Genomic DNA, 236,043 nt, shown 5'->3' with positions numbered 1-236,043 from the left:
GAATTACTGTAACCGGGAGCAACAGAACCTGGACTTATTTGTTCATTTGAGTCCCCTCTCATCAGTTGATTATCAATGGATTTGTGTAATACAAAATCTTGCTATATCTTCCCATTTTTATTTGTGATTTAGACAGCACCGATTCTTCTGTAGATGCAGTAATGTACAAGGAGGCATCCAGTCTGAAACATGTGTTGCAGTATGTAGCCTGAGCTGTTGCCAGACAATTGAATGTTAATTTTTCAACGATAAGCCACCTCCAACAGCGTTTTAGAGAATTTGTCAGTATGTCCAACCGGCCTCACAACCGCAGACAAGCGTGGATGGCGTTGTGTGGGCTAGCGGTTTGCTGATGTCAACATTGTGAACAAGAGTGCCCCATGCTGGTGGTGGGGTTATGGTATGGGCACGCATAAGCTACGGACAATGAACACAATTGCATTTTAGCGATGGTAATTTGAATGCACAGAGATACTGTGACGAGATCTTGAGGCACATTGTCGTGCCATTCATCCGCTGCCATCACCTCATGTTTCAGCATAATGCACGGCACCATGTCGCAAGGATTTCTACACAATTCTTGGAAGCTGAAAATGTCCCATTTCTTCCATCGCCTGCATACTCACCTGACACGTCACACATTGAGCATGTTCAGGATACTCTGCGTCGATGTGTACAACCTCGTGTTCCAGTTCCCGCCAATATCAAGCAACTTGCACACGATGCACCCGAGCCACTGTCTGTTCACCCCGCTATACACTGGCGCCGACAGAGATGGCCGCCTCGCTTCGCGTTCCTAGGAAACTATGCAGTTTTTTGTTATTTTACGTGTTATTTCTTACATTAGTTCTTACATTTGCCTTTTTGGGTTGGAGCGAGCCGGTCGCATCTGCGCTTCGGTCTCCTTCGGTCTGCAGGTTGTATAACTTTTTCATTACATTTCATTACATTATAGTACAACGGTCGGATTTGTCTAATCTTAGCAATTTCTTCTTAGCTAGCTACATAGCCGTCGTTGTATCAAAGATAATTGCGTAATTATCGTATTTCGTCGTCCTCCTATCTGCCCAACACGTTCACCGTCTACCGTAGCACTGTAGTAACTATCACACTCAACTGAACGACTTGATTAGTGTAGTGTTAGCTAGCTACATAGTTGTCTTTGCTGTCTTCGTATCCAAGATAATTGTGTAGTTTAGAGTGTGGAGTCTTAGAGTGATAATTGCGTTATTATCGTATTTCGTCGTCCTCCTATCTGCCTAGCAGCTAGCCAGCTAGCATACGTTCACCGGCTACCGTAGCACTGTAGTAACTATCACACTCAACTCAACGACTTGATTAGTGTAGTATTAGCTAGCTACATAGTTGTCTTTGCTGTCTTCGTATCCAAGATAATTGTGTAGTTTAGAGTGTGTAGTCTTAGAGTGATTATCTTAATTTACCGAGGTTAGCTAGCCAGCTATTTTGTCGTCCTTAACGTAGGAGACACTCCTAGCTAGCCAACAGCCAGCCAACGTCTACTGAATAGAACTTTCGCATTCCGTCGCATTCCGCTTCGCTCCACAGGTAGTATCACATTTTCATTTCATTTCATTACAGTCCCAACGGTGTGATTTGTTTGATCGTAGCTAGCTACATAGCTAGCTACATAGCCGTCTTTGTTTCAAAGATAATTGTGTAGTCTAGAGCGATTTTCTAGGTTAGCTAGCCAGCTATTGTCGTTCTCCTAACGCAACGTAACGTAACCAACACTGCTAGCTAGCCAGCTAGCCCCCGAATAGCAGCATTGTAGAAACTTCACACTCAACGGAACGACTTGATTAGGGTAGTGTCAACAACGCAGCTAGCCTACCTCAGCAGTACTGTATCATTTTAATCATTTTAGTCAATTAGATCCTTGCTACGTAAGCTTAACTTTCTGAACATTCGAGACGTGTAGTCCACTTGTCATTCCAATCTCCTCTGCATTAGCGTAGCCTCTTCTCTAGCCTGTCAACTATGTGTCTGTATATCCCTGTTCTCTCCTCTCTGCACAGACCATACAAACGCTCCACACCGCATGGCCGCGGCCACCCTAATCTGGTGGTCCCAGCGCGCACGACCCACGTGGAGTTCCAGGTCTCCGGTAGCCTCTGGAACTGCCGATCTGCGGCCAACAAGGCAGAGTTCATCTCAGCCTATGCCTCCCTCCAGTCCCTCGACTTCTTGGCACTGACGGAAACATGGATCACCACAGACAACACCGCTACTCCTACTGCTCTCTCTTCGTCCGCCCACGTGCTCTCGCACACCCCGAGAGCTTCTGGTCAGCGGGGTGGTGGCACCGGGATCCTCATCTCTCCCAAGTGGTCATTCTCTCTTTCTCCCCTTACCCATCTGTCTATCGCCTCCTTTGAATTCCATGCTGTCACAGTTACCAGCCCTTTCAAGCTTAACATCCTTATCATTTATCGCCCTCCAGGTTCCCTCGGAGAGTTCATCAATGAGCTTGATGCCTTGATAAGCTCCTTTCCTGAGGACGGCTCACCTCTCACAGTTCTGGGCGACTTTAACCTCCCCACGTCTACCTTTGACTCATTCCTCTCTGCCTCCTTCTTTCCACTCCTCTCCTCTTTTGACCTCACCCTCTCACCTTCCCCCTACTCACAAGGCAGGCAATACGCTCGACCTCATCTTTACTAGATGCTGTTCTTCCACTAACCTCATTGCAACTCCCCTCCAAGTCTCCGACCACTACCTTGTATCCTTTTCCCTCTCGCTCTCATCCAACACTTCCCACACTGCCCCTACTCGGATGGTATCGCGCCGTCCCAACCTTCGCTCTCTCTCCCCCGCTACTCTCTCCTCTTCCATTCTATCATCTCTTCCCTCTGCTCAAACCTTCTCCAACCTATCTCCTGATTCTGCCTCCTCAACCCTCCTCTCCTCCCTTTCTGCATCCTTTGACTCTCTATGTCCCCTATCCTCCAGGCCGGCTCGGTCCTCCCCTCCCGCTCCGTGGCTCGACGACTCATTGCGAGCTCACAGAACAGGGCTCCGGGCAGCCGAGCGGAAATGGAGGAAAACTCGCCTCCCTGCGGACCTGGCATCCTTTCACTCCCTCCTCTCTACATTTTCCTCCTCTGTCTCTGCTGCTAAAGCCACTTTCTACCACTCTAAATTCCAAGCATCTGCCTCTAACCCTAGGAAGCTCTTTGCCACCTTCTCCTCCCTCTTGAATCCTCCTCCCCCCCCCCCCTCCTCCCTCTCTGCAGATGACTTCGTCAACCATTTTGAAAAGAAGGTCGACGACATCCGATCCTCGTTTGCTAAGTCAAACGACACCGCTGGTTCTGCTCACACTGCCCTACCCTGTGCTCTGAACTCTTTCTCCCCTCTCTCTCCAGATGACATCTCGCGTCTTGTGACGGCCGGCCGCCCAACAACCTGCCCGCTTGACCCTATCCCCTCCTCTCTTCTCCAGACCATCTCCGGTGACCTTCTCCCTTACCTCACCTCGCTCATCAACTCATCCCTGACCGCTGGCTACGTCCCTCCCGTCTTCAAGAGAGCGAGAGTTGCACCCCTTCTGAAAAACCCTACACTCGATCCCTCCGATGTCAACAACTACAGACCAGTATCCCTTCTTTCTTTTCTCTCCAAAACTCTTGAACGTGCCGTCCTTGGCCAGCTCTCCTGCTATCTCTCTCAGAATGACCTTCTTGATCCAAATCAGTCAGGTTTCAAGACTAGTCATTCAACTGAGACTGCTCTTCTCTGTATCACGGAGGCACTCCGCACTGCTAAAGCTAACTCTCTCTCCTCTGCTCTCATCCTTCTAGACCTATCGGCTGCCTTCGATACTGTGAACCATCAGATCCTCCTCTCCACCCTCTCCGAGTTGGGCATCTCCGGCGCGGCCCATGCTTGGATTGCGTCCTACCTGACAGGTCGCTCCTACCAGGTGGCGTGGCGAGAATCTGTCTCCTCACCACGCGCTCTCACCACTGGTGTCCCCCAGGGCTCTGTTCTAGGCCCTCTCCTATTCTCGCTATACACCAAGTCACTTGGCTCTGTCATAACCTCACATGGTCTCTCCTATCATTGCTATGCAGACGACACACAATTAATCTTCTCCTTTCCCCCCTCTGATGACCAGGTGGCGAATCGCATCTCTGCATGTCTGGCAGACATATCAGTGTGGATGACGGATCACCACCTCAAGCTGAACCTCGGCAAGACGGAGCTGCTCTTCCTCCCGGGGAAGGACTGCCCGTTCCATGATCTCGCCATCACGGTTGACAACTCCATCGTGTCCTCCTCCCAGAGCGCTAAGAACCTTGGCGTGATCCTGGACAACACCCTGTCGTTCTCAACTAACATCAAGGCGGTGGCCCGTTCCTGTAGGTTCATGCTCTACAACATCCGCAGAGTACGACCCTGCCTCACACAGGAAGCGGCGCAGGTCCTAATCCAGGCACTTGTCATCTCCCGTCTGGATTACTGCAACTCGCTGTTGGCTGGGCTCCCTGCCTGTGCCATTAAACCCCTACAACTCATCCAGAACGCCGCAGCCCGTCTGGTGTTCAACCTTCCCAAGTTCTCTCACGTCACCCCGCTCCTCCGCTCTCTCCACTGGCTTCCAGTTGAAGCTCGCATCCGCTACAAGACCATGGTGCTTGCCTACGGAGCTGTGAGGGGAACGGCACCTCAGTACCTCCAGGCTCTGATCAGGCCCTACACCCAAACAAGGGCACTGCGTTCATCCACCTCTGGCCTGCTCGCCTCCCTACCACTGAGGAAGTACAGTTCCCGCGCAGCCCAGTCAAAACTGTTCGCTGCTCTGGCCCCCCAATGGTGGAACAAACTCCCTCACGACGCCAGGACAGCGGAGTCAATCACCACCTTCCGGAGACACCTGAAACCCCACCTCTTTCAGGAATACCTAGGATAGGATAAAGTAATCCTTCTCACCCCCCTTAAAAGATTTAGATGCACTATTGTAAAGTGGCTGTCCACTGGATGTCTTAAGGTGAACGCACCAATTTGTAAGTCGCTCTGGATAAGAGCGTCTGCTAAATGACTTAAATGTAAATGTAATGTAAATGTAAATGTTCGCTGCTCTGGCCCCCCAATGGTGGAACAAACTCCCTCACGACGCCAGGACAGCGGAGTCAATCACCACCTTCCGGAGACACCTGAAACCCCACCTCTTTAAGGAATACCTAGGATAGGATAAAGTAATCCTTCTCACCCCCCCTTAAAAGACCTAGATGCACTATTGTAAAGTGGCTGTTCCACTGGATGTCATAAGGTGAAGGAGCACCAATTTGTAAGTCGCTCTGGATAAGAGCGTCTGCTAAATGACTTAAATGTAATGTAAATGTACCCCAGGTCATCTTAGGTTTCATTACATACAGTCGAGAAGAACTACTGAATATAAGATCAGCGTCAACTCACCATCAGTACGACCAAGAATATGTTTTCCGCGACGCGGATCCTGTGTTCTGCCTTACAAACAGGACAACGGAATGGATCGCATGCAGCGACCCAAGGAAACGACTCCGAAAAAGAGGGAAACGTAGCGTTCTTCTGGTCAGACTCAGGACAAGGGCACATCGTGCACCACTCCCCAGCATTCTTCTTGCCAATCGCCAGTCTCTTGACAACAAGGTTGATGAAATCCGAGCAAGGGTAGCATTCCAGAGGGACATCAGAGACTGCAACGTTTTCTGCTTCACGGAAACATGGCTTACTGGGAAGACGCTATCCGATGCGGTGCAGCCAACGGGTTTCTCCACGCATCGCGCCGACAGAAACAAACATCTTTCTGGTAAGAAGAGTGGCGGGGGCGTATGCCTCATGACTAACGAGACATGGTGTGATGAAGGAAACATACAGGAACTCAAATCCTTCTGTTCACCTGATTTAGAATTCCTCACAATCAAATGTAGACCGCATTATCTTCCAAGAGAATTCTCTTCGATTATAATCACAGCCGTATATATCCCCCCCCAAGCAGACACATCGATGGCTCTGAACGAACTTTATTTAACTCTTTGCAAACTGGAAACCATTTATCCGGAGGCTGCATTCATTGTAGCTGGGGATTTTAACAAAGCTAATCTGAAAACAAGACTCCCTAAATTTTATCAGCATATCGATTGCGCAACCAGGGGTGGTAAAACCTTGGATCATTGTTACTCTAACTTCCGCGACGCATATAAGGCCCTGCCCCCCCCCTTTCGGAAAAGCTGACCACGACTCCATTTTGTTGATCCCTGCCTACAGGCAGAAACTTAAACAAGAGGCTCCCACGCTGAGGTCTGTCCAACGCTGGTCAGACCAAGCTGACTCCACACTCCAAGACTGCTTCCATCACGTGGACTGGGACATGTTTCGTATTGCGTCAGATAAAAATATTGACGAATACGCTGATTCGGTGTGCGAGTTCATTAGAACGTGCGTTGAAGATGTCGTTCCCATAGCAACGATAAAAACATTCCCTAACCAGAAACCGTGGATTGATGGCAGCATTCGCGTGAAACTGAAAGCGCGAACCACTGCTTTTAATCAGGGCAAGGTGTCTGGCAACATGACCGAATACAAACAGTGCAGCTATTCCCTCCGCAAGGCTATTAAACAAGCTAAGTGTCAGTACAGAGACAAAGTAGAATCTCAATTCAACGGCTCAGACACAAGAGGCATGTGGCAGGGTCTACAGTCAATCACGGACTACAAGAAGAAACCCAGCCCAGTCACGGACCAGGATGTCTTGCTCCCAGGCAGACTAAATAACTTTTTTGCCCGCTTTGAGGACAATACAGTGCCACTGACACGGCCTGCAACGAAAACATGCGGTCTCTCCTTCACTGCAGCCGAGGTGAGTAAGACATTTAAACGTGTTAAACCTCGCAAGGCTGCAGGCCCAGACGGCATCCCCAGCCGCGCCCTCAGAGCATGCGCAGACCAGCTGGCCGGTGTGTTTACGGACATATTCAATCAATCCCTATACCAGTCTGCTGTTCCCACATGCTTCAAGAGGGCCACCATTGTTTCTGTTCCCAAGAAAGCTAAGGTAACTGAGCTAAACGACTACCGCCCCGTGGCACTCACTTCCGTCATCATGAAGTGCTTTGAGAGACTAGTCAAGGACCATATCACCTCCACCCTACCTGACACCCTAGACCCACTCCAATTTGCTTACCGCCCAAATAGGTCCACAGACGATGCAATCTCAACCACACTGCACACTGCCCTAACCCACCTGGACAAGAGGAATACCTATGTGAGAATGCTGTTCATCGACTACAGCTCGGCATTCAACACCATAGTGCCCTCCAAGCTCGTCATCAAGCTCGAGACCCTGGGTCTCGACCCCGCCCTGTGCAACTGGGTACTGGACTTCCTGACGGGCCGCCCCAGGTGGTGAGGGTAGGCAACAACATCTCCTCCCGCTGATCCTCAACACGGGGCCCCACAAGGGTGCGTTCTGAGCCCTCTCCTGTACTCCCTGTTCACCCACGACTGCGTGGCCACGCACGCCTCCAATTCAATCATCAAGTTTGCGGACGACACAACAGTGGTAGGCTTGATTACCAACAACGACGAGACGGCCTACAGGGAGGAGGTGAGGGCCCTCGGAGTGTGGTGTCAGGAAAATAACCTCACACTCAACGTCAACAAAACTAAGGAGATGATTGTGGACTTCAGGAAACAGCAGAGGGAACACCCCTCTATCCACATCGATGGAACAGTAGTGGAGAGGGTAGCAAGTTTTAAGTTCCTCGGCATACACATCACAGACAAACTGAATTGGTCCACTCACACTGACAGCGTCGTGAAGAAGGCGCAGCAGCGCCTCTTCAACCTCAGGAGGCTGAAGAAATTCGGCTTGTCACCAAAAGCACTCACAAACTTCTACAGATGCACAATCGAGAGCATCCTGGCGGGCTGTATCACCGCCTGGTACGGCAACTGCTCCGCCCTCAACCGTAAGGCTCTCCAGAGGGTAGTGAGGTCTGCACAACGCATCACCGGGGGCAAACTACCTGCCCTCCAGGACACCCACACCACCCGATGTTACAGGAAGGCCATAAAGATCATCAAGGACATCAACCACCCGAACCACTGCCTGTTCACCCCGCTATCATCCAGAAGGCGAGGTCAGTACAGGTGCATCAAAGCTGGGACCGAGAGACTGAAAAACAGCTTCTATCGCAAGGCCGTCAGACTGTTAAACAGCCACCACTAACATTGAGTGGCTGCTGCCAACACACTGTCATTGACACTGACCCAACTCCAGCCACTTTAACAATGGAAATTGATGGGAAATGTTGTTAATATATCATTAGCCACTTTAAACAATGCTACCTTATATAATGTTACTTACCCTACATTATTCATCTCATATGCATACGTATATACTGTACTCTACATCATCGACTGCATCCTTATGTAATACATGTATCACTAGCCACTTTAACTATGCCACTTTGTTTACTTTGTCTACATTCTCATCTCATATGTATATACTGTACTCGATACCATCTACTGTATGCTGCTCTGTACCATCACTCATTCATATATCCTTATGTACATATTCTTTATCCCCTTACACTGTGTATAAGACAGTAGTTTTGGAATTGTTAGTTAGATTACTTGTTGGTTATCACTGCATTGTCGGAACTAGAAGCACAAGCATTTCGCTACACTCGCATTAACATCTGCTAACCATGTGTATGTGACAAATAAAATTGGATTTGATTTGATATCATCCAGAAGGCGAGGTCAGTACAGGTGCATCAAAGCTGGGACCGAGAGACTGAAAAACAGCTTCTATCTCAAGGCCATCAGACTGTTAAGCAGCCATCACCAACATAAAGTGGCTGCTGCCAACATACAGACTCAAATCACTGGCCACTTGAATACATTTAATAAATGAATTTAATAAAGGTATCACTAGTCACTTTAAATAACGCCACTTTAATAGTGTCTACATATCCTACATTACTCATCTCATATCTATATACTGTATTCTATACCATCTACTGCATCTTGCCTATGCCGCACGGCCATCGCTCATCCATATATTTATATGTACATATTCTTATTCATCCCTTTACATTTGTGTGTATAAAGTGGTCGTTGTGAATTTGTTAGATTACTTGTTAGATATTGCTGCACTGTCGGAACTAGAAGCACAAGCATTTTGCTACACTCGTATTAACATCTGCTAACCATGTGTATGTGACCAATACCATTTGATTTGATTTGATTTGACTTCACACAGCCTTTGACTTCACACAGCCATTGGAGAGGAGTGGGACAACAATCCACAGGCCACAATCAACAGCCTGACCAACTATGCGGAGAAGAAGTGTTGCGCTGCATGTGGCAACTAGTGACCACACCAGGTACTGACTGGTTTTCTGATCCACACCCCTACCTTTTTTTGAAGGTGTCTGTGACAGATGTATATCTGTATTCCCAGTCGTGTTAAATCCATAGATTAGGGCCGAATGAATTTTTTGCAATTGACTAATTTCCTTATATGAACTGTAACTCAGTAAAATATTGTTGCATGTTGCGTTTATATTTTTGTTCAGTATACTTTGGCAGAGATGAAATGCTAAGTTATGCTGACCGCGAGCTAACATCCAGGGTTCACTTCACTGTCATGGTGTACTTATCGTAAATCCACTGAGAGACAGTGATATGGCTTTCGTTTCAATTCAGTGCCTCTGCAAATTTGGACCTAGTATATAACTGAAAAATGTAAAGTGTTGCATCCCAACGGGTAGTCTCTGGAGAAGGACTGCTCCTCCTGTGTTTGTGTGTGTGTGTGTGTGTGTATGTAATCAAGGGCACAGAACAGGGCAGCAGTGTTTACCCTTACATAAAGCTCCGGCGATGTGACCCAGTTGGAATGGATGCACACTGTCTCTCTCACTCCCTCTCTCTGTATCTCTCACCACTTTCTGCTCCTCCTCTCGCTCTCTTCACTCTCTCTCTCTACTCTTGCTGTATCTCTCTCTCCCTCTTTCTGCCCCGCCTCTCTCTCTTCTCTGCACCTTCTCTCTTGTCCCTCTCTCTGTTAATCTCTATTCTTCTTTGTTCCTCCTCCTCCCCTCTCTTTCTCGCTTTCTCCCCCCTCTCTCTCTCTCTCTCTCTCTCTCCTCTCTGTTCCTCTCTCTCCATCTCTGGTTCTCCCCCCTCTTTCCCTCCTCTCTCCTTCCCTCTCTCCTTCCCCCTCTCCTCTCTCTCCTTCCCTCTAATTTTCTCCCTCTCCTCTCTCCACTCTGTTCCTGTCCACCCCCCTCCCACCCTCCCCTCTCTCTCTCTCTCTCACTATCTCTCTGTATCTAGTGAACCTCATCCCCCAGGAGAGAGATGGCGGTTCTATTTCAGACTAGCAGAACTTTCGGTTTTGGGATGAGTCCCTTGGGGGCTGATCGCCATGACAACGAATCACAGGCGACAACCGTGTGTTTGAGAAGATAGAAAGGAGGAGAGGAGGGTTTAGGAAAAAGGAGGAGGTGTGTGGGGTTCAGATTATACTGAACAAAAATATAAACGCAACAAGCAAAATGTCAAAGATTTTACTGAGTTACAGTTCATATAAGGAAATTAGTCAATTGAAAATCTATGGACTGGGAATTCAGATATGCATCTGTAAATCACAGATACCTTTAAAAAAAGGTAGGTGAGTGGATCGGAAAACTAGTCCGTATCTGGTGTGACCACCATTTGCCTAATGCAGCGTGACACATCTCCTTCATATAGAGTTAATCAGGCTGTTGATTGTGGCCTGTGGATTGTTGTCCCACTCCTCTTCAATGGCTGTGCAAAGTTGCTGGATATTGGGAGGAACTGGAACACTCTGTTGTACACGTTGATCCAGAGCATCCCAAACATGCTCAATGTGTGAAATGTCTGGTGAGTATGCAGGCCATTGAAGAACTGGGACATTTTCAGCTTCCAGGAATTGTGTATAGATCCTTGCGACATTGGGCTGTGCATTATCATGCTTAAAAATTACGTGATGGAGGCGGATCAATGGCACGACATTGGGCCCAGGATCTCGTCACGGTATCTCGGTGCATTGAAATTGCCAGGGATGAAATGCAGTTGTGTTCATTGTCTGTAGCTCATGCCTGCCCATACCATAACCCCACCAAAACCATTGGGCACTGTGTTCACAAATGTTGACATCAGCAAACCGCTTGCACACACAACGCCATACACTTGGTCTGCATTTGTTAGACCGGTTGGACATACTGCCAAATTCTCTAAAACGAATTTGGTAGAGAAATGAACATTCAATTGTCTGGCAACAGCTCTGGTGGACATTCCTGCAGTTAGCATGTCAATTCCATGCTCCCTTAAAACTTGAGACATCTTTGGCATTGTGTTGTGTGACAATACGGGGCGGCAGGGTAGCCTAGTGGTTAGAGCGTTGGACTAGTAACCGAAAGGTTGCAAGTTCAAATCCCCGAGCTGACAAGGTACAAATCTGTTGTTCTGCCCCTGAACAGGCAGTTAACCCACTGTTCCTAGGCCGTCATTGAAAATAAGAATTTGTTCTTAACTGACTTGCCTAGTAAAATAAAAAAATACTGCACATTTTAGAGGTGCACCTGTGTAATGATCATGTTCTTTAGTCAGCTTCTTGATATGCCACACCTGTCAGCTGGATGGATTATCTTGGCAAAGGAGAAATGCTCACTAACAGGGATGTATACACATTTGTACACACAATTTGAGTGAAATAAGCTTTTTGTGGGATCTTTCATTTCAGCTCAGGAAACATGGGAAGGGGAAAGGGGGATACCTAGTCAGTTGTACAACTGAATGCCTTCAAATGAAATGTGTCTTCTGCATTTAACCCAACCCCTCTGAATCAGAGAGGTGCGCGGGGGCTGCCTTATTAATTGTCATCCACGTCTTCGGAGCCCAGGGAACAGTGGGTTAACTGCCTTGCTCAGGAGCAAAACGACAGATTTTTACCTTGTCTGCTTCGGGATTCGATCCAGCAAAACTTTCAGTTACTGGCCCAAAGCTCTAACCACCAGGACCAAGACTTTACATGTTGCGTTTATATTTTTGTTCAGTGTATATACAGGTATATTTGGAGAAAAGACAGCAAGAGTTAACAATATTTAAGGCATGAGTAAATGTTTTGCTTCTGCCAAGGGTCAAACACTTATGTAGTAATGACTCCCACTCAGGTTCACAAATCATTAGGCCGAATCACCAGAAAATTGTTAAATGTCCCTCTGAAAACAGGTGTGTGTGTGTGTGTGTGTGTGCGTGCGTGCGTGCATGCATGTGGGTTTGCGTGTGTGTGAGAGAGTGTGTGTGTGGTTATCAGTGACGCATCACTGCTATCACAACAGCTTGAGGGCATTTAGAAAGGAGAGACAGAAAGTGGGAAGGAGAGATAGAGAGATATAGATCAGGAGGGAGGGAAGGACGGAGGGATCATTCTCTGCCCTCCCTGTCGAGATGGCTCCTGTTAACGATGTGCTGCTCTGATCTTCTGACTGGTAATGAACAGCTCCTCTCCACAGAGTTCACCTCCATGTCCACCTGGACTGTTGAGTGGCTTCTACAGAGGGTACTAGAGAGGAGGAGATCGTGGGAAATCGAAGGGGATCACCATAACCCCATGGAGGGGGCCTGGGCAGAGTCCCATAGAGGCTGCTGGGGTAATGGTGTGAAGCCTGGCATCTGCAGATATACTCCATCGCCTGTGCCTTAGCTTCCTTCCCATTGACTGGCGCTGTGTAATCCCTGAGCCTGCAATAGATATCAGGGCTAAGACCCAGCACGTAACACTACAGCTCCAGTTACTGCTCAGAACACAACAGCCACACTGGAAAAGAAGCCATCCGCTACAGAGAGCGAGAGAGTCTCGGTCCCAAATTGTATCCTAGTAGGGCTCTGTTCAAATGTAGTGCACTATGTAGGTAATAGGGTGCCATTTGGGACACAGACACAGAGGGTGTGATGCCCTGCATGGAGACTTACAGTCACAATGTGAAGGGAATGTTCAGACTCACTCCGATCCCAATCACACACTTACTGTAAATGCTAAAGATTGTATAGCAGAGGAGGCTGGTGGGAGTAGCTATAGGATAACGGACTCATTGTAATGGCTGGAATGGAATAAATGGAACGGTATCAAACACATCAAACATATGGAAACCACATGTTTAACTACGTTCCATTTATTCCATTCAAGCCATTACAATGAGCACATCCTCCTATAACTCCCCCCACCAGCCTCCTCTGGTGTATGGTATATTGATGTTGAATCATGCTGTGAACTTAGTACAGATGTACAAAAGGTTATATGTTCAGGGTTCAATACTTTACTTCAATGCAATTGTTACGTAGTTCATTTTGGACTCTTCTGCAATAAAGAAGAAATATAGTCAAATTTAGTTAAACCACCTTACACTGTGTTTGGGGTCAAACTAACAATGACATTTTACAATAGCTCTATTCCATTATAATTCTACCATGATGTACTAAGCAATGGTAACAGGCACCAAATGCAACAGTGAATTTGACTCGCAGGATTGTTATCGAGAAAAGACCCAAATCGTCAGTGTATCTATATTTGGACCACTTTATCTTACCCACCAGATTCTCCTCCTGAAATGACATGGGAATAGGCAAATAAACAACGATGTGAACAGTCTGGGACATGTTGTCTCTCTTCTTTCTCCGCTCCGCTCCCCCTCTCTCTCCTCTTCTACTCTGTCTTTCTCTGTCTCGCTCTACCTCCTGTTTTTTCTTCCTTCACATCCTCTCTGTTTGTTTCACTCTCCCTTACTCACTATTCCCTGATTCGTTTCAGTGTGCTGGGGTGACCTGCAACTGCAAAATGAGAGCCACGGAAAGTTGTGGGGGAAAAAAAGACAGCGAGTGAGAGAAAAAATCTCTGAAAACTGAGCCCACCATCTTCTACATTCATTGGTAGATTGAGTATTCATCGAGATAAGAATCTGATATCATGTATTTCCATGGAGGTGTGAGTCTGTGCACAGGATCTGGGGCAAAATATTTTGGCATCTTTCTCTCTTCCTCTCTTCTCTCTCTCTCTCTCTCTCCATCCAAGGCCTTTCCCCTTTGGTTTCCACCAAGCCACAGTCTGCAGAACCCAACCCACGGTCTTGTCTGAGGTCATCTATTTTAGGGTGTCTAGACGCTTCAGATTTGTCACAATTACGGCAACTTTTTCATTTCGATTTGGGGAACCGCTACACGTCAGAAAGCTGAGCTGCACCAGGGGCACAGACCAAGACACGAACACAATGGATCTGTCATCTGTCTCTCAGCAACTGCTGCAACATTTGGCAAACAGCCCTTATTTAAAGAGAGGGTAGATATGTGACCATATATTTCCTCTGAGAGTGACTGTTAGCAAGGACGCCAATTAGCAAACCATTAAGTGTTCACATGAAAGAGCTACTGGGGAATAATTTGCACTGAAGTTTACAAGAGCTTCAGGGTCTGTAGATAATTTAGAGTGAACAATAACACACCTTGTCACACAGTGTCTTTATTTGGTTAAACACACACGAGACACGTGTCATTGTTTGTTTTTAACCTCCATGACTGGATTCCGGGACCGATGTTTGCTCAGTTCAAGAATGCTGGCACAACCTACCTAAGTGTTAGGCAAGGTGTATGTTAGGCAAGGTGTATGTTAGGCAAGGTGTATGTTAGGCAAGGTGTTAACATATTAATCGACTGACATAAATAGGTTCCCACTGGGCCACAAAAATGTTGAATCAACTTTGTTTCTGCGTAATTTCAATCCCAAAAAATTGAATCAAACTGATTGGATTTGCAAAAAGTCATCTACTTATGAAAAAAAAAAAAAATGTTTGAAAAAAATCCAATGACATGGTGAAATGTTTTGTTGATTTCCCATTGAATTCACCTTATTATTAAATGTTGAGAGGAGAAAGTATTAGTTAGTACCATAGTACAATATAGACAGGTATCTATAGAAGAAGATAGTACAATTATTTCACCGGGCCTCGGCCTCAGTACTGGGAGCAAGGTTTTCAGGCAATCTGCAAGGATCTCTGTGTTCTGCTGGAAGTAGAAGTTCCAGTCTGGGGCGTGTGGAAACTGCCGGCTCTAAACAACATTTGCTGTTCTCCCCTCCCCCTTTCCTCCTTCTGACCGGAAGCTCCTCCTGTTTGCAGCCAGAGTTGTTTTCTTCTTCTGAGGGCGGGAAAGTCACAGCCAGGGCTTCCTGTTTGCGACTGTGTTCATGTTGGTGATCTGTATTAGATTGACAACATATAGTATGGGTAAGCATCGAACAGTGTGCGGAGAAAAACACTTCTTAATCAGTTTAGTTCCAAGAAAGGTACTTGGATGTGTGCATGTTTTTACCTCTAAAAGCACCCATGTTTTAATATTCCACAGTACAATCGCTGCCTGCCTGTGATGTGTGGTTGTGGTAACAAAGGCTGCAGATTGATATGTGAAACATTCCTGAGTCATTTCTGGTAGCAAGTTCAAAATTACTTGCTGGATTTTGTCCCATGTTGTGAAATGGTCATAGACCAAAGTTCCAGGGAGACTTCTGTATCCATGCCCGAGCCATAGAAAAGCCAGAGATGGGCAATAACTTCAAAAGAGTAATATCGTATCGTTACTGTCTGTCTTCTGTTTACACAGTTATGCAGCCTTCAAAGGATCAACCCAGTGACCCCAGCTCTTTGTTGCTGTCTGTGCTCACTGATGATTCATAGGATACTGTCTGTGTGCTGTATGCCGTTTGATTTACTGAAATACCAAAAACCAATGGACTCAACGATTCTAACATATAGAAACCGACACAAGAGAGCATCCTTGAGAACTTCCTTGAGAAAGTTCTGTTTGGAGGAGTAGGCCTACTGTAAAGTCTGTCAAGTACAGTCTGTCTATAAAATGCACATGTTTGACCTGTCTGCATTCTCAGCTGCACAGTGTAGGCAATCTGGAGAAGCCATTTTGAATTCCAGCCCCTTTAGCGTGAAGTGTTATTACCTGCGATTGGGGTGTTTGGGAAGAACCTTAAACTCAGCTCTCAACAGTGTAAACAAAGTATCATCAGGTCTACGTGTCACATCTCCATCACACTGGGTGTAAATGTGCTTTAACGCTTCCCAACCATTTCCAGTGTGGTTTATTAGAGTGTAATGATTCTCTGTAGGCAGTTCCCTTTCTCCGATCAGCATTTAACAGCACTGGGGTTGAGGGGGCAGCATTAGTGGAGGTGCTGCTGCTCCTTTCTGGTTCATCATGTTAAGTATAGCATGCTAATTAAGCATCTGTTTAACAAGATATTATTGTAGGTCCTCTAGTGTTGCTGAACAGATGTTCAGACATCATTGGGACAACATGACTTTATCTCTAATGGAATGGAAACCTCATAGTGTTTGCTGTTTATGGCCATGTGTAGCACATAAGTCATATATCATCTGATCATCTATGTACTGGTAGAAATCCCTATCTGCATTTTCAATTTTTTTCATTTAGCAGACGCTCTTATCCAGTGCCTGGCTCAAGGGCACAACAACAGATTTAAAATCTTAGTCTTACTATTATAATGTATTTAAAAAAAAATCTTATTGTTACACTTTGGGTGAAAAGCTAAACCTCCCTTATTAATCATGTAAAACAGAGTATTCCATGTATCGGTGGAGCTAATTTTCTGTCTTGAAAAGGCCAGTTGAACAGAGGTGGAAAAACTCCCTTTACAATTAGATGTATGCACAGCCTTCTTCTGAATTCCAGGCAGGTTTTCTGTTGGTGAAATTCCTGATGATTTGAGGCATTCCAAGCGTGCGCTGGGTGCTGATGTGCCCAACGGAACATTGGAGTGCAGGCTGGCAACTGCAGAGGATTCTGGGTAATAAAGCTGCAGATGAGTGTGTGCGTGTATGCGCATGTCTGAGTGTGTGTGTGTGTGTGTGTGTGTGCACGCGCATATCTGAGTTAGTGTATCCTCAGTCACAGCTGTTCCTTGTCTCTCCTCTGTCTAATGTGATCTTACTGACAGACCTTCTCCTCAGTGCAGATGTCTACTACCGACAGGCCAGTGCCTGTGGGTGTAGCTCAGGTGTGGCTGGAAGTTACCCAGGTTAGAGTGCCCTCTGGCTAGGCTAACCTATTTCTCCTTTCCCCCTCTCCAGGCCAGGATAATGGATCGGTGTGGATGGAGGTCAGGAGGGGAAGTTTTCCCTGTTTTCTCTTCTCCTCCTCTATAACTGGACCTACAGTTAGTCTGTCTGGACGTTCATCTCTGGAAGCTTCCCTTTTCCCCTAACGTAAACAACATGGGGCACCAGAAGTCTTTCAATGGATAAGGTGGTCACAGTCTGGAGTTCAATCGAATCCACCAATGCTACGTTTACACAGTAATGTACTACTGCCTGCACACACGCTTCTATTCGATTGACTATTTATTCCTTTGCGTGACCAAGTCACTTTACTATATATTTGTAAATACAGTGTAATAAAGTCCATTATAACTACATACTACCTCTCTTATTACTTCTAGGACTTGTTCATTTTGACTACACTCTTTTTATTGTTTTTATTGTTATTGACTAATGTACTGCACTTCTTGCACCTGCAGTAAACTGTGTATGTGACAAATAAAATTTTATTTGATTTCGTGTTCCGAAGAAGGTGAATGCATCAGAGCCCAAGAACATTCTGTGCTTGTATTTGACCAGGGGGAAAAGAGTTACTGTATAAATCCAGCAATGCGGGTTTGATTGAATCTGGTTCTGGAAGCGTTCATGTCTTTCAGATGAGTGGGTTTACTACCACCTGTTTTTTACTATCCTTAGTGCCTGCCTCTCTATGTGATCAAGTTCTTTTCCAATCAGGAAACGTGTAAAACTTGAGTAAGGACAACAGTTCTTTCAATTGGGTGATACCGTCTCTATCTGCAGTTACTCATAAAGTAACAGCCTAAGAGGCTGAGGAGGTGGGCTGGATTTGATTTCAAGGATCCCCAGATGGAGCGGTGGTTGTAAAATGACAGATTTGTTTTGAAACAGCAAGAAAACTCAAAGCGAGTAGTTGACCTTGCTTCCATGTACACTCCACGCAAGTTGTGTAGTACTGATATACTGAACGTTGTTTGTGCATTTTGGATCACCAAAATGTGCGTGCATGTGAGTCTGTTTGTAATTTGTTTTGTGAAGTGCTAATGAATAACAGTTCCGTAGGCTACACACGCCCCCACCCCCACCCCCCCCACACACACACACACACACACACACACACACACACACACACACACACACACACACACACACACACACACACACACACACACACACACACACACACACACACACACACACACACACACACACACACACTCTCACACACCATAAAAACTCCTTGTTTACTGAATGGAGTAAATACCATCACATGCCAGGATCATTTTCCCTTGGTAACTAAAAACATATGTGCAGACAGGCCAGTGTTGACACTTCCTACAGTAAGGTCTGTATTCCTTCATTCATTCATACACTTTCTTATGTTCTCTTCAGCAGTCAGCCTTCATTCATTCATACACTTTCTTATGTTCTCTTCAGCAGTCAGCCTTCATTCATTCATACACTTTCTTATGTTCTCTTCAGCAGTCAGCCTTCATTCATTCATACACTTTCTTATGTTCTCTTCAGCAGTCAGCCTTCATTCATTCATACACTTTCTTATGTTCTCTTCAGCAGTCAGCCTTCATTCATTCATACACTTTCTTATGTTCTCTTCAGCAGTCAGCCTTCATTCATTCATACACTTTCTTATGTTCTCTTCAGCAGTCAGCCTTCATTCATTCATACACTTTCTTATGTTCTCTTCAGCAGTCAGCCTTCATTCATTCATACACTTTCTTATGTTCTCTTCAGCAGTCAGCCTTCATTCATTCATACACTTTCTTATGTTCTCTTCAGCAGTCAGCCTTCATTCATTCATACACTTTCTTATGTTCTCTTCAGCAGTCAGCCTATCATAGTCAGCTAGGTAGGCCATCCAATATTAATCAGGTTTAAATAGAGATGTCTGCAAATACAAAAGAACTTCAGAGATAACAAGAATACATGTGCACAGACAATTGAAAACACATCAGTGCTTTCTGTGGACATCCAGTAGAGGAGAGAGAGAGCCAAGAGATCCCATGGCTAGGGAAGCTGGCTCAATACATGTAAAGGCTGCCTCTATCTCTATTTCCATGCATGCCCCCCCCCCCCCCCACACACACACACACACTGGAGTGATTAGCCCCAGAGAACAGAGGGAGAGGCCTTTACCCAGAGTTCACCACAGTCAGCCCAGCTGCCACTGGAAAATCGTGCCAATGCCGCAGCAGAATTGTATGTGTCTTGTATGTTTTTGCACATCCACTTCCCTTTGTGTGTCTGTGTGTGTGTGTGTGTGTGTGTGTGTGTGTGTGTGTGTGTGTGTGTGTGTGTGTGTGTGTGTGTGTGTGTGTGTGTGTGTGTGTGTGTGTGTGTGTGTGTGTGTGTGTGTGTGTGTGTGTGTGTGTGTGTGTGTGTGTGTGTGTGTGTGTGTGTGTGTGTGTGTGTGTGTGTGTGTGTGTGTGTGTGTGTGTGTGTGTGTGTGTGTGAGAGATATACCCCACCGCCTAAAAGCGATAAAGAGGGAGCGCTAATTCTTTTCTGAAGCACACTCTAGACTCTAGCTTTTAATGACAACTAACCTCGGGGGCATGACAACAATGTGATTTCGAGGTATGGCTACGCGAGACTAGATGACAACTAACAACCTGAGAATATAAACAACTGACAACACAAGTACTTTTTCCATTTCATTACCGAATTCACACCTGGCTTGAGGATGAGCTGTGGGAGGATGAAAATACCACTGTTGTGGTTAACCGAGTCAAAGGTTCCTGAAAGCCACTCCAGCACAGGTGGGATTGCAGATGTTCATAAACACATGTGAAACACAACGGCTTTCAAATGTGCATATTTGGTTGGGTCTTTTGCCCATTTATTAGCCGCAAAGATAAAACAATAGCAATACTTTCATATAGGCAGATTCAATTACCATAATCGCCTATCGTTGTTCCAAGGTGAGCAGGCTAAGAACTGGGAAAAGTCTAAACTTGTTCCTTGGGACGTCCAACTCTGACGTCACCCCATTGAAGTTGAAATTGAAAACAGTTGAGGTAAGGTTTACGGTTAGGGTTAGGTAAGGTTTAGGGTTTAGGGTTTAGGGTTAAGGGTAGGGTTAAGGTTAGAGTTAGGAGGGACCCAAGAACGTCCCATATAGCACTAACTGTAAGATCTGTATGTTCTCCATACCTGTGCATTCCCACTTCCTGTGTGCATGTGACCAATGGCCCATGACCCATCATACAGTGCTCTCTGCTGTACAAATTACATGGCAAATACAAAAACAAACTATAGACAACATAAGTAGGCCAAATGGCTCTTACACAACATAAAAGTTACATTTATTCCAGCTCTGCACTATACAGTGCATTCGGAAAGTATTCAGACCCCTTCCCTTTTTCCACATTTTGTTACGTTACAGCCTTATTCTAAAATTGATTCAATTGTCCCCCCCCCTCATCAATCTACACACAATACAGCATAATAACAAAGCGAAAACAGGTTTTTAGACATTTTTCTAAAAAACAGGAATACCTAAGGTCCCACAGTTCACAGTGCATGTCAGAGCAAAATCCAAGCCATGAGATCGAAGGAATAGTCTGTATAGCTCCGAGACAGGATTATGTCGAAGCACGGATCTGGGGAAGGGTACCAAAACATTTCTGCAGCATTGAAGGTCCCCAAGAACACAGTGGCCTCCATCATTCTTAAATTGAAGAAGCTTTGGAATCACCAAGACTCTCCAGAGTTCCTCTGTGGAGATGGGAGAACCTTCCAGAAGGATAGCCATCTCTGCAGCACTCCACCAATCAGGCCTTCGTGGTAGAGTGGCCAGACGGATGCCACTCCTCAGTAAAAGGCACATGACAGCCAACTTGGAGTTTGTCAAAAGGGACCAAAAGGACTCAGACCATGAGAAACAAGATTCTCTGGTCTGGTGAAATCAATATTGAACTCTTTGGCCTGAATGCCAAGCATCACGTGGAGGAAACCTGGCACCATCCCTACGGTGAAGCATGGTGGTGGCAGCATCATGCTGTGGGGATGTTTTTCAGCGTCAGGAACTGGGAGACTAGTCAGGATCAAGGGACAGATGAACAGAGTACATAGATGAAAACCTGTTTTACAGAGCGCTCAGGAACTCAGACTGGGGGCGAAGGTTTACCTTCCAACAGGACAATGACAAGACAATGCAGGAGTGGCCTCGGGTCTTTGAATGTCCTTGAGTGGCATGGCCAGAGCCCAGATTTGAACCCGATCAAACATCTCTGGAGAGAGCTGAAAATAGCTGTGCGGTGACACTCCCCATCCAACCTGACAGAGCTTGAGAGGATCTGAAGAGAATAATGGGAGAACTCCCCAAATTCAGGTGTGCCAAGCTTGTAGCGTCATACTCAAGAAGACTCAAGGCTGTAATCACTGCCAAAGGTGCTTCAACAAAGTAAAGAGTAAAGAGTATGAATACTTATGTAAATGTGATGTTTCAGTTTTTTATTTCTTATAAATTTGCAAAAAGAATTATAAACCTGTTTTTGCTTTGTCATTATGGGGTATTTAATCAATTTTAGAATAAGGCTGTAATGTAACAAAATGTAGAAGAAGTCAAGATGTCTAAATACTTTCCGAATGCACTGTATATACAGAAAAACATCTACATCTGATCCATGTTTGGAAACCACATCTGTCATTGAAGATTACCTCGATCCTTCCATTTGTTATTTGTGGGGGGGGGGTTCATGTTGTGTCGTGCAGATGTACAAAATAAAATTTTCTATACCAACTTAGAAGACCCAACAAATATTGATAACTTCAAAGCTATTGAACAACGTCTTACAATACAATGGAACCGACTCATGTTCCCACAACAAACGACTGTATTTTTCTGAAACACATTTTTTACAGGGACTTAATCAGTGGGTATGAACACTGTCCCCAGGCTGATGTCTTCTGTAGAGTGTCCATGTGCTCAGGCCTCGCTGCTCCTGTTAAACGCTTTCTTCCTCTTCGAGGTCTTTGGAAGGTGAACGGTAATTGCTGAGGGAGGATTTAGCCTGACGACAGAACAAAGCAGCTCCTTTGTTTTACCAAGGTAACCCACTGGGCACAGACGGCAATTCAACATCTAGTTTTGCCTTACATTTGGTTGAGCTGTCAACTAACGTGAATTCATCAAAAAATGTCACGTCATTGGATTTATGTTAAAAGTTGGATGAAAAAATTATGAAAAACCCTTCTGTTGATGACTTTTTCTCAAATCCAATCAGTTTTCCACTTTGATTAAAGTTCATCACATTATATTTTTGGGTTGAAATGTGTGTGTGTGTGTGTGTGTGTGTGTGTTAGTGTGTGTGTGTGCATGCTTGTGTGTGTGTAAGTGTCCGTAAGTGTCCATGCTGTGCCTCAGTCTCATTAGCAGTAGTGTGACCGCTGTGGTTATGAAATCATAGCGGCAGTATGAGATTTTACAGCTGGACCACAGAAAGATCAGGCAAACCACGAACCACATCACCCCTTTTAATGTTCAGATTCTTTCACCCTGACTTCATGATGTAATAGGCTTATCAAGACACCCCAAACAGGCTGTTTTCCATTGTTTCACTGTCACGTTACAGTCACGTTCACTGTCACGTTGGATGAGATGGACAGGATTTGTGTGTGTGTGTGTGTGTGTGTGTGTGTGTGTGTGTGTGTGTGTGTGTGTGTGTGTGTGTGTGTGTGTGTGTGTGTGTGTGTGTGTGTGTGTGTGGACGTGTTTAACTATTTTTGTGAAGAACAGAGGTCCCAACAAGAATAGTAAACTGACAAACATTTCACCATCTGGGGACATTTTGTTAGTCCCCACGAGGTCAAATGCTATTTCTAGGGGGTTTAGGGTTAAGGTTAGAATTAGTGTTAGGGTTAGAATTACATTAAGGGTTAGGAGCTAGGGTTAGATTTAGAGTTAGGAGCTAGGGTTAGGTTTAAGGTTAGGTTTTTAGGTTAATGTTTGTGTTAGATGATGATGTTGCTCTTGCTGCGGGCGATTCCCTGATCCACCTCTACGCAGACGACACCATTCTGTATACTTCTGGCCCTTCCTTGGACACTGTGCTATCTAACCTCCAAACGAGCTTCAATGCCATATAACACTGCTTCCGTGGCCTCCAACTGCTCTGAAACGCTAGTACAACCAAATGCATGCTTTTCAACCGTTCGCTGCCTGTGTCACAATACAGAGGCGGATGCAAGATGCAAGCAACGATGGTTTAATGAATACAGGTTACAGCAGCAACAGGACAGACAGACTGTACTCAGACGGAATCCGACCCAGGGACTAGGGCGCATCCTCCTATGAAAGCGTGCTGAGAAACCCAGGGGAGAGTGTCCGGATGGGTAGGAAGGAGCACAGCAGATAATCCACACAAGGGCGGCGAGAGATGAGCACGGACACACGACACAACCTCAGGGAAGTAACAACGATCTGACAACAAGAAACACTGGTTACAGAACATATAAAGGGAAGATAAGTGATTCCAGCTGGCGCAGACAATCAGGCCGAGATTGGGAACCACGCCCACACAAACACGGGAGAGAGAGAGAGAGAGAGAGAGAGAGAGAGAGAGAGAGAGAGAAAAGGAAAAGGAGGCAGTGGATTCATGAACCGTGACAGCCTGCACCCGCACGCCCGACTTTCATCACCACCCTGGATGGTTCCGACCTAGAATAATTGGACATCTATAAGTACCTAGGTGTCTGGCTAGACTGCAAACTCTCCTTCCAGACTCATATCAAACATCTCCAATCCAAAATCAAATCTAGAGTCGGCTTTCTATTTCGCAACAAAGCCTCCTTCACTCACGCCGCAAAACTTACCCTAGTAAAACTGACTATCCTACCGATCCTCGACTTCGGCGATGTCATCTACAAAATAGCTTCCAATACTCTACTCAGCAAACTGGATGCAGTTTATCACAGTGCCATCCGTTTTGTTACTAAAGCACCTTATACCACCCACAACTGCGACCTGTATGCTCTAGTCGGCTGGCCCTCGCTACATGTTCGTCGCCAGACCCACTGGCTCCAGGTCATCTACAAGTCTATGCTAGGTAAAGCTCCGCCTTATCTCAGTTCACTGGTCACGATGGCAACACCCACCCGTAGCACGCGCTCCAGCAGGTGTATCTCACTGATCATCCCTAGAGCCAAAACCTTTCCTTCCAGTTCTCTGCTGCCTGCGACTGGAACGAATTGCAAAAATCCCTGAAATTGGAGACTTTTATCTCCCTCACCAACTTTAAACATCTGCTATCTGAGCATATATCGGTATATAGCCCACCCAATTTACCTACCTCATCCCCATACTGTTTTTATTTTATTTACTTTTCTGCTCTTTTGCACACCAGTATCTCTACCTGCACATGTTCATCTGATCATTTACCATTCCAGTATTAATCTGCTAAATTGTAATTATTCACTCCTATGGCCTATTTATTGCCTACCTCCTCATGCCTTTTGCACACAATGTATATAGATAATTTTTTTCTACTATGTTATTGACTTGTTTATTGTTTACTCCATGTGTAACTCTGTGTTGTTGTCTGTTCACACTGCTATGCTTTATCTTGGCCAGGTCGCAGTTGCAAATGCGAACTTGTTCTCAACTAGCCTACCTGGTTAAATAAGAGTACTGTGTGTGTGTGTGTGTGTGTGTGTGTGTGTGTGTGTGTGTGTGTGTGTGTGTGTGTGTGTGTGTGTGTGTGTGTGTGTGTGTGTGTGTGTGTGTGTGTGTGTGTGTGTGTGTGTGTGTGAACGAAAGGGGGAGAGTTAGTGAAGAATCGAGAGAGAGATGGGTAAGGAAGAACTACAGTGTGTGTGTGAGAGACAGACAGACAGAGTTCAGTTTAGTGTTGAATTATTCATTCTAAACCATTTCTTAGTAGAAAATGGCATAGAGGCCTAGTTATTGGATCTCTTGACCGAGCTTGATTTGAGCAGAAACCTCACCAGTTATCAAAGGATCTGGACCAGATTAGGGTTGCCAACTGTTCTCTCTGTGGTTTCCTGTTTTGCTGCAGGAATTCTTCGGACAAGTGCAAAAGACACAGAACTGAACCAATCTGACAAGGTTAACCCTTTTATTGCCTATTTTTCAAGTGTCCCACTTTACATGCATATACAGTATTGACTCCTTTTAATCAGCACCTCATCTCTACAGTCTTAGAAAAAAGGGTTCAAAAAGGTTTCTTCGGCTGTATTGTATGTAGATGTTTGAAACTTTTTTTTTATATTTAAATCAACAAAATGTGGAATAAGTCAAGGGGTATGAATACTTTCTGGAGGCACTATATATCTTTCCTTTTTATCCCACTCATCCTTTCCCAATTTCCCCCTCTCCTCCTCTCGCCCTCCTTTTCTTCAGCCTTCCATCTGAATTGCAAATGGCAGTAGTGCACTACCAGTTTAGCTTCTCAATATCATCAGGCCTGACCCTGTGGATCAGTGGTACATCTATAATTTGCCAATGTGTTTAAACAACTACCTCTTCCCAACTGTATTTAATTTATTTATTTAGCCCATTAATTTTACTTTGCACATTCTTCCATTGCTCTACCATGGTTTTCTATATTGTATTTACTTTGATTTTCCATTCATAATACATAACAATGGTACAATTTCAATTCAATGTGTTTAATGCAGGCCTGAATCACTTCATTGAATATATATATTGTTCCCTGGACAGCAGATAGATGGCAGTATAGTGCAGCTGTTGAACAGAAAGGCCAAAATAGAATATTTGCCGAAATAGAAAGCATCCTGTAGCTCTAACTCCAAAAGTTTTGGGACACTGTAAAGTCCATGGAGAACACCTCCTCCCAGCTGCCCACTGCACTGAGGCTAGGTAACACGGTCACCACTGATAAATCCATGATAATCGAACATTTCAATAAGCATGCCAACAGCTCCGCCCCCCCGCAGCTACTCGCCCAAGCCTCCCCAGCTTCTCCACCCAAATCCAGACAGCAGATGTTCTGAAAGAGCTGCAAAACCTGGACCCGTACAAATCAGCTGGGCTAGACAATCTGGACCCTCTCTTTCTAAAACTATCCGCCGCCATTGTTGCAACCCATTATTAGCAGCCTGTTCAACCTCTCTTTCGTATCGTCCGAGATCCCCAAAGACTGGAAAGCTGCCGCGGTCTTAACCCTCTTCAAAGGGGGTGACACCCTAGACCCAAACCTTTACAGACCTATATCCATCCTGCCCTGCCTATCTAAAGTCTTCGAAAGCCAAGTTAATAAACAGATCACTGACCATTTCGAATCCAACCGTACCTTCTCAGCTGTGCAATCCGGTTTCCGGGTGCACCTCGGGTGAACCTCAGCCACGCTCAAGGTACTAAACGATATCATAACAGCCATCGATAAAACAGTATTGTGCAGCCGTCTTCATCGACCTGGCCAAGGCTTTTGACTCTGTCAATCACCATATTCTTATCGGCAGACTCAATAGACTTGGTTTTTCGAATGATTGCCTTGCCTGGTTCACCAACTACTTTGCAGACAGAGTTCAGTGTGTCAAATCGGAGGGCATGTTGTCCGGACCTCTGGCAGTCTCTATGGGGGTACCACAGGGTTCAATTCCCGGGCCGACTCTTTTCTCTGTATATATCAATGATGTCGCTCTTCCTGTGGGCGATTCCCTGATCCACCTCTATGCAGACGACACCATTCTGTATACTTCTGGCCCTTCCTTGGACACTGTGCTAACTAACCTCCAAACGAGCTTCAATGCCATACAACACTCCTTCCATGGCCTCCAACTAATCTTAAACACTAGTAAAAACCAAATGCATGCTTTTCAACCGTTCGCTGCCCACACCCGCCCGCCCGACTAGCATCACCACCCTGGACGGTTCCGACCTAGAATATGTGGACAACTACAAATAGCTAGGTGTCTGACTAGACTGTAAACTCTCCTTCCAGACTCATATTAAACATCTCCAATCTAAAATCAAATCTAGAGTCGGCTTTCTATTTCGCAACAAAGCCTCCTTCACTCACGCCGCCAAACTTACCCTAGTAAAACTGACTATCCTGCCGATCCTCGACTTCGGTGATGTCATCTACAAAATAGCTTCCAATACTCTACTCAGCAAACTGGATGCAGTCTATCACAGTGCCATCACCTTATACCACCCAACACTGCGACCTGTATGCTCTAGTCGGCTGGCCCTTGCTACATATTCGTCGCCAGACCCACTGGCTCCAGGTCATCTATAAGTCTATGCTAGGTAAAGCTCTGCCTTATCTCAGTTCACTGGTCACGATAACAACACCCACCCGTAGCACACGTTCCAGCAGGTATATCTCATTGATCACCCCCAAGTCAACACCTAATTTGGCCGCCTTTCCTTCCAGTTCTCTGCTGCCAGTGACTGGAACGAATTGCAAAAATTGCTGAAGTTGGAGACTTTTATTTCCCTCACCAACTTTAAACATCAACTATCTGAGCAGCTAACAGATCGCTGCAGCTGTACATGGTCCATCTGTAAATAGCCCACCCAATCTACCTACCTCATCCCCATACTGTTTTTATTTACTTTTCTGCTCTTTTGCACACTAGTATCTCTACTTGCACATCATCATCTGCTCATTTATCACTCCAGTGTTAATCTGCTAAATTGTAATTATTCGCTCCTATGGCCTATTTATTGCCTACCTCCTCATGCCTTTTGCACACACTGTATATAGACATAATTTTTTGTACTGTGTCATTGACTTGTTTATTGTGTTATTGGATTGTTTATTGTTTACTCCATGTGTAACTCTGTGTTGTTGTCTGTGTCACACTGCTTTGCTTTATCTTGCCCAGGTCGCAGTTGCAAATGAGAACTTGTTCTCAACTAGCCTACCTGGTTAAATAAATGTGAAATAAAATAAATAATAAAAAGTGCTCAGCTACAGCGACTAGCTAATTTTGCAGTTTGGTCGACATGGGTTGATTTATTGAAAAAATAAACGTATATCTATTGAAAATGAAAAGGAGGGGGAAGAGCTGGAGAACAACGTGAGAGCTATGAACGAACAACCACCGGAGAACCAGGAAAATCAGGAAGATGGCGGTGGGGAAATGCAGCTAGCTAACGTAGCTAACGTGGCTAACATGGCTAAGAAAAGGATATGGTCGATTCAACAAGAACACAGAAAGTTTCAAGAGAAATGGACAGACAAGTATTTTTTCGTACTGCATGATGGGACTAGCTCACTCTGTCTTATTTGCCAGAAGGCAGTCAATTGTTTTAAACAAGAAAATATTGAGCGACATTTCCAGTCACACCATGCACACTTTGACAAAACATATCCGCCACAAAGCAACCTCAGAAACAACAAAATAGCGCAACTGAAAGAACAGCTCAAAGGACAACAACAAATGATGGACAGATCTAGCACTGTTGCAGAGAAAACGACAGAGGCAACATATGAGATTGCTTGGATACTCGAGAGAAACAAGAAGGCCTTCACAGACGAGGAGTTTGTCAAATAATGTTTTTTGACCTCAGCCAAAATATTGTATGATGATTTCACAAACAAGGACGCTATTTTAAAGCAAATTAAGTGACTGCAACTCTCAGACTCGACCATAACAAGACGCATAGAAGACATCGGGGAGGACATCGGTAAGCAACTGATTACTAACATATTCATGGTGCCGTGTTTTAGTATTGAGGTTGAGGAAAGCACTGATGTAAGTGACATTGCCCAATTATGTGTTTGGGTCCATTTCTCTCAAAATGAGTCATTCAGAGAATAGATTTGATGTTTACTGTCCCTTCAGGGACAAACACAAGGAGAGGATATTCTGTAAGCCCTTGTTACATTTTTTGCTCATAATAATATTGACTGGTGAAATCTGGCATCTGTGTGCACTGACGGTGCCCCAAACATGCGAGGGAAGGAGAAGGGACTCATAGGTCTGATGAGAAAGAGAAAGGATATTCCTGAATTTGTTATGTTTCATTTCATCATTCATCAGGAAGCACTAGACGCTGAACTCAAAGACTTACTTACAGAATGTGATGCAGCAATTTGTGCACGTGGTGAACATTATTATTGCGAGGGCACTGAATCACCGGCAATCCTAGGCGTTGCTGGAGGAGTACCAGACAGAATACTGCTGCTTGATATTTCACAGTGAGGTGAGATGGCTGTCTTGTGGCACAGTTTTGGAAAGAGGAGCCAGAGCTGGATGATCCACAGTGGATATTAAAACTAGCTTTTTTGACTGACATCAGCTGCCACCTGAACGCGGTGACTCTCCAACTCCAAGGGAAAGCTACAACCTGACAGACAGTTTGTTAATTTCCCAAAACTCAGAGCAGTCACCACATCCAACCCAGACATACCGCAGCATTTTAGCTATGATACATTTGTGTGTGTTGGAAAAGTTGAAATTGAAGTTTGAATCAAGATCCAAGGATATCATGGAGTACAAGGAGTTTTTCAACTTCATTGAGAACCCCTTTCATGTGCCAATGTCATCTCTGCCCCCAGTCATCACAGCCCTCTCTCCTGACCTTGCTGGAATAGAGAGTGAGATAGTGGAGTTGCAGGCAAATTACACATTGCAAGGTGAACTAAGATCAGCTGTTACCCATTTCTGGAGCCTTGTGTCAGACACAGAGCATCCACTTTTGAAGCAGTGTGTGCAAAATACGATTTTTTTTGTCAGCACTTATTCATGTGAAGCAACATTTTCAAAAACGAACATTGTGAAACATAAACAGACTGACCAATGCACACCTGGATCCAGCCTCCAGTATTTATGCTGCAGTAGTTTATGTGTTAGGGGGCTAGGGTCAGTATTTTTTTTTTAGTATTTCTCCAATCTTATCCGGTGTCCTGTGGGAATTGAAGTATGCTCTCTCTAATTCTCTCTCTCTTTTTCTCTCTTTCTTCCTCTCTTTCTCTCATCCTTTCTTTCTTTCTTTTTCTTTCTTTCTCTCTCTCTCTCTCTCTCTCTCTCTCGGAGGACCTGAACCCTAGGACCATGCCTCAGGACTACCTGGCCTGATGACCCCTTGCTGTCCCCAGTCCACCTGGTCGTGCTGCTGCTCCAGTTTCCACTGTTCTGCCTGCGGCTATGGAACCCTGACCTGTTCACCAGACGTGCTACCTGTCCCAGACCTGCTGTTTTAAACTCTCTAGAGACAACAGGAGCGGTAGAGATATTCTGAATGATCGGCTATGAAAACCCAACTGACATTTACTCTTGAGGTGCTGACCTGTTGCACCCTCGACAACCACTGTGATTATTATTATTTGACCCTGCTGGTCATCTATGAACATTTGAACATCTTGGCCATGTTCTGTTATAATCTCCACCGGCACAGCCAGAAGAGGACTGGCCACCCCTCATAGCCTGGTTCCTCACTAGGTTTCTTCCTAGGTTCTGGCCTTTCTAGGGAGTTTTTCCTAGCCACCGTGCTTCTACACCTGCATCGCTTGCTGTTTGGGGTTTCAGGCTGGGTATCTGTACATCACTTTGTGACATCAGCTGATGTAAGAAAGGCTTCATAAATACATTTGATTGATTGGATTTCCTCACAAGGATAGCAACAACAGACTATACATTTTGAATGAATTCAGTCAAGGAGCAGAAGGGACATTTTCTCTCATCTAACTTCTTAGGTAAACCTTAATATGGGTCTTATACATCTGATGTAGCCTATTTGATGTGTGCATGTATATTTTTTTAATGTGCTGTACATCAAATCAATTGCATGTGCTCTGAATTTGCTCTGAATTTGCTCTCAATTGATAATATTGGGAGAAAAAGTACAACATCCATTGCCAGTTCGTCAAGTAAACCAGCATTTTTGTTATCAGCTCCTGCTTTTCCCAGTCTCTCTTTTTCTCTCCCTCCTGGTTTTCACCCTTGCCTGTCCTGACTTTGAGCCCGCCTGCCTAATCACTCTGCCTGCCCCTGAGTCTGCCTGCTGACCTGCAACTTTGCTCCACCTCTGGATTGTTGACCTCTGCCTACCCTGACCCTGAGCCTGCCTGTCATCCGGTACCGTTGCCCCTCTCTGCTTTCCTGACCCCTGCCTGCCTTGACCTGTCTTTTGCCTGCCCCTGTTGGAAGATTATACCATTGTCAATTTGACGTGTCTGAATCTGGGTCTTACCTTGAGTCCTGATAGTACGAACTGGCCACGACTGACCCAGCAGACCCGGGCCAGCTGCATAAAGCCATCTCCACCCAGGGAGCCACCATTGGTAGGCACGAGGAATTGCTTCATGGCCATGTGGATGGGGTCCAAACGTTGGCTGAACGTCATGACCAGGCATTAGACAATTTGCTGGAGCAATTCCATGGGTTGTCTGGGAGGCTGCCTACCACAGTGGTAACCCCATAGCTCCTCAGCGACTCAGCTAGCAGCCTCATCTCATCGGTCACTCCACCTTCTCTGGAGCCCCGCTTACCACCTCCAGAATGCTTCAATGGAGGGCCGAGCACCTGTCCAGCATTCCTAGCTTAGTGTGTCCTCGTCTTTGAGCTTCAGCCCTCCTCCTTCCCCTCGGATCGCTCCAAGTTAGCCTACCTCATCACGCTGATGTCCGGGAGGGCTCTCACCTGGGCTACTGCCGTGTGGGAACAACAGCCGGCCATATGCGCTAGTCTGGAGGGGTTCTTGTCCAGGCTCTGGTCAATGATGTTCTCCGCTACGTTGAACCGGTTCATCTTTGTCTACCTAAATGACATCCTCTTCTTCTCCGTTCCACCTAAGAGCATGTGCTCCACGTCCGACAGGTTTTCCAATGCCTCCTGGAGAACCAGATGTTTGTAAAAGCAGAGTGCGAGTTCAATTGTTCCACCATCCCTTTTCTGGGTTTCATCATCGCCGCAGTGAGTGTGTAATTGGATCCCGGGAAGGTGAGAGCAGTGGTGGATTGGCCCCAGTCTACTTCCAGGGTGCAGCTGCAACCCTTCCTGGGTTCGCCAACTTCTATCGCTGCTTTATCTGGGGTTACAGCTCCTTGGCTTCCCCCCTGTCCGCACTCACCTCGTCCAAGGTTCCGTTCACTTGGTCTCCAGCTGCTGATCGGGCGTTCTGGGACCTAAAACATCACTTCACCACAGCTCCCATCTTGGTTCATCCAGACCCTTCCCGTCAGTTCGTGGTGGAGGCCGATGCTTCTGATATCAGAGTGGGGGCGGTCCTGTCCCAGCGTTCTGCCCTGGACCTCAAGCTACATCCCTGCGCCTTCTTCCCTCACCGATTCAATGCCACGGAAAATAACTACAATGTGGGGAATTTGTGAACTTCTCGCGGTGAAGATGGCGTTGGAGGAATGGAGGCACTGGCTGAAGGGTGCGGAACATCCATTCATCGTGTGGACCTACCACAAGAACCTGGAGTATCTCCGCACCGCCAAGCGCCTCAACTCCCGGCAAGCCAGATGGGCCCTGCTGTTCACACGGTTCAACTTCTCCCTCTCGTACCGGCTGGGATCCAAGAATGTCAAGCCGGATGCACTGTCCTGCCGCTATAGCCCACGGGTACCACGCCGGAGCCAGAGACCATCCTTCCCACCTCATGCCAGGTGACGGCACTCAAATAGGGTATAGGGAAACAGGTCCGGGAGGCGCAGCGGTCCTAGCCGAACCCTGGGGGGGCCTTGATAATCGGATGTCTGTGCCTGATGTTGTCCGCTCTGTGGTCCTGGAGTGGGCGCATTCCACCAGGCTTGCCTGCCACCTGGGCTCCCGTCGGACCCTGGCCCTCATGCGACAATGCTTTTGGTGGCCTACGATGGTTCCGGATGTCGACGCGCTTGTCTCCGCCTGCATGGTCTGTGCTCAGAATAAGACTCCCTGGCAAGCTCCAGCTGGTCACCTGCAACCACTCCCTGTCCCTCACCGTCCGTGGTCCCACATATCCCTGGATTTCGTCACTGGTCTCCCCGCGCCTGAGGGAAACACTGCCATCCTGACTGTGGTCGATTGGTTTTCCAAGGCCGCTCACTTCATTCCTCTCCCCAAACTACCCTCGGCCAAGGAGACGGCCCAGCTCCGGATCCAGGGAGTGCCCATGGACATGGTCTCTGACCGGGGGCCTCAGTTCTCGTCCTGGTTCTGGAAGGCGTTCTGCACCCCCACTGAGTTGTCGGCCAGCTTGTCCTCTGGGTTCCACCCCCAGTCCAATGGCATGTCAAAGCGAGCCAACCAGGATCTTGAGTCTACTCTGCGCTGGTCTCCTCACCTTCTGGAGCCAGCAACTGGTGTGGGTTGAGTACGCCCGCAACACTCTTCCATTTGAGTGTTCCCTGGGGTTTCAGCCTCTGCTCTTCCCTGAGCAGGAGGAAAAGGTTGGTTTACCTTCTGCCTAGATGTTTGTCCGCCTCTGTTGTCGTACCTGGAGGACAGCCCGGTCGGCCCTCCTCAAGACCACCTCCAGGTATCGACAACATGCGGATCACCATCGGACCCCGGCTCCCCGGTATTGTCTCGGGCAGAAGGTATGGCTATCCACCCAGGTGGAATCCTGCAAACTCTCCCCCCTGGTTTATCAGCCCATTTCCCATCTCCAAGATTATTAGCCACTCTGCTGTTCATCTTCTGTTGCCCTGTACCCTTCTTATACATCCCACCTTTCATGTGTGCAGAGTCAAACCGATGTCTCACAACCCTTTGTCTTCTGTTTCCAGGCCCACCCCTCATCCCTGACTCATTGACGGCCAACCGGCTTACACGATGAGGCATCTGTTGAAGGGTCGACATTAGGGCAGGGGGTTCCAGTACCTGGTTGACTGGGAGGGTTATGGCCCGGAGGAGAGGTGCTAGGTCCCCGCCAGGGACATCCTGGACCGAGGCCTCATCAAGGATTTTCTATGCCGGGGGGGGGGGGGGGGGGGGGTAGTACTGTCATACCCTGATCTGTTTCAACTGTCCTTGTGATTTGTCTCCACCACCCTCCAGGTGTTTCCATTCTTCCCCATTATCCTCTGTGTATTTATACAAGTGTTCTGTTTGTCCGTTGCCAGTTCTTCTTGTTTGTCAAGTCAACCAGCATTTTTGTTATCAGCTCCTGCTTTTCCCAGTCTCTCTTTTCTCGCCCTTCTGGTTTGACCCTTGCCTGTCCTAAATCCGAGCCCGCCTACCTGACCACTCTGCCTGCCCCTGAGCCTGAGCCTACCCGCCAACCTGTACATTTGTCCCACCTCTGGATTGTTGACCTCTGCCTACCCTGACCCTGAGCCTGCCTGCCGTCCGGTACCATTGCCCCCCTCTGGTTTACTTACCCCTGCCTGCCTTGGCTTGTCTTTTGCCTGCCCCTGTTGGAAGATTAAACCATTGTCAATTCGATGTGTATGCTTTTGGGTCTTACCTTGAGTCCTGATATTGGGTTGTCTTACCCTGCTTTTGATTCAGACATTTCTGAATGAGGGGACTCTTTATGCAAATAAGTTGCAAATAGGAAGATGCATATTGTCCTAAACATGAAATACAGTTCAGTTGGCCTAAAAGCAAGTCAAATGGCCTAAATATTGTTAAGCTCTTTTAATATGGAAGTCATTTGTTTCTGTATTATGTCTCTTCTCTTTCTTTTCCCTCTCTCTGTGCATTACAGTATATAGGTAAGCCTGTATTTCACGTGAAAACATGCCAGTTAAATGGAAAGGGGTGTAGGCACGTCACCGCTCTAACAAGAAAAACTGGTTGAACACAACACCTGGTACCTAATAAGGTTTGTTTATGAGTGCTTCTACGTAAGTACAGTATGGAGAAGACTGGTCTACAGACAATAACACTATCAAAATGACAAAGATACCAAACATCCTTAGATTATAGCCTACAAACCGAACTAAACTAGGAACAATTGCCAATCTAAACCATAGAGATTTTATGCTATAAACACAAATCAGACACATACCAATCACCACATCAACAATGTCTGGATGATCTACTTTAGACTATGCAATGTGATACTACTACGGATAGAGAGAGAGGTAGAGAGACAGATAAGTGTGTGTGTGTGTCTTGTACCCTGTGCGGTTAGTTTACAGAGCTAACAGGACTAAACCTGATAGGTGCCATTAACAAGACAGCTAAAGTCAAAGCCCATTACAAATGCCACAGCCAAGTGTGTGTGTGTTTATGTGAGTCTGCCTATTCGTGCGTGTGTAAAGTGTATATAGTCAAAGGACCAGTTGCCTTGGAGCAGGAGCCTCATAGCAGAGCGTGCCAAACACTCGCCCACAACAAATAGACTTACACTTTTAAACCAGACGGTTTCCCTTTCTCATGGATTAGTACCCGTGTACAAAACTGAGGTACCTTTGATACAGACTTCTACCCTCCACTGTTACTGAAAACCTCTCATTGAGTGGAATTAAGCCCCCTGAAAGCAAATCAAAGGCCTCGATTTTCCACTCTTACTAACAGTGGAGTGTTTTATACTGGGGCAAAGGAAGTGAACCCAGCTGAAACAATCCAACACTTCAGGTATTAATCATGCACAAATAGCTAGAGTAACAATCTTTTGATATTGATAATCCGTTTGCTATTGATAATCCATCCAAAAACGTTTATTTTCTTCCTCTCTTACCTATCCATCTCCTCATTTCAATTCCATGCTGTCACTGTCACTTGTCCACTCAAGCTTAACATTGTTATCATCTATCGCCCACCTGAGCTTGACACCTTGATAAGCTAATTTCCTGAGGGTTCTTCACCGCTCGTCGTACTGGGCGACTTCAACCTCCTGAAGTCTACCTTTGATTAATTTCTTTCCAACTCTTTCTTCCCCTCCTTGCCTCTTTAGACCTCACCCTTTTCCAGTCCCCTCCCACTCACAAGGCAGGCAATACAGTTTATGCTGCAGTAGTTTATGTGTCAGGCTAGGGTCAGTTTGTTATATCTGGAGTACTTCTCCTGTCCTATCCGGTGTCCTGTGTGAATTTAAGTATGCTCTCTCTAGTTCTCTTTCTCTCTTTCTTTCTCTCTCTCGGAGGACCTGAGCCCTAGGACCATGCCTCAGGACTACCTGACATGATGACTCCTTGCTGTCCCCAGTCCACCTGGCCATGCTGCTGCTCCAGTTTCAACTGTTCTGCCTGTGATTATTATTATTTGACCATGCTGGTCATTTATGAACATTTGAACATCTTGGCCATGTTCTGTTACAATCTCCACCCGGCACAGCCAGAAGAGGACTGGCCACCCCACATAGCCTGGTTCCTCTCTAGGTTTCTTCCTAAGTTTTGGCCTTTCTAGGGAGTTTGTTCTAGCCACCATGCTTCTACACCTGCATTGCTTGCAGTTTGGGGTTTTAGGCTGGGTTTCTGTACAGCACTTTGAGATATCAGCTGATGTACGAAGGGCTATATAAATACATTTGATTTGATTTTGATTTGACTACTGCAACTTGCTGTTGGCTGGGCTTCTCGCTTGTGCCATCAAACCCCTGCAACTTATCCAGAACTCTGCAGCCCGCCTTGTTGTTTATCCTTCCCAAATTCTCCCATATCACCCTGCTCCTCCGCACACTCCACTAGCTTCCATTTGAAGCTCATATCCACTACAAACCACGGTACTTGCCTACGGAGCAGCAAGAGGAACTGCCCCTCCCTACCTCCAGGCTCTGCTCAAACCCTACACCCCAACCCGGGTACTCAGTTCTGCCACCTCTGGTCTCTTGGCCCTCCCACCCCTACGGGAGGGCAGCTCCCTCTCAGCCTAGTCCAAGCTCTTCTCTGTCCTGGCACCACAATGGTGGAACCAGCTTCCCCCTGAAACTAGGGTAGCAGAGTCCCTGTCCATCTTCCCGAAAACATCTGGAACCCTACCTTTTTAAAGAGTATTTTATCTAATCCCACAGCATCCCTCCTCAACCACCCCAAAAAAAGAAAAAAATAATTTTGTGAACTAACACTTGCACTTGACCCTTTTCCCCTTACTAGCTCTGACTTTGCCAATAGCTACTTTACCAGCGGAAAATGTACAGCCAATGTCAGAGCAGCGGTCCCAGTTTGACAACAGGCAAATATCACAGCATATCACAACACTGGTGGGTAAGTAATACTGTAAAACACCATCATTACACAACGCAAAATGGAAACGTTTTTAAACATCCAATGTGTAGCACATTTAATTTACTGCATGGTGATGTCACCATGGAAGGCCAAATTTTCAGCCGCTCTCTTCAAACAGCTGTTACACTAAAAGGGCATTATCATCTTCACAGTATCATTCCAACCTCGTAGTGTGGAAATAAATATATAAAACACAGAAAAATCATGTTTCTGACTGCACTGGGCCTTTAAGAGGACTCAATATAATAGAATCCATGCATTTGGTGTAGTCGTGTGTAACTGTCAAGATGCAGTGTTCTGACAGCATTGATCGTTGAGCCATTCAGTGTGGTACGATAGCTGTCTAGTAACTCTCATTGTTACAAGACCAAGATATGCTTTACGTCTCGTGAGTAATGCATGGCCTCTACACAGCCCAGCACAACTCCTGACAAGTAATTTATTGACTGATGTACTTTACTGCCCTCCCGTGAGAAGGGTTCAATGAAACCCTATTCCCTACACAGTACACTACTTTTGATCAGAGGAATGGGGTGCCATTTGGGATGCACACATAGTATACTCACACCAATGACAAGAGCACTGGCACTATGATTTATCTCTGCTAAGTTCATCATGAAGAATGAGACAATGGGAATGGAAAGATGTGCTCAAAGTAAACTTGTGTCAAGTGATTTTGTCTTGGCTCTAAACTTTTTCTCTAATAGACACTTTAATATGTGGTGATTGTTTTGTCTCTGAAAACCAAAGAGCAGAGTACAGCTATGAAAATACAACTGCAGATTGAGTCAGGAAATTGAAAATATTGATATTGAAATGTGTTACCGATAGGCTACCTCTAAGATTAAACACATTCATCCATCAACAACCGCACAATCAAAATGTCTGTGTGTGTGTGTGTGTCTCATTGCTGCCTGCACAGATTTTTGACTTGCTCCCTCTGACTCCAGTCAAAAAGGATGACAACCTAGGACTATTAAAGTTGTCTTCATTGAACTACTCAGATGAAACACTAAACGTCATAAAATTAAAGGAACGATCGCCATCTAGTGGCAAGAAAAAAACACTACACCTTGGTTGTCACCATCTCTGAATGTGCAACACTTAAAAACTCATCGACAAAATCCATTCGAATCTTTATTTGACATCAGGAACAAACAAACGAACAAGTAAACGTATAACAAAAGTAATCAAGTATATGATATGTAATAGTAAATATACAAATTATTTGGTTTATAAATCATATTGACACCCATTTTGACAGAGAGATGCATAACAAATTAAGCTAGAAAAATTACAAACAAAAGCTCTCTCCCATCCTTTCTCAGTGTGGTACCTTCCCCAATCTCTTGCAATGTTATTGCTCAGTAAATAATCATGTGATGTTGTCCATTAGCGATTGTTACCATCCTTATAGGTGTAGTTAGATGATGGGTACCAAACCTGATGAGAAGGCAGAGCAGTTTCTACATGAGCGAGGAGTCAGAGTCTTATAGCACTGCATTAAACTCCATTACTATTAGAGGGCCAGTGCTTGGCTTGCACAGTAGCACTAATGTAATTTGTAAAGAACCGGTGCCACAGCATCAAATAACAACCAATGCCTTAGAAGTGCATATTATTACTGCAAATACAGAGTCAGTGCTTTCACTGGACCAAACAATGATAAATCATTAACCATTGAGGAATAGTCTGCAATTATTAATTAGGCTAAGGGAAACACTGATTTTAGCTAACAATATAAAACACCATCAATTCAAATATCACCAGGAAAAGGAAATGGAGTAGAAGCTCTTTGAACCCACATGAAAATTAAATGTACTGTAAGGGTAATGAATCTGTACATTTCACAAAAAATAAACGTCACTGGGCACAGATAATACTGTACATGCAGCCAGCAATGCTAGCAAGGTCAACAAAACCCATCTACATTCATAGGTTGCATTTATTAAAACAAAACAAGGAACAGGTCACCAAAAACAAGGTAGGCAACATAGAAAACAGAAACCCCATCTGAGTCTCTCATTCCTTAGTGCTCTCATCTGTCCCTCTCACGGAGGGAGCCTCGTCTGGACAGATGGGTCTCAATGATACGAGACAGGCCCATTCTGCGGTTGGTCCGGGCTCGGATGAGAGATCGACGGGTGCCGGTTGTGCGAGTACGACTGCGGATCTGGGTGGTGGTGGTGGAGGAGAGTGCCCTGGGTGGATTGGCTGGGTTAGAGGGCGCACTGCTAGCAGTGGCTGGGGTGCTGGAAGCAGGACGAGTGGAGGAGGACCCAATAATGGGAGTATTTGCGTTGGTGGAGCGAGTATTGGTGGTGGTGTACCCCTCCGCTGCCACGGCAATGCGTTCCAGGCTAGAGCACATGGAGGACAGGAAGGGGAGTAAGCGTCTGACCAGGCTGGTGTGGCTGGTAAGCATGCGTCTTACCGTCATTAGCATGACACTGAAGCGGAGGAGGCTGCGGCGGCTGTGGCCTCCTCCGCCACGGGCCCGGCGAGTCCTGCCCTGCCTGGGAGGGGGGTTCTCTCTGACCTGAGGGTTGGGAGAAGCAGCACCAATGGTAGGGGGAGCCATTACTGCTGGGCTGGAGCTGGACACTGCGGTCGGTCACCTCCTGGTTGGTCTGAGAACGCACCTGAAGAAGTAAGATCAGAGGGAAGGTTGGTATGTAAATCAGATTGTGTTTCTTAGTTCATTAAGCTACTAGGGCACTGTTGTGGAACTTTCACATGGACATACGCTATATAAACAAAAGTATGTGGACACCCCTTCAAATTTGTGGATTCAGCTATTTCAGCCACACTTGTTGCTGACAGGTGTATAAAATCAAGCACACAGCCATTCAATCTCCATAGACAAACATTGGCAGTAGAATGGCCTTACTGAAGAGCTCAGGTGACTTTCAACATGGCACCGCAATAGGATGCCACCTTTCCAACAAGTCAGTTGCTGCGGCCAACTGTAAGTGTTGTTATTGTGAAGTGGAAACGTCTAGGAGCAATAACGGCTCACCTGCGAAGTGGCAGGCCACACAAGCTCACCTCGGTTGCAACACTCACTACAGAGTTTCAAACTGCCTCTGGAAGCAACATCAGTACAATAACTGTTCATCGGGAGCTTCTTGAAATGGGATTCCAATCCCGAGCAGCCACACACAAGCCTAAGATCACCATGCGCAATGCCAAGGGTCGGCTGGAGTGGTGTAAAGCTTGCCGCCATTGGGCTGTGGAGCAGTGGAAACGCGTTCTCTTGAGTGATGAATCCCGCTTCACCATCTGGCAGTCCAACGGATGAATCTGATTTTGGTGGATGCCAGGAGAACACTACCTGCCCGAATGCATAGTGCCTACTGCAAAGTTTGGTGGAGGTGGTATAATGGTCTGGGGCTGTTTTTCATGGTTCGGGCTAGGCCCCTTAGTTCCAGTGAAGGGAAATCTTAAAGCTACAACATGCAATGACATTCTAGATGATTCTGTGCTTCCAACTTTGTGGCAACAGTTTGGAGAAGGCCCTTTCCTATTTCAGCATGACAATGCCCTCGTGCACAAAGCAAGGTCCATACAGAAATGGTTTGTTGAGATCGGTGTGGAAGAACTTGAATGGCCTGCACAGAGCCCTGACCTTAACCCCATCAAACACCTTTGGGATGAATTGGAACGCCAACTGTGAGCCAGGACTAATCGCCTAACATCAGTGCCCGACTTTACTAATGTTCTTGTGGCTGAATGGAAGCAAGTCCCCATAGCAGTGTTCCAACATCTAGTGGAAAGCGGCTGTTGTACAAAGGGGGGGGACCAACTCCATATTAAATCAGTGGTGGAAAAAGTACCCAACTGTCATACTTGAGTAAAAGTAAAGATACCTTAATAGAAAATAACAAGTAAAATTCTACTTGAGTATAAGTCTAAGTATTTGGTTTAAAAATATACTTAAGTATCAAAATAAAAGTATAAATAATTAAAAAAAATCTTTATAGAATTATATATAATATATAATCCATTTTCTTGTTATTTTTTTTCATTTATGAAAAGCCACAACATTCAGACATCAGTAGAGATGTTCAGTAAATGCGTGAATTTGACTATTTTCCTGTCCTGCTAAGTATTTCAAATGTAAGGAGTACTTTTGGGTGTCAAGGAAAATTTATGGAGTAAAAAGTACAATATTTTCTTTAAGGAATGTAGTAAAGTCAAATTTGTCCAAAATATAAATAGTAAAGTACAGATACCCCAACAAACTACTTAAGTAGTACTTTAGTGTTTTTACTTATGTACTTTACACCACTGATATTAATGGCCATGATTATGAATGAGATGTTCGACGAGCAGGTGTCCACATACTTTGTAATGAAGTGTATTTTGTGTTACAGACACGCCTGACATGGAATTTACCTTACATGTGCAGTACTGAAAATATGATTTACTCTGCGTGTAAAATGCATGTCTGTCGGTTATATTTCTATCTGACTGAATGTTCTCATTGTGTCCTACTGAACAAGGCCCAGTGTTGACATAGCCTAAGGAGCTATGAAGAAGAAGCCCACTAGCGGCAGCCCAGGCTAGTGTTGACACAGCGCCAGGCCGAAGTAGCTAGCTGTTCTGGCGAAAGGCACCTGTTAGCAATCGAGTTGGAAGGTGTGTATTGGCTTTCTCCGTGCACGTTTGAGTAGTTAGTAATTTAGCTGTAACTTCTCACAAACAAAGCAAATCAAACAACCGTAGCTCGATAACATAAATTGACCAGCGCGTGTGAAGTACATACATTTCACTCAAAATACTCACTCGGCTGCTCTCGATGGAACGAATGATGCTTTGAAGGATGGAAAAACTGAGTTATCTAGCTAACTTACGCTGTAGCTATTCGTACTCGGCTGTAATTGTTATTGAATCGAACTTAATACATGTGTCTGCATCTCTAAATCATGATACACTCAACGAAATCGCCTTTACTAACTAAACCGTGGGATGGCACTTGTTACACGTTTTTGGATATAAATTGATTGAGTGAACGGGTTAAAATTCCCATTCAAGAACCACAAGACACGCCCCTGTCTGATCTAAACTGTCGACACCCACCACTGTAACGTTAATTGTTGCTTTTTCTTCGTGAGACAATTAAACATTTTTATTTTTGTTACAATGAACTAAAACACAGAGCCTCTAGCAATGTATATTTTTAATTGTGCAAAATATTTGGAGAAACTTTTTCTTTAAATTTAAAAAATACTATACGCTTTAATTCCGAGAGTGACTTTCTCGAGCGGAGACGATGACAGGTCAGATTTATTTTCATCTTTTGAAGAAAACAAAGCTGTTCCATAACAATGACTTTCAATGGAAAAGCAAAGGTACAGTGGACGACACGAGTCCACTCTGCAAAGCTGAAATTCTTCAACGTCTCAAGTCGTATTGCAAGAAAATAACGGTAGCTACAAAGTAATCTGATACGCCTATGTGTGTGTGCGCGGATGAGTTTTCCTTAGCCTATTTGCAATGTGTTTAGGGATAGATCACATTTACTGGGATGGAAGGGTGGCCCAAAATAGGGGAGGGTTGTCAATTTAGTTATTTATTTTTGCTTTGGGGAGGGTTGTGTGTATTTTTTTTATTGGGCACAGGGGGGGTAATGTGTTTTTTCTTTCCTGGTTAACATTAACTCTTGCAGGTTTTACTATATAATTTCTTCCGTCCTAGCCAAATTTCCTCTTCTGCTTGCATGCGCTTCCCCTATGTCAAGGGTGTTTTGGTACTTCCATTATGCACTACGCTTTTCCATGTGCTAACCTTTACTATACCACAGGTCAGTACCAGTCTAAATCTATCCTGCCACCTTTCATAGTGATAATAGTGGTAGGTGAAACATTTGTCCAGATCGGAAATAGGCTAACTAGCAATCATACCACACATAAAAGCATTCAAGTTGCATCAATTTTCAATATGAATTGACAAGTACAAATATGAGTAGCTGATACTGTAGGGAGCGGACAGGTGCATCATTGCGCATGAAATAACAGTGAAGACATGAAAAACAGCTCAAAAAGCTCCTCTATTGATCTTGTTTAGGGACAGTACAAGTATCCTACCTAGACTAACCGACAACACCACAATGCATTGAATAATTGCATTATTGTATTCAAGTGAGTAAAAATTCTACTCTAGGCTGAGGTGAAAATGTAATTTGAATAATGGTGCAAAAGCTCTGTGATTTGAATGTTTCATTCGATTTGGATCAGTTGTGGGTCTACTTACAACAGTTTATAAGGTCTAGAAAGGCACAGCAGGCCAGTCTGGCTGTATTTTTAATGCTGATACTGAATGCGCAGTCTGTTTCATATCATCATTCTCCCAAGTTGTCCTATAATAATGTGGCCACAAATTCTCCCAGCAGGCCCAGTTATTCAGGAAAGCTTAAAACAAGCTCTGCCTCCTCTCCAATCCATGCAGCTGTACCTCGCGCACCTAGAACCCAAGCTTCAATATAGCCTAAATATTTATCACTTAACTTATAAAAATGTAATACATCTCAAATGTGGCAAACACAATCAATCAATGATTTAATCTGATTAGGCTACTTCAAAAGTCTCCTGTAGGCATGCACGCATCCTCAAAATGGTTTGACGTTTAGCAGGTTTCCATCAAACCCATTTATGCTGTAAAGTAGCCCAAATGTTGAATAACAAATGTCACGACATCATTGGAAAGCATGCAGTTTCAGGCTACAGATTAAGTAAATTATGATAAACTTTACAGGGTGGTGAAAGTGCACAGTGATGAGGTTGATGCTCCTTTCAGTAAATATAGAGGGTTTTATTCAAATCAAAGTTTATTTGTTACGTGCTCCGACTACAACAGGTGTAGAACTTACAGTGAAATGCTCACTTACAGGCTCTAACCAATAGTGCAGAAAAGGTATTTGGTGAACAATAGGTGGGTAAAGAAATAGTGAAAAATAACAGTAGCGAGGCTTTAAAAGTAGCAAGGCTACATACAAACACTGGTTAGTCAGGCTGATTGCGGTAGTATGTACATATGATTCAAGTAACTTTGCGTATATGATAGACAGAGAGTAGCAGCAGCGTAAAAGAGGGGATGGGGGGGCACACAATGCAACTAGTCCGGGTAGCCATTTGATTACTTGTTCAGGGGTCTTATGGCTTGGGGGTAAAAACTGTTGAGGAGCCTTTTTGTCCTAGACTTGGCACTCCGGTACTTCTTGCCATGCGGTGGTAGTAGAGAGAACAGTCTATTACCGGGGTGGGTGGGGTCTTTGACAATTTTTAGGGCCTTTCTCTGACACCGCCTGGTGTAGAGGTCCTGGATGGCAGGCAGCTTAGCCCCAGTGATGTACTGGGCCGTACGCACTACCTTCTGTAGTGCCTTGCGGTCGGAGGCCGAGCAATTTCTATACCAGGCAGTGATGCAACCAGTGTTGCAGCTGTAGAACATTTTGAGGATCTCATGACCCATGCCAAATCTTTTTAGTTTCCTGAGGGGGAAAAGGCTTTGTCGTGCCCTCTTCACGACTGTCTTGGTGTGTTTGGACCACTCTAGTTTGTTGTTGCTCTCAACCTGCTCCACTACAGCCACGTCGATGAGAATGGGGGCGTGCTCGGTCCTCCTTTTCCTGTAGTCCACAATCATCTCCTTAGTCTTTGTTATGTTGAGGGATAGGTTGTTATTCTGACACCATCCGGCCAGGTCTCGGACCTCCTCCCTGTAGGCTGTCTCGTCATTGTCAGTGATCAGGCCTAGGTCGTCTGCAAACTTAATAATGGTGTTGGAGTCGTACCTGGCCATGCAGTTGTGGGTGAACAGGGAGTACAGGAGGGGACTGAGCACTCACCCCTGGGGAGCTCCAGTGTTGAGGATAAGCGTGGCAGATGTGTTGCTACCTACCCTCACCACCTGGGGGCGGCTAGTCAGGAAGTCCAGGATCCAGTTGCAGAGGGAGGTGTTTAGTCCCAGGAATCCTTAGCTTAGTGATGAGCTTTGACGGTACTGATGTTGATCGCTGTTGATCGCTGAGCTGTAGTCAAAGAATAGCATTCTCACATAAGTATTCCTTTTGTCCAGGTGGGAAAGGGCAGTGTGGAGTGCAATAGAGATTGCATTATCAGTGGATCTGTTTGGGCAGTATGCAAATTGGAGTGGGTCTAGGGTTTCTGGGATAATGGTGTTGATGTGAGCCATTACCAGCCTTTCAAAGCACTTCATGGCTACGGACGTGAGTGCTACGGGTCTGTAGTCATTTAGGCAGGTTACCTTTGTGTTCTTGGGCACAGGGACTATGGTGGTCTGCTTGAAACATGTTGGTATTACAGACTCAATCAGGAACATGTTGAAAATGTCAGTGAAGACACCTGCCACTTGGTCAGCACATGCCCGGAGCACACGTCCTGGTAATTCGTTTGGCCACGCAGCCTTGTGTATGTTGACCTGTTTAAAGGTCTTACTCACGTTGGCTACGGAGAGCGTGATCACACAGTCGTCCTGAACAGCTGATGCTCTCATGCATGCCTCAGTGTTGCTTGCCTCGAAGCGAGCATAGAAGGTATTTAGCTCGTCTGGTAGGCTCATATCACTGGCAGCTTGTGGCTGTGCTTCCCTTTGTAGTCTGTAATAGTTTGCAATCCCTGCCACATAAGACGAGCGTCGGAGCCGGTGTAGTATGATTCATTCTTAGCCTTGTATTGACGCTTTGCATGTTTGAAGGTTCGTCGCAGGGCATAGCAGGATTTATTGTAAGCTTCCGGGTTAGAGTCCCGCACCTTGAAAGCGGTAGCTCTACCCTTTAGCTAAGTGTGAATGTTGCCTGTAATCCATGGCTTCTGGTATGTACGTACAGTCACTGTGGGGACGACATCCTCGATGCACTTATTGATAAAGCCAGTGACTGATGTGGTGTACTCCTCAATGCCATCGGAAGAATCCCGGAACATGCTCCAGTCTGTGATAGCAAAACAGTTCTGTAGTTTAGCATCTGCTTCATCTGACCACTTTTTTATAGACCGAGTCACTTGTGCTTCCTGCTTTAATTTTTGCTTGTAAGCAAGAATCAGAAGGATAGAGTTGTGGTCGGATTTCCCAAATGGAGGGCGAGGGAGAGCTTTGTACGCGTCTCTGTGTGTGGAGTACAGGTGATCTAGAATTTCTTTTAACCTCTGGTTGCACATTTATCATGCTGATAGGACTGTTTCGAGGAACAGATCTGGGGAAGGGTACCAAAACATTTCTGCAGCATTGAAGGTCCCCAAGAACACAGTGGCCTCCATTCTTAAATGGAAGAAGTTTGGAAACATCAAGACCCTTCCTAGAGCTGGCCGCCCGGCCAAACTGAGCAATCGTTGAAGGGCTTTGGTCAGGGAGGTGACCAAGAACCTGATGGTCACTCTGACAGAGCTCTAGAGTTCCTTTGTGGAGATGGGAGAACCTTCCAGAAGGACAACCATCTTTGCAGCACTCCACCAATCAGGTTGTTATGGTAGAGTGGCCAGATGGAAGCCACTCTTAAGTAAAAGGCATATGACAGTCCACTTTGAGTTTGCCAAAAGGCACCTAAAGGACTCTCAGACCATGAGAAACAAGATTGAACACTTTGGCCTGAATGCCAAGCGTCACGTTTGGAGGAAACCTGGCACCATCTCTACAGTGAAGCGTGGTGGTGGCAGGATCATTCTGTGGGGATGTTTTTCAGTGACAGGGACTGGGAGGCTAGTCAGGTTTGATAGAAAGATGAACAGCGCAATGTATCGAGAACTCCTTAATGAAATCCTGCTCCAGAGCGCTCAGGATCTCAGACTGGGGTGAAGGGTCACCTTCCAGCATGACAATGACCCTAAGCACACAAGACAACGCAGGAGTGGTTTTGGGGCAAGTCTCTAAATGTCCTTGAGTGGCCCAGCCAGAGCCCGGACTCCCCAAATACAGGTGTGCCATGCTTGTAGTGTCATACCCAAAAAGACTCGAGGCTGTAATTGCTGCCAAAGGTGCTTCAATAAAGTACTGAGTAAAGGGTCCAAATACTTATGTAAATGTGATATTTCCATTTCTAAAAACCTGTTTTTGCTTTGTCATTATGGGGTACTGTGTGTACATTTAATAATTTTTAGAATAAGGCTGTAACTTAACAAAATGTGAAAAAATTCAAGGGGTCTGAATACTTTCCGAATGCACTGTTGTGTATTTCTATCTCTCTCTGGGGATAGGCTTAAGCTTCTTTTCCTTTTATATAGGCCACTTTCTTATATATTAATGCATTTAGTGCTCAAATCTCTGACGGATCTATATTGTTTTAGGAAAGTAGCCTGAAAAACAAGTAGGCTAAGAAGTTTTGCGTATGCTACACGTCAACACAAGGATTAGTGTTTTTGCCATTCTTTTATAGGCTATTTTAAGGACGCTAAAATGTGTCTCATTTGGCCAATATCCCTCCTTTATTGATGGAACTGGCTGCACCAAGTCAGATCTGAATGCATATGGATGTCCGTTTAAATTTCTCAATTGTCCAGTAATCTTCCCGGTCACATTGTCCGGTTCCAAATTTTCCTAAAGGAAATCCTGGAAAGATCATATTGTTTATATGCAGATTTTTAAATATTTGCATGAAAATCTGTTGCCAATTGTATGGAAACCTAGCTATAGACACCCTAAAGACAGTGGCAAGTGCGCTAGTCCAGTTTCTCTTTGATTATGCCTGCACATGATGGATCACCATTAGCTAGAAACATCTAATGAATAAGCGACATATTAGGTTTGAATATTTTCCCTGTATATTCCATCCAATAATAACTTTTCTCCTGGGTAACCTGGTATTTCCCACCCAAACCGTAAGTGTCATCCTAAAGCATATGTCTGGATTTGAATAGAGGTTTGATCGGCATGAAAATTAATGTTGGATGCTACCTGAGCCTGAAGAGCCATACATGAAATACATTTTATGATCCCTACATTAAAAACCATATGGGTCCATGCCCCAAAAAAGCTGAAATGATTGTGCCATTACGCACAACAGAAAAACATAAAAGCCCATAGATGTAGCTCTGCTCTCTTGGCTAAGTAAATGAAGCAAGCGCTAGTAAGCTAATGGTTTTGAATGTAGACTATTATTGTATTATATCGACTTGAATTACGCACCTCTTTCAAACCATGAATCTATGAGAGAATGAGATGCTGGTACAGGACATGCAGCCTACAAATGTACAATTACAGGCTCGTGAATTTGATTTTAATTTGGACACACAGAGCCTATTTTACATTTTTATAATTAGTAGGCTGACTCATGCATACTTTTCATAATATTTCCCCTAATGTTGTGTGATGTGTGTATTAGCCTACCTCCCCTTTCTCTATTGTTGCTTCATTCCTTCTTTTCTTTCAACAGTTAGCCTAAATGAAATGTTTAGTTGTCCTGATCTTCATCATTTTAATGACATGCTTAAATAATTATATGACTAGAATAAGATGCAGATGGCTTTCTTTTCTCTTCACAAAGATTGAATGGTTACGGGTTTGAACAAATAACTGCTACAGCCTACTGCCATCCCGCATTCGCTCTTCTTTAAAACTTCCTGGCCGGTGGCCATGAGTTCTATTGGCTGCTGTATTTAACATTCAGCAAATGAGCTTGCATCCCTCTTCCAATAGTCTATTAGTATAAGAAATGCTAAAAAATTCATTCTTCCAGCAAGATATTCTAGTCTAGCTTTTCCTGGGACTCCAAGAGTTAAGGAGCGTTTTTTAAAGGAGAGGGGCCAGCGGAGAGCATGGTATATATTGCACAAGAGACAAGGCTATAAATTAGAAGGTTATGCATAGCCCATCATTTGTTAGCTAATTATAAGGTTAATAACTGCATTTTATTTATTACCTGAAAGAGGTAGGCTAGGACATGTGTATCTCAATATCAAATTTGATCAGCATTATCTGTTTTGGATTTACATTGTAGTCATTTAGCAAACACTCTTATACAGAGCGACTTACAATAGTGAGTGCATACATTTCCATTCGTTCTGGTCTCCGTGAGAATCGAACCCACAACCCTGGCATTGCTAGTGCCATGCTCTACCAACTGAGCCACACGGGACATGCAATTCAATTGATTGAGAGAGAGAAGACTGACAGTGCTCTGGAAGCCAGATGGAGATGTGTAAACTAGACTCACATTTAGTCCTTATTACTGTAGCATATGCTGCAGCAAATGTAGGGACCACAATGGAAATAAGTCCCCACCTTCATTTTTCAATCCCTGTCATGTTTATAATTACTTGTGTATATGCATTTTATTTTTGGGGGACAAATAAAAATCAATCCAAACTGTGCAGTGGCAATTGGTGAAGTCTTCGATATTGGGTAAGCCTACAAGGTAGGGAGGGATGTATTTTATGTTTGTCGAGTTTTATATCATCTATACTGAGCAAAAATATAAACTCAACATGCAACAATTTCTATGAGTTTTAGATCTGTCCCTTACACAGCGGGAAATGCAAATGTATTTGCTTTTTCGCAATGATCAGGTCATAAAATACTTACGGATACAATCTTGAAACCACTGATAGGGCTGTTAAGATGACCATATTATTGCCACACTGGCAGTCACGAGTCATGGACGGCAGTCAAATTCCACGTGACCGTTTAGTCAAGGTAATTAGGCTTCTCTAAGCTCTGATTCTGCTGATGGTCATTAGTAGCCTACCAAACTTGCTAACTGCCTAGTACTCAGCACTCTATTGTCCCTCTAATCACTCTGATATCAATGCAAATATTATCGACAATCTAATCAAACACTTCATGAGAGCCCATGAGGTCATGTTGCACAACATTTCTATAAGCTATGCGATTGCGTGAGAACAATAGTTTTGATGGCCTCTTAAAAATGGTATCCCATCAGCTTTCTATAGGCTAGGCCTACTATATTTATTTTAAGGAAAGTTGTTTGTTAGGTCTACTCATCTTGTTGGCGAAAAAGTAAATGTGGACAGTTCTTTCAATATCGTCAATATGCGCCTCGGAATTTGATAAGGGCCCATGCAGTTGCGTCCCGGATGTGTCAGTCTTCACTTGTAGCCTGTGAGAAAGACCTGATCACGTGACGGAGAGCCATTTGAGTGAGAGGTACTTCTGCATCAGCCAGGAGAAGGGAATTATAATATTCAGCCAAAGGGCCACATTTTTTTAGGGGGTATTACGGCCACACTATTTAACTAGGCGAGTCAGTTAAGAACAAATTCTTATTTCCAATGATGGCCTACCCTGGACAACGCTGGGCCAATTGTGCGCCGCCCTATGGGACTCCCAATCACGGCCAGATGTGATGCAGCCTGGAATCGAACCAAGGACTGAAGAGATAATTTCACCACATCTGGTTGCCATACAAATTGTATGGCTGTTTCACCATCTTTCACACAAGTTTCACATATTATCAGAATAATGACGAGGCCTGTATCATTAATCATACAGTATGAGCACAGAGCTGTAACATTGTTTGAGCCCTAAATGGCACCCTATTCCTTATATAGTGCACTACTTTTAACTGTTCTAAGGTAATGCGCTATAATAAGGAATATGGACCCATTTGGGATGCAGTCGTTGTGATCAGAAGTCTACTAATGAGGACAGTTAACCTGACCCCTGACCTGTATGTTGTTCCAGGCTCCTTTGGCAGGCAGCAACAATAAGACCCTGTGCTGCCTCTGGTGTGCCTCAGGGTCCATCTCAATGACCGTCTGCACTAAGAGGAATGGCTTTGTACCCGGTACTGGAACAATAGCAAACTTAGAGGGGTTCCAGCCCTGAAACTGTTTTTCCTTTGGCATTGTTGTATTTACAAGCCTTCAACCATCCTCATCTTGTGAGCTCACATTCTATGCACGAAGTGTAACGAAACGGGAAGTGGGTCTTTCTTTGTGGACACAGGAATAATAAAAGTTAGCTAGAAATTCTGGGTGTGTGTGCCTGAACAAAGTCACCGGTGAACAAAATGATAGCGTACTCTTGTCTATAGGCAAATAAACATACTTGATGGAAATTCCTTGTCAAGTTTTTACACTCAAATAAACAGACATCTTCTCACCTTTGGAATCCCCTTTTTCTGTAGGAGAGATGGTGAAAATAATCTGAGTTTAGTAATGGCTTATCTCGGACGATGACTCCACATGCCACCCGCATCCAGAAGCAGTTGTTTTACACCCACAACAAGTGCAACAGGATGTGGCAGAGGAAAAACCTGGTCTCAGTGAATGGTCAGCCAGTCAACCCCAGTAGCTCTGAGGTCTAAAGCAATATGATGCTTCCCATCCCTCCCAAAACGGCTCTCACAATCTCCAACTGTCCTATACTGGAGTTGGATTACACTGTGGATGTAGGTATCTGTCTTGAAATGATGCAGCTTTTACTGCCAATCCCAAAACAGCCCCCCGCCCTAAGCACTCTTGGAGATCAAGGACCGTATTCAAATGGAATCACATTTTATTTGTCATGGCCGAATACAGCAGGTGTTAGTGAAATGCTTACTTACAAGCTCTTAACCAACAATGCAGTTTTAATAAAATACACTATTCCCAAAGCATCTCCGAGAAGCAGTGCTTTAAGTAATGTTATTCATGATCTGAAATGCAAAACTGATCCTAGATCAGCACTCCTACTCTGAGACTCTTTGTGAATATGGGCCCTGGGAGGATAAGACTCGTATAAGCAATATGGAAATCGCCCCTCCTTGCCTTCTCGATTGCCCAGGTGGAATTTTTGCATATTTCTCACATCAATATAATCCTCTCGGATCTCCGAGAGAGGGTTAGATTGGTTATTGGACTTGACCAATGCTTCTGTACTGACGTTGTCTTCTATTGTTCTTCTCCTCTCCTGCAGGTGTGTCTATGTGTCAGAGGTTCCTCTGACCTAAAGGTGCTGTTCCCCATTGTGCTGTGTAATATTCCTGTTCATGCTTCCCAACCTCCCCCTCCATATCAGTAGGAGTAGCACTTGGACCCGTAACCAAAGTTATGTCTGTCTGGAACATAGGGGATATGAGGGTTTACCAGGAACAATTCTTCCAGTGCACTTGTTTTTTTCTTCACTGATTATTTGAACAAATCACAGGGTTCATTTGGCCCATAGACCAGTTAAGAGGATTTCAGAGGAGGGGGTGTGGACTTTGCCACTCCTATTAAGCCAAACATCTTAACACTCCCCAGTACAAAATCCAGTAGCTGGCCGGAGACCAGATTTCACGCAAGATTTTGATCCGAGATTAGACACTGCCAAAAACCTTTTAAAACGGGGTTTCCAATTCTACAATTTTATATGTTGTTGATTGTTAGAATTGTCATCAACTGGCATATCAAAACTTCCTTCCATATGACATTGTCTGATTGCATTGCCTCTTTCCATTGTGGGAGTCGAGTGCAAAATGCTCACGATAGACATTACTGCTAAGAAAATTAAGTGCTCAGAATTCCTCGACTTTTTAAAACGGACCTTTCAGCCCCTTTTCCCTTTCTTATTCAGCTCCTTCGGGGTCATGATGAGAAACTAGTGGAACACCGTAGGGAGCTAACTCCGACTACAGTTGATAAGGACTCAACTTGCTCTAACAAATCTTACAACACAACAAATTGTAGGATTTATGTGAATAGCCTCTTAATAAGGTTGATTTGTTGAGTTGCAGAAATAGCTCTCATGTTTTTACATAAGGTATCAGATTTTTAAACATTTTATGCTTGAACTTTTAAAAGGTGTTTCTGTTACATAACTCTGTTACGTTTTTATACACAGTTTATTTACAGTTTTATATATACATTTCTTACTACTTACATAGCAATGTATATGTATGCAATGGTGCCTTGCCATGCTTTAATGCTTAACACTAGAACCGTTAGGCCTTGAGGGACGCAACTTGTTTGCCAATGAGAGCGTAGTAAAGACATTGTCTTGCCAACATTAGATTCCACAAGCCTCATAACCACATTCTGTCACTCACTCACCTGCTGCCCGATTGGTTCTCCCTCTGCTCTTTCTTGAAGTCCATGATCATCTCCTTTGTTTTGTTGACGTTGAGTGAAGTTATTTTCCTCTGAGGGCCCTCACCTCCCTGTAGGCCATCTCGTCGTTGTTGGTAATGAAGCCTACTACTGTAGTGTCATCTGCAAACTTGATTGAGTTGCAAGCGTGCATGGCCACACACTCATGGGTGAACAGGGAGTACAGGAGAGGGCTGAGAACTCACCCTTGTGGGGCCCCAGTGTTGAGGATCAACAGGGTGGAGATGTTGTTTTCTACCTTCAACATCTGGGGGCAGCCCGTCAGAAAGTCCAGGACTCAGTTGCACAGGACGGAGTCGAGACCCAGGGTCTCGAGCTTAATGACGAGTTTGGAGGGTACTATGGTGATAAATGCTGAGCTGTAGTCAATGAACAGCATTCTTACATAGGTATTCATCTTGTCCAGATGGGATAGAGCAGTGCGATGGCGATTTGTGTTGTCTGTGGACCTATTGGGGTGGAAACTAAATTGGAGTGGGTTTAGGGTATGAGGTAGGGTGGAGGTGATATGATCTTTGACTAGTCTCTCAAAGCACTTCATGATGACAGAAGTGAGTGCTATGGGGCGATAGTCATTTAGTTCAGTTACCTTAGCTTTCTTGCTGAACAGGAGCAATGGTGGCCATCTTGAAGCATGTGGGGACAGCAGACTGGCTTAGGGATTGATTGAATATGTCCGTAAACACACCAGCCAGCTGGTCTGTGCATGCTCTGAGGACGCGGCTAGGGATGTCGTCTGGGCCGGCAGCCTTGCGAGGGTTAACACGTTTAACTGTTTTGCTCACATTGGCCATGGAGAAGGAGAGCCCACAGGCTTTGGTAGCGGGCCATGTCAGTGGCACTGTATTGTCCTCAAAGCAAGCAAAGAAGTTGTTTAATTTGTCTGGGGGCAAGACATCGATGTCCGCGACGAGGCTGGTTTTCTTTTTGTAATCTGTGATTGACTGTAGACCCTGCCACATACCTCTCGTGTTTGAGCCGTTGAATTATGACTACTGTCTCTACTGACGCTTTGTTTGGTTGCCTTGTGGATGGAATAACTACACTGTTTGTATTCGGTCATGTTTCCAGTCGCTTTGCCATGATTAGAAGCGGTGGTTCGCGCTTTCACATTTGCGCGAATGCTGCCATCAATCCACGGTTTCTGGTTAGGGAAGGTTTTAATTATCACAGTGGGTACAACATCTCCGATGCACTTGCTAATAAACTCGCTCACCGAGTCAGCGTATATATCAATGTTATTGTCTGAGGCTACCCAGATCCACATGATCGAGGCAATCTTAAAGCGTGGAATCCGATTGGCCAGACCAGCGTTGGATAGACCTGAGCACGGGCATTCACGGTTTTTATTTTCTGCCTATAGGTGGGAGCAACAAAATGGAGTTATGGTCAGATTTACCAAAGGGAGGGTGGGGTAGGACTTTGTTTGCATTGCGGAAGTTAGAGTAGCAATGGTCCAGAATGCTACCAGCTCTTGACGCGTATTCAATATGCTGATAGAATTTAGGAAGCCTTGTTCTCAGATTAGCTTTGTTAAAATCCCCAGCTACAATAAATGCAGCCTCAGGATTTATGATTTCCAGTTTACATAGAGTCCAATGAAGTTCTTTCAGGGCCGTCAAGGTGGGGTGGGGGGTATACACGGCTGTGACTGTAATCGAAGAGAATGCTCTTGGGAGATAATGCATTTGATTGTAAGGAATTCTAGGTCAGGTGAACAAAAGGACTTGTTCTTGTATGTTTATGATTACACCATGAGTCGTTAATCATAAGGCATACATCCTCGCCCTTCTTACCAGAGAGATGTTTGTTTCTGTCGGCACGATGCATGAAGAAAATGGGTGGCTGTACCAACTCTGACAACATATCCCGAGTGAGCCATGTTTGTGTGAAACAGAGAATGTTACAATCTCTGATGTCTCTCTGGAAGGCAACTCGTGCCCTAATTTCGTCCACCTTGTTGTCTAGAGATTGGACATTGGCGAGTAATATGCTCGGAAGCGGTGGATGGTGTGCCCGCCTTCTAAGTCTGACCAGTAAGCCGCTCCGTCTGCCCCTCCTGCGGCGATCGTGTTGTTTTGGGTTGGCCTCTGGGATTAGATTCCATGTCCAGGGTGGAGGTCCGAACAAAGGATCCGCTTTGGGAAAGTCGTATTCCTGGTCGTAATATTGGTAAATTGCCGTTACTTTTATATCCAATAATACTTCCCGGCTGTATGTAATAACACTTAAGATTTTCTGGGCTAACAATGTAAGATATTATACATAAAAAACAAACTGCTGCATAGTTTCCTAAAAACCTGAAGCGAGGCGACCATCTCTGTTGGTGCCGTCTAGTCTCTCTCGTCTAGTTTTTCCACTCCTAGCTTGAGGATAGTAATCCAACAAAGTGTGAAACATTTATATGGTTGAGTTTACTTTTGTCAGTAGGCTATGAAGAACCACTATAATCCATGCAAATATTTTTTTTCATATGAATTGTATTTGATGTGCCTTCATGTAAAACTAGAGATTAACACTCCCAATTTCATCTATTGACCTTTTGTTTGACCTTAACACAATAGTTCTATGAGGACATCTACTCATTTTAAACTATCAAAAAGAGTTGAACACATCTTTTAATGGCAGTATTCAACTAGTTGTTTTGAAGATTTATTGGAAAAATGTTTGATTTGATTTCAAATGTCAAAATTGTCCTTGTTTGTGGCATAGTCCTTGCCATTAAGTTCCCTTCAACCTTAACAAAGACCGTGAAGTACATGTCTCGTCTCTCTCTGTATTGCCAACATATCATATTGAATATCACAATAAGGGCAGAATTTACGTCCGAGAAACAAGGATCGTATTCGTTTTTTAATGGAATTGTCTCTGTATACATATTTTAACCACAATTCCTTTTAAAAATGTATGTTTGGTAATGTTTTATACATTTTATTTTATTTTACTAGGCAAGTCCAAATTATTATTTTGAATGACTGCCTAGGAACAGCCTGTTCAGGGGTAGAACGACAGATTTGTACCTTGTCAGTTCGGGGGTTTAAACTTGCAACCTTCCGGTTACTAGTCCAACGCTCTAACCACTAGGCTACCCTGCCGCCCCATGGAGTATCAAGGGAGCACTTTAGGACACTGATAGTTTTTTTCAGGCTGGAAATAGTGTCAGTGGCCACCTGTGCATCTTGGTGCATCTTAATTTGATCACTATTTTGTCACCAAAACATTCCCTGCGCATCAGGAAATTTAAACAAGCTTTAACCTGCAGTTCACTTTTTCTCCATGAGTGGGCACCAAACATTTTTTTTTTTAAATCTAGTTCAACTGTTGCCTGGGGTGGCCGAAAGATTAGGGCTTCTGCTCACACCCTTCTGGCCCAAATTACTAAATTCCCCCAATTTACATTTAGTTACACATTTCAAATAGACATTCCAGGGATAATAAATGACCATACCAGGCACTTTTATTTTAGACGGTTGTATTTGATGGGTAACATAAATATGAAACAAATAAAATAATATCAGTAGGCTATACCAAGATTAGTTTCCATTCATACAGTGTCGGGTAAATTGCCACAGTAGATTTGCCTTGGTAAAGAAGGATAATATATAATATATATATATATATATATATATATATATATATATATATATATATATATATATATATATATATATATATATATTAAATATAAATATATATATATATATATATTAAATATAAATATATATAATATATATATATATTAAATATAAATATATATTATATATATTTAATATATATATATATATATTAAATATAAATATATATATATATATTAAATATAAATATATATAATATATATATATATTAAATATAAATATATATATATAATATATATATATAATAAATATATACATTTATATATTTTATTAATATATATATATATATATATAAATATATACATTTATATATTTTATTATATATATATATATATATATATATATATATATATACTTATTTTCCACCATAATTTGCAAATAAATTCATTAAAAATCCTACAATGTAATTTTCTGGATTTTTTTTCTCATTTTGTCTGTCATAGTTTAAGTATACCTATGATGAAAATTACATGCCTCATCTTTTTAAGTGGGAGAACTTGCACAATTGGTAGCTGACTAAATACTTTTTTGCCCCTCAATTTTTTTATTCAAATGGAATGGAGTAGAACAGCAAACACACACATGGCCACTGTGCCTGCTACTCCTCTCCATTTCCATATGAAATAGCCGTTGGGTGCTGTTCGGGGGAGGGCAGGCCGGAGTTGAATGGAACAGCACTTCACCTTAGTGACTGTTCCCTCTGCTCTATACAATACATATGTCTATTTTATGTGATGATAAAAGGCTCATACAATACCATTTTTTAAAAATGTTTTCTTTCACAGTGATAGCGACTGGGTGCCAAGCTGCCCGCTCTACCTCTACCCCCTCTACTCCTGCCTCCAGTGGTGTTCATATGCCATAGTTCATTACTGCAGTCATGACTGTGCCTCAGGGCCAAAAGGGCACAGCATGGAGGCGTCGTTGTGTTCTGTGTCGCATGAAGTCCCCCATCACCTGCACCACTTGTTCAGTTTGCCTCTGCTTTGCATCAGAAAGAGACTGCTATGGGACATGGCACAGTCAGCAAAATGTTGTGTAGAGGACTTCCAAAGGGTCTACTGTTTTTTTTAAATACACTGCTCCAAAAAATAAAGGGAACACTTAAACAACACAATGTAACTCCAAGTCAATCACACTTCTGTGAAATCAAACTGTCCACTTAGGAAGCAACACTGATTGACAATAAATTTCACATGCTGTTGTGCAAATGGAATAGACAACAGGTGGAAATTATAGGCAATTAGCAAGACACCCCCAATAAAGGAGTGGTTCTGCAGGTGGTGACCACAGACCAATGCTCAGTTCCTATGCTTCCTGGCTGATGTTTTGGTCACTTTTGAATGCTGGCGGTGCTTTCACTCTAGTGGTAGCATGAGACGGAGTCTGCAACCCACACAAGTGGCTCAGGTAGTGCAGCTCATCCAGGATGGAACATCAATGCGAGCTGTGGCAAGAAGGTTTGCTGTGTCTGTCAGCGTAGTGTCCAGAGCATGGAGGCCCTACCAGGAGACAGGCCAGTACATCAGGAGACGTGGAGGAAGCTGTAGGAGGGCAACAACCCAGCAGCAGGACCGCTACCTCCGCCTTTGTGCAAGGAGGAACAGGAGGAGCACTGCCAGAGCCCTGCAAAATGACCTCCAGCAGGCCACAAATGTGCATGTGTCTGCTCAAACGGTCAGAAACAGACTCCATGAGGGTGGTATGAGGGCCTGACGTCCACAGGTGGGGGTTGTGCTTACAGCCCAACACCATGCAGGACGTTTGGCATTTGCCAGAGAACACCAATATTGGCAAATTCGCCACTGGAGACGCTGTGGAGAACGTTCTGCTGCCTGCAACATCCTCCAGCATGACCGGTTTGGCGGTGGGTCAGTCATGGTGTGGGGTGGCATTTCTTTGGGGGGCCGCACAGCCCTCCATGTGCTCGCCAGAGGTAGCCTGACTGCTATTAGGTACAGAGATGAGATCCTCAGACCCCTTGTGAGACCATATGCTGGTGCGGTTGGCCCTGGGTTCCTCCTAATGCAAGACAATGCTAGACCTCATGTGGCTGGAGTGTGTCAGCAGTTCCTGCAAGAGGAAGGCATTGATGCTATGGACTGGCCCACCCGTTCCCCAGACCTGAATCCAATTGAGCACATCTGGGACATCATGTCTCGCTCCATACACCAATGCCACGTTGCACCACAGACTGTCCAGGAGTTGGCGGATGCTTTAGTCCAGGTCTGGGAGGAGATCCCTCAGGAGACCATCCGCCACCTCATCAGGAGCATGCCCAGGCATTGTAGGGAGGCCACACACACTACTGAGCCTCATTCTGACTTGTTTTAAGGACATTACATCAAAGTTGGATCAGCCTGTAGTGTGGTTTTCCACTTTAATTTTGAGTGACTCCAAATCCAGACCTCCATGGGTTGATAAATTTGATTTCCATTGGTAATTTGTGTGATTTTGTTGTCAGCACATTCAACTATGTAAAGAAAAAAGTATTTAATAAGAATATTTAATTCATTCAGATCTAGGATGTGTTATTTTAGTGTTCCCTTTATTTTTTTGAGCAGTGTATTTTCTAATATTTTTTAAAAACATTTTAATATTTTTGTTGTGTGTGTTAGAATTGCTTTTTGATATGTTGTATATAGTTATTTGCACTGTTGTATATAGTTATAGGTCATTTCACCAATTCGGCCACTTGGGTACATTTGGTCAACTTGTGTGGGACACCTGGGTGACTTCATGCTAAATGTCATGTAGCTCACCCATTCCTGAAACTTATCAGTCTGAAACTTTCCAGCAGCCTATCTGACTGTGTGGCTATTCTAGTACATGTGAAAGATGATGCTACGACAATAAAAAACAGAAAACGTATGCTCTTTCTCTTTTCTGCCACCAGATCTACTGTGTTATATTCTCCTACATTCAATTAACATTTCCACAAACTTCAGAATGTTTCCATTCAAATGTTATCAAGAATATGCATATCCTTGCCTCTGGGGCTGAGCTACAGGCAGTTAGATTAGGGTATGTCTTCAGGTGGAAATTGAGAACAAGGGATGCAGCCATAAGAGGTTAATGCAGCTGGTGGCCACACCAGATACTGGCTGTTGATTTTGACTCCCCCCTTTGTTCAGGGACACATTATTCCATTTATTTTAGTCACGTCTGTGGAACTTGTCTCAGTTGTTGAATCGTGTTATGTTCATACAAATATTTACACGTTAAGTTTGCTGAAAATAAACGCAGTTGACAGTGAGGACGTTTTTATTTTGTTCCTGAGTTTAGATGTGGAAGAGAAGGCAAAGGAAGAGGCTAAGAAAGAGAAATTGGAGGGATTGAAGGAGAAGATTGAAAAGGGAAAAGAGATGGAGAGAGGAGTTTGGGCATAGGAAGGAGGAGGTGAAGCATGTGACTGGATATGAAAGGAGTTGGATTAAAGGAGAAGTTGAAGACTGAAAAAGATGTGGTATGAAGAGATTGAAAAAGAGATGGAGTTGGTGAAGAAGGAAAAGAAAGAGAATGAAAGGGAGAGAGCATGAGTAAATTAAGAGGGTGAAGGAGGTGGATGATGAAAAGGAGAGAATGAAGGAGGAGTAAAAGCTTTGATGGAGCTGGGGAAAGATAAAAAAGACTGGAAAATGTCACAGAATCTGAGGAATGTGACAGACACTGTAGTGATGGCAAACGATTCCCTCAGAAAGCCTGAAGAGAGAGAGAGAGCGAGCAGCAGAAATATGCGAGGAAGATAAAAGAAATGCAAGATGAGAGGGAATTGATGAGAAGACTAAGAAAAAATTTAAAAACAGGATACAGGTACAGGCACTTCATATAACAATCTGGTGAACTCAAATTACATTCTCTAATTATCCCAACTGTAGTCTAAAGGACTGATATCCACACCCTGATTTGTGTACTGCACATAGCCAGAGGAATAGAATAGTCACTGGCCTACACACAATGTCTTATGTCAAGCTGGAATTATGTTTTTTAAATGTTTACAAATTAATAAAAAATGAAAAGCTGAAATGGTTTTGAGTCAAGTATTCAACACCTTTGTTATGGCAAGCCTGAATGAGATCAGGAGTAAAAATGTGCTTAACAGGTCACATGAACTATACTAGTGTTTAACATTAATTTTGAATGACTACCTCATCTCTGTACCCCACACATCTGTTAGGTCCTTCAGTTGAGCAGGGAATTTCAAACACAGTTTCAACCACAAACACCAATGCCTCACAAAGAAGGTAAAAAAGAAGCAGACATTCAATATCCCTTTGAGCATGGTGAAGTTATCACTATAAAGATACAAGCGTACTTCCTAACTCAGCTGCCAGAGAGGAAGGAAACTGCTCAGGGATTTCACCATGAGGCCAGTGATGACTTTAAAACAATTACAGAGTTTAATGGTTGTGATAGGAGAAAACTGAGGATGGGTCAATAACATTGTAGTTACTCCACAATACTAACCCAATAGACAGAGTGAAAAAAGGAAACCTGTACAGAATAAAAAAATATTCCAAAACAAGCAACCTGTTTGCAACAAGGCACTAAAGTATCATGTTATGGGTATGGCATGGCTGCATCATGTTATGGGTATGCTTGTAATAGTTATGGACTGGGGAGTTTTCCGGGATAAAAAACAAACAATTTAACTAGGCACAGGCAAAATTCAGTCTGCTTTCTGTCAGACACTGGGAGATGAATTCACCTTACTGTCACGGTTGTTTGTAGAGACGGACCAAGGCGCAGCGGATGTTGAGTTCCACATCATTTATTAAACGTGAAACAAAACAAGAAACGACCAACGAACCGTGACTATAGCGGTGCTACATACACTTACTCAAAATACAATATCCCAAAAACACAGGTGGGAACAAACACTACTTAAATATGATCCCCAATTAGAGACAACGATTACCAGCTGCCTCTAATTGGGAATCATACAAATCACCAACATAGAAAATTAAACCTAGAACCCCACATAGAAATAATAAACTAGAACACCCCCCAGTCACGCCCTGACCTACTCCACCATAGTAAATAAAGGCTCTCTGTGGTCAGGACGTGACAACTACAGAAGGACAATAACCTAAAACTAGGCCAAATCTACACTGGAGTTACTACCAAGAAGACAGTGAATGTTCCTGAGTGGCCGAGTTACAGTTTTGACTTACATTTTCATGAAAATCTGTGGTAAGAACTGAAAATGGTTGTCTAGCAATGATCAACAACCAATTTAACCAAGCTTGAAGAATTTTGAAAATAATAATGGGCAAATGTTGCACAATCCAGGTGTGGAAAGCTCTTAGACTTACCCAGAAAGGCTCACAGCTGTAATTGCTGCCAAAGGTGATTCTAACATGTATTGACTCTGAGGGTTGAACACTTACACTGTATCTAATCAAGAGATATTAGTGTTTTTAAAAAAAAAAATTTTTATAAACATTAGAATTTTTCTTCCACTTTGACATTAGAGTATTTTATGTAAATCGTTGACAAAAATGACATTTAACTCCATTTTAAGCTACTTTGTAACAAAATGTGGAAAAGGTCAATGGGTGTGAATACTTTCTGAAGGCACTGTATATGGCCACCATAGCTACTATTCACGAACATTATCTTGTAAATATAGTCAGAGCCATTATTCAGTTGAGATTGAATGAACCCCAGGTAAACATTCTCTTGTTTGAATGCATAAACCACCTCAAAATAATGGTGCTGTAACTATAAAAAGGAATTCATTGTTTCTTTCACTTTCAGATTTCCAGATGGGACAGCTACAGTGATTATATCCCTGACCTCATGAAAGGGGACTAGAAGGGAGGGAAATACACACACACACACACACACACACACACACACACACACACACACACACACACACACACACACACACACACACACACACACACACACACACACACACACACACACACACACACAACACAACACATTTTCCTACAATTGGAAAAACTTTAAAATTGAAATAAAGGAATTCAAAGACAGTGGTTATTTATTGGTTCTTGGTGTAATACCACCTTAGATTTAGAGGTTATAATAACGTAAGAAACACAGTGCATTCCTCTAGGGATTTGTAATGACATCCATTTAATTTTGATGGTGAGATTATGATATTTTAGACAGTATATGGTGAGGAGGAGACTGAGGCCTCCCATATCTTACAGTACATGTTGTATATGCAACACTATGTAAAAGCAGAGTCAAAACAGTCAGTATACTGTTACCGACAACACAAAGGCTCTAAAAGCAAAGTAATGCGTTTCATTTTCTATTCCACCGATGCTAAATAAATGCATATTTTCTTGTTATAGATTTCACCACAATCGTCAGGGCAGATATTTGTGCAGATTCAGAATGCTCTTACATATGTTACCATGACTACAACACATAGCAATTGAGGATTGTAGCAAAATACACTTTATGATCAAGACCCTGAAAACCCAGATGAGATTGATTAAAAAAATACATTGTAATGGTTTCAAAATGGTTGTTTTCCTCATGAAGTTAAACCTAAAACAACCCCCAAAATGGCACCAATTGTAACATAATGTCAAGGATTATGTTACATGTGGTGCCATTTTGACAACAAAGGCCTCTAGAATGATATGAATGTGTGTGAATGGAATGGGAAGGTTCCCTCAAGTTTCCATCTTAGAACAATGCTGAACTGTCTGGAATGCAACCATCTGTGGCAGGAGGCAATCTGAGCTGGGAACCTGAGTTACTGTATGATTGAGCCCGAATGGAGACCAGTAGTGATATACCAAATATTGTTTATAACTAAACCAAGCTAGACCACAGCCTGTCATTTCCGATGGGAACATATGAGTCATAGTGGGCAGAACAAGCAACGAGGTGGGCAGAGCCAGGCACGAGCTAGCGAGATCCTATTGGCCCGTTCTAGCAAACATCTGCATATTTCTGTTAGGGAACGCCTACTCTGTGAAATTCGCTTGTGTGATAACCAATATGACTTTTGCATTCCTTCTAAACAACGCGATTTAAAAAAAACTTTGACAATGGCTAAAGTCTACAAAACTTAGTCAACTCTATTCATAACATTATAGTTTTGGGAACAGAAAACTGTATTGAGATCAAATGTTTCATCGATGAGAACATTTGCAGAATGTAGGCCATAATCCATCTCGTTCCATTTTCTACCACTGCGAGTCAGTGGGCTTTCTCTCATTACCATATTTGGTAGTGAATGGAAACACCAAGTGGATGCTTCATATTTATACATCCAGTGAAATATCTGTCTCATTGTTCTATCTGTGGATATACCATACAGGAACAAAACAAATGCTGTGACCTCTTGCACCCACCCAATCCATACAGTACTGTAATGTTAACACCATGAAGCATTCGCTTCCTAGTTAGAACTGTACATAACACTGCACAGTATAACAGCGTGTCTCAAACAGAGACTCGTTACTACACATTCAACATTCAATAAGTACATTGAAAAGACTCTGATCAATATATTATGAATCAATATATATTATTTACCCATTTTTCTCTTCTCTTGGTAAGAATATATTACTCTATGTATACGTTTTACTTGAGGTAAAAGACGTTAGCCATGGCCAGCACAAAAGGGTGAGTGTTATTACAGTAGAACTGTGACAATAATTAGTATAATTTGTCACAACTTGGCAGCTTGCTACTGGATGGGCTTGGCATCTGGAACTGAGTAAAACAATATACTCAGCAATTAAACATTAATAGTCAACCATAATATGCATTATAAAAATACAAATCATATCACACAAGTAAAATGATTGCCTAAAAGGGTTGGTAATAAATTCTCAAAAGGAGGGTGGGTATAAGTTACAATTCATGTAGTTGCTACTGTAACTGTTACTGTAGCTAGACCCTCAGGTCAAGGCAGAACCACTATGCTTTAACTCAGGATGATATGGTACCCACTACCATACAGTTAACTCATTATGATAGTGGAATTCATTTACGTAGATGTAAAAAAAAAACATGATATATTTCAGTGTTCTTCAGTCCAGGTCCTGGAGAGTGACATTACGTGCAGGATTTTGTCCCAGTTTAGCGCTACACCTCATTCAACTCATGGAGGCCTTGTTTGGAAGAATCAGGTGTGTTAGTGCAGGGATGGAACAGAAGCCTGTACACTTTGTAGCTCTCTGGGACCAGGGTTTGTGACCACTGCATCGAAATAGGTAGGCTATGTCCAAATAGATGTTATTCATATGACAGCTTTCACTCCGCTTACAGCTCAGCTGGTGAGTACAGTTATGGGTAGAATGCGTCTGAAATGGCACTCCATTCCCTACACAATGCCCTACTTTTGACCAGAGCCTGATGGTCCTGATGGGAGCCTGATGGGTCAAAAGTAGCACACTACTGTATATAGGGAATAAGGTGTTGTTTGAGACGCAGACTGGTAGAAGGCTCAGTTGTCCAGTCACATCGTGTTTGGCCCAGTGAGGTCAGAAGAGGCTCCAGCCCCGCCCCCTCACTCTGTCTTCCAGACCGTGTTGAGAACCTTGACCACCTCCTCATAGATGATGAAGACGATGGCCACATCCAGGCACACACGACCCAGCCGAGGAACCGTCCCCTTATAGAACCTAGAGAACACAGAACAAGGAGAGTAGAACATCATATACGTAGAACTCAGGATCTCTATGGAGTAGAACCTCAGGAATGAGACGGAATGAGCAGTAAACAATACCATTAGGTTCCTTAAGGGAGTTATACATAACGTTTGATCGTATAGAAGTGTATAGTGGTGCACTTACGCTCGTACACCCTCGTGTCTCATGATCTTCAAGGCACAGTCCAGCGTACTCTTGTACTTATGAGACTCCAAACCCTTAGAGAGAGAAAGACACAGGGTTATTCACTTAGACAGGGGTGGAGTTACGCCATACATGTATTTCAAACACATTCAATCCTTTCAGATGTACACAAGTGCCTGTAGCGGTACCCCATCCTGTACCTGCATCCTGGTCTTGATGACATCTAGGGGGGTGTTCCCAAACACGCTGGCTGCTCCTGCGACGGCTCCAAACGTTCCCGTCACCACAGGGTTAATAGCCTTATTGGGGTTATCCCCTGGGGAGAGGAGATACGGACAGAATGCTCTTTCACACTCACCCAAGTGGGATATACCCAGTACGCTTATCAAAGTGAGTACCTTTTTACAGGTGACCACTAGAGGTCAGCATTGTCTGTGTGGTGTCGACAGGCATCCAGGGCCGGTATTCATAAACGTGTCAGAGTAGGAGTGGATCAGGTCCCTTCTGTCGATGCAATCATACTCATTGCGATCTAAAGGCTAAGCTGATCCCCAATCAGCACTCCTACTATGAGACACTTGATACATATGGCCCCTGGAATCCTGATAATGATGGCTGACACTCCCGTACCTTTGTACCAGTTCCTGAGGGAGGTCATGACATAGAAGCGGATGGCCTGGTTGGAGCCCTGCTTCAGGACGGTGGCCGTCAGACCCTGGTACGTCCCCTTAATACCTGGGGGACAGTAGCAGAGAGCAGCAGTTAGCATCACTGGATGTAGTAGCAGCATTATGCACTACCCTCTTTAAAGAGTGACTGAACGCACCAATTCTGCATGGGTTTTTCTGTTGCTCATTAAGAAAAATAAGATTTCAATCTTGGGGGTGTTGGTTCAATGTGGCAGTTACTGATCTTTGTCCCCCATGAGACACCATAGGTACAAAGCCATTATCACTTCCTCAAAATTGGCAGAATTCATTTAAGAGAACACAATAAATCATTTTGAAATTCTTTAGGCACTTTTAGGCGCACAATTGGACATCTAGCTAATGTGTTTGGTGCAGTATTTCTCAAGTTCAAAAATATGTGATGTGTTTTCTTCTATAAACAAAGTCGTCTCCACTGTGCTGCCGGGCAGGTCTGTCTCCCTGCCTGTGTGTTCTGACATACTATTGAATAGACCACAATCACCACAGCTGTTTATCCCATGGTTGTGGGCAAGTGGGCATTGTCAAAATCAAAACCCAACCCACAAGTACACTGAGTATACAAACATTAGGAACACCTGCTCTTTCCATGACATAGACTGACCAGGTGAATCCAGGTGAAAACTATGATCCCTTATTGATGACACTTGTTAAATCCACTTCAATCAGAGTAGATGAAGGGGAAGAGACGTGTTAAAGAAGGATTTTTAAGCCTCGAGACCATTGACATGGAGTGTGTATGTGTGCCATTCAGAGGGTGAATGGGCAAGACAAAAAATGTAAGTGCCTATGAACAGGGTATGGTAGAAGGTGCCAGGGGCACTAGGTTTGAGTGTGTCAAGAACTGCGACGCTGCTGGGTTTTTCACACTCAATAATGGTCCACCACCCAAAGGACATCCAGCAACTTTACACAACTGTCGGAAGCATGGGAGTCAGCAGGGGTCAGCAAACCTGTGGAACGCTTTCGACACCTTGTAGAGTCAATGCCTAGATGAATTGAGGCTGTTCTGGGGGAAAAGGTGGTGCGGCTCAATATTAAGATGTTTTTAATGTTTTGTATACACAGTGTAAGTCATGACGAACTCATGCACACAAATCTCAGTTTTGGATGATAGTGATTTGATTTAGACATTACAGACAAATGTCTTGACAATTACATACATATAAAACATTAACAAGTAGTGTGTATCAGGTATACATATACACCACAGTTCAAAAGTTTGGGGTCACTTAGAAATGTCATTGTTTTTGAAAGAAAAGCACATTTTTGGTTCATTAAAATAACATCAAATTTATCAGAAATACAGTGTAGACATTGCTAATGTTGAAAATGACTTTTGCAGCTGGAAACGACTGATTTTTAATGGAATATCTACATAGGCATACAGAGGTCCATTATCAGCAGCCATCACTCCTGTGTTCCAATGGCATGTTGTGTTAGCTAAGCCAAGTTTACCATTTTAAAAGGCTAATTGATCATTAGAAAACCCTTTTGCAATTATGTTAGCACAGCTGAAAACTGTTGTTCTGATTAAAGAAGCAATAAAACTGGCCTTCTTTAGACTAGTTGAGTATCTGGAGCATCAGCATTTGTCAGTTCGATTACAGGCTCAAAATGGCCAGAAACAAAGAACTTTCTTCTGAAACTCGTCAGTCTATTCTTGTTCTGAGAAATTAAAGCTATTCCATAGAAAGAGGAGTGGGAGTGACTGTCCAATAAAAATACAAGATTAAGATGGGCAAAGAACACAGACACTGGACAGAGGAACTCTGCCTAGAAGGCCAGCATCCCAAAGTCGCCTCTTCACTGTTGACATTGAGACTGGTGTTTTGCAGGTACTATTTAATCAGCTGCCAGTTGAGGACTTGTGATGCGTCTGTTTCTCAAACTAGACACTAATGCACTTGTCCTCTTGCTCAGTTGTGCACCAGGGCCTCCCACTCCTCGTTCTATTCTGGTTAGAACCAGTTTGTGCTGTTCTGTAAAGGGAGTAGTACACAGCGTTGTGCAAGATCTTCAGTTTCTTGGTAATTTCTCACATGGAATTGCCTTCATTTCTCAGAACAAGAAGTTCTTTGTTTCTGAGCCTGTAATCGAACCCACAAATGCTGATGCTCCAAATACTCAACCAGTCTAAAGAAGGCCAGTTTTATTGCTTCTTTAATCAGAACAACAGTTTTCAGCTGTGCTAACTTAATTTCAAAAGGGTTTTCTAATGATCAATTATCCTTTTAAAATGATCAACTTGGATTAGTTAACACAATGTTCCATTGGAACACAGGAGTGATGGCTGCTGATAATGAGCCTCAGCCGTTTCCAGCTACAAAAGTAATTTACAACATTAAACATGTCTACACTGTATTTCTGAACAATTTGATGTTATTTTAATGGAACAAAAATGTGCTATTCTTTCAAAAACAAGGACATTTCTAAGTGACCCCAAACTTTTGAACGGTAGTGTATGTCAATTCATACACACAATAAGTAGGTCACATGAGGAGAGGCGTTGTGCCATGAGGTGTTGCTTTATTTGTTTTTTGAAACCAGGTTTGCTGTTCACTTGCGCTATATAAGATGGAAGAGAGTTCAATTTACTCATGGCTGTATAATACTGTATGTTTCCTTGAATTTGTTCTGGACCTGGGGACTGTGAAAAGACCCCTGGTGGCATGTCTGGTGGGGTAAGTGTGTGCGTCAGTGCTGTGTAATACGTTGACTAGGTAAACAATTAGGAATTTCCAACACGTGGATGTTTCTTATAAAAACAAGAAGTGAAGCAGTCAATCTTTCCTCAACTCTTAGCCAACAGAGACGGGCATGCATAGTAATAATATTAGCCCTCTGATTACAATGAAGAGCAAGAAGTGCCGCTCTGTTCTGGGCCAGTTGCAGCTTAACTAGGTCTTTCTTTGCAGCACTTGACCATATGAACAAAACTAACCTACTTGCACTTTTTAGTCAATTTTGGTACTGTAAATGTTTCTGATTAAAATCGATGTCACATAAGCCGTTTTCAAAGAGAGAAGTTGATTCTCAAGTTTCGTTCATCTTTAAACAATAAATGTCAGTGTGAATCTCAAATGACACCCTATTCCCTAGTGCACTACTTTTGGCCAGAGTCCTATGGGGGCTATATAGGCAATAAGGTGTCATTTAGGACATATACATGGCCTTTGTTGATCGTTCAAGGTCAGGGTGGTAGGATCAGATTACCCTCCCTAAACCCTAGCCTTAAATCAGTGTCTAGTCTAGGGCAACTTCCCCCTCCTCCCTTACCTTGGGTTCTGATGATCTCCCTGACTCCATGGTAGAAGCCTCTGTATTTGGGGTTGGCTGAAGACTGGTCGTGGATGAATTTAACCTTGAGAGAGAACACAGGGACAGCTTGATCACCAAACACGCACGCACGGACGCACGGACGGACGGACGGACGGACGGACGGACGGACGGACGGACGGACGGACGGACGGACGGACGGACGGACGGACGGACGGACAGACAGACAGACAGACAGACAGACAGACAGACAGACAGACAGACAGACAGACAGACAGACAGACAGACAGACAGACAGACAGACAGTATTATTAAGAAACCCAACTGTGCTCCAGGAAAAAGAGCATTATCATGTTTTTTTCTTTATTTTATTATCAGTTTGACAGAGCACTAAGAGCAGACAGACAGCCTCGAGAGATGTTCTTGTCTGTCTGACCTTTAATTCAGAGAATATTAAAGAGTATGATTGAAGGAAATGCATTCCTGGAAGGCTCGGGTCAACCCTCATTCAGCTGTTAGATTAGATTTGTAACAAATAGAGACTGATTTGGGATGAGGTCTTCCTATTCAGAACAAAACAATTATCAGCTAGACAGCTGACTCCTTACCAGTGGGTAGGGGGTATCAGTGACACCAAATCTGAGAGGGGAGTGGGGGGGATAAAGACAAGAGAGGAGAGAGGAGAGGGGGAGAGAGCGAGAGACAGAGAGGGGTGGGTATGGAGGAGAGGAGGAGGAGACAGGAAAAGGACAGGGGCTATAGAGGAGAGGAGGAGAGAGACTATAGTGGAGAGGTGGAGAGAGACTGGAAGAGGAGACAAGGCTATAGAGGAGAGGTGAAGAGAGACTGGAAGAGGAGACGGAGCTATAAAGAAGGCGATAGAAATGCTCCGTCTCAGACATACCTTGACAGTCTCCATGGGACAGACTATGACTACAGCCTCCATGACTCCAGCACCAAGCCCACATAACAGACCCCTGGTGCTGTTCAACTTCCCTGCCTCATCACGGGCATGGTTACTGAGATACTCAAACACTCCAAACCTGAGATGGGGGAGGAGGGGAGGCGAGAGAGAGGAAGATGGAGAGAGATAACATGTTAGTATACAGCCCAGTCGATTAGTTCAATCAATGTTGTTCTCATGAGTGAGAGTCATTGATTACAAGCAGAGTTGTTGTTGCTCAGGTTTGAGACTGGTACAGTGATATCAGGAAGAGGAGTTAGGCTTGATTCTAGACTTGAGTTTGAATATTGTCTAAAACAGTGGTCAATAACGGGTCGATCACAATCTACTTGTTAATCTCCAATGCATTTCTAGTCGATCGCCAAACATTTCTGTAAAAAACAACAACGATAAAGCCTTGTGTTTCAATTTTTTTTTCCGTCTCGCGCGCTGTTGCTGGAAGCTGCGGCCAATTCAACTGCCGTGCGCGCCGGGTAGGCAAACTGTTGCCATTTCATGCGTCTGAAGGTACAAACTCTGCCTTCCTGGAGAAGAAATCAAGCGCACTATGCTACCACTGGCCAATCAGATTGCTCAGATGACCGAGTCCGCAGTAAAGTAGCAGGTATAAAAGAAAGCTACGGCAAAATTGATACTGTGAGTTTTCAAACCGTTTAAAACCATGACTAGAGAGAGACTGTCAACGAATACAGCAAAGAGCTGCTGTTTTTATGAGTGAGTTCATGTTTAAGTTCTCACTCAGCACTGTCAACACTTTGTATTCAACACTTTTATAGCCCATAAAATGCGCGTTCTTCCTATTTCCACTCAGCGCTACAACAAGCAGTGCGGCAGTAATGAATGAGCAGGAAAGTGTATCTATAGGCTTGAGTTGTTGTTATTATTAGCGGCTTGGGTCTTTTTTAATATCATGGGATATTTCACTTTCTCTGTTCACAGGAGTAACAACATGAATTTGTGGTGCGACTCGAGTTCGCCATCAGCTGGAAGACGGTGTCCCTTTTTTGTCAGTGTCAGTGGAGGAAAGGGAGAGCGGAGGGATGTTGAGAGACGGACCCTCAGTCTGCTGCTCTCTCCCTCTGCTGAGACTGACCATCAGATACAGGCACCATCAGCCCAGTAAAATAAAAAGCACATTATTTAAATGTATGTTCACTCATCTGTGCCTCACAAGTAATACAACAATGGATCGATTACCGGTGTGATCATATAGCCTACCTCAAATAGTTTAATATCATTTTTTTTAAATGTCCTGAACAACAATTAATTGGCAGGTAAATTCAAGCAAAGCCAGTATGCGGCGATAATGTATTGGACCTATAGCTTACTGCACAAACCTCATTGTTACAGTACCTTTTTTAATGTGTTATTGTTGCATAGGCTTACATTTTTTAAGTCATGTTAATAAAAAATAAGAGTGGTAGATCTTGGCATGCATTTTGACTCTTTGACTCAGAAAATGCTGGTGACCACTGGTCTAAAATCGAATCCTAGAATTTCATAGAATATCAGACTAGAACCTTCAATCTAGAAAGTTTTAGAATCATAATTAGAATCTCATTAGACCCTCTATAGAATATCCCACTATCCTGGCTCCTTGTTACCTAGGTGACAGTAAAACACAGACTGATACTGTATAACTGTGAAGATGAGAAGGGTCAGAGTTGCTGATATCTCTGGATGAGATATGGAAACAACAAAGAGTCTTCAAAGAGTTCTAACTCCACTGGACACCTTAGACGAAGCCAGGTTGGGTTTAATCAGCTGATGAGCAGAATTTCACACCAGTTTCCTCTCTGAGCATCATACAACTGCTTAGTAATCTTAGTAGAAGTCTTTGCCCAGTCCTATCACTAGTAAACAATGCCACTTTATACAATGTTTACATACCCTACATTACTCATCTCATATGTTTATACTGTACTCTATACCATCTACTGCATCTTGCCTATGCCGCACGGCCATCGCTCATCCATATATTTATATGTACATATTCTTATTCTTTCCTTTACACTTGTGTGTAAAAGGAAGTTGTTGTGAAATTGTTAGATTAGATGTTAGATTTTACTGCACGGTCGGAACTAGAAGCACAAGCATTTCGCTACACTCGCATTAACATCTCCTAACCATGTGTATGTGACCAATAAAATTTGATTTGATTTGAGGCAAGAGGCAAATGACTTTGTTCGATGCCCAGGTGAAGTGAAACAAACTGCTAATGTTGCAGAATGTTTTACTACCCAGCAGGTAAGGCACATCCTTGTTTAAAAATGTAGCCATAAAGTCTGATGACTCAGCAAGCAACGGATGCCCAGCAACTGCTACCATGAAAGCGAGCTGAGCGTTCTGTCTCACCCCAGGAGTGTGTGTATGTGTGTGTTAAGTTTCACTGTAATCAGTTAGGAGATGCTGTGCCAGGGAGTCCTTCACTGGGAAGGTTATTTATAGCAGAAATTGGATTGTGGTGATTTCAGGACCAAACACAACATGGAGGAAGAGAGGAGGAGAGGGGAAGGAGGGGAGGGGGGGAGGAAAGACACTTTGCCACTTAGTGTTGATTAAAGGTTTGTTTTCTTGTAACCTGGTAAAAAAAAGAATACTAATATTTTATTGTGTTAATTCATTGTGTCACTATTGTCTCGTTATCTATTTGTTCATTTTATACTTTTTAACTGCATTGTTGGGAAAGAGCTCGTAAGTAAGCGTTTCAAGGTAAAGTCTACACTTGTTGTATTCGCCGCATGTGACAAATAAACATTGCAAGATCAGGCGGGTTTCATGAGGCTAGGTTTCTTGTGCCTCTGCCTTCTCAACCCGAGAGTTTCTGGTCTGACCGATGTCTTCTTGTCTGTCTCGGACGTTGACGATCTGTCTCTATCTCTGGGTGTGTCTCTCTGTTCTATTTCCTCATCTCTTCTCCCTCCACCCCTCCTTTTGCTCTCACTCTCTTTCGCTCTCTTTTTTTTGCCTCATTTCTTTGTTCATTAAAATGCAGCATCTGTTTCTCTGTCTCTACTCAATCATGTTTGTTTGTTTGAGTGATAGCCACTTCACAACTCACATACTCTGTAGTGCAGGAACACAGACACGGCCTGGCAAACAAAAGGTAATGATGCCTTTATAAATTGAAACAGGTCTCTCTCTCTCTCATCCACCTTAATTGGACTGCAAGGAAGTGGCAGTATAGTTTTTTTCACTATACTATACCTTACATCACCCCATTCAAATTACTTCAATGTGCTAAGGCTAAACTACCTCTTCTCTTTAGCCAATTCCAAGTGACAGATTTTTTAAAATCATCCCAACATGATGGATAATAGCTGGGCCGGCAGCCAAAGTCCAGGATGAGTCAGAGGCACCTTGGTCGTCACAGAGACCATGGCACATCTCCTAAACCCCATTAGGGCTCTATCTGCAAAGTCTGTACCCCTCGCCAAGAGATGAGGGGTGGGGGGAGGTATTTGGGAAAGAAAGGATGAGGGGAAAAGGAAAGGGGTGGATGAGAAGGCAGGTGGAGTTAAATGGGAGGATGAAAAAGGTCAGTCTCTCTCCACTAAAGCCCAGTGTCACTCTGGCCTCATCCTCACCACTCTCTTATCTCCTTCACTCCCCGTCCTTCCCCCCACTGCTCCACACTGTACATAACAGGCAATCAGCTAATGGGATGGGGGAGATGGTGAGAAAGGGGAGAAAATGATGGATTGGTAGGGGGAGGGGGACAGAGGGAATGGGAGAAGAAAAGCACTCCCTTCTTTTTTCGTAACCCAATTATGTAAAGCATACACACACACACACACACACACACACACACACACACACACACACACACACACACACACACACACACACACAGCTGTCAGACTAGACAGATGATGTGGCCTACTCTTGTTGCCCTGTCCTCTATGCACTGTTTCCCTACTGAGCCCTTCAGCGAGGCTGACTGACTCACACACACACACACACACACCAACAGGTTTTCCTCTCTGTATCTCCACTGATACAATAATTGGCAGCTCTGCTCCGCATGGCTGGGTCTGTCCACTCTAAAGACAGGCTCTGCGCTGTAACACATACACACAAACAAACACATTCAGAGAAAGAGAGATGCTAAATACCCCTGTCTGAGACTGAGGTCTCCATAGAACGGTCGTGTGTGGAATAAATATAATCTCTGGGAAAGAATAACATAATTACACACAAGACCAGCGGGACATTTCAGCTATGTATTGTGGGTAATAGACCAAAATAATTGGTGTGTGTGTGTGTTTAGGGCTAGATGCCATCCACATACCTGACAGCTGATTTGGGTATGGATCCGTAGAGCAGTGAGCTGAGTCCTCTGTATAGTCCTCTCACCCCGTGACCCTGTACCGTCTGCTTTACACAGTCACCTACACACACATCAATACATGAACACACAACCAGCTATGGACACACAGAGAGTATTCAAATAACTTCATATTCACACATGGAGAGAGAACTCCTTGACGAACATAGCTATTTAGTATGAGGCAGAGACAGCTGTGTGCAGGGCTCATTAAGATGGTCTCAGATCCTCAGAGCTCCAGCCAAGAGAAGCCAGACTGACTGTGTGTGTGTGTGTGTGTGTGTGTGTGTGTGTGTGTGTGTGTGTGTGTGTGTGTGTGTGTGTGTGTGTGTGTGTGTGTGTGTGTGTGTGTGTGTGTGTGTGTGTGTGTGTGTCATACAAACAAGTAGCGTGACAGCCTGCCAGAATCACTAATGCACCTGAGGATGATGGGTAATTTGATAATTAGATCCTAAGAGGGACAGAGAAAGAGAGAGAGAGAGCGAGATAGTGAGAATAAGAAATGGAGCGTGAGCAAAAGATAGAGATAGAGATAGATGGAGATTAATTGATTTGGTCGACACACTGGCGACCTTGTATCTCAGAAAGGTTAGATGCATCGGGGAAGAAAAGGTAGAGAGGTATGAAGGGAGATGGATAGAGAAAGTCGTTGTGTTGCCGGGTGAGAGGACACACACACACACACAGTCAGACACTCACCGATGCCCCTGTATTTTGGAGGGTTGGCCTTCTCGTCCAGCTGTAGCTGAGTCTTCACATACTCAGTAGGGAAGGTGATACAGATCTCTATACCCCCTGCTATACCACCTGTAGAAAACACAGAGCGGAGGTCAGATAAAGCTTTACAATCTGTAGAATGAGATGGACAGAAAGGAAAGCGACATTTAGTTACTGTAAATGTAAATGGCATCAGACTTGAACAAAACACAAACGTTGTCGAACCGTCTGTGCTTGCTGGGGTTCTGTATGTCATCGTCATTTTGTAGCGAATGAGTCTGAACTATGCAGAAAACAGAAAGCATCTTATCAACCAGAAGATTCCTTTTGTGAATCTTTGGGTAGCTAGTTTTTGGTACCAGACTGTTGGTGCCAACAAATTGCCTTCTACAATGACAGGCTGGCTAAAGCAGGCATTCACTTTGGGCAGAGCCAGTACATCATGGATCATAACAATAACCCTAAATATGGCTGCCATCCGTGAACCTTAAAAGCCCAGAGAGTGTGAGAGGAATGTAATGTACTGGATAAAGATGGATGGAGCCGTTTTCTTTATGCATGAACCTGTAGCTATTAGATCCAATGAACGAAGAACAAAAGAATGAATGAATGATGTAGGATGTTGGACAGCTCTATATTGTGGATTAGTTCAGAGGATGGGGATGAGAGTGTTAAGAGCAGCACTATGTGCAGATGAGTCACTTAGAAAAGAGGGAAGGGAGGGCGAGAAGGAGAGGAGAGAAGGCTGACGTTAATTAAATGATCTGCTCTGTCCAGAGGGAGGGGCTCCATTACACAGGCCAAGCCCTCCATTAGCCCAATGACACACAGAATTACCCCATTTTCATTTATTCTCTTTCTCTCTCACTCTCTCGCTCTCTCTCTCTCACACACACACACACTCACATTCAAATCCCAGAGGCCCATCTGTATAAAGAAATAATGGGAAGGGTTCAGATTTGTCATCCAACTGTGTGACAGCTTGGCATCCATCTAACTTCTGCCGTTATTGTAGGCCAAACCTCTCTATCTCTTCCCTGCAGCACTTAGAATTACATTATTCTGGAGGTGATAGGAGATATATTTAACCCATTACATATACAGAAGATATAGAAGGATTTTAAGTGGTTGCTGGTTATATTTCAGTTAAATTACACATTGATGTATGGTTGAATGAGAGTATTCAGAAGGGCTTAATGCATTTGCACAGTATTTCCCTCAGCCAAGATAAGGTTGTACAACAGTCTAGAAAGCTAAGTCATGATCCCTGTACACACACACACACACACAGTGTCACGAATCCCGTTTCCTGAGTCTGTTTTTTGCCTGTGTTCTGTCCTGGAGTGTTTTTTTCCGACGTCCTGGAACACACCCTGTCTGGTTGCCGGGCAATGTAGCCAGTTGGGAGTTCTGATTACCCGCACCTGTATCCCATCAGCTATCTGCACACCTGGTCCTGATCATCATCTCTCCTCTTCATAAGCCCGGACCTGACATCCATTCCCTGCCGGATCGTTAGCCATGAACATTACTCACCCGGATCATTTACCCCATTACCGCCTGGTCGTCGGAGGATTCCGCTACCCCATTAGATCCACCTATTTACTCCCATCAACTCACCACCGCTGCCCGCTACGCCACCTGGATATATCTACCCATTCACATTCACTTGTAAATAAATACTCACCTTCTTCCTACTCTCCTTGTCCTGGTCTGCTTCTGGGTTCGATTTTGAAAGAACGTGACAGAACGATCCGGCCAAGGATGAACCCAGCGGACCTGGACTCCATTTGCCATGCCATTACCCAGCAGGAGAAGATGTTGGGACAACACAACACGGCGCTACATGAGATAGCAGGTTCAATCCGGAACTTATCGGATAGATTAACGAGTATCCAGGATCAGCTCAGGTTGCCGGCGGATCATCCACCACCTGTTTCACCCATATCACCTGCCGATTCGGGAGCGGGTTCCTTCCGTGAGCCCAAGGTTCCGACACCGGAGAAGTACGAGGGAGATCTGGGAGGATGCCGTTCATTTCTTTTACAGTGTGGGTTCGTTTTTGATCTGCAGCCCTACTCTTATGCCACAGATAAGGCTAGGATAGCTTTTGTTATTGAGCTGCTGCGTGGTAGAGCTCTGGAATGGGCTTCAGCTGTTTGGGAACGACGGGACACATGCATGACGTCATACCAGGGTTTCACGGCAGAGATGAGAAAGCTTTTTGACCATCCAGTCCGAGGTAAGGACACAGCTAAACGTTTGTTCTCTCTTCGCCAAGGAGCTCGCAGTGTGGCAGACTTTGTGATAGAATTCAGGACATTGGCTGTGGAGAGTGGTTGGAATGAGGAATCACTACAAGCGTTTTTTTACCAGGGGTTGTCGGAGCAACTCAAGGACGAGCTGATCTCATATCCAGAGCCTAGTGACCTAGATAGTTTGGTCACTTTATCTATTCGGGTAGATAATAGAGTCCGAGAGAGAAGGAGGGAGAAGCAGTGGGGCCCATCCAATCAATCAGCAACTCGGTTACCATTCGGTTCAGGAACTGAACCAGAACGTATTGATCGTTATTTCCCACACGGGATTAGTGGAGGGGTCTTGCCACCAGATCCTGAACCAATGCAAGTGGGGCGACACGGGCTAACTAAGGAGGAGCGCCAACGTAGACGTGAGACCAACAGCTGTCTCTACTGTGGTAGCTCGGGACATTACATCTCCGCTTGTCCACAGCGCCCGTTAAACTGCCCGTCTCGCTAGTTTTGGGAGGAATTTTAGCGAGCCAGTTTCAACCTCTCAAGAATCCTGTCAGACCCCGTTTTCCTGCGACCCTTAGGAATAAGGATCAGAGCTTAGAGATGAACACTTTTATCGATTCAGGTGCCGATGGCAGCTTTATTGATGCCGACTTGGTGGAACAGCTGGGGCTTTCCAAGGAGCAATTGCCGGAAGCCATTGAAGCAACCACTCTGAACGGCAGTAGTCTGGCACGGATCACTATGAGGACTGAACCGGTTAAGATGTTGTTGTCGGGGAATCATTCAGAGTTTATCTCCTTCTTCATTCTGTCCTCGCCCCATGTTCCTCTGGTTCTTGGTTACCCCTGGCTGAAGGAACACAATCCCTCGTTTGATTGGGTGACGGGTAAGGTAACTAGTTGGAGCATTGATTGTCATGCTAACTGCCTTAGGACTGCCTGTTCTCCTGCCGTTTCCAGTCAGGTCAGTGACTCTGCTCCTCCTGATTTGTCCCTGGTTCCAGAAACATATCACGAGTTGGGTGAAGTATTCAGTAAACAGAAGGCTCTGTCCCTTCCTCCCCACCGACCTTGTGACTGTGCGATTAATCTGTTTCCTGGAGCCGCCTTTCCCAAGGGACGGTTATACAGTATCTCTCGACCTGAACGTGAGGCCTTGGAGACCTACATCAAGGAGTCTCTAGCTGCAGGTCTCATTCGGCCCTCGTCATCACCTCTGGGAGCAGGATTTTTTTTGGTGAGCAAGAAGGATGTCTCTCTTCGACCGTGTATTGATTATCGGGGTTTGAATGATATTACGGTCAAGAACAAGTATCCCCTGCCCTTGATGAGCTCGGCTTTCAATTCTTTACATGGTGCTACGGTTTTTACGAAGCTTGATTTACGTAATGTTTATCATCTGGTTCGGATCAAAGAGGGGGACGAGTGGTTGACTGGGTTCAATACTCCGACGGGACATTTCGAGTACCAGGTGATGCCGTTTGGACTGACCAACGCTCCTGCTGTGTTCCAAAGTATGGTGAATGACGTTCTGAGAGATATGATTGGTATTTTTGTGTTCGTTTACCTGGATGATATCCTCATCTTCTCGAAGGAGCTTTCTAGCCACGTTCAGCATGTCAAGCAGGTCCTGCAGCGGTTATTGGAGAACCGTCTGTTCGTGAAGGCTGAGAAGTGCGATTTTCACGCCCACACGACGTCCTTCCTCGGGTACATCATCTCCAGGGGAGAGATCAAGATGGACCAAGAGAAGGTTCGGGCGGTTCGGGATTGGGTCCAGCCCGGTACGAGATTGCAGCTCCAGAGATTCCTGGGGTTTGCACATTTTTATCGGAGGTTTATCCGTGATTACAGCCGGGTGGCCGCCCCTTTAACTGTGCTGACGTCTTGCACCAGAAAGTTCTGTTGGTCTCCTGAGGCAGACCGAGCATTTCTAGATTTGAAGAGCCGATTCACCAACGCCCCGATTCTCTCTCAACCTGACACTTCCCGTCAGTTTGTTGTGCAGGTGGATGCGTCTGATGTGGGGGTGGGCGCCATCCTGTCCCAGCGTAGCTCCACTGACGGTAAACTCCATCCCTGCGCCTTCTACTCTTGTCGTCTTTCTCCAGCTGAAAGAAACTACGATGTGGGTAACCGGGAGCTTCTCGCTGTGAAGCTTGCCTTGGAGGAGTGGCGTCACTGGTTGGAGGGAGCGGAGCAACCGTTTGTGGTCTGGACTGACCACAAGAATCTGGCTTACGTGCAATCGGCTAAACATCTCAACTCCCGTCAGGCCCGGTGGGCTTTGTTTTTTGGACGCTTCAATTTTTCCCTGACGTTCTTCTGGGTCGAAGAACGGGAAGGCGGACGCCCTGTCCCGGATGTTCTCCAAGACGGAGGAGAGTGGGGCCAAGACTGAGACGATTCTTCCCCAGAACGTTGTCGTGGGAGCCGTTACATGGAGGATTGAGGAGGAGGTGATGGCGGCTCTTCGGACACAGCCCGGGCCCGATAACGGTCTACCCGGTCGGTTGTTCGTGCCTGAGTCGGTTCGTTCTGCTGTCCTTCAGTGGTCCCACGCCAGCAAGATAGCTTGTCACCCTGGTGTTGCTCGGACTATGGCGCTACTGCGCAGACGATTTTGGTGGCCTGCCATGGGAGAAGATACCCGGAGGTTTGTTGCCGCTTGTCCTGTTTGTGCGCAGAATAAGAGTACCAATCAGGCCAGCCCAGAGCTTCTTCACCCCCTACCTATTCCCCGGCGACCTTGGTCGCATCTGGCCCTGGATTTTGTCACGGGGTTGCCCTCTTCTGTTGGTAACACGGTTATTCTGACCATTGTGGATAGATTCAGCAAGTTTGCCCACTTTGTTCCCCTCTCCAAGCTGCCTTCTGCCACTAAGAAGTCCGAGATCCTGGTTAGGGAGGTGTTCAGGGTCCACGGGTTGCCCTGTGACATTGTTTCTGACGTGGTCCTCAGTTTACCTCTGCTGTCTGGAAATCCTTCTGTTTGGCCATTGGAGCTACAGTCAGTCTCACATCTGGATTTCACCCCCAATCTAATGGTCAGGTGGAGAGAGCCAACCAGAAGATGGAGTCCACGCTGCGCTGTCTTGTTTCCTCTGATCCCACCTCTTGGTCCTCTCAATTACCCTGGGTCGAGTATGCTCATAATACTCTCCCTTCATCTGCCACTGGAATGTCTCCCTTCCAGTGCCTGTACGGTTACCAACCTCCCTTGTTTCCTTCTCAGGAGCGGGATCTCTCGGTTCCTTCTGTCCAGACCCACATTCGTCGTTGCCACCGCACCTGGCATCGGGCCAGGAAGGCCCTCCTTAAGGTTTCTGACCGGTATCAGATCCAGGCGAATCGTCGCCGTATTCCTGCCCCCGCTTATACCGTCGGAGATAGGGTTTGGTTGGCTACACGGGATCTTCCTCTACGGACTGAGTCTCCTGCCTCAAGCCGGTTCTCCTCAGTCCTCTGTTGCCCCCTCCTCCTCGTCCTCCTCCTCCTCGGATGATCGGAGGTGGTCCTGTCTACACGGTGCGCCGCATCATGGACTCCAGACGGCAGGGTCGAGGTTTCCAGTATTTAGTGGATTGGGAAGGATATGGTCCTGAGGAGAGGAGTTGGATTCCTCGGCGTCAGATCCTTGACGATGACCTGCTTCGTGACTTTTACCGCCTCCACCCTGGCGTTCCGGGTAGTCCGCCCGGTGGTGTTCGTCGGAGGGGGGGGTACTGTCACGAATCCCGTTTCCTGAGTCTGTTTTTTGCCTGTGTTCTGTCCTGGAGTGTTTTTTTCCGGCGTCCTGGAACGCACCCTGTCTGGTTGCTGGGCAATGTAGCCAGTTGGGAGTTCTGATTACCCGCACCTGTATCCCATCAGCTATCTGCACACCTGGTCCTGATCATCATCTCTCCTCTTCATAAGCCCGGACCTGACATCCATTCCCTGCCGGATCGTTAGCCATGAACATTACTCACCCGGATCATTTACCCCATTACCGCCTGGTCGTCGGAGGATTCCGCTACCCCATTAGATCCACCTATTTACTCCCATCAACTCACCACCGCTGCCCGCTACGCCACCTGGATATATCTACCCATTCACATTCACTTGTAAATAAATACTCACCTTCTTCCTACTCTCCTTGTCCTGGTCTGCTTCTGGGTTCGATTTTGAAAGAACGTGACACACAGCTCTAATTCCTCTAATCTCAGTGTTAAGTAAGGTTCAGCAGATCACATGAGGTCTACTACATTTCACGCTAACACACTGACCCAGGATGTACAGGTCAGTATGTCTACAATAGGCTTCATTCATTCCAGACAGTACTACAGTTTTACCTGTGAAGGCTATTGGTGAAGCAGTGTCATGTTACAAATTTGCTAAATGTACTATATGGTACAAATTTGCAAAACATATGATATGTTACGAATTCCAATTTGTTGTGGTTAACGTTAGCTAAGTGGATAACGCTAACATTAGCTAGCTGGCCAACGTTAGCTAGGCTAGGGGTTAAGGGTTAGGCTTAAGGTTAGGAGTTAGGTTAAAGGGTTAAGGCTAGGGTTATGGGAAGGGGAAGTGGAGGGGAGGGGATAGCTAACACCCTAAGTAGTTACAAAGTAGTAAGTAGTTGAAAAGTTGCTAATTAGCTGAAATTATAAAGTTGTCTGTGATGAGACTCGAACAGGCAACCTACTATCCTTGTGTTTTTACCTTAAGTAACCTTCTGTCTTATGTAACCATACCAACCATGACATATCATACTAATTTACCTCCTGGATTTACTACGTTACGTCTAGTCTATGAGACCAGTCTGATCTGCAAGCTGTAATCTAGAGTGCACATGCCAAGACCAGAGTAGGCACATTTGCTATTTAAGGCAAATGCTATGGAAACACATTGACATTGACATTGACATTTTTATTAGGTACATGAAAACTTAAGCGAAAAAAAATACATTTTGTGTGCACTACTTGATTTTTATCTGCAACAAATCCTTTTGGTAAACAACCTGGTCTCAGGGCATTTTGTATTATTCTGTAAGGAAATCCGAGACAGTCAATTTAGTATGATATGTTACGTTTCGGTTGGTATGTATTAATTTGTGGATGTCCATCACCCATTTCGTAAGATATGTTACGAATTACAATTAGTACAATATGTTACGAATTTGGGTTGTGGCTAGGGGAACAGTTAGCTAACATGCTAAGTAGTTGCAAAGTAGCTAAAAAGTAGTAAGTAGTTGAAAAGTTGCTAATAATGCGAAAATTGTCTGTGATATGATTCAAACTCTCAACCTAAATAGAGCCCATCCAACCCTGTCCACCCTTACTCTATATAACCCATCGACAAATCATTCTCTTTCACAACCATCCCTCACGCACACACACATACACACATACTCCACCCTTACAAAGCAGATTTACAGTGCTTTCAGAAAGTATTCATACCCCTTGACTTATTCCACATTTTGTTGTGTTACAGCTTGAATTCAAAATGTAAATTTATTTGAAAATGTATTGAAAATTAAATCCATAAATATACAATTTATAGTTCTGTAATCACACCCCTGAGTCAATACTTTGTAGAAACAGCGATTTCAGCCATGAGTCTTTTGGGGTAAGTCTCAAAAGTATTCCACACCTGGATTGTGCAACATTTGCCCATTATTCTTTTCAAAATTCAAAAGGCACTCACACATCTGAGCTATCTTTTTTGCAGGTGCATAGTAACAGTTGAATAAAATGAATTATGAATTAATGCCACCATTTCAGATTACTCTGACATTTTTCTCACGCTGTACCCAATGATTTATGAAAACTTGCTTGATGTGTCGATGTCCTCATTGTGTTTTTACAGACGTGTTTAATATGTTTTATATACACACTTTATTCAAATACTTATGAAATACACATTGTTATATTTGGTGAACTTATTTTCCCTCAACTCCAACCCCATTTGATGCATTGAATGGATGTGGGTGGAGCTATGTCTACATAAGGATGCTAATTGAAAAAAAACTCACAAAAGCTCTGACGAAGGCCTTGAGGTCGATACGTAAAGCTTATTAAAGAGTAGTGTTGCTATCAAGGGCAGTGTGCGGGTTTCTTCTTTTTTCCCATGATTCTTTTCACAATTCTTCAAGGCCTGTCAAATAAATTAATTGTTGATCATTGCTAGACAACCATTTTCAGGTCTTGCCATAGATTTTCAAGTAGATTTAAGTCAAAACTGTAACTTGGCCACTCAGGAACATTCACTGTCTTCTTGGTAAGCAATTCAAGTGTAGATTTAGCCGTGTTTTAGGTTATTGTCGTGCTGAAAGGTGAATTAATCTCCCAGTGTCTGGTGGAAAGCAGACTGAACCAGGCTTTCCTCTAGGATTTTGCCTGTGCTAAGCTCCATTCCATTTATTTATTTTCCTTCTGAAAACTCCCCAGTCCTTAACGATTACAAGCATACCCATAACATGATGCAGCCACCACTATGCTTGAAAATATGGAGAGTGGTACTCAGTAATGTGTTTTATTGAATTTGCCTGAAACATAACACTTTGTAATCAGGACAAAAAGTTTATTGCTTTGCCACATTTTTTTGCAGTATTACTTTAGTGCCTTGTTGCAAAGAGAATGCAAGTTTTGGAATATTTTTATTCTGTACAGGCTTCCTTCTTTTCACTGTCAATTAGTTTAGCATTATGGAGTAACTACAACTTTGATGATCCATCCTCAGTTTTCTCCTATCAAGGCCATTAAACTCTGTAACTGTCTTAAAGTCACCATTGGTCTCATGGTGAAATCCCTGAGATGTTTCCTTCCTCTCCAGCGACTGAGTTATGAAGGACACTTCTATCTTTGTAGTGATTGGGTGTATTGATACACCATCCAAAGTGTAATTAATAACATCACCATGTTCAAAGAGATATTCAATGTCTACTTTTTGATTTTTACCGATCTACCAATAGGTGCCCTTCTTTGTGAGGCATTGGAAACCCTCTCTGGTCTTTGTGGTTAAATCTGTGTTGGAAATTCACTGCTCGACTGAGGGACCTTACAAATAATTGTATGGGTGGGGTACAGAGATGAGGTAGTCATTCAAAAATCATGTTAAACACTATTATTGCACACCAAGTGCCGAGTCCATGCATCTTATTATGTGACTTGTTAAAAACATTTTTTCTCCTGACCTTATTTAGGCTTGTCATTACAAAGTGGTTGAATACTTAACTCAAAACATTTCAGCTTTTCAATTTTCATTAATTTGTCATATTTTTGTAAAAACAAAAAACATTATTCCATTTTGACATTATAGGGTATTATGTGTGTAGGCCAGTGACAAACAAATCTGAATTTGTTTGTAACACAACAAAATGTGGAAAAAGTCAAGGGGTTTGAATACTTTCTGTAGGCAGTGTATAGTTTAATCAACACCCTTCTGACTTCACAGCTGGGTTCCTGCTTGTATCACAGCCACTCAGAGTGCACACACACACACACACACACACACACACACACACACACACACACACACACACACACACACACACACACACACACACACACACACACACACACACACACACACACACACACACACACACACACCACTGGGGCTGATCGTCATAATACAGAACATGTATTGTCTTGAGCCTGGTTGAGTGGACAGGTTGCAGCCCAGCAGTAGAGACACACATCCCAGCCAAACAACCAATAGGAACCCTCCACACCATTACACACTATTAGATCAACCATGGAGGAGAGAGACAGAGAGAGACAGAGACAGGAGAGAGACAGGAGATAGAGACAGGAGATAGAGACAGAGACAGAGGTACAGACTGAGAGAGGGAGGGAGACAGAGAGAGAGAGAGAGAGAGGGAAAGAGAGATAGGGAGAGGAAAATAGAGATAAAGAGGGTTGAGATAGAGAGAGTAAGACAGAAAATGGTGAAGAAAGGGGATATCAACAAATGGAGAGCGAGCAAGGGAGAAAATAAGTGCCAGAGCAGAGAGGGCGATAGAGAAGACCTCTGAAGTGCTATCTATTTGCCTGCTGTTGAGGTAACTCTAATGAGTGGTGGCCACATCATCTGCTCCTGATGAGAACTTCACTGAGAAAAACTAACTTTCAAAATCAACCAGACCTGGCAAACAATAAACATAACCCAATCTTGCAACCCCACAGTTTATGGACCAGGACACCATAATGTGTAAGAACACAAAAAATACTAAACACAGGAACATGATGTATTCTTTAAATATATTCTTACTTATCCAAGCTAGTCATATTAAAATGAAATATATTCTTTAACAACAGAGACTAGAGAGAGAGAGAGAGAGAGAGAGAGTGGGAGAGAGAGAGAAGTAGAAGATAAAATGAAAGGCAGAGAGAGTATATGTGTCTGACAGGAAGGGCAACAGGGGTTTCGTGATTTGACGTTTTGACCCCGAGGGCGCTGGTGGGTCGTGAGTCAGATTCAGGGAGAGTGTGTAGAGTCTATTACCTAGTGTATTGGGTGCAGTGGCGTGTGAATGAGCAGGGAGTGAGTGCACACTTTGACAAGCCCTCTGAGTCTGAGAGGAGACAGCCACTCAAAGAACTTAACTGAAGCACGAGAGAAAGTAAAAAAGAGGGCGAGAGAGAAATGGAGAGAGGAGAGAGAGAGAGAGAGAGAGAGGGAGAAATGTTGCTCCAGACAACCATGCAAGCACAGAGCAATACAAAAGTACTTTCTCAAACCTCACACACACTTTCACAAACGCACACACGCACAAAGCATGAACACACGTACGCACGCACACACACACACATAGAAAACCCATCAGAACCAGAAACCCATTTAAAGCTCTCATCCCCCAGGCCAATAAATCCTCATATCAACAGCCTCCACCTCTCAACATCACCCATTGCCATTAGCTGCTAGGAGTGCAGGAGAGGGAGTAGAAGGAGCTCAAACACCCATCATGTGCCTCAAAGCCATTGTCTGGGTTTGTAAGAGATGTAGGATTTTTCTTCCATTAAGCTACGACTTTCTCTATTCTGTCCATGTCACTTCCCCCCTCCAGGCCTATACAAGACCTATACAACCACACATGTACACATACAAAAGTCACTCCACCCTTTCACCCCTTCCTGCATTACACCAGTGCCAAAAGTGGAATATTTCTCAAAGGCTAAGCTACATCAGTTATGACACCACACACGTGGAGTCAAACTACTGTAGAGTCATACTGAGTCCAACTGGCTGTAGTCTTTATCTACGGCCCTGAGTTAACCTTTTACTGCAGTGGGTTAAATCAGGGTCACACAGAGTGTTTCTTGGTAGTCAAGAGTATACACCTCACACACATGGTTTTGGGCTTTAAAAAAAGACACCTGTTTCATTTCAGATATAGATTTGAAATGTATTACATTTTGAGTTTGCATCCCAATATTACACTTTATATGCATCACAGAAGACTGAAATATAACAAAGCCGTTTGACATAGAAACACAAAAGTTTATTAATTATGAAATTAATTAAGGATATGTACTCCAGTTGCTAAACAAAGACTGCCACCAAACAAGCAGTACACACTCACAATCTCTCGCATACACACATACTCCTCCTTACCACTCCAAGTGTAGAGAAAAATAACCAGATATAGCCAGTCGTGTACTACTTATGTCGTTTTTTGGGGTATCTGTACTTTACTATTTATATTTTTCACTGTGCTACATACATTCCAAAAATACATAGATACTTTTTACTCCCGTACATTTTCCCTGACACCCAAAAGTACTTTTCGAATGCTCAGGCAGGACAACGATATGGTCCAATTCACGCACCTATAAATATAACACGTTGTCATCCCTACTGTCTCTGATCTGGCGGACTCAATAAATACAAATACGGCATTTGTAAGTAATGTCTGAGGGTTGAAGTGTGCTCCTGATTGTCGTTTGCTTAATATAAGGAATTTGATGTATAGCATTTACTTTTAGTTTTACTCAAGCATGGCGATGTCATACCTTTTCCACCACTGTGCTTAAGTACATTTAAAAACAGATACTTTTAGCCATTTACTCAAATAGTAGTTTACTGGGTGAATTTTACTTTTACTTGAGTCATTTTCTATTAAGGTGTCCTTACTTTTACTAAATTGTGACAATTGAGTGCTTTTTCCATCACCGGAAATATCTGTGGTTCAATGTCTAGGCACTGAGAGAAGTGCTAGTCCGATTTATTAACTGTCAAACTGGGTGTCAGGAGGATTCTGTATCTTCTTGGTGTAGTTAAACATTGGCTTGGCTGTTCATTGAGTAATATCTCAGGTCAGAATTAGACACAAGAGCACTTTACCTGATTACTTTTATCTCGCTGAGTAGATCAGGTCCTTGGGTATGACACTGTGACTTCAACACACACACTCATATACTATACTTTTTAAAAAACTAGACATACACACACAAGCTATTAATCTACGTAACAAAATATCCTTGTTCTCCCCTTAAATTTGCACCCATAGATTCAGACTGTAATAAAAACAGGGACGGAGAGAAAGAAAAATATTCTACAGATAAGCAGTAATCAACTGGCTAATAGGAGTGGAGTGTACAACTAGAACAAACAGGTTAAATAAGAGTTTGGCTGACAGAGAGAGTAGCCTGTTCCTTTGGCTGTTAGCGTTCCCGGCCAGCTTGTCTGATTAGTCTGAGTGAAAGGATAGGATGGGAGGGAGGAGGCCAGGTGGGTTTCTCAAATCTAAAATCTTGATTGATGGCCTCATTTTATATTTACCAATGGCTGAGAGGAGGAGAGTCAGGAGAGACTGTTTATGAAATGGCACCATAGACTGTTAGGGTTGTGAAAGGTATTTGGACAGATAATTGTTTTGGGGCACAAACCTGCGGTACCAAAGTCATGAGGTCAAATGTAACCTAGTTCAGCCAGAGGGTAAACCACTATGGGCAATTTCACGGAAACGGAATTGCGTGGAGATTGTTCACTTAAAATGTATGCCAAACAAATAACATTCATCAAAGTTTAGCAAACCATACAACTCTATGCACAAGGACCGCTTTTAACAAATTACACAGACTAGCATCACCACCCTGGACGGTTCCCGACATAGAATATGTGGACAACTATAAATACCTAGGTGTCTGGCTAGACTGTAAACTCTCCTTCCAGACTCATATTAAACATCTCCAATCCAAAATCAAATCTAGAATCGGCTTTCTATTTCGCAACAAAGCCTCCTTCACTCACGCCGCCAAACTTACCCTAGTAAAACGGACTATCCTACCGATCCTCGACTTCGGCGATGTCATCTACAAAATAGCTTCCAACACTCTACTTAGCAAACTGGATGCTGTCTATCACAGTGCCATCCGTTTTGTTACCAAATCACCTTATACCACCCACCACTGCGACCTGTATGCTCTAGTCGGCTGGTCCTCGCTACATATTCGTCGCCAGAACCACTGGCTCCAGGTCATCTATAAGTCTATGCTAGGTAAAGCTCCGCCTTATCTCAGTTCACTGGTCACGATTTCAACACCCACCCGTAGCACACTTTCCAGCAGGTATATCTCACTGACCATCCCCAAAGCCAACACCCCATTTGGCCACCTTTCCTTCCAGTTCTCTGCTGCCAGTGACTGGAACGAATTGCAAAAATTGCTGAAGTTGGAGACTTTTATTTCCCTCACCAACTTTAAACATCAACTATCTGGCTTGTCTGGTGAATATGCAGACCATGGAAGAACTGGGAGATGTTCAGCTTCCAGGAATTGTGTACAGATCCTTGCGACATGGGGAAACATGAGGTGGATGAATATCAGTGGGCCTCAGGATTTCATCACAGTATCTCTGTGCATTCAAATTGCTTTGATAAAATGCAACTGTGTTCCTTGTCCGTAGCTTCTGCCTACCCATACCATAATCACACCGCCACCATGAGGCACTCTGTTCACAAAGTTGACATCAGCAAACCACTCAACCACACAACGCCATACACGCTGTGTGCCATCTGCCCGGTACAGAAAACAGGATTCATCCGTGAAGAGCACACTTCTTCAGCGTGCCAGTGGCCATTGAAGGTGAAAATGTGTCCACTGAAGTCGGTTAAGACACCGAACTGCAGTCAGGTCAAGACCCTGGTGAGGACAACGAGCCTGCAGATGAGCGTCACTTAGACGGTTTCTGTGGCTACTTTGTAATTTCATAGTTTTGATGTCTTCACTATTATTCTACAATGTAGAAAATAATACAAATAAAGAAGAACCCTTGAATGAGTAGGTGTGTCCAAACTTTTGACTGGTACTGTATATATTACCTCAATTACTTCAACTAACCTATACCCCCACGCATTGACTCAGTACAGGTACCCCCTGTATATAGCCTCATTGTTTTTATTTTGTTGTTCTTCTTATTTTTTACTTTAGTTAATTTAGTAAATATTTTTCTTAACTCTTATTTTTCTTAAAAATGCATTGTTGGTTAAGAGCTTGTAAGTAAGCATTTTACAGTAAGGTTGTATTCGGCGCATGTGACAAATATTTTAATTTATTTTGAGTTCGGTTTGTTGTTTTGAAAAGTTTGTTGTTTTGAAAGTGTATTGGAAAATTTCTTAGTAGCTAGCTAACTTTTTAGTTTGGATCCCGCCACACAGTTGGCATCAGTTGTTGGGATTGCTAGTCTCTGTCCAGTGATACTGCCGACCAAGGCCAAGTCTGAGAAGCTATTTGGTGTAGCAGCTAGCCTAGCTGCTAGCTAGCCACCTAGCTGTTAGTTAGCTGTCTATCAAGCTAGCAAGGTTTTCTTGAGAGCTTGAACGCAGCCCGGAACGCGGTTAGCCATTGTGGTTGGGACAGTGGATTGTCTCAGGTCTGTGGCTGTCTAGATCCCTGCCGTTTGTTGTTTTCAATCTTCCTTGTGACCTGCCCTGTCTGGAACTGCGTGGAGTAACAGCGTAACCTATGTTGCTAAGCTACCATTACAAAGACTAAAGCCAGCGAAGGTACCATTGAAGGCAGTGGTGTCTCTATCACACACAAAGGATTTTTTAAATGAACAAAAATAGTTCTACAAGCAGTTCTTACAACAACAAGCAAATAGCTTCAAGTGTTTTGTCCAAATACTGGTGGATTCGACTAATAAAATAATGGAAAACCTGACCAGAGAGGTCTAAGGACCTGAAGAACAATATGCAGTTCTCCCAGGGTCACCTCGATGAGTTGAAACAGGAGTATGGCGAGATGACAGAAATCTGTAAGTCATTGAGAGAGGACATCAGTTCTCTGTGTGAATCCATGATAACAATGACGGATTGTCGAGGGACAATCAAGGCGGAACAACATGGTTGTGATGGGATTGCAGAATCTCCACGAGACTGACGACAAAGTGAGGGAAATGAACTCTGAGAAATTGAAGATGGACCACAGGAAGATTGAGGTTGAGCACGCCCACGAGACTGGAAAACCCACCACCAGCCCAGGTGACAGGCCCAGGCCAATAGTGGTCAGGTTCCTGACGTTCAAGGACAAGGTAGCTGTTCTGGAAAGAGTCAAGAACTTAAGAGGAATGTACACAGTGTATTTGGAAAGTATTCAGACCCCTTGACTTTTCCACATTTTGTTACGTTACAGCCTTATTCTAAAATTGATTAAATAAAACATTTTCCTCATCACCCAATCTACCTACCTCATCCCCATATTGTTTTTATTTACTTTGCTGCTCTTTTGCACACCAGCCTCACTACTTACACACGATCATCTGCTCATCAACATCTGCTCATCTATCACTCCAGTGTTAATCTGCTAAATTGTAATTACTTTGCTACTATGGCCTATATATTGCCATACCTCCTCATGCCATTTGCACACACTGTATATAGACTTTCTTTTTTTCTATTGTGTTATTGACTGTACGCTTGTTTATTCCATGTGTAACTCTGTGTTGTTGTTTCTGTCGCACTGCTTTGCTTTATCTTGGCCAGGTCGCAGTTGTAAATGAGAACTTGTTCTCAACTAGCCTACCTGGTTAAATAAAGGTGAAATAAAATACAAATACAAATCAATCTACACACAATACCCCATAATGACAAAGCGAAAACAGGTTTGCAGAAATGTTTACACATTTATTAAAATGTCAAAACAGAAATACCTTATTTACATAAGTATTCAGACCCTTTGCTATTGAGCTCAGGTGCATCCTGTTTCCATTGATCATCCTTGAGATGTTTCTACAACTTGATTGGAGTCCACCTGTGGTAAATTCTATCGATTGGAAATCATATGGAAAGACAACCATCTCTGCAGCACTCCACCAATCAGGCCTTTATAGTAGAGTGGCCAGACGCAAGCCACTCCTCAGTAAAAAGCATGTGACAGCCTGCTTGGAGTTTGCCAAAAGGCACCTAAAGGACTCAGACCATGAATAACAAGATTGTCTGGTCTGATGAAACCAAGATTGAACTCTTCGGCCTGAATGCCAAGCGTCATGTTTGGAGGAAACCTGGCACCATCCCTACAGTGAAAGCATGGTGGTGGCAGCATCATGCTGTGGGGATGTTTTTTGGTGGCAGGGACTGGAAGACTAGTCAGGATCGAGGGAAAGATGAACGGAGCAAAGTACAGAGAGATCTTTGATGAAAACCTGCTCCAGAGCCCTCAGGACCTCAGACTGGGGCAAAGGTTCGCCTTCCAACAGGACAACGACCCTAAGCACACAGCCAAGACAACTCAGGAGTGGCTTCGGGACAAGTCTCTGAATGTCCTTGAGTGGCCCAGTCAGAGTCCGGACTTGAACCTGATCGACAATCTTTTGAGAAACCTGAAAATAGCTGTGCAGCGACGCTCTCCATGCAAAATGACAGAACTTGAGAGTTTTTGCAGAGAAGAATGGGAGAAACTCCCCAAATACAGGTGTGCCAAGCTTGTAGCATCATACCCAAGAAGACTGGAAGCTGTAATCGCTGCCAAAGGTGCTTCAACAAAGTACTGAGTAAAGGGACTGAATACTTATGTACAATGTAATATTTCCGTTGTTGTTTTTTATACAAAAAGCTGTTTTTGCTTTGTCATTTTAGAGTATTGTGTATAGATTGATGAGGGGGAAAAAAACAATTTGATCAATTTTAGAATAAGGCTGTAATATAACAAAATGTGGAAAAAGTCAAGGGGTCTGAATACTTTCCGAATGCACTGTATCTTCCTCAATGAGGACTATCCTGGAGCTGTGCGCCAGAAGAGGAAAGAACTTATCCCAGACATGAAAGCTGCGTGGGGACATACATCCGCTATGACAGGCTCATTGTCCACCCTCCCAGAAGCCTGGAAGGGATGAGAGAGCAAAGCCTATGGGTTCGTAACTTCAACCCCGCATGAACACACACACCCCAATTGATTAATGGACTGCTGGATGTATATTTTTTTCCCTTGCTTTGTTTGCTCTTTTCCATATTATGTCTATCTCTGATAAGCTACCCAGGAAAGGGCTGAAAATATCCCATATTAATATAAGTAGCCTTAGAAATAAGGTTAATGAAATCAATAACTTGCTAATCAGATAACATTCATATATTAGCCATTTTTGAGACTCACTTGATTATGCAGCAGTAGCAATGAATACGGCTGCACAGTAATGTTTCTTATCGATGGCGGTTAAGATATCGTTTAGGACCTTGAGCGTGGCTGAGGTGCACCCATGACCAGCTCTGAAACCAGATTGCATAGCAGAGAAGGTATGGTGAGATTCGAAATGGTCGGTAATCTGTTTGTTGACTTGGCTTTCGAAGACCTTAGAAAGGCATGGTAGGATAGATATAGGTCTGTAGCAGTTTGGGTCAAGAGTGTCCCCCCCTTTGAAGAGGGGGATGAACGCAGCTGCTTTCCAATCTTTGGGAATCTCAGACGACACGAAAGAGAGGTTGAACAGGCTAGTAATAGGGGTGGCAACAATTTCGGCAGATCATTTTAGAAAGAAAGGGTCCAGATTGTCTAGCCCGGCTGATTTGTAGGGGTCCAGATTTTGCAGCTCTTTCAGAACATCAGCTGAATGGATTTGGGAGAAGGAGAAATGGGGAAGGCTTGGGCGAGTTGCTGTTGGGGGTGCAGTGCTGTTGACCGGGGTTGGTGTAGCCAGGTGGAAAGCATGGCCAGCCGTAGAAAAATGCTTATTGAAATTCTCAATTATGGTGGATTTATCAGTGGTGACAGTGTTTCCTATCTTCAGTGCAGTGGGCAGCTGGAAGGAGGTGTTCTTATTCTCCATGGACTTTACAGTGTCCCAGAACTTTTTTGAGTTAGTGTTGCAGGAAGCAAATTTCTGCTTGAAAAAGCTAGCCTTGGCTTTTCTAACTGCCTGTGTATAATGGTTTCTAGCTTCCCTGAACAGCTGCATATCACGGGGGCTGTTCGATGCTAATGCAGAACGCCATAGGATATTTTTGTGTTGGTTAAGGGCAGTCAGGTCTGGGGAGAACCAAGGGCTATATCTGTTCCTGGTTCTACATTTCTTGAATGGGGCATGTTTATTTAAGATGGTTAGGAAGGCATTTAAAAAAAATATCCAGGCATCCTCTACTGACGGGATGAGATCAATATCCTTCCAGGATACCCCGGCCAGGTCGATTAGAAAGGCCTGCTCGCTGAAGTGTTTCAGGGAGCGTTTTACAGTGATGAGTGGAGGTCGTTTGACCGCTGACCCATTACGGATGCAGGCAATGAGGCAGTGATCGCTGAGATCTTGGTTGAAGACAGCAGAGGTGTATTTAGAGGGGAAGTTGGTTAGGATGATATCTATGAGGGTGCCCGTGTTTATTAAGGCTTTGGGGAGGTACCTGGTAGGTTAATTGATAATTTGTGTGAGATTGAGGGCATCAAGTTTAGATTGTAGGATGGCTGGGGTGTTAAGCATGTTCCAGTTTAGGTCGCCTAGCAGCACGAGCTCTGACGATAGATGGGGGGCAATCAGTTCACATATGGTGTCCAGAGCACAGCTGGGGGCAGAGGGTGGTCTATAGCAGGCGGCAACGGTGAGAGACTTGTTTTTAGAGAGGTGGATTTTTAAAAGTAGAAGTTCAAATTGTTTGGGTACAGACCTGGATAGTAGGACAGAACTCTGCAGGCTATCTTTGCAGTAGATTGCAACACCGCCCCCTTTGGCAGTTCTATCTTGTCTGAAAATGTTGTAGTTTGGAATTAAAATTTCTGAATTTTTGGTGGTCTTCCTAAGCCAGGATTCAGACACAGCTAGAACATCCGGGTTGGCAGAGTGTGCTAAAGCAGTGAATAGAACAAACTTAGGGAGGAGGCTTCTAATGTTAACATGCATGAAACCAAGGCTATTACGGTTACAGAAGTCGTCAAAAGAGAGCGCCTGGGGAATAGGAGTGGAGCTAGGCACTGCAGGGCCTGGATTCACCTCTACATCGCCAGAGGAACATAGGAGGAGTAGAATAAGGGTGCGGCTAAAAGCAATAAGAATTGGTCGTCTAGAACGTCTGGAACAGAGAGTAAAAGGAGGTTTCTGGGGGCGATAAAATAGCATCAAGGTATCATGTACAGACAAATGTATGGTAGGATGTGAATACAGTGGAGGTAAACCTAGGTATTAAGTGATGAAGAGAGAGATATTGTCTCTAGAAACATCATTGAAACCAGGAGATGTCATTGCATGTGTGGGTGGTGGAACTAATAGGTTGGATAAGGTATAGTGAGCAGGACTAGAGGCTCTACAGTGAAATAAGCCAATAAATACTAACCAGAACAGCAATGGACAAGACATATTGACATTAAGGAGAGGCATGCTTAGTCGAGTGATCAAAAGGGTCCAGTGAGTGGAGAGGTTGGTTGGGGGTCACGGCGATTTAGACAGCTAGCCAGGCCATCGGTAGCAAGCTAGCATAGGATGGAGGTCTGTTGTTAGCCACCTCTTGCGTTCCGTCAGTAGATTAGTGGGGTTCCGTGTGGTAGAGGGGATTGTAATCAGAGGGCTGATATTTACACACTACCGGTCTAAAGTTTTAGAACACCTACTCATTCAAGGGTTTTTCTTTATTTTTACTATTTTGTACATTGTAGAATAATAGCGAAGACATCAAAACTATGAAATAACACATATGGAATCATGTAGTAAACAAAAAAGTGTTAAACAAATCAAAATAAATGTTATATTTGAGATTCTTCAAATAGCCACCCTTTGCCTTGATGACAGCTTTGCACACTCTTGGCATTCTCTCAACCAGCTTCATCTGGAATGCTTTTCCAACAGTCTTGCATGAGTTCCCTCATATGCTAAGCATTTATTGGCTGCTTTTCCTTCACTCTACGGTCCGACTCCTCCCAAACCATCTCAGTTTGGTTGATGTCGGGGATTGTGGAGGCCAGGTCATCTGATGCAGCACTTCATCACTCTCCTTCTTGGTTAAATAGCCCTTACACAGCCTGGTGGTGTGTTGGGTCATTGTTCTGTTGAAAAACAAATGATAGTGGGACTAAGCCCAAACCAGATGGGATGGTGTATCGCTGAAGAATGCTGTGGTAGCCATGCTGGTAAAGTGTGCCTTGAATTCTAAATAGACAGTGTCACCAGCAAAGCACCCCCACACCATAACATCTCCTCCTCCATGCTTTACAGTAGGAAATACACATGCGGCGATCATCCGTTCACACACACCGCATCTCACAAAGACGTGGCGGTTGGTATCAAAAATCGCCAATTTGGACTGCAGATCAAAGAACAAATTTACACCGGTCTAATGTCCATTGCTCTTGTTTCTTGGCCCAAGCAAGTCTCTTCTTATTGGTGTCCTTTAGTAGTGGATTCTTTACAGCAATTTGACCATGAAGGCCTGATTCACACAGTCTCCTCTGACCAGTTGATGTTGAGATGTGTCTGTTACTTGAACTCCGTGAAGCATTTATTCGGGCTGCAATTTCTGCGGCTTGTTACTCTGAAGAACTTATCCTCTGCAGCAGAGGTAACTCTGGGTCTTCCATTCCTGTGGCGTTCCTCATCATAGCGCTTGATGTTTTTTTTCGGCTGCACTTGAAGAAACTTTCAAAGTTCTTGAAATTTTCCGCATTGACTGACCTTCATGTCTTAAAGTAATGATGGACTGTTGTTTCTCTTTGCTTACTTGAGCTGTTCTTGGAATAAAATGGACTTGTCTTTTACCAAATAGGGCTATCTAATGTATACCACCCCTAAAAGAAATTCCACAAATTAACTTTTAAGAAGGCAGACCTGTTAAGTGAAATGCATTCCAGGTGACTACCACTTGAAGCTGGTTGAGAGAATGGCAAGAGTGTGCAAAGCTGTCATCAAGGCAAAGGATGGCTATTTGAAGAATCTCAAATATAAAATATATTTTGATTTGTTTAACAATGTGTTAACAATGTGTTATTTTATAGTTGTGATGTCTTCACTATGATTCTATAATGTAGAAAATAGTACAAATAAAGAAAAACCGTTGAATGAGTAGGTGTTCTAAAACTTTGGTAGTGTAAATACTATGCATGCCAGTCTCTCTTGGCTAAGAGTTGAGGAGAAACTGACTGCATCATTTCTTATTTTTATAAGGAACATTGTGTTGAAAATCCCAAATGGTTTGCCTAGTCAACTTACACACAGCTCTGACACACACACTTACCCAACCAGAAATGCCATCAGGGGTATTTTCACAGTCCCCAAATCCAGAACAAATTCAAAAAAGCATACAGTATTATATAGAGCAATTATTGCATGGAACTCCGTTCCATCTCTTTTGCTCAAATAAACAGCAAACCTGCTTTCATAAAGCCTATTTAACCTAGATAGTTTGTGTGTATGTATTGATATGTATGCTACATGTGCCTTTAAATTTTTTTTTTGTCGTTCTGTCTTTGAGTTGTCTTTGTCTATTAATTATCTGTATTATGTCATGTTTCATGTTCTGTGTGGACCCCAGGAAGAGCAGCTGCTGCTTATGCAACAGCTAATGGGGATCCTAATAATATACCAAATACCAAGTTGCATGCTTCCTCATAACTTGAGACATGTGTTGGATATGTGTTGTGTGAGAAAACTGCACATTTTAAAGTGACTTTTTAATTGTCCCCCAGCACAAGGTGCACCTGTGTAATGATCATGCTGTTTAATCAGCTTCTTAATATGCCACAACTGTCAAGTGAATGGATTATCTTGGCAAAGAAGAAATACCCACTAATGGGGATGTAAACTAATTTGTGCACAACATTGGAGAAAAATAAGCTTTTTGTGCATATGGAACATTTCTGGGATCTTTTATTTCAGCTCATGAAACATGGGGCCAACACTTTACATGTTGTGTTTATATTTTTTGTTTGGTACACTTCACCAGTATCCCTCACAGGAATGGAGGTTTCTGTGATGAAGGCTACTACCAGTGATGTATGCAGTATATATACTAGATTACTTTTAGGGGGTGATTTGTTGAAGCTCCTGTGCCTCCATCTTAGCACTACTCCTCCAATGTAAAAAACAAACATTTTTATGCATTTATTAATGTATAATTAATGCATTTATTAATGTCTACATTAGTTATTACATATACCTTAATGCCCACTTTTAAACTATATTATGTGAGTTAAACATTTTTTTATTTTTTTATTTACAACAACAATACATGTCATTTTGTAAATACTTAAATACATGTAAATTTGTCCTTGAAACACTTAATTGAAACACTGTAGAATTCCACCCATTACTATGGAGGACTGCTTCTACTGTGGAGTGCCAATATGGCCGACCACTGGCTTCAAAGCCTCTCAATAGCCAATAGATAGCATCAGCAGTACATATATATACATTTATACATTTATATACACCATTGTCTACCTATTAGTAGTAGTAGCCGTCTGAGCTATTCAAACCTCATTTTAGAGACATTCTGCTGTTCAGTCCACAGTGTTTGGGTTTCTATATTTGATCCTAATTCAATGCTTGTTTTTGTCTTCCTTCAGAGAGCGACGTGGTGGTTTTGGGTGGTTTACTTAAAATGCATTCCAGTTCAATTGTAGGGTTATTGGTTTGAATTGCACAGTGTGGAGTCATTTTCAGAAGACACACCCCATAATAATGACTGTGTCAGCTGCCTAAAAAGAACAGGGCTGCATAGTGGGAACTAAATGCTGTGGTTTGCTAATCAGACAGATGGAGCTGCAACAGATGCTTTCTTGTCATCTCAGTTAAACTGCACAATAACATGAATGATCTGTCTATCATAGCATAATGCAAGAGGAGGTGAACATTTTAGCATTCACCAGTCCTTATAACTAACTGAGTTGTTACTGTCTGCCACTAAGGGGGAAAACTGAGGAGTGTTTGTTCTGTGGTGTTCTCTCATATAACCAGGCAGTACTGCTCTGCACTATTAGAAGGGTATAGCATGTTACCACTGTCAGTTACAGATAGGATCATTAGATAATTTCATAATCATCCATTTGAAATCATATTGATTAGATTCTAAATCATATTAAGTAGAACATTTTTTTTTAAATGATAAAGCCAGTAGGCTACTAGTTTAAACAGTCTCACTATTTTGTTATGCGCTCTACAGGCAGCCCAAGACAATCCCATCTTTAGTGAAATGAACACACTGCATGTGAAACTGATATTAATAACCAGGACTAACATATTTGATATTTTATTGTGAATGAACACAATACAACATGACAGTTCTACTCAATGACATGGAAGCGCTCGATTCTTGCCCGGCTACTAACCAATGAAACACCATCAGCTCATCATTTACAAACCCTGGCTGTCAAGTGAAAGTGACATGATCGGGAAAAACAATGTTACTTTATTCTACAGGCTGATGCTCCATCCACGCCGATTCTCTATCAAGTAAAAGCATTAAACCGTGTATCACAAAAATGTAAAACCATATATATTGGCATAGATGGTGTCTGAACAAAGGATTTACAAAACTTACCTGCTAGAATCGCCTTCCCTGGGTGAGTTAATTTGGCTTTCCCTCCAGGTGCCGCCGCCGCCAGGCACCGTGGTCGGTGAAAGGGACTGATTAATTTCCTGTTTCCTTCCATTGTAAAGAATAAATTGAACAAATATCTATCTAGCTATAAAACTAAGTCTACAAAACTGTTATTTTGTCCTAAAAAAAATAGTTGATGGTTATTATAACGTTCAGTGCATGCACACCAAGACTAAGGACTGATCAATTTTGCTGTGATGCTGTCTGACCAGTGATGCTGAGTGTAGCCTTCAGACCTCCGCTGTATGTGGACAGTAGGCTACTACTACACAGCTGGCAGTCGTGCTAGGAGAGAACGCGTATATATCATGTAGCCGAGGGAGGAAAGACGGGGCAGTTCGGTTACACACCAGAAGGGCGGGTCTGTCTCATCTTTTCACGCGCAAACCTCGCTATGAGGTGGAGCGCTACATTAGCATAACATACTGTAAATTCCCTAGTTCAGCAAACAAACGCAGATATGTCAATTAAAGTATCAACCCCATTAGACAGCATAATGTTATTAACCACTTAAACTCTGCTGCCAAGCTGTTGAGAGAGAGAGAGAAGTGATCAAGGCCGTACAAAGTTGATTCAGACCCAAAACACCATCAATCAAGTGCTGTGCCCCAGTGACATCCATCTATCCCCAAATGCTACATCCACGAGAAGGATGCAACCAAAACTATATTGAGACAGATTTATTTGCCTTGCTATGAATAGAAAAATCATATCAAAACCACAACAAACATTTTATTTTGTTCCTAACCTCATTTACAAATTAGACCTTTGTTTACATGAACAAATAATTTAACATAATCAAATTTGTCCTTTGACAGCTCTTTGGTCTTGGCCATAGTGGAGTTTGGAGTGTGACTGTTTGAGGTTGTGGACAGGTGTCTTTTATACTGATAACAAGTTAAAACAGGTGCCATTAATACAGGTAACGAGTGGAGGACAGAGGAGCCTCTTAAAGAAGAAGTTACAGGTCTGTGAGAGCCAGAAATCTTGCTTGTTTGTAGGTGACCAAATACTTATTTTCCACCATAATTTGCAAATAAATTCATTAAAAATCCTACAATGTGATTTTCTGGATTTATTTTCTCATTTTGTCTGTCATAGTTGAAGTGTACCTATGATGAAAATTACAGGCCTCTCTCATCTTTTTAAGTGGGAGAACTTGCACAATTGGTGGCTGACTAAATACTTTTTCGCCCCACTGTAGCTCAGTATTTTAATTATTTATTTTATACAGTTATTATTGCTCATCTTAGTCAAGGGTGCAAATAATTTCAGACTGAACAAAAGTATAAACACAACATGAATAAATGTCAAGAATTTTAGAGTTACAGTTCATAATAAGGAAATCAGTCAATTGAAAGAAATTCATTAGGCCCTAATCTAGGCCCACCCACTTGGTCGCCAGGCCCACCCACTGAATTTGCATTGTTTGCTGTTTAGGGTTTTAGGCTGGGTTTCTGTATAGCACTTTGTGACATCTGCTGATGTAAAAAGGGCTTTATAAATACATTTGATTGATTGATTGATGTGGAGGTCCTGGGCTGGAGTGGTTACACTTAGTTTGCGGTTGTGAGGCCGATTGGAAGTACTGCCAAATTCTCTAAAACAACGGAGGCAGCTTATGGTAGAAAAATTCTATGGTAACAGCTCTGGTGGACATTCCTGCAGTTAGCATGCCAATTGCACGCTCCCTCAAAACTTGGGATATTTGTGGCGTTGTTTTGTGTGACAAAACTGTACATTTTAAAGTGTCCTTTTATTGTCCCCAGCACAAGGTGTACCTGTGTAATAACCATGCTCTTTAATTAGCTTTGTGATATGCCACACATGTCAGGTGGATAGATTTATCATGGCAAAGGAGAAATTCTCACTAATAGGGATGTAAACAAATTTGTGCACAACATTTGAGAGAAATACGCTTCTTGTGAGTATGGAACATTTCCAGGATTTTTTTTTTTAGCTCATGAAACACAGGACCAACACTTTACATGTTGCATTTAGATTTTTGTTCAGTGTAGATGTTGAACTGACCTAGTGGCGGGGTACGTTCTGGTGATATACAGTTGAAGTCGGAAGTTTACATACACTTAGGTTGGAGTCATTAAAACTTGTTTTTCAACCACTCCACAAATTTCTCATTAACAACCTATAGTTTTGGCAAGTCAGTTTGGACATCTACTTTGTGCATGACACCAGTACATTTTCCAACAACTGTTTAGACAGATTATTTCACTTATAATTCACTGTATCACAATTCCAGTGGGTCAGAAGTTTACATAAACTAAATTGACTGTGCATTTAAACAGCTTGGAAAATTCCAGAAAATGTATGTCATAGCTTTAGAGGCTTCTGATAGACTAATTGACATAATTTGAGACAATTGGAGGTGTACCTGTGGATGCATTTCAAGGCCTACCTTCAAACTCAGTGCCTCTTTGCTTGACATCATGGGAAAACCAAAAGAAATTAGCCTAGACCTCCACAAGTCTGGTTCATCCTTGGGAGCAATTTCCAAATGCCTGAAGGTACCACGTTCATCTGTACAAACAATAGAACGCAAGTATAGACACCATGGGACCACGCAGGGGTCATACCGCTCAAGAAGGAGATACGTTCTGTCTCCTAGAGATTAATGTACTTTGGTGCGAAAAGTGCAAATCAATCCCAGAACAGCAAAGGACCGTGTGAAGATGCTGGAGGAAATAGGTACAAAAGTATCTATATCCACAGTAAAATGAGTCCTATATCGATATAACCTGAAAGGCCACTCAGCAAGGAAGAAGCCACTGCTCCAAAACTACCATAAAAAAAGCCAACTACGGTTTGCAACTGAACATGGGGACAAAGATCATACTTTTTGGAGAAATGTCCTCTGGTCTGATGAAACAAAGATAGAACTGTTTGGCCATAATGACCATCGTTATGTTTGGAAGACAAAGGGGGACGCTTGCAAGCCGAAGAACACCATCCCAACTGTGAAGCACGGGGGTGGCAGCATCATGTTGTGGGGGTGCTTTGCTGCAGGAGGGACTGGTGCATTTCACAAAATAGATGGCATCATGAGTCACCAAATTATGTGGATATATTGAAGCAACATCTCAAGAAATCAGTCAGGAAGTTAAATCTTGGTCGCAAATTGGTCTTCCAAATGGACAATGGCCCCAAGCATACCTCCAAAGTTGTGGCAAAATGGCTTAAGGACAACAAAGTCAAGGCTTTGGAGTGGCCATCACAATGCCCTGACCTCAAGCCCATATAAAAATTGTGGGCAGAACTGAAAAAGCGTGTGCGAGCAAGGAGGCCTACAAACCTGACTCAATTACACCAGCTCTGTCAGGAGAAATGGGCCAAAATTCACCCAATTTATTGTGGGAAGCTTATGGAAGGCTACCCAAAACGTTTGACCCAAGTTAAACAATTTAAAGGCAATGTTACCAAATACTAATTAGAGTGTATGTAAACTTCTGACCCACTGAGAATGTGATGAAAGAAATAAAAACTGAAATAATTATGGTGATCCCAGCTGACCTAAGACAGGGAATTTTTACTAGGATTAAATGTCAGGAATTGTGAAAAACTGAGTTTAAATGTATTTGGCTAAGGTGTATGTAAACTTCTGACTTAAACTGTAGATTTTATAGTGTTGATTGCATTGTCAAAACTAAATAAGCAAGAACATCTTAGAAGTGGAGAAAAAAACACCAAACCTGATCAAGGAAGTTTGTGAATGACCTGTAAACTTACCAAGTCAGATTGAATGGAATAAGTTGACAATGCAAACATTTGACTTAAACCCTTCATCATAAGGACGCATAACAATTAAACAACATTTAATGAACAGCCTGGACAGTTACCATTAGCTGAGATTAACCATTGTGACTGTCTGATGGGTTGTCGGCTTTATGACCAAAGGTTTTTAGTAAAACCCAGGGTTGATAGTACGACAATGCAAACACATATTACCAAATATACATCCAAGTTACCTCTAGAGTTACTACTATGAGCAACGTGAAATGATCACAGACAGATAATATGTGTGTAAACTTTATTATCCTTCAGAGACCATGACTTGTGCAGATACGGTAGTGCTTGTACACAGTTTAGATTTAGTTTTCCTACAAAACCCCAATTCAACGTTTTTACAATGTCGCGGCACATCAGGGTCCTATGGACAACAGTGGACATGGCCGTCTGTCCGGATGCACGAGGCCAGAGTTACCCATAAACCCTAGCGATAGTTTTCCAGAACATTTATCAGACAGGTTCTACTTGAACAGGAAGAAAACGAACCCCAGGATGATGGCTGCTGCAAGCAATCATGCTGAATAGTTTATGTTTGTATTCTGCTCTTTTTGTATTTTGTCATTTTCTTTAAAAAAAAAAATATTATAATAATGATTAAGACTACAACAATGCACTATAGACAATACACTATCTTATTCCATAATGGACTTATTTGCTTATTTAAGTATCGCAACATATCTTAAATTATACACTTTTTTTTTCAGTACATGAATTGTTAACTCTGAACCACTGGTACAGGGATACATACGAGCTCTATTCCTCTAGTATGTTTTTATTCTCTGTGTAACATTTGAGTTTCTTCGACCATTCTGTTAGTTGTTGCCAATGGTGAGACAGTAAAAGGCCTCAAAATACATTTGTTTAGTTTTGAACACAACATAGGTAATACTTGGTATATGTGTAACATGGAAATTGTGCTCCTGGTTGCATTGTTACAGCATTATATGTTTGGCAGCACATGCACAGACATCAGCATATCGCAGTTATGTTTCACATCATCAACAACCAGAGCTGTGGGATCCTGTACCGTACATCACAGTGTAGTGGAGAGACCCAACGTCCATCTTGACTTGGTTATTATCAGATAATACGACTCTAGTGAAGAGAAGGAACAGCGCAAACCTTCCCTAACTTGGTGTTGTCAACAGATCCCTACATGCTTGATAAACTACACACAGACAGTACACCATAACCCAAGTAACTAGTATTCCTAGTCCATATAGTACTGTATCTCCAACACATGGTACCTGTTAAGATCTCTATTGCACAGAAACAGTCTTGAAACAAACAAACACGGACTCAAATTTGAAACCTCCTCCTGTATAAGGCCTAGCAGTGCTTAGGAGAGGGTGTGGGAACTCGGTGCTGCTCCCCCTTCACCCGCCCCCTCTCTGGCTCCTCAGTAACAAAGTCTCTGTACCATCAGTGCTGTATTATAATCTCTAGAAAAACATTAGGATTTTTTTTTAAAAGAAGCTGTTCTATGGTTGACACAGTTGATGCAGTCTATAGAACAGTAATAGAATACCTGGACAGAGAGGTGTACTGTACATTAGCGACATCTTATTAGTTATTTTCTCTAGGAGCTAAGCGCTGTTGTCATGCGGTGCGTGTTGAATGGCGGGTGGGCTGGTCAGTTCAGCCTAAGTAGAGGGGTCACTTAGTCTTGCTGTATTCCATTGGAGAGGGGGAGAAAGAGGAAGTGGGAGTGAGGTGAGGAGCGAGAGGAGATGGGGGCAAAGTGGAGATCTTTTCAGTTGAGAGATTTGGGTGTGGGGGTTAGGAGTGTCCATAGGTGGGCTAGGTGTGTCTCAGAGTAGTGAGATTGGGAGTCTCAGGGGTGTCAAGGCAGGGAATACATATAGAATCCATAAGCAAGCTGTATCCCAGTGCAGGGTAAGTGTGGTTCAGGTCGGGGCCTGAGGTTGGCCGAGGGGGGCGCTGGAAGCTCCAGGTAGAATTATTGGGACCTTAAGGTCTACATGATCTGTGTCCCAATCGACACCATATAGCCAATATATACTGCACTACTTTAGACCAGAGTCATATGGACCCTGGTCAAAAGTAGTTCACTATACTGGGAATAGGGTGACATTTGGGACGCAAGCTTAGTGTAGCCCTAGGGAGGCTGGGTGGGGTAGAGGCGGTCTACATATTGTAGTTGTAGGGAGGCTGGGTGGGGTAGAGGCGGTCTACATGTTGTAGTTGTAGGGAAGCTGGGTGGGATAGAGGCGGTCTACATGTTGTAGTTGTAGGGAGGCTGGGTGAGGTAGAGGCGGTCTACATGTTGTAGTTGTAGGGAGGCTGGGTGGGGTAGAGGCGGTCTACATGTTGTAGCTGTAGGGTGGCTGGGTGGGGTAGAGGTAGTCTACATGTTGTAGCTGTAGGGGGCTGGGTGGGGTAGAGGTGGTCTACATGTAGTTGTAGGGGGGCTGGGGGGAGTAGAGGTGGTCTACATGTTGTAGTTGTAGGGGGGCTGGGGGGAGTAGCCTGGGGCAGCGTATCCGTAGCCTCCTGGGTATCCAGGCTGGGGTGCCACTGGAGCCGAGCCTGCCGTCAACATCAGCTGCTGACCTGTACACACACACACACAGACAGACAGACTTGTTACCTTTCATCAATAATAAACAACCGTCTTTCTAGCGTTGCATTCAGATTCCCTTACTCATTTCCCCCCCTATGCCAACTGATTACAGAAAGTTTAACCAAGCCTTTTAATATAAATTGCATTACCGAACCTACCGAAAACTATGGGGGTGGGTTCTGTGACTTCTTCCTCAGTCTTCCTTTGGCTTTCTGACTCCTCCAGTTTATCCACCTGAGAACAAAGGGTCAGACAGAGGTCAGAGAGAAAAGCCAGTCAGTCGCCTAATGGGTGGGCTCACTATAATAAAACTGTGGCGTTGTAAATTATTTGTCAATTAACGTTCTACAGAGATACATTCTGATAATATTTTATTGGTGATGTTAACTTTTGTCATGAAGACAACAATATGCATAATATTATACTTCAACTTTCAATATCAGACTTTATAGAATAGTATCTATTTCTACAGTGAGGATGCCTTAGAGAAGATGCCATGCGGGATTGGTGAGAAACTACAGTTTTCCTTACAAGTGAGGGAGCATCTTTAAACTACTCTAGAAGCACTGTATACAGCAAGGCTTGTGAAAGTTAATTTTGTATTCGCTGTGTTGTGGAGAAGCTTGGCCCCACGCCAAGATGCTAACACTCCACTTTGCACTCCACGCAAAACACATCCCAGTCCAGGAGGAAAGAGACAAACCTCAATCACAACTTAACATGCTTCAGCTACAGGGCACTCCTTCTTGCCTAACAAAATGCAATATTTCACCAACTTATCTAGAGCAGTTTATCAAAAGTATTTTGCTTGGTTAAGAGCATGCATCTTTTTGAAACTGTGAACTGCTATCTTATCCAAAGCTAGTTGAGGTAATTTTCCTCAAGTAAATGTTTAGCAATCTTCGCAGGCAGTGCTTCAGAAGTGTGAGCAGTAGTGTCAAATATAGGCTAAAGAAAACAAATCAAGCAAGGTTTCTGATGTATTCAAGAGTCAAACAGAAATGTATGTATTATTGTATTAAAGTTATGTAATTAAATCAGTTTGAAGTTATTCCAAATGGTCTATTTTTGGCATTGAGAATCTCTATTTTGAGTAAAAATAGCTGTGAAGATGTGACTTGTCTGTATGAAGAATTAACTAAAACGAACTAAATAATTAGAACGTCATAACTACAAAATAAACTGGCAGTGTGAATGATAAGAATTTCAGCAGCAGAAAAAACTACAAGGGAGTATTGTGCCTCCTCTGATAAATAAAATAATGAACATGCATAGAAAGCTAATTGATGGCGTGCAACCCAAATGGTACCATATTCCCTATACAGTGCACTACTTGTACGGCTCTGGTCAAAAGTAGTGCACTATGTAGGGAATAGGGTGCCATTTGGGATGCACAGCAGTGTGTGGGAGAGGTGGTTTTGGTTCTCTGTGGCTGTATAGCTAGCTAGCGGCTGTAAAGCAGATGCTTCTCACAATGTGGTATTGTGCACTACGGTGTTACTGTACATAGCAGTTAAAGCTACATGAGAATACTCCGACAGAACTGTGTTTGCAGCAGGGGGCTTCAACTCCAGTCCTCCAGGGAGGGCCAAGTGTCTGCTGCTCTTCATCTCCATGCTCTCTGGCAAATCACTGATCAGTTTAATGGCAGACATAGGAATCCAGCAGATACTGCAGTCCTGGAGCTGCTAACAACTAGCCTGGTCCCAGATCTGTTTGTGCTCATTGCGGTCATTAGTCAGGCCAAATATTGACATGGAAGAACAAACAGATTGTCACTCAGGCTAGCTGACTACTGATGCGGAGGACTACAGTGCAGCACCTTCTGTCATGTTTTACTGTTCTATCATGTGTTCCTGTTAACCAGGAGCAAACAGTCTGGGATTATCAGTGAGGGGAGAGACCCGGGGGGGGTTGTCCCAGTAGGTAAAGGGCGGCCAGTCCTGGTTCTAGGGGGTTGAGTGTGAGCATGGCTTTTGTTGCCCCGCTCTTACATATCTGATTCAGTCTTCAATCTAGAAAGACTAAAGGCTTAATCAGGTAGGTTGGTGCTGGACTGAAACAGAACCCCGCACCCCCTGTGACGCTCTAAAGAACCAGGACTGGCCAGACCTGTTAAGGATTCTCAGTCTACATACAAGTCCATGCTAGGTTCTTACATCAGAAACCTAGGGTCTATGTTAGAACAGGAAACAGACAGAACAAAAAGGAGATAAATAAAGAGAGCCAGAGACCGTCACCTTCTCCTCAACCTCATCAACCTGGAAGAGAACCCACAGAGATGAGCTCACATATCTTGGGGTCAAAGGTTACAGGAAGTGGTGTCATTACTACACATTGTTCTAGAGGAATGGTTGTCTTCCCCACTTAAAGAGTCTCATGTTTTAACTTAATTACAAACACAAAGTGAAGAAATACAAAATAATAAAGTTGTGTGAAAGCTTTCTCCAGCAGCGTTATCACCATATTTAAGTAAACGTTCCACTATTTTAATTTGTATTACCAAAAGTATTTCTCTAAACCCTGTCTGCTCCTACAATACCTACAGAGAGAAGGTCAAGGACAACTGTCCATCTCTTACAAGAAGAGAAAATTATCTGGAAACCAGTCAAATTAGCAGGAAGAAATCCATTATTTTTACTACATTTTCACTGACCGAAATTAAGATTTGGTGTACGTCCCAAATGGCACCCGATTCTCTATATAGTGCACTACTTTTGACCTGGGCCAATAGGGCTCTGGTCAGAAGAAGTGCACTATAATCGGGAATAGGGTGCCATTTGGGACACAAAAGTGCTTGCCGTTTTTGGAGCAGGACTGACCTTGGTGAGGTACTCCCTCATGACTTGGATGAAGTATGGCATGGCAAAGTCCATGATGTTGTGTCTCCAGGCCAGCTCCAGCACCACGTCAGGGTGCAACAGGTCGTAGGAGGCAAACAGACAGGCAGCGAAACACTCCTTCCTGCCCTCCTCCAGGAACCACTGCAACAGGGTCTCAGCCAGCTCAGCATCCTTAGACTCAGCAGCGTACAGCATTCCATCCTGCCAAATACACACAGTAAGAGGGGGGGGTGATTGATTTGATTAAAATATTGATTTGAGACCGAAGTCATGTTTATGCAGCATACAGCATCCCATCTTGAGACTGACAGGGGAAGAGATGGATGGATGTTGATTCTCACAGATGTTGCACCAATGGTTACATATCATTACAAAGCTGAAAAACTACAGAGGAGAAAAGTGTCTTCCTTCAGTTATTTCAACAGGGTGTGGTTGACTAAATATTCACTATTTCCAACCTCCAAAGCGAAACAGTGCCCCCATCAGGCTCTAGTCAAAGTAGAGTGAAGTGTGAAAAGGTCCCAGAAAATATTATAAATAATAAAAACTTTGCACAGCAGTTTGTCTGGATCCAGGTGCTGGTTTGGCAGGAACAACTAGTATCCCCCAAAAATGTTAACCTTGTATAATTTGTCCTTCTTGCAGAGTTCCACGCTCTGTCTCCAGCGGTTGTTGCCTTTGTAGAGGTATGCTGCGATGCGTCTGAACTCAATCAGCTCATGCTTCTCCAGTCTCTGGGCCAAACCAATGGTGTCAAAGTTATCATATGCATCGATAGACGCCCTCAGACCCTATGGACAACACACAGACATACAAGTCATGATTCCTGGAGACCACAACACATAATGCCATAGAACATCATAAGAGCATAACTAGAACACACACACACTCCCTCACCTGGTAGTCCTCCTCCTCTGTCAGCAGGTTATTGAGGGCCTCGTTGACTCCCTTGTTGTTATGACTCTGGACTGACCTCAGGTAAGGCTTTACCAACTTCAACTGGTTAACCTGGAGACCCACACAAGCGTCATATTATTTGGTCTTGCGTTGCTGCTAAATTTGCAGGGTTGTAGTATTGTGGGAACATGTTTTTCAGTCTATTCCGGGTTTAATGACAGGTGTTTTGACTGATTACCTTGGTGAAGTAGCTGACCGTGCGGCTGTGGTCTAACCGTGGTGACAGTATGGTCAGAAGGTCATTCGTCAGCAGAGGTTTGTTGTCCAGGTAAAAGGAAAGGGATTTGTAGTACAGCTCCACATTGGCCACCTAGAAAGAGTCATACAACACAATGAAGTTCCTTGCGGAGAGAGGTGGCTACAGTTGAGGTTAGAAAGCCTTCAGCCCTTCAGTGAGCCCTTCAGTGAGGAGCCGATGAGGTCGTGCTACCTTGGCAATGATGTCCTTGAACTGCACCTCCTTCCAAGCGTCCGTAGGGTGTGACATCATCGTGAGGACAGCGTTGTCATATTCCTCGTATTTATCATACAGAAACACTAACTCCGCCCACAGATGGGACTGCTCCGCCGCTCGCAGCACCTGATTGGACAACCACAGGAAGTGAGGTCACATAGACGTGACAGATATGGGGGAAAAAGATAAATATTTACAATCGTTTTATTTAGAGAGAGAGAGACACACCTTAGGGATGTTGACGCGGGACCAGAAGAGTTCCAGGTGTTCTCTCATCTTCTGGGGTTTAAATTTGGAGTAGAGGATGGCCAGCTCTGTGAACATGCCCATGTGAGCGCGCTCCAAACCCAACGCGGCCTCCAACAGGCCTATCAGCTCCTCATAGTAACCCCGGTCCTGATGCACACAGACACGAACATGAGTTAACCACAGACACTGTACAGACACCTAAACTATCTGAAAACATTCCCTTTACCTGGAACTAAACTATAGAGGACACCAGCAGGTTAAAGTGATTCAGGGGATTTACCTGGTAGTAGCTGATGAGCTCCTCCAGTTCATCAGCGTGGATAACAATGTGTAGACCACAGATCTGAGCCAATCGAAACTCTTCCCCATCCACACACGCACAACACACCTTGAGAGAGAGAGAGAGATCGAGCGAAGTCATGATGCACAACTCATCAAATGACTTACACGTACGTACAGCATAACATGTGTGTGTAAGAATGTTTAGATGTACCTCCTTCCAGGTGCGTGTGCTGTTGGCTTTCCTGGCGCTGTCCACAGCAGCTTGGTACTCTCCTAGGTGTACCAGCGTGGATGCCAGGCGGGCAAAGTTGGACACGTTATTGTACAGCAGCTTGGCAGCATCGTACATCCCTTCTTCATAACACCTATCTCCCACCTGCAGGAGAACAAAGAGGAGAGGGTGAGTTCAAAGTTGAAACCAAACGTCTCAGCGAACAATGTTCCATGTTGATAAATGTGCATTTTGCACGTATTTGACACATTTACCTGTTGTATATGGGCGTTGTTAGGGCCGCTGACAAATTCCTCTAGTTCGGCCAGTCTGACAGTTTTAGCCAGAGCAAAGATGAGCTCTGTCTCTACATACGACTCTCTGGCCTTCTTACGAGCCATCTGAAGGAACTTCACCAGATCCTCCCAGTTATCTAAAACACACACACACACACAATAAATTCTATACATTATACACACATACAGTGCATAGGAGGCTTCAAGTGAACTCTTTTCTGCCTTGTTGGAATTATCCCCGCCACTGCCTTGTTGGAATTATCCCCGCCACTGCCTTGTTGGAATTATCCCCGCCACTGCCCTGTTGGAATTATCCCCGCCACTGCCTCATTTTCCTTGCTTTTCCATGTTCCTCACACAGTGTGATGTGTTGTCTTACTGTTCTTGCTGGCAGCGCTGACCACCTCCATGTAGGCCGACGGGTCGTCGGCTTTGATGTAGGAATCGATGGCCTCTTTAACCAGGTCTCTCTGGAGCTGGGCTCTGGCCAGTTGACTCCATACCGCAGCCTCATTACAACGCTCTGCAAACTCATAGGCTCTGTCCAGGTTACTGATTTGCTCGATCAGGACCTAGAGAGACAGTTGGTCAGTATAAATAAAGACGTCCAATGATACAAATATTTGTAAGGTGCAGAAAGAAAAGTCAAGAAAAGCATTGTTGGTGCATTGAAATAAAACAGGGTACAATGATTAGCTAAATATTTTGCATTATTTTCAGACTCTTGTTAACCTGAATGGCGGAGGTGTTGACGTCAAACTTCTTGAAGATGGCGAAGGCCTCCTCGAAGAGCTCGTTGCTGATGGCGATGTTAGCAATGTCGGGGGCATCGTAGTTGTCCAGGCGGTTGACGTACTCCATCACACGCGTCCGGTCTGCCTTGATGGCCGTCAGGATCAACAGGTTCTGGAGGTTTCTGAGAGAGAAACAGAGAAGACACACAGAGGCTAGATAAGACTTCCAACTACAGGTATTCGTAGAACATTGGAAATATTTGAGTCTTTTCAACCTCCGTATTTAAATGCGAGGCCAAGTAAAGTGTTTGTGTGTGTGCGCGTGGTGACTGACCGGTGCTCGCTGAAGACTGAGTTGTCCAATACAATCTTCTCCAGTAGTTCAATGAGCTCATTGGGCAGGTCAGCTGTCATGAAGGCCTTGACCGTCACAGACACCTCCTCTGGGTCCTGGGTCTCTGACAGAGCGGTCTGCACCACCTGGGAAACACAATGAAACACAAGTCAGAACACAGGGAGATGCAGGTCAGAACACAGGGCGATGCAGGTCAGAACACAGGGCGATGCAGGTCAGAACACAGGGCGATGCAGGTCAGAACACAGGGAGATAACAACAGTGTTATCAGAGGGTATTGTACTTACCTGGTCTATGAGTTGGCGTCTATAAGGGTTATTCTCCTCAAGAACGTTGGCCCATAGTTCTGGGTCTTTCCGTCGGACCAGGTAGCGAGCCTCACTCTTGAACAGGGAGTTCTCATTGCACACCTACAGCAGAGCACAATGAAACCAAACCAATCAATGCATTAGTCATCTCCTGTGGGTGTGTGCGGTGTGGTGTGTGTGTGTGTGTGTTCAGACCTTGATAAGGTCCAGGTCACACTGGCCCCTCTCATAAGCGACACAGGCGAGGTGGGGGTCTCTCTTCTCACAATACTTCCCCACTACAGCGCTGTCGTAGAAGGTGTTCTCCTTCAGGAAGCGCTCCGGGGTGTTGTTACTGTCAATGTAGATCTTAGCCAAGGCATTGTGGGTAGCCGGCTCTTCACAGCCCTCGTGGATACGAGACTCAAGCCACGACAATAACAGCTTCAGTCTGGAACACACACAAAATCTCATTTTGAGAAACCCTCGTGAAACATTTTGTCTGGGATCTTTGAGGCATTACCTCACCAGGGGGAAAGGACAGGCCTGAAAGTTCTGACAAAGTGTTCTCCCCATTTGAAGAACAGGAACAGACAATGTTGGGAGACCACATGCGTAAGTGATGTGTCTGTACCTGTTCCTCTTCTCCACCTCTGCCACCAGCTCATCAGTGGAGAACTGCCCTCTCACCACCATGATCAGGTTCTTAATGACGTCTTCAGCACAGTCTACATCCAACAGACCTCCTATCACCACAGGCAGACGGCTGGGGTTCACCTACAGTACACACATGTCAAGGCCAGGCAATAGCAAGCAATGGCATTTACAGCAACAAAATAAAACAAGTGCTATTTATTGGTAAAACCAACAATAAAGGTATCTTGACATCTCTCTTCCTTCCCTGCAGTGCTGTGTTCCTCACTGGGCCTCCTGCCAGGCGGATGGCTCTTACCTTCTGAACGTAAATCTCTATGTACTTCTGCAGAGTGTTGCGGTAGAGATAGAGCACCAGGTCATGGACAAAGTCAAAGCGGTCACACACTATGATCAACGGCAGCTGGTCTGTCAATTTAGCCTCCTGATGGGGGAGAGAGAGAGGCAACACAGAACATCAATAGTTACATTACATTAACAAAAGGAAGCTGATATCCCATGAAACAACTGTGAAAGGTGAGAATTCAGTCTGGTTCGTGTCACTTCAGATCTTACATGTAACTGAAAGCTAGTGAACCTGGTTTGTAGTCTTCTAGGCTAAACATTTTAATTTTATTTTTTAAACATTTGAGTCATTTAGCAGGCACTCTTATCCAGAGCGACTTATAAATAAACATTCACCCAACCAACACTGCTGGGGTAGCCCCCGTACCTTGAGGAAGTTCTTGACCCTGTCCGGGTCGTAACAGTTGCTCTCTCTACAGATGCGCTCCACTTCCTTGATCTGCCCTGTCTTACAGGCCGCCTGGATGTATTTAAAATGGACATCAGGGTCCTGGCTGAAGTTCACTATGGAGCCCAGGAAGTAGAACAGACCTGGGAGAGGAAGAACACCGTTTCACAATTGAATAGGTTTCCTAGTTTCCCTGTGAAAACATATGGTAGACTAGGCTCTCGCATCCTAGGCTCTAGCATCCTAGGCTCTAGCATCCTAGGCTCTAGCATCCTAGGCTCTAGCATCCTAGGCTCTAGCATCCTAGGCTCTAGCATCCTAGGCTCTAGCATCCTAGGCTGTGCATGTGTGCCAGGGTCTGTGGCTCTAATAGCTGGACCACATAGGCCCCAAGCCGACACGTTTTTAAACATAAGATAAGCAAGACCCAGGCGTACCCTCGTAGCTCTTGAAGGACTCAAAGAGCTCCACCAGGGTGTTTGTTCCCAGCTGCTCGTGGTATTTAGATGCCACCTGGACACACAGCTGAAGGTTCTGTCGGATGTTGGCTGATAACATGGCCCGAAGACACTCTACTGAGTCCTCTACTGACAGGGCGCCAAAGAAGTTCACCAGCCACTACAAGGAGAGAGGAGAGGGTTAACACAAAACACATTTTATTTGTCACATGCGCCAAATACAACAGGTGAAATGTTGCAGTGAACATTAGAGTGAAATGCTTACTTATAAGCCCTTAACTTCTTAAAGCATTGTTGGTTTAGAAAAAAATAGATAAGTAGAAAATAAAAGTAACAAATAATTCAACAGCAGCAGTAAAATAACAAGCGAGGCTATATACAGGGGGTACCAGTACAGAGTCAATGTGGAGGCTATATACAGGGGGTACCAGTACAGAGTCAATGTGGAGGCTATATACAGTACAGAGTCAATGTGGAGGCTATATACAGGGGTACCAGTACAGAGTCAATGTGGAGACTATATACAGGGGGTACCAGTATAGAGTCAATGTGGAGGCTATATACAGGGTATACCAGTACAGAGTCAATGTGGAGGCTATATACAGGGGGGGTACAGAGTCAATGTGGAGTCAATGTGGAGGCTATATACCGGTACAGAGTCAATGTGGAGGCTATATACAGGGGGTACCAGTACAGAGTCAATGTGGAGACTATATACAGGGGGTACCAGTATAGAGTCAATGTGGAGGCTATATACAGGGGTGTACAGAGTCAATGTGGAGGCTATATACAGGGGGGGTACCAATACAGAGTCAATGTGGAGACTATATACAGGGGTACCAATACAGGGGTACCAGTACAGAGAGACTATATACAGGGGGTACCGGTACAGAGTCAATGTGGAGGCTATATACAGGGGGTACGGTACAGAGTCAATGTGGAGACTATATACAGGGGGTACCAGTACAGAGTCAATGTGGAGACTATATACAGGGGGTAGTCAATGTGGAGACTATATACAGGGGTACAGAGTCAATGTGGAGACTATATACAGTACAGAGGTACCAGTACAGAGTCAATGTGGAGACTATATACAGGGGTACCAGTACAGAGTCAATGTGGAGACTATATACAGGGGTACCGGTACAGAGTCAATGTGGAGACTATATACAGGGGTACCGGTACAGAGTCAATGTGGAGGCTATATACAGGGGTACCAGTACAGAGTCAATGTGGAGGCTATATACAGGGGGTACCAGTACAGAGTCAATGTGGAGACTATATACAGGGGTACAGAGTCAATGTGGAGGCTATATACAGGGGGTACCAGTACAGAGTCAATGTGGAGACTATATACAGGGGTACTGGTACAGAGTCAATGTGGAGGCTATATACAGGGGGTACCAGTACAGAGTCAAGAGCTATATCAATGTACAGAGGAGGCTATATACAGGGGGTACCAGTACAGAGTCAATGTGGAGACTATATACAGGGGGTACAGAGTCAATGTGGAGGCTATATACAGGGGTACCATACAGAGTCAATGTGGAGACTATATACACTGGTACAGGGTGGAGGCCACCAGTACAGAGTCAAGAGCTATATCACCATACAGAGTCAATGTGGAGGCTATATACAGGGGGTACCAGTACAGAGTCAATGTGGAGACTATATACAGGGGGTAATACAGAGTCAATGTGGAGGCTATATACAGGGGGTACCAGTACAGAGTCAATGTGGAGACTATATACAGGGGGTACCAGTACAGAGTCAATGTGGAGACTATATACAGGGGTACCAGTACAGAGTCAATGTGGAGACTATATACAGGGGTACCAGTACAGAGTCAATGTGGAGGCTATATACAGGGGGTACCAGTACAGAGTCAATGTGGAGGGGTACCGGTACTGGAGGCTATATACAGGGGGTACCAGTACAGAGTCAATGTGGAGTGGAGACTACCAGTACAGAGTCAATGTGGAGACCAGGGGTACAGAGTCAATGGAGACTATGGTACAGAGTCTATATACAATGTGGGGGTACCAGTACAGAGTCAATGTGGAGACTATATACAGGGGGTACCAGTACAGAGTCAATGTGGAGACTATATACAGGGGGTACCAATGTGGAGACTATATACAGAGTCAATGTGGAGACTATATACAGGGGGTACCAGTACAGAGTCAATGTGGAGACTATATACAGGGGGTACCAGTACAGAGTCAATGTGGAGACTATATACAGTACCAATGTGGAGGAGTCAATGTGGAGACTATATACAGGGGTACCGGTACAGAGTCAATGTGGAGGCTATATACAGGGGTACCAGTACAGAGGTGGAGACTATATACAGGGGGTACCAGTACAGAGTCAATGTGGAGACTATATACAGGGGTACCAGTACAGAGTCAATGTGGAGACTATATACAGGGGTACCAGTACAGAGTCAATGTGGAGACTATATACAGGGGGTACCAGTACAGAGTCAATGTGGAGACTATATACAGGGGTACCAGTACAGAGTCAATGTCAATGTGTACAGAGTCAATGTGGAGGCTATATACAGGGGTACCAGTACAGAGTCAATGTGGAGACTATATACAGGGGTACCAGTACAGAGTCAATGTGGAGACTATATACAGGGGGTACCGGTACAGAGTCAATGTGGAGACTATATACAGGGGGTACCAGTACAGAGTCAATGTGGAGACTATATACAGGGGTACCAGTACAGAGTCAATGTGGAGACTATATACAGGGGGTACCAGTACAGAGTCAATGTGGAGACTATATACAGGGGGTACCAGTACAGAGTCAATGTGGAGACTATATACAGGGGTAGGGTACAGAGTCAATGTGGAGACTATATACAGGGGGTAGTACAGAGTCAATGTGGAGACTATATACAGGGGGTACCAGTACAGAGTCAAGGGGGTACCAGTACAGAGTCAAGAGACTATATACAGGGGGTACCGGTACAGAGTCAATGTGGAGACTATATACAGGGGGTACCAGTACAGAGTCAATGTGGAGACTATATAGAGTCAGGGGGTACCAGTACAGAGTCAATGTGGAGACTATATACAGAGTACAGAGTCAATGTGGAGACTATACATACCGGTATAGAGACAATGTGGAGACTATATACAGGGGTACCAGTACAGAGTCAATGTGGAGGCTATATACAGGGGGTACCGGTACAGAGTCAATGTGGAGACTATATACAGGGGTACCAGTACAGAGTCAATGTGGAGACTATATACAGGAGGTACCAGTACAGAGTCAATGTGGAGGCTATATACAGGGGGTACCAGTACAGAGTCAATGTGGAGGCTATATACAGGGGTACCAGTACAGAGTCAATGTGGAGGCTATATACAGGGGGTACCAGTACAGAGTCAATGTGGAGGCTATATACAGGGGGTACCAGTACAGAGTCAATGTGGAGGCTATATACAGGGGGTACCAGTACAGAGTCAATGTGGAGGCTATATACAGGGGGTACCAGTACAGAGTCAATGTGGAGGCTATATACAGGGGGTACCAGTACAGAGTCAATGTGGAGACTATATACAGGGGGTACCAGTACAGAGTCAATGTGGAGACTATATACAGGGGGTACCAGTACAGAGTCAATGTGGAGGGGCACCGGTTAGTTGAGGTAATATGTACATGTAGGTAGTTAGTGACTATTTATAGATTATAAACAGAGAGTAGCAGCAGCGTAAAAGAGGGGTCTGGGTAGCCCTTTGATTAGCTGTTCAGGAGTCTTATTACCAGCTTCTACCCCCAAGCCATAACACACGAGAGAGGGAAGAGAACAAGAGAGGTTACATTTGAAGCCACCCCACATACACCTACGTACCTCAGGGTTGAGCAGGTGTGTGTGTACGACAGCCCGTTTGATGTCGAACAGGTCAGTGTAGTGCTCTAGAGCCCTCTGTTGCAGTCCAGCCTTCTCACACAGCTGGGCGATGTGGGCACGGTCATAGTGACTAAACATCTGGTTGCCAAGGATCGCGTCGGCTACCTGGATACACACAGAACCACCAATTACAACACATACTGCACCAACAGAAACACAACAAAACATTATGAAAGGTGTGTGTGTTTGTACCTGGGGGGCGTGGATGAGGTTCATCTCCAGTAGGCGTGTCTGTAGGTGTCCCTCGGCTGGCTGATTGTTCTTCAGAGCGTCCAATAGGAAGGAGGTACACTGCTGGATCAGACTTCCCTCCATGAACACATCCACTATCTACACCAATCACGAGGCAGAGAGCGGGGACATTAGCAGCCAATAATAGTAGAGAAAGAGGTAATCAAGAGTCACAGGGACATAATCCTGCTGGATAAGGAAGCGCATTGCTGGATTAGATAGGATGAAGTTACCTCTAAACTGCTGATTCTAGGGGTATGTCCCAAATTCGCACCATATTCCCTATACAGTGCACTACTTTTGGCCAGGGCCCATAAGTCTATGCTTGTGGGCAACTTTTAGCCAGAGCCAGTTATGACAAGAGGAGGAGGGGAAAGTTGATATGCCCTTAAAAAGGAGGAATAAGAGACAGGGGAGGCCCCTCACTGGGCAGTGTGTGTGTTCACGCAGGCCTGTGTGTCTGCGCTATGTGCGTGTGTTACCTGGTTGATGTTGGCCAGGGGCTCCTCATCTGCCACCAGCATCTGAGAGAACTGTAGACCCTGTTCTGGACTGACCCGCATCACATTCCTCAACAGAAACACCCAGTCTGGAGAGTAGCCCACCTAGGAGAGGAAAGAGAGGGAGAGAAAGGGAGAAAAGAGGGGGGAGAGAAAGAGGGGGAGAGAAAGAGAACAGAGGGGGAGAGAAAAAAGAGGGAGGAAAGAGGGGGGAGAGAAAGAGAACAGAGGGGGAGAGAAAAAAAGAGGGAGGAGAGAAAGAGAACAGAGGGGGAGAGAAAAAAGAGGGAGGAAAGAGGGGGAGAGAAAGAGGGGGAGAGAAAGAGGGGGGAGAGAAAAAAAGAGGAAGGGAAAGAGCAGGGAGAGAGAAAGGGGGAGGGAGAGCGAGAGAGGAGAGTCCACATAATGCTGTCATCTGACAAGACAAAATGGGCAAGCTGACATTTTAGAACTAGGTACTTCAGGTCAATCAAATGTACTACTAAAACAGTGTTGTCTTATTAAATCATGATCATGGCAGAATGCTATGAGATACTATGAGAGTTGTGTCTCCCAAATAGCATCCTATTACCTTCATAGAGCATCACTAGTCATATGGGTGCTTTATATAGGGAATAGGGTACTATTTGCAACACATCCAAAGGGAGGTCCATCCATTCTCAGAGTGAAGTGTACCTTTTTGGCGTAGAGCACTATCTTCTGGAACTGTCCGGTCTCAGCAAAGCACTGGATCACCTTGCTGGGTACGTTGGCTCTGAGGTAGACACTGAGGGCTAGCGTAGGATCTACTGCCTTAACCAGGTCACCAAGCTCCTCACAACACTCCAGCTACACACACGCAACACATCAACTTTAGCTATACTGCAATTTCAGGGTAAATATACAAGCACAAAGGGAATCGATTGACAGACTATGGAGGGGGGACCTCTGTGTTTAGTTTTACCCCTTTTTCCTCCCCAATTTCATGGTATCCAATTGCTAGTTACAGTCTTGTCTCATCGCTGCAACTCCCGTACTGGCTTGGGAGAGGCGTAGGTTGAGAGCCGCGCGTCCTCAGAAACACAACTCAACCAAGCCGCACTGTTTGTTGACACAATGCCCACTTAACCCAGAAGCCAGCCGCACCAATGTGTCGGAGGAAACACCATACGCATTGCGCCCGGCCCGCCACAGGAGTCGCTAGTGCGCGATGGGACAAGAACATCTCTGCCGGCCAAACTCTCCCCTAACCCGGACGACGCTGGGAAAATTGTACGCCGCCCTATGGGTCTCCCGGTTGCGGCCGGCTGCAACAGAGCCTGGGCTTGAACCAGAATCTCTAGCAGCACAGCTAGCACTGCGATGCAGTGCCTTAGACCACTCCGCCACTCAGGAGGCCCGTGGGGGACTTCTGTTTACATACACACAGTCTTAGTCTTGATGTGTGTGTGTGTGTGAGCACAGTAACAAGGCTGCCTAATCCACTCCAGTCAGTCCTACCTTGTCCTCTTTCAGCCACTTCTCCAGCAGCTGCTTGCGTCCTTGCTGTAGCACGGGCCTGCACAGCTCCAGAGACTCAAACTTGTTGAGCTGGCCCTGGTCCAGCAGGATGCCAAAGTACTGCAGCAGAGGAGAGGCCTGGCCCGGCTGGGCTGGCACACTCTGGAACTTACGGATGGTCTCCGCTGTGCGCAGGATACCCTGGAGGAGAGGAAGAGGATAAGATACAGTAATTAAATGTTATTGTTGCTAAGTGTATAGCAAGGCTAAGGAGGATCCAGAAAGAGACTGTATTTTCCCCTCCTAGTGTTACAAAATTCCAGTAACCTTCCCCAAATTCTCAGGTTTTCCAGAAATTCTGGTTGGGGGAGTTCCGTATTCCCTACTGATTCTAGGAATCTTCCAACCAGGTTTTGGGGAAATATTGAGAAAGTTACTATAATGTTGCAACCCTCCTTCAGCCCAAACCAACCCAACAGATCATCTCCCCTAGTCCTGGCATCTGACCTACCTTGGGTGTGGATGCGGCCACCTTGGCAGCCTCGGAGTAGGAGCCCTGGGCGAACAGTGTGTTGAACTTCCTGGCAAACAGCTCCTCAGCCCCGGCCAGGTTAGAACGCACGGCCATCCTCAGGCCCAGGTCTGGGTTCTGCAGCACGTTGGTGGCATAGTTCACTATGTTTTCCTCCTCCACACACACTGACAACACCTGAGGGGGATGCCGAACATTTAGGAATCAAATACATCAATGGATTAATAACACATTTTTAGTGATGATTTTCAATAAACATAAGAAAGAACATGACACAAAAACAAAAAATATATATATATATAAATACCTTTTATTTAGCTGGATAATGTGTATATGTGCACATGCTTTCCCTGGTATCCACCCATAACAAAGTGACCCTGTTGTATACATCCGTATTGTAATTCTAATGGGTCTGACATTCTTACCTGTCCCTTCTTGTTAACCCCGATGATGCCAGAGGTGAGTTCGTGGGGGGCGGTGACGAAGATGGTCTCGGCACTGATGCGGTTCATGTAGATACACACTCCTGACTCCAGGTCGTACAGGTGGATGTAGCCATACTTCGTGATCAGGTAGATCACACCGTGCTTGGTGCCAATCTGAGGACAGAGAAACCGGGAACACAGAGATTATACCCTCTGTATGGGCCAAAGACACCTAGGTCTTATCAGCATTGTTGAACGGCAGTTAAGTGTTTTAATAGTTAAAGAATCCTAAACATATGTGTGTGCAGGTTACTGGTAAGTAAATAAGTGTTGCCAAGAGAAGGGTCAACTCAAACAGAAAACAAACCACTTCAGTTGTACTGGTTAAATATGCATTGAGAAAACCTCCCAGCCGATCCAGTCTGGCTCGACTGATATGCATTCATTCATTGAGAGAGGCACCCCGAGTGGGTCCTTCCCTGGTGGGTCTTTAGGGGTCCTTACCTGCATGGCGACGGGGAAGTCTGTCTGAGCCTCAGGTGGGAAGAACACGTCAACAGCCTTCTTAGTAAACGGCTGGTTCCCTGTAGCCGGCTGACCCACCTCTATGATGTGCAGCTGGAACACAACATGACCACACAGGTCAACATAGTGACCGCATACTAACCACACATAGTGACCGTATGCACTGCATGCATTAAGTATTCATCATCATTCGACTGCAGAAGATTCAACCACAAGCTTCCTCCAGTTTCTCCAGTCACAAGTAATGGTTATAGAGGGTGTCCTGGTTTGTTATGGAATCATTACTAGGTTCACCATGCCTGTATACCCCCCCAGTGTCCGGTTCTCACCTTGCCCCCAGCCTGGCTGCGCACAGCGAAGCAGAACAGAGTGGAGGCTTTGGTGTTGCCCTCCACCTTAAACTCTCCGAAGGCTGCAGCATGGCCTTCGATGGGCTGGGACACCTTCCTGTCCACAGAGTACAGCTGCATGGCCCCCACCACACGGTTTTGCTGCAGGATAGAAAAAAAGAGGGGATGTCATCACTATCTGAACATGCTAGAAAAGAACCGAAGTACGGTGCTTTTAGAATACAAAACCTACACTTTATGTCTGATGTGTGCACACACTGTGAAGTATGGGTTTGTATGTGAGACAATAGAAGACGGATCATAAGGTGTGTGTGTGTGTGTGTGTGTGTGTGTACCTGTGCCGAGATCCCTATAAGGAGGAGCCACTTCTGCTGTTCGTCTGTTCTGTAGTTTATGATCTGGCATCCGGCCAGACTAGCGTGCCGATCAAACACTTTGATGGGCTGCGAGTCCCCCTCCATGCTCCAATGGTAGACGGCCGCTTCAGTCACCAAGGCGACGGTGTTGACAGAGATCCACTTCCAGAACATGACTTCCTCGGTCATGGTGTGAGCCTTCATCTTACTCTTCATCTCAATGTTGAAGATCTGCAGGCACTTAGCAGCTGAGAGCCGAGGGAGGGCGAGAGAGGCGAAACAGTGAGACACAACACATTGTTTTGCCCTGAACCTGAATGAAGCTAATGCTAAACTGTAGCTAGTGAACTCGCATCATTTGGGTTGCTAGCTGACTATCCAGGATCATGGACCTCTTTCTAGGTATTGATGAGATTTGTACTTTGCACAAATCTGTAGCGTGTGTAAATTATCCCTTTAAGTTCCCAGCAAACTGGATTTCTAGAAGTCAAAAGTGCTCAATTTCCCTGTTCAGTGAGAGCGTCGAGGCAGTGGGGATAAAGAGGAGGGAGGTAGATCGATAACACGCTCAATAGACCTAATAGATAGTATCTAGAAGACAGATCCTCCAGGACAACTTTGCAACTCTTCCCCTGGTTGTTGCTGTAAAGGAGAATGTGTTCTCAATCTCCTAGGTTGTGAAAAAAAGGTTACATTTTTTTTACATTTGTCACACATTCCAGGCCCAAGCATTCTTAACCAGGGTATAGCCATTTAGACTATTTCGAAGAAAAAGTGAGAAAGAGCTTCTAGAATCAGTGTCGCTGCCTACTACTGAACGGTTCTAGTCTCTGGCATGCAGAGAATAATGAGTGTGGAAATCAATCTCCATACTTTACTAACCTCCCATATCACAACCAGTTTAAAAAAATGGAACTAAGCCTAAGGGACAGCATAGTAGTGACAGCATGTCCTGTAGTTTTAGGTTTGCACAGTGAAGTGAGCGAGGAACGGAACTGGTTTCACAGAGACCATAACATGTAGGTGAAAAGGTACAACATACCTGGTACACTGTAGAGTGAGATCTAGGGCTGGAGACAAAACCAAAACCTCTTACACACACTAGGGCTGGGCGATATGGTTTTAATGGGCTTTTCCCATTCTAATTGTTTCAGCCAAACTTCAGCCAAAAATAATGGATAAAACTGACAGTAAGGTAGTCCTATTTGTAGAATATTGCATAAGAATCAAAATCCTCTTTATCTCCTCCAACTCTGGTACTCGACCCATTGTTTTCCATTTGCATAGTTATTTGTTCAATTCCAGCATTCTCTTCCAGCATTGTAATCAATTTCTTCATTTCCTGCACTCATTTGCTATCACTTACACACCATGTCACGTTGCCATTGTCTTAGTATATCGCTATTCCCAACAACAACAAAACATCCTTGACAGAACAATCCTTCTCCTCTGACTGCATTTTCGGCTTCAATTGCAGTTCTTAATTTCACCACTAGGGGTAGTCAGACGATTGTTGTTGACATGTTGTGCTTGTAAGTTAGCTAGCAGTTCTCTTCTCAGCTGTTAGCAGTTTCTCACTGGCGATAAAAACAGATGATTGCCGTCATTACTGAATTATTTAACGTAACAAATCAAATCCAAACCAGTCCGTGAATGAATACCGTTATATTGTGTTTTATGGTTTACCGCCCAGCCCTAACACACACACCTTCCAGTGTGTATGATATCTGATGATGGATACCACACACAGTCTACCAGCATACAACAGGTCATGCTAACATGTGTATGGTTCTCATAAAAGTATGTGAGGGTGTGTGTGTGTGTGTGTGTGTGTGTGTGTGTGTGTGTGTCTGGGGGGGGGGGGGCTGTTTTGGGGAAACTCTGAAACTGAAAAGTTCTAAATCTTGAGAGGTCACAGTCAGGGGGTGTGAGGGGTTACCATGTGGGAAAGTTACAATGTGTGGATTCAAATGTACAGAATCAAAAGCTCCTCTGTCCACAAAACAGTCTCATTGATCCGGTTACTTGTCAGAAGTAACCAGAATACATGAGTTCAGTGGGTTAAGAAGGTGGTGAAGCTTTTATGAGAAGGGACATGATGACCAAAGACACCACGGATAGACGGACGGACGGACAGGCAGACAGAGACAGGAACTCACCGTCTGAGAGGTGACAAGACAGAAAGCAAGGGAAAGAAAGCCATGAGTCAGTCCGAGAAAAAGAGGAAGAGAGAGATGAAGTAGGAGAGATAGGCAGACTTCACGGCGAGAGAGGGAAGAGAGAGAGAGAGAAAGAGAGAGAAACACTCACCCTCTGATAGATGACAGAAAGCAAGGGGAAGAAAGCAAAGAGTCAGTCAAAGAAAAAACAAGGGGGGGAGAGAGAGAGGTAGAGAGTTGTGCAAAGCCTGAAGAGAAAGCATCAGAAGTAAGGCAAACCGATACAGACATGAAGGCTAAAGCACTTGGGGCTCTAAGGGCTAGAAGCAGTGGCGGAAAATCAACTTACATGACCAATTTAGTACACTTCAGGCAATATGTCTGAGTGCACTGACTCCTGGTATTTATAGCACGGGAGGAAATAGTGCATTATAACAGATACACCCAACACTTCTTTTGACAGCTATGTTAACGCTGGAGTTACATAAACAGCAATCCTGTGTGAATAGTACGCACGCTAAAGCAGACACGCATCTACTGTTCTTAACTTTTCAGGAACAAATGAAGAAATAGGCTGCTCATATTGCGGTGTACTGTAGTAAGGCTGAAATTACCATAGCAGCAGCATTGGATTAACAAGAAACTACTTAGTGAGTGCATTGTAACAGAGCGTTTTGGTTGTTGTTATTACACTGGTCGAATAAGGAGCCCAGGGAGGGTAGGTCAGGGAGCGGGGTCATAATGTGACTCCCAAATGGCACCCCATTCCCTACATAGTGCCCTATGGGCCCTAGTCATAAGTTGTGTGTTACCTGGGCGGATTGGGTGCCACTTGGGAGGCAAGCGTAAGGTTGTGGTGGTACCCTACCTTTGAGGGCGATGACCTTGCTGGCAGGGTTCATGATGGCACTGTCAGCAGAGATAGGACGTCTGCTGGGGTTATTGGGGTCAGCCATGTCTATGATCACCACCTGGTTCTGCTCGCCCACCTTCTCCCGGATGCAGATGAACTTGTCAGACTCCATGGTCAGGTAGCTGAAACCAATGTTAGCCGGGTTCACCCCCAGGTTCTGCAGCTGAAACACACCGCAACACACACAGCTTTTCAATGGATTGGGTATATTTTGACCTCTTTTGGAATAGTTGAAATGTGTGCCATTATTGCTCACATCAAATCAAATGTTATTGGTCACATACACATGGTCAGCAGATGTTAATGCGAGTGTAGCGAAATGCTTGTGCAACCATGCATCAATCCAAGTAACATAATACATCTATCTAAAGCCGTCATTTTAAGCTAGACATCTCTGCTGTGTTTCACGCCCTTCCGTATCTGCGGTGGAAGGTGGCCGAGCTACAACCGTGTCTCAGACCATGAGACATGCCGAAAATTGGTCTTCTCACGAAAACGTCTGTAGCATCCGAACGGTTTGGCCTACACAATGGTGTTCTCCGTTTTGCTCTACGACCCCCTACAGGACCCGCCTGAAGTCAGTAACGCTGAAGTGCCAACTTCTGTCTGTAGCACCCAAACAGTTTGGGCTACAAACTAATGACTCTAATGTGGAAAGGGCAGTCTTCTCAGTCACTGAACTTAAATAGGGGTTAAATATGTGTCCCCAAAAATATATTTGCTGAACTTTCTTATCTCCTAGAATTAGGGCAGACACTTCAAAACCTTATGTCATTTCTGACTTTTTTTGTTGCCATTTATCAATGCGTTACTATGGGCTATAGTAATAAAGCACACAACCAATATTTTATCAAATACTTTTTACAATATTGTTTGAGATACCTAAAGGGGTCCTAAAATTCTAAAACAAATAGCCTAGCTAAATGATCCTTGGTAGACTTTTAGAGGTTAATGATGGCCTGCAGACAAAACATGTGTTGGGCCAGTGGATCTTGTCAGGTTAGTAACTTTTCAGTGCATTTTTTGCATTCCAGTTCAACATTTACCTGCTCTGTCGCAGTTTACCATTGCAAACCATTGATGACTACACCCGTAAATGTCATATCATTTGAGCAAAATTATTGGCTGTTCATTCAAGCACCTTCGAGCCCACCCGCAAGTCACTTCTCCAGCAGTAGCCGTCATTGCGTTGATGCCTTCACACAGCACATGCAAGCTGTCCCGAGCAAAAAGAAGCGGCCAGCAATCTACTCGCTGATCTTATTTATTTTAGGGAAAGGGCTTTACAAAAGTAAAACCTTCGATGGGAAATAATAGCAATGTGCCGGATACTGTTGATAGTCTGCAAAAAGAAAGCTAAAAAAAAGAAATACACCTATCATTCCTCTTGGCTAGCCTACTGTAGCCATGTCCATACCTCTTCTGCAACGTTTCTTATAGAGCGTCCTATTTTCAAATCTCAAAATGACATTCTTTAGGAACAAAAATGTATGCAATTAATACAATTCTAAAGAATTGAGTAATGACTTGTATTGCTAAATTATACTGCACAGCTTTTTAATACGTGTAATAACTACTTTATTATTATATTAATAGCTGAATATAGAGAAAAAGCATTCCACCCTTTAAGAAATACACCATGTCAGCGCCAGTAGAAATGCTGCTGTTATTTACTGTGCTTTGATTGACGAACAGCAAGCTTGACTAGTTCATAAAAGGTGTCGAACTGACTGAATAAAGTCGATCTCATATATCCTGGCCATTCATAAAATCATACAACGTAGTTATATGTCCATGGTATTGATCCGGACAAGAAGTTTAGGTTGCCTATCAATCATTGTTTTTGAAACCAGCCAGTGAAAAATGTGCTCTGGCATCAGCTGCACAGTGCGGATCCCAGCCAGTGGAATAAAAGTGGGGATTTTATTTCTCAATCTAAATAACAAAAGCCAAAGGCCTAATGGACACATGCTCAAATCTCACACACTGGATAGACTTAAAAAAGGGTCCATCTGTAGTTGCTACATCCATTTTTGGACTTATATGATTCTTGAAGAATATAACGTATAAATACCTCATGAGTTTAAGTTAAACTGTCACACTCCATGAGAACCCAAAATATAAGCTTGTTTTTCTCCAATGTTTGTAAAAATTGTCAATGTAAACAAACACTGTATAGCCTCATAAAACAATGTTGATATCATGGATGGTCAGTCCATCCATAGCTCGGTCTATTCATCTGAGAGTGGTTACATTTCTCCAGGCACATTCCTTTAGCTTTTTACCAAAACAGAGGTCCATTTTGTTATTGTTTCATCTGTGGATTTGCCCTTTACACAGCTGCATATTATCAAGATATCAAAGTGTCACCAACAAAAAGTGAAACAATAGACCTATAGCAAATGCAGAACATGGCATTCATTTTTCAAATGTAAATAGCACTTTTCAGTAGTGCTCAAAGCATGCCATTCCATGAGCGCAGCATTTATTTTTCAACTCGAATCAATGAGCCCAATCAGTCCTCCATCACCACAAATTCATCAACAACAGAGTAGGGCTGGCTAATAAGTCCTTAGTTTTGGTTTTCTGCTCAGGTCAAATAATTGGGCTAATCTATACTTCCATATTTCCAAGTCATATTCTTGAAGTTCAAGGGGTATAACATTTATTCGAATGACTGGAATTCTGAACTGTTTTTTAATGGAAATATATCATTTAAATTGTGTTATTATATGTAGTAGAAAGTGATGGTTTAGTTAGAAGAAGCCTACATAACCTATATAATCAACCTATAAAGTAAAATTTAAAATCCATATATGGCCAGCTATGTAAACTTTAACATTGATTTATCCTACAATAGATTCTGTTCAACTTGCAACATACATTGTTGTCTTCTTCTAATTGACTATTAAGGGGAAAGTAATCAAAAAAGTAACTGAATGTAATCAGATTACATTAGTTTGGGTAATTCAAAAGTAGCATTATTGTTACAAATTTGGACAGGTAACTAGTAACTGTAACGGATTAAATTTAGAAAGTAACCTACCCAACCCTGTCAGTAGCCTACCGAATTGCATCAGTACGAGAGCTGTTCATTTGGCCCCCAAATTTTCATACTGGTAGGCTTTTTGGCGATTATCTGCAGATAAATTATGAAAACAGTCGATGAAGATGGTGAACCCTCTTCAATGCAGGAACAATAGTTAGACTAGTGGAGAGATATCATATTTTGTACCAGAGTGAGGCTAAAAGAAAACAGATTGAATTGTTTAAAAGGTAATGATACTTACAGTACATGGTATTTTCAAAGACATTGATATCGGTCTACTGATTTAATTCAAAGTGCTGACAATGAAGTAGTCAACTGCTGCTTTCTGCATAGCAAAGCCAATGTTTAACACCTGCTTCATTCTTCAATCATAGCTGTATTGTGGATAGCTGAGAAGGAAGCTTGAAGCCTGTGGAAGTCAGGACTTTTTATTTTATTTTATTTTTTACTTTATTTAACCAGGTAGGCTAGTTGAGAACAAGTTCTCATTTACAACTGCGACCTGGCCAAGATAAAGCAAAGTAGTGCGACACAAACAACAACAGAGTTACACATGGAATAAACAAACATACAGTCAATAATACAATAGAAAAAGTCTATATACAGTGTGTGCAAATGAGATAGGATAAGGGAGGTAAGGCAATAAATAGGCCATAGTGGCGAAATAATTACAATATATCAATTAAAAACACTGGAATGATAGGTGTGCAGAAGATGAGTGTGCAAGTAAAGATACTGGGGTGCAAAGGAGAAAAATAAGTAACAGTATGGGGATGAGGTAGTTGGATGGGCTATTTACAGATGGGCTATGTATAGGTGCAGTGATTTATGAGCTGCCCAGACAGCTGGTGCTTACATTTAATGAGGAGATATGAGTCTTCAGCTTCAGTGATTTTTGCAGTTCGTTCCAGTCATTGGCAGCAGAGAACTGGAAGGAAAGGCGACCAAATGAGGAATGGGTTTGGGTGTGACCAGTGAAATATACCTGCTGGAGCGCGTGCTACGGGTGGGTGCTGCTATGGTGACCAGTGAGCCGAGATAAGGGGGGGCTTTACCTAGCAAAGACATATAGATGACCTTAAGCCAGTGGGTTTGGCGACGAATATGAAGCGAGGGCCAGCCAACGAGAGCATACATGTCGCAGTGGTGGGTAGTATATGGGCCTTGGTGAAAAAAAACAGATGGCACTGTGATAGATGGCATCCAATTTGCTGAGTAGAGTGTTGGATGCTATTTTGTAAATGACCGCCGAAGTCAAGGATCGGTAGGATAGTCAGTTTTACGAGGGTATGTTTGGCAGCATGAGTGAAGGATGCTTTGTTGTGAAATAGGAAGCCGATTCTAGATTTGATTTCGGATTGGAGATGTTTAATATGAGTCTGGAAGGAGAGTTCACAATCTAACCAGACACCTAGGTATTTGTAGTTGTCCACATATTATAAGTCAGAACCGCCCAGAGTAGTGATGCTGGACGGGCAGGCAGGTGTGGGCAGCGATCGGTTGAAGAGCATGCATTTAGTTTTACTTGCATTTAAGAGCAGTTGGAGGCCACGGAAGGAGTGTTGTATGGCATTGAAGCTCGTCTGGAGGTTTGTTAACACAGTGTCCAAAGAAGGGCCAGAAGTATACAGAATGGTGTCGTCTGCGTAGAGGTGGATCAGAGAATCACCAGCAGCAAGAGCAACATCATTGATGTATACAGAGAAAAGAGTCGGCCCAAGAATTCAACTCTGGGGCACCCCCATAGAGACTGCCAGAGGTCCAGACAACAGGCCCTCCGTTTTGACACACTGAACTCAATCTGAGAAGTAGTTAGTGAACCAGGCGAGGCAGTCATTTGAGAAACCAAAGCTGTTGAGTCTGCCGCTAAGAATGTGGTGAAAGACAAGAGTCGAAAGCCTTGGCCAGGTCGATGAATACAGCTGCACAGTATTGTCTCTTATCGATGGCGGTTATGATATCGTTTAGGACCTTGAGCGTGGCTTAGGTGCACCCATGACCAGCTCGGAAACCAGATTGCATAGCGGAGAAGGTACGGTGGGATTCGAAATGGTCGGTGAGCTGTTTGTTAACTTGGCTATCGAAGACCTTAGAAAGGCAGGGTAGAATAGATATAGGTCTGTAGCAATTTGGGTCTAGAGTGTCTCCCCCTTTGAAGAGGAGGATGACCGCGGCAGCTTTCCAATCTTTGGGGATCTCAGACGATACGAAAGAGAGGTTGAACGGGCTAGTAATAGGGGTTGCAACAATTTCGGTGGATCATTTTAGAAAGAGAGGGTCCAGATTGTCTAGCCTGGCTAGATTTTGGTGAAGGAGAAATGGGGAGGCTTGGGCAAGTTGCTGTGGGGAGTGCAGGGCTGTTGACCGGGGTAGGTTCTTCCTAGGTTTTGGCCTTTCTAGGGAGTTTTTCCTAGCCACCGTGCTTCTACACCTGCATTGCTTGCTGTTTGGGGTTTTAGGCTGGGTTTCTGTACAGCACTTTGAGGTATCAGCTGATGTACAAAGGGTTATATAAATACATTTGATTTGATAGGAGTAGCCAGGTGGAAAGCATGGCCAGACGTAGAAAAATGCTTATTGAAATTCTCAATTATCGTGGATTTATCAGTGGTGACAGTGTTTTCTAGCCTCAGTGCAGTGAGCAGCTGTGAGGAGGTGCTCTTTTTGGAGTTTGTGCTCCAGGATGCAAATTTCTGTTTGAAAAAGCTAGCCTTTGCTTTCCTAACTGCCTGTGTATATTGGTGCCCAACTTCCCTGAAAAGTTTATTATCTCAGGGCCTATTTGATGCTAATGCAGTACGCTACAGGATGCTTTTGTGCTGGTCAAGGGCAGTCCGGTCCGGAGTGAACCAAGGGCTATATCTGTTCCTGGTTCAAATGTTTTTGAATGAGGCATGCTTATTTAAGATGGTGAGGAAAGCACTTTTAAAGAATAACCAGGCATCCTCTACTGACGGAATGAGGTCAATATCCTTCCAGGATACCCGGGCAAAGTAGATTAGAAAGGTCCGCTCGCTGAAGTGTTTTAGGGAGCGTTTGACAGGGATGAGGGGTGGTCGTTTGACTGCAGACCCATTACGGACGCAGGCAATGAGGCAGTGATCGCTGAGATCATGGTTGAAGACAGCAGAGGTGTATTTGGAGGGCAGGTTGGTTAGGATGATATCTATGAGGGTGCCCATGTTTACAGATTTGGGGTTGTACCTGGTAGGTTCATTGAGAATTTGTGAGAGATTGAGGGCATCAAGCTTAGATTGTAGGATGGCCGGGGTTTTTTTTTTTTTTTTTATTTAACCAGGTAGGCTAGTTGAGAACAAGTTCTCATTTGCAACTGCGACCTGGCCAAGATAAAGCATAGCAGTGTGAACAGACAACACAGAGTTACACATGGAGTAAGCAATTAACAAGTCAATAACACAGTAGAAATAAAATGGGCAGTCTATATACAATGTGTGCAAAAGGCATGAGGAGGTAGGCGAATAATACAATTTTGCAGATTAACACTGGGGTGATAAAAGATCAGATGGTCATGTACAGGTAGAGATATTGGTGTGCAAAAGAGCAGAAAAGTAAATAAATAAATAAAAAAAATAAAAAAAACAGTATAAAAACAGTATGGGGATGAGGTAGGTGAAAATGGGTGGGCTATTTACCAATAGACTATGTACAGCTGCAGCGATCGGTTAGCTGCTCGGATAGCTGATGTTTGAAGTTGGTGAGGAGATAAAAGTCTCCAACTTCAGCGATTTTTGCAGTTCATTCCAGTCACAGGCAGCAGAGTACTGGAACGAAAGGCGGCCAAATGAGGTGTTGGCTTTAGGGATGATCAGTGAGATACACCTGCTGGAGCGTGTGCTACGGATGGGTGTTGCCATCGTGACCAGTGAACTGAGATAAGGCGGAGCTTTACCTAGCATGGACTTGTAGATGACCTGGAGCCAGTGGGTCTGGCGACGAATATGTAGCGAGGGCCAGCCGACTAGAGCATACAAGTCGCAGTGGTGGGTGGTATAAGGTGCTTTGGTGACAAAACGGATGGCACTATGATAGACTGCATCCAGTTTGCTGAGTAGAGTGTTGGAAGCCATTTTGTAGATGACATCGCCGAAATCGAGGATCGGTAGGATAGTCAGTTTTACTAGGGTAAGCTTGGCGGCGTGAGTGAAGGAGGCTTTGTTGCGGAATAGAAAGCCGACTCTTGATTTGATTTTCGATTGGAGATGTTTGATGTGAGTCTGGAAGGAGAGTTTGCAGTCTAGCCAGACACCTAGGTACTTATAGATGTCCACATATTCAAGGTCGGAACCATCCAGGGTGGTGATGCTAGTCGGGCATGCGGGTGCAGGCAGCGATCGGTTGAAAAGCATGCATTTGGTTTTACTCGCGTTTAAGAGCAGTTGGAGGCCACGGAAGGAGTGCTGTATGGCATTGAAGCTCGTTTGGAGGTTAGATAGCACAGTGTCCAATGACGGGCCGAAAGTATATAGAATGGTGTCGTCTGCGTAGAGGTGGATCAGGGAATCGCCCGCAGCAAGAGCAACATCATTGATATATACAGAGAAAAGAGTCGGCCCGAGAATTGAACCCTGTGGCACCCCCATAGAGACTGCCAGAGGACCGGACAGCATGCCCTCCGATTTGACACACTGAACTCTGTCTGCAAAGTAATTGGTGAATCAGGCAAGGCAGTCATCCGAGAAACCGAGGCTACTGAGTCTGCCGATAAGAATATGGTGATTGACAGAGTCGAAAGCCTTGGCGAGGTCGATGAAGACGGCTGCACAGTACTGTCTTTTATCGATAGCGGTTATGATATCGTTTAGTACCTTGAGCGTGGCTGAGGTGCACCCGTGACCGGCTCGGAAACCAGATTGCACAGCGGAGAAGGTACGGTGGGATTCGAGATGGTCAGTGACCTGTTTGTTGACTTGGCTTTCGAAGACCTTAGATAGGCAGGGCAGGATGGATATAGGTCTATAGCAGTTTGGGTCCAGGGTGTCTCCCCCTTTGAAGAGGGGGATGACTGCGGCAGCTTTCAATCCTTGGGGATCTCGGACGATATGAAAGAGAGGTTGAACAGGCTGGTAATAGGGGTTGCGACAATGGCGGCAGATAGTTTCAGAAATAGAGGGTCCAGATTGTCAAGCCCAGCTGATTTGTACGGGTCTAGGTTTTGCAGCTCTTTCAGAACATCTGCTATCTGGATTTGGGTAAAGGAGAACCTGGAGAGGCTTGGGCGAGGAGCTGCGGGGGGGCGGAGCTGTTGGCCGAGGTTGGAGTAGCCAGGCGGAAGGCATGGCCAGCCGTTGAGAAGTGCTTATTGAAGCTTTCGATAATCGTGGATTTATCGGTGGAGACCGTGTTACCTAGCCTCAGTGCAGTGGGCAGCTGGGAGGAGGTACTCTTGTTCTCCATGGACTTCACAGTGTCCCAGAACTTTTTGGAGTTGGAGCTACAGGATGCAAACTTCTGCCTGAAGAAGCTGGCCTTAGCTTTCCTGACTGACTGCGTGTATTGGTTCCTGACTTCCCTGAACAGTTGCATATCACGGGGGCTATTCGATGCTATTGCAGTCCGCCACAGGATGTTTTTGTGCTGGTCGAGGGCAGTCAGGTCTGGAGTGAACCAAGGGCTGTATCTGTTCTTGGTTCTGCATTTTTTGAACGGAGCATGCTTATCTAAAATGGTGAGGAAGTTACTTTTAAAGAATGACCAGGCATCCTCAACTGACGGGATGAGGTCAATGTCCTTCCAGGATACCCGGGCCAGGTCGATTAGAAAGGCCTGCTCACAGAAGTGTTTTAGGGAGCGTTTGACAGTGATGAGGGGTGGTCGTTTGACTGCGGCTCCGTGGCGGATACAGGCAATGAGGCAGTGATCGCTGAGATCCTGGTTGAAGACAGCGGAGGTGTATTTGGAGGGCCAGTTGGTCAGGATGACGTCTATGAGGGTGCCCTTGTTTACAGAGTTAAGGGTATTAAGTATGCCCCAATTTAGGTCACCTAGAAGCATGAGCTCTGAAGATAGATGGGGGGCAATCAATTCACATATGGTGTCCAGGGCACAGCTGGGGGCAGAAGGTGGTCTATAGCAAGGGGCAACGGTGAGAGACTTGTATCTGGAAAGGTGGATTTTTAAAAGTAGAAGCTCAAATTGTTACATGATTCCTTAAAGGCCCAGTGAAGTCAAAATGATGTTTTTTCTGTTTTATATCATATTGTACAATAACTGATGAAACTAACACTGTAAAAGTGTGAACGTTTAATCAGTGTTATTTCCTGATAGTTGCTGGATGAAAATATAATCTAGCGTTAGAATGTACCACAGGTCACCAAAATAGAGCTTTTTAGGCAAACAAAAATTCATAACACCCAGCGGAGTCCCCAGGGGAGTCTGGCTGGCTACTACATGTGCTTGTGGAAAACACTGAAACATCCATAGAAGCAGTGAGATTTGCTGGAGTCGTACCTCCATGAAATAAATCATAGGAAAAAACAAAGGCACCAGTTGCTGACATTTGCCTAAAGGTCGGGAAAACAGTTGGTACCAAAATCACTCCCTCTATTAAAAGAACTCCCGTTCTTGTCCAATTTTCTGAGGAGGAAATTCTTAAATGTCGTTTCCAAAAAGGTTAGGCGGTGGTGGCACCCATCACAGTCAGCCCATGGAAACAGTGTGGGCATACAGTAGCATACGGCAGGCAGACAGACAACAACAGGATATTAGGCTGACTCTGGAAAGCTTTATTTTCAATGACAGCTGCTATTCATTTAGCTTTTACTGAGGCATTATACCATAACATGCAGCAGTAGTTTCTGCTGCATATTTAATTCAAATAACCCAACACTACGAAATACAAAACTGTACATAGTGGTGCTTGTTTCAGGAATCTCAGATGCGGAACACTAATAACCATGTAATTGTTGTGTAATTACCATGTTAGGTTATTTCTAAGTAAATACCATGCAAACAGCAGCCTGTTCACATGGTTGATTCAGCACAGACCTCTGCTAGTGGGTTCACAGGGGCTTCCCGGAGTAGGCTGAGAATGTGCCCTGATCTCTAGTGTGCCTCCCAAATGGCACCCTATTCATTAGTGTGTGTAGGGCCCAGGTCAAAAGTAGTGCACTATATAGGGAATATAGTGCCAACTGGGACACAGGTCTGATCTAGAGTGTGATGTGATCTCTCCCAGCAGGTCATCATTTTCAGAGAAACAGATCTCCACTGATCCTCAGTCGTAGATTATCTCCGTCATTGAGCACATCATTGTCCTAATGAGAAGAAGCCTCTTGATCTGAAGATATAGCCAATATCAGTGAATACTGAACATGGTTGGTTACAACCACAACATACCACCTGAAGATTTTCAACCATTTTCAGTAATAGTATTCAGTGATACTGGCTAAATAACAGGTGAAGTTGTTCTTGACCTTAGGCACAGATCTAGGATCACCTTGCCCTCCCCATACCCTAACCATGATGGGGGAAAAACACAAACTGACTCGTGTCTCTCGATCTCCACTGGGCCTCACCCAGCTCTGTGAGGGGGTCAGGGGTTAGGATGGAGCACCAAATCAGACGATAACATCAGAGGAAAGGCCAAAAGAGGAGATATCTCCACTGGCTGCCAGAAATCTCTCAGGAGGAGGGAGGATAGAGGGAGATAGAGAAGTAAAGGAAGGAAGAGGTAACCAGTAAGCTGGGGGAATTGGGGAGGGGGGGCTGTACTCAAGAATTTCTGGAATACAGTGCTTGTTTGAGGCCTGGGTTAGGGTGGGGTGGCTGAGTCACCGGAAGCACCCCCGTTCCTATATAGAACATTCCAGACTAAATCACTTGCAACCACAACCCAGGGTGTTTCTCAATATGCATACTACAGTGCTCCACACTTATGCTCCGAGTGTATTCTCCGAGGACCTTCTTATTAGTACGTTCTTGTGAGGACGAGAGTATGGAGAACGCATAAAACATTACATTTGAAAAGAACTCGCACTCCATCTACTGTATTACCTCACGCTGTATCTCCCCATTCACGGAACCTTCTACCAGTCAGGATAATGGCAATAGAGACTAAACTAGACATACACAAAGCAAACCTTTTTACTTAATAATTATCAGCTAGCTATAAATCAATAGTAATCATCTAGCTAGCCAGCTGGTTTAACGGGCAAAAACAATCTAAAACTAATGTTATGAGAGGTAGATGACTAGCTGTCAATTCTTTGTGGGTAGCTAGATAGTAAATCCAATAGGGCTAACTGGCTATGGTCATGCGATCTACCCACACGACAGTGGGTATTGTAGGCAGGTAAACATGTCAGAATTAGCACAGTATGTATTTATTAACGTATCAAGATAAATGGATTATAGTCCGGCAACATATGAGATGTGAACGGGCAACATTTCATTCGGAAGTCTGAGTTCATTTTCTCGCTTCAGCTGCAAAACAGCCACCATTGATTTCAATAACATTTTCCATCGTTTTTACACGGTTGCGTCTAGGCGTCACATTACGTCAACAATCCTGTAAATATTTAAAGTTGAAGCTTGCGCCGATGCATGCTTCGAAAGGAGAACAAAAACAAAGTATGCACCCAAGAAGTGCCCTCCGTGCTCAGTTTCAAAAACTCTGACCATTGCATGCTCCAGTTTGCGTGCTCAGAGCACGATAGTATGCAAATTGAAACACCCCCGGTGTCTTGATACACACTCAGTTTCCACAGCCCAGTGAGTGCACCTGCGCACACACACACACACACACACACACACACACACACACATACCACACACACACGTTTTGTTCTTCTATCCTTGTGGGGACCTAAAATGAATTTCCATTCAAAATCCGATTTCACCTCTAACGTTATCCCAAAACCCTTACCCTAACCCTATAATTGTAACCCTAACGCTAAACTTAAAATAGCATTTTTCCACATGGGGATGTGGGAAATGTCCTAAAGACGGAGCATTTTCCTTGTTTTACTATCATTGTGGAAACTTTGGGGGATTTTAGGTCCATACAGGGATTGAAGAACCAACCAACACACACACGGACATTTGTGTTACAATCTCACATTCGATGTAGACCATGGTTATGAGTGTAATCCATCGCTGTTTGTTTAGCCTAAATCTAATTTATTAGTCACATGCGCCGAATACAACAAGTGGACTTTACCTTGAAATGCTTACTTACGAGCCCTTTCGCAACAATGCAGTTAATTTTATTTTTAACAAATAGATAAAAAATAAAATATCCTTTCTGAGGCAGCAGGCCTACCTGCATGTGTATGTACAGTCGAGGCCAAAAGTTTTGAGAATGACAAATATTACACAAAGTCTGCTGCCTCAGTTTGTATGATGGCAACTTTCATATACTCCAGAATGTTATGAAGAGTGATCAGATGAATTGCATTTCCACTGCATTTCAGCGCTGCCACAAAATGATCAGCTGACATCATGTCAGTGATTCTCTCGTTAACACAGGTGTGAGTGTTGACGAGGACAAGGTTGGAGATCACTCTGTCACGCTGATTGAGTTCGAAAAACAGACTGGAAGCTTCAAAAGGAGGGTGGTGCATGGAATCAATGTTCTTCCTCTGTCAACCATGGTTATGTACAAGGAAACACATGCCGTTATCATTGCTTTGCACAAAAAGGGGTTCACAGGCAAGGATATTTCTGCCAGTAAGATTGCACCTAAATCAACCATTTATCGGATCATCAAGAACTTCTAGGAGAGCGGTTCAATTGTTGTGAAGAAGGCTTCAGGGGACCCAAGAAAGTCCAGCAAGCGCCAGGACCGTCTCCTAAAGTTGATTCAGCTGTGAGATCGGGGCACCGCCAGTACAGAGCTTGCTCAGGAATGGCAGCAGGTGTGAGTGCATCTGTACGCACAGTGAGGCGAAGACTTTTGGAGGATGGCCTGGTGTCAAGAAGGGCAGCAAAAAGGCCACTTCTCTCCAGGAAAAACATCAGGGACAGACTGATATTCTGCAAAAGGTACAAGGATTGGACTGCTGAGGACTGGGGTAAAGTCATTTTCTCTGATGAATCCCCTTTCCGATTGTTTGGGGCATCCGGAAAAAAAAGCTTGTCTGGATAAGACAAGGTGAGCGCTACCATCAGTCCTGTGTCATGCCAACAGTAAAGCATCCTGAGACCATTCATGTGTGTGGTTGCTTCTCAGCCAAAGGAATGGACTCACTCACAATTTTGCCTAAGAACACAGCCATGAATAAAGAATGGTACACAACAATATAGGCTGACAATAACAGAGTACAGTATGAGGACAGCTCATTCCAGTTAGGTGCATTGTTTCAGCTGAGACTGTGGTATGTGTGTGGGGGGGGGGGGGGGGGTAGTATGCAGCAATATGCCTGACTGACGATACTCCAGCCATTAGACAGAGCAGTTCCAGGCAACAGTTCTCCTGCCAGAGGTGCTCTGCTGGGCCTGATGATCATGATCACCTCACTTCCCCTTCCTGCCCTGATGTGGTTTGCTGGGTTAAATGGGCCTGCTTACCGCATCTGTCTATTAATGGAGACAACAGCAGCCGCCAAGAGCAGGGAGCTGGTCGTCTGTTAGTAGTTTCAAGTTTTATTTGTCACATGCACAAGTACAGTGAAATGTTTAACTTGCAAGCCCTTCCCAACAACGCAGTATTCAATATAGTATAACAAATAAAAACACAAAATAAAATAAAAAAGAGAATTTGCATGCTATATACAGGGTCAGTGCCAGTACCCAATGTACAATGTGCAGGGATATACTGGAGTAGTTGAGGTAGATACAGTATGTACACAGAGTGAGAAATTAACACCAGCCACCAGCCAAATGCTGGTAGATTTTGCCATTGGCTGGTAGAATGTCTATTTTTACCAGCCACACTAGCGGGTTGTCATAGAGCATTTGGGAGCATTATTGTTTTCCAATCCAGAGCCCACATGTAAAAAATAAATTTAAAAAAACATGTGTGTGTGGTAGTCTGGAATAGAGAATCTCAACACTACAGTGGTGAAAGTGTGGGCTACAGTGTTTTCTGTGATGCATCTTAATTCTTAATTCTATTTTATCCTGAAAACTATTTGTCTGGTAAGAAAATGGAGTGGCTGGTAAAACTTGGGGGAAAGTGTCTGGTAGCAGGATTAATAATAATAAACAATATGGCAGCAGCATAAGTGGTAGTCTGCGTGGTAATGAGTGTGTGTGTGTGTGTGTGTGTGTGTGTTAAGTGGGAGTGTGCACAAGCATGTCAATGTAGGCGTGTGTGGGTAGAGAGCAGTAAGAGTGCATAGTCAGTGCATATAGTCCTTGGTGGTGGTGGGCAGCTATTGTCTATCTGTTTAAAAAGTATCATTGCTTGGGGTAGAAGTTGTCTCGGAGCCTGCTGGTCCGAGACCTGATACTCTGGTACTGCCTGACGGAAGCAGAGAGAATCTATGGCAGGGCTGGCTGGAGTCTTTGGCAATTTCTCAGGCCTTCCACAGACATCGCTTGGTGTGTATATCCTGAATGGCTGGGACTTCACCCCAGTGATATGCTGGGCTGTCCGCACCACCCTCTGTGTAGAGTAATATCACAAAGCAGGGTGGACAGGCAAAATGGATGGACTGGGACAAGAAATCGGCCCAGGAATTTCTAATACACCGGACAATTTGTTTCTCTCAGGTCCCTCATTATTAGCCAAATAATGATCCATACTTCTGCAGAACAAAAGTATAAATAGACAAGCACACTGGGCTAAAGATGGACCAGCCCATCTGGCATTTGCCCGAATTGCCCCATATCCAATCCTTTAATGATTGGCTAAACCCCTTACAGGTATCTATCTCCCTCTTACTAGGGCAGTGTCAGGCTGAGGCTAAATGACAGGGTATTAAACTTAGGTCTTCTGTGAGACTTATGACTGCATAAGCCCACTGAGCTAAAGCAGAGGGTGGGTGCTTTTAGCTATATCTGCCCTACATAAATGCAGAGCATAATTTGTCACAGACTGAGCCCCAGAATAATCATGAATCTGCTAATAGACTAATGCACACACTGTACTGCACTGTAAATGAACTACCAAAGGGCATAGGTCAAGAATCCATTTACTCAGACACTCTTTCTCCCTCACACTAGAGGTCTTCACGGGTCCACCCAAACACCCGAGGGTCTGGGTCCAAAATCCAAACTTTTCCCTCGGTACAGGTCAGATCCTGTTTGATTGTCATCGGGTCTCGGGTCTATGTAACTACAGCTGATAGACCCGACCACAGCTCCGCACAACCTATAGCATATTTATTTTACACTAACAAGGTGAATTTATTGACTTATAGAAGGCCGATCCAAAAAGACCTACAGTGCCTTCAGAAAGTATTCAAACCCCTTGACCTTTTCCACATTTTGCTGTGTTACAAATTGGGATTAAAATGTCTTTAATCTTTATTTTTTTATTTTTTACAATCTACACAAAATACTCTAATGTCAAAGTGGAAGAATTAAAAAAAAAATGTTTTAAGTGTAATGAAGAATAAAATACAAACATATCTTGATTAGATACCTATTCAACCCCAGAGTCAATACCTTTGGCAGCAAATACACCTGTGAGTCTTTCTGGGTAAGTCTCTAAGAGCTTTGCAGACCTGGATTGTACAATATTTTCCCATAATAATTTTTTAAACTCTTTGCTAGACAGCCACTTTCAAGTCTTGCCATCGGTTTTCAAGTAGATTTAAGTCAAAACTAACTAGGCCACTCAGGAACATTCAATGTCGTCTTGGTAAGAATCTCCAGTGTATATTTGGCCTTGTGTTTTAGGTTATTGTCCTGCTGAAAAGTGAATTCATCTCCCAGTGTCTGTTGGAATGCAGACTGAACCAGGTTTTCCTCTAGGATTTTATTTTTATAAAAGCTACCTAGTCCTTGCCGATAACGAGCATATCCAAAATATGATGCAGCCACCACCTATGCTTGAAAATATGAAGAGTGGTACTCAGTGATGTGTATTCAGGACAAAAAGTTAATTTCTTTGCCACACCTTTTGCAGTATTACTTTAGTACCTTGTTGCAAACAGGATGCATGTTTTGGAATATTTTCATTCTGTACAGACTTCCTTCTTTTCACTTTGTCATTTAGGTTATTATTGTAGAGTAACTACAATGTTGATCCATCCTCAGTTATCTCCAATCACAGCCATTAAACTGTAACTGTTTTAAGGACACCATTGGCCTTATGGTGAAATCCCTGAGCGGTTTCCTTCCTCTCCGGCAACTGAGTTAGGAAGGACGCCTGTATCTTTGTAGTGACTGGGTGTATTGATACACCATCCAAAGCTAAATTAATAAGTTTTACCATGCTCAAAGGGATAGTCAGTGTCTGCTTTGTATTTATTTATTACCCATCGACTGTACCAATAGGTGCCGTTCTTTGCCAGGCATTGGAAAATCTCCCTGATCTTTGTGGTTGAATCTGTGTTCGAAATGCACTGCTCGAATGAGGGACCTGTGTGGGGTACAGAGATGAGGTAATCATTCAAAAATCACATTAACCCCTATTATTGCACACAGTGTGTCCATGCAACGCATTATGAGAGTTGCTAAGCTAAGCACATTTTTACTCCTGAACGCATTTAGGATTGCCATAGGAAAGGGGTTGAATACTTGACTCAAGACAATTCCATTTAGAATTTTTTCAAAACAAAATTCCACTTTAACATTGTGAGGTATTGTGTATAGATCAGTGGCACAAAATCTAGATTTTATACATTTTAAATTCAGGCTGTAACACAGCAAAATGTTGAAGAAGTCAAGGGGTGTGAACACTTCCTGAAGGCACTGTATTCATTAACGAGAAGAGAAACTTGGCTGATATTATTATATATTTTTTAATTGAACCTTTATTTACTAGGCAAGTCAGTTAAGAACAAATTCTCATTTACAATGATGCCCTACACCGGCCAAACCCGGACGAAGCTGGGCCAATTGTGTGCCGCCCTATGCGACTCACAAACTCGGCCAGTTGTGATACAGCCTGGATTCGAACCAGGGTGTCTGTAGTGACACCTCTAGCAATGCGATGCAGTGCCACTCGGGAGCAGCGGTCTAAAACAAATTATTTTGTCACTTGGGTCCAATCGGGTCTGGTCTAAACCCGGACCAGTTAGGGTATGGGTCAGGTCTAGGTCTGATTGTTGTCGGGTCCATTTGTGTTCGGGTCTGATTGTCCTCGGGTCCTACCTGTTGGACCCGAGAAGACCTCTACCTCACACACAGCCTAGATTAGGGTCAGTCAGTCAAGCCTGGGGAAAAGGAGAATTACGCTAATTTAGTGTTTAATTACATGTACAAGCCCACACAATGAGACACTGGCAATGCTTAATTAACAGAGTGTGTGTGTGTGTGTGTGTGTGTGTGTGTGTGTGTGTGTGTGTGTAGGCCAATGTTTATTGAGGGTGCTCTGTTTATTCCTAGCCTTATACAATTGTGAAAAGTCCAGCAGTGTAATAGTTCTATAGTCTTTTGTAGCTCAGTTGGTAGAGCATGGCGCTTGTAACGCCAGGGTAGTGGGTATGATTCCCAGAATCACCCATGAGTAAAAATGTATGAACGCATGACTAAGTTGTTTTGGATAAAAGCATCTGCTAAATGGCATTTACACTACATGACCAAAAGTATGTGGACATCTGCTTGTCAAACATCTCATTCCAAAATCATGAGCATTAATATGGAGTTGGTTCCCCCTATGCTGCTATAACAGCCTACATTCATCTGGGAAGGCTTTCCACTAAATGTTGGAACATTGCTGCGGGGACTTGCTTCCATTAAGCCACAAGAGCATTAGTGAGGTCGGGAACTGATGTTTGGCCATTAGGCCTGGCTCGCAGTCAGCATTCCAATTCATCCCAAAGTTGAACGATGGGGTTGAGGTCAGGGCTCTGTGCAAGCCAGTCAAATTCTTCCACACCGATCTCGACAAACCATTTCTGTATGCACCTCGCTTTGTACACAGGGGCATTTGTCATGCTGAAACAGGAACAGGAAAGGGCATTCCCCAAAGTTGGAAGCATAGAATCATCTAGAATGTCATTCTATGCTGTCACGTTAAGATTTCCCTTCACTGAAACTAAAGGGCCTAGCCCGAACCATGAAAAACAGCCCCAGACCATTATTCCTCCTCCAACCAATTTTACAGTTGGCACTACGCAGTCAGGCAGGTAGCGTTCTCCAACCCCAGATTCATCCATCGGACTGCCAGACGGTGAAGCTTCACTCCAGAGAACGCGCTTCCACTTGAAGCTCCCGACGGTTCTAACTAGCAGGGCAGACATTTTACGAACTGACTTGTTGGAAAGGAGGCATCCTATGACAGCCACGTTGAAAGTCACTGAGCTCTTTCAGTAAGGATATTCTCCTGCCAATGTCTGTCTATAGAGATTGCATGGCTGTGTGTTCGACTTTATACACCGGTCAGCAATGGGTGTGGCAGAAATAGTCGAATCCACTAATTTGAAGGTGTCTCCACATGTATTATAGTAGTTCTACATAGACTTAAAACAACAAAGCCAGTCTCATCTGTCTACATGGCAGTGCATGTAAATCCATACCTAAACCCACCCAGACTATACTGTTTAATGCATAGAGGCTGTAAATACCAATTCAGGAGAAAAAAACAAAGCAACTTGAGGCCCAAAGTCCTCAGTTTATTCCGGGCATTTCTTTCTCGGCTGGAGCCACCTAGAATCACAGAGGCCTACCATGCACAGCATACATGGGATAGGACTACATGGATACACTTTCAATTAATAGACATGCCTGATCAAATCTCAAATAATGGTGTGTTGCCTTTCAATGGATGCATTTGTAGGAATGGAGGGGGAACGAGCAGAGTAGGGCTTGAACCAGCGCATCACAAGAAACTTGCACTTTGGTCCCAAGAAACTGGGCCGGTGCAGCTACCAAAATTAACAACATTACCGCATTGATGTTGAGGTTTACTGGTGGGTTCTCCAACAAGGCCTACTAATTTAAAAATATGAAGCCATATAATCTAGCCACATCCTAAATACAGATAGTTTATATAACCGCATGCATTTCTCTCAAATCACTCAATTCTAACAATAGTTAATTGTGTAGGCCTATACCTTAATTATGCATATAAATCTTGCAACATAGCCTAAATAACCAATCGATTCAGATTGAGAACCATGACCAAAAACGTAATCACGAGAGCTTGATCCTAGTTGAGTGGACAGCGCTATGATTTACGATCCGATTAACTTTCCTCTAACTCATACTATGGAGGTAGAACGGTATACATTTGGAACGTTTTCGTTAAATCGGATGTGTCATGTAGGGTTAATTAACAATCTTGGCACTTCAGTGCCGCGATCAAGGCATCAAAGTGTCAAAATACTGCGGTTTCGAGCTTTGACGCGTAGGCTCTGGGAGTTGTGACAGCGACGTTTTTCCACTTGAACAGACTGCGGCGTGAATCACTGTCTGTGTTTTCGGGTCTGCAGTAAGCAGACTATCGCCTCCCAGTACGAGTTGACTGTTCAATTTTATCAAGTCATCATCTGCCCTGCACAAGCTAGCTAGGCCTGTGGCTATATTGAGCATTCTCCCTGCAGGCTACAGCCCCATGTACGATTCAATTTAAATGCGTAGTTGTGTTTCTACGTGCGGACCTGGAAAGCAAAAGAACTGCGCGAAAATGCATCTGTACTGCGTTTTTTCCCCTGGCTGTTTGTCTTCTTACCTGCAGATGTTCCTGAAATCGTATCGGCAGTATCTGGGCCATTCTTGAGGCTTTCTATGTTTCAGATGTCCGGAGAAAAGGAAAGGGGAAGGGGACACGAGGAATGAATGTTGTATTGTATTGGAAGTCCCCAAAACGCTCCCAAAAGTAAAATACGATGTGCAATGATAGGGGTCTCGCCGGCTTGCGTTGATATCACCTGAATTCACTGCCTGCTCTCCTTCAGTAGCACCCAAACAACACTCCTGAAGCAAAACTCTACACTTCCGCTAAGTAAAATAGTCCAAAACATAATTACACTAGCTCTGGGAGAAAACTATTTTTATGAAGCTCTAATGTTGCTTACAGTATTATACAAAATAATACACTTGCTATTTATAAGCCCTACAGCTAACCAAGAGGACTTCCCCACAAATAGCCTACCAATGCAGAAAAAAAATTCGGATGTCCTCAATGTACCCCTCCGCTGCCCCTTCCCCTTCATTTTCCCTATGTCGAAATAAAGGCACGTGACAGGCGCCCACTCCCCTTCCGATTTCTGCAAACTCAAGTGCTGAGACGTTGGGAATATGCCTGTACCCCACCCTGTGAAAAGTGTCTAGTAGTGAGAAAATATGTTGGGATTGTAAAAGAGGAATCTAAATGATGTATTAGTCAAGGTAGGAGTAGGCATTTGGCTGCACCTTCAATAACATGTGCGCGACCAATTTGATTTGATTTATGCCATGTATGTGCACCATACAGGTAACTCCTAAAATAATAGAAACACTTGAGTAAATGAGGTACAGAAAGTATATTGAAGCAGGTGATTTCACACAGGTGTAGTTCTTGAGTTAATTAAGCTATTAACATCCCATGCCTAGGGTCATGTAAAAAAAAGAAGCTTTTGGCTGTCGTGGCTATTTCCTCATAGGATGACAATGCTCCCATGTGCAGGACACGAATGGTTTGATGATCATGACAACAATGTAAACTATATGCCATGGCCGTCTCAGTCACCAGTTCTCAACCCAATTTAACACTTATGGAGTTTTCCACCAACATCAACAATTTCTCGTGGAAGAATGGTGTCACATCCCTCCAATAGAGTTCCAGACACTTGTAGAATTCATGCCAAGGTGCATTGAAGCTGTACTGGCTTGTGGTGACCCAATGCCTTATTGACACTTTATGTTGGTGTTTCCTTTATTTTGGCAGTTACCTGTAGTTTAGAACACCTACTCATTCAAGGGTTTTTCTTAATTTTACTATTTTCTACATCGTAGAATAATAGTATAGACATCAAAACTATTAAATAACACATATGGAATCATGTAGTAACCAAAAAAGTGTTAAAGAAATCAAAATATATTTTATATTTGAGATTCTTCAAATAGCCACCCTTTGCCTTGATGGCAGCTTTGCACACTCTTGGCATTCTCTCAACCAGCTTCATGAGGTAGACACCTGGAATGCATTTCAATTAACAGGTGTGCCTTCTTGAAAGTTAATTTGTGGAATTAGTGAATCCTTGCATTTATGGAGATCTAAACTAACAACTTCAACTTTGAGGGAAATAAATGCCATTCACGCTGTTGTGTTGCAAATACAACAAAATGATAAAACACAAACAGGATTTCAAAACATTTCAGACCTTATTATTATATAAATAGAAACTTACAGATGGCCCACTTACACAGTATTCAGTCACAACACAGGTGTAGACACAAAATTGAATTCCCCATCACTCACTGAAACAAGCACTGCATAAAGACTCAGAGCAAGAATGAGGTATTGAATATACCTTTTCATAGACTACACACTACTCTATTCAGGTGCAAGCATTTTAAAATTAATCTAATTTAAATCAAAAATAGGTTAATAAAGTCATACAGACATAATTACAGCATACTTACACACAAACACATACAGTACACAGATATACGGTAATATGTACACTTCTAGCCATTTTCATCACAAAACAAAAACGAGGGTTTGTAATGGATATCTTGTGGTGAGGAACATGACGATTGAAGGTAGTATTTCCAAGTTATCAAATGTATTTAGTTATTAATGGTAGCATTTAATGTACTTTATGAATGGGCTGGTGTAGGTGAGATACACATTTCTGTGAGTTATGAATTTTGTTTTGTTTTATTGTCACATACAGAGAAGTGAAATGTACAGGTGCAGTGATGTGTTTTTTTTTACAGGGTCAGCAAAAGTAGCACGGCGGCCCTGGAGCAAATTAGGTGCCTTGCTCAAGGGCACATTGACCGATTTTTCACCTTATCGACTCAGGTATTCAAATCAGCGACATTTCAGTTACTGGCCCAACGCTCTAACCGCTAGGCTACCTGCCACCCTATAGTAGTGTAGTGTAGTTTGTCAGGCGATATATATTGTGTGTGGGTTATGGATAATGTAGTTTATGGATGGGCTGGATGGGTGAGATACGTGGTGTGCTTGGCCTGACTCTTGCTATCGATCAGCAGCAGTTGGTTATTCTTGTGGTGAGAGATGATCTCCTGGAGACTACTGAAAAACTATGAGAGAGAGATGGAGGGAGGGAGTAGCGAGGGGAAGAGAGAGAGAGAGAAAGGGAGAGAGAGTTACTACAGTATAGTTATTGCAGAGGTTACAGTACAGTACTAAGTTGCATTCCTTCATCTCTTTTCCACACATCCTCCGTTCCTCCCACATCCCCCCTCTATCCCACCTGACCTCTTCATTCTTTTCCCCCCACATTCTCCCTTTGCAAATTCTTTTTGCAAATCCTCCTTTCCTCCTGTGGCCTCTGTCTTTTCCCCTCTCCTTATCCCTCTCTTCTCCTCCTCTCTACCCTCTCACATTTTCATTTCCCCCTCTCTTTCTCGCTCTCTCTTTCTGTGTCCCCCATCTCAACACTCTCGTCCTCATCCTCCCATTCTCTTTCACCGATTCATTATTTTACCCCTTGTTTAGCACTCTACCCCCCCCCGTCTTTTCACCTCCTCGTTCTTCTTGCCCTCCTTTCCGAGGGCGTAGCCGCGTGTCTCCTCCAGAAAGCGGATGGGGATGTTATAGACCTTCTGTCTGTATAGGACAGCCAGTGTGTAGGGCTGACGGGCGTTCTGGGCTGAACTGTGACGTATCAGGAATGCCCCGTCCTACAAGAGGGAGAGGGAGAGAGGGGGGAGGAATAGGCCGCGGGAGCGGAGGGAGGGAGGGAGGGGAGAATGGATATCAGTATCAAAACCCACAGGGTCTTTGAATGAGCATAGATGAATCAGACTCAGTGATAGTGTGTGTATGTGTCAGCTGTAACCCGAGGCTACACACACACAGTCAAATAAAGGAGAGTTATGATCGAGATTACTCTCACATCGTTACTTGTCTATTTCAGCGTGAAATGAAACAGGTCGGCTGTGTTAGTAAAGACAAAGGGCCAGAGACAGATACGCTCATATAACCAGCAGCATTATAACACATAATCACAAAACATCAGCAGCTACTGAGCAACATATAGAGAGGAGGGGAGAGAACCACAGAGGACCAGGCTAATAGATCAATGAAGTATTGATTCACTGTTGAGGAATACTGGCTAACTAACTATAACTAATCATATTGATTCAGGAATCACATTGGCCAGGTCCTTCAGAGCTGGGGATTCTTTACCTCTAAGTAATTTTCAGTTTTTCTTTTATATGGTACTTCAAGAACTGTGTGTGTGTGTGTGTGTGTGTGTGTGTATTTGCTTGCATTTGTGTGTGTGTCTGCTCATCTCCGGTGTGTGTATCCCACCTTGTTGATCTGCATTAAGAGGTCCTCAGCAGTCTTTCTATTGCAGTTTCCAGCGAACCACTCTTTCTCCTGTAACATTACCACAGTTCTCTATGACGCACTCCACTGCCTGCCACCACAGTTATATCCAAGGATACCCCAGACTTCAGGTATATCACCATTTAACTAAGGTTTGCAGCAACATTTGTAGCACTTGAACACGGTATTATGCATGGTTACATGAGAGGTACAGTATGAGAGTGGAAGGCACATACCTCCTTTCCTGCCTGCATGGTTGTCTTCATACCAGAGGGAGAAACTTTGGCATAGAGAGAAATAATGAGTTGTTGACCAACGTGTAAAGTGCTCTACAGCAGGGTTTCCCAAACATGGTCCTGCCCCCTCCCCTGGGTGCATGGTCTGGGTTTTGCCCTAGCACTCCACAGCTGGGGGCGGGGGTGCAGGACCAAGTCTAGGAAACCCTGCTCTACAGTCTATTCAAAATAAAGCATGTAGTTACAATCAAGGCCACAAGTATGCTGGACAGCACTGCTGACAGTAGCCACAGTCACCCTAGATGACGGGGTTAAACAAGTTATAATTATGTTATAATGAAAATGGCTTCCAATTCACATAGGTAATGAAAAATGAACAATATGCACCTCCAACATGTTCATATTATGTGGACAGAAAAACAACACAAATGTAAAGAAATTAAGGATGTCCTTCACTCTGATTAGCAAACCACAGTTGGAGCATTTCAGAGTTCCACACATCCTTTATTTCCATTTCTATGGCTTTCTATCCTTCAGCTGTGACCCAAAACTGGTCCTGTTCCCAGCATGCTCTTACCTGCTGCGGTAGTGTCTATAATGGGCGGGGGAGGGGGGCTGCAACACAGACAACAGGTCCAATGTTAGCCAACATGCTTACTATAATAGATGAGCGGTATAGGCCTGTGGCTACAACAACATTGAATACACAAGAACAGTAGGCCTTCATACTTCAATGACTTAGCTAAGTTATCACAAATCAAACTTTATTTGTCACATGCACCGAATACAACAAGTGTAGAACTTAAGGTGAAATGCTTACTTACAAGCCCTTAACCAACAGTGCAGTTCAAGAAGAGTTAAGGAAATATTTACCAAATAAACTGAAGTGAAAAATAATCAAAAGTAATACAATAACATAACAATAACAAAGCTATATACAGGGGGTACCGGTACAGAGTTAGTGTGCGGGGGTACAGGTTAGAGGTCATTTGTACATGTAGGTAGGGGTGAAGTGACTATGCGTAGATAATAAACAGCAAGTAGCAGCAGTGTACAAAACAAATGGGGGGGTTCAATGTAAATAGTCCGGTGGCCGTTTGATTAATTGTTCAGCAGTCTTATGGCTTGGGAGTAGAAGCTGTTACGGAGGCTTTTGGTCCAAGACTTGGCGCTCCAGTATCGCTTCCCGTGCGGTAGCAGAGAGAACAGTCTATGACTTGGGTGACTGGAGTCTCTGACAATTTTATGGGCTTTCCTCTGACACCGCCTATTATATAGGTCCTGGATGGCAGGAAGCTTGGCCCCAGTGATGTCCTGGGCTGTACGCAATACCCTCTGTAGCGCCTTACCGTCAGATGCTGAGCAGTTGCCATACCAGGCGGTGATGCAACCGGTCAGGATGCTCTCGATGGTTCAGCTAAAGAACTTGTTGATGATCTGGGGACCCATGCCAAATCTTTTCAGTCTCCTGTGGGGGAAAAGGTTTTGTCGTGCCCTCTTCACGACTGCCTTGGTGTGTTTGGACCATGAGAGCTTGTTGGTGATGTGGACACCAAGAAACTTGAAACTCTCGACCCGCTCCACTACAGTTGATGTTAAAAGGGGCCTGTTCGGCCCACCTTTTCCTGTAGTCCACAATCAGCTCCTTTGTCTTGCTCACATTGAGGGAGAGGTTGTTGGCCTGGCACCACACTGCCAGTTCTCTGACCTCCTCCCTATAGGCTGTCTCATCGTTGTCTGTGATCAGGCCTACCACTGTTGTGTTGTCAGCAAACTTAATGATGGTGTTGGAGTCATGTTTGGCAAGACAGTCGTGGGTGAACAGGGAGTACAGGAGGGGACTAAGTACACACCCCTGAGGGGCCCCAGTGTTGAGGATCACTGTGGCAGATGTGTTGTTGCCTACCCTTACCACCTGGGGGCGGCCCGCCAGGAAGTCCAGAATCCAGTTGCAGAGGGAGGTGTTTAGTCCCAGGGTCCTTAGCTTAGTGATGAGCTTCGTGGGCACTATTGTGTTGAATGCTGAGTTGTAGTCAATGAACAGCATTCTCACATAGGTGTTATTTTTGTCCAGGTGAGAAAGTGCAGTGTGGAGTGCGATTAAGATTGCGTCATCTGTGGATCTGTTGAGGCTATATTGGAGTGGGTCTAGGGTATCCGGGAAGATGTTGTTGATGTGAGCCATGACCAGACTTTCAAAGCACTTCATGGCTACCGACGTGAGTGCTACGGGGCGGTAATCATTTAGGCAGGTTACCTTCGCTACCTTTGGCACATGGAATATGGTGGTCTGCTTGAAACATGTAAATTCAGCAAAAAAAGAAACGTTCTCTCACTGTCAACTGCGTTTATTTTCAGCAAACGTAACATGTGTAAATATTTGGATGAACATAACAAGATTCAACAACTGAGACATAAATTGAACAAGTTCCACAGACATGTGACTAACAGAAATGGAATAATGTGTCTCTGAACAAAGGGGGGGTCAAAATCAAAAGTAACAGTCAGTATCTGGTGTGGCCACCAGCTGCATTAAGTACTGCAGTGCATCTCCTCCTCATGGACTGCACCAGCTTCGCCAGTTCTTGCTGTGAGATGTTACCCCACTCTTCCACCAAGGCACCTGCAAGTTCCCGTACATTTCTGGGGGGGAATGACCCTAGCCCTCACCCTATTATCCAACAGGTCCCAGACGTGCTCAATGGCATTGAGATCTGGCCTCTTCGCTAGCCATGGCAGAACACTGACATTCCTGTCTTGCAGGAAATCACGCACAGAATGAGCAGTATGGCTAGTGGCATTGTCATGCTGGAGGGTCATGTCAGGATGAGCCTGCAGGAAGGGTACCACATGAGGGAGGAGGATGTCTTCCTTGTAACACAACGTTGAGATTTCCTGCAATGACAACAAGCTCAGTCCGATGATGCTGTGACATACCGCCGCATACCACGATGGACCCTCCACCTCCAAATCGATCCCTCTCCAGAGTACAGGCCTTGGTGTAACGCTCATTCCTTCGATGATAAACACAAATCCGATCATCACCCCTGGTGAGACAAAACCGCGACTCGTCAGTGAAGAGCACTTTTTGCCAGTCCTGTCTGGTCCAGAGACGGTGGGTTTGTGCACATAGGCAACGTTGTTGCCGGTCATGTTAGGTGAGGACCTGCCTTACAACAGGCCTACAAGCCCTCAGTTCAGCCTCTCTCAGCCTATTGCGGACAGTTTGAGCACTGATGGAGGGTTTGTGCATTCCTGGTGTAACTCGGGCAGTTGTTGTTGCCATCTTGTACCTGTCCTGCAAGTGTGATGTTCAGATGTACCGATCCTGTTCAGGCATTGTTACACGTGGTCTGCCACTACGAGGACGATCAGCAGTACGGACATTGCAATTTATTGCCCTGGCCACATCTGCAGGCCTAAGGCATGTTCACACAGATGAGCAGGGACCCTGGGCATCTTTCTTTTGATGTTTTTCAGAGTCAGTAGAAAGGCTTCTTTAGTGTCCTAAACTTTCATAACTCTGCCCTTAATTGCTGTTAGTGTCTTAACGACCGTTCCACAGGTGCATGTTCATTAACAGGGTCCTGAAAAAGTTTATGTTTCTTTTTTTGCTGAGTTTAGGTATTATAGACTGGGTCAGAGAGAGATTAAATGTTGACCTGTTTAAAGGTGTAGTAGGTGTAGTAGGATTCTTAATCCTGTATTGCCTGTTTGATGGTTCGTCTGAGGGCATAGCGGGACTTCTTATAAGCATCCGGGTTAGTGTCCCGCTCATTGAAAGCACCAGCTCTAGCCTTTAGCTCGCTGCGGATGTTGCCTGCAATCCATGGCTTCTGGTTGGGATATGTACGCACGGTCACAGTGGGGACGAAGTCGTTGATGCACTTATTGATGAAGCTGATGACTGAGGTGTATACACCTCAATGTCATTGGATGAATCCCGGAACATATTCCAGTCTGTGCTAGCAAAACAGTCCTGTACCGTAGCATTCGCGTCATCTGACCAGGTCACTGGTACTTCCTGCTTTTGTTTTTGCTAATAAGCAGGAATCAGGAGGCTAGAATTATGGTCAGATTTGCCAAATGGAGGGCGGGGGAGAGCTTTGTATGCATTTCTGTGTGTAGAGTAAAGGTGGTCTAGAGGTTTTTTTCCTCTGGTTGCACATATGACATGCTGGTAAAATTTTTGTAAAACTGACTTAAGTTTGCCTGTATTAAAGTCCCCAGCTAATAGCAGCTCTGCTTTTGATTGAGCATTTTCTTGCTTGCTTATGGCCTTATAGAGTTGGTTGAGTTGCTGTCTTAGTGCCAGCATCGGTCTGTGGTGGCAAATAGACAGCTTCGAATGATATAGATGAGAACTCTCTTGGTAGATAGTCTGGTCTACAGCTTATCATAAGGTACTCTACCTCAGGCGAGCAATACCTCGAGATTTATTTCATATTTAACATCACGCACCAGCTGTTATTGACAAAAAGACACACACCCTCACCCCTCGTCTTACCAGACAAAGCTTCATCTATATTCTGCTGGTGCATGGAAAATCCCGCCAGCTCTATATTATCGCTGTGGTCGTTCAGCCACGACTCGGTGAAACATAAGATATTCCAGTTTTTAATGTCCCGTTGGTAGGATAGTCGTAATCGTAGGTCATCAATTTTGATTTTCCAATGATTGCATGTTAGCCAGTAGAACGGATGGCAGTGGGAGTTTACTCGCTTGCCTACGGATTCTCAGAAGGCAGCCTGACCTGCGCCCCCCTTTCCTTCGTCTTTTCTTCACACAATTTATGGGGATGTGGGCCTGTTCCCGGGAGAGCAGTATAACCTTCTCATCGGACTCGTTAAAGGAAAAAGCTTCATCCAGTTCGAGGTGAATAATCGCTGTTCTGATGTCCAGAAGTTATTTTCGGTCATAAGAGACGGTAGCAGCAACATTATGTACAAAATAAGTTACAGACAATACAAAAAAACTAAAAAAATAGTACAGTTGGTTAGGAGCCAGTAAAACGTCAGTCATCCTATTCGGCGCCATCTTAACACTTCAAACATAAGATCCTCTTTATAGACCTCAACAGAATGGAAATCGTTATCAGGCCATACTAAGTGGTATCCATGTGTTTGACTGTTGCTGCTTGTACAGGACTGAAAGTTCATAAAGCATGAACCTGCATCACATGTTTAACACATGTAAAACATGTACTGTATGTTCTTGCAGCGTATAGCGTGGTCTCATCCAGTGTGTACATGTATAGTGCTGTGAGAGTGTCTGTGTTCCAAAGCCTCACCTGGGTTTGGGTTCCTTTAGGGATGCAGGGAGGGGGGGTTTGATGCCTGGGGTGGGTGGGGGCAGCTTGCCAGGGAACGTGGAGCGTTTCACATCAGGTGGAGGAGCTGGGGAGGGTCACAGAAACACAGCAATGGACCAGGTTCTGCATTTTCACTTCATGGTTGTGTTCCCAATGGCACTCAGTTCCCAATGTAGGGCTCTGATCAAAAGTAGTGCATGTAGGGAACAGGCCATTTGGGATGCAGACATTATCATCATGATCCATCTATTTTTAGTCAGACAGAATGTAGTGTCACTTACCTGTCTTTGCCTCACTGACCAGTAGAGAACTCTGGAATGCAGGAAAGTGTGAAACTCATTCAAATGTGGACACAGATAAGGCCTACACTCCTGCACTAAAAAACATGTTCAGGGGAGAATCTCTGAAATAGGCAAATTCTGTGTTAGAAACCGGCCAGTGTTGTGATGTGTTAAATCATGTGCCCGTAGTGTGTTAAATAATGTGCCCGTAGTGTGTTAAATCATGTGCCCGTAGTGTGTTAAATCATGTGCCCGTAGTGTGTTAAATCATGTGCCCGTAGTGTGTTAAATAATGTGCCCGTAGTGTGTTAAATCATGTGCCCGTAGTGTGTTAAATCATGTGCCCGTAGTGTGTTAAATCATGTGCCCGTAGTGTGTTAAATCATGTGCCCGTAGTGTGTTAAATCATGTGCCCGTAGTGTGTTAAATCATGTGCCCGTAGTGTGTTAAATCATGTGCCGTAGTGTGTTAAATCATGTGCCCGTAGTGTGTTAAATCATGTGCCCGTAGTGTGTTAAATAATGTGCCCGTAGTGTGTTAAATCATGTGCCCGTAGTGTGTTAAATCATGTGCCCGTAGTGTGTTAAATAATGTGCCCGTAGTGTGTTAAATCATGTGCCCGTAGTGTGTTAAATCATGTGCCCGTAGTGTGTTAAATCATGTGCCGGTAGTGGGTTAAATCATGTGCCCGTAGTGTGTTAAATCATGTGCCCGTAGTGTGTTAAATAATGTGCCCGTAGTGTGTTAAATCATGTGCCCGTAGTGTGTTAAATCATGTGCCCGTAGTGTGTTAAATCATGTGTGAACCATGGAGAAACTCACCGACTTGGCTCTGGGTACTGGAGGTTTTCTACAGAGAAAGACAGACAGACATACATGATGGGATTGAGCTGATATCGCATGTCAAACAATAAAACTCAAAAACAATAACATGGCTTCTCTCCTGATATAGAATGGCACTGGTTTCAGGGATGGTGTCAAGGCCAGTTTAACCCAGTCAATTCAGTTATGCATTTGCATAACTATGAAAAGAATGGAAGTGGTGATATACACCTAAATTACACCAAGATGAGTTTGTGCATTTTTCATCTCGTGTCTTGACAGGTGTACTCACATGGGCATGGGGGGAGGGGCAATTGCTGTCTTGGGTAGGAGGGGCATCCTTATGGGCCCGCGAGGAGCAGGGGGGCAAGCTGGAGAAACAGGAGTACTTATTCTTGACAGTGCCAAGGATTCTTTTCTCTCAAAATAAGATAAATACGTTTTTTCTTCAATAATTTGGAATTCATGTCCTGTCTCTTTATCTCATATAAAATATATTATCTAGTCAAAACCTCAGTATAAATGCATTGACACTGAGGCTGTATTAGTGGTTCTACAGGAGTAACTGACCTGCTGTGGGCTCCAGATACAGGTCATCACTGTCTGCCTGAAACAGAGACACAACACGCATATTAATCACCTCTCTCTGGCCGAATTAGAAATTGTCCAGAGACCAGACATCTCATGGCCCTATGGAACTATGAATATACTGATTGTCCATCAAGAATGTGTTAAAAGGGTACAGCGGATTAGAAGGCTACGGTTTGGGGGTTGGAGTTAGGGGTGAGGCTCTGTCTGTTAACGATGTGTTGGGCTCACCTGTCCTTCATTAGGATCCAGGTAGACATCTGCAAAGAGAAAACAGAGGCTGATGCTGTTGCAGAATCACACATCCCTCTAGTGGTGACTTGATGTAATAGCACACCAATGTCCTATCAGGGTTCCAGGGTCTGACTATTGGTCGAGATCCTGCACGACTACATTGCAGATGCATGCCAGATCTTACAACAACTGGATAGGTATTTAACATATCAGCTATGCACAGTCGATGACTTGGAATGCAACCAATGGTTGATGCAATGCACTGCTTGCACCTAAATTACTAGTCGGGCAGAAACTAGACCTATAACTGTAGCGTTTACCTTCCTCTGCAGGGGGAGGGGTGGGAGCAGGGGCAGGGCGGGAAGGGGGAGGGGCAGACTTCTTAGGAGTAGACCTTTTCCCTGGCTTCTCCTTCCTGTCTACCTCAGGAGCTAGAGAGAGAGAGAGGGAAGCTTGACCATCTCAAACTTAACTTACTCGTTTGTTTAAGTTAATTCTCCTGTACAATTACATGCCTCAAGAATTATATGAACTTTTACACCTTTTCATCAATCAACATTCATATCTATGTATAGGGCACAATTCATATCCACATTTAAAATACACAATCATCATATAGGATAAACTCCCACCCATCCAGGACATTTATTCGAAACGGTGCCTGAGGAAGGCCCGCGGCATCATCAAGGACCCCACACACCCCAGCCAAGAGCTGTTCACTCCCTTACTGTCGAGCAGACGTTATCGGACCATGAGGTCGGATACCAACAGGCTCAGAGACAGTTTCTATCTACAAGCCATCAGACTGCTGAACACTTGAACTGGATTGACCGCCTGCTCTGATTCTCCACACATTAGCACACATGCACTCACTCACTCACACACCCACACAGACATACACACATCCACACACATATTCAGGCTACACACACATCACAACTGCTGCTACTAGACTCGGGTCTGTTCAATGCTGGTCTGAATAATCGGATTCCACGCTTCAAGATTGCTTCGATCATGTGGATTGAGATATGTTCCGCATAGTGTCCGACAATAACATTGATGAATAAGCTGATTTGGTGAGCGAGTTTATTAGCAAGTGCATCCACTGCTTTTAATCAGGGCAAGATGACCGGAAACATGACCGAATACAAACAGTGTAGCTATTCCCTCCTCAAGGCAATCAAACAAGCTAAGCGTCAGTATAGAGACAAAGTAGTTGCAATTCAACGGCTCAGACACGAGAGGTATGTGGCCGGGTCTACAGTCAATCACGGACCACGATGTCTTGCTCCCAGACAAACTAAACAACTTCTTTGCTTACTTTGAGAACAACACAGTGCCACTGACACGGCTCGCTACCAAAACCTGCGGGCTCTCCCTCACTGCAACCAACATGAGTAAAACATTTAAACGTGTTAACCCTCGCAAGGCTGCCGGCCCAGACGGCATCCGCAGCCGCGTCCTCAGAGCATGTGCAGACCAGCTGGCTGTTGTGTTTACGGACATATTCAATCAATCCTTATCCCAGTCTGTTGTTCCCACATGCTTCAAGAGGGCCACCATTGTTCCTGTTCCCAATGAAGTGAAGGTAACTGAGTTAAATGACTATCGCCCCGTAGCACTCACTTCCGTCATCATGAAGTGCTTTGAGAGACTAGTCAAGGACCATATCACCTCCACCCTACCTGACACCCTAGACCCACTCCAATTTGCTTACCGCCCCAATAGGTCCACAGACGACGCAATCACAATCACACTGCACACTGCCCTAACCCATCTGGACAAGAGGAATACCTATGTAAGAATGCTGTTCGTCGACTACAGCTCAGCATTTACCACCATAGTACCCTCCAAACTCGTCATTAAACTCTTTGCAGCTGGGTCCTGGACTTCCTGACGGGCCACCCCCAGGTGGTGAGGGTAGGTAACAACATCTCCACCCTGCTGATCCTCAACACTGGGGCACCACAAGGGCATCCAACTCAATCATCAAGTTTGCAGACGACACTACAGTGGTAGGCTTGATTACCAACAATGACGAGACGGCCTACAGGGAGGAGGTGAGGGCCCTCGGAGTGTGGTTTCAGGAAAATAACTTCACACTCAATGTCAACAAAACAAAGGAGATGATCGTGGACTTCAGGAAACAGCAGAGGGAGCAGCCCCCTATCCACATCGACGGGACAGTAGTGGAGAAGGTGGAAAGTTTTAAGTTCCTCGGCGTACACATCACGGACAAACTGAAATGGTTCACCCACACAGACAGCGTGTGAAGAAGGCGCAGCAGCGCCTTTTCAACCTCAGGAGGCTGAAGAAATTCTGCACAAGTTGCACAAGTTAAACAAGTTAAACACTTGCAGCTGAATCCCTTTCCTCTAAACACCTGTATCATACTTATGCTAAAATCTTTATTCTATTCTACTGAGCCATTTACTTTATGTATGTATTAGTATCTTTTATTATTTCTTATTATCCTTGTATTGTCGAGAGAAAAAACCTGCAAGTATGCATTTCTTTGGACAGTGTATACCATACATACGACTAATAACACTTGAAACTTGCATGTCCTGGACAAAGAGGATAGAGGGAGGAGGATAGAGAGGGGAGGATAGAGAAAGGAGGATGGAGAGAAGAGGATTGAGAGAGGGGAGGATATAGAGAAGAGGACAGAGAGGAGGATAGAGATAGAGACAGGGGAGGATAGAGAGAGGGGAGGATAAAGAGAGGAGGATAGAGAAGATGATAGAGAGAGGAGGACATAGAGGGGAGGATAGAGAAATGAGGATAGAGAGAGGAGGATAGAGAAAGAAGGATAGAGAAAGAAGGATAGAGAAAGGATGATAGAGAGAAGATAATAGAGAAAGGATGATAGAGAGAAGATAATAGAGAAAGGATGATAGAGAGAAGATCATAGGGAAAGAATGATAGAGAGAAGATAATACAGAAAGGAGGACAGGGAGGGGAGGATAGAGAGAAGAGGACAGAGAGGAGGGTAGAAAGAAGAGGATAGAGAGAGGAGGATAGCGAGAAGAGGATAGAGAGAAGAGGATAGAGAGAGGGGAGGATAGAGAGAGGAGGATAGAGAGAGGAGGATAGCGAGAAGAGGATAGAGAGAAGAGGATAGAGAGAGGGGAGGATAGAGAGAGAGGATGATAGAGAGAAGAGGATAGAGAGAGGGGAGGATAGAGAGAGGGGAGGATAGAGAGAAGAGGATAGAGAGAGGGGAGGATAGAGAGAGGGGAGGATAGAGAGAAGAGGATAGAGAGAGGGGAGGATAGAGAGAGGGGAGGATAGAGAGAGGGGAGGATAGAGAGAGGAGGATAGAGAGAGGAGGATAGCGAGAAGAGGATAGAGAGAAGAGGATAGAGAGAGAGGAGGATAGAGAGAGGAGGATAGAGAGAGGAGGATAGCGAGAAGAGGATAGAGAGAAGAGGATAGAGAGAAGAGGATAGAGAGAGGGGAGGATAGAGAGAGGGGAGGATAGAGAGAGGGGAGGATAGAGAGAGGGGAGGATAGAGAGAAGAGGATAGAGAGAGGGGAGGATAGAGAGAGGGGAGGATAGAGAGAGGAGGATAGCGAGAAGAGGATAGAGAGAAGAGGATAGAGAGAGGGGAGGATAGAGAGAGGAGGATAGAGAGAGGAGGATAGACAGAAGATGATAGAGAGAGAGGAGGATAGACAGAAGAGGATAGAGAGAAGAAGATAGAGGAGGATAGACAGAAGAGGATAGAGAGAAGAAGATAGAGGAGGATAGAGAGAAGAAGATTGAGAGAAGAAGATAGAGAGAGGAGGATAGACAGAAGAGGATAGAGAGAAGAAGATAGAGAGAGGAGGATAGAGAGGGGAGGATAGAGAGAAGATGATAGAGAGGAGGATAGAGAGACAAAGATAGAGAGAAGAAGATAGAGAGAGGAGGATAGAGAGAAGAAGATGGAGAGAGGAGGATAGAGAGGGGAGGATGGAGAGAAGATGATAGAGAGAGGAGGATAGAAAGACGGGGTTAGAGAGAGGTGTCTCACGTTTCTTGGTGTTGGGGTCGATGTAGAACTCCTCAGGGTCAGGCTGATGGTGAGGCTGCTGTTTCTATAGAGGGGAAAGACAACATTAAATAACACTAAAGGTATGCAGACACACAGAGACAGGCTAGCCAGAGATAGGCATGGGCATTGATACTCTGATAGTTTACCGATGCTTTGCCCATGGGCGCCATCTTGGCTGGCCTTGGGGGTGGAGCTGCCTGCCTTTTGGGAAGAACACGATTGGACCTCTCTGAAGAACTATCTGTGGAACACAAAAACAGCAACAAGAAAATGGTGTTTTCACATAAAAACACACCTCAAAACATTACGTACAAATTATAACTTGAGATCCACGCACCAAACTCCCATTGGCATCAATGCATACTTTCCATGAAAGTCAGATTTCAGCTAATCTCAAATGAGAAGGATAGTCTACAGTGGTGGTGTTACCTAAATAGACGTTCTCCTCCACATGTCTGGGAGGAACCTTCATGGCCGGTCGCTCACAGGGGGGAGCCTCATATGTGTTCCCATCCTCATCGTCCTGTGATACACACAAGAAGACCACACAGGACCTCTCAACAAAATATCTATTGGCGTGTCAGTCTGGGCCGTGTGTATGTGTGTTTTTCTACTTACAAACTCGTCTTCTGGCCAGCCACCATACCCCGCATTGTTCTCTGAAACAAATCAATAGAGACAGAGAGAAAGTAGAGAAAGGGGATGGAGAAAGAGAGAGAGAAATTGGGGAGAGGAGAGGTAGAGCGACGAGGGAGAGAGCAGAAGAAGCACATCACATTAGAACTTCCATATAGAGGATCCCTATAACAACGAGCATAATATGAGGGATTTCCTGAAGGCTCACCTATTCTTTTGGGTGGAGCTGGAGGCCCACTGTGTCTGTAATGAAAAAGAGAGATGTTACTTGCGTGCTGTGTCATGTCAGTGGCTTATGTTTCTGGCCAGAGGAAGGCATATAAGACTGAAGAGCAAAACGTTTATCTACACTGTAGGCTACTTACAGGTTCTTCAATTTTCCAAAGAAACTCTGAAAAAGGAAACAGAATTGACTGTGAAGTCTGTAGCACACACACGAACACAATCACGATGCAATCTCAACAATATTGTTTTCATACCGGTTGTGTGACATCATACGATAAACGGTGCCGTTACACTATATGTCTGGCCCATCCCAGATATTTACATGTAATTAACTCTCCCATCAGACTCGCTATCAGAGCCACTACACAGGCTGTGTCAATGACTGCTTTATGTTCCGAAGGTCACTAAGCTAGACAAAAGAGCTTTAATCCAAAGCCAAGACCTCAGGTCAGAATAAATTAGAATGAAACAACTTTGAAGATGACTAACGATCACAAACTACCACAGGGGAATATTGAGAATTTAGATGTCCCAACAATCTACAAGACGTCTTTTATACTAGCCTTAGTAGGTGAAATAAACTATTTACACAAATGATTACACAAAGGACAAATGATCTAGTGAAGCCACATCAATGTGTGTATGTGGGAGAGGAGGATAATAGAGGTTGTAATGTGTGGCACACTGTCCCTGTGATGAAACAGATGACTAAAACCAGGAAGTGTACTTGGCTGTGTTTTCACAGCATGGCAGGTCAGAGAGGAGAGGAAGGACTGATGTAAATGATCCCAGAAATAGAGAGGGGGAGGGAAAGGGGAGAATGAGACGGGGAGAGTGGATATGGGAGGGGGGAAGAGAAGAACAGTTTGAGTTGATTCATCTGGTTAATGTTTAGATATCCTGTGCGTCAACATTGATAATGAACAAAGCCAGCCCACATGGTCTTTGCTAAAGTCTCTCTTTAGCAAACAAATCTATTTTCTGTTCTACTGTATCCCATTACTTAAACAGTGTCATTATCAATCAACGAATCAGTCAATCTATCAACTAATCATTCCATGAAACCTTTATAGACTGCAGGGATTCTCTGGCATTATGGTTAGCCAGCTGTAGGTCTGTTTAATTAGTGGAAAGGAAGATGTCATGAGTCATAACTGATATCTATGCCTCAGGTCGACACTACTTTGAATATCATTTCCCCCATTGTTACAGTCCTAGGCGCCGTCTTTAACATATTCATGTCCTGACACGTCTTAAATCACTAGCGTGTCCTGTTTAGTGTTGTTAGCTGAATAACTCAACTACCTTTCAAGTAGTTTGTATATAGACCAAGAAAGACCGCAACATGTTGATTACGAAATATATAAAAGTACAGCAAATACAGCAAGTAAGCTGAAGGATTCCTTACTTTGTTATTGTTTGTGTCCCAGGCAGCAGAGTTGAAATCTGTCATGCATGTTCATTATCCAATGAACAGTATCTGCGTAAACCCTTTCAAATAGCAATCTCTTGTTTTTCACCCAGTCTGAATATCCCGGTCTAATTTTAGAGAAGGGAGCCGGCAACGTGTTCAATAATGAGCTCGGCTTGACAACATCTATGATATGAAAAGGATACATTTATGGTTGTGTTCTGAGCTAGCCCTTTAAGCAAGGGAGAGTGATAGTGACCACAGAAAAGGACATTGTTGTGGACCGTGGGAGACCATAAACTACCAGTAGAAAAGGGAAATGGCCGTGTGACTATGAATCGTATCTGATGCAAACAGGGACAGAGCACAGTGCAGTTGCACTGGCTAATGCTAAGCTGCTCACAGGTGTGCTGGCTTCTGGTTCTGCCTAGTAAAGTGTAATGGTACAGCCATACATGTATTGGGTAACTATTTTCTAGAGGTTTATCTTACACTGTATTTCACATCATGGCACCTTACTATTGTACAAGCAAAACCCTTAGCTATCATGGACTTCCATACTACTAGGCCAGATAGCCTCCCAGTATGTGATCGTGGCTACTGCGACCTCTTCCAAGAGGTCTGCACCTTTCTGGCACAGATCAGGTGGCTGTGGCTCTCTCTGGCCACATCCCAATATCTCTCCTTCTTCACAAAGTGTGCACTTCTTCACTTACCTTCACTGATTTAAAAGATAATGACTGATAAGAAATATGGTGGAAACCCTCTCTAGCCCAATCCCGTCAATCCTATGCTTTTAAATGTGTGTGAAGTAGTGAACGAGTGTACACTTCAGGAGAAAGGAGATATTATCGGCACACACCCCCGAAAACACCAATGGATCTCAAGCCCTGCATCAGCTGTTCCCTTTCAATCACTACACGTATCATCATTTAATAACAAATAAATAAATCATTAACGACTATTAATGCGCATGGACATGTTGCAGTGAAAACCTTTCATTTAGGGAATGATTTTAATGACTGGTAAACATTCTAATCTTAGGCATTACACAGCTGTGTGATATTGGGTGCTTGTGTAGGCAGAGAAATTGAAAGCAATAACTGGGAGCAGGTGACACCGTTTACTTGATCAACAACAGAGCCACTGTACGAAAAGTGAAAGTCCACACTGTATAACACTGTAAAACTGTATGACTCATCATTATAACAATCCTCACAGTTCTCCATTCCGTAATGAAGGTAGCCTACTACTGTATTTCTAAGTTTCTGAACAATTTGTTGCAACGTTTGTTGCAACATTATTGGGCTGTGTGTAATTTCCTTTTATCAACGCAAAGTGAGGAGACGTCTGTACAAAGTTTAAATGTTCTAACGTTTATATGTTCTATCATTGTCTGACTATTTTCAGAAGGTAACAAATTGAAACTGTACATTACCATTGTCATAATTTTGGAGTCTCTCTTCTCAACTCATGAGGAAATTCCTTTGTTGCTGACCTCAGATGCAAATACACATTAGAGTAAGAGCGGGACAAGGAACACTGAACTATGAACAGTTAGGCTAGCAGCTACAACAGTCCTGATGCGCCTCTCTCTCTCTCTCTCTCTCTCTCTCTATCTCTCTCTATCTCTCTCTCTCTGATCATTTGCATTCCGCCCCCGTCACTCTGACTGCTAAGTGCCACCTGGTTTACAGCCTGGCCTACTTGTTGCCTGGCTGCCGCCAAAAAAACTCAATACATTTTAAAGTTACATTTTTGAATCAGTAAAGTTGTATGGTCCTATATGCAGCATAAGGAAGAGCGCACTTTAACTTCTGAGAACAGGCTAAGTCCAGTGGAGACCCATCATTCAGGGCAGGTGGGGTAGAGCCCCACCTGTTTTCAACGCAGCATTTGTAGCATTTTTTAAATTTTAAATAGATGTTATTTTGGCATTAATACGTGTCACATATTGGTTCGCAAACAATGTAAAATATATACAGTGCCTTGCGAAAGTATTCGGCCCCCTTGAACTTTGCGACCTTTTGCCACATTTCAGGCTTCAAACATAAAGATATAAAATTGTGTGTATTTTTTTGTGAAAAATCAACAACAAGTGGGACACAATCATGAAGTGGAACAACATTTATTGGATATTTCAAACTTTTTTAACAAATCAAAAACTGAAAAATTGGGCGTGCAAAATTATTCAGCCCCCTTAAGTTAATACTTTGTAGCGCCACCTTTTGCTGCGATTACAGCTGTAAGTCGCTTGGGGTATGTCTCTATCAGTTTTGCACATCGAGAGACTGAAATTTTTTCCCATTCCTCCTTGCAAAACAGCTCGAGCTCAGTGAGGTTGGATGGAGAGCATTTGTGAACAGCAGTTTTCAGTTCTTTCCACAGATTCTCGATTGGATTCAGGTCTGGACTTTGACTTGGCCATTCTAACACCTGGATATGTTTATTTTTGAACCATTCCATTGTAGATTTTGCTTTATGTTTTGGATCATTGTCTTGTTGGAAGACAAATCTCCGTCCCAGTCTCAGGTCTTTTGCAGACTCCATCAGGTTTTCTTCCAGAATGGTCCTGTATTTGGCTCCATCCATCTTCCCATCAATTTTAACCATCTTCCCTGTCCCTGCTGAAGAAAAGCAGGCCCAAACCATGATGCTGCCACCACCATGTTTGACAGTGGGGATGGTGTGTTCAGGGTGATGAGCTGTGTTGTTTTTACGCCAAACATAATGTTTTGCATTGTTGCCAAAAAGTTCAATTTTGGTTTCATCTGACCAGAGCACCTACTTCCACATGTTTGGTGTGTCTCCCAGGTGGCTTGTGGCAAGCTTTAAACAACACTTTTTATGGATATCTTTAAGAAATGGCTTTCTTCTTGCCACTCTTCCATAAAGGCCAGATTTGTGCAATATACGACTGATTGTTGTCCTATGGACAGAGTCTCCCACCTCAGCTGTAGATCTCTGCAGTTCATCCAGAGTGATCATGGGTCTCTTGGCTGCATCTCTGATCAGTCTTCTCCTTGTATGAGCTGAAAGTTTAGAGGGACGGCCAGGTCGTGGTAGATTTGCAGTGGTCTGATACTCCTTCCATTTCAATATTATCACTTACACAGTGCTCCTTGGGATGTTTAAAGCTTGGGAAATCTTTTTGTATCCAAATCCGGCTTTAAACTTCTTCACAACAGTATCTCGGACCTGCCTGGTGTGTTCCTTGTTCTTCATGATGCTCTCTGCGCTTTTAACGGACCTCTGAGACTATCACAGTGCAGGTGCATTTATATGGAGACTTGATTACACACAGGTTATTCATCATTAGTCATTTAGGTCAACATTGGATCGTTCAGAGATCCTCACTGAACTTCTGGAGAGAGTTTGCTGCACTGAAAGTAAAGGGGCTGAATACGCCCAATTTATTTAGTTAATAAAACCGTATACAGACATGGTCTCTTTTCTGTTTTCTTGAGTAAGACAACTCCAAAATGCAGGTGATTCAGTGGTGGTGGGGCAAGCCAGCAGAAAATATGGAGCGTTGCGCCATATTTTGCTCAGCGTTCTGTCACTCATGGGGACACTACGTCAAGGCCAAGTCTAAGGGTAGAGCTAGAAAATTCTAGCCACTTGGGTACTGACATAGAGTTACATTAGAAGATCACATCCAAGAAGGCTCAAGGTCATTGGACACAGATAAAATTATGTCAAATCATGTTATATGTACAGTAGCTTTGATTGGACTGATCATGTCAACATCATACTTTCAAAATCTTAGCTAGCAGTCATCATCATGAATCAAGTCAACAATCTACTGGCAAATCCCTTTTAATCCTTGTCACATGAAATGAAATGAAATCAAATGTTATTTGTCACATGCACCGAATACAACCTTACAGTGAAATGCTTACTTACAAGCCCTTATTCAACAATGCAGTTTTAAGACAACACCTCCCCCCAAAAAGTAAGAGATAAGAATAACAAATAATTAAAAGAGCAGCAGTGAATAACAATAGTGGGGCTATATACAGGGGGTACCAGTGCAGAGTCAATGTGCGGGGGCAGCGGTGTCAAGGTAATTGAGGTAATATGTACATGTAGGTAGAGTTATTAAAGATAATAACAGAGAGTAGCAGCAGCGTGGAAGAGGGTGGGACGGCTGGCAAAGCAAATAGTCTGGGTAGACATTTGATTAGCTATTCAGAAGTCTTATGGCTTGGGGTAGAAGCTGTTTAGAAGCCTCTTGGACCTAGACTTTGCACTCCGGTACCGCTTGCCATGCGGTAGCAGAGAGAACAGTCTATGACTAGGGTGGCTGGAGTCTTTGACAATTTTTAGGGCCTTCCTCTGACACCTCCTGGTATAGAGGTCCTGGTGATGTGCTGGGCCGTACGCACTACCCTCTGTAGTGCCTTGCGGTCGGGGGCCGAGCAGTTGCCATACTAGGCAGTGATGCAACCCATCAGGATGCTCTCGATGGTGCAGCTGTGAAACCTTTTGAAGATCTGAGGACCCATGCCAAATCTTTTCAGTCTCCTTAGGGGAGCACACGACTGTCTTGGTGTGCTTGGACCATGTTAGTTTGTTGGTGATGTGGATTTCATGGCAACAGACGTGAGTGCTACGGGTCGGTAGTCATTTAGGCAGGTTACCTTAGTGTTCTTGGGCACAGGGACTATGGTGGTCTGCTTGTAACATGTTGGTATTACAGACTCAGACAGGGAGAAGTTAAAAATGTCAGTGAAGACACTTGCCAGTTGGTCAGAGCATGCTCTGTGTTCACGTCCTGGTAATCCATCTGGCCCTGCGGCCTTATGAAATTTGACCTGTTTAAAGGTCTTACTCACATCGGCTCCGGAGAGAGTGATCACACAGTCATCAGGAACAGCTGATGCTCTCATGCATGTTTCAGTGTTACTTGCCTCGAAGCGAGCATAAAAGTTATTTAGCTCGTCTGGTAGGCTTGTGTCACTGGGCAGCCCTCGGCTGTGCTTCCCTTTGTAGTCTGTAATAGTTTGCAACCCCTGCCACATCTGACGAGCATCGGAGCCGATGTAGTACGATTCGATCTTAGTCCTGTATTGACGCTTTGCCTGTTTGATGGTTCATCGGAGGGCAAAGAGGGATTTCTTTTAAGCTTCCAGTTTAGAGTCCCGCCCCTTGAAAGCGGCAGCTCTACCCTTTAGCTCAGTGCAAATGTTGCCTGTAATCCATGGCTTCTGGTTGGGGTATGTGCGTACAGGCACTGTGTGGATGTCATCCTCAATGCACTTATTGATAAAGCCAGTGACTGATGTGGTGTACTCCTCAATGCCATCGGAAGAATCCCGGAACATATTCCAATCTGTGCTAGCAAAACAGTCCTGTAGATTAGTATCTGCTTTAACTGACCACTTTTTTATAGACCAATTCACAAGCAAAAATAAAAGCAGGAAGCGCCAGTAAGCAAGAATCAGGAGGATAGAATTATGGTCAGATTTGCCAAATGGAGGGCGAGGGAGAGCTTTGTACATGTCTCTGTGTGTGGAGTAAAGGTGGTCTTGAATTGTTTTTCCCTTTGGTTGCACATTTAACAAGCTGATAGAAATTAGGTAAAACTGATTTAAGTTTCCCTGCATTAAAGTCCCCGGCCTTTAGGAGTGCCGTTCCTGTTTGCTTTTGCGGTATACAGCTATTTGAGTGCGGTTTTAGTGCCAGCATCGGCCTGTGGTGGTATGTAAGACAGCTACGAAAAATTCAGATGAAAACTCTCTCGGTAGATAGTGTCGTCTACAGCTTATCATGAGATACTCTACCTCAGGTGAGTAAAACCTCGAGACTTCCTTAGATATTGTGCACCAGCTATTATTTACATATATGCATAGGCCCCCGCTCCGAGTCTTACCAGAGGCTGCCGTTCTATCCTGCTGATAGAGTGTATAACCCACCAGCTGTATGTTCTTAATGTCGTCGTTCAGCCACAACTCGGTGAAACATAAGACATTACAGTTTTTAATGTCCCGTTGGTAGGATATATGTACTTTCAGTTCATCCCATTTATTTTCCAGCGATTGAACGTTAGCTAGCAGGACGGAAGGGAAAGGCAATTTAGCCAATCGTTGCCTGATCCTCACAAGGCACCCTGATCTTTTCCCACAACTCATCTCAGTTTCCTTCTCCAGCGAATGACGGGGATGAGGGTCTGTTCGGGTGATTGAAGTATATCCTTCCAATCCGACTCATTAAAGAAAAAGTATTTGTCCAATTCGAGGTGAGTAATCGCTGTTCTGATGTCCAGAAGCTCTTTTCGGTCATAAGAGATGGCAGCAGCAACATTATGCACAAAACAAGTTACGAACCAAGCGAAAAAACGAACAAAATAGTATGGTTGGTTGAGAGCTGATAAGACGGTAGCCATCCCCTCCGGCACCATCATGAAGAGAAATAATGAAGAAAAATTATAGATAAAACGTATCGGTGCTCAAAGGCCATTGGACATAAACATTACACAACAAGTTGGAAATCGTAAATTCAACAATGTGTGATTTGGAAGGAATCAGTGTGTGCTGGCATGATGATACATTCATTAAAATGACTTCTGTGTGTATGTGCTGTTATGTGTCTAGGCCTCTAGGCTTCCTCTAGGCTTCCTCTAGTCTATGGCACAGCTTACCCCTGTAACAACAACAGAAATTGAAGAGATCTCCCATCAACTTCACTTAAATGTGTTTATTTTATTTAAAGAGACGGATGTATGTCATTCTTATGATAGCCCCAGAAATAAATGATCAACATAAACAGCAATTCCAAAACACAACACATTGAACTACTAAAAAAACATAAACTATTACAGTAGAAAAAAGTGTAATATTAATAGACATAAATATTAACTTAATACACACAAGTAAAATCAAATAAAACATTACTGTCCTTGAGAGAGTGTATGTTTATGAGATACTACATAATATGAACACCCACTCAAACATAACCAAATACTATACTATGGGAGGGAAGTGGAGTCCAAGTGCTTTGCAAGCAAAGAGCTTATGTTAGATACAGTACATACACCCAGTCATTGCAAACACCTCCCAGTCCTTTTCAACATAAAACCAACATTAAAATACTGTACATGCTGATCGCTGGGCTCAACCCAACGCTTATAGAATGGAGACAGATAATGGTGGCTGTGTTCAGGCTCTGGCTTTATTCCAATTTGACAACTCAACCCCTTTGTTAATGCAGTTCAAGGAACAGTTTGGAATGCAGCCGCTGTCTTACATTGACTCTGATCCAGCAGATTGTCTTGTGGTTAATGTTATAGTGGGATTGGGTAACATATGCACTGATGTAACATGGCAACATTCAGACAGCAAGCCACCAATGTAAAATTCCCTCTAAATGAACTGAAAAATATTAATTGGAGTGGCTATTTACATTCCTATGGAACCTTGTGTGCAAAGTAAATGTCCAACATTCTGTGAGCTGCATATGGAGATATATAGCTCTGGGTAGAACAGGAATCAGCTGGAAGGCACTGAGCTGGACTGATTAACAGTCTATTCACTTTGGAGACATAGTTTTCTTACTTTTTTCTGACCTTACTGCATCCTACCTCTAAGCACAAGAGTTAAACAATGCTTACACAGAATGTACTGGAGTACTGGCAGTTCCTGTCGTACGTTAAGTGGTTGTCTGTTCCTTGGTTAAGGCATTCATTGCGATTGATGGACAGGAGTCTGATGAATTCTCTGATGATGGAGTCAGATGAATTCTCTCACAAGTTCTCTCCAGGTGTGTGTATGTGCATGTGTTTGTGTGTTTGTTTACTGGCTAGTTTCCTGTTTCTTGCTGCTGATCCAGTCAGTGTATTGTGTAACACGTGTGTACACCCCAGGCTTGTCTTTCTTCCCACATCCATCTCCCCAGCTGATCAGCCCCATCAGAGTCATCCTCCCATCCTTGGGACAGACAAGAGGACCACCAGAGTCCCCCTGCAGAGGAGCGGAGGCGACGAGGGACATGGGTCAGTTGTGGTTCAGTCATGGTTCAGCAGTAGGCATACAGTTCCATTTGATAAAGATTTGCAGTAGTACTAACATCCAACATGACACATACTTGTTTCAACCGTACCAGCTAACTAGCTATTTAAGTGCTGAGTGTTGCAGAGAGTGTTTGGGGCTTAGGGCTGCATACTACGTGCCAAATGGCACCCTATTACCTACATACGTATATAGTGCACTACTATGGACAAATGCACTATATAAGGAATAGGGCGCCATTTGGGATGCAGACAGAGAGTTTTAGGAGAAGGAAGAAAAAGAGCCCTCCTCACCTTGCAGGCGTCGTCCAGACCCCGGGTGTCCCCGGCACACAGCATGTTGGAGGTGACCACACGTTCAGATAAGACAGTAGGGACACAGCGGTCCTGAGGCCACAACCTCACGTGACCCCTCTTCACCCGCTCAGAGTACATCGCATCAACTATGGGGAGAGGGGAGGGTATTAGATTCATTCCTCAATGCACCTATAGACTATAGAACATTGTTACATCTCTAGACTACATTAAAAAAAGGGTTATCGTCAGAAGATACTGTATGAAATGTATGCATGTATTCCCTTAGGTCAGTGTTTCGTAATCCTGTAAAGGTTTAGTTTTGCCCTAGCTAGTACTACACACCTGATTCCTCTTATCAACTCATCATCAACCTTTTGATTAGTGGAATCAGGAGTGTAATGCTAGGGCAAATACAAATGTCCCCCCTTTTGGGTACCTATGACCAGGATTAAGAAACACTGCCTTAGGTATTTAAAAATGATTCTGTGTGATTTAGGCTACAGAAAATAAACCATAGAACCAGTTTTAAAAAAGAGATTAAGAATTCCACGAAAGGATGATGTCTGTCTTACACTCTTTCTCCTTGCCGTAGCCAGAGATCTCACACTCGGTCCAGTCGGGCAGTACCAGGCCTGGGTCAGGCAGACAGGCGGGTAGGACCTCCGGCGAGTTCACAGCACACAGGCCAATATCACTCTTCAACTTCATCAAGACTGAGGGAGGAAGAGGATGAGGAGAGGGCACCGAGGAGGAGGAGGACCGGGAGAGAATGAGTAATTGCCCTATACTATGTGCTACATATATGCTACATAATCATGTCATAGCCATGTCATAACCATTGGTCATGGTTATTATTAAGGATTGACGTGTCAGTGCTTAAAGGCCCAAATGCAGACGTTTTCATTTCAAATAATTTCTGGGTGACAATTAATTACCTTATCGTAATAGTTTTCTATTAAAATTGACAAAAATTGCTTTTTTAGTCAAAAAATATTTCTCATGAGAGAATTTAGCTAGGACTGTCTGGGAGTGGTCTGAGTGGGGAGGGGAAAACTGAAAACTAGCTGTTATTGGCAGAGAGGTTTGGAACTTTCTTTGTTATCGGTCTATTAACCAATTTTCCGCCTGGTGTTGTCACCAGGCGAGGCAAAACTTCGGCCCATGCAAACATGCTGATTAGGAGGTCCTATATAAATTGTATTTTCAACCAGCAACTAACAGGAAATGACACTGATACATTATTTTCATCAGCTTATGTACAATATGATACAAAACACAGGAAACTGAATTTTGACTGCACTGGGCCTTTAACATTGCATTGGCTCACCAATGTCGTTGTCAAAGTTTGTCTCGTTGTACTTCTCGTGGCTCCAGTACTTCTCCACCTCAAAGATCTGCTCACTGCCGGAGGAGTTCTTACGAAACGTCCTGCCTAGAACCACCTGCAGCCGCTCTGGTTTTAACCTGACGGAAACAGCAGATCACTGAGTTACACCCGTGTGTGTGGGTGTGCACTGCGTGCGTGGATGCGTGTGTATGTGTGTGAATGCGTGCATGAGTGTGTGTACTAGACCTACCCGTTGTCGAAGCAGTGTGCAGCAGAGAGGACCCAGCAGGAGTCTATAAGGACCCCTCCACACTGGAAGATGTGTGCTTTGTTTCTGGGCTGGTACACGTTTATGGCTGCCTGCCATGGCTGCTCTGTGATGTCACTCTTCCGGGCTCCTCCCAGGATACGGAAGGAGGGGAGATTGTTGTCAGCACGCTGGCCACAGGTACCTACCCGCGGGGGACGGCCTTTGTATTAGATTTTGTTTTCTGTTTGTAGATAGAAAAACCTCAACATTCATGGGAAGGAGAGCTGAGGAGCCCAGGAGAGTGGGAGGTGTGGATGAGGAATCGAAGGAGAGCAGGAGGTGTGGAGGAGGAGAGACACTGTGTAGAGGTGAATTGGATGTGTTATTTTGTGGCTGTCCTACCTCTGTTGTTGTTGTTGCTGGTGGGAGCCCTGGGGCCTAGAGTAGTAATGGTGGTTGGTCTCCTCGCTAAAAAACAAACAACAGATACTGTTCAGTATGACATTAAATATCAAGTACTCATACAGTGTGACTACAGTTGCAAGTGTACTTAATTGAACCTCCTACACATTTCACTCACTACAATCCTGACATTGACTCGTCTTCTTAGTTATCATGTGCATTACAGTAAGCTACTGTAAGTAATGACGATGATGGAAATACTTGGCAGAAGAGACAGTGGCCATTTGACCGGCACATGAGAGGACGATGATGCGTATTGCGGCCGATATTATTGGAATGTAGTCATGGTAACAGGGTAACGGGGTACTCACTGCATTTGGTGATATCGCAGAGTTCCCAGGTCAGCTTCATGTTCTTGTAGACGTGACACCAGGGGCTGAGATCACCGTCTGGGTTCCTGTAAGAGAGTGTATAAGTGTGTGTGTGTGTGTGTGTGTGTGTGTGTGTGTGTGTGTGTGTGTGTGTGTGTGTGTGTGTGTGTGTGTGTGTGTGTGTGTGTGTGTGTGTGTGTGTGTGTGCATATCAGTGGAGGCTGCTGAGGGGAGGACGGCTCATAATACGGAGCAAATGGAAACCATGTGTTTGATGTATTTCAGACCAATCCACTCATTCCGCTCCAGCCATTACCATGAGCCCGTCCTCCCCAATTAAGGTGCCACCAACCTCCTGTGGTTTATATGTGCGTGAGAGAGAGTTTGTGTACGTTTCTGATCCTACCTGCAGAAGTTGTGACTCCCCAGCCCCAGCTGTCTGGCGTCAGACCTCCATGCGTTGTAGAACTTGCGGGTGATGAGGGGTGAGTCCCAGGGAAGACAGCTGGAGCCCCTCTTAGTGACGGCCTTCGTCCCCCTGTACGTCTGCCCCGAGGCCTGCACACACTCCACTGGCCTCTGGTCTGGAAAAACACACAGGGTGAGGCGCAGATGACCTCAGATTTAATTTACTCTGTGGACCAAATAACGTTAGTCAGTAAAGCAAACTGGGTGCCAATCTGTTTTTGATTCAACCTCTTGTCATAGTTTGGCAAGGCAACAATGTAACCAAATCCCGGTACACTATAATGGTATCATAGTTAATCATGTTATTACCTGCTGGGCAGCTGGAGAGAGTACAGAACTCCCAGACTATTTGGTTTCCCTTGTAGACATAACACCATGGCTTAGTATCATTGTCTGGATTCCTGAGAGAGAGAGAACAAGGGAGGGGAAAATTGATCAAGAAGGCTTGATTGTTGTGTGTGTGTGCGTGCGTGTGTGCGCATGTGCGCGTGCGTGTGTGTGTACCTGCAGAAGTTGTGGTTGCCCAGCCCCAGGCTGTTAGCCTCTGGTTTCTTGGCTGTGAACTTCTTCCCTCTGAGGGTGGTAGAGTTCCAGTTGATACACTCTGAGCCGATCCGACTGATACTCCACGTACCACGGTATCCTTTACCCTGGCCCACCACGCACTTCTCATTGGTGTCTGTGGAGAGAGAGAAATTAGTCTGTACAATCCAGCCATCCAAACACATAGGTTATGTCCCATTTCCTTTATAGCGCACTACTTTTGACCAGGGCACTAAGGATTCTGGTCCAAAGTAGAGCACTACGCCGGGAATAGGGTGGCATTTTGGACACCGTCATTGGTATCTATGAGGAACCACATCCTAACAACCATGTTGATCTGATAGTCTCTCTGTGTGTCTGTCATCCTCCTGTCGTCCTGCATCATGGTTACATGACTAAGGACTCACTCACACATCTCTTCTGTGTTTTGGCTCCCTGATCTTATGGTATGCATGAAATGACACATGCATGAGTATTGATTAAACTCATTCAGAGAGTATACGGATCTGGCTCACTCAGAGTCATATGTGGAGAGTTTGGCCGCTGTGGTTTCAACAAATGACCATTGGTGAATGATGTCACATGATATGACTCTGGGCTCACTCATTTGGCTGTGAACGCACTCATTAAAAAGTCAACATGTTATTTGGAATTTACATGTGGAATGTTGAGTGGGTAGGGTGTCTACAACAGCCTCCAAACAGAATAAAACAAACTGATTTATGTCAGCAAACCACTGGGTTCCATGGAGTTTCAGATTTTCTCCCGGCTGGCCCACAGACCACAACTCCATAACCGCTATGAGTCATTGTAGCAGGATTGCATTCTACCATTTCCTGCGTGTCTACTGGTCTAATGATGATGGTAACCAAGATTACTACTAGATAGTACTAGATAAGACTCGATAGCAGTGCAGCAGGGCACAGCCAAATTAGCCCAGTGCTAAGGTTGTTTTATTCCACTTATAGCGGTGCTATATATTGCTAAATGAATCTATATAAGGACTAGGGACTAGGGGATGGAATGGAAACTGGTCATATCCATCCCCTTGTCCTTGTTATTCAGTAGCATATGGGCCCAGAGGAGAAGTATTTATTGACAGTGTATTGTAGGTGTGATCTCGGAACGAGTAGGTGTGATCTACTTACTTATTTCACACTGGGCTCCTGTGAAGCCTGGTGGACACTGGCACAGGAAGTCAGTGGAGTAGACCGCCTCCTTACAGGTTCCCCCGTTGTAGCACCTTGACTGATAGCAGGCTACAGGGGCGCGGGGGGGGGGGGGGGGTGTGTAGAGAGGGATGGTCAGACATGTCAGATTTTATTTTATACACCTCTTCTCTTTCTCGAACAACAATGATTTGCTGCAGCGCAGACAAAGTGCCCACCGCTTCTAACAAATGTCATAGCCTCTTTTGCGTCACAATGCTCATCATTTCCCTTTGTCAGAACAGCTTCAACCTCCAATTTCTCTGTTGACAGCGCACAACCTCACACAGGCGGGGGAATATGGAAGTGATTTGTCTGTCACCAGAGAGGGTGGTCATGCCTCACAGCGTTGTGCAGTCGGGGTGAAGGGATGTGTTTACGGGAGGGTTTGTGCCAAGAGTGTTAAAACATGGTGAAAGTCACAATGGGTGAGTGTTCTAATGACTCTCCATCCTAGACCGCACCCTCTCTCTCCACGACACCAACCACTCTCCATTGTGGAGGAAGTAAGGAAACAGAAGAGAGAGGTACTGTAAATAGAGAGTGGCAAGATGGGGGCAGACAGACAGAGGGAGGGGGATGGGACTACTGTTGATCCAACAAAGACAAACAGTGGAAAAGGAAGACTGGAAAAGAGAACAAGACACATAGACAGGCAGAAATGACAGGCTGAACAGTGTAGTAACAGCCGGCCTAGACGGTGTGGGGGTTTGTGAGCGTGTGTGTGTTGGTCTGTATCTATATCTATGTGTAAGTGTGTCTGTGTTTCCACTCACTGATGACGGGCACGTAGTGACAACGCTCTCGTCCTTGTGATGCACAGCGGCAGTACTCCACACGCTGGCCCCTCCATCTCATCCATGTGTCCCCATAACCACGCACCGCACCTGACTGGCCATCCACACAACGCGCTGAGACACACACACACACACACACATACACGGGCACAGACACACAGATAGGCAGACAGACACACAGACACACACAGAGACATACACACCCACGCACACACACACACACACACACACACACACACACACACACACACACACACACACACACACACACACAGACACACACACACACACATACACAGGCACAGACACACAGACAGGCATACAGACACACAGACACACACAGAGACATACACACCCACACAGGTAAAGGGACAGACACACACACACACACACACACACACACACACACACACACACACACACACACACACACACAGGGACAGAGACAAAGACACACAGAGAGAGACAAACATGAGTCATTTACTACAAGAGAGACAGCAAGATTCAAAGACAAGGTGTAAGTGACACACAAACAAATGATTGATTGAAGCTAACACATGATAAATGTGGCGAGAGGGACAGACGTGGGGTGTCAGAGGGGGAGGGTAGATTGACCCAGTTGTAGAGGGTAGAGCGGACGATCCAAGCTCACCTCTATAGTAGCGTGTCCCTCTCTTCGCGCGACGGAGCTCAATCTGCCACGGGAGAGGTAAGAGAAGTGATTTCAAAGCTCCACAGTACCAACAAACAGTAGTGATGAAGTTAACTGCATGGCAACAGTAGTTATGAAGTTAACTCTAGACGCAGATCTATGGTCAGTTTAGCATTTTCCACCTGACGCATTTTGAGAGGTTAAGCTGATCTTAGACCTGCACCAAAGGGCAACTTCTATATCTTTCTGTAGCTGTGGTTAGTGCAGTGGGTGTGGTACCTACTTTGTCCGCTAGGGAGCAGTAGAGAGCTGACAGGAAGAGCAGCAGTCCCAATATTCTGGCCATGGTTGTGTCTGGACCTTTTCTGCTGGAACATACACAAGTAAAGGTTTTACTGAGCTATGTGAAAGAGACTATTTTGGTTGTTTCAGGACAAGTCAAGTCATTGGGTTCAAAACATATCCTAGTGAACAATAGGTCCAACTAGCCGGCTTCCACCCGGTTACGTAACCCTGCACCTTAGAGGCTTCTGCCCTGTGTACATAGACTTGGAATCACTGGCCTCTTTAATAATGGAACACTAGTCACTTTAATAATGTTTAAATCATTTTTACATTCTGCTTTACTCATCTCATATGCATATACTGTATTCTATTCTACTGTATTTTAGTCAATGCCACTCCCACATTGCTCGATCTAATATTTATACATTTCTTAATTCCATTCTTTTACTTTTAGATTAGTGTGTATTTTTGTGAATTGTTAGATACTACTGCACTGTTGGAGCTCGAAACACAAGCATTTCACTGCACCCACAATAACATCTGCTAAATATATGAATGCGACCAATAAAATGTGATTCGATTTGATGTCACCATTATAATACTCTGATGTGTGTAGAGGATGGATGGACTCTTCAATACTAACCCTTCCTCAAACTCTGACCCTGACCTTTCCTTTCCTTTGAGTAAAAGAAAGAGAAAGGTGTAATGTTTTGGGGAATTGGAGGGCATTGCTGATGGCTCTTCCGCTGCTCTGTCGTACACTACATCCTGAAGTCTGAGACTGACTTCATTGAAGTCGTTTGTGGTGATGAGGTGCACGAGGGGCGTTTACAAAACAAAGTAATCAGCGATTGGATCGTCTCTAACCAATCAGAATATCAAAGCCAATGACATATTGTCCAACTCTGGCCCAACCCATCGGTTTCTGGACCAATCAGGCGGCCCCGAATGTTTTCACATTTGGTGGGGGAGTTACTCAGATCCAAACTCATTACGGAGAAGAAACTAAGGTCCGTGGGCGTGGAGTAGCATTTGTGTGTGTGTGTGTGTGTGTGTGTGTGCATGTGCGGAAGTCATACTGATGCCAACTGCATGTACAGTATCAGAATCAGAGTGAGTCTGTGTTTACGTTGGAAAGAACTTTGATGACAGAAAATGTATCCTGTAGTTTGATACATAACATGGGGTGGCAGGTAGCCTAGTGTTTAGAGCATTGGTCTAGTAACCGAAAGGTTGCTGGTTTGAATCCCAGAGCTGACCAGGTAAAAATATGTTGTTTTGCCCCTGAACAAGGCAATTAACCCACTGTTCCCTGGTAGGCCGTCATTGTGAATAAGAATTTTTTGTTAACCGACTTGCCTAGTTAAATAAAGCTTAAATAAAGAAAATGTTTCCTTTGTCCCTCTGCAGAACTTCTGCCACTACCTCCTGCCCCCTGTCCTCTGCCCCTACCTCCTACCTCCTGCCCCCTGTCCTCTGCCCCTACCTCCTGCCCCCTGTCTTCTGCCCCTACCTCCTACCTCCTGCCCCCTGTCCTCTGCCCCTACCTCCTGCCCCCTGTCCTCTGCCCCTACCTCCTACCTCCTGCCCCCTGTCCTCTGCCCCTACCTCCTACCCCCTGTCCCTGCCCCCCTACCCCTGTCCTCTGCCCCTACCTCCTACCTCCTGCCCCCTGTCCTCTGCCCCTACCTCCTGCTCCCTGTCCTCTGCCCCTACCTCCTACCTCCTGCCCCCTGTCCTCTGCCCCTACCTCCTACCCCCTGTCCTCTGCCCCTACCTCCTACCTCCTGCCCCCTGTCCTCTGCCCCTACCTCCTGCCCCCTGTCCTCTGCCCCTACCTCCTACCTCCTGCCCCCCTGTCCTCTGCCCCTACCTCCTACCTCCTGCCCCCTGTCCTCTGCCCCTACCTCCTGCCCCCTGTCCTCTGCCCCTACCTCCTACCTCCTGCCCCCTGTCCTCTGCCCCTACCTCCTACCTCCTGCCCCTGCCCCTACCTCCTGCCCCTGTCCTCTGCCCCTACCTCCTACCTCCTGCCCCCTGTCCTCTGCCCCTACCTCCTGCCCCCTGTCCTCTGCCCCTACCTCCTACCTCCTGCCCCCTGTCCTCTGCCCCTACCTCCTACCCCCTGTCCTCTGCCCCTACCTCCTACCTCCTGCCCCCTGTCCTCTGCCCCTACCTCCTGCCCCCTGTCCTCTGCCCCTACCTCCTACCTCCTGCCCACTGTCCTCTGCCCCTACCTCCTGCCCCCTGTCCTCTGCCCCTACCTCCTACGTCCTGCCCACTGTCCTCTGCCCCTACCTCCTACCTCCTGCCCACTGTCCTCTGCCCCTACCTTCTACCTCCTACCCCCTGTCCTCTGCCCCTACCTCCTACCTCCTGCCCCCTGTCCTCGTCTCACCTCCCTACTCATAACCATTGTCCGCTGTGTTTACAAGATTGTGCTCCCTCTGGGATAAACAGGACAGAGACCCTCTTCACTCTTTCTCTCTCCCTCCAGTGAATGAGTGTCTAACAGAGACCATAGCCCTTAATCCTAAGGAACAAAGAACAGTGTCAAACAACCTAAACACAGCCGGACACGCAAGGGGAAGTCTAAAGAGCTGTGTATGCGTGTATCTGAGTGTGTGAGCTGACAAATCATTGCTGAAGCCCTTTCCCAACATTCCAAGCCAGGGCAGTATGGAAGCGGTTCCTAAAGAGACGAGCAGATGTAGGGCGGGTAGAATGACTCACAACAACATAGAGAGATGAGTGGAGAAGAGGGGGGAAATGACCGGCAACTTTACAGAGTCTGACTCCAAAAAGCCTTTTTGCACTAGCGACTAACCACACAACACACTTAGTTTAAACTGACATTTATAACTTAGGTATTTAAAAAAAAATGTGTGGTGATGGCGGAGTTGTGATGATCGTGCTATTTGGCAACACTGTAGGTTGCTCTGGATAAGAATGTCTGCTAATGGAATTTTACATTTAGGTCACTTCGTAGACGCTCTTATCCAGAGCGCCATACAGTAAGTGCATTCAACTAGGGATTGTAAGACAACCACATATCACAGTCATTGGAATAAAATAAACATTGGAATAAAATGTGAATGAATCTACTTCTCTCTGTAAACATACATGTCAGATTGGAGATGCACTGCAAAACCCTGTTAGGAACCATTGCCTCTCTGTCAACTGTGACTAACCATGACACAACCTTAGAGAGAGGGGGGAAGACAAAGGAGAAAGACAAAAGGTGAAAAACCTAGAAAGTTCAAGGAAGATGGAAAGAGTGAAAAGAGACTGAAGAAGACTCCAGCACTGTGGCCATTGGATGGGACCAAGACCAACATATAAACTTCAGACGCACACACACACACACACACACACACACACACACACACACACACACACACACACACACACACACACCGCAGCCGGCTGGCGGTTGTCTGACTCATCATATGTGTCTGACTGGGCTAATAGCGCTGTTGTTTTGATATAAATGAGGTCAAACTGCTACGCTGGCAAACACACACACACAGCTCAGGAACGTGAAGCTAATCAACTCACAAGACACAAAGACAAGATGTTCCTGGAAAAAAGACTCCCTGAGTCTTTCACTGGGATGACTGCAGGACTGTACTTGTGGAACTCACACACACACACACACACACACACACACACACACACACACACACACACACACACACACACACACACACACACACACACACACACACACACACACACACACACACACACACACAGACAGACAGAGAGAGAAGGGTACATATCCCTTTCAAGCCAGGTGTTTCTCAGCTGGAGGAAACCCCCAGGTGTATTCAGGCGGTGTTTTCTATACCCTAGCTGAGCCTCTCTGGCAGAACATGAGTTTTTCCTCGCTGGGTTTAGTTTCCATCCCGGTTTCCTTGGTGCAGCTGTTCCGCTGTGTTCTGTTCTCCGTTTCCTACCGTCCCTCCCTCTAGTCTGTCAGACCAGGCCATATGTTTCCTGCTAACACTGAGCCTGTGTGTCCCATGTCACTCACTTTTATGCTTTATCTGTCACACACACATACACGCTTAGCAAAAAGGGTTCCAAAAAGGTTATTTGGCTGTCCCCATAGGATAACCCTTTATGGTTCCAGGTATAACCCTTTTTGGTTCCAGGTAGACCTCTTTTGGGTTCCATGTAGAACCCTCTGTAGAAAGGGTTTTACGTGGAACCAAAATGGTTTTACCTGTAGCCAAAAATAGTTCTTCAAAGGGTTCTCTCATGGGGACAGCCGAGTAACCATTTTATGTTCTGCTCTTTTCTAAGAGTGTAGTCCCCATGTCCAGACCCACACACACACGTTTAGTCATGCAGCAGACTTCTTCTATCATTAACATGTGTCTATAACACACACACACACACACACACACACACACACACACACACACACACACACACATACACACATACACGTCACTAAGCGAGGCTGCCTCAGACACCACAGGATTATCAATTGCTGTTTGATAATCCCACAATGTGGTGTGTCTGTGTAGGTTTGTGGCCTGGCAATGATTCTACTAAACCAGCTCTTACAAGATCCAACACACACACATGCACCCACACTAAAACACAAACACACATATATAGTTGCACAGCCCTATTTTGTTGGTAGCATTTTACAAGATAAAAAGGGAAACAATTGACAATTTGTTTTTTCTCTCACTTTTAGTTGATGAGAGTTTAACTCATTTCCTAGCACGGATTAGGAGGCAATTGTCTGTCCCATCTAGTTAGTTAGTGTTTTCTACAGAAAAATGTATGACCGTATATTCCCTTCAGACCCATGAGGGCCAGAGGAAACCTCTGCTCTCTTAGTAGATCAAGTCTGATTGTTGATGTGAATGAGAGACTGTTGAAGCCTGCTGTTGGAGTTTAGTCAGTTATAGACCATCAAGAGCATCAGCCTCAAACCAGAACACTAGGCTAATATTCAGACACACAAACTAATCAAACTCCCCCACAACAACCACATCAGTATGCAGGTAACTCCTTAGCTTAATTTCCTTTCAGTGTTTAGTCATGCAGCAGACTTGGCGAATAATGGTGATTCTGGTTCTGATTACGCTAACAGAATTGTCTCAAAGTGCTGAGCACAGCTCCTACTCCCCCTGTCAGTCTGAGTGACCTAGCCGACCTGTACAGTAAGGATGGGTGACATGCTGACCAGTGACCACAGGAATGCTTCAGCAGATAGAGACTCAGACAGCGGCCATTTCAACTCTCAAGGGATATAAGGAAGTTATTTTATTTACCTAAGTAAGGCTTAGGTGTTAGGGTCAGAGGTTGGTGTTTTATTTAACTCAGCACAGCAGTACACAGTACTCTAGTCAAAAATCAGGATGATCATCAAACTGAATAAGGATGTTTTGAAATACTGATCTACAGCAGCTAGAGTGAGGATAAGAACTAACTAGAGGAAACAACTTCAAAGTGTGCAGTTATACAATAATACTGACGTTGCTGTTGGTAAAATATTATTTTCCCATACCAATAAATCTTAATGAATTGATTTGAAAAGAAGAAAACAGTTGTAGACAGAGGGAGCTGTGTGTGTATGTTATGGTGTATGGGACTGTGCATATATATGTGCCATGATGGCATACCCTTAACCCAGTTATAAAAGAGTTTACTCTGCACTGAGGGAAACCAGGCAGCCATAGGAGTGATCTGATTAGCATCACATTGAACCAGAGTGAACTAGAATGATACGCACCTGTGGTTTGGTTCTAGCTAATTATCTTCCTTTCCTTCTCTTCCTAGGTTTGTTTCCAATATTCTACAATGGTCTTATTTTCCATGTCTGTAACGTGTGCGCTGAGAGTCAGGAAGCAAGTTCAGGGAGTGAGTGTTTTAATAAATAAACGTAACATAATACAAAACAAGAAAACACGAACGACGCACAGACATGACACAGGAACAGAAACAATAACGTCTGGGGAAGGAACCAAAGGGAGTGACATATATAGGGCAGGTAATCAGGGAGGTGATGGAGTCTAGGTGAGTCTGATGACGCACAGGTGCACGTAACGATGGTGACAGGTGTGCGCCATAACGAGCAGCCTGGTGACCTAAAGGCCAGAGAGGGTGCACACGCGACAATGTCTCGTCATTACTTTTTGGGGACGAGACACTGGATATGTTGTGCCCACACTATCATAAGGACTATACTAAGTTATTAACTGTGTCATAATAATGATATAACACATGTCATGAAATCTGACGTCTGCCTATGACCACTGACCTAACACTGTGATGACACTATGTGTTACTTAGGTATGGTAAGCTACTTGGCTGGAGCCATGCCTGCTATACCGGGGTCTTTATCTAAACCCCTCTAAAGGGGGTCTGGTGTGGGGGTCTACTATAGAGGGGCCATTGTGGTCTTTCATGCCCACTCTACACATGGTCTGTGTGACAAATGGCACCCTATTCTCTATTTAGTGCACTACAAGGGCTCTGGACAAAAGTAGTGCACTAAATAGGAAATAGGGTACAATATGGGATGCATCTACGGTATAACACCTGCTCTGTTCATCAGAGAGACGGTGAACGTAGCCACAGAAAAACATTCCGGTTTAGAGAGAGGGAAGGGGGAGAAAAAGAAAAAGTAGAGATTCAGGCGAAAGAGAAAGGAGCGACATAAGAGAAAAAGGGGCAGAGAGAAAGAGGGGAAAGTGACAAAGTAACAGAATACAAAGAGGAGAAAGAGGGGAAAGTGACAAAGTAACAGAATACAAAGAGGAGAAAGAGGGGAAAGCAACCCCCTGAAGTCAGCAGGGTAGTGAATGAGTCGACCGCAGCTAGCTGTATGGAGAGAATAGTTGAATCATCCGTAGGCTGCGGAGAGAAAGGGTAGAGGAAATAGGGAAGAAGGATGGACCAATGGATGGATAGATAGAGAGATTATACATAAAGAGCCATCAGATCACATTTTGAAATGAGACATATCAAATAGAGCACCCACTGTCTAACAAATGAAACCCACTAAACGTATCACTCTATGACCAGACAGACTGGCCGACCAGTGACCACAGAAGGCCAGTCACTCATGACCTGTGAATCAGACAGAGCACTGAGACAGAGCACCGCCACACAATGCCTGGTGACACAACCCACTACAATACTCACTAACAGACCACGATACTCATTCAGAGCAAAGAATGCACTAAATGCACTGATCCGTAAGCAATGATCTGGGATCAACTTGTTACTAAGCAACATAGCTGAGTTTGGACTGCTATGTAGCCCCTTAATCGTCAGCCGGTTCCTGGAAGGGACCCTGTCCTGATGGTGGTGCATGTGAGCCACCTCATGTTTGTCTCGTTCATTCAGTGTATCCGAGGACACTAAGAGTGTGCTGTAGTACTGAGAGATGCTGTCCAGAGGAAATCCCAAGTTAAGAGAGCTGCTTAAAGCCTACAATTATATACAGGGCTAGTCAGGCACAAGGTGGAACCAACACACGCACACATACAGTTAAAGTCGGAAGTTTACATATGCTTAGGTTGGAGTCATTAAAACTTGTTTTTCAATCACTCCACACATTTCTTGCTAACAAACTATAGTTTTGGCAAGGTGGTTAGGACATATACTTTGTGCATGACACAAGTCATTTTTCCAACAATTACAGACAGATTATTTCACTTATAAGTCACTGTATCACAATTCCAGTGGGTCAGAAGTTTACAAACACTAAGTTGACAGTGCCTTTAAACGGCTTGGAAAATTACAGAAAATTATGTTGTGGCTTTATAAGCTTCTAATTGACATCATTTGAGTCAATTGGAGGTGTACCTGTGGATGTATTTCAAGGCCTACCTTCAAACTCAGTGCCTCTTTGCTTGACATCATGGGAAAATCAGCCAAGACCTCAGAAATAAAATTGTAGACCTCCACAAGTCTGGTTCATCATTGGGAGCAATTTCCAAATGCCTGAAAGTATCAAGTTCATCCGGACAAACAATAGTATGCAAGTATAAACACCTTGGGAACACGCTGCCATCATACCTCTCAGGAAGGAGACATGTTCTGTCTCCTAGAAATGAACGTACATTGTTACCAAAAGTGCAAATTCATCCCAGAACAAAGGACCTTGTGTTGATGCTGGAGGAAACAGGTACAAAAGTATCTATATCCACAGTAAAACAAGTCTTGTATCAACACAACCTGAAAAGCCGCTCAGCAAGGAAGAAGCCACTGCTTCAAAACTGCCATAAAAAAGCCAGACTATAGTTTGCAACCGCACATGGGGACAAAGATCATACTTTTGGAGAAATGTCCTCTGGTCTGATGAAACAAAAATAGAACTGTTTGGCCATAATGACCATCGTTATGTTTGGAGGAAAAAGGGGGATGCTTGCAAGCCGAAGAACACCATCCCAAACGTGAAGCACGGGGGGTGCTTTCCTGCAGGAGGGACTGGTGCACTTCACAAAATAGATGGCATCATGAGGTAGGAAAAGTATGTGGATATATTGAAGCAATATCTCAAGACATCAGTCAGGAAGTTAAAGCTTGGTCGCAAATGGGTCTTCCAAATGGACAATGACCCCAAGCATACTTCCAAAGTTGTGGCAAAATAGCTTAACGACAACAAAGTCAAGGTATTGGAGTGGCCATCACAAAGCCCTGACCCCAATCCTATAGGAAATTTGTGGGCAGAACTGAAAAAGCGTGTGTGAGCAAGGAGGCCTACAAACCTGACTCAATTACACCAGCTGTGTCAGGAGGAATGGGCCAAAATTCACCCAACTTATTGTGGGAAGCTTGTGGAAGGCTACCCGAAATGTTTGACCCAAGTTAAACAATTTAAAGGCAATGCTACCAAATACTAATTGAGTGTATGTAAACTTCTGACCCAGTGGGAATGTGAAGAAAGAAATAAAAGCTGAAATAAATCATTCTCTCTACTATTATTCTGACATTTCACATTCTTAAAATAAAGTGGTGATCCTAATTGACCCAAGATAGGGAATGTTTACTAGGATTAAATGTCAGGAATTGTGAAAAACTGAGTTTAAATGTATTTGGCTAAGGTGTATGTAAACTTCCGACTTCAACTGTACACACACACACACACACAGCTACCTCCAGGGAACCACATTCCAAGAAACATTTTCTCAGTGTAATCTCTGTCCTGTTATCTGAAATAACACTGCTTCACTTGTTACAACTATTTGCAACAAGAAGTTTAAGAATGACCTCATTTTAGAGCTGTTGATTACTGAGAGAACTGATGGATGATGAGAAATGAAAGCGGGATAGTGAGATGAACACTGGAGAGAAAGGTGGGAGAGAGATGACGGTATGAAACAGAATGTGAGGGGAGTATTAGGTTGAGAGAGAGGGATAAAGAGCGAAGAATGGAGAGAGAGGTGGAGGGATTGCGAGAGAGGTGGAGGGATGGAGCGAGAACGATGACATTAGTGAAAGAATACAAGAGTATCAAGTGGAGAAAGGGATAAAGAGAGATGAATGGAGAGAGAGAGAGGTGGAGGGATGGAGAAAGAGAGATGAGTTTGGGTGTGAAAGATTTGTGATGGAAGGGGAGAGGAATGTGGGAGAGAGAGGTGGCAGGGAATGGTCAGCAGTAGTTGTTTTGAGCAGTGAGAAAGCACTAATAGGTGAATTCCTTTTGACTGACTAACTCTGTCACTCCCAACATAGCCTACATGTGCCAAGGTGCGGAGACATCCACCATCAGGTGACAAGAATGGCATAGACCTGAAATACATGAGAGCTATATACTGTGTAAGTAATGGAGCATAACTGGCCTACGCAATAGGAACCAAGAGTGTAAATATCCGCTTGCCATTTACACCCTTAACTGATCCAAATTCCCATAGGACCAGACCTGGGTTCAAATACTATTTCAAATATCTCAATTACTTTTACAAAGATTTCGAATGAAGTTTTCAGATATTTTTTCCTTGAAAAGACAAGTAGTTGAATATCGAAATGTATTTGGAAATACACCTGTAAAGTATTTGAAAATACTCAAATTACACTGACTAAATTACATTCCCCTGCATTTAACAAAGGTATTTGAAAATATTATTTGAAAATACTTTCTTTACAAATAACCATTAAAATACTCAAATAAAAGTATTTGTTTTGGACTGTTTATTTTAAAAATACTCAAATACACAGAATGTATTTTATTTTAAATACCTCAAATACATACGTATTGGAACCCAAGTCTCCATAGGATATAGAGTAGTTTATAAACCAAATCTAGATGTAATTGAATTGGTCCATATTCCTGATAAATAAATTTAGGGAAACACTAAAGTATAGATTCAACTATGTAATCTCATCTATAGATGTGACAAATAAAAAAAAATCTAAGCATCCAAAACAACAACCTATGAGAAACTGCTATAATGACTTAATTATAATTAGCCTACCTATGCATTCAGTTTAAAAATATGCACAAAGGCAAAGCATGGAAAAACTCGATTAAAACAAACGTGGGAAAAAAAACGTTAAAAGTTCATTAAAATTTGATTTGACATTCCATTTGAGTACAGTAACGTTATTACTGAAATCCTTTGGCGTTCCATTAGAAATCAACTGTTATTTAGCGGACTAAATCCACTCCATGGTGAAGGAAGTCTGCTTGCTATACAGAAATAATCCGCAAAATGTTTTAGTCTAATGCAATCACTTCTACAAAAGCCTAAACACCAACTGAAATCTGGAAAACAGAAGGCAATGTGGTTGTATTGACATCGATATTCTTACCTTGTCCTTGTGTATGGTATGTTCCTAGTCCTCAATATCCCTCTAGTGACAGTTGGGTTCGGGGGTTCGGGGGTCCAGGGCGGGCTGACGATGAAGTGTGATCGCTGCTCTGCTTCTCTCGGTTTTTATCCGTGCCTCTAGTTTTTTTTGCGGAAGAGGGAGGGTTGTTTGGAAATGATCGAGCCAGAGAGGCAGGCTTGCCCGATGATGATGCGGTTTGGGCGGGTATCTGGTTTGGCTCCGGATTAGAGCATATAAACAACTGATAACGGATAGCGTATAATAGCTAGAGTATGAGGTCAACGTCAATGAGGTAATCAGTATTCACAACGTGATTTATTGCCACTCGATATGTTGAGTCACTTCTGTTGAAAACGTAGATTTTTCTATTGTTACTATACATGATTTGACTATTTCCAGAGGCGTCTGTCTGTCTGTCTGTCTGTGTGTCTGTATCTGGTTGGCATTGGCCTCCCCATGGCTCCTGGCCAGGCCAGAGTTAAGGCTGTCGGTGACAGGGTGGGTTCAGTTCCAATGAAAATCCAGTTAGTGGTGCATCTGGCACCAGGGCTGTGACCCCATTGTGGTTCTCTGACATCCCACAATCCCCTGTCTTGACCCATCCCATCCTCAGGAAGTCTGTCAATCACTCAGTCACCAAGGCCCGGTTTTTTAAATATTTTTTTATGTATTGAAATAGAATTAATAGATCGGACAACTCAATGACTTGAATGGGGATCCCTGTTCTATTCATTCTATTTCCATGCCATTTAACCCTATCTGATACCCGAAATCCAGATAGAGAACTTTTGAAAAACTTGGTCCTGAATAGCAACTCATTCAATAGAAATTGAACAACAGAAATTCTAATTCTACAGCTTCTTCATTGCAACTCCACGTTAGGGGCTGCTACAAAGACTCCAAACATTGTCCTTGTGTGCTGTTACGGAGAATATGACTGAAGTTGTTTAACTTTTATTCAACTGGGAGAGGAAACTATTTTTATGGACTAATTTAGTGGTTGGGGAAGTTAATTGAACATGTCTGTCAACTCCATCTCTGTTAGATTAGTGTGGAGTCACCAAGGTTTGATGAGGAAACGCACGCATACATTTACAGTACACACACACAAACACACACTTACAGTACACACACACACGTTTGTCACTGATTGTGTCACGATACGGTTGTGCTCATACTACTTGATGAATAAGGATGCAATTATAACCAAGTCATGTCAACAAAATAATTATCTGTAATTAATGCAATGCGATGACCACAATGCCAATGCAATGAAACAGTTTTGATCCCCTTTTGTGGGCATGTAGCGCAACGCAACATGATTCTAGGGTTTGGTGCACAATTTTGTACTAAGCTTAGGAAGGTATTAGGCCTACAACTCAGGTTTTTGTTAGTTTAAGGCATGCACATTTGGAACTATATCAAGTTACAGCTATACACTTTTACCTCTACTACGATGTATAGTTTTGTGCATAGCAGAGTTAACTTAGGCCAAAGGCAAGTGCACTGTAATTGTGACATTACTAGGCCTTTTTACAAAACCTCATATTAAGCCAACAGGACCAGGAAACAACACCATTTTTAGTAAATGTAAACAGGAAATAGTTTCTCTAAACATAGGCCACTCAGTTAGAGTCTCTATGCACATACAAAGCACACGTCACAAGTGTAAAGACTTTGTCTACGTCATATGTGTGGAGTTTTTGTACATAAATAAAAGCATGTATACAGGATGGGTATGAACCACAGTGAGGGTGCAAATCAGCCGGATGTGGGAAGGATGTTTCATGTTGTTGTTGATCTGGAAATGTGATGACATTTTCATTACAAACAAGTTGAATTCTTTGTGATGACACTATTCTGGAAAAACTGAGCTTTTGAGTGCCAATAATCTGTTGCAACAATCATTGCATTATTGTCTTACATCAGGTGGCATCACTTCTATGTAACACTCGTCCCCCTCAACTGACAAATCATTGTGCTATCTGACTTAAGGCAATGTTATTGCATAGCATTGTGAACATGATACCACTAAGTTCTTTACCAGGATTATTTACACTCTTAGAAAAAAAGGTGCTATCTAGAACCGAAAAGGGTTTTTCGGCTGTCCCATAGGATAATCCTTTCAAGAACCCATTCTGGTTCCAGGTAGAATGCCTTTTGTCAACCTGGGCTCAGGGGTAGACGTAGCATAGTAAATGTAAATCCGGGGGACTGCAATTAGTTTGATATTTCGTATGTTATGTTATTAATATTTTTTATTTTTTATTTAACCTTTATTTAACCAGGTAGGCTAGTTAAGAACAAGTTCTCATTTACAACTGAGACCTGGCCAAGATAAAGCAAAGCAGTGCGACACAAACAACAACACAGTTACACATGGAATAAACACAAATACAGTCAATAACACAATATAAAAAAAGTCTATATACAGTGTGTACAAATGAGGTAAGGTAAGAGAGGTAAGGCAATAAATAGGCCATAGTGGCGAAATAATTACAATTTAGCAATTAAACACTGGAGTGATAGCTATGCAGAAGATGAATGTGCAAGTAGAGATACTGGGGTGCAAAGGAGCAAAATAAATAAATAACAGTATGGAGATGAGGTAGTTGGATTGGCTATTTACAGATGGACTATGTACAGATGCAGTGATTTATGAGCTGCCCAGACAGCTGGTGCTTACATTTAGTGAGGGAGATATGAGTCTCCAGTTTCAATGATTTTTGCAATTCGTTCCAGTCATTGGCAGCAGAGAACTGGAAAGCAAGGCGGCCAAATGAGGAATTGGCTTTAGGGGTGACAAATGAAATATACCTGCTGGAGCACGTGCTACAGGTGGGTGCTGCTATGGTAACCAGTGAATATGAAGCGAGGGCCAACCAACGAGAGCATACAGGTCACAGTGGTGGGTAGAGTATGTGGGGCTTTGGTGACAAAACGGATGGCACTGTGATAGACTGCATCCAATTTGCTGAGTAGAGTGGATCCAATATGTGCGTCAATGGTATGATATGTTACAAATTACAATTTATATGATATGTTATGAATTCCAATTTATTTTGGCTAATGTTAGATAGATAGGCGACTAAAGTTTCAATTAGCTAGGTGGATAATGTTAGCTAGGCCAGGGATTAGGCTTAGGGGTTAAAGGGATACTTTGGGATTTGGTGATTTTGGGTAATTTCCTCTTTACCCAGAGTCAGACAAACTCATGGATACTATTTTTTATGTCTCTGCAGTTTGAAGGAAGTTGAAAGTAGCATATCGTTAGCTTAGGGCAATTGCTGAAAGTCAATTTGTACTGTATGTACTAGCCAGCTCCTCTCAGAAGCAGAGAAATAGACATTCTAACAAACCCAAAGCTGTGTAGCTCGCACTTTGTATGCTCAGTATTCTTAACAAGTATATATTAGATTATACCATTTTTAAATCATTTTTTTCTTTCTATTTTTATTCTCCAAACTGTGTATTTCTGTCACACCCTGATCTTTTTCACCTGCCTTAAAAATGTTTTATTACATTTTTCACCTTTATTTAACTAGGCATGTCAGTTAAGAACAAATTGTTATTTAAAATAACAGCCTACCCCGGCCAAACCAGACGACGCTGGGCCAATTGTGCGTCACAATTGGGACTCCCAATCAGGGCCAGATGTGATGCAGCTTGAGTTCAAACCAGGTACTGCAGTGATAGACACTGTATCTCAGTGTAAGAGCTAAGACCACTGCGCCACTCAGGAGCCCAATTATCCCCAGTATATTTATACCGTGTTCTCTGTTTGTCTGTTGACAGTTTGTTTTGTTCGTCAAGCCTACCAGTGTTTTTCCACTTGCTCCTGTCCTTTTCTAGTTTTCCCGGTTTTTACCATTCTGCCTGCCCTGACCCTGAGCCTGCCTGCCGTTCTGTACCTTATGGACTCTGATCTGGATTACTGACCTCTGCCTGCCCTTGACCTGTCATTTTGCCTGCCCCCTGTTCCAGTAATAACCTTTTGTTGCTTTGACACTGTCTGCAACTGAGTCTTCTCCTGATAAGTGATAATTTCATTAATCCGCTGTGAGGATGGGCGCAAGGATAAATTGTGTTCGAGTGTAAACACAGTTGGCCAACTGACACAGCAGGACAGTGGCAGTTTTGAACGAGTTCACTAGATATCAACCCTTACAAAAAAAGATTGCAGTTTTGAAACTTCAGTAACTGCAGTCAACTGTGGTATTTTGGACACAGTAATTGCAGAATAACTGCAGTGTACACTTCAAAATGACTGCAGTAAAAAAAATGTGTTATTTTTTGCAGCATACTGCACTCTAACTGCAGTTATACATCAGTGTACTGCAACCTTATTTGTAAAGAAGTAAGCAAAGTGTGGAATAGTACATCCGCAGACATGTCCAAAGCAATATTTTTACCCAGTAACCATGACTGAAGATTGTTGACACTGCTGGACGTATTTTCAAGCAATTCAATAGCTTACTTTAGCCCACGTAGCTAGCTACAGTGCCTTCAGAAAGTATTCACACCCATTTACTTTTTCCACATTTTGTTGTGTTACAGCCTGAATATCAAATGTATTAAATTCAGTTTTTTGGGGTCACTGGCCTACACAAAATACCCCATAATGTAAAAGTGGAATAATGTTTTTAGAAAAATTTCCAAATTAATTAAAGATGAAAAGCTGAAATGTCTTGAGTTTATAATTATTCAACCACATTGTTATGGCATGCCTAAATAAGTTCAGAAGTAAAAAGTGTGCTTAACAAGTCACATAATATGTCGCATGGACTACAAAATAGTGTTTAACATGATTTTTGAATGACTACCTCATCTCTGTACCCCACACATACAATTATCTGTAAGGTCCTCAGTCAAGCAGTGAATTTCAGATTCAACCACAAAGACCAGGAAGATTTTCCAATGCCTTGCAATTAAGGGCACCTATTGGTAGACGAGTATAAAAATAAAAGTATTTTAAAAAGCAGACATTGAATATCCCTTTGAGCAAGGTGAAGATATTAATTACACTTTACATGGTGTGTCAATACACCCAGTCACTACAAAGATACAGGCGTATTTCCTAACTCAGTTGCCAGAGAGGAAGGATTTAATTATATCTGAAACCGCTCAGGGATTTCACCATGATGACTGTGGTGACTTTAAAACAGTTAGAGTTGTTTTAAATGGCTGTGATAGGGGAAAACTGATTATGGATCAACAACATTGTTGTTATTCCACAATACTAACCTAACTGACGGAGTGAAAAGGAGGAAGCCTGTAACAGATTAAAAAATATTACAAGACATGCATCCTGTTTGCAATAAGGCATTCAAGTTCAACTGCAAAGAAATGTGGCAAAGAAATGTTTATGTTCTAAATACAAACATTATGCTTGGGGCAAATCTAACAACACATTACTGTGTACCACTCTTCATATTTTCAAGCATAGTGGTGGCTGCATCATGTAATGGGTATGCTTCTCTAGGACGTTTTTTAGGATAAAAAGAAACGGAATAGAGCTAAGCACAGGCAAAATCCTAGAGGGAAACCGGGGTCAGTCTGCTTCCACCAGACACTGGGGGATTAATGAACTTTTCAACAGGACAATAACCTAAAACACAAGGCCAAATCTACAAAGGAGTTGCTTACCAAGAAGACAATCAAATCAAATTAATTTATATAGCCCTTCTTACATCAGCTGATATCTCAAAGTGATGTACAGAAACCCAACCTAAAACCCCAAACAATGCAGGTATAGAAGCACGGTGGCTAGGAAAAACTCCCTAGAAAGGCCAAAACCTAGGAAGAAACCTAGAGAGGAACAGGGCTATGAGGGGTGGCCAGTCCTCTTCTGGCTGTGCCGGGGGGAGATTATAACAGAACATATGAGAGAGAGAAGAGAGAGAGACCAGTGACTCAACCTACTCAAGTGACGCACACCCCTCCTAGGGACGGCATGGAAGAGCACCAATAGGCCAGTGACTCAGCCCCTGTAATAGGGTTAGAGGCAAAGAATCCCAGTGGAGAGAGGGGAACCGGCCAGGCAGAGACAGCAAGGGTGGTTCGTTGCTCCATTGCCTTTCCATTCACCTTCACAATCCTGGGCCAGACTACACTCAATCATAGGACCTACTGAAGAGATGAGTCTTCAATAAAGACTTAATGGTTGAGACCGAGTCTGCGTCTCTCACATGGGTAGGCAGACCATTCCATAAAAATGGAGCTCTATAGGAGAAAGCCCTGCCTCCAGCTGTTTGCTTAGAAATTCTAGGGACAATTAGGAGGCCTGTGTCTTGTGACCGTAGCGTACGTGTAGGTATGTACGGTAGGAACAAATCGGAAAGATAGGTAGGAGCAAACCCATGTAATGCTTTGTAGGTTAGCAGTAAAACCTTGAAATCAGCCATTGCCTTAACAGGAAGCCAGTGTAGGGAGGCTAGCACTGGAGTAATATGATCAAAGTTTTTGGTTCCAGTCAGGATTCTAGCAGCCGTATTTAGCACTAACTGAAGTTTATTTTGTGCTTTATCCAGGTAGCCGGAAAGTAGAGCATTGCAGTAGTCTAATTAGCCTGTTTGGGCTAGGGGGCAGCATTTTCACTTTTGGATGAAAAGCGTGCCCAGAGTAAACTGCCTCCTACTCAGTCCCAGATATGCATATTATTAGTAGTATTGGATAGAACACACTCTGAAGTTTCTAAAAATGTTTGAATGATGTATGTGAGTATAACAGAACTCATATGGCAGGCAAAAACCTGAGAAAGAATCCAACCAGGAAGTGGGAAATCTGAGGTTTGTAGTTTTTCAACTCAGCCCCTATTGAAGATACAGTGGGATATTGGTCATCTTGCACTTCCTAAGGCTTCCACTAGATGTCAACAGTCTTTACAATGTTGTTTCAGGCTTCTACTGTGAAGGGGGCTGAATGAGAGGGGATTGAGTCAGGTGTCTGGCAGAGAGCCACGGGCTCGTGACGTGCGGTCATGAGAAAGTTACCTCTCGTTCCATTGCTTTTCTACAGACAAAGGAATTCTCCGGTTGGGACATTATTGAACATTTATGATAAAAACATCCTAAAGATTGATTCTATACATCGTTTGATATGTTTCTACGACCAGTAATATAACTTTTTGGAATTTTCGTCCGACAATTCCGTTGGACTTGCCCGCACCTCGTGAGTTTCGATTTGCTTACTAAACGCGGACACAGCGGTTGCATTAAAGGTGAAGTTTATCTAAAGTTCCATGTATAATAGTTGTATTATCAATGTTTATTATGAGTATTTCTGTGAATTGATGTGGCTCTCTGCAAAATCACCACATGTTTTGGAACTACTGAACATAACATGTCAATGTAAAATGAGATTGTTGGATATTAATATTCACTTTATCGAACAAAACATACATGTATTGTGTTAACATGAAGTCCTATTTACATTTACATTTAAGTCATTTAGCAGACGCTCTTATCCAGAGCGACTTACATGAGTGTTATCTGATGAAGATCATCAAAGGTTAGTGATTCATTTGATCTATATTTCTGCTTTTTGTGACTCTCTTTGGCTGGAAAAATTGCTGTGTTTTTCTGTGACTTGGTGGTGACCTAACATAATAGTTTGTGGAGCTTTCGCTGTAAAGCCTTTTTGAAATCAGACACTGTGGCTGGATTAACGAGAATTTTGTTGTTAAAATGGTGCCTAATACTTGTATGCTTGAGAAATTATATTTATGAGATTTCTGTTGATTGAATTTGGCGCCCTGCAATTCCATTGGCTGTTGGCGAGGTTCCCAGACAGGCTAACCTAGAAGTGACAGAAGCATTGATTCATTTTTTTGCATCATTTTTGGACAGAACATTTCTGATATTTGCAATGTTACGTAGATGGAAAAAGAGAGATCAGGGTCCAGAGTTACGCCGAGGTCCTTCACAGTTTTATTTGAGACGATTGTACAACCATCGAGATTAATTGTCAGGAACAATGAATGTTCCTGAGTGGCCGAGTTACAGCTTTGGGTTCAATTTAGTTTGAAGAGCTTGAAGAATTTTGAAAAGAATAATGGGCTGAACAATGCAGGTGTAGAAAGCTCTGAGGCTTCCCCAGAAAGACACCTGTAATCACTGCCAAAGGTGCTTCTACAAAGTATTGAATTTTTTTTAAACTTCGGCATTATAGGATATTGTGTGTGGATGGGTGAGATTTGTATTTTATTTCATCCATTTTGAATTTAGGCTGTAACACAACAAAATCTGGAATAATTTCTGAAAGCAATGTGTAACTAGAAAAACAACCCCACTTATTTGTCACTCTCCTTAGCTGGTCTCAGATTATCTTGAAGTGTTTGTGACAGTACCACCTGTCCCCCGTTGGTGCCAAGGGACATAAATCTGCCCTGTCAATCAGGAGTCAATAACCTACTCACCCTGACAGGCCCCATTCTTTCACCACTTAATTTCCCAGAACACTGTGCAGGTATCAACGATGCTTGTCTGTTGAACTTATGCCTGTTTGTGATCAAATGTCCAAATGTCCTTTTCAGGAGTCAGTGCTTCATCACATCTGTGGGTCCATCGCTGGGAAGAGAATGGAGTGGAACACAGCTGTTACCATGGAGAGCAGTTGTTGTTGGGATTAACATTCTCAAAGGCAGAACAGCGGATTTTTCCACCTTGCCAGCCAAGGGAATTCGAACGAGCAACCTTTCGGTTACTGCCCAGCCGTTCTTAACCGCATGGCTACCAGCTTACCACTCAAAAATGCAGGAATGATCTGATGGAGTGCGTCCTGCAGAGACGCATGCACAAATCAGTGAAATACTGGGAGCCAAAATCCCAGTGGAAGTGGCCCTCGACTGGCTGTCAACATAGCCCACATCCCACATCCAGCAAGGAGGAGGTAATTTATATATAAATATTTTTTTAACCTCTATTTAACTAGGCAAGTCAGTTAAGAACAAATTCTTATTTACAATGACGGCCTACCCCGGCCTCCCCTAACCAGGAAGACACTGGGCTAACCGCCCTATGGGCCTCCCAATCACGGCCGGTTGTGATACAGCCCGGGATCAAACCAGGGTCTGCACTGATGCCTCTAGCACTGAAATGCAGTGCCTTAGACCACTGCGCCACTCGTGAGCACAGACATCAAGAGCACAGACATCAAGATTCAAGGACACTTGAGGGCTATTCTGACCCCCCCACCCAACCACGGTTCATCGATTGTCATATCACTACATAGGTACACTCTATGATTTGTTGGGTTTTTACCGTTTACCTAAAGTATTAAAATGTTATTGATACATTGATCTGACTGCTTTATTTCATACACAACACTATCATATGGCATACTGTAATACATTACTTAGAGTAGATAGTAACAAAACAGGTGGTACTGGTTCAAATAAATAATGGCATTTATTACTGTGATTCGACAGAATTGTACAAAATAGGATGTACTGGTTTATTAGAGGGATTTGACCAAGTTGGTTTGTTAGGCAATGTCTGGCTGTGAAGCTGAGTCATCGTAGTGTAATTACAATAGGCCCGTCACATCGTCTACCTTATTGAATCAATCCCACGTACACCTCTGTCGGAGAGGGATATTTGTGTCGCATGACACAAACACATGAAGGCAAGACTCTTCTGTTCCCTTGTCCCAGTCTCTCTCCCTTCAGTGCCCATTCAATCACCAGTCGAAAAAATAAACCTGGGACCTAAGGGCACATAAATTGTTATTTTTAGTAGCTACATACAAATAATCGAATTTCTAAAAAAAGTTGAATTTGATCATAGAGCAATTATAAAACTGCAAACGTTTAAATATGATCTTCTTAACACTTTGTTACTGTGGGCTGGGACAAGAAGAATAATGTCACTTGCTCAATGGACAGCTGTCAATTCGGTCCAGCAGGTCTGGGCTGCTTCTTCCAGTTTATTTTTGGGACATGGAAGAATGTCTATATAAACACCATGATTGATGAGCGCAGAGAAGTCCTTGTGATTTGTTAAAGGCACTCCATGGTCAATCCGACATCTGCATTGGCCGTGCAGCATTTACGGTGATATGGCCTCTGCAGAAGTCAGGGCATTCATACTTCTTGAACTTCGCAGAGATTTGAAGAGCTGTCGTAAAGGAAGTTGTCAAGGAAGTGAGTTTGTGTTCAGGACCTCCCGCCTTTACCTACCGTCAATCAATCATGTCAATGCGGAGCTATATGGAACACTCCATATTGTCACACAATTTGAGCGACACACAGCGATGAGCTCAATTTGGCCTCTGCGATTGCGTCACACCATCCATACGGCGCCTCCGACCACTTTTTCAGATCAAGTATAAATTGACTCTTAGTCTCACGGTGCGCTGCTTTCTTCACCGGATATATCAAGCCCCCTAATTGATGTCAGTAACAAGTCCCACTCTTTGCAGAACAAACACTCGTCGTCGGTTGCCGTGGGTTGGCATTCCCCGCAGTTGCACCACCAAACCCCCTCATACCTGGCTTTCGCCACTGCTCCAGTTAGCTCGTTCACCGGCTCTGCCGCTGACATTCATCTTCCGTCTGTGCTCGCTCAACGTCCAGCTGCACAAGTTCCTCCTCAGTAAATTCACACTTGAATTCACACTTGGCTCTGAATAAAAAGTGTTCTTCTACCTCAAAGTATAACATGATTCTTCAAGTGTTATGATGATTTGCCAAGCTAGCTAGCAATGTTTGCTCTTAGAGTTAAAGGTGTTGCATGGTCAATCCGACATCTGCATTGGCCGTGCAGCATTTACAGTAATATCTCCTCTGCAGACGTCATGGCATTTATACTTCTTGTGCTTCGCGGAGCAGCGCAGAACTGTTGTGAAGGAAGTTGTCAAGGAAGTGAGTTTCTGTTTATACAGGACCTCCCGCCCTCACTTACCATCAAACAATCATGTCAATGCAGAGCTATGCAGACCCCTCCACATTTTTCAAAAATTTGAGAGGCACACAGCAATGAGGTGCAGAACTCAATTTGGCCTCTGCTTGCCTCCGGAGACTCTGCATTTGCATCACACCATCCATAAGGCGCCACCAACCACATTTTTGGATCAAGCCGAAATTGGCTCTAAGCAATAAATGGCTGTCTGACTGCCTTCCGGGAGTTTTGTTTACAAAATCCATAAGCCTGGGTAAATGTGGAAGTTGTATTCTGATTTTGTTACAATTATCAGTCAAATTTACACATTTATAAAATACAGATTATTATGTATAGTTTTGTAAGACTATAAATGACCAAACCACCCAGCTTTGGAGTAGTTTGAAGGTCTACTTCCCTGGTTTTGAGAGAAGCATGCTAGTACATAGCCATTGAATTTCAGCAATTGAAGCTAACGATAAGCTAACGATATGCTTCCTTCAACTTCCTTCAAACTGCATGCAGAGACATGAAATGGTATCCATGAGTCCGTCTGACCACTGCTTAACTTGGGCCAGAGCTATCCCCAACTCCATACCGCACTTCAAATTTTTGGGGAATTGCGCATTCTACAAAACAAAGTAGCCTATTGCTGGCCCAGATTCACACATTGAGGCAAAAAAGGTTGAGCAACGAGGGTTCCCAGTCCGGGGCCCACAACGAGGGTCCCCAGTCTGGGGCCCGCAACAAGGGTCGCCAGTCCGGGGCCTGCGGAGAAGGTCCCCAGTCCGGAGTCGGCGACGAGGGTCCCCGCACCATTAATTGAATAAGGGAATACTATTATAAATACAAAAGAAATGTTGAAATATTTTACATCAAGGGTGGCAACCATCCTCCAGGATAGTGGGTGTGGGTGTGCAGGCTTTTGTTCAAGCCCTGGTCTAACCACATTGTAGCTTAAACATCAGATGCTCAACAGGACCTTGATAGGCAGACTTGGGTGTTTCAGGGCTGGATCAAAAGCCAAGCCTGCATGCCCAGAAGCTCTCCAGATGGAGGGTTGACCACATGTTGACATGTGACTAACAGTGCAGTTCTACTTTTTGGGGGGTTACATGCCTTGATCAAGGGCACAACGACAGGAGACAGTAGGCTTAAATGGGATAAGACACAGCAGCCTTCCAGTGTCAATAATGCTTACTTTTTCAAGAAGGCTATACTAATAGTCAAGAAGATTTGGTTAAAAGTCATGGAGAAGTCACTGAAAATGTCTATGAACCCTTAACATTGAATAATCAGAGGTCTCTATAGCATAATGTAATTTGTGAATTTTGGTGAATATAATCTAATGGACCATCTTGGAAAAAGACAGCGCCTGCACTTCTTTTATCCCAAGTCAAGCACTGGGGATGAGATTCGAACACGCAACCTTTGGGTTGCTAGACACCCTTCTTCTTTTTCTTTGGGATTGGATTGGCGGATCACATCCAACTTTAAGGTGCATACACCACCATCTACTGCACTGGAGCGTAAGGCCAGTCACGGCCTACCTACATTAAATTCTCCTTCATTATTCCTGTTCCTAAAAGGAAAAAATTATCTGCAGCTGCCCACCTCAACATCCATTTTCTGTGATTTGCATTCCATTTCTGCGGTACAGTTGATAACCATTGCTTTGAATGCTACAAAGCTAACCTTACTGAAGCATAAATCACTTGTTGCCCTATTCCTCTGTGCTGGCACAAATCTGCAGTGCTAGAGGCGTCACTACAGATCCGGGTTCGATTCTGGGCTGTGTCGTAGCCGGCCACGGCCGGGAGAACCATGAGGTGGCGCACTATTGGTCTGGGATAGGGGAGGGTTTGGCTGGCCGGGATGTCCTTGTCCCATCACACTCTAGTGACTCTTGTGGCGGGCCGGGCGGAGGCACAGTCGCCAGCTGGACGGTTTTTCCTCCAACACGTTGGTGCAGCTGGATTCTGGGTCAAGTGAGGAGTGTGTCAAGAAGCAGTGCGGCTTGGCAGGGTCATGTTTAGGAGGACACATGGGTCTCGACCTTAGCCTCTCCCGAGTCCGTACGGGAGTTGCAGCGATGGGACAAGACTGTAACTACCAATTGGATATCATGAATAATGGGTACAAAGTACTATATATATATATATATAGAAAACATAAAACAAATCCTCTCACCCTTGACCCATCCTCCTCTACTATATTCACTGCCTCAGCATATGACACCTTCTGCACTACTCTGACTCTGGCCACTTCAACCTGCCTCTCTCGCACTGGACTCTTCCGATCACCAGCAACATGAGCATCACTACAGTTGACGCACAACGTTATCCACGGAAACTACACAATCCTCTATCCCATGCCCACCTGCACACTTCCCACATCTTAGAATCTCCCTCCTACACACTACTGCAACATGACCATAAATGTTGCACCTGAAACAGTGCAGTGGATTCTGCACAAACCCTCTAACAGGATAACTGATATATCCTAACATTACTTTATCTGGTAGAGACTCGGACTCAAAAGGACTGACAGTGACTCCTTTGTTTCACCATGCTCCCCACCGGGTCTGCGTCAAACCAAACGGTGGGCTTCACAAACACCAGGAATTTTCAACTTCAATTGCTCCACCTCCACACTTAACTCTACCCCAGAAATCACTCCTTTCAATGGTGCCCTTTTACTAAACAAGAAACAGATCTTGACCCAAGTTGCGTTACACAGAGTGCCTGCTCACTCTGGCCAGAAGAAACACAAACAAATATCACCAGTCCACTACAGGTTACTGTCACTGATTCAATTGCACCCAACTCCTTTGTCATCCACCCTAAAACCCTAAATGAATCTGCCAAAAGGCAAGCGTCCACTTTCTCCAAAAATGTCAGTCCTACTGGTCCAGATTTTATCATGTCTGGCGCCATTCTTCCTCAACATACATCTTCCCACTACACTCGGCTCTTCTCCTTCTTCCTCGCTGTCCATAACCATCATCCACTGCATTGGCGGGGTGTTTCTCTAACACCCAACTTCTGTTCCTTAGCCCAATTTACAAGTCTGGCTATCTCTGGCCTCTCCTTCAGCCACAGCAAAAGCAATTTCAGCAGGAATCTTCTGTCTTATGTAATCATACCAAACGTCACATATTTGAGTGCCCCGGATGTACGTTTACTCTGTTACGTCTAGTCTATGAGAGCAGGCTGTTGTGGTTCCAAGTAGAACTGTTTTTGGTTCCATGTAGAACCCTTTCCACAGAGGGTTCTACATGGAACCAAAAGTTTTTTTTATCTAAAACCAAAAACAGTTCTCCTATGGGGACAGCCGACAAACCATTTTGGAACCCTTTTTTCTAAGAGTGTAGGGTAATTTCCAAGTAGAAATGGTACCCTAATTTTCCATTATTATGACACTCCACTGTGCCAAGCAGGGATTGGCCTAATAGGGCTTACTTGCGCAGGACTATAGTAAGATCACTATTGGTCCAAGAGGGGCTAAGAGCTTATGGTGGTATTTTCCAAAAAACTGCATGTTTTTTTCAATGCAAATAAGTACACCATGCATTATTGTAAATACTTTCTTTATGGGAGATGCCATCCCTCATACTTTCTTTTTTGTTTAACCCAATCAGCACCCAATTCCATAGACACCTTTGATTTAGTTTGCTCACAACACAGGTGTGTTTGCGAGAGGAAAATTATTTTACCCTAAGGTCCTGTTTGTACTGTACTGTATTTCCCATCAGGATTGTAGGGAGAGTAAACTATTGCACACAATGCCTGAACCAAACTTATATTGAAAACCCCAGTGTTCAAATTATACATTCACTTAGGGGTGCCCGATGTCTCTCTGGGGTGCCCAATGTCTCATGACAAACGTGCTTAGGAAACTCAAGTGTAAAGATTTTTCCGCTTGATCTAGGTCCAGATGTATTATGTGATGTGACCTATAGGGGTCTGTAAGGCTTTGATTAAACATTTGAAAGCAATCCAAGTATTTTAAAATCCTCTTAGTGCTGTTGCTAGGGAGAGTAAACCCAGATACCTGGGGACAATTCTTGACAGCAAGCTGCAATGGGAGGAGAACTCAAAGGTCATTCACTCAAAGACCAAGCAGAGACTTTTCCTCCTAAGAAAACATAACTTCTTTGATGTTGACAACTGAGAGTTTGGGCCTATGAGTGAATGGCCTTTGAGTTCTCCTGTACACAGCAGGCGGGGGCGACACCATATTCCAACTAGCTAACTAGCAAGCTAGGTAGCAAACAGTGTTGCTAACTAGCAAGCTAGCTACTTAGTTAGCACACTGTGTTGCCCCTGCCTCCCGCCTGCTGTGTACCAGAGTAGCTGGGGAGGGGCAAACAGTCAACAGTGTCCTTCACCCCCGCCTGTCGGGCACTGTTTCCCCACAGTCCTGTTAACAATGGTGAAAGCAGGCAGGAGCAATGAACATCGTCTACCGCTAGCTAGTAAGGAGGACTCCGGTATACAGCAGACAGGGGCGAAAAACTCAGACAATAATTTAATACTTTCTTCTTATTTTTCTTCTTCTTCTATTTCAGTAGGGTTTAACGGCGGTTGGCATCCAATACGTTGCATTACCGCCCCTAACTGAACTACAATAAGGATCCATTACACTTTGTGATACAACATGGGAAAGGACAACCGGGAAAGATCAAAAATAAAAATATACAGATATTTTGTATTACTCTGCCAACTAACCCTATATTCATTAAAACCCATCACCTTATTCCACTACTTTAACCCTATCTAATTCTACCCAAGACCAACAGCCTCAGAGGACAGGACACTGAACATACGCTGTAACTCTTCGGAAGTCAAATCTCGTACCCCCAAGTATTTCTTTGCAGCTGGCACCACAACATCTTTTTTCACATCTACTTATGTTCCATCGCTGCGATACAGTTGATAACCATTTCTATGAGCACTAAGAAGCCAACCTTACTGAAACATATATCACTCATTGGCCTATACCTCTGTTCTGGCAGTTATCTACTATTCATAGGGATCCTCTCAGAATCCCTCACCCTTGATCCATTCTCCTCTACTTTCTTCACTGCCTCAGCATACAACACCTTCTGCACTACTCTGGACCTGGCCACCTCATCTGCCTCTCTAGCACCGGACACCTCCGATCCCCAGCAACATGGGCACCCCTACTGTTGATGCACACTAACTACTTTTTCCAACGAAACGACACATTCCTCTGTCCCATGTCCTCCTGCACACTTCCCACATCTTGAAATCTCCCTCCTACACACTGCTGCGACATGCCCACAAACGTGATACTTATAACACCGCAGGGGATTTGGCACAAAAACTCCAACAGCATAGCTCATATATCCTAATCTTAACATTACTTTGTCAGGTAAAGACTCTGAATCAAAGCTCAAAAGGACAGACTGTGCGTTGCACCAAACGGCGGGCGTCACAAACACCAATAATCTTCAACTTCAATTGCTCCACCTCCACATGTAACTTTACCCCAGAAATCATTCCCTTCACTGGAGCCACGTACCTAAGCGTAAAACAAGATACAGGTCTTTTTCCAAATTGCATCGCACGGAGCGCCTACTACCTCTGATCAGAAGAACACAAACAAACGTCAAAAGTCCAATTTGGATGACTTTCACCGACTCAACAACACCCACCATCTTTTCCACCCAACCTGAAACCACCAATGGATCAGCCAAAATGTCTTGATTCAACTTCTTCAAAAATCTAACTCACACTATACCAAACCTATCTCTATCATAACCATGTCCATCGATGCAAGGCTCGGGCTCCGAGCTCCTCACCACACCTTCCACCTCTTCCATTTCTCCTCCAAAACACTTATGGGCGTCCGGCTCACTCTGTCTGAACTTAACACCAATCTTCCTTGACATACCCTCTCCCTTGTTATTGCTGGCTTCAACAGATTTGCACCCATCATCTGCTTCCCTCAGTATTTTCAACCTCATCTCTCTTTCCCTCCAACCCTCCTCCCTTAACCAATTACCCGACTCCTCCTGAAAATATTCCACTTTTCCAAGTCGAAATCTCCTCCAGGGACATGTTATGCCCTGTACAGTCGTCCACTATCCCCAGGTCCTTTCAGCCGTTCCACAAAGAAGTAAAGCACATTCAGATACAACACCACAGGTTGTTGTTTTCCCCTCTGTCTCCCTTGACTTGTTCTCCTATCTTATCTTTAATACCTCCTGCAGTCTACAGGAGGGACACACTCTATTCACGCTACACTAGGCCTTCAGTTTCTCACACAGAACAAGAATGCACTATGCTCTTGTGGGCGGATCCACACCGCATGCAGGTTTACAGGAAATAGGACTGCTAGTGTTACAAAGTTACTTTCATTATCAAAAGTGTAGGCCGGGTAGCTGGGTTTATTGTTATAAAGCAAACGTTTTTCGTTGGGCAAAGTCTATGTTCCACGTAGGACAAATTTTACAGTCACTCAAGTCACGAGCGAAAGATGCGGTAGTTGTGCTATATTACAGTAGCATCAGGCAAGAATATGCCAGTAGTGTTCTCTACTAAGGGGGAAACAACAACTAAAAAGCTTATGATGTTTATAATCACAATATAAGGATATTGTTTATAAATGGAAACACAAACGATCCGCATGACATAGGTTTAGGACACAACATCGGGAGTCCGTGTATTGGTTGGAATCCATGAGTTTGCATAAATCTGGTGGGTGGCGATGGAAAATAACCATAACACAATATTATATTTTAGCTCCACAAAAAAAAAGACTTTCCTGCCAACCAAACCACCGTATTCCTGGCAAGTGCCTACCACGCACTTCAAGCGAGACTTCATAACACAAAATCTACAGCAGGAATATGGTGCGGTTCAGACAAAAGTTGGATTCAGACGTTTATTTGATAGCAAGGGACACATTACACTTTATGTCTGGTCAGTAGACTTCCTAAAGATTACAGTATATGCGTTTGTTGAAAGGGAAGGTTATTGGGGGTGAAGCCGGCTATATTATGGTAGTATTATTTTCAGTCACCACCCACCAGAGGGATGCACAACTCAGGGAGTCCAAGCCATAGAGTACCACAGTGCGAGTCATAATACCTATAAAACCCAGCGGTCAAACAATGAAATGGTTCCAATCGTTTTTCCACCATTCATTTTTCCCACAGGAGATTTTTAGAAACATTTCAAATATGAGCTGTGTTTCATGTAGGGTTACCCTGGTATGACGTTTTGATCATGCGGCTATAATAAAGAACTACAAATGCCATAAGAATCTGGACGAGACTTCTTAATCGAGGATTAACTATATAATGTTAGCTGAATGTAATAATGAATAAATTGACTGCATTTCTTTAAAAGGACAATTCTGTGAACAGTCGTGCGCAAGTTTTAAATTGACACAATACCTGTTAGCAAAGGTGTCAGCTAGAGATGACGTGCAGGAGCTTGTATGGATTTGTAGTTTTGCACGATGTCTACTTTGATGCTAATTAGCGTTTTCGAATCTGAGAGGAAATAGAGCGGAATATATTGATAAAAGTCACCTTATCCCAGAGAGATTTACATGGTTATCAGAACGTCATGCCAGGGTAGGCCTACACAAAAAACAGCCCTTATTTGAATTGTTTCTAAAATCCCCTATGGGAAAAATGAATGGTGGAAAAACTATTGGAACCATTTCCCTGTTTGACCGCTAGGTTTTATGGGTAATATGGCACCTCCACTGTGGGGCTCAATACACACTTCCTGTCACGGTTCATGAATCCACTGCCTCCCTCTCTTTTTCTCTTTCTCTTTCTCTCTCTCTCTCTCTCTCTCTCTCTCTCTCCCGTGTTTGTGTGGGCGTGGTTCCCAATCTCGGCCTGATTGTCTGCGCCAGCTGGAATCACTTATCTTCCCTTTATATGTTCTGTAACCAGTGTTTCTTGTTGTCAGATCGTTGTTACTTCCCTGAGGTTGTGTCGTGTGTCCGTGCTCATCTCTCGCCGCCCTTGTGTGGATTATCTGCTGTGCTCCTTCCTACCCATCCGGACACACTCCCCTGGATTTCTCAGCACGCTATCATCGGAAGATGCGCCCTAGTCCCTGGGTCGGATTCCGTCTGAGTACAGTCTGTCTGTCCTGTTGCTGCTGTAAACTGTATTCATTAAACCATCGTTGCTTGCATCTTGCATCCGCCTCTGTATTGTCACAGAACGATCTGACCAGACCATGGATGCAGCGAGTTCAACGAGTCTGACCGAATTCATTTCCCGCAGTATCACGAGAATGGATCAACAAGAGGAGAACATCTCCAGCACAGGTCGGGCAGTACAAGCCCTTGCGACGCAGGTATCCCAGCTGACCCAACAATTACAACATCTGAGGGGTCTCGCTACGCCACCTACACCGGCAGTTCAACCCGCCCCGCCAGAGCCGGATTCTCAGCTAGAGCCACGGCTACCGACACCAGAGGGTTATTCAGGTGATCCTGACTATTGCAGAGCTTTTCTTACGAGATGTTCCATGCATTTCTCGTTGCAGCCACGGACCTTCAACCGTGAACAGTCTAAGGTAGCATTCGTACTCACACTGCTATCAGGCAAAGCAGCTCTTTGGGGAACGGCGGTGTGGGCGAACCAGGACCCATGCTGCACCTCTTTCCAGACACTCTCCGAGGAGATGAGAAGGGTCTTCGATCGGGCCGTGGCGGGTAGGGAGGCGGCCAGACTACTCGCTGACCTTCGCCAAGGAGACCGTTCAGTATCGGAATACTCCATCCAATTCCGCACTCTGGCCGCAGAGTGTCAATGGAACGAGGAGGCGCAGTGGGACATGTTCCTGCATGGGCTGGAGGACCGGATCCAGAAGGAGATTTATGTTCTGGACCTTCCCAGGAGTTTAAATGGACTAGTGGAACTAGCCTTGAGGGTCGACGCTCGTCTGAGTCGTATTGGCCGCCGAGCATGCCCTAACAGACCGTATAACGACACGGAGGGCTGGCATGCCAGCGGCGGGAACACGGCCAGTTCAGCCTCCGCTCACGAACCCATGCAGCTGGGGAGAGCTCGCCTCTCCCGGGAAGAGAGGGAGAGGCGGAGATCCCAAGGACTCTGTCTCTACTGTGGTAGAGCGGGCCACTTTATCCACTCCTGCCCGGTAAAAGATCAGGCCCGGTAGTAAGCATGAGGCTACTATCGGGTGGTGTCACCACAGAGAAGACCTCATCTTCTACTCTCCTCCCGGTAAGACTAAGATGGGCCACCCACACGCACGACACCCAAGCCTTACTGGACTCAGGAGCAGAGGGTAATTTCATGGACTTCAAGCTCGCTCACAAACTCCAGATTCCTATCACCTCACTCCCGCACAAGATATCCGTCAACGCTCTCAATGGTCAAGAACTCCCCAACATTTCTCACACCACTGAACCTATCACACTCATCACTTCTGGCAATTACACTGAGACACTATCATTTCTACTCATGGACTCACCCCTTGCACCATTAGTTCTCGGCCACCCTTGGCTCACCCAACACAACCCCAGAGTTGATTGGGGTCATAACTCTATATCCATGTGGAGTAACAAGTGTCTTGAGTCCTGTTTAGTGTCTGCTTGTTTGTCTGTGTCTGATTCTGTGTTTCTAGAGGAGGCAGTGGATTTGTCTAACGTGCCCGTTGAATACCTCGACCTGAAGGAGGTGTTCAGTAAGTCCCGTGCTGCTTCTCTTCCTCCGCATCGTCCCTATGACTGTGCAATAGAATTATTGCCAGGTGAGTCTCCGCCTAAAGGCAAGTTATATTCACTCTCTGTTCCTGAGAGGGAGGCTATGGAGAGATACATCTCTGATTCTCTGGCATCTGGATTCATTCGTCCTTCCTCTTCTCCAGCGGGGGCGGGGTTCTTCTTTGTGGGGAAGAAGGACGGATCTCTGCGTCCTTGCATTGATTACCGTGGGTTGAATAACATCACAGTGAAGAATACCTATCCCTTACCGTTGATGTCCTCAGCCTTTGAAAGGTTACAGGGAGCATCCATGTTCACTAAGTTGGATTTACGTAATGCATATCATTTGGTTCGCATAAGGGGGGCGAATGGAAGACCGCGTTTAACACCCCCAGAGGGCACTTCGAATATTTGGTCATGCCTTTTGGGCTATCCAACTCCCCAGCGGTTTTCCAGGCACTCGTCAATGACGTGCTGAGAGATATGATTGATCAGTTCATATATGTTTACCTGGATGACATACTGATTTTTTCTTCTTCTCTTCAGGAACACGTTCAGCACGTCAGACGAGTGCTTCAGAGGTTGTTGGAGAATGGACTTTTTGTCAAGGCGGAGAAATGCATTTTTCATGCACAATCCGTTCCATTCCTAGGTTACATCGTCTCGACTGAAGGTATTCGCATGGATCCTGACAAGGTTAAGGCTGTGGTGGATTGGCCAAGCCCAGATTCCCGTAAGGCCCTACAGAGGTTTCTGGGATTCGCCAATTTCTACCGGCGTTTCGTTCACAACTTTAGCCAGATAGTCGCTCCTCTTACCGCCTTAACCTCCCCCAGAGTGACGTTCAGGTGGTCCGATACAGCCGAGGCTGCATTCGCCAAACTCAAGAGCCGCTTTGTTTCGGCTCCCATCCTCATAGCTCCCGATCCCTCGCGTCAGTTCGTGGTGGAGGTGGACGCTTCAGAGGTGGGGGTAGGTGCGGTACTTTCCCAACGTTCCTCTTCTGACGACAAGATGCACCCTTGCATGTTCCTTTCCCATCGGTTATCACCTGCGGAACGCAACTACGACATTGGCAACAGAGAGTTGTTGGCAGTGAAGTTAGCACTGGAGGAGTGGCGCCATTGGTTAGAGGGTTCGGGGGTACCTTTTATAGTTTGGACCGATCACAAGAATTTGGAATATATCAGAACCGCCAAGTGACTCAACTCCAGGCAGGCGCGGTGGGCACTCTTTTTCGGACGTTTTGACTTCTCTCTCTCGTATCGCCCGGGTTCCAAGAATGTCAAACCCGATTCCCTTTCTCGCATTTTTGACCATTCCGAACGCCCATCCACTCCCGAGTGCATCCTACCCGGGACCCTAGTGGTCTCCACACTCACATGGGAGGTTGAATCGAGGGTCAAAACGGCCTTAGAAGGGGTAACGCTCCGCCCGGTTGCCCGCCTAATCGGTTGTTTGTGCCGGAGGGGTGTCGGTCCGATGTTATTCGGTGGGGGCATTGCTCCAACGTAGCGTGTCATCCAGGAGTCAGCCGCACTAGCTTTTGGTTAAGCAACGCTTTTGGTGGCCACTGATGGCTCGTGACATTCACAGTTTTGTCTTGGCTTGCTCGGTTTGTGCCACTGGGAAGACTTCTAATCGACCCCCAGATGGGTTACTCCAACCGCTGTCGGTCCCTTCGAGACCCTGGTCCCACATCGCGCTAGATTTTGTTACCGCCCTCCCGCCCTCCCAGGGCAAGACGGTTGTTTTGACCGTGGTGGACCGGTTCTCGAAGGCGGCTCATTTTATTCCCTTGCCTAAATTACCATCTGCCAAGGAGACAGCGGTAACTGTCGTGGATCACGTCTTTCGCTTACATGGCCTGCCGATGGACGTAGTTTCTGACAGGGGGCCCCAATTTGTGTCCAAGTTTTGGCAAGAGTTTTGTAGGTTACTGGGAGCGAGTGTCAGCCTGTCTTCAGGGTTTCATCCCCAGAGCAACGGTCAAACGGAGAGGGCCAACCAAGATTTGGAGAGAGTGTTGCGATGTTTGGTTTCTAAGAATCCCTCTTCCTGGAGTCAACAACTCTCTATGGTTGAGTACGCTCACAATTCGTTGCCAGTGGCAGCCACGGGTCTCTCTCCGTTTGAGTGTAGTTTAGGTTACCAGCCACCTATCTTTCCCAGTACGGAGTCCGAGGTCACTGTTCCCTCTGCTCACGCTTTCATCCAGAGGTGCCGTCACGCATGGAGCAGAGCCCGTGAGACTCTTCTCCGGGTGGGGGCGCGCACCAAGGCTAAGGCCGATCGCCACCGGTCGAAGCCTCCGGTATACGTCGTTGGCCAAAGAGTGTGGCTTTCTACTAAGAACATTCCACTCCGATCCGTTTCGAACAAGCTTGCCCCCAAATTTATCGTCCCGTTCAAAGTCACCAGGATCATTAGTCCGGTGGCGGTCCGGCTCAAGCTTCCTCCGGCGTATAGGAGAATTCATCCTACCTTTCATGTGTCTAAAGTAAAACCTGTGTTTCAGGCACGCATTAACCCGCCGGTCCCGGTTCCCCCGCCGCCACGACTGGTTGATGGGGAACCCACCTTTTCTGTCAATCGTATTTTGGACTCTAGAAGGAGGGGACGCGGATTCCAGTACCTGGTGGACTGGGAGGGTTACGGCCCGGAGGAGAGAAGTTGGGTACCTGCTAGGGACATTCTGGATCACTCCCTTATCGATGATTTCAATCGACAGGTAAATTCGCCTGGGAACGCCAAGAGGCGTTCCTAGGGGGGGGTATTGTCACGGTTCATGAATCCACTGCCTCCCTCTCTTTTTCTCTTTCTCTTTCTCTCTCTCTCTCTCTCTCTCCCGTGTTTGTGTGGGCGTGGTTCCCAATCTCGGCCTGATTGTCTGCGCCAGCTGGAATCACTTATCTTCCCTTTATATGTTCTGTAACCAGTGTTTCTTGTTGTCAGATCGTTGTTACTTCCCTGAGGTTGTGTCGTGTGTCCGTGCTCATCTCTCGCCGCCCTTGTGTGGATTATCTGCTGTGCTCCTTCCTACCCATCCGGACACACTCCCCTGGATTTCTCAGCACGCTATCATCGGAAGATGCGCCCTAGTCCCTGGGTCGGATTCCGTCTGAGTACAGTCTGTCTGTCCTGTTGCTGCTGTAAACTGTATTCATTAAACCATCGTTGCTTGCATCTTGCATCCGCCTCTGTATTGTCACACTTCCGATGTTGTGTCTCAAAGCTACACATGCTACTGCTGTGATGCTGGCTGTTGCTTTATAAATAATACATTTGATGTTGTCCTCCTGTAGCCTGCTGACAATGCAATACAGCATCAGTGTTGTCATTTCGGTGTTGTCATAATGTGGCCCAATAATGTATGTATTAAGAGGCAACAACTATGGATCTTGAGCTAGTAACCCTGTCATTATAGTGCAAGTAGTAGCCAAAGAAACTTGCTCCCTCTTGTGCCCAAAAGTTCCAGGCATGCTTAGGACTATATACATGATAGGTTAATAGTCATGTATGAGCTGCCTCAGTGATGGCATAAACCTTTATGTTTCTTACTATCATCAGATAGCCTACAAGCTATGCTGCTGCACAGTCATATTGGATGTAATATTCAATTCCCTCATTCCCTCTCTACATAGGGTGGATGCTTTAAATTTAACTTACAGGAAATGCACTCAGCTGTATCCTTTCACCCAGCCCATAGAACTCTACATCCTTGCTGGCCTATGACATCACACCTAGTCACAGGATGAGAGGGACGTAGATGTACAATATTATAGATCACACCATGGGAACTGGTCCACACCCATTCAGTTAGCCCTTCCCTCCACTGTCTGTGCATTGTCTGTCTGTCTGTCTGCACCACTACACTGCTTAATGTAGTCTCAAGTGAATTCAGCTTAGAGGGCACAGTGGTAGTACTGTGTGGACCCCCACCAACTATGTAGGTCAGTGGTAATGACAGTGCCTGTAAGTATGGTATCAAATCCCTTTGCTGGCTGATGCTTAACATGATTGTTTGTCATTTAATATTATAAGAGTTATGAAAAGGGAGTGAATGTATGTGAGCATTAATATTTGATTTGATTTGATTTGATGAGCTCCTCAGAGACCACAGAGAGACGAAGGTCATTGGATCTACCTAAGTAGTGACGTTATATAATGGACCATTTTGAGTCCGAGAAAAAGGTCTAATGTTCACATACATTAACTTCCTTTTCCTGGATCTCATGCTCTGGCACTTCAGCCACCTTTCAGTCTATAGTCTCCATTGCTTATTGGCAACAACTGCTCACTCCACTCCTGGAGGGCCATGTCTGTGTGCTGGCTGTATTTTGGCCCAGTGTAGGCCATGATCCTTTTCTCTGGGGACTGATGCCACTGTTTGTAGAACACTCACTCATCCTGTAACCAATCAGGGTAGTCGCCGGTTAGCTAGAACGGATACCAAGCATTAGAGTTGAATGAGCAAGTAGGCTACATGATCAATGTCCTTAACTGAAGGTTAAGGGCAAGGTCGGGGTTGATGATTAATGGTAAAAATGCATTTGTGGTAAGAAAGTGCACCTTTGTAGAAAAGACAGATGGTAAAAACATGTACAGTAACCATCAGTGTTACTTCCACGTAACTTTGGTGGGTCATAGGAAGTGGAAATGACACGGAGGGAAGGGCTTCAGGGCACTGACAGCCCCTCCCACTGGCATTGTTTTAATGGGACATCTGCTACTTCCTGAATCATTAGTGATGATGCCATCCGTTACCTCCTGGGAACTACAGCATGCAATGACATTCTAGACGATTCTGTGCTTCCAACCTTGTGGCAACAGTTTGGGGAAGGCCCTTTCTTGTTTCAGCATGACAATGCCCCGTGCACAAAGCAAGGTTCATAAAGAAATGGTTTGTCAAGATTGGTGTGGAAGAACTTGACTGTCCTGCACAGAGCCCTGATCTCAACTCCATCGAACACCTTTAGGATGAATTGGAACGCCGACTGCGAGCCAGGCCTAATCAACCCAACATCAGTCTCCGACATCACTAACGCTCTTGTAGCTGAATGGAAGCAAGTCCCGCAGCAATGTTCCAACATCTAGTGGAAAGCCTTCCCAGAAGATTAGAGGCTGTTACAGCAGAAAAGAGGGAACCAACTCCATATTAATGCCCATAATTTTGGAATGAGCTGTTCCACAAGCAGGTGTCCACATACTTTTAGTAATGTAGTGTATCTGTTTGCATCAGATCTAGGGGTAGCTATGGAGTAGAGTATGATAGGAAGATGACACTTTGAACCTGACAGATTAGGTTTATTACCATATTTTTTACCAAATCCCACTAGGAGCCTAAATCCCACTAGGAGCCTAAATTACTCACAGCATCACTTAGATTAGACGGAAACCTTCAAGAAATCTTGCATCTTTCAGGCCACATACGATGTCATGGCACATTCCATGATTCTCTGATGACATTCTGACTTGTTATGTTCCCTTATTAGTTTTATTGCGGTCCACAATGGGGCAGGGAAAAAAACTACGATACAGCCATTTTTAGCTTCTGCAGTAGTAAAATGACCTGAAAGCTGTGGCTATTTCAGTATGTGGGTTCTGTGTTGGTCATTTGGCATAGGATCGTCTTCGCTTTGGTGCCAGTGGTAGCTAGTTAGCGAGTGGCAGTGTGTGTGGGGGTGTGACAATTATTTCTGGTTTGTGTCTGATTTAATGTGTAGGCGGGGGGGGCTAATTCTTGATGTCAATATGGGTGTGGGTGTGGAGAGGTAATTTGTAAGTATGCTTTTGTGTGGTTGTGAGAGAGAGAATGGGTGTGAGGCTTTCTTGTTTTCAGGTCATGCTTTAACGACTGTGTTGTTGTTAGACAGACTTGGTCTCAACCACAACCCTCTCCTGCACCCACGTACTGCTAAACCTCAGGACACACACACACACACTAACACACACTTACACAAACACACACACACACGCACACATTGTCGTAGCTTTGTCCATGCAGAGTATAAACCCAGGTTGCTATCGTATCAATGTAATAACATCAGATTTCCAGCCAAGGTCAACTGTACAACGTAAATATTTGCCTTATTAGAATATAATACATTTTTCTTAATCAGCCCTTCAATGTCGAGCCAAAGTCAGCTTCAGGTTCAGGTTTTGTGTGTGTGTGGTATGAAAAAGCCTTTGATTGAGTCTCACTTTCACAGATACATTATAATACCTCATACAAACGATATCATACACCCCAATAACTTCACAGACACTGTCCAGCGTACGTCAGCTAAGCTCAGGGGTGAAATAAATAGTGGGGGTAGGCTACACCATACTGGTTGAACATGAGCCTATCACAGGAATGTTAAAAAAGATGCCAAGAAAACTTTAGGCTATTACACTATTATTTATCATTACATCATGTCACCTGCATGAGAAATTAGCGAATGGACATGAAAACACTCCAAATTTGTAGGTTAAAGGGAACTTGCAGAGGTTCAAAGAATGTTTTACTATGGTTCCCTGAAAGTTTTCCTGGGATGTTTTATTAATGTTCTGAGAACAAAATATATAGGTTATTTGAAGGTAATTAAATAAGGTTAGAGAACATTCTCTAAATGTTGTGAATATTTTGAAGGAAATGTAAAGGTTATTTGGAAGTATTGAATAACTTCCTTAACATTTGATTAAGACTTTAATAACACTGCTATCTTAGGTTAACTGTTTTGAAGTCCAAGCACAGATAGGACACATGTCAATTATTTTGCTTAGGAATTAATCGTACAAACACATTTATTTTTTTACTGTGGCACAACGTCAGTGAGATTCAAATCTACAATCTTCTGTTCTCTATCAATGGAATTAGCCCACAACAACACCAGGATGGAGCTAGCATGTCATGGTTTTTTTAAACTCACGCCTTTGCGTAATTTTGGTCTATTCAAACAGACCCCATTTCAAAGGAAATAAACACTCATTAAGATTAGGTGTGGCCAATTAGTGGGTGCGGCCAACACACCTGAACACACTAATGGAGGATGGAGAGAGTTTTGTTGACGCTGAGAACGGAATGTACAGTTATGTTTTTAAATAACATTCTTAGAACGTTACTAATGTTTTCTTGTGTTTTTATGGAAAGTTTCTGTAATGTTCTGAGAACATTACTTTAAATATAAACACAAAGAAACCTGTAGAAAACGTTATGTTGTAGTACTGAAATTCCCACAGAAGAACATGTTTTCTTAATGTTCTCTGAACGTTTTGAGAGCATTTCCAATGCCAAATCAGTTGGAGAACGTCCCTAGAACATTACCAAAATGTAAGTGTAACCATGTTTCAACTTTTAGGAAATGTTCTGTTAAAGTAAAAAATAATGTTTGTTTTTTTGTAAAGTTCCATGTGCTCATAATGTTTCAAAGCCAAGCAACTATCCTGCACCATTCCCAGAAAGGTGTGGGAAGGTTGTATGGAAAATAACCATAGGACAACCCAGCGCTCAACAAGCTCTAAGAAACATAAGGTTCTCAGAACGTTATGTGCTAGCTGGGTGGTTATGTTTTTGTCACACTGAAAGGTAATACATTTTCAAAGTTAAATGATAAATCTTTACTATTAGGCCCACAGAGAATGTATTAAATTAATAGGAATTCTATATGTAATTCTATGTTTAGGCCCCCCAAAAATGTTCTTGCATACGCAAGCGTGTGCACACTTATGAGGTACTGCACATATACCATAGAAGAAGAAATTAAGAAAGAATCATACTGTAGGAAGAAATGAAATCTACTTTCGCCCCTGGCTAACCTTACAGCCACTACGGAGAAGAGGGAGATGCTTTCCATGTCCAGTTATACATGTTCCACTTTACTGTGTCACAGTTTCCAATGGTGAATGGGTTGTTATGATATTCTGATCGTGTTCGGGTTAGCAATCAGTTATTTCTCAGACTACGATTATGTGACTAAAACACACACTGACTGTATATTCTCTGCTGACCGATGATGACCTCATGACTATTTGTTATCCTAATGATTACTATCATCTGTACTGCCTAACCACTTGCATATTAGGTACAGTGTAGTACTAGAGTTAAACATTATACAGTGTTATTGTTCCATATTAAGCACAGTTTGATAGTTAAACATTATACAGTGGTATTGTTCATAATGTTCCAATGTTATTGTTTTGCCTGTAGAATCTGGAACCAATTAAGTCCTTAGGGTTTTTACAGGTTTGGACAGTTTTAGGACAGTTCAGCCTGCGACAATCAAAAACACATTTATACATTGTAGAGTTATGTAACAGTACATAACTGTCTCTCTCCTCCCTTCTCTAACTCTCTCTCTCTCGCTTTCTCTCAGACTGGACCATGTAAGTGTGGTAGCAGCGAGGGAGGTTCCTGAAGGACTGCAGTCCTCCTTGGGCATCAACGATCTGCATCTACTGGCCATGGAGTACTGCCTAGGAGGAGACCTGAGGAAAGTGTGTTATTCTTACACACACACCCCGTGGCTACGGCTGAGGACACAAATGCGTACAAGAAGTCCCGCTACGACCTCCACAGAGCGATCAAACAGGAAAAAGTACACTATAGGAACAAGGTGGAATCCTATTACACCGGCTCTGACGCTCTGACGCATTGCAGATTACAAAGGAAGACCGAGCTGTGATATGCCCAACGATAACTCTTCACCAGATGAACTCAATGCAATGCATATGCACGCTTCCACAAAAGGAATGCCAAGCCGCACATGAGGGCCCTAGACCCAGTCCAATTTGCATCCTGCCCGAAAGATCTACAGACAATGCAATCTCAATTGCATTCCACACTGCCCTCTCCCACCTGGACAACAGGAATACCAACAGTTGAAGTCAGAAGTTTACATACACTTAGGTTGAAGTCATTAAAACTCGTTTTTCAACCACTCCACTAATTTCTTGTTAACAAACTATAGTTTTGGCAAGTCGGTTAGGACACCTACTGTGTGGATAACACAAGTAATTTTTCTAATAATTGTTTACAGACCGATTATTTAACTTATAATTCACTGTATCACAATTCCAGTGGGTCAGAAGCTTACATACACTAACTTGACTGTGCCTTTAAACAGCTTGGAAAATTCCAGAAAATTATGTCATGACTTTAGAAGCTTCTGATAGCCTAATTGACATAATTTGGGTCAATTGCAGGTGTACCTGTGGATGTATTTCAAGGCCTACCTTCAAACTCAGTGTCTCTTTGTTTGATATCATGGGAAAATCCAAAGAAATGAGCCAAGACCTCAGAAAAAACATTGTAGACCTCCACAAGCCTGGTTCATCCTTGGGAGCAATTTTGAAACGCCTGAAGGTACCATGTTCATCTGTACAAACAATAGTACGCAAATATAAACACCATGGGACAACGCAGCCGTCATACCGCTCAGGAAGGAGACGCGTTCTGTCTCCTAGAGATGAACGTACTTTGGTGCGAAAGTGTAAATCAATCCCAGAACAACAGCAATGGACCTTGTGTTGATACTGGAGGAAACAGGTACAAAAGTATCTATATCCACAGTAAAATGAGTCCTATATCAACATAACCTGAAAGACTGCTCAGCAAGGAAGAAGCCACTGCTTGAAAACTGCTATAGAAAAGATAGACTACAGTTTGCAACTGCACATAGGGACAAAGATCGTACTTTTTGGAGAAATGTCCTCTGGTCTGATGAAACAAAAATAGAACTGTTTGGCCATAATGACCATCGTTATGTTTGGAGGAAAAAGGGGAAGGCTTGCAAGCCGAAGAACACCATCCCAACCGTAAAGCACGGGGGTGGCAACATCATGTTGTGGGGGTGCTTTGCTGCAGCAGGGACTGGTGCACTTCACAAAATAGATGGCATCATGAGGGAGGGAAATTATGACATCAGTCAGGAAGTTAAAGCTTGGTCGCAAATGGGTCTTCCAAATGGACAATTATTTAAGGACAACAAAGTCAAGGTATTGGAGTGGCCATCACAAAGCCCTGACCTCAATCCCATAGACAATATGTGGGCAGAACTGAAAAAGCGTGTATGAGCACAGAGGCCTACAAACCTGACTCAGTTACAGCAGCTCTGTCAGGAGGAATGGGCCAAAATTCACCCAACTTATGGGGGGAAGGCTATCCGAAACGTTTGACCCAAGTTAAACAATTTAAAGGCAATGCTGCCAAACACTAATCGAGTGTATGTAAACTTCTGACCCACTGGGAATGCGATGAAAGAAATAAAAGCTGACATAAATCATTCTCTCTACTATTATTCTGACATTTCACATTCTTAAAATAAAGTGGTGATCCTAACTGACCTAAGACAAGGAATTTGTACTAGGATTAAATGTCAGGAATTGTGAAAAACTGAGTTTAAATGTATTTGGCTAAGGTGTATGTAAACTTCCGACTTCAACTGTATGTGAGAATGCTGTTCATTCTACTACAGCTTAGCGTTCAACACCGTAGTGCCCTCCAAGCTCGTCATCAAGCTCTGGTCCCTGGGAATGAACACCTTCCCCTGCAACTTTATCCTGGACTTCCTGACGGGCTGACACCAGGTGGTGAGAGTAGAAAACAACACCTCCGCCACGTTGACTCTCAACACGGGGGCCTCTCAGGAGTTTGTGCTTAGCCCCCTCCTGTACTCCCTGTTTACCCACGACTACGTGGCCACGCACGACTCCAACTCCATCATCAAGTTTGCTGATGACACGACAGTGGTAGGCCTGATCACAAACAGCGATGAGTCAGCCTACAGGGAGGAGGTCAGTGACCTAGCAGTGTGATGCCAGGACAACAACCTCTCTCTCAAAGTGAGAAAGACAAAGGAGATGATCGTGGACTACAGGAAAAGAAGGGCCGAACACGCTCTCATTCACATCGATGGGGCTGTAGTGGAGCGGGTCGAAAGTTTTAAGTTCCTTGGTGTCCACATCACCAACAAACTGTCATGTCCAAACACACCAAGAAAGTTGTGAAGAGGGCACAACAACGCCTTTTCCCTCTCAGGAGACTGAAGAGATTTGGCATGGGTCCCCAGATCCTCAAAAAGTTCTACAACTGCACCATCGAGAACATTCCTGACCAGTTGCATCACCTCCTGGTATGGCAATTGCTCGACATCCGACCGTAAGGCACTACAGAGGGTAGTGCGTACAGCCCAGTACATCCATGTTGCCAAGCTTGCTGCCATCCAGGACCTATATACTAGACTCCAGTCACCCAAGTCATAGACCGCACTGCAAGCAGTACCGGAGCGCCAAGTCTAGGTCCAAAGGGCACCTTAACAGCTTCTCCCCCAAGCCATGAGACTGCTGAACAATTAATCAAATGGCCACCCGGACTATTTGCATTGACCTATGTGCATTGACCGGTACCCCTTGTATTTAAAACTTGTTTTTACACTGCTGCTACTTTCTGTTTATTATCTCTGCATAGTCACTTTACCCCTACCTACATGTACAAATTACATTGACTAACCTGTACCCCTGCACATTGACTCGGTACCAGTGCCCCATGTATATAGCCTCATTGCTGTTATTTTATCACGTTACTTTAAATTGTACTTTTTTAAACTTTAGTTTATTTAGTTAATATTTTCTTAACTCTATATTATTAAAACTGCATTGTTGGTTAAGGGCTTGTAAGTAAGGTCTACGTCTGTTGTGTTCGGAGCAGGAAATAAATACAATTTGGTTTGATTATGAGACACAGCTTTCAATTGCCAATAGATGGGCCTAGCGGCAGATTAACGAGGTCGGCATTTTCTGAGTTAAACTGAACAAAGACCCACCTAGAACAACACAAAACCTCACATAATTTCCCGAAAAACCTTGACAATTGCTCTCAACCAGTGGTTTCGGTGAGCGCTGATGCCGCCCTTTGATAAGCAGACCTCACTTTGTCAAAAGCAGGGGCGCAAAATATTTAGCTTGTCCATTCCCAGCGCGCCTCTCCAGAGTGCTGTCGGAGAGACGTACCATAAATCATGTATCAGATATAGGATATGTTAGAAAGAGTGTGTGGCCATTTCTGCAGCCTACAGGCTGGAGATAACATGGATGACAATGTAATAAGACTGACACTTCTTACAGGTTTCTCCGATCAAATAGCCTAACCTAAATGGTGCTCAATCAAATAAAAAAGTAGCTGTCAACATATCCTAAAAACAGGACAGGTCAAAGTCAAATGGATAATATGGAATGGACAATCACAACTGTTGTCCGGGTTGGTTTTAAGTTTGTATCTGTCAATTTTTTTTGACAAGCTGATCATAGCGAAAAATAAAATACTTCTGCATTTCCCGTTGTGTAAACACATTGCAAATGGGCTCACGATAACTCCTGATAAATTTGGGTAGCTGATATTCAGAGCTTAAATAGCCAAACGAATTAGTCACGGGAATCAGGACTAATAAAGCCAATGCAATTGCCTGTTTTACAAACGGTGTGCCTACCACCACATGGATGGATGGATGGGCGTTCATAAAATTCCGTTGGGAGCAGACATGGTAGGGTACGCCCAAGAAGCACAAGCCGACGTCTTTTGGACGTCTTTTTTTGGTCTTATCACGACGTCGTTATTTAGTGTTTTTCCAACGGTAGGCTTACCACATAGATGGGCATTCATAAAATGCAATTTCAGACAACACTGTAGGCTACACCTCAGAATATCTTTTTTTTGGTGCAGTTCCAGACTGGCCTTGGTTTCCACATACACAGACATTGGTTTTTGGTCTGATCAGAACCAATCATGAACGTCTATGTTGGTTCAGATTTGGTGCAGTCCTTGATTTCAACATCAACAGACATTGCTTTTTTTCCTATGATTGGTTTGGTTCAGATTGGTTTGTCCCGAACATAGACGTTTGTAAATGACTTATTTTAAACTTTCATTCAGAACCAAAAATGAGCCCGATTTCAACATCCGGAAAATATACATTTTCAATGACGGTAAAATACGTATTTTAAAAATCAGGAAAATAAGTATTTTGAACTTTCATTCAGAACTGAAAATTAACCTGATTTCAACGTCTGGAAAATACGTATTTTTCTATGTCCAGAAAAGATGCCTTTTCAACATCCTGAAAAATATGTATTTTAAACAAAAGGAAAATACCTTTTCACCTTTCGTTCCGAACCTAAATTGAACTTAACTTTAACGTCTGGAAAAGCTGTCTTTTAGACGTCATTTTAACGTCATTTTGCTTACTGGGGCAATTCTAGTTTTGTGGGGGCGTCATTTTTTGGTCGCGGCAAGGACCCTGGTTCAGACTGTCTGCCTGGTGCCGACTTGTCTATACTGTGCCCCTCCCCTCTCTCTGTCCCTCGCTAGCTCGTTATGAAAAGATGCGAGTGTTCTCGGAAGTGTGGTAATTTATTAGTCTCCTCCGTTCCAAAATACTTAATTTTAAGAGCTAGGAATCGAATCTTGATTCTCAGAAATGGGAGTGAACGCTGAGTCCACATGCAACGAGTCGAGAAATCAAATATTTTTAACTCGACTCTCCACAACTACATCATCGTCGTTAACAGTTTGAAAAATTGCAGAGAAAGGCAAGCGACAGCAGCGAGGTCCAGTATGGCAAAACTTAGAGAAGTTAAATGAGAAGGAAATGTAAACTTTGCGAAGTGGAATAGAGGTACAGAAATCCGTAGTGGTAGTACAAGTGCAATGCTTAAACAACTGAAAAGCACCCAAAGTAAGACCCAAACTGTTGCTAGTAGCAGCGCAGCTGCATTGTGGATTTTTTGATTTTTTTCTTATTGTTCTAATAGAAAACAGAGTAAAGAAATCTCACTTAAACCTTCATATCAGTTGCCCCGTTTGACCACTTGAAACTTTGTATGTAGGTGTCTTTCCTCATGCTGAACAAATTTGCCTCAAGGGCCCCATAAGGTCCTTCAGGATAGATTTTCCTCCAGTTTGGACATTTTTGCAAACCTTTAAATAACTTATTTTCATTGGCCATAAATCCAAATAACAAAAAATTGGGTGTGTAGGCCATTGTACATCTCTTAATTTAGTTTGAGAAAAGATATGGGGTTGGCTAATCAGATTTTACGTGTCCATTTTTAAATCCTTTGTAAATCCACTCCACGATGGCCTATCAACTTGAAACTTTTTAGGGGCATCTAACACATGATCATGATGAACCAGGTTAAGTTTGGCATATCTTAAAATAAGGAAAATATTAACTATTTACTTTTTTGTCTATGTAATGTTTAAAATAATCATACAAATCTACTCATGGACTAAAAGTCAGATTCACTCCAAATGTGGTCTTTTGACTTGTCACAATATTCCCTAAAGCGATTGAGAAAATAGCGTTGATGCATTCAAAGATGGCCACACTATACCAGTAGATGCATATTTGCACATACACTAATATGCCTAAATTTGGCAAAAAAAATCTTCAACTATTCTTCTCATGAGCCATAAGACCAAGTGACACCAAATGTGAAATGTAGGCCCATGGTACATGTCTTAACATAGTTTGAGAAAGCTATGGGATTGGTCAAAACACGACTGAGTTATTGACAAACAAAAAATCTGATTTTACTTGTCAAACCACTGTCAATCCACTCCACAGTGGCCTATCAACTTGAAACTTGTTATCGCTATCATGGACAACCCTAAAATGAACCACACTGTATTTTGTATTGATATCACAAAAAACAAGGAAACTATTAATAACTTGTTCTTTGCATATGTAACGCTCATGCTCAAAATCATCAGCAACAATTTTCTCCTCGTGAACCGAACCATATGTCAGATTCACTCTTTGGCTTTGTTGTTTCTGCATTCAAATATGACCACGCTATACCTATAGATTCACGTTAACACATATGCTAATGGATAAAAATACTTGTACAAAATTATTCTCATGAACCATAAATCAGATTGACTCCAGATGTGGTATATAGACTCAATTAATTAATGTCTAATGAATTTGAGAATGATTAGTTGCTGCATTCAAAATCGGCCACTCTACACCACTAAATGACACTATCTAGTGGTAATGGTGATAATGGCGCCAGAGGGGCGGTCTGCCGTTGTACGGGCTCCTTAACCAACTGTGCTATTTTGTACGATTTTTCGCATTGTTTGGAGCTAATTGTGTGCATAATGTTGCTGCTACAGTCTCTTATGACCCGAAAAGAGCTTCTGGACATCAGAACAGTGAGTACTCATCTCAGACTGGACAAAGATTTTTTTTGTTAATGAGTCCCACGTGATAGATATACTGCTTTCTCAAGACAAGGCCCAAATCCCCATCATCAGCGTGAAGAAAAGACGGAGGAAAAGGGGGAGGAGGACGGGGTGCCTACGATCAAGACTATCCTAATAATGGGACATTAAAAACTGTAATATCTTATGTTTCACCAAGACTTGGCTAAATGACTACACGGATAATATAGAGCTGGCTGGCTTCTCCGTGTTTCGGCAGGATAGAGCAGCTACGTCTGGTAAGGCAAGGGGCGGGGAAGTGTGTCTATTTGTCAATAACTGCTGGTGCGCAATGTCTAATATTAAAGAAGTCCCAAGGTATTGCTCGCCTGAGGTAGAATACCTCATGATAAGCTGTAGAACACACTATCTACAAAGAGAGTTCTCATCTATATTATTCATAGCCATCTATTTAAGCAAACAAGAAAATGCTAATCCAGAAGCGATTCTCCTAGTGCCCGGGGACTTTAATGCAGGCAAACTTAAATCAATTTTAAGTAAGACTGTTTTGCTAGCACAGACTGGAATATGTTCCAGGATTCATCCAATGGCATTGAGGAGTATACCACCTCAGTCACCGGCTTCATCAATAAGTGCATCGATGACGTCGTCCCCACGTGACCAGAAGCCATGGATTACAGGCTAAGATTGAATCCTACTACTAACGTGTGAGAGCACCAGCTGTTCCAGATGACTGTACGACCACGCTCTCCGTAGCCGATGTGAGCAAGACCTTTAAACAGGTCAACATTCACAAAGCCGCGGGGTCAGACGGATTACCAGGACGTGTACTCAAAGCATGCGTGGACCAACTGGCAAGTGTCTTCACTGACATTTTCAACCTCTCCCTGGCCGAGTCTGTAATACCTACATGTGTCAAAGACCACCATAGTCCCTGTGCCCAAGAAAGGAAAGGTAACTTGCCTAAATTGTTACCGCTCGGTAGCACTCACACCGGTAGCAATGACGTGCTTTGAAAGGCTGGTCATGGCTCACATCAACACCCTTATGCCAGAGACCCAGTCCAATTCGCATACCGCCCCAACAGATTCAAAGATGACACAATCTCAATCGCACTCCACACTTCCCTTTCCCAGCTGGACAAAAGGAACACCTATGTGAGAATGCTGTTCATTGACTACAGCTCAGCGTTCAACACCATAGTGCCCACAAAGCTCATCACTAAGAACCCTGGGACTAAACATCTCCCTTGGCAACTGGGTCCTGGACATCCTGATTGACACCCCCCCCACACACACACTTTTTGATTGATTCGATTTTTAGTTTGTTTAGTAAATATTTTATTAACTATATTTCTTGAACTGCAATGTTGGTTAAGGGCTTGTAAGTAAGCATTTCACGGTTGAATTCGGCATATGTGATTTGATATGATATAACACCAGGGCTATATGAGAACTGAACCGATGGGCATGGGGCCATGACATTTGGAATGTATATTTTCTTAGAAGCTGTGTGAATATAAAGTCACTGCAACCTTAGATGGCTTCACCAGACCAGTTGGTGGCACTATTGATGTCATTGGCACCAGTGGCACCATAGGATACTATAGCAATAACTATTGATCAAGTGGACTTTATCTCATGCAGATTAATGTTAAATTGTAATTAAAACAATGTGGAATATTGTGATTAGTATATCTGTATAATCATGTTGTTTCCCTATAATGTGGTCTGAATGTAGTTAAAAGTTGATCATTTATTCAGGAAATGGTTTAACAGGAAGTCCTGCCACGTGCACATTCAGTTTATTACAGCTGTGAGAGTGTATTGAAGTGTACCAACTGAGATTTAAGTCATTCCACGAACAGATTTCAACAAAATAAAGTCCCAGAATTCAAAGATGACAGCGATATACCACGCTGAAAATATTTCCCATATCTTAACATAAACCATTAGTCAAAATGACCCCAGAATTGTTATATACACTCAATACATTATGGATTACTTTAAAAATTATTACCTGCTGCATTCAAAGAAAACCTACCTACAGCACTAGTCTAAACTTCATAGAGTGCTTGCTTTGTTATGCAACTGATCTTGTGTCCTTTCTGTCATCCTGTGAACCCCGTTCATTGCTGCTCGCATCTATATTTTTTAAATTACATTTTCTATTATTTATATTATTATCGCTGCATTGTTGAGAAAGAGCTCTCAAGTAAGAATTTCACTGTACTGTTTTACGTCTGTTGCTTTCTCTGTCACACCCTGATCTGTTTCACCTGTCTTTGTGATTGTCTCCACCCCCCTCCAGGTGTCGCCCATCTTCCCCATTATCCCCTGTGTATTCATACCTGTGTTCTCTGTTGGTCTGTTGCCAGTTTCGTCTTGTTTGTTAAGTCAACCAGCGGTTTTTGTCTCAGCTCCTGCTTTTCCCAGACTCTCTTTTATCTCCCTCCTGGTTTTTACCCTTGCCTGTCTTGACTCTGAGCCCGCCTGCCATCCTGTACCTTTGCCCCACCTCTGGATTATTGACCTCTGCCTACCCTGAGCCTGCCTGCCGTCCGGTGCCGTTGCCCCACCTCTGGTTTACTGACCCCTGTCTGCCTTGACCTGTCTATTGCCTGCCTCTGTTGGATTATTAAACCATTGTTAATTCAACGTTGTCTGCATCTGAGTCTTAACTTCATACCTGATATCCTCTGCATGTGGCGAATAAACACTCAGCCTTCCACTGTTCATGTTTCTCGTTTGTGTGTCTCCTGTATCTGAACCCGTTGGAGTGCTGCTGTGGAATGAATCGTGGGTTCCATCCTTATTCCGCTACTCGACATACAGTACCAGTCAAAAGTCAGGACACACCTACTCTGTCATTTTTCTTTATTTTCACTATTTTCTACATTGTAGAATAATAGCGAAGACATCAAAACTATGAAATAATACATGGAATCATGTAGTAACCAAAAAAGTGTTTAACAAATCAAACTATTTTTTTGATTCTTCAAAGTAGACACCCTTGGCCTTGAAGACAGCTTTCCACACTCTTGGCATTCCCTCAACCAGCTTCATGAGGAATGCTTTTCAAACAGTCTTGAAGGAGTTCCCACATATGCTGAGCACTTGTTGACTGCTTTTCCTTCACTCTTCGGTCCAACTCATCCCAAACCATCTCAATTGGGTTGAGGTCAGGTGATTGTGGACACCAGGTTATCTGATACAGCACTCCGTCACTCTCCTTATTGGTCAAATAGCCCGTACACAGCCTGGAGGTGTGTTTTGGGTCATTTTCCTGTTGAAAAACAAATGATAATCCTACTAAGTGCAAACCAGATGGGATGGCGTATCGCTGCAGAATGCAGTGGTAGCCATGCTGGTTAAGTGTGCCTTGAATTCTAAATAAATTACTTACAGTGTCACCAGCAAAGCATCCCGAAACCATCACACCTCCTCCATGCTTCACGGTGGGAACCACACATGCAGAGATGATCCGTTCACCTATTCTGCGTCTCACAAAGAACCAAAAATCAGACGAAAGGACACATTTCCACCGGTCTAATGTCCATTGCTCATGTTTCTTGGCCCAAGCAAGTCTCTTCTTATTATTGTTGTCCTTTAGTAGTGGTTTCTTTGCAGCAATTCAACCATGAAGGCCTGATTCACACTGTCTCCTCTGAACAGTTTAAGTTGAGATGTGTCTGTTACTTGAACTCTGTGAAGCATTTATTTGAGCTGCAATTTCTGAGGCTTGTAACTCTAATGAACTTATCCTCTGCAGCAGCAGGAGGTAACTCTGGGTCTTCCTTTCCTGTGGTGGCCTCATGAGAGACAGTTTCATCACAGCGCCTAATGGTTTTTGTGGCTGCACTTGAAAAAACTTTCAAAGTTCTTGAAGTTTTCAAGATTGACTGACCTTCATGTCTTAAAGTAATGATGGACTGTCATTTCCCTTTGCTTACTTGAGCTGTTCTTGTCATAATATGTATTTGGTCTTTTACCAAATAATGCTATCTTCTGTATACCACCCTTAACTTTTCACAGAACAACTGGTTCAAACACATTAAGAAGTAAAGAAATTCCACAAATGAACTTTGGCACACCTGTTAATTGAAAAGCATTCTAGGTGACTACCTCATGAAGCTGGTTGAGAGAATGCCAATAGTGTATAAAGCTGTCATCAAGGCAAAGGGTGGCTATTTGAAGAATCTCAAATATAAAATATATTTTGATTTGTTAATCACTTTTTTGGTTACTACATGATTCCATGTGTTATTTTATAGTTTTGATGTCTTAACTATTATTCAACAATGTAGGAAACAGTACTTGAATGAGTAGGTGTGTCCAAACTTTTCACTGGTACTGCATGTCAGTATCTCTAGTGGATTCCATTTACACAGTTTTTTCCATGAGTTCTCAAAGTTCTTGACGTTGTGTAGCTGCCACCTGCAGTATGGTGTCTGTGTCATATGCCAGCAGTTTGGCCAAGTTCCAAATTCCTGATGGAGACATCACAGAGTCACTGCGTGAGAGGCGGAAGTTAATGTGTGATCAACTTCCTGTTGGATGGAGTAAATGGGCGAGCCTGTCTGTGTCACACATACACACATCTGTCAGTCTGACCTTTAGAGTGACATCATCAATGGCCCTAACCAACAGCCCTGAGTTTGATTCATGCTCAGGCCACATGTACTGAATATACACTACATGACCAAATGTATGTGGACACATGCTCGTCGAACATCTCATTCCAAAATCAAGAGCATTAATATAGAGTTGGTTCCCCCCCTTTGCTGCTATAATAGCCCCCACTCCTCTGGGAAGGCTTTCCACTAGATGTTGGAACATTGCTGAGGGGACTTGCTTCCATTCAGCCACAAGAGCATTAGTGAGGTCGGGCACTAATGTTGGGCGATTAGGCATGGCTCGCAGTCGGAATTCCAATTCATCCCAAAGGTGTCCGATGGCGTTGAGGTCAGGGCTCTGTGCAGGCCAGTCAAGTTATTCCACACCGATCCCAATAAACTGTTTATGTATGGACCTCACTTTGTGCACGGGGGCATTGTCATGCTGAAACAGGAAAGAGCCTTCCCCAAACTGTTTCCACAATGTTGGAAGCACAGAATCATCTAGAATGTTATTGCAAGCTGTAGCGTTAAGATTTCCCTTCACTGGAACTAAGGGGCCCAAACCATGAAAACAGCCCCAGACCATTATACCTCCTCCACCAAACGTTACAGTTGGCGCTATGCATTCGAGCAGGTAGCGTTCTCCTGCCATCCGCCAAACCCAGATTTGTCTGTTGGACTGACAAGGTAGTGAAGCGTGATTCATCACTCCAGAGAACGCTTTTCCACTGCTCCAGAGTCCAATGGGGGCGGGCTTTACCAATGGTGGAACAAACTCCCTCACGACGCCAGGACAGCGGAGTCAATCACCACCTTCCGGAGACACCTGAAACCCCACCTCTTTAAGGAATACCTAGGATAGGATAAAGTAATCCTTCTCACCCCCCTTAAAAGATTTAGATGCACTATTGTAAAGTGGCTGTTCCACTGGATGTCATAAGGTGAATGCACCAATTTGTAAGTCGCTCTGGATAAGAGCGTCTGCTAAATGACTTAAATGTAAATGTACACCATTCCAGCCAACGCTTGGCATTTTTATCATAGGTCCACTTCAACTGTGAGAAACGGAAACAGAAATCCAGAAAATCACATTGTGTGATTTTTTTTGTAATTAATTTGCTTTTTATTGCTTGACATAAGTATTTGATCACCTACCAACCAGTAAGAATTCCGGCTCTCACAGACCTGTTAGTTTTTCTTTAAGAACCCCTCATGTTCTACACTCATTACCTGTATTAACTGCACCTGTTTGAACTCGTTACCTGTATAATAGACACCTGTCCACACATTCAACCAAACAGACTCCAATCTCTCTACAATGGCCAAGACCAGAGAGCCGTGTAAGGACATCAGGGATAAAATTGTAGATCTGCACAAGGCTGGGATGGGCTACAGGACAATAGGCAAGCAGCTTGGTGAGAAGGCAACAACTGTTGGTGCAATTATTAGAAAATGGAAGAAGTTCAAGATGACGGTCAATCACCCTCGGTCTGGGGCTCCATGCAAGATCTCACCTCGTGGGGCATCAATGGTCATGAGGAAGGTGAGGGATCAGCCCAGAACTACACGGCAGGACCTGGTCAATGACCTGAAGAGAGCTGGGACCACAGTCTCAAAGAAAACCATTAGTAACACACTACGCCGTCATGGATTAAAATCCTGCAGCGCACGCAAGGTCCCCCTGTTCAAGCCAGCGCATGTCCAGGCCCGTCTGAAGTTTGCCAATGACCATCTGGATGATCCAGAGGCGGAATGGGAGAAGGTCATGTGGTCTGATGAGACAAAAATAGAGTGTTTTGGTCTAAACTCCGCTCGCCCTGTTTCGAGGAAGAAGAAGGATGAGTACAACCCCAAGAACACCATCCCAACCGTGAAGCATGGAGGTGGAAACATCATTCTTTGGGGATGCTTTTCTGCAAAGGGGACAGGACGACTGCTCCGTATTGAGAGGAGGATGGAAGGGGCCATGTATCGCGAGATCTTGGCCAACAACCTCCTTCCCTCAGTAAGAGCATTGAAGATGGGTCGTGGCTGGGTCTTCCAGCACGACAACAACCCGAAACACACAGCCAGGGCAACTAAGGAGTGGCTCCGTAAGAAGCATCTCAAGGTCCTGGAGTGGCCTAGCCAGTCTCCAGACCTGAACCCAATAGAAAATCTTTGGAGGGAGCTGAAAGTCCGTATTGCCCAGCGACAGCCCTGAAACCTGAAAGATCTGGAGAAGGTCTGTATGGAGGAGTGGGCCAAAATCCCTGCTGCAGTGTGTGCAAACCTGGTCAAGAACTACAGGAAACGTATGATCTCTGTAATTGCAAACAAAGGTTTCTGGGGTCAGTGGGTCTGGCGACGAATATGTAGCGAGGGCCAGCAGACTAGAGCATACAGGTCGCAGTGGTGGGTGGTATAAGGTGATTTGGTAACAAAACGGATGGCACTGTGATAGACTGCATCCAGTTTGCTGAGTAGAGTGTTGGAAGCTATTTTGTAGATGACATCGCCGAAGTCGAGGATCGGTAGGATAGTCAGTTTTACTAGGGTAAGTTTGGCGGCGTGAGTGAAGGAGGCTTTGTTGCGAAATAGAAAGCCGATTCTAGATTTGATTTTGGATTGGAGATGTTTAATATTAGTCTGTAAGGAGAGTTTACAGTCTAGCCAGACACCTAGGTATTTATAGTTATCCACATATTCTAGGTCGGAACCGTCCAGGGTGGTGATGCTAGTCGGGCGGGCGGGTGTGGGCAGCGAACGGTTGAAAAGCATGCATTTGGTTTTACTAGCGTTTAAGAGCAGTTGGAGGCCACGGAAAGAGTGTTGTATGCCATTGAAGCTTGTTTGGAGGTTAGTTAGCACAGTGTCCAAGGAAGGGCCAGAAGTATACAGAATGGTGTCGTCTGCATAGAGGTGGATCAGGGAATCACCCGCAGCAAGAGCGACATCATTGATATAAACAGAGAAAAGAGTCGGCCCGAGAATCGAACCCTGTGGTACCCCCATAGAGACTGCCAGAGGTCTGGACAACATGCCCTCCAATTGGACACACTGAACTCTGTCTGCAAAGTAGTTGGCGAACCAGGCGAGGCAGTCATTAGAAAAACCAAGGCTATTGAGTCTGCCGATAAGAATACGGTGATTGACAGAGTCGAAAGCCTTGGCCAGGTCGATGAAGACGACTGCACAGTACTGTCTTTTATCGATGGCGGATATGATATCGTTTTGTACCTTGAGCGTGGCTGAGGTGCACCCGTGACTGTCTCGGAAGCCGGATTGCACAGTGGAGAAGGTACGGTGGGATTCGAAATGGTCAGTGATCTGTTCATTAACTTGGCTTTCGAATACTTTAGATAGGCAGATCAGGATGGATATAGGTCTGTAACAGTTTGGGTCTGGGGGATGAAGAGGGGGATGACCACGGCAGCTTTCCAATCTTTAGCGATCTCGGACGATACGAAAGAGAGGTTGAACAGGCTGGTAATAGGGGTTGCAACAATGGCAGTAGATAGTTTTAGAAAGAGAGGGTCCAGATTGTCTAGCCCAGCTGATTTGTACGGGTCCAGGTTTTGCAGCTCTTTCAGAACATCTGCTGTCTGGATTTAGGTGAAGGAGAAGCTGGGGAGGCTTGAGTGTGTAGCTGCGGGGGAGGCGGAGCTGTTGGCCGGGGTTGGAGTAGCCAGGAGGAAGGCATGGCCATCCGTTGAGAAATGCTTATTGAAATGTTCGATTATCATGGATTTATCAGTGGTGACCGTGTTACCGAGCCTCAGTGCAGTGGGCAGCTGGGAGGAGATGCTCTTGTTCTCCATGGACTTTACAGTTTCCCAAAACTTTTTGGAGTTAGAGCTACAGGATGAAAATTTCTGTTTGAAACAGCTAGCCTTTGCTTTCCTGACTGACTGCGTGTATTGGTTCCTGACCTCCCTGAACAGTTGCATATCGTGGGGGCTATTCGATGCTATTGCAGTCAAAGGATGATTTTATGCTGGTCCAGGGCAGTCAGGTCTGGAGTGAATCATGGGCTATATCTGTTCTTAGTTCTGCATTTTTTGAATGGGGCATGCTTATCTAAGATGGTGAGGAAATTACTTTTAAAGAATGACCAAGCATCCTCGACTGACGGGATGAGGTCGATATCCTTCCAGGATACCCGGGCCAGGTCGATTAGAAAGGCCTGCTCGCAGAAGTGTTTTAGAGAGTGTTTGACAGTGATGAGGGGTGGTCGTTTGACCACGGACCCATAGCAGATACAGGCAATGAGGCAGTGATTGCTGATGTCCTGATTGAAAACAGCGGAGTTGTATTTGGAGGGCAAGTTGGTCAGGATAATGTCCACGAGAGTGCCCATGTTTACGGATTTAGGGTTGTACCTGGTGGGTTCCTTGATGATTTGTGTGAGATTGAGGGCATCTAGCTTAGATTGTAGGACTGCCGGGGGTGTTAAGCATATCCTAGTTTAGGTCACCTAACAGAACGGACTCTGAAGCTAGATGGGGGGCGATCAATTCACAAATGGTGTCCAGGGCACAGCTGGGAGCGGAGGGGGGTCGATAGCAGGTGGTAACAGTGAGAGACTTATTTCTGGAGAGGTTCACTTTTAAAATTAGAAGTTCAAACTGTTTGGGTATAGACCTGGAAAGTATGACAGAACTTTGCAGGCTATCTATGCAGTAGATTGCAACTCCTCCCCCTTTGGCAGTTCTATCTTGTCGGAAAATGTTGTAGCTGGGAATGGAAATCTCAGAATTGTTGGTGGCCTTCCTTAGCCAGGATTCAGACACGGCAAGCATATCAGGGTTGGTGGAGTGTGCTAAAGCAGTGAGAAAAACAAACTTAGGGAGGAGACTTCTGATGTTGACATGCATGAAACCAAGATTTTTTCTATCACAGAAGTCAACAAATGAGGGTGCCTGGGGACACGCAGGGCCTGGGTTTACCACCACATCACCCGAGGAACAGAGGAGGAGTAGGATGAGGGTACGGCTAAAGGCTATCAAAACTGGTCCCCTAGAGCGTTGGGGACAAAGAATAAAAGGAGTAGATTTCTGGGCGTGGTAGAATAGATTCAGGGCATAATGTGCAGACAGGGGTATGGTGGGGTGCGGGTACAGCGGAGGTAAGCCCAGGCACTGAGTGATGATAAGAGAGGTTGTATCTCTGGATAAGCTGGTTATAATGGGTGAGGTCACTGCATGAGTCACCTATTCTACTGCCAATGTTTGTCTATTATACACCGGTCAGCAACGAGTGTGGCTGAAATAGCAGAATCCACTCATTTGAAGGGGTGTCCACATACATTTGTATATATAGCGTATGTGTTTGCTGTAAGGTACTTTCTTTGGAAAATAGCGTCTTGTAAATTACTATGTTATTACATGTATATTACATATTGAAGAGAGGCCTGGAGAAGAGGGGCCACACATACATTGTTATTGTTCTTCATAGTCATTATTAAGTGGGCCTGTTTAGATGCTATACATTAGGTGAACTGTGTTTCACTTCAGTTTAATTTATCCACACTGATAGAATTATTTTCCATCATCCTGTTTACCAGACTTGACGATACTAAATATGAAGTTGCAAGTCTCTAGAAACTAACCACAAACTTCCTGATATTCATAGGCACACATCATCCAACACACACCAAATCATATATCATCTCACCCTCCGGTATGCACACAGATTTGAAAGAGCAGACTGTGTACAGACTTCTACACCCGAACACTGAACATACACTAACACCCAGTACACAGAACATACACTCACACCATATTCACTCACAGGAAACACACGTAAATATACAAACACACACATGCTTAGGAATCCATATGTTAATTCAGACATCTCACATCTCTGAGAGCAGGCACAGACAGACAAGTGAAAACACTTGAAATGCAGACATGCTAAACATGCACTCACACCATACTCAACCTGTAACACACACACATGCAAACATGCACAAACATGCACAAACACACACACAACCACACATACACACACACACACACACAGAGAGAGAAACAAATTATTAATCTTCCTGTCTCCCTGGTGACCTTTGGTGGGAACTTCCTGCTGTTGAGAGTTTTACACTGTACCACCCTCTGGACCCTGACACACACACCCACACCCACACACCACACACACACACACACACACACACACACACACAAAGACACAGGGGCACAACAGGTTACAAATCTTGCTGCTGTGATTGCACACTGTGTGGTATTTCACCCAATAGATATGGGAGTTTATCAAAATTGGATTTGTTTTTGAATTCTTTGTGGGTCTGTGTAATCTGAGGGAAATATGTGTCTCTATTCTGGTCATACATTTGGCAGGAGGTTAGGAAGTGCAGATCAGTTTCCACCTAATTTTGTGGGCAGTGTGTACATAGCCTGTCTTCTCTTGAGAGCCAGGTCTGCCTTCGGCGGCCTTTCTCGATAACAAGGCTATGCTCACCAAGTCTGTACATAGTCAAATATTTCCTTAATTTTGGGTCAGTCACGGTGGTCAGGTATTCTGCCACTGTGTACTCTCTGTTTAGGGCCAAATAGCATTTTAGTTTGCTCTATTTTTTTTGTAAATTATTTTCATTGTGTCAAGTAATTATCTTTTT

General features: G+C 44.1%; 4 protein-coding genes, 1 non-coding gene and 1 pseudogene across 7 annotated transcripts; 1 reads left to right on the top strand and 5 right to left on the bottom strand.

Moving 5' to 3' along the window:
- Nucleotides 1-49,243: 49,243 nt before the first annotated feature.
- trnaa-agc (transfer RNA alanine (anticodon AGC)) lies at nucleotides 49,244-49,312 on the bottom strand. Its single transcript has one exon. It is a non-coding gene; the product is annotated as a tRNA-Ala (tRNA).
- Nucleotides 49,313-49,834: 522 nt separating this feature from the next.
- On the top strand, nucleotides 49,835-52,201 carry LOC135565341 (arrestin domain-containing protein 3-like; annotated as a pseudogene).
- Nucleotides 52,202-62,898: 10,697 nt separating this feature from the next.
- Nucleotides 62,899-100,229, bottom strand: LOC115111729 (tricarboxylate transport protein B, mitochondrial-like). Its single transcript, XM_029638083.2, has 9 exons — nucleotides 99,884-100,229; nucleotides 75,675-75,782; nucleotides 74,940-75,039; nucleotides 70,589-70,727; nucleotides 69,685-69,769; nucleotides 66,329-66,433; nucleotides 65,899-66,014; nucleotides 65,699-65,772; nucleotides 62,899-65,527 (listed from the first exon to the last, which is right to left on the bottom strand). The coding sequence occupies exons 1-9, from the start codon at nucleotides 99,993-99,995 to the stop codon at nucleotides 65,413-65,415; spliced, it is 954 nt and encodes a 317-aa protein (XP_029493943.1). The 5' UTR covers nucleotides 99,996-100,229; the 3' UTR covers nucleotides 62,899-65,412.
- Nucleotides 100,230-103,974: 3,745 nt separating this feature from the next.
- LOC115111728 (clathrin heavy chain 1-like) lies at nucleotides 103,975-146,464 on the bottom strand. 2 transcript variants are annotated; one of them, XM_029638081.2, is made up of 33 exons: nucleotides 146,033-146,464; nucleotides 126,195-126,402; nucleotides 123,147-123,415; nucleotides 122,791-122,952; nucleotides 122,441-122,554; nucleotides 121,937-122,110; nucleotides 121,491-121,688; nucleotides 120,980-121,180; nucleotides 120,176-120,328; nucleotides 119,483-119,605; nucleotides 118,962-119,099; nucleotides 118,710-118,874; nucleotides 114,824-115,004; nucleotides 114,366-114,529; nucleotides 113,952-114,077; nucleotides 113,634-113,776; nucleotides 113,216-113,450; nucleotides 113,000-113,122; nucleotides 112,692-112,837; nucleotides 112,356-112,539; nucleotides 112,003-112,195; nucleotides 111,603-111,760; nucleotides 111,328-111,492; nucleotides 111,115-111,222; nucleotides 110,814-110,981; nucleotides 110,562-110,711; nucleotides 110,310-110,441; nucleotides 110,072-110,182; nucleotides 109,795-109,965; nucleotides 109,154-109,375; nucleotides 108,566-108,592; nucleotides 106,490-106,565; nucleotides 103,975-106,321 (listed from the first exon to the last, which is right to left on the bottom strand). In XM_029638081.2, the coding sequence occupies exons 1-33, from the start codon at nucleotides 146,072-146,074 to the stop codon at nucleotides 106,200-106,202; spliced, it is 5,052 nt and encodes a 1,683-aa protein (XP_029493941.1). In that variant the 5' UTR covers nucleotides 146,075-146,464; the 3' UTR covers nucleotides 103,975-106,199. The 2 variants fall into 2 exon arrangements, with proteins under 2 accessions (XP_029493941.1, XP_029493942.1); XM_029638082.2 differs by lacking the exon at nucleotides 108,566-108,592 and having other exon boundaries at nucleotides 146,033-146,463.
- A 1,183-nt stretch (nucleotides 146,465-147,647) lies between these two features.
- Nucleotides 147,648-165,202, bottom strand: LOC115111727 (B-cell linker protein-like). The gene is made up of 19 exons (XM_029638079.2): nucleotides 165,035-165,202; nucleotides 162,326-162,351; nucleotides 162,169-162,203; nucleotides 161,943-161,983; nucleotides 161,754-161,847; nucleotides 161,471-161,565; nucleotides 161,304-161,367; nucleotides 157,605-157,715; nucleotides 157,282-157,310; nucleotides 157,033-157,069; nucleotides 156,755-156,833; nucleotides 156,463-156,490; nucleotides 155,641-155,671; nucleotides 155,339-155,444; nucleotides 150,626-150,663; nucleotides 150,049-150,092; nucleotides 149,795-149,863; nucleotides 149,002-149,160; nucleotides 147,648-148,557 (listed from the first exon to the last, which is right to left on the bottom strand). Exons 1-19 carry the CDS (start codon nucleotides 165,041-165,043, stop codon nucleotides 148,441-148,443), a joined length of 1,212 nt encoding a protein of 403 aa, XP_029493939.1. The 5' UTR covers nucleotides 165,044-165,202; the 3' UTR covers nucleotides 147,648-148,440.
- Nucleotides 165,203-170,280: 5,078 nt separating this feature from the next.
- LOC115111726 (tissue-type plasminogen activator) lies at nucleotides 170,281-189,097 on the bottom strand. Of its 2 annotated transcripts, none has more exons than XM_029638077.2 (15): nucleotides 188,990-189,097; nucleotides 178,203-178,284; nucleotides 177,920-177,962; nucleotides 177,247-177,381; nucleotides 176,411-176,521; nucleotides 175,224-175,398; nucleotides 175,029-175,120; nucleotides 174,658-174,835; nucleotides 174,252-174,337; nucleotides 173,881-173,946; nucleotides 173,479-173,680; nucleotides 173,229-173,365; nucleotides 172,474-172,614; nucleotides 171,899-172,047; nucleotides 170,281-171,557 (listed from the first exon to the last, which is right to left on the bottom strand). In XM_029638077.2, the coding sequence occupies exons 2-15, from the start codon at nucleotides 178,263-178,265 to the stop codon at nucleotides 171,390-171,392; spliced, it is 1,746 nt and encodes a 581-aa protein (XP_029493937.1). In that variant the 5' UTR covers nucleotides 178,266-178,284; nucleotides 188,990-189,097; the 3' UTR covers nucleotides 170,281-171,389. The 2 variants fall into 2 exon arrangements, with proteins under 2 accessions (XP_029493937.1, XP_029493938.1); XM_029638078.2 differs by having other exon boundaries at nucleotides 178,203-178,287; nucleotides 188,990-189,094.
- Nucleotides 189,098-236,043: the final 46,946 nt, after the last annotated feature.

The sequence above is a fragment of the Oncorhynchus nerka genome, linkage group LG27 (assembly GCF_034236695.1).
Source record: "Oncorhynchus nerka isolate Pitt River linkage group LG27, Oner_Uvic_2.0, whole genome shotgun sequence".
Taxonomy (NCBI): domain Eukaryota; kingdom Metazoa; phylum Chordata; class Actinopteri; order Salmoniformes; family Salmonidae; genus Oncorhynchus; species Oncorhynchus nerka.
This window is presented reverse-complemented; position numbering and strand designations above follow the sequence as displayed.

Bases quoted from the DNA above. Each gene is read 5' to 3' on its own strand.
- LOC115111729 (XM_029638083.2), bottom strand. From the start codon at position 99,995: ATGGAAGGAAACAGGAAATTAATCAGTCCCTTTCACCGACCACGGTGC. The intron at 69,770-70,588 runs GTATGTCTGAGA...TTCTCTCTCAAG, and splicing joins GTCCCATGGAGACTGTCAAG to GTTAAATTCATCCACGACCA. The intron at 65,528-65,698 runs GTAAGTGCACCA...TGTGTTCTCTAG, and splicing joins AGACACGAGGGTGTACGAGC to GTTCTATAAGGGGACGGTTC.
- LOC115111728 (XM_029638081.2), bottom strand. From the start codon at position 146,074: ATGGCCCAGATACTGCCGATACGATTTCAGGAACATCTGCAG. The intron at 118,875-118,961 runs GTACAAACACAC...GTGTGTATCCAG, and splicing joins ACCTCATCCACGCCCCCCAG to GTAGCCGACGCGATCCTTGG. The intron at 112,838-112,999 runs GTAAGTACAATA...TGTGTTTCCCAG, and splicing joins GACGCCAACTCATAGACCAG to GTGGTGCAGACCGCTCTGTC.
- LOC115111727 (XM_029638079.2), bottom strand. The intron at 161,368-161,470 runs GTAAACTATCAG...TCCCCTCTATAG, and splicing joins CGCCCATGGGCAAAGCATCG to AAACAGCAGCCTCACCATCA. The intron at 149,864-150,048 runs GTATGTGCCTTC...GTAATGTTACAG, and splicing joins CCATGCAGGCAGGAAAGGAG to GAGAAAGAGTGGTTCGCTGG.
- LOC115111726 (XM_029638077.2), bottom strand. From the start codon at position 178,265: ATGGCCAGAATATTGGGACTGCTGCTCTTCCTGTCAGCTCTCTACTGC. The intron at 175,399-176,410 runs GTAAGTAGATCA...CTCTCTCCACAG, and splicing joins AGGAGCCCAGTGTGAAATAA to ACACCAATGAGAAGTGCGTG. The intron at 174,338-174,657 runs GTAGGATCAGAA...ACTCTCTTACAG, and splicing joins GGGAGTCACAACTTCTGCAG to GAACCCAGACGGTGATCTCA.